The sequence below is a fragment of the Thamnophis elegans genome, chromosome 2, assembly GCF_009769535.1.
Source record: "Thamnophis elegans isolate rThaEle1 chromosome 2, rThaEle1.pri, whole genome shotgun sequence".
NCBI classification, from domain to species: domain Eukaryota; kingdom Metazoa; phylum Chordata; class Lepidosauria; order Squamata; family Colubridae; genus Thamnophis; species Thamnophis elegans.
The window spans coordinates 33573605-33861962 of NC_045542.1; the positions used below are offsets into that span (position 1 = coordinate 33573605).

At 41.8% G+C, this 288358-nt stretch overlaps 2 protein-coding genes across 2 annotated transcripts; both read left to right on the top strand.

Annotated features, from left to right (window-relative positions):
* Positions 1-42160: 42160 nt before the first annotated feature.
* ANKFN1 (ankyrin repeat and fibronectin type III domain containing 1) lies at positions 42161-180182 on the top strand. The gene is made up of 18 exons (XM_032210279.1): positions 42161-42270; positions 54643-54845; positions 67485-67695; positions 77063-77257; positions 78739-78852; positions 99398-99495; positions 102578-102668; positions 120086-120193; positions 134666-134765; positions 139318-139450; positions 142532-142648; positions 149158-149373; positions 152759-152925; positions 154253-154400; positions 157557-157725; positions 165787-165953; positions 171084-171297; positions 176802-180182. Exons 2-18 carry the CDS (start codon positions 54660-54662, stop codon positions 177578-177580), a joined length of 3213 nt encoding a protein of 1070 aa, XP_032066170.1. The 5' UTR covers positions 42161-42270; positions 54643-54659; the 3' UTR covers positions 177581-180182.
* Positions 180183-241131: 60949 nt separating this feature from the next.
* On the top strand, positions 241132-243879 carry NOG (noggin). Its single transcript, XM_032210790.1, has one exon. The coding sequence runs from the start codon at positions 242284-242286 to the stop codon at positions 242959-242961; it is 678 nt and encodes a 225-aa protein (XP_032066681.1). The 5' UTR covers positions 241132-242283; the 3' UTR covers positions 242962-243879.
* The last annotated feature ends 44479 nt before the right edge of the window (positions 243880-288358 follow it).

The following is a 288358-nucleotide window of genomic DNA, read 5'->3' on the forward strand; positions in this document are numbered from 1 at the left end:
CACACACACACACACACAGAAACACACACACAGGTATTTGTATGTGTGTGTGTGTGTGTATAGTATACTATATACTATATTTTCTATATATACTATATATATATATATATATAGTATGCTTAACACTTGTCTTAGTTTTGACTCTTCCTTCTGTTCCTCAAGGTTATTTCTTCTTCCCATTACAAAACTACAACGACCTGAAACCAGTTCTAGCAAAACCAGTGTAATATTTTTGATCAAACCAGCATAAAACACAACTGCCAAAACCAGATTCTTTTCTATTTAAAATCTACCAGCTACACAACATAGGTATAGATCTACCATTTATTTATAGCAGCCTTAAACCCTTGTTTACGAAGTAGGCTTAGTGTGCTTATAAAGAACAACAAACATAAAGCTGATCCTGTCGTTTGAACAAAAGGATTGAAATAGCCTGTTTGCCTTTAAATATTGTTTGGTTATTTCTTCCATTAATAATTTAGCAAATGAGCTTTCCACATATCTCACCTACCCCCAAAAACATGGGAACATTTTTGTTTTATAAACTGAAACCAAGTGCAGAAATTAAAATATTAAACTTTTTAAATAAATCAACTTTGGGTTTTTCTAATAATATTTTATTTTGCGGAGGAAAAAAATAAAAAAAAATCTGGGATGAATAAAACAGCTTTCAAATCAAATATTATTTCCACCAAGTCTCTGATAAAACCTCCTGATATATTTGTTGATAATAATAATAATAAATAGAAAAATCTGTCCTGAAGTTATTTTCAAGAAATGGTAGGGTGCACTGAGAATCTTGGCAGAGGACTTTTTCTATCGTTGTGAGGTTAAGCTGAACTTATCATTACTCAGAATGAACAAGTTGCTTCAGGTATCAGAATCAGAGAAATAGTGATCCATACTGGGCTCTTGATATAGCTGAAGCAGTGGCATTATCAAGCAATAGCCCAGGGTACATGCTCTTCCCTCTTTGGTATCGTATCAATAAATAAAAGAAAAACTTAGAGTGAGCAGATTGGTGGCCTTCTCCCCTTAGCCAGGTAGCCAGCTGCACCAAGATACTTGATGTATAATGCCATTTGATATAGCTTCTTCTCAATATTTATATATATATATGCACCCTGTTGTGCCTTGAAATGGCTTCTGCTGTACTGCCATAAAATGGTTTCTACTGTACAGCACAGTGGAGTTGCCATGGTAATGGCTTCACAGTACTCCACAAGAGGGCTCCCTCTGATAGTGTAGATCTAGTCCTGGAAATAAGGAAAAGATGAAGGGGCACTTTCCAGCTCCATCAAGATGGGAAGCAGTTGTACTTAAGGACTGACCTTGATCAGCTGCCAGGTCTATCTTCTTCTCAGGATGAGATGTTGTGAAAGTAGGTTGATGTGGCCTTGGGAAAAGGGAAGAGAAAGGAAGAGTTGAAGAGGTATTTCAGGAAAGTTGACACAGTCCAAATCATAGGAAAGCACAAGAATGAAAATCAAAATAACCTGGCTTTCAGCTCTGATGGGCTTTCAAGACTTTGTCATTCTATCTTACAACAATAAAAAGATCTTGCCTACTTCACAGGAGAATAGGCTGGGGGCTTGGCTAGGCGGGGCTGGAATAGAATAGAATAGAATAGAATTAGTGGTGTGTTTCCATTTTTTTTAGTACTGGTTCATGTACTGCGACACTTCTGTAAATGCACAGAAGTGTCCGGGTGGGTGGGCAGAGCCTCCTTCTGCTGCCACTGCTGGTTTGCTGGATCCAGGCTGAACCGGCAGAAACCCACCTCTGAATAGAATAGAATAGCAGAGTTGGAAGGCACCTTGGAGGTGTTCTAGTCCAACCCCCTATTCAGGTAGGAAACCCTACACCACTTCAAACAAACAGTTGTCCAAGTTCATTTTGGCTAACAAAACTTAACAGACTGGTTTTGCTTGAGAAAGAGCAACATGTGCCTCCCTCAAGGCAAGATCCATGGTACCTATTTTTAAGTTGATAAAATACCACAATAATGGCTAAAATAACTAACCATTTGCTTCCCTCTTATGAACTGCCAGAACAACGGCACAAGATGGTTTCTTGTATCTGTTAAGTGATAGAAGAGGCCTTCAATAAAAAATATTTATGCTTCAGATTTCACAAAGCTACACAACTATATGGGAAGAGAAAGCAATGAAATTCAGGATAGCTGGACCAAAAATTCATCTGATTGTAAATGGGTTTTTCCCCCAACCTTTCATAAAATATTTCCTGTGCTAAAAGTATGAAATTGATTCATTAGATCTTTTAGAAATTGCCTCTCAATTTGGAAGGAGAATTTTTGTCTGCTCCTTCTCCTACATGTAAACTTTAGTGGGAGATAGATCTATGTACATATGTATTGTACCTCTCCCTGAGGATCCATGCTTGAGATTCCAAGATTGAATTACTAAATGCCTACAACATAAAGAGTTTCTCTAAGTATACACTCACAAGACTTCTGCAATAAAGTCCTGCATAGTAGGGGAGGACAGATGCCTCCAGGAGATTTCATCCACAGTTAGAGCAGCCTTACCGAGGAACTTAAGATTCCTCCAAAAGCATTTGAAAACCCATGTGGTATGTCACTGAACACCCTGGGACCTAACGATCCTATTGGATTCTTTAAAAACTTTAGGTTTTTTAAGGATATGGATTTTGTTCACAGAACTACCCTGTTTCCCCAAAAATAATACCTCCCCAGATAATAAGCCCAATTGGGCTTTTGAGCTCATGCGCTAAAATAAGCCTTTCCCTGGAAATAATCTCTCCTTGAAAATATTGCAACACAGCAGCAGCCATGAGGTGACCATGCTTACCCCCTCCTTCACCTCAAAAATAATAAGATCAAGTACTTATTTTGGGGGTCAAAAGAAAATAAGACCCTATTTTATTTTCAGGGAAACATACATTTTAGTATAGTTTTTATAATCTGTATTGTTTAGTTTAGTTTATTGTCATTGCACATTGTACAACAAAATTAAATGCCATCTTCAGTATACCTTATAACTATACAAATAAAACCACAAACACACATCCTTCACATGCTATATAATTGAAATTGTAAACCTGATATTGCATTAATATTGCACTATACCGTAGAATTCAATATGGTTACTGCCCTGGGATAGAAGGTGTTTTTCAGCCTGTTTGTCTTTGTTTTTATTATCCTGTACCGTCTGCCAGAGGGCAATAGTTAAAAAAAAGGTGCCCAGGATGAGATGGATCTTTAAGAATGTTTTGAATTTTCTTAAGGCAGCGGGCGCTATAAAGCTCTTCTAATATTACATACATATCAATCTCAACAGAACAAACTGTTAGGAAAAATCTATGACAGTTCAAGCATTTCTTCATCAGAGAAAGCGGATTATGTAATATCAGATTCTAACGTTAGCTTCCATAAAGGATGCTACAGGCACCAGCATTTCCAGGGCTGTGGGTTTCTTAATCCCTATTCTACATTAAATCACTGATTATGTCCTGTGGCCTGCATCTGACTGAACTTTCATTCTTTCTTTTTCATTGAAATCACTCTCTGACCATGAACAATCCTTAGGTCTTTTACAAAAGGTTAATTTCCCACCAGACAGTATCATGTAACAGACAATTCGCCCAGGACGACTGCGCTGAACTGTAAAAATAAATGAACTTTGGAAAGAAAGCTTATTTGCAATTAATTTAGGGGTATGTAGTGCCTAATTATATAGGGTGGCATATAAAACATCTATGTGAAATCCAATATTAGTTTTGAAAGAGGGTGGTCTTTATTCTCCCCCTCCCCCCAAAATGTGGCCTTTGAGTTTGGTCTAATGTATGTGCAATGCACAAACATTTTTGACAGTCTATTCACACCCATGATCTTGTAAATATTTGCAATTTTCTAGATCATAAATACTGCTGCATAAGCAGTTCTTTCAAGACACCATTTCTACTCCATTAAAGGTTAATTTACAGGTTAGTAACCTAAAGGAAGAAGATATGTGTACTTTTATGTTAATGTGCTGTAAAGGGAGACGAGTGTCTCCAAAGGTAATTTGTAATTCCCCAGTGGCCCTTCCTTGTGGCACCACTCAAAGCCCAAAGTGAATTCTTTTCATCGGTTCATGTTTATGGCAAGCTTAATCTTCTGTTTTAAAGCAGGAGGGGGCAGCAGGAGGAGGGTGGCGGAAAGATCTTAGCTGTTCCGGCTGTATTTGAAAGCATTCATGTGTTTGTTTAAACAGTCTCGCATAACACACAAACTCATTCGTCACAGTGCTCGGATACCTGCTTCTGAGCTTTGACATGGCTCACAAGGCGGCTCAGATGTGGCTGAAGTTGTGGAGGAGGGTGATTGAATCACAAAGGTGCCATGGCTGCACTCTCCCTCGGTACAAGATGTATCCAATTCTAACCCTGGCCACGCATTTTAAGGTGACCTATGATCTTTCATATGGAATCCAGAAAATCTTTTCTTTTTTTGTTTTCTCCTTCTCATAATAGTCTCCTCTCCTCTCACCCCCCCACCCCCAGCCACCTCTTTTTCTACTCAGTCATTTGCCTGTCTCCTCTCCTTATACTACTCTAGTCTATGTTTCTTAGTTTTCTAATAAGGAAATATCAGATTAACCCTTTCCTAGCAATGGTAGAATGTAAATAATGTTTCATTTCATGTCAATGATGTCAATGGAAAATAATTATCTAAAGCAACCAACCAACTAACCTCTAAACAAGAGAGGGGGGGGAGGGAGGGAAGGAGGGAGGGAGGGAGGGAGAGAGAGAATGAATGTGGGAGAGAATGTGGGAGGGAGGGTGAGGGATGGATTGGTCCCCCGTCTGACAGCTCCAAGTATAAATAGCTGTCAGATGGGGGTTTGCTGTCTTTTGCCTGTTCCAGTTCTGTTAATAAAGTTACTGTTGCTGCAACCCGGTCTCCTCAGTCTGTGTCCTTCAGAACGTAAAACTGGTGACGAGGGCTGGAGAACCAGATCCTTACTGCATGCCTCCTATGGCTACCATTTTTTCGCCGTTCTGGACAGAATCTGAATCCTGGGATGCGTTTATGGAACGCTTTGAATGTTTCTTGTTGGCCCATGACTTAACCGATCTGTCTATTGACAGAAAGCATGGCAGTCTCATCAGTCTGTGTCCCTCGGAACGTAAAAATTTATTTGAAACATCGATACAGCCACCCAATCTTGTAACTGCTGCTGGGTGGCTCCCAAACCCCAAAGTGAAGGTCTCATCATCTTCAGTCCCTCATTCTTTCTTGACCAAAAATAAAAATTTGGATAAAGCAACTGTAGGAAGAGAAGCGACAGAGACAAGCATGCCAGTGAAGTTGTGGCAGGCGTAGGAGCAGTAGGTAATGGAGAAAAACAGAGGCCTGAAATCTTTATAATCGTGTAATGTTCTGCTTTATGTTATGTTACGTTAAGCTCTGAGCGTTTCTGAATTGTGAAATGCAGCTAACTGAACATTTAAAATAGAAATAAAAATCATAAGAGCATTTTGCAACAAAGCCCCAAGGCCACTTCTCTTTTGAATAGATACTAAAGATGAATGTGATATATGTGTGTGTGTGTGTGTGTGTGTGTGTGTGTGTATATATATATATATATATATATATATATATATATATATATATATATATATATATATATATATATAGGTTTTTGTTTATTCGGGTTTTCTCCCGCGTAAAATTGGAAGTGTCTTGGCGACGTTTTGACGAAGTCTCATTCGTCATCTTCAGGCTGAAGATGACGAATAAGACTTCGTCGAAACGTCGCCAAGACACTTCCAATTTTACGCGGGAGAAAACCCGAATAAACAAAGACCTACATACTAACACCCGCGAAAACCTCAGAATGTGTGTGTGTGTGTGTGTGTGTATGTGTGTGTGTGTGTATACATGCATACTTAGCCCAAGCAGAACGGCTTCTTATTTGTACTGCTGGAAAATTGAACCATTGAGTCTCTTATTTCTCAAAAGCTGGCCATAATTTTTCTTGCAAATTACTGCACATTAAAAAATGTTGCAGGCTTCATTATTCACAGCTATTAGTCTCATGAATCCTTTAGCCCTAACCCCCACAAACATTTTTCTTTCTGAAATACACTTAATACCCATTAAATTAAATGCAGTCAAATGGATAGGCTGGAATAATGAAATTCAGCATTTAAAAAGCTAATACGTCCAACTGTGATTCTGGGAAAGCTTTTGCTATGCAAACCAGGACCTTTGAGTTTGTATCTTCAACCTTTGAAGTCACATGGAGTCCTAGAATTACATTCTTTAGGGAACAAGGATTTTCCCAGGACCAGGTGAGGTGGATAGGACACACGGTTTAATATGACAATCCTCCCAACATGGTGGTGCCATTGCTTGGTGACAGGTAGTCAAAATTTGACAGAATATTGGATAATGATCCATGTATGTGCAAATGTTGATATGTGTGTCTTAACCCTCAAACATGGGCTTCGAGTCTCCAGTATTGTGAATGAATTTCTCCCAGTTCTGAACAATAAAACAATAATTTTGCTCCTGCTCCCCCAGAGAGATCATTATCTCTCCTGCTACGCTGTGAGGAAATAGGTCTGCCTCCTGCCCCTATTAGATATGTATGTATGTACTGAATGCATTTAGAATTTCCCTAAAGAGATCTACCCATCCTCCGAGGTCAGATAGGATGGGCAAGCTCCTGTGTCCTTTCTCCAAATATTGTCATCTGATGGGAGCTAAAAAGCATGCCTTTTCCAAGGCAGACTCTATCTTATGGAACCCTCTGCCCCTTGAAGTTTGTCAAGCCTGCACCCTTTTAGCATACCATAAGGAGAACATCTTATGGTACGCTAAAACACCTTGGTCATCTTGGTTTCCCCCCAAGCACCGAGGGATTAGATAATAGCAATAACACTTATACTTCAGTGGTGGGTTGCCAAATTTTGTACTACCTGTTCAGGCGTGCTCCTGTGTGTGCTCGCACATGTGCAAATGTGTCTGGTTGGGTGGCTGGAGCCTCCTGCCGCCACTACTATCGGTTCACCCAATCCCGGCCAAACTGGCAGCAACCCACCTCTGTTCACCCACCTCCTTCACAGTGCTTTACAGACCTCTCTATGTGATTTACAGAGTCAACATATTGCTCCTCATTTTACCGACTTCAGAAGAATGGAAGGCTGAGTCAACCTTGAGCCAATAAGACTTGAACTGCTGGCAATTGGCAGAGTCAACCTGCGATACTGCATTCTAACCATTGTGCCATCACTGCTCTTATGGTACATTAGCATAGATTGGCCATTATTGGCCAATATTGGCCATTATTGGCCCCAGGTTTTTCATTGTTTCCAATGTTTTATGTTTTAGCTGATTGTGTTTTGTAGTTTTAAAAATGATTTTATAGCTTTTTAAATATTTCTTTGGGGCTACCAGAGGTGGCTGAAAGATGGGCAGCTATATTAATGTTTCAAATGAATCAATAAATCTATATGTGTTGATTTAAAAAAAAAACAAATAAGCCCCTTTTGTGGTTGGAAATGATAAATGTTGAAATGGAATTGCCGAGTGATTCCCTCCCCCTAAAGTTTTGAATTATTTCTCAATGATTGCATACTGAAGATATGACTGCGTGTACCCTGGAGGTACGAACATATCCAAGACAAGTCTGACTTGCTTTCTCAGATCCCTTTCCCAGGAAATGGGCTTGGCTTGACTGCGTTGTGAGTTAAAACAGATTTGTAGACTAAGCTGCACAAGTATTTCGGAACAACTAGACAATGACAAATGCAGTGCTTGGAGGGCCATTCTTAAGTGGCCAAGACGGGAGATGAGATGCTTGTTTGTGAAAATGGATGGGTGAAGGACCAGGCGTATTCTGCTCCTTTGGTTCAGTCTTATCGAAACATTCTGCTGCCAGTTTTAGCTGGAGTGTCTCACTGAACTTCCTTTCAGCACCATGGATTTTATCTCAATGGGCAAGGTAGAGTAATTACAACACAAGTTGATTTATTTACCTTGAGCATAAGCAAGATGAGAGCTATTTTAACTCTAGTTGACAATTGTTGTAAGGTTTGCCAGGCAATTTCAGATTCTATTAATGCTTTTTTATTATTATTTATGCCCTTTGGCAATGATGCTCTTTTGTTCTATCTTGTATTACATCTCACAAATAAAATACCCTGTTGTGTATTTGCATCTCAACACTGGATTTCTGTTGTTTTCAATAGCTCATTTGGTGTTGCACATGTAATTTGGTATGAATAAAACATTTTATTCATTAAAATATATCATTTGGATTTTCACATTTGCTTTTTTATCTACTCAGACCTAATGAAATTTAGAAAGCATCTATTGGTGCCGATGTGTAACATAGCTTTATGATGTAATAAATGCTATAGATTTCTGCTTATTATTATTTTTTTAATTAAACCCTGACAATAACTTTGGGATTCCAAGAGAATCAGATTCCTAAGGAACATGTAACTAAAGCTTTCCATCCAAATATATAACCAATTTCTAATTTATGAAACTGTTTGTAAAAGATAAAAAAAATCTCCTCCCCCAAAGCCTGAATTCTGAAACTAGACATAATGGCACGATTGACAAACTGAACAGAAAAAAAGTGAGAAACACATAGATTGAGAGCAAAAAAGGAAAGGTAGGTATGTAGGGTGTGTGTGTGTGTGTGTGTGTGTGTGTGTGTGTGTGTGTAAAAACAGAGGAAATGAAAAGAGATTTCCAAGCATGGTATCCACAGGGATCATTTCTATGCAGACAGTTCTCACTTACCAACTGCAATTGAGACTGGCAACTCTGTTGCTAAGCGACATGGTTGTAAAATGAAATATTGTGTGATCACACTCAACTTACGATGGCAGTTTGTTGGTTCTGGCTATGTTCGCTAAGCGAATCCCCCGTGATCGCTAAACCCAACATCATAACTGCAACTTGCAATCTCTTGCTGGCTTCCCTATTCCTTTTGCTTGTTGAATGCTGGCTGTGGAGGTTGCAGGCAGTGATCCCATAACTCTGGGACACTGCAATGGCCAAAGCTTTGAGAATGGGTCACATCTCCTTACTCAGCACTGTGATAACTTTGAATGGCTCCCACAAGAATGTGCATTCAATTTTAGTCCTGCAGGAGGAAAAATGCTTGTACTATTGCAATTTCCCCAGGTTAGATTTAACATTTTCTGCTCTTCTACAAAAAGACAATAGGTCTATATTGTTAATACCGTGTTTCCTCCAAAATAATACTGGGTCTTATATTAATTTTTGCTCCAAAAGGTGAATTAATACTTATTTTCCAGTTAGGTCTTATTTTGGGAGAAATACAGTACTAAATGCCTCTGTCTGCTGACGATCTTAACTGGGGCTTATTTTTGGGGTAAGACTTATATTACAAGCATCCTGAAAAATCACACTAGGGATTATTTTCCGGTTGGGTCTTATTTTGGGGAAAACAGGTTAGAAGGTACAACACTGCAGTCCCCATACATTAACATACATTTGAATGTATGGGGGAAGTTAGAGTCTCAACCCTTTATGGCATGGGTCCAGGATATCTGAGGAGCCGTCTCACCCTGATGGGAGTTCCCTGTATCCAGGCTACCATCATCTTGGTTTTTAGCTTTTCTACTTAATTCACCTAATTTTACCTGCCTTGTATTACCTTTAAAAAAACTTTTTATTATATTGCAAGCCACCCAGAAGCACTTTAGCAGATGGCATAAAAATTCAATAAATAATAAATAACTAATCTTGAAGAGTCCTTATTCAATTCTACATAGGCTGCTAGGAATCCTCTCAAACTTATTCCCCTTGTCTTTCTATATCCTTAGTCTCTCTATTTAGTTCCATTATTTATTAACTCCTCCATGCTGGCATTTCATCATCAGGAACTCAGTTCTATAGCTACTTCTTATGTTCTCAACTGAGGAAGAACGATAATGGATCGTTGGCTCCATCAATGGTCATGTTACGGGAATGGAGACTTGGGGTGAGACTTCCTTTGTTTACTTTAACTGATCATTCCAGTTTACTGGAGCTTTGGTTCAACACAAGAACCAAATTCAGAGGTATAGCCACCTTATTAAGCCTGATTATCTACACAGACTCAAAGGCCCATGGTGCCTATGTCTAAGCATAAGATAGATGGGTTTGAGTCATTTTTAGATGTAAGGAAGAAAGAAATGAAATGCTTAAAAATAATTAGAGGTTTAAACTTGTGGCAAGCCAAATGGCCTTGATGGTCTCCCTTGAGATTGTGCCCAGAATCTCAGCCTGTATGAAAAAGATATACCAGGCAGATAGATTTATGAGATTTTGGTGTTTGTGCCAATTCATAATTCACTAGCCACATACCCAAATCATGTATCAATGTCTAATCTTTTTCTTCCAAGTCATTATACTCATAAGTGTCAAATATTCAAAGCCAAACTTGTAATTCAAAAGTGAAGCAGCAAATTCTCGGAGTGAGAATACCAAAGATGTTAATAATGTGGGGTGCACAGTGTTATTTGCCACTTCTTCTGGGGCAGTACATGAATTGTGTCTTACTAGAATAAAGTGGCAGTTTAGCTCACCCGTTGTTCATATGAATGGGGATGTACTCGCATGTCCACATGCTCTCCCATTCACTTCCACAGTCTGGTTCCGAAAGGCTCAAGGCCAAGTAGTGGGCTGCAGCATGGAGTTGGGGACCCCATGGCTACGAAAATATTTCATAGCCATGATACTTAATTGGGGGGGGGGGGTTAAATTGAATCTGTAATACCAAGTAATACTGAGTCAGAGATGGCTTCAAGACTGCCATGTCAACTCTGAAGCTGACCTCGATGAAGCCATTTTTTTCCTGCCTCAAATAGTTCCCACAAAATTTGAAAGGAGGAAGGAAGGGGGGAAGCAGATAGACCAGCTACCAGTCAAAACAAAAAAGGTTTCTTGTGGGAACCAAGGTCATCCCAACAGATGGCAGCGTAGTGACCAAGCAGCCTCCCAGTTACCTTCATTGGACAATGTGATTGGTGACACTTGGGGAGAGAATATTTGTTTTTCATTAGGAGAAAAACCGCAGGAACCTTTAGAGTTTGTTTTCACTAGCTGTTCCAATATGATGTGTCCAATGAACATGTTCTTTGAGAAATCTACCTGCCTCGAAGTTCTGCTTTTGGTGGATGCCTTACTTGGAACCCTGACACACCATGCACTGTACCATGTGTCTGTCAGTGCAGAAAGACAGGAGGAAGAAGCCACAAATTTAAATCTCAAGGCTATAAAAGTAATTTGCATCTTTTCACTGGCAGGCGTTAATCAACTCTTCTGTTTGGCTTCATCCTTGTCTACTGAGGGGGGGGGGGGGGAAATATCTGTCAATCTTCTGCCAAGTCAAACTGAAAAGTTGATAAAGTATCAAGTGTCAGGAGATCTGTGATTCATTGCCAAGCCTTGGATTGGTATAGCCGGTTATTCTAACAATAAAAGGGCATATGAATAATATTGGATTTTTCTTAAAAAAACAAAGCACTGGTTTTTGGTATCTTTTGTTCTTTGTTCTTTTTAATTTTCCTGGATTCTTGAAAGAGTAAGACTCTTTAAAATTATAGATAGGCTATCATAGAATAGGCTATCATAGAATAGTAAAACAGCGGTTTCTCCAATAAGTTAGTATCATTTCATGCATAACTGATACTGAATAACTGTCTCATTATAATTGCTTTCACACCTTAGTGCCTTTCGTATTGTATTACTTATCGGTTTAATTTTCATATCACCTCAGTCAGTGCACACCTTTCCAATTATATCAGTGGAATTGTGCTCTTTGTCCTGTGCTGCAAAATGCTACATAATAATTAAAAGCAATCATTTATAGGAAATAATATAGCAAATTATTTCTCAGATAAGGCTTAGCAAGTTTCTATTATTTTCAAGTATGCGGGAATTAAACCCTGCCGTATCCTCTTGAAATATGGAATAGTATAACAAGTTTCTCAAAAAATCACAGCACCAAAGACGATACTGTAGAAAGAAGAGACGAAATATAAACAAAACAGCCTGGACTCCAATTAATCTACTTGGCTTTAGCTCACATTATCTCATAAGTGGTCTGCAGATGCCTCCTGTGGCTGATGTCAGTAAGAGAGTTAGAAAGAATTCAAGTCTGCTTTTTCCTATCTGGAAATTGTTATTCAGTAGTAAATTGCTGCTGCTGCTTCCTTTGACTTAAAAGAGAAAATAAGAGAGCAGCGGTCTCATATACTTTGGTACCAACAGGGAGAATAAAGAACAGTGAAATGTACTTTTCAAAACAAACTTGAACAAATTACTTTGCCATGGGGTGTAGGCTCAGCACAAAGCAGCATTCGATTTTGCCCCATTTATTCAAATTGCTATTGATGAAGCAGACTATGGAGAACGAAAGTAGACTGGTTTTTTTTTTTGTCTCAAACATAACCAATTGCACTACATGGCTTTGCCACACTTTTCTCCCTCCTCCCCTCTTTGCCTGAGCCAAGGAGAAAGTAAAAATGAGTGTTCGAGATGCAAAAAGCAATAGTAATAGCAATAGCAGTTAGACTTATATACCGCTTCATAGCGCTTTCAGCCCTCTCTAAGCGGTTTACAGAGTCAGCATATTGCCCCCAACAACAATCCAGGTCCTCATTTTACCCACCTCGGAAGAATGGAAGGCTGAGTCAACCCTGAGCCGATGAGATTTGAACAGCCGAACTGCAGAACTGCAGTCAGCTGAAGTAGCCTGCAGTGCTGCATTTAACCACTGCGCCACCTCGGCTCAAACCCTCAGAGCAGGGTTTTTGTTTTGACTTTTTGGACTCAGCCGATACACATGGATCTGCGGTTATGCTAGAAGCTGCAGACCTACATGGCTGCAAGTCCTATTTTTTGACAGCACTTTGTGTCCTAATTCTGGAGTTAAGGAAGGCTTTTATGGAGGCTGATAGCAAAGCTTTTCTTTCTATCTCAAACATTTGGGTCATTAGAATTTTCCTGGCTGGTAGGCCTTGGTCTTCTTCTCTTTCAGGCATGGCCAGCACACCCTTTCTGTTGATTAATGGTGGTCCTTTAGTTCTGTCCATCATCTTCCAGTGGTTGCCATACATTTTTAGTACAGGTGGTCCTGGACCATCCCAAAAGTGCTTTTTCAGGAGGCAACTGCGCTTTCTTGTTTTTTCTTTGAAGACATTTTGTTTCTCATCCAAGTGCAGGAATAGATTTTTGGGGGCCAAATTAAATATTATACTAATGAAGTCATTCTACCTATGGGGTAGGGCTCTGACATCAGATGTTTTAAAACTCCTCCTATATGAGCCTTTTTTTGGAGGGGGGTGTTTCTTTCCATTTCTTTCTGCATCTTCATTTTTTCCAAAGATAGTGGGCTGATTGGAACCCGTTCTCTTCCTGATATAATTGTCAGGGTTCCAAGTAACAGCCCAGATGAAATCAAAACTCCAAGGCCTGAGGCTTCCTCAAAGTATAGATTTATTAGGCATATCATATTGGCACCGCTGGTGAAAACCCAACTCTGAAGCTCCCCGGGTTTTTTCCACCCAACTCAAAATCCAGAGTTCTTCGCCCATTACACATAACCATCACATCCCCCAATCAGGTCACAGTCCTAAACCCGGAAGACTCCCATCCATGCCTCACCAGGTGCTGGTGACAGTGTCCTTGGCTTCGAGAAGAAAGAACATTACTTTGGCTACATATTTCCCCAGCTACCTCTATTCCCTCCCTCCCTTTCCCACAGCTCAATCCAGTCTCACTGTGGCAACCCTGAAGACTTTCCAAGATGGCTCCAGGGTTGACAATAGTATTCCAACACCACAGAGGAGAAACCCTACATCTCAAAGCCTAGACATAAAAGTTAAAGCAGGATCCATGAAAATGAGTGCAGGCTTAAAAGCGTCAATTGGCATGTTCCAGCTGGAACTGGAATTAGAAAATTCAGTAGGCATGTACAAGAAATAAGAGCCGTATATGTTTGTTTCATTTTGGCAGCATTTCCTTGGAACAAATCAAATCAATTATTTTAGGAATAATAATTGGGAAAAATTATGAAAGCATACCCACACTGCATGGTTATAATACTAGTAACAAATATTTTGAACTCAGATGTTTTGCATGCATCTAAAAACTTCTTACTGTTTGGCCTCAATAATATTGTGCAACACTGATATTTTCAAAACCAGGATCCATTATCGTAGAGTCCATTGTGGATACTATTAGAGTACAATATATATGGCTGGACCAGATGCTTGCATAGATTAGGTCCCAAGTATCCAAAATGGCTAAGCTGAGAGAAGACACTGTCACTGCCTCAACTTCCACATGTCCTTCCGGGAACAATACAACCCCTGCTCAAAAAAACCCTTCAGACAGTGAACCTATTGTTTCTCCAGAACTATCTGTGTTCTCCTATTTCCATAGCATTATTTGTTTCATCTTCAACTACTGCTGCTCCACCAATTACAAAACAAGTAGTCCGGGCGCCTCTTAAACTAATCCATGACTTTAATGGGAGTTGCAGGAGGAAAACAGAGAGAATTAGATGTCATGAGCTTTTCTGACAACACAATCACTTTTCTCGTGATTCCTCCCAAAATTTCAGCGTAGTAGTTGAGAATCATTCACATGTTTGGGCCACAGGATTAAAAGTCCCGCCTCATCCTCAGAGACCACTCTTTTCAAAAACTACGGGAGTTTTGCTGCAGAGCAGGGGTGTCAAACTTAAGGCCCACGGGCCAGATCAGGCCCACGGGCCAGATCAAGCCCACGGTGTGTTTAGATCTGGCCCACAGGGCCAACCTGGAAACAGTGAAGGACCAGCCTGCAGTGCCTCTGTCATTGAAAATGGAGCTCACAACGGCCGCAGGAGGCCTTCCCAAGCTCCGTTTTCAGTGGCAGAGGGTTGCAGGAAGCTGTTGCAGTTGAAAACAGGGCTCAGGAGTCCATTTTCACTGGCAGAGTGCTCAGGCCACCACAGGGACCCCTGACATGAGTGACATTGAGCTTGACACACTCACCATGGCCACACCCACCCCACCCCCTCAAGGTCAAACACAACCCTGATGCAGCCCTCAATGAAATTGACTTTGACACCCCTGCTGTAGAGTCTAATTCTAGAAAAATGCTAATGGTACTGAAAGCCACTGAGAAGTCAAGGAGGATTAAGGGGGTTGCTTTCTCTGCTCCTGGACTAAATATGCATTTTAATTTATGTATTAAATTTATCCGCCACTCATCCAGTGGTGGGATTAAAAAAATTTTATTGCTGGTTCTATGGGCATGGCTTGCTGGGCATGGCAGGGGAAGGATACTGTAAAATCTCCATTCCCTCCTCACTCTAGGGGAGGGTTACTGCAAAATCCCCATTCCCTCCCGATCAGCTGGGACTCGGGAGGCAGAGAATAGATGGGGATGGGGCAAGCAGAGGTGGTATTTATCAGTTCTCTGAACTACTCAAAATTTCCACTACCAATTCTCCAGAACCGGTCAGAACCTGCTGAATACCACCTCTGCGCCCATCTCAGGTGACTTTTCCTCTTCCAGTACATTTTTCATATTGTAATAATTAGATACTAACCTATAAGGTTAAATAATTCCCCTGGGAGAGGCGGGGCTTGACATTGCAACGACATGACCCAATCTTGGGTCTCCAGGATTGCTGTTGATATCTCTGTTCCTGGACGGTCCTTTTGGACCTAAACTGTTCTGAAGGAACAGTGATAGAGAAGAGGATGTCCTGCTGAACTCAGGGGCATTGCAAAGCCCCTGATTGATCCAGGAGAAAACTCTTTTTGCCAGCTATAAGAGAAGCAGCCAAAATGGCTGCAGAAGGTTGGGACAAGCCTCTGAAACAGAAGCAGTACAGGAGTGTGTCGAAATGGTGAGAAAAATTTATTATTATAGAAGGGAAAACCCTAAAGACTTGGAATTTAAAATAAAATTGAAGACAGAAGAAAGTAAGCGGCGAATTAACCCTGGTTTAAGACTATTGTGTTATCTTTTCTACCTTAACTTTGTTTGTTTTTTATGGATGGACTTTTTACAAATGCCTCTTACTTTTAAACTGGACTGGTCTCTTTTTTTCCTAATTCCTCTATACTTTTTCCATTTTTTGTATTTGTGGATTAAAAGCTTCTTCTCTTGTAAGGCTTGGATGGAGCGTAATTTTTAAACATTTTTTTTACCTCTCTCGGAACTTGGTGTTTACAGAGAGAGGCAAAAACAGATGGAAAAGAGGTAGCACTGCCATCTAGTGACTAGAGGCTTGGGAATATCTGAGCTTTGTGGAAAACATTTTGTTTATACAGGTGTTTCTTTGAAGGAAAGAGAAAGCTTTGATTAGAAAAACTCCACTGAATTTGTTTGAAACCTAAAAAGTCTCGGGTGTTTTGGCAGTGTTTATAACCTGGAAAATTGCACAATGTGAAGAAGAAAATGCACTAACTTTGCAAAGCATTTTCTTAGAAATTCAAAAAGTTTTAATACAGAGAGAATTGAAAAGAGACTTGAAATTATAGATCAAAATACAGAAAGTACAGGGACAGTGATGAAGTTTGAGAATGGAGCTGAAAAAATAACAGAGACATATGAAAGTGATAAGAAAATTGTTGACACTGACAGCAAATTGAGAGTGGAGGGAAATGACAAGTGTGAAATACGGAAAGGAAAAATCGATGAACCGGAACTTTATTTCAGATGTCAGAAAATAGATGAAGAAAAGAGAGAAAATTTGGCAGAAATAATGAGAGTAATCTTGGCAGAAGCATTAATGATACAAAAGTTAAGCTGATAAAAAGAGCAGATAGAGGGTTTCGAATTCTTATAAGACATGCAATGAACAACACGTTCATAAGACTTATCAAGAAAACACCTAAAATACAGACTTTACAAATGGCAAGAGATATTGGACTACACTCTCTGGAAGGATACAGGATGATGAAATGAAATGTCACAATAAATTTTAGTTAAACGTATTTACATTTTGAGTGCTATGTGCAACGTAATAATAGCTATAGTCAAATTATTAATAATGATAACAAAGTATTTATATATACTAGATTGATAATATGAAATTTTATACAATACTGTAAGTGAGGATTATGGAGATGATATTGAAAAGCCTTTTTATAAAAGATAAACAATTTTATATAGAATAGAATATAAAGATGAAATATCATTGGATGATTTCAGGATAATGTAATAAAATATCATAATATAAATTTACTTTACATTTAATATGCCTTATGTTAAAAGGATGTAATAATAGCTAGACTTAATGGATGTTTAATAATTATATCAATTTGTATAGAAGTATATTAGATTGATACTAATAATGGGAAAAAACATGGAATTGAAAATTATTAAAGAATGTATAAATAATAGAATAATGTCATAATAAATTTTAGTTAAATATAGTTAAAGTTTGAGTACTATGTACAACGTAATAAAAGATATAGTCAAATAAATGATTAATAATGATAACAAAGCATTTACATATACTAGACTGATAATGTGAAATCTTATACAAACTGTAAGTGAGGATTATGGAGATGATCTTGAAGAGCCTTTTTATAAAAGATAAACAATTCTATATAGAATAGAATATAAAGATGTAATATCATTGGATGATTTCAGGATGATGTAATAAAATGTCATAATATAAATTTACTTCAAATTTAATATGCCTTATGTTGAAAGGATGTAGTAGTAGCTAAGCTTAATGGATATTTAATAATTATAACAATTTGTATGCATGTATATTAGATTGATGATACTAATAATGGGGGGAAAACATGGAATTGAAAATTATTAGAGAATGTTATTAATGCTAAAATAATAGAATGACTTAGAATAGGAGGAAGCATAATAACAATGTATACAAAGATATCTTGATTGTCAATATGTGAATTTTGATAAAATTCAAGTGATGACTATGGAAAGGACACAGAAAGACCTTGTAACCAATCGACACACTGTATGTAGTTGAAGAGGCTTTTATGTTATATGTGTTGTGTGTTTGTGTTTGACTGAAAATAAAAATTGTATTAAAAATAATAATAATTCTCACTCTCCCCTTAAAATAAATGTTCTCCGGCAACTTCAATAACCAGGGTGGACAGAATGTTCATAGGTTCAGATTGTGCAATCTGCACAACCTAACAAAATCTGTAACCAATTTGTAGCATTGTAGTTGCTTTCATCTTTGATTCTGTTAGAAATGTGAAGTCCAAAGTGCTACCGTGCAACACTTCAATTTTAAGTGTAAAATATACTGGGTCTCAATGGGTTTGGTCTCAATGGCTCTGCAGGGGCTTACTTTATTTTGCATTAATTGTCAGCTTCGGGTGATTATTAAAACTCTGGAGAAAATGAAACACGAAGATCTTCACTTTCGGAATGAAATACATATAGTTTGAAATGTGCTACATTGTTCCAGGTTTTCTGTAAAATCCCAGATTTTTACATATTTTTTTCCTAGAGTGTTCAACTTATTCCATGGATCTTTCTATACAGTCTTAATCAAGAAATGTAGTCGGGGGAGATTTTTAAAATATGCTTTCCCAGTTATTTTTTTTTTCTGAGTAGAACTTCCTTCTTTAAATATTTTAAGAATACAAACTGCTAGTTCCTCTAATAATTACTCAGCTGATCAGTTGATAGCATGAGCCTGAACTGATGCAGATGTTATTCATCAACAACTTCAGGTTAATATCAGCATGTTCTTCCCTTGTTCTGAATACACTTTGCTTTCTGAAGGGAAACAATATCACACGAGCCACAATTCACCAGGCAGAAACCCCCATGTGCCTGTTGTGGTTTTTCCTTTTGCAAAAGGAAAGCTGATGTAAATCAGAATGAGGTATGCATTTCTCTGAACTCCTTGGTTCACTGAATGGTGAATCCTCTTTCCTTATGCTGTCGGTAGCGTTAGCTGATGCATGAGGTGACATCCCCAATGTTTGAGGTAAATTGCATTAGACTGCATGTTTAAGGTGTGGGAATTTCTCCTGGAGACTTCTAAGCTCCATAGCAGCAATTATGTTCAGATGCAATCTATGTTTCCTAGAAGGATAGTATTCTGACCGAGGCTTCCCAAGAACACGAAGCAACTCCTTGTCCCAACAAAAACACCTTTTATTAATTTACTATGACTTTTGCTCATTCACATCCAGCAAAGTCTTTTGAGGGAGGATTTACAATCATAGACCTTATCTCACCTGGAGAGCTGACAGGCCGATATCTGTAAAACTTGGCAAAGAGTCTCAGAGAGTCATGAACCAATTAAACGAACTAAATTGTCTCCTGAAAACTCCACTCCCCTTTCACTTCTCTTTTATTTCTGGGAGGGACCATTCATTGTCCACCTGTGGCCTTATTCCCAAGCAGAGGTGGGTTCCTACCAGTTCGCACCTATTCGGTAGAACCGGTTCGTCAAATCTACCGAACCGGTTAGAAGAGATTCCACCAATGGACCCGCAAAGCAGGCCACACCTACAGAAGAGGTTCCAAAAATTTTTGAAACCCACCACTGCCCCCCCCACACACAGAAAAACAGACAGACAGACAGACAGACAGACTGACAGACTGACAGAGAGAGAGAGAGAGAAGAGATAAAGAAAGAAAGAGAGAAAGAAAAAGAAAGAAAGAAAGAAAGAAAGAAAGAAAGAAAGAAAGAAAGAAAGAAAGAAAGAAGAAAGAAAACACATCGCTGGCAAGCCACTCCCACCAGGCCACATGGCCGGCAAACCACTCCCACAAAGGAGGCCACACCCACAGAGTAGGTTCCAAAAAATTTTGAAACCCACCACTGTTCCCAAGTTGACTCCTGTTCTTTAGCTGTTCTCTTCGTCCGGCAACTCTGCACATGCGCACATGGGGAACAGGCTCCAGCTGTTTGTCTGCCTCACTGATGACTGACTCCGAAGGCAGCTGATAACTGGCATACAGCTCTGGCCCTCTCTCTACCTCTGACACAGAGCCCTCATCAGAGCCTTCCCTAGACTCCAGGACTGGCCCATGTTCCTCCCCAACCTCCTCACTGTCCAAATCTGCTGCCAGCTCTGCTCGCTGCTGGTGGGTCACAACAGATAGGAGATAAAACGCCTTGAAAAACCAGATAGTTTTTCTTTCATAGCTTAAACCAGGCGCAGGAAATGTTTTTATTTATTTGAAGACCGTACTTTCCCAGTGAAAATCCTTAGGGTGGAATGGAGATTTATTTTTTTTAGCAAGCATAGTATGCCACTAACCACTAAAGTTTAATCACTGAGAATTTTTTTTAAAAAAAACAGCATTAAAACAAAGGTTATAACAATTGTTGAAATAAAAATGGAAACAAATATAGTTAATTAAAATGAGCAATTGATCCAGATAATAAAACTGTCTTCAGATTAAGGGCCCTTTTAAAAGATGTTAAGGATGTATCAGCAAAAGAAAAAAAAAGCTACTTATTAAGAGACAACCAGCAGGTTGAGGTCATCTTCCTAGCATCTTGAGGATGGGCTGAAGACAATATATGTTCTTGCTCTCTTGAAGTAATGCATGGCTTATATCAGTGATGACTAACCTTTATGTCAAGGCGTGCCAAAAGCAGGGTTCGTGGTGGGTGGTCACACGCATGCATGTCCGTACCATAATGCAATGCACATCCCCTCACGCATGCGTGCACAACCCCCTCCCCCGCGCATGCTCACTGAGTCCTCTGGACTTTAGGGAGGCACATTGGGTTGGTTTTTGCCCTCTGCAGGCTTCAGGAAAACTCCCTGAAGCCTCTAGGGGGCGAAAAACAGCCCAATGCGCAAACTGGAAGTTTGTTCCCAAAGTTATGGTTTGCTCGTTGCGTGGTTTTTCTCCCTCGGAAGGCTTCAGGAGGCTTCCCTAAAGCCTCTGGAAGGTGAAAAACAGCCCAACTGTAAAGTGTAAGTCTGTTCCCGAACTTCCAGTTTGCATGTTGAACTTCAGGGAAGCCTCCCGAGGGTGAAAAACAGCCAAAAATCAAGGCTGAAAATCAACTGGCCAGTGTTTGCATACGCACTGGAGCTGACAGGACAATGCCTCGCGTGCCCTCAGAAATGGCTCTGTGTGCCACCTGTGACACGCATGCCATAGGTTCGCCATCACGGACCTATATCCTCACTTGGGAAGCTTCCTCAGATGATCTCTGTAAATGAGAGGTTCACATGGAAAGAAACATGCGTTCAATTAGCCTGCACTTAAGGCAAGGGTGTCAATCTTGCTGGATGCGTCACCCTCTGGCCATGCCCATAGCGAAGAGGAAGAAACGTGATGCGATACATCACGTGATGACATGAGTTTGACACCCCTGACTTAAGGCATGCAGTACTTGCTGATGCTGGATTGAGGTCTAAGCTAAACAGACTACATCTTAGGGCCTTGCAAACCTACAGGACCTCACAACATTTGAGAATATTTGTTTTCTGATTTTGCAAATGAGTTCATTTACTGATTACTATTCCTGATTACCTATTGTATAAATATTCATGTGCTTTAAAATTATTTTCAAATTATATTTAAGCATTGTTTCTAGGATGTACTTATGATAAAGTTGAACATTTACTAATCCGTAAATGCATTCATTTGAAAATAATTTATATTATTCAATTTAAATAACCTGCCATTAAATAATTTAAAAACACATATACACATTCAATTTTTTGGTAGTGATCCAATGTCCTGTTTTGGAGTGCACCTTAGATCTTCTGGAGTAGCTTTTTAACAACAAATCTCCAAGCTTCACCTGCAGTTTCTAGACTACAAAGACAGTCCCCACATAAGTGTATCTTCATTGTCATGTTTATAATTTATTGCCAGGCTTCCCTTCCACTAGACTGGAAGCAGTTTATAGAAGAACAAGTTTTTCAGAACTCTGATTTGTAATATTTATTACGACCCAAGAATTTCTGCAAGTATTCTACCTTCAAATTATATATATAATTTGATTGGTTCACCTCTCACTTTTTCAATGTGAAGTAGAAGACACTTGTCTGTTGTGAAAACAGGGTACAGAATACAGAATGACAGAATCAGAAGGGACCTTAGAGGTCTTCTAGTCCAGGGGTCAGCAAACTGTGGCTCCCTCTGCTGCGGCTCTGTCACCTGTCGGCACCACAATTTTGAGAGGAGCTTCCTTAGTGGGGGGGGGAGAGAAGCACAGTGCGCCAGGAGAAGATTCTATGGCAAGGGGAGGGTTTTTCAGTTGTCTCCACAATTGATAGGGCTTTCGGTTATGACAGGTAGAGGAAAAAGTACGCCACGCTAGGAGGAGACTCTATGGTAGGGGAACTGAACTTCCAGCCAGATCCAGAATTGAACAGGGAGCTTCCGGTTAGGACCTTTGTGGCTCCCAATGTTTTCTTTTCTGTGGGAAATGGGTCCAAATAGTTCTTTGAGTGTTTAAGTTTGTCGACCCCTGTTTTAGTCCAACCCCTGCTCAGACAAGATACCCTGTACCATTTCAGACAAATGGTTGTCCAATCTCTTCTTAAAAACCTCCAGTATTAGAACATTCACAACTTCTGGAGGCAAGTTGTAACGGGGTTGTTGTATTGGAGGCAAGGTGTTCTGCAACTGTAGATTGTTTTGGAAATGGCTCCTTGGACTTCTTATTAATGTGGGAACCAGCTCTCACAGTTATCAGTGAAACTCATTTTCATATACCCCACAGTGAAACTGATTCTCTTTTGGAAACAAACTGCAGTTGGCCTATCGACCAAAGCTGATTAGGATCAAAGTGCTGCTTGCTGTAGTTATAGTTTGGTAAACCAGAGATATGTGTGTGCAGAGCTGCCTCACATTGCAAAAATAATAATAATAATGTAGAACAGGTAGATCTACCTCCTATCTGGAATTTTCAACCCCCACCATAATCCTCTACATCTTTCATTCAATTGCAATTTCTTTTAACATGTTCATTCCATTTCTTGTTGCATCAGCAAAACTGAAAAAGGCCCTCAACCATCTTACTAATACCTGAATAGATTAGGAAAGACATGTAAGGATTCTGGGAGATCTGAGCAGATGCAAGTTTAAGCAGGTGCCATTTTTCTTTTCTTTTTTCTTACATGGTAAGATCACCAATAGGTTGAAATGCTGGCCTAATGCAGGCAATGAAGTGGGATGGACTTTAAAAGTATTTTATACATCCCCAGACACTATTGCTACTACTTGGTCTGTTGTGTGGATGCTTGGGTGGTTTAGGAGCGAGAAATTTTTTTGGGGGGTGGGGGGGTGTTTGGAGATTGTTATGTATGTCGGGCCTGGTCTCTGGGTGTTATGTGAATTTCGTTGTATGTGTAAACTGTGTATGTACGTACAATGACAATAAAGTAAAGTAATTGTACTTATTGAATATGATTCAGGCAAACAAGCAAAAATTACGTTTTTTCATTCTTTAATGCCAGTGTTTGTGAACATAAAAACATGAGAATTGGTCTGAAAACATAAATATCTATGGAGATTCTCAGTCATCCAAGTCATGGTTGTCTCAAAGGTGCTTTTTTCAAGAGGCAACTGGACTTCCCGGTTTTTCTTTGAAGACGTTTTGCTTCTCATCCAAGAAGTCAGAACTGAAGAAGCTGCTTGGATGAGAAGCGAAATTCCTTCAAAGAAAAAAAAACCAAAAAGTCCTGTTGCCTCTTGAAAAAGCACCTTTGGGATAACTGAAAGTGTAGGTAGTCCTGGGCTTATAACTGATCATTTGAAGATCATTCAAAAACCTCTCCCAAGCTACTTATGACAAAATCACATTATGGGTTCTTGCCAACTGACTCAGTGATTAGCGACATTTTTTTCCAGTTTCTTGTGTTTTCAACTTCTCTCCAACAAAAAATCTCCATTGGGGAAAATCGATTCATATAACAACTGCCACTCTTATTAATAACTATTGTAAAAAATGGTTGCAATGTTGTATTCAGTGCCTGATGCCGTATAATCATAACAACTTGTGACTGTAATTCCGGGCTCAATTGTGATCATAAGTCAAGGACTACCTGAATTTGCCTGTTCTCAGTTGGCATAAAGATGTTTGAAATATCTTTGCTCATATGTGCTGAGGTATTGAAAGTTATATAAGACCTGATGATGTGCAAATAATATGAGATGATTATGAAAGCACTGCTGGTAAAATACCATTTTTCAGAGAAGGGAAAACGGAGCCATTCAAATCTCTCCTTTTCTGTAGTTTGGGTAAAAAGGGTCTGTAAAACAATATGTTTGTGTTTGCACACATGCCCAGTCATATCCAATAATAAATGTTCTTTTCTCTGTGTTTTATTAAGCAATGTTTGTACGTTGAAGATAAGCAGATAAAATGTTTTAGGGAAATGTGAGTGCTTTTATACACAGAGGGTTACTTCACTTTGGGTTTTTTTTTCAGTAGCATTTAATCCATTTTCTCAAACTTTATTTAAGTATAGCAAATTGTTCAGAGAGCTGAGTAAGAGCTGAAAACCTGCCAAATTTTGACTCAGGGGGAAATTAATTCCTAACAGAGGAACATAAGTTCCTCTTTCTTTAATTAAGCCCATTTTTTTTGCATTTATTTGTACTCATTTCCTTTGTTCATGCCCATATTTATACTTATATCTGTTATCTTGGTACATGTTTGACAAACTAAATAAATAAAATGATCTCTTTTACAAAGGCCTCATACCCTAGTAGTCTTATTCCACCATGTGCATTTTTGGTTTAAACAAGTATTTATTTATTTTTTAATTTTATTTTTAATTTACAAACATTCAAAATACACAAACACAGAACTTAGACATACACTACATTTACACAATACAATACAAACAGGAACTCCCTATTCTTTCTAATAGCAATTTCAAATCGATACAATTCTTCTTATGTTATTTTCCCTTCTAATATATTTCATTTGCGTTTCACCATTTTTAACCCTCTTATTTTGCTCATCTATCTGCTATGTTGAGTGATTACCTCTAGTAAATTTAAACTCTCTCGAGTGCATGTATGTATGTATGTATGTATGTATGTATGTATGTATGTATATACGTATGTATGTATGTTAATTTTCCTTAACTTCTTTTTGGGGGCTTTATTGACTTCTTTCACTGATCCTTGTTTCTTTCCTCTATCCACCTATACCATTTTTCCCATGTCTGATAATATTCTGTTTCTTCTTTTCCCTGGATTTCTTTTGTTAATTTATCCATTTTGGCACAGTCCATAATCTTTCTTATTATTTCATCTTCGCTTGGTATCAATTTATTTTTCCATTTCTGAGCGAAGGCAATCCTTGCCGCCTTAATTATGTGTAAAATTAAATACTGGATTTCTTTTTTATATTTTGCTGTCATTATTCCTAGTAAAAGAACTTCTGGTTTCCAGTCAATTTTGACTCCTGTTATTGATTCTAGCTAATTTTTAATCTTTTTCCAATACTTTTTAGCCTCCTCACACGTCCACCATACATGATAATATGTTCCATATGTTAATTCACATTTCCAACATTTTGGTGAAATATTTACTGAGATTTTTGCTAACCTAGCTGGTGCTAGGTGCCATCTGTAAAACATTTTGTACTGGTTTTCCTTGTATGGAACCGATAGTGTCATTTTTAAATTTGTCCCCCAAATTTTTCCCATTTATCTAATTCAATATTGTAGCCAAAGTTCTGTGCCCATTTTACCATTTGTTCTTTCACAATTTCTTCTTCCATTTTATACTTCAGAAGAAATGTATATATTCTCCCTGTCATCTTTCTTTCTGAGCTTTGGATTATTTTCTCTAATTTGTGTGGTTCCATTTGGATGCCGTATAATTTAGTATCATTGTGTTTAGTTTTGACTTGCAAGTAGGTTAGCCAGTCAACTTTCATGTTTTGTTCTGCCAATTCTTTGATTGTTTTTAAACTTCCCTGTCCGTTAATTAAGTCTCTGTATCTTAACACTTTATTCATATCTGTAAAATTTGGTCAGTCGTCCTTTCTGTCGGGGATAGCCAATTCTGGATTTTCACATAGTGGTTTTTTAATTTAGAGCCAGTTTTGCAATAACACTTTTCTAATTAGATGTTTTTGAAAGTATTTCTGTGTTTTATTTTTATCATCCCATAGGAACATATGCCAACCTGCTTGCAGAACATGGCTTTCTAAGGTCAAGATTCTTTTATTCTTTAACTCTATCCAGCCCTTCATCCATGTTATTATTACTGGTAGTTCGTATAACTCCCACTTTGGTAATGCTAAGCCTCCTCTCTCCTTGCTATCTTGCATTGACTTTAGTGGTTTAAGTATTTAATAACATTGGTAATCATTTATAATGCTGGCTTACAGGAACATAAACCATGCCTCATTGTTCTTCTCTTGGGCTTCAGAGGACATCTAAGGAGACTTCATACATACAATGATGTCAACAGGAGCTGATTCCAGCTTAATTGTCATTAAAGGTATGTCATGTTTCATATCACTTTGTGCAGATTTTACAATAGTTTATATTTGTAGCTTAGCATTAAGACCGGCCTTTCTTATTTAATGTTCTCTAGAAGTCTTGAAACTACAGCCTCAAGTTGTACAATCTCAATCTAATAATTTTCAACTAGAATACAATGTAGAGAATGGTATGGGAGAGGTGGATCTGTTTGTTGTGATGGTTGTCATTGTTGTTAATCAGTCTTAGCACAAGTGAAATAACTCATGTGTTTAAAGCCCAGAAGTTGCATAAACAGAAGCTGAGAAATTTAATCTAGCTATAGTATCCTGCATCTGATTGGTTTTCTGAAATGCAGTGTCAAGTGTTGGGAAATTCAGGCAGTTCAAATGTGTATAGCTTAAGTTCTCTACAAGAATCTGAACTACAGGTAGTCCTCGACTTACAACCCCAATTGAGCCTAACATTTCTGTTGTTAAGTGAGACATTTGTTACGTGCATTTTGCCCCATTTTACTACCTTTCTTGTCATAGTTAAGTGAATCATTGAAATTGTTAAGTTAGAAACAAGTGAATCTGGCTTCCTTATTGACTTTGCTTGCCAGAAGGTCACAGAAGGTGATCACATGACCTCAGGACCAGGGATGAAATCAACTTACCTTCGCTACTGTTTGCAAATGGGAGCATGCTCACATGCACCTCCTCCGTGCATCTGCAGGACCTTCTGTGCATGGGCAGAGCATCAAAAACAAGACACAATGACATCCAGGTGGTTGGGCGGAGTCTCCCACTGCCGCAGCTACCAGTTCACCTGAACCAGATAGAACCAGTCAAATTTAATCCCTGCTCAGGACACAGCAACAGACATAAATATATATGAACTAATTTTGATCATGTGACCACGGTGAATGCTGCAGTGGTCATAAGTTTGAAAAATGGTCATAAATCATTTTTTCAAGCCTGTTGTAACTTCAAACAGTCACTAAATGAACTATTGCAAATTGAGGAATACCTGTACTAATAATCAAAGGAAATTAGCAATAGTTAAGAAGGAATTCAAGATGGGTTGGACTTAGATAACTTGTGAACATGCAGGGATTCATGACTGATGACATGTTTGACCAGCTCAGCCTGGTCATCTCCTAACACATAGTTTTGGACACTTGAGGGGGGATACCCATAAGAGGAAAGAAACTGGGGCCAATATGGAGTTTGGGTTTCATTAGAAAGCAGTGAGGAATTTGCTACTGTGCTTTGTTCTGAGAAATTATAGTTGATGGAAAAAAAAGTTAATAATAGATGTGATTATTGGGACCGATAAAGAAGCAGCTGGGGAAATGAGGATTGTCTGAGCATCTCAGAAGCATTGGGATGCTTTTTTTTTTGCCTTTTATTTTTATTTAGAAATTTGGCTATATTCCATTAAAAACAAACAACAAGGTTAGAGTTAAAACCAAATTAGAACAAAACTTCATAAAAAAAATTAAAACATTAGAAATCTTTAAAAATGTATAATTTTTATGAGCTGACTATAATAGACCACTAGAAAGAGACAGTACTATTTCCCTAACAAAAAGCCTGAGTGAACAAGGGTACCTTAAGTTATGCCAAAGCCGATGTTTGAAAATGAAGTGGTGGCTCGATTGTGACTTTTAAGACACACTCTATGGAAGCGAACATTGGACTTCGAAGAAGCAGGTAGATTAAACTGATCCCAGTTTAAGGAAAAACTGTTGACAAGTTTTGTCAATGTCTAAAAGTAGTCTTCAATTTACAACCAAATCTGAGCCTAGACTTTCTATTGCTAAGTGTTCTGACCTAGGCTTCACCAAAAACACGAAGCAGATCCCTGGTCCCAACAAAACCCCTTTTATTAAACAATGTGAATTCCCCTCATTCAGCAAAGTCCTGGTAAACCGTCTTTCAAAGGTGAATTTATGACCACAGACCTTTTTTTAAAAGACCTTATCTAGCTTGGAAAGCTGCCATGTAAATATTTTCCAAACGCAGTGCTGTGCAAGGAAAGACTTGGCAGTGAGTCTCTGAGTGTCATGGACAGATCTTCACACTCCTGAAACGAATGAATGAACAAACGCATGAATTGTTTCCTGCAAAAGCCCACTTCCCTTTCGCTCCTCTTTTATTTCTTATGGGAAGGGCCATTCACTGTCTACCTGTGGCTTTACTCCCAAGTTGATCCTGATTTCTTAGCTGTTCTTTTCTTCTAGCAGCTCTGCGCATGCACACACTGGGAACAGGCTCCAGCTGTTCCTCTGCCTCACTGCTGTCTAGCTCCAAAGGCAGCTGAGAACTGCCAGATGGCCTCGGCCCCGTCTCTGCCTCTGACCCAGAGCCCTCATCTGAACCTTCCCCAGTCTCCAGAAATGGCCCATGTTCCTCCCCAACCTCCTCAATGTCCGACTCTGCTATCAGCTGCGCTGGCCGCTGGCGGGCCACAACACTGGGTGAGGCAGTGGTTCAGTGAGTTTTGCCCCCATTTTACGACTTTTCTTGCCACGGTAGTTAGGTAAATCACCGTGGTTGTTATGTTAGTAGCTTGATTTTTAAAGAAAACTTCCCCATTTATTTGGCTTGTCAGAAGGTCACAAAGGGTGATCACAGGACCCCGGGACACTGAAACCGTCATAAACGTGAATCATTTGACAGGCATCTGGATTTTGATCACGTGACCAAGGGGATGCTGCAATGGTCATGAGTATGAAAAACGGCCCTAAGTCATTTTTTTCAGTGCCTTTGTAACTTTGAATGGTCATTCAACAATTGTTGTATGTCAAACACTACCTGACATATATTGCATTGTTTGGCCTAATTTGTGATGTCAATAAGGCACATATGCTATCTCCTTACCAATTTGAAGTTGATTTTAAAACCTGCCATGGGCTTCACATATTATTCCCATTTCCTTTCCAATCAATTCCCCCCCCCCCAAAAAAAAAGAAAGAATACCCAGAGTGAATCCAATTCAGACTTTGGTTCCAAATCTGCTGAGTTGATTTCAGTAATGCAGCCAACTTCAGGGAAAGAGAAAACCTGTTTATACAAGTGGTCTACTTCTATTGCCAAAATGAGTGGGAGTCCCAGACTCATTCATGCATACTCACATACCACAGCTCCACTTCCATTTAAAAAAAACAAAACACCACTACTGGGGAGGTTCCCCCCCCTCGCCCAAAGGAGTTGTGCAGATTTTATGTGACTACACTAGCCACTTTGCATGAGATTATCGTTTGCGTGTGAATCATTTTTCCTTTCCTAACAGCTTCAAGAATATGGTAAAAACCATTTCAAAAATATATAAATTTTCATTCATGTACACTTAGTAGCAATAATTCTTTTCTACCTTCCTAAGTGCCCTTACTTCCAGTGGTTGGAAAATTATCTGCACTTTTATTTTGTTTCATTTTTGGCATCTCAGTTCTCTTCAGCACTTACCGGCAAGGTTGAAAAGCTGGGTTTCTGGCCACTGAAATACAAAACACCATGAAGGCATCAGACCCTACTTGCAAAACGCAGCTAGTTTTATTAAATGAAAAGGAACCAAGGTCCTAATCCCCAATCCTATCCTAAATGCTTTAGAATAAATTCTGTTGCCAAGAAACAGTAACCAAGCTACTGTTTCTAGGTTTGAGCTTCTGTGTATGCTGACCCATCCAAAACGAGGGAAAGTGTAGTGCAATTCCTATGCCCAACGAAGTAGAGAGAGCATTCCGGTATCAGTATGCCCAAGGCACAAATTGTCTGTTTCAATTCTCCGGGCGAAATGATGAAGAATAGCTTCAGAATCAATTGGCTGTTTCTACTTACTCCTCAGTTGGTTTTGACTATGTTGGCAGATCAATCCAACTGGACTGAGGCACTTGACCTCCATTGACGGTATTCGTTTTGTCCATGCATAACTATATTAACATTTGGTAATCTAATATATAAAATGGCAGCAATATCTGTCTAAATAAATTGCAGAAATAAGAATCAGGAGCCCTGCATTAGTGAGAGAGTAGAAAGAAGAAGAAGAAGGATGAAAACGGTGAATTATTTGTGTGGGGATAGATTCAGAAGTTCTATGTACGGTTGTTTGGAGCTCTAAAGAGCCATATTTGATTTTCTAGCTCAGAGGTTTCAAGTGCATCGCTGTAAATAGATTGTTGTTATTAGTTGCGAAGTTGTGATCGACCCATCTCAATCCTATGGACAACATTCCTCCAGGTCTTCCTGTCCTCTACCATCCCCCAGAGTCCATTTAAGCTCACTTCGACTGCTTCAGTGACTCCATCCAGCCACCTCATTCTCTGTCGTCCCCTTTTTCTTTTGCCCTCAATCGTTCCAAGCATTAGGCTCTTCTCCAGTGAGTCCTTCCTTCTCATTAGGTGGCCAAAGTACTTCAGTCTCATCTTCAGGATCTGGCCTTCTAAAGAGCAGTCAGGGTTCATCTCTAGGACTGAGTGGTTTGATCCAAGGGACTCGCAGGAGTCTTCTCCAGCACCATAGTTCAAAGGCCTCAATTCTTTGGTGCTCAGCCTTTCTCATGGTCCAACTTTTACAGCCATACATTGCAACTGGGAAAACCATAACCTTAGTAGGTAAATAGGTTAGAGTCCTATAAAGAAACTGTCCCACATAAGAGAATCATCTCGAGCCTACATGCTAACTTCCCCCCTCCCCACCGGGGAATAGACTAAAGTTGAAGATGGAAAGTATCAAACAAAGACCCTCACCCAAGAGTTTTATTTATATAATCTGCAAATGCCAGGAAGAAATTCATTCCTCATTTTCTTGGCCTCCAGTAGGATTTGTGCCTTCTGGACATGATAGCAGTATTCCAATATTTGAGAGGCTCAAAGATGAGAGGGTCAACCTCTTTTCTAAAGCACCAGAAGGCAAGGCAAGAAACAATGGTTGGAAACTAACCAAGGAGAGAAGCAACCTAGAACTAAGGAGAAATTTCCTAATGGTGAGCACAATCGAGGCTTTCAAAAAGAGACTGGACAGCCATTAGTCTGAGATATTTTAGAGTCACCTACTCTAGCAGGGCGCTGGACTAAAATATCTCCAAGGTCCCTTCCAAGTCTATTGTTCTAAGTCCATCTATACAAGTAATGTAAACATAACAACTCCCTCGTGATGATTTCAAATCCTGATGACTTCATGGGCTCCCCATATACTTTTCTTGTTAGTAGTGTTTAAGTGACTCACTAGTAATACCTTCTGTTCAGAGGTGGTATTCAGCCAGTTCTGACAAGTTCTAGAGAACTGGTAGCGGAAATGTTGAGTAGTTTGGAGAACCATGAAATAGGCTGGCCTGCCCCTGCTTCCTCCCAGCTAATCTTCTTTTGTTGCCCTGAACAGGAGTATGAAGCTGGAAAGCAGATTAGTGGGGTGGGGAGGGAATGGGGATTTTGCAGTATTCTTCCCCTACCATGCCCACAAAGCCATGCCCACAGAACCGGTAGTAAAAAAAAATTGAATCCCACCACTACTTCTGTGATGTTTTTTGATTTCACAGTCTAGCTTATAGTTCTGGAACATCCATATATATTTGTAGAAGCAACTAAGTTAACTATTTGCATCCACTTGCTGTGTAGGAAGAGGCAAATATGGTTATTGCTCCCATTTATCCAGATTTGTTGGTGTTGAGAAGGATGTATAGGAACTCTTTGCAGAAGAAAAGTCAAATCATTAGCAAATAGAATTAGGGTAAGAGCAGGGAGAGGTAGGCATGAAATAGAGAATGTAAACCTTGTTCAGATAGTCAATTTCTTAAGATATGATAGGAAAATAATTAGAGCAACCCAATTAGTTCACTCCTGAATTCTTTTATGGTCCTAAGCTGGGGAAACACTTAGGGTTCTTGTAAAATCAGAATTTTGAAGCAAGAACTTAAGTACTTAAAAAACCCCAAACCAGATTCCTTTATTTCATTAAGGGCTGTAGGTAGTCCTCCCTTAACAACAGTAAGTGGGACCAGAAACTTCATTGCTAAACAAAGTGGCCATAAACCGCAGTATCAAAACCTGTACTGACTTGTGATGGCCATTTGTGCTGTCTACAGTTGTAGCAGTTGTGGCAGTTGCAACAGTTTCAGTTGTGATAGTTAAATGAGACCTGTGCAAGTTATTAATTACAATCTTATGTGATCACCATTTGTGACCTCTGCTTTCTTCCCATTGACTTTGCTTGTCAGAAGCCAGCAATAAAGGAAACAAATGGAATTCATGATTACAGGATGCTGTGACCATTGTTATTGTAAATTGCCAGTTGCCAAGCACTCAAATTGTAATCATGCCACCATAAGGTGCAACAGTGCAACTTTGAGAAAAATTATAAGCTTCATTCAGTGCCATCATAACTTCAAACAGTCACCGAATGAATGGTTGTTAACCAAGAAATATTTTATAGGGTTTTGTCTCCCTCAAGGGTTGATAGAAAACAAACTGCAAACATCCCGGTGGTAAATAATTCAGCCAGCTTTTATTCTTACTGGAACAGGTTTCAGTGTGTTCAAAATTAGGAGAGTTCACAAATGGTGCTCTCATCCATTCCACTCAGATATCATAACAATTGGCTAGATCACCACTAATGACAAATGAAAGGATTGAAATTTACCCTGTAGTCTTGAAGTGGTTTTTTAATAAAATGATGCACTGTTGGTATTTGTCACCAGAGAGACTGTCTAGAACAGTGATGGCAAACCTTTTCAGTACTGAGTGGCCAAACTGGAATGAACATGCATGTGCGTGCGTGTGCCAGAGCACCGGAAACCTGAAAACCAGCTGGCCGGTGCGCACATTCCTGGTATTTAGCTGTTTTTAGTGCCATTTTCAGGGCATTTTCAGGTGCACTGGTGCCCGTGAAGACCAGTTGGCCAGCACACATATACACACTGGAAACCAGAAAAGAAGCTGGTGATGGCACGCATGCCCACAGAGAGGGCTCTGCATGCCACCTCTGGCACACGTGGCATAGGTTTGCCATCACAGGTCTAGAAAGTATAAAGGTACTTTGAATTTATGCTGGAAATGTGAACCAATGTGAGATGATATTTTATTAGGTATGGTGAATGTGTAGAAAAGCCTTTCCCCCCCCCCCTCAAATGTTTAGATACATACATACATACATACAGGCACTAATTCAAAAATTTTTTAAAGATTAATATACCATCAGAACCAGAGGCTTTTCTGTGGAGATTAATGGATAATCAACTAGAGAAAAAAATGTTGATTTTATATATGACTAGCCGATAAACCAGTGTTGCCCAGGTATTTATTTATAGGGGGAAATGTCCCGACCAAACGTAATTTTTCCCCCTTACTAGAGGGAGCCCCCTTGTGGAATACTGTGAAACTGTTACCATGGCAACTGTACCATGCGCTGTACAGTAGAATCCAGTACAACAGGCTGTGACACACACCCTGAGGGGTGTTAGGGGTGTCTTACCCCCACAGTATTTGTTTCCAGAGAGTAAGTCATCTGTGTACCATGTTTGGTTGAAATTGCTCGTGGTGTTCCAGAATTATGCTGGAACACACACACATAGATGTGTGTGTGTAAGAGAGAGAGAGATAACTGCAACGAGATTACAGTATGCTCAAAAGTGGAAAAATTCAATCTTACCCACAATAGAGGAATGATTAGTGAAGATGCTGTAATTTAACTGAGATAGCTAAATTGACTTCCTTGATTAGAGAAAAGACAGTATCTACATTTATGACTGACTGGAAACCGCTTATAGACATTTTACATGAAACAGAAAAAAATACACCAGTAACTTGTAGTTTTTATGATTAGGGAAAAAACTAAATAATAGAAAAAGTCATTTTTTTATAACCATAGAGTAAGTGATAACTTTATAATCATACTGCATTTGTTGAAAGGAAATTGGAAGTGCTTCTATCTCTTTTTATCTTTTCTTTCTGTAATTTTTTCTTTTTCTGTATTTTCATTTTTCTTTATTTTCTTTATTCTTTGTTATTTTTTGTTAATTTTGTATCCTTTCTTTAAACCCTTTAGCAAAATTTATATTAATAAAACCAACCATAACTGAACATGACTTCATTGACTTAAATCTCATATAAATTATTCTTGAATGCTTCGATGATCCTTATTCTGTGGACACTAATCTAATAATTTCTATTTTTGCTTGACAAGCTAACTCCACTTAAATTAGGTTGAAAAGGATGGAATGCTTTCCTGACTATCAGATCACCAGCCTAATCATGCAAACTGTGAAGCTACTTTTAATTGGATATTTAATAGACTTGGCTAAAATTGTGGTCTAATCCTAGAGTGCTCTCACTTCCAGAGATAAAGCACCACTTGGCACCCCTCGTGACACCGTTATTATTAGAAATCCTGCAACCTAAGTGACATTCAAAGCATGCTATTTGTAATACTTAGACAATTTAATAAAACAGCAAGGAATTCAAAGCAGGCAAATTTTCTGTAAGTCTCTCCTGAATTCATCGGAACCCATCTTGCTTGCACTCCTACCTGAAGTGGGTTTCCACCTTTGAGGCCATCTTCAAAGCTTTTTCATTTTCTCCAACCTAGCAGAATGTTGGAAAGAAGTTATATAAAGGGACTCTAAGATCTGTCCATCTCTCTGTCTATCAATAAGAGAACGCTAAAAGCAAAGCAGAACTGGACCGAATTTCATATGGAAAGACAAAAAAAAAGATGAAGTTCAAATAACAGGCCAGAAATATAGAGAAAAAAGAAAAATTGCCAGATTCTCCCCCCTCCCACTCTAAATAAATTATCTAATGCAGGAGTGTCAAACTTGATTTCATGGAGGACCAGATCAGGGTTGTGTTTGATCTCGGGGGGGCCAGGATCGGCATGGCCAACTTGACATCACTCGTGTTGGTGGGGGGGAGCCTGTGTTGGCCTGAGTGCTCTGCCAGCCAAAATGGACTCCCGAGCTCCATTTTTGGTTGGGACAGCTTCCTACAACCCTCTGCCAGCAAAAATGGAGCTCGGGGGGGGGGGGGTGCTCAGTCCTCTCAAGCTCTGTTTTTGCTAGCAGCAGAGGAACCACGGGCTGGTCCTTCACTGTTTCCAGGGCAGCCCTGTGGGCCAGATCTAAGCACCCAGTGGTCTGAATCCTGCCTGCAGGCCTTGAGTTTGATGCCCCTGCTCTAACGTATCCAATGGGGAAGGCAGTTGGGCAGTGGATCAAAATGTTGTAGGTCCTCCTATCTAGGCCATCCCTATCTTTCCTTGTCATCTGACCCATACCTGAGCTATAAAGGGTTGGAAAGGATTCCTGAAACTATAATTTGCATGAATTTCAGAGGTGGGTTGCAAATCCCAGTGCTACCGGTTTGCTCATGCTCACACGCGTGCGCTGCTTCTGCATATGCACCATCTGGGCAGGTGGGTGGAGCCTCCCCCCACTGCCACTACTGGTTCACCCAATCCAGGCCAAACTAGGAGCAACCTACTTCTGATGCATTTCCTATTTTCTTCTGAATTATGGCCAGAGCCATATTTCCATATTTCCTTTTATTTGTACATGATCCTTTTTAGCATAGCAGTCTCTTCTCCGCTTCTGATGGTATTGATTTGACATTTAAATGGATTCACTGCTTAGCCTGAATATCGTATCCATCAAAGGTTTCTGATCAAACTGAAATACAGGGTTGAGATGCTATAGGATTCCATCCTGACCTTGTAGAATTTAATATTTTTATTGAGATGGATGGAGAGGTAGAGGGATATGCTTATCAAATATACAAGTGGCACAAAAACAGGGTTAATAGAGAACAGAAATAAATCCATTAAACAAAATGAGCTGAAAATATCAGGATGCAATTTAAATGAGAGAAATGCAAAATTATTGGGGAAGCAAATCTAATGCACAGGTATGGAATGGCAGATATCTGACTTGGGAGCACATCTGGAACAAACTGAATGGGTCAGCAGTGTAAAAAATACAAATGCAGCATTAGTCTAAAACGCAAGACATAGCAGCTTTATGCTGTGCTGCTCAGAACTCACCTTAAATATTGTATCTACTATAGGTCTGGGCACCACCCTTTATTTAGAAGAGGCATGTCCAATCTATGGCCCTTGGGCCACATGTGGCCTCGCACAACTCATAATGCAGCCTCGCAAGATTGTAAGCTTTGAACATAACTGTGATTTATACACATGAACTATACTATATATTTTATATCCAGTCGAAGACAATTCACTCAATGCAGCCTAGGCAGGCCAAAAGGTTGGTGCTTTAGAAGATGTGGAATACATTCAGATAAGAGGAGTGAAAAGGCTCAAAAAACTAAAAACTATTATGAGACATTAAAGGAACTGGGCAAGCTTAGTCTTGAGTTGGGGGAGAACCTTGAGAAAAAAAATGACCAAGGACAGATAGTGTAGCCTTTTTCAAATGGTTGAAATAATATTACACAGAAGAATAGCATGACCTGATCCTTGCGTTTCCAAAGCCCAGGATAAAGGATGATTTTAAATTACAAATGCAGATTCCCATTGTTGCTGTTAGTTACGAAGTCATGACCGAGCCACGGACAACGTTCCTCCAGGCGTTCCTGTCCTCTACCATCCTCTGGAGTCCATTTAAGCTCATGCCTACTGCTTCGGTGACCCCATCCAGCCATCTCATTCCCTGTCATCCCTTCTTCTTTTGCCCTCAATCTTTCCCAGCATTAGGCTCTTCTCCACTGAGTCCTTCCTTCTCATTTGGTGGCCAAAGTATTTGAGTTTCATCTTCAGGATCTGCCTTTCTAAAGTCTAGGACTGACTGGTTTGATCACCTTGCAGTCCAAGGAACTCGCAGGAATCTTCTCCAGCACCATAGTTCAATGGCCTCAATTCTTTGGCGCTCAGCCTTTCTTATGGTCCAACTTTCACAGCCACACATTGCAACTGTCATTATATATAAGGTGGGGGGGGACATCCTGACAATAAGTGTAGTTCAACAGAAGAACCAATTATCCAGTGAGATGGTGGTGCTTCTCCTTCATTGGATGTATTCAAATGGAGGCTAGACAGCATATTTTGGGAGAATGGTTTAAGGTAGATTGTTGCACTGAGCAAGGGGTTACAACCAGTGACCCTAAAAGGCTTTTTTCCAGTTCTATGATTCTGTGATCAAAGTTTTCTCCTCGCTGCTTTGTCTGTTCGAATGAACTTGCTGCCTTACACGCTGTAGATCCCCTGGGTCCCACCCATTGTAGCATGTTAGACAGCTTCATTTCCGTCTTTCTTTCAACTCGAGGCCCTTTCACATGGCGCTTCGGTGATGCTCCCAGATTGGTACCTTGTTCCTTTGATCCCATGCTATCAATATTGAGCAGCTCAGGTGCTTTTCTTCCACTCACCTGCAATGTAACTCTAATTGCAGCTGCTGGAGCTTCTGAGTCTGGTTTCCCATTGATAAAAAAAAAACACCTACTCCTTTCCTCCCCTTCATTTATTCCGCAACCACTAAGCTGCTACATTGCCTGAGCATCATGCACTCAGCTTTCTTAGATAGTTTTTGGGGAGTGACAAAAAGGTCTGCCTGCGATGCTTAAGGGATTCCATATTTGAGAAAGTATCTGAACTTTGGACCAGCAACTTATTATATATTATAATAAGATATGTTAGTGCTGGGAGCGAAAATGAGACCAAAGTTATGAAATGATGGTTTTAAGCACATATTATCAAAGCTTTTCAGTTATTTAAGGATCCCATTCTGTTCTGACCCCCTCCTCCGTCCAGTAACAAAAGTCGAGACAAGCATAAAATGGAATGTCTTTTAATAACAAGACCAGACTCTTGGTAGCTGAAACCAAATAAACAAATAGATAAGGACTTTGGCAGCAAGTCCGACAAACCTTGGCAGCAATGCAAACAAACTCTGGCAGCAATCCAGACTGCCAAGTTCGTTTCTCTTTAGTCCCAAAGGTTGACTTCTGCAAGAAGGGTGTGACACAAGCAGTCTGTTTTATAGTCTGGGAGAGAAATTTAATGACCATCAGCTGAGCATAATTACCTCCTGTAATTACATAGTTGTTCTTGACGCTGAGTAGCTCTTCAACAGCGTGCATCCCGGAACAACTCACAGGTGGTTTCTGGATCACTCTCTCTTGTCTCCCCCCCACTGATCCAAGGCTCAGGCGCCACCTGGTGGCCAACCAGTCCCTCTGCGCCCTGCTTGAAGTCGGAACCCTGTCCAGGGTCCTCCACATCCTCCAGGGCCAACTCATAGGGCCCCTCACTGTCGGAGTCTGGTGGCAGCTCCAACGGCTCCTGCTGGGCCACAACAGCATTCTATCTTTTAAAACCTCCAATTCTGAAGAAACCCAGGCTTCGGGTGTAAGATGATGGATGTTTTGCAACCCTATCCTAGGGCATTATGATAAGGAAGACTTCCTTGGCTCAGAAAATGGATGTATGAAATCAGAGGTGGGCTTCAAAAATTGCAGCAACAGGTTCACCGTTGCTGGGTGGGCGTGGCCATGGTTGGTGTGGCTTAGTCAGTCTCCTGCACCACAGCAGGAGGGGGGCATTTTTCACCCTTCCCCTCCAGAAGGGCAAAAACTGCTTCCCCCGGGCTCCGGAGGCCCTCCAGAGGGTGGAAACAGGCCCGTTTCTGGACTTCCAGGCCCATTTCCCCCCCTCCCTGAGCCTCTGCGCAGGTCCTGCATTTACCTGGCATGATGAACGGGTCGCATGGAGATTCCTGGGAGGGGTGGGGTGGGGTGGGCATGGCCGGCAAGGGGTGGCATTTGGGGGTTCGCTGAACTGGGCAGAATCCTAGCTAGAGGATCACCCAAACCAGTGCCCATTCTTGTATGGAATGATGGGAATTGCAGTCAAACACATTCAAGGGCTACAGATGGGGATATATCACTACTGCAGAGTCTTAAACCAAGCACAACCAGGCCCACACTAGGAAATTTTCCTTCTTGTCTTTTTCTTCTGCCTGCCCTCTTGCCCTCAAATTTTCTTTCTGCTGCCTAACTGGGTCCTCTTTTAACTCTGAAACTCAGAGGAATCTTGTAGCATTTAGCTTTGCAAGCCTTGTTTTCGTAAAGGACTCTTTATATGGGAGATCGCAAAGATGCTTTTTCAACAGGCAACTAACTGGACTTTGTTTCTCCTTGAAGATGTTTCGCTCCTCATCTGAGAAGTTTCTTCAGTTCTGACTGAATGGGGGAAGGATAGAAGGATTTATATTCCTTGCCATCACTGGGTCATTAGCACTTTTTCTGAGACTTGCTGAGACCACTTGGAGATTTATCTGTGCCCTCACCTGAGTAGTGAAAATGGGTGTGGAGCCTTCTTGGAATTGCTGAAAGGACTGTGTTCAGAGAGTGCTAGTGACCAGATGGGATGTGAATTTTTCCCCCTCCACTATTCAGTCAGAACTGAAGAAGCTTCTTGGATGAAAGTAAAAAGTCTTCAAGGAAAAATAAAGGTCCAGTTTGTTAAGTCATCGACTTACGACCGGCCGCAAGTCCCTGACAGCCGGCAACTGCTCAGCTGCACCTAAGGCGTGGCTGGTGGAGTGCAGGCTGTTGCACCTCTCCCATTGGTTGCCCTGCTTGACAGCTCGCATATAAATAGCTGTCAAGCAGGGCAAGGTGCTGAACTCTGTATATAGTTATTCTGTTAGCTGTTCTGTTGAAATAAAAGCTGTTCTACTTACCTCAGCCGTTCCACGCCTCTTCTATCGATCCAGTCTTCAATACAGTTGCCTTTTGAAAAAGCACCTTTTGGACAACCATGACCTGGATGACTGAGGATCTCCATAGATATTTGCGAGATCCCATGCCTGTCTTTTAATTTTCTCTCAAAATAGTTAGGGATATTCTGCTTTTTACTAAAGTGCTGGGATTCTAATCAATGCATTTTGTTCCATAGGATAAAACAGAGGTTCTATGTGTCAGTGGCCTATATTCTGCAGTTCATTCCAGTGTTGAGTTGCAAGCAGTACGCCCCGGTATGGGTGTACTGGTGCCTGCCGGGAGCACCAGGTACCGTTCCGGTACAGTGCTCCGGAGGTCCCATCTGCCCGAGCTCCTTACCTGTATTTGAGCTGTTCAGCACTTCCGTGCACGCAGCACACGACGCCTGCACAATGCTCCGCCGAGCAGCTGGAGCGTCACAGAGGCGTCGTGGAGGTAAGGACGCGTGTGCGCGTGCATGTGGGAGACGCTGGGCTCCGTTGCACTGTACTGGTTGCAATGGGATCCAGAACCCATCGCTGTTTCATTCCCCCATTTTGTTAAAGTACAATGTAAAGTCTTCCATGGAGAAACCATGCTCTTGCAATGATCATTAAATAGCAGGACGGTGGGATTCTTTAGGTGCCTATTTGGTCCCAAAGTGCTTGGTTGATAAGAATAAATGCCACTTGCAGCCCTAATTTTCAGATTCACAATTGCCTCTGTAGATTAAAATAATTGAAATTTTATCTCTTCAAGTATCCTGATTTGAGAATCTGATATAACACTTTTACTTTATGGAATAAATCCATTTTAGGAAACACTGAACATGTGTCAGCAAACGTTTCAGGATTGTTCCCTGTTTCATAGGGTCTCGTCCCATCCCCAATGATTCCCCACAATTGACACTGCGTATCATGTCTTGCATACACACACAAAAACCACCTGAACAATATAAATTAATGTGGCAGACAATTGAAAATGGCAGGATTGGAAACAAATGTCCTAACGGCTCTAAATTTTATTCTGTTGCTAGGTGCTTAAAATGACTCTTATGGTTGGTTGCAACGAACCAAGAACATATAGCATGCCTTATTTCATCACATTTATTTTACATTGTGAAACACAAAACAAAAAGGGGTTGCTGCATTTTTAACGTTCTGCACTCTTACAACCCTATTTCACCTAGAATTATCATTTTCTCCCAAATCTCTCCTTTTACTCAACCTCTCCTTTCTTAACCATACAGTTTTAAGGCAGTGTGGCAGGCACGGTTTGGGGCTTGCACTACAGCTTCAGCGTGAGGGTACCGACACTGATTTCATAATCCTTCCAAAGCTAATCTAATTAATGCTGACTGGAGGATCCGACTGTCAGATGATTTTGCAGATGTCCCGGTATGATGGATCCAGTGCCTTGTTTTTCTGGCTGGGTTGCAGCCAGCTTTATCCAAACCTAGGCAAATGAGAGGTGGGATTGTGGACTGCTAGACCAACATCTAGGACCTGGACTGGCTTCGCTCTTATGGATATCACATAAAACTAAGTGTTTCTAAATGGCAAGTTTAATGCCTGTTTGATCTGTCTGGGTGGCAGTTGCTTACAATCCTGTTTTCTCTCTCCCTTTTTTAAAACTCCCTTTCCTTTACTCTGGACAATGATTACTTTTTTTCTTTCTTTCTTTCCTACTCGCTTGCTGGGCTGATCAGTTGTGAAAGGCAGAGAGTGAGAGAGAAGCAAGAGGATAATAGCATATAGCATCATATAGCCGGGGCTTCCTTGACAACACAAATAAGATTCTTTGATAGCAGGTCTCGGCTACAGTGCTAGGGGGGCACCAACTGTTCAAGAATCCACTAGTGTTTATTTGGATATTATCTTGTGTTGCTGCAAAGGATTTTTTTTCCCCCTCTTTCTTTTTCCTTGCTTTGTGCTTTGGAAAAGCTTTCACGCTGTCAGCCTTCAACTCCAGCAATTGCTCATAGCCAATATGTATGTATGTTTGTTTTTAATTAGTCACTCATTGTGGGGAAGAGATCCGGAGACTCTCTGTCCAGAAGCTTAATCACACTAGAGAAATCAATGTGATCTTACTGAATGAACACCGTGGACCGTTAAATTTACTTCTCTTCAGCTTCATAATATAAAACACTGGTGAGTGATCTTTTATTCCTTCTCATGCATGTCTTCTCGTTTACAGCAAGCAAAGCTGGGGGAACATGTGGAAGGAGGGGGGGACAGAGAGAAACCTGGCAAATTGATGGACCATGTAGTAGTATTATATAATGCCTTTCTACCTGTTGTGCATGTATCTTTCACAACACCACGGCTACTCGGTGCTTTCCGGAGTTGCATAGGCTTGGCACATACCCCTGTGGATTGGTGCACGCACCAAATTTAGGAAATTCCCTCTCCAGGCTGAGTTGGAAAACTGTGTAGAAAATACTTGGCACGAGGGAGACAGACTACTTTGCCGACGGTTAGCGTTCAGGTTATACCTATCTCAATATACTGGCATATGATACATCTGTGTATTATAAGAAACCTACCCTTACTTTTTCCAAAAGATCGGCAGGATGTTTCCAGTCTATATTTTGTGCTGTGGATTGTGAGAGTTGATTTGTGCTTAATTGTAGTGAGGATGAGAAATACAGCCTGCAGAGAGAGTTGCCTCCTCCTCCTCTTTCCCCCACTTCAGCAGTGTAAGGTTTCTGCAATAGTTAAGCTACTGAAATGTTTACTACGGTTATCATTCCTTTATTGCCATAATGTATAATTTTTCCACGGAAGGGCCAGGCACCCAAAAGAGTGGTGGTTAAATGCACTTAGCATGTCAGCAGCTGAGATGCATGTTTCCTCCTGCTGCGTTCCACAGATGTACCGGCTATCTGACAGTTCCCCCAGCTCTGTTTACAGCATCGTATAGCCTGGAACACAAGCACAAGGAATCATTTGGGAGGGTGCCTACCATCCTGATTGCCAGGTCTCACCTGGGACCCACTCCTGATAGAGCTGATGTCTCCAGGGATGAAAGCTCTCCCGTGCATTGACTCATTGCTCCATCTAGCGTTGACTGTGGCTAGCTTGTGCAATGAAGTCGTGCCAGTTTTTCTTTCCACCAAAGCAGTGAGATCAGTGAAGAAGGTATGTTGCAGAACGAGGTGCTCGCGACCCAACTGTATCTGCTGTACCCCATGAATCTCCTCAGTGTTCCCTGTACCAAAAAAGTAGGACTAAGAGAGGAAATTGTGCACGTGCTCCTGCAGCTAGCAAGCCTGAGAAATGGGAGAAAAATAAAGCACCCTCATTCTTGCTGGTTGAAATCGTGAGGGGGAAAAAAGGACTAAGATGTTCTTAGGAAGGCGAGTGAGGGAAATGTGAGCGAAGGTTGGGAAGCAATTGATGGAAAGGAGAGAGTGGGACAAGTAATCCTCTACAGAATGTGTCTCACCATTGGGTTGAGATACATTTCATTCTAGGGTTTAAGAGCTTTGACTACCATAGCTCCACCCAGCTGGAAAAGGAAGCATGGATTCCATACTACACATATGAGTTCTATCACCCCCATGCAGTTGGTTGGATTTTAATAACAGTGATTAGAAAGCATGATCAGCTTCCCCAATTAATGAATGTTGCACATAGTCAAAACCACTATGGAATCATTAGATTTTAGAACTACATTAGGTTTTTACATGTTTTTGGAAATTCTCAATCATCCAGGTCATGATTGTCCCAAAGGTGCTTTTCTAAAAGGCAACTGGACTTTCTTGGGGTTCCCCCCACCTTGAAAATGTTTCACTTCTCATCCAGATGACTGTAAAGAATATAAATCCTTTCCTTCCCCACCATTCAGTTAGAACTGAAGAAGCTTCTTGGATGAGAAGTGAAAGGGGATTTGGGGGGGGGGAACCCAAGGAAGTCCATTAGCCTTTAGGAAAAGCACTTTTGGAATTATGTTTTACAAGGACTACTGTTATACAGTTGTGTGTTAAGTGGGTGTCAGATAAATGAGTTAAATACACCCATATCCTCATGCATACCATATTGTTCACTATGTAATGAATCATCTGTTACTAAAATAGGTTACCACAAAACTTGGAGGAGCTGGATAGGCATAGCTGTGGGCATGGAGTTAGAGTGTATGAGAAACTTTCTTTCTTTGAAGTTTTTTAGCAATAACAATAGCAACAGCATTTAGACTTATATACTGCTTTATAGTGTTTTGCAGCACTTTTTAAAGTGGTTACAGAGTCAGCATATTGCCCCCAGCAATCCGGGTCCTTATTTTACCAACCGTGGAAAGATGGAAGGCTGAGTCAAACCTTGAGCCAGTCAGAATCAAACTCCTGGAGGTGGACAGAGTTAGCCTGCAATACTACATTTTAACCACTACACCACCACGACTTTAAGCTGACTTACACTAGGTCCAAGCCTGTATCTGTTTAACTGGTAAAATATCATTTTAAAAAATCTTACCAGTTTCAAAGGAGTTGCAGAAGATGCTGATGTGCTAAATATTAATTTATAGAAATATATGTGCAATTTTTATTTCAAAAGTTGAGATCCAATGAGCCTCATAATAACCTTGCAGCTTCCCAGTACAGGCTTGCTGCTGCTGATTTTCCAAGAAGCAAAATATCGGAGAGGGGCCAATTCTTACAAATCAGATGTTATTTTTCCTGGGCAAACCCTACATAACTACACCGCAAAGGCAACGAAAATCTCTGTCCTATTGCTCTAGGGTGAATGTCCATGTTTGAAACAGCTTCCATCCAGGAGGTTCATGTAACTCTGAATGATTCTCATCCTTTAGAAAATCTCTTTTTGGGAACAACAGTAGCAAATATCTAGTGAACTCAGCTCTCTGTATATACCAGTAATAAAGGCAACCCATATAATAAATCTCAGCCACCATAAAAAGCATGTGATAAGATGTTGAGACAGACAGAGAGAGAGAGAGAGAGAGAGAGAGAGAGAGAGAGAGAGAGAGAGAGAGAGAGAGAGAGAGAGAGAGAGAGAGAGAGAGAGAGAGATAACCAGATGGTTTCACAACCCTCCATAATATCCTAATACTTCTTTCTTTTCGTTCTTTTGTTCTATTTCTCTTTGATTTTTTTTTCTGATTATCGTATTCGTACCTTTCTACTTTTATTCTTTACAAATAACAAGGGTCGCACATCCTTTGAGACTTTGGCAAATATTCCTGTTTTACAGTCAGAGTGAGGCTACCAAATTAGCTGCCCAAGCATGCATGTTCTCAGCGTGATTTTGTATACTTTCTGCACCCTGCAGATTAAGATGTAATTCAAGGCACTATAACAATCCTGTTCAGTCTGAATGATTGTATGAAAGTATTAATACCACTTTATAATACTTTGGTATTGCCGCACTTGGAATACTGCAGCCACTTTTGGTCTCCAGTCCACTATGTAAAAAAGATGCTGAGACTTTAGAAAGAGTAGAAAGAAGAGGAACAAAGATGACTAGGGGACTGGAGGTTAAAACATATGAAGAACGGTTGCAGGAACTGTGTATGTCTAGTTTAATGAAAAGAAGGACTAGGGAAGACATGATAGCAGAGCTCCAATATCTCAGGGGTTGCCACAAAGAAGAGGGGGTCAAACTATTCTCCAAAGCACCTGAAGGCAGGAGAAGAAGCAATGGGAGAAACTACTTAAACTAAGGAGAAATTTCCTGACAGTTAGAACAATTAATCAGTAGAACAGCTTGCCTCCAGAAGTTGTAAATGCTCCAACACTGGAAGTCTTTAAGATGAGTTTGAATAACCATTTGTCTGAAATAGTATAGGGTTTCTTGCCTAAGTAGGGGGTTGGACTAGAAGACCTCCAAGGTCCCTTCCAAATCTGTAATTCTATTGTCTAAAATTACAATAAATCTATGCACCCAGTACCCTTATGCATCATGTCCCTTGTGAGCCAGCTTCTCTTCTAGATGGAGCACAAAGGTCTGAATAATGTTTTTAAGTGTACTTCAGCTGAATTCCCTGCTTCTGACGTGATTCAGAATCCTGCCGTATTGTGGTTCTAAAGAGGAATTGGACACATTGAGAAGCATTTAAGTGCAGCCATCTATCAACTCACAAGAAACAGTAGAGATTGGGTTGATTCACTGTAGATTGAATGTTTTCAGTGTTTATAGAAATTCAGTTTCAAAATGCAAAACAAAATGCAGATACAATTACCTTTGTATTTTGTAGCTTGGTACTAATTTTAAAAAGCATGCTCAAAGTAAAAAGAAAGATCTTGCATGTATTACGCAAGATAAAGCACGGAAGTACACTGTGGTAGAAATGTTCATGTTTAGACAAAATTGGGTATAAAAATGTGTATGCACGCAAATTCAAAAGGATCTAGGTTGTAGGTTCAGCTATGGCTGAAAAAGGCTTCTGCCTGAAATGCAGAATACAGGTGGTCCTCAACTTATGACCCCAATAGGGACCAGAAAATGTATCATTCAGCAGTGCAATTGTTGAGTCATGACTCAACACCTGCCTGTTCCCAATTTTATGAATATTTGGCTGCACTCGTTAAGCAAATCACTGTGGTCATTAAGCAAGACATCACATAAATACAACAATATACTTGCTGGCTTCCCCATTGATTCTGCTTCATTTGCTAAGAAGTTTGTAAATGACAATCATGTGACCATGGGATACTGCAACCATCATAAATGTGCAGAGGTTACCAAGCACTCAAATTGTGATCATGTGATCACAGGGATGCTGAGATTATCGCAAGGACCAATCCTAAGTCACATTTTTAGCATTGTTGTAGCTTTGAACAGTTGCTATGGAAAGCAGGAGCTGTGGGCCTTGGAAGACCTCCAACCTGTGCACAATCCTTGAATGGGGGAGTGCCACCCCATTCAAGATCAGGAGTTGGACTATTCCCCAACCTGGGTGGTCCAAACACCCACAGCCACTCGGCTTTGATAGGATTGTTTAGAAAAAGTTCCTCCCCATCTAAACTGCCAGGAGCATGGAACCAAGCATGACATGATGATTTACTCAGGGTAGTAGATTTACTCAGGGTACTACTCATCTATAGACATGAATCTTGTCAGACAAAAGTAGAATCTGCATAACTATTAGATACAGTTCCTGCATGCCAAGGATTCCAAGCTGATTTGCCTCTTAGGTCCTTGGGAAAGACTCTCTCCCTCTTGCAACTCTACACCAGATTCCATCACATAAACCCACATAGTCTCTAGGCACCAGGACAGAACCTCAGCAGCTCTACTTGGCTGTACTGGAGTCAGGAGAAGACTTGGGTATGATTAGCATAATGGCAATACCAAAGCCCAAATTGGTAGATGACCTCACTCAGCAGTTTCATGTTGATGTTGAAAAGGAGGGGAGGCAGAATAGATTCTTCAGTAAATATCAACAGTCTCCAACCTTCTATTTGGGGGGACCCAGCACCCAGGCAGGAGTAGTGAGGAAGCAATCTCCCACTACACACACACACACATTTACACTTATTAAAACCAGCCCTTGAGAAAGGAGAACCTTTGTAAAATGGTGCCCCCAATTCCTAACCCACAGAGTCACCTCAAAAAATGCTGTGGTTGACACTATCAAAACCCACTGAGATAAAGGAGCACAAGATGGATGCACCACTGCCATCTCAGTTCTGCCATAGGGGATTGCAATGGTGGGATTCAAATAATTTAACAACCGGTTAAGAGGTGGGTTGCTCCTGGTTCGGGCCGGATTGGGCAAACCAATAGTAGTGGCAGTGGGAGGCTCCGCCCGGACACTTCTGTGCATGCACAGAAGTGTCGCATGTGTGAGTGCACGCATGAGCATACCGGTAGTAAAAAAAATTGGAAACCTACCACCGAACTGGTTCTCTGCCCTAATGACCAGCTGGGTAGGTGTGGCTCAGTGGTCATGTGACCGTGTGGGCATAGCAAACTCAACATCACTCAGGTCGATGGGCACTTTGCTATAGCTGTTACAATGTAATAAAGCTTAACCAGAGAGGCAGTTTCTGTAAGCAATAAAGATTAAGCTAGAAACAACACCAGAATGTCCCCCCAAATAGAAGGTTGGAGACTGTCGATATTTACTGAAGACCATTGGGCCCAAGGATGGCCTCTTGAGGAGGGGGGACACCATTGCCTCTTTCAAGGTTGGGGGCACTATCCCTTCAGCATGGACCCAATCATAGGTTATGACCTCCCTGGCCCCTTCATGATGCAGAAGAGACCCAGGCCCAGTATTCAGGGCCAAGCTGACAGCAAAATGAGTCCTACTCACTTCCTCAGGAGTCCAGCTCAAACCCATCCCAGAAAATGGGAACTCTGCAGGGGTGAAATTCAGCAGATTCTGACAGGTTCTGGAGAACCAGTAGCAGAAATTTTGAGAAGTCCATAGAACCAGCAAATACCACCTTTGGCTGGCCCCAGAGTGGGGAGGGGATGGAGATTTTGCAGTAGCCTTCCCCTGCTACGCCCACCAAGCCACGTCCACAGAACCGGTAGTAAAAAGTTTTGAATTTCACCACTGGAACTCTGCCATTGGGCAACAGCTCATCTTCTAGTCAGTTCTGGGTGAGGAATGCCTATAAATTGCCGTACTCTACATATAATTAGAATTAGATAGAGGTGAAAGAATAACATTAAATGTAAATAACTTTACAACTTTCAAACCTCTGAAGGCATTCCCCTTGGTAATTCATTGACACAGTTGTTAATTCCACATAATGTACGCATTTTAAGTTTCCTTTGCAGGGTGACTGGCTCCAGATGCTCAAAATCATTAAACAGGCTTTCTGTGTTTTTGCAAGAATGTAAACACCGAAGAAAATGCATCTGTTTTCTTTTTTCAGTTCGTCTGTTTCCCACTTACCTGTGTGGGCATGTTGAACACTTCTGGGTCTTATCAAGCTTGAGTCTAAGATTAACCAAACCAAAAAAATAAGTGCCCTTTCCACACACAGCTCGCCTTTTAAGTAGCATTGAAAGTTTTCTTCAGATCTTATTGTAGCTTCACGTGATTTCCATATGTTTTCATGTGATTCAATAAATACGTTGTGGGTTAAGAGTTTGATTCCATGATCTGAGGCATCTATCTAGAAAAAATACCATTTATTTGGCAATCTACAGGCAGGTTGCATAAATTAGCTTTCCTAATAAAATATTTTTACATAATATAACCACAGGGAGCACATCCATCAAACTTGGTGCTCTGGATGCTACATTTTTCTTGATAATGGATCTCTCCAAGGATGCATGTCTTACACATCCTATTTTTTAAAACATCAGATCCTCAGTTAATCATAATCTGGTAGCTGTAATTAGAGGTGAGATAAATGATAATTTATTTCCCCTCATCATATTGTATTAGTGAAGTAAATGAACTGAGTTTTGTTCCTGAACTTCCGATTGGGCCGTTGGGCCTGTTTTTCACCCTCTCCAGACTCTGGAGGCTTTCCTGAAACCTGGTGAAGGTGAAAACACACCTTCCCCCAAAGGCAAAAAATCAGCTGGCCAGTGCACACATGCGCGCCGGAGCTGAGGGCTGCTGAAGGCTGCCATGATGGCAAATATGGCTCCATGTGCCACCTGTGGCCCTATGACGTGAACCCACACTGAGCTACCTAAAATAAATTAATGATTCCTCATATTCAGGAGATACCCTAAGCATACAATAGATCATGGGAATGCTAAGAGAATGCCAAATTGCTTTATATAAACCAATGACTGTCTAGAGCAGGGCTATCAAACTCAATTTCATTGATGGCCGCATCAGGACAGGATGGGCTTGGCTAGCTTGATGCCACTCATGTCGGGGGGCACTATGGAGGTCCGAATGCTCTACCAGCAAAAACGGGCACCTGAGCTCCATTTCTGGCTGCAACGGCCTCCTGCAACCCTCTGCCAGCAAAAACGGAGCTCTGGTAGAGGCCCCGGGGGCAGGTCCTTCACTGTCTCTGGGGTGGCTCCATGGGCCAGATCTAAACACTCTGTGCACCTAATCCAGCCCCCAGGCCTTGAATTTGACACTCCTGGTCTAGAGTATTGGTATCAGATGACTCTAAGAAAGAATGTGTGTGACGGCACCTATTGAAAACAGTTGCCCACAAAAAATTTAGAAGGTAGAAAAGGAAAAGGAACTCAATCTATGACCTCAAAGTTCTTAGAATTGTTAAATGTAAAGAAAAGAAGGTATTTGGGAGAGCATCAAGGCCAGTGGTTCTCAACTTGTGATCCATGGACCCCTGGGGGAGCCACAATGTCATCCCAGAGAGTCCATGAAGGCTTGAAGAAATGTTATGATTTAAATCTTGAGTTAAGTCTTGGGGGCCCATGGTCACAAAAAGTATTTAAAGGGAGTCTGTGGTAAAGAAAAGGCTGAGAACCATGGATCTACGCCATCCCCTACCCAGGCCAAGACAGCATGGGTTCTCTAGAAAAGGATCAGTTTTGAGTTAAATGTCTGTTTTGCAATTTACCTTAGTTCAGTGATGGGTTCCTACTGGTTCGGACCAGTTTAGTGATTTGGCAGCCTGGTCAGGCTTGCCACGCCCCTGAACTGGTTCTCCAGGCAGCGCCATAGGCAGCCCCATCTTGTTTTTTGTTTCTGCACATGCGTAGAATATTTTTTTGCACTGTGCATGCACGCATCAAACACGCACTTATGGCGCGCCCACAAGAAAACCAGCAGTAGTGACTGCCAGAACCCATCCCTGCCTTAGTTGCTACTTAAAAACAAAAAGGAAATTAATTATTTGCCTATCCCAAAGCTATTGCTAAAACTGGAGGCCAACCCAGTCAGACTGCTAGACCTGCCAGAAGCATGCTTAGCCTAGAGACCCGAAGGCTTCGTAATCTAGCCTAGAGCAATAATGCAGATGGGACCTTCTACCATGTGGAGGCTACTTCCAGGTATATAACATCAAGAAGACTTTCTATTCTGTTTGGTTCTCACTCTGCCTCATAAGCTGCCAGTATCATAATCCTGGATCCAACATCCAAGCTAGTTTCAAAATCACTCTAGTTCTGGAATCGGTACACATCCCAGTGCCCTGTCTTCATTTCAATAAGTCTGACAAAACATTTCCACTCTTTTAGTTCTCATTCTCACTTTCCCTCCATTTTCCTTCCATCAAAGGTGCTCAGCCAGCTTTCTCTCACTTGAAACGGATGCTCTCACAGAGATCCCCAAAGTCACCTTAAAAATAAAAATAGGAAACGGCAGCAAGCCAAGCTTCTTCTGACGTACGTTCACTTGCCTAGGAATTTTTTTTACAAAGACAAAATGAGGTGACAGGCAGCATAATAAGAAGCTAGAGGGGTTCGTAAGAAGCAACCTTGCCTTTTAGAAAAGGATGAGTTGTTTTAACTGGATAGGGCTACTTTATGGGAATGTCCGTAACATGCCATCTCCAAAAGGAACCCTGCTTTAGAACTACAATAGCAGAGGAAAGAATTTTTTTTAAATGGGGGAGGGAGGGTTAATAATACCCTTTATCAATTATCTACTGCTGAAGTTAATTAGGGTTGAATACAACAAGGTTTCATTCTAAGGTTCAAGGTATAAATCAATATTATGAAAATTAATATCTATTTTCAAATATGGAAGGATAAGGATTTCTATAGTCTGTCTGTCTATCCATCTATCCATCATCTATCCATCATCTATCCATCATCTATCCATTATCAATCTATCCCTCTGTCTGACTAACTATCCATCATCTATCTATCCCCCTATCTACCTCTCTATTTATCTATCCCTCTATCTGTCCCTCTGTCTGTATCATCTATCATCTACCTACCTACCTATCTATCATGTCTCTATGTCTCTCTTAGTCTTTCTTTCTCTCTGTCTCTGTCTCTCTCTCTCTTTTTCTCTCTCCATCTCACACAAAGTGACTCTGGACAGCACACATCTGTCTCTATCTCATGAAGAAAAGACCAAACAGCTCTTTTAAAGCCAAGAGATAATTGAGGTACTCATAGACATAACCAAAACTTCCACCTACCTTTTTGCTCTCGTTCCTCCTACCTTTTTCATGTGCCAGGAAGCACTTCTCAGGTTTCTTTTCCAGTTATAGGAACTGTCACTTGAGTTTAATGAAGCACATTCTTCAATGAACATACCAATTATTAGCTTGTCTCCTGGCATATGTTAGCCATTTAGAGAATTCATCTGTTTACAATAGTTCACTAGCCTTGGAAACGTGCAAGGCTATTTGTGATTAAAGCCAATTTAGGTTTCAGACATCCGCCACCACCACCTTTAACAGGTAGAAAGTTGAGAATGGTACCAGTCCTTGTTCCTCTACTGAATTGTATGACCAATTAGTGAGAAGGGTTCAGTGAAAAGAAAAATAGAAATACTTCTGAAGCCTGGTTATCAAAGCAAGCCTGGGACTTCATTATGTACTGGATCAAACAAAGGAATGGCATTACTCTAAGCAAGCAGTTCATCCTGCACATCCCTTTGTTGAATTTCTGAATTAAGATACAAAAAACACTCACTTTCCAATTATAAAGTGAGCATTGTAATCTGGGTGACTCTTAGCACACCGATTACATCAAATGGGTGGATAGTACAGCACAATGCTTTCTTCAGAGCAATAGAGAACCATAGAGATGCGTTTGGAAAAACTGTGACAGCAGTTTTATCTGATTTAAGTCCAGATCAGGAAGAATATGGCATGAAATTCAAATTAGCTCTGCCTTAGTGCTCTGGAACATAAGAGGGAAGCTAGGGAAAATGATATCAGACTTTCAAGATTTTATTATTATAAAAAGATAACAGTTTCCCACAAATGCATGCTAGTTGTTCCCAACTCTAGCGAGCGGTGTTCATCTCTGTTTCAAAGCTGAAGAGCCAGCGCTGTCCAAAAATGTCTCCGTGGTGATGTGGCTGGCATGACTAAATGCCAGAGGCGCACAGAGGGATGTTACTTTCCCACCAAAGGTGGTCCCTATTTTTTCACTCGCATTTTTACGTGTTTTTGAACTGCTAGGTTGGCAGAAACTGGGACAAGTAACTGGAGCTCACTCTGTTACACAGCACTAGGGATTCAAACTGCCAACCTTCTGATCGACAAGCTCAGTGTCTTAGCCACTGAGACCCTGTGTTTATTACTATAGTTTATATTGATAAAGCATATGCATAGTAATACTTATGGAGTCTCTTTCTTGACCTGGTGTTCTTTGAAGAACTGGCCAGAAGTGTGTGCAAGTAACAACCAGAGTGACGTTACACAGGGGAGCTAGAGTTTCTATGGTTGTTTCCTAAATATCAACTCCTTATTTTGTGAGTCCCACCCCTATCGCTCCTGCTGTCATTTTATTAGACTGCCCCTAAGCTCACAACTTTACAAAAGTGTCCCTACTGCCCCCAAAATGGTGCCTGTCTCTAGAGCCAAAGACAAATTTGTTCCCTATGTGCAAACAATGAGAAAATATGTGTGTTCATTTTAAGTGCTGAAAAAGTCAATTTTCTTTTTCTGGAAAAAATCATTTATGGTGGATTGCTCCTACCTTTTCAAAGAAGCACAATTGATCAAAGCCAAAGGAAAATTAGAGGGGACAGGCAGTGTGGAGAATAGAAAGAAGCAGGGCACCCTTTGACAGGGTCATGAAAGAAACATTGCAAAAGTCCTAAGGGCCAATTGCTCCCTCTAGCCTGATATTGCTTTCCTTGTGATGGACAGCAGTTCCATTGGGTACCGTATTTGGCCAACATTTTCCCTCTCAGTTGCTTGATTCTTTCAAATGGAGGTACCAAGTTTCTTAGGTCCGACAAGTATACATCCCATCGCTCTGAGCTACAGAGTTCCTGAGATGTTCTGCGAAATCACGGTTTACTTGGTCACTGGCATGTTGTTCCTTTTCCCTTTTTGCAAAATTTCCTGAAACAACAGAACCAGCGATTTTATTTATTCATTTATTTAAGGTTGCAGCAGTTGCTTGGGTCCCACCCATGGAGGAAAGGATTCCATCTGAAGTATAATTCAACATATGAAATGATGGGATGAGTATGGTTTAGTCAAGGCCCCCAGTGTAAAGCAGTTAAAACAGAGTGCCAAAAATGCTTTCAGCCCTTCAGATTTCTCTGCCCATTCGCAAGATTGGGCTATTGACTCTAATAAAGGAAAAAATAATGGAAAATGAAATTACAGTGACAGAGAAAGCAAAAATATGAATATGGAACAGGATGGTGCTCAGATAAACACTATACTCCAGGGTTTTAAAAAGGTCCCAATGAGCATTAAAAAGAACAAAGTCAAGATGAGGAATTTCAAAATTATTTCCATTCCCAAGAAATTGAACAAAAGTAATTTGATTTGGGACTAGGAAGGCAGGCTGAAAACAGGTTGAATATTCACCACTGGCATAATTTCTTCTTTTGTTTGCAAAAACTACTGTTTCCATGTAGAAACTTAGATTTCTAAGATTCCAATATAGGTTATTTACAACGAACTCACTTGCCAGGTACAAGAGTGTCTTTGTTCTAACAGCAAAGTTGTCCTGCCTCTTTTGTAGGAACTACCCTGTGAAAAATGACCCAGCAAATGCAGAGCTTACAACTTTCCCAGACCAAAAAGAATAACCCTCCATCTTCTCCCAATGCCGCCAAGCGCCTCTACCGCAACCTCTCCGAGAAGCTGAAGGGAAGCCACTCATCCTTTGATGAGGTGTATTTCAGGGCCCGAACAGATCGTCTCAGTCTCCGGAAGTCTTCAGTGGTAAGTCTTTGGTATCTCCTGCATTCGTCCATTCATACAATTTAATGTCGTATCTGTTCACGGTTCATTCCAATAGTTCTTACAATTCTCTCCCCAGGTGATGCCAACTTCTTCCACCAAATTTTCGCCGATGTAATTCTTTGAGTATTATATCAGGGAAATGTTGGAGGGCATTGGAGGAAATGTTTCTCTCAAACACATCTCTTTGTGGAAGCAGCCAAAATTAGCTGTTTCTGTTTCAAGTAGTGCTTCTATCCCACCCATCACAATAAATCTTGGTGTGTGAATGATCTATAATGATGTATTCATAATTTTGATGATCAATTGAACATAGAATAACAGAGCTGGAAGGGACTTTGGAGATCAATTATATGTTGTCAGAGATGGATACCTACTGAGCATTTGCTGGCCGATTGAGATAATTCTTCTGCAGATATGCTCCTTCCCTGTGGCATGGCCCTTGGGAACCTTTTTGGCTTGGGTTGCAAAGGGAACAAGATCTTTGGTTTTCACAAAGGCATCTTGTCTGATCTTTTCAAAATGCTATTCAGGCACAACAGGTCTAACAGTCTTCTGAAAATTCAGGGTGATTGGTTATTAAAGAGATATTCCGGGGTCTACTAGTTACTAGTTTGTTTCCTTACAAACTATTGAAATAACTGCATAAAGAGTCACTTTTTCAAGGCACTATTATATTCTAATACATTTCAGATGAAACACTAACTTGGAAGGTGAGAAAAAAATTGACTCAATAGTGGTAAAGATATTTCATCCTATTCTGCCGTGCATAGAAGGATGATTGTGTACATCATTGTCCCCCTAACCTGAAGACCACATTAGGGATAGATTATCCTGAGGAAAAAATAATAATCAGTCAATCAATGGTATTGTATATATTCTTCATTTTGTAGTAAAAAATTCCAGCTCAACCATGAACATATTAGATGCAATTAAAAGATATATGTAGACATACACATATTTGATTTTTATATACTACTAGCTGATAACCTGGCATTGCTCAGGTATTTATTTATCCCAATCCTGTATTAGACAGGAATGGTGATGTCAAGTGGCAACGTAAGTGTGGAATGGGCTGTTCTACCTCTTTCTATTAATGTTGCAGCAATTCCTGAAGAGGCGATGGCAAGAACAACTTCTCCCTGAGCCCTGATTTTGGTGACAATTAAATTAGTTAAAAATGTTTTCCCTGTGCCCCCAGAAGTGTAATTTCTAATGTTGGATTTTCCACCTTACCAGAGGGAGCCCCCTTGTGGAGTACTGTGAAGCTGCTACCATGGCAACTCCACTATGCTGTATGGTAGAATCCATTTTAAAGCAGTACAGTAGAAGCCATTTTAAGGCACAATAGGCTGTATCTTAACAGAACACACACCGTAAGGGTGTATATATATATGGTTACAGAACATTACTCATATATCAGTTTTCTAAGAATCTGAAGGAAGTAAACCCACTGATTGCTCTGAATTTTAGTCAGATCCACAAAATATTATCTCAGCAGCTTCGGTTAATCAATTACATGGATAAAACTGTGTCCTTATTAAAGCTGATAGTAAAACTGTGGGATATTGAAAGAACCGTTAAATGAAGATCAGAAATGGCATGGGGCTTGGGACCACAACAAGAGTGCTCTATCCAACATTCCTCAACCTCCATACCATCTGTTCCAACCTGAATATCTTGGCAAAGATCTGGAAAATCCCTTGGTTCAATGTTCCTGGGAGATTCTTATGCAACCAGGAACCCAGATGAAATCCGTTGTGTAATAGATGGACACAGAAATACCAGCAGGGTCTGTTCCAGAACATCTTTCAACAGACTTGACAGTAGCATCTGATGCTCTTGAACCCCAGAGTCCAAGTGTCCCAGGTAGCACGAGAGATTGGATGCAACTCTTACTCACATTGCTGTAGCTACTTAAACAGCCTTATCATAAGACAAAGGAAGCATCCAATTTAGGAGCCAAGGTGGCACAGTGGTTAGAATGCAGTACTGCAAGCTACTTCTGCTGACTGACCGCTGACTGCAATTTGGCAGTTCAAATCTCAACAGGCTCAAGGTTGACTCAGCTTTCCATCCTTTTGCGGTCGGTAAAATGAGGACTCAAATTGTTGGGGGCAATAGGCTGACTCTTCAATTGCTTAGAGAGGACGGCAAAGCACTGTGAAGCAGTATATAAGTCTAAGTGCTAATGCTATTGCTATATTATCTAACATTGATTGGTGCCACTTTGGACAGTATTACATGAGACATTCAACACCTATCATGATGTAGCAGTATTTATAGTTTAAAGTTTAAATTAACATGTGGTCGTAATGCAAACGTGTTTTTCTCTTGCTCTGTTACTGCAGAGGAAACGACTCCATTTAATTCTTCCCCATATTTATCAAAATTCCCTTGTGATAGCAGAATTCCAAGTTATATTGAAAACTGCACTCCAAGACCACATTTCTATCATTTCCAATTAACTCCACCTACTTTTGGTAAGAACTTCATTTTTTAAAACAGAGTGACATACACAATATACACGTATGGCTTATAATGCTTTTAAGACAAATCAGTCAATGTTCATATTAATTTGAATGCAGCCAAAGTTAATTTAAAAAGAACGCTGTCTAATTTCAATATAATAGTGCAGGCAAATGTTTGCTCGCTAACTGCCCATTTCTTCTTTTCCTATGAATTTATAGGATATGGAGATATTTTGTGCCTGTTCTCAATCCTGACAATAAAATTCATCCTAAAACTTATTATAAAAGGGATTCATGGAGAAAGCATATGATGGCCTTGTTTGTTTGTTTGTTTGTTTGTTTATGTGTTTGTTTAATACCCTGCCGGCATTGTTTTTACAAATAACTCAGGGCAGCAAACACCTTTTCCCTCCTATTTTCTCCACAAAAACAACCCTGTGAGGTGGGTTGGGATGAGGAAGAATCACTGGCCCCAAGTCACCCAGTCGGCTTTCATATCCGAGGCAGGACTTGAACTCTTGAGTGTCCCACATTCTAGCTTAGTACCTTAGCAAAAGTAGGGACACTGAGCTTGTCGATCAGAAAGGTCGGCAGTTCGGCGGTTCGAATCTCTAGTGCCGCATAATGGAGTGAGCTCCCGTTACTCGTCCCAGCTTTGCCAACCTTGCAGTTTGAAAGCATGTAAAAATGCAAGTAGAAAAATAGGAACCACCTTTGGTGGGAAGGTAACAGTGTTCCGTGACCCTCTGGTGTTTAGTCATGCTGGCCACATGACTACGGAGATGTCTTTGGACAATGCTGGCTCTTTGGATTTGAAACGGAGATGAACACCGCTCCCTAGAGTCAGGAATGACTAGCATGTATGTGCGAGGGGAACCTTTATCTTTACCTTTTACCTTTAGCACTAGACCGAACTGACTCTATTTTTAGAAAAATAACTTTGTTGGACCCATTCACACATACTGTAGATAGTGATAAAATTGTTTTGTACCATGTAAGATGGCAGGTGAGGAACTCAGATGAAGGAGAAGGCTAGATTAGAATTCTCTGTGGTGTGTAGTTCGTGCTGGCTTTGAAGTGAGAGGGAGGAAGAGTATTTATTGGATTGCTCATCTGCAGCTTCTAACTAGGTCAGTTCTGCTTTTATCTGCCTTGTTTCAAGTGGAGGGATTTCCCCCTCCCCTTAAATAGTTGTTTTTGTGTCAGTTAATTTCTCCAGGGATGCACCTTCTGTGAACTTCACAAACACATCCAACAGGAAGGCTCAAACATGGCTCTTCATCCCCGTTTTCCAGGCAGCTTTTCGGAGCATTGTGGGCAAGCATATAAATTTGTGGAATAATTTCTTTTTGCCACAAGAACATCTCACGCGGTACACAGTTCTAACCACAGAATAAAGACGAACCATTTCCTTTCCATCCAGGAAAACTCACTCAATATAAGTAATGGCTTTTGGCCACTCCCAGTCTAACCCACATAGGGCATAAAATAAGGAAAAAGCCACTGCAGGGACAAAAGTCTTTGTGTTTCCCCCCTCCTTTAATAGCCCAACCCAAGTTCCCAAAGGGAAAAATGGCTGTGGGGATACAGGGTCTTAAATCCAACATGAAACAAGCTTGCACTTGCTTCTGCAATCAGAATTTTCTTTCTCTCTCTCTCTTCCACCAGTGGTGGGATTCAAAAATTTTTACTACCAGTTCTGTGCGCATGGCTTTGTGGGTGTGGTTTTGTGGGCGTGGCAGGGGAAGGATACTGCAAAATCCCCATTCCCTCCACAGCCCACTAAACCGCTTTCCAGCTCTGTTCTCCTGTTCAGGGCAACAAAAGAAGATTGACTGGGAGGCTGGAAGGCAGTGGGGGCAGCGGGGGCAGGACCAGCTTATTTGTCAATTCTCCAAACTACTCAAAATTTCCACTACTGCTTCTCCAGAACCTGTCAGAACTGGCTGAATATCACCTCTGTCTTCCACCCCTTTGCTCTCCCTGCCTTTTCCAGAGGTTGCCCCAATACCCCGATGCTTAAATAGGAAAAGGGCTACGGGTAAGCTGTGCAGTTGTTGGGTTCTGTGGTCAGAAGTGTTTCTCCACATCTCCTTGCCAGAAGCCTTTGGCTCTTTGCATAATGTTTGTAAAAGCTCAGTGTCATCTCTAGACGAGATGGGAGAGACACAAAGTTGAGTGAATCAATAAAAACAGGAAGCCCAGACATTTGTTATTTGGGCTGAGTAAAGGGACAGTCGCAGCAAAAGGGCTCTCAGAAAATAGTGCCTCTAGAACTTACACATTCACAACAAAGAGCAGGGATGGGCAATTAATTTTCCCAAGGGACCACATGAGAAACTGGGACTGTTTTGAAGGGCTGAACCAACAATGCTATGAAGCTGCATAGGCATACACGCATGCACATGTGTAAACTAGAAGTTATTTAGAAGTTATTTAGAATAGAATAAGCTGGAAGGGACCTTGGAGGTCTTCTAGTCCAGCCCCATGCTCAAGCAGGAGAACCTATACCAATTTAGATAAGTGACTGTCTAGACTCTTCTTAAAAATATCCAGAGATGGAGTGCCCAGAATTTCTGCAGGCAAGTTGTTCCACTGGTTAATTGTCATCACTGTTAGGAAGTTTCTCCTTAATTCCAGGTTGCTTCTCTCTTTGATTAGTTTCCAATCAGTGTTTCTCATCCTGCCCTCTGGTACTTTGGAGAATAATTTGACCCCCTCTTCTTTAAAAAAAGTAATATAAATTTTATTAAAAAGTAATAGCAGTCGGCAATCCACAAGGATGTAGCCCAGAGACCAGAAAATACCCAGATCTGATAAAGAGCATGCTAGAGATTGATAACTTATGATAACTTACTCCTGATTACAATTTCTAATTGAACTTCTAATGAAAATCACTGAGGTAAAGATTCAGGTTATAAGGGGGTAAAAACCAGACAATGCCAAGGAAGGTAGACCTAGAAGGTAGACCTTTTCATTTCCAGATGTCATGCAAATTTTTCAGTATCTGGGTTCCTATCTCCAAGGCAATGGCGACATCAATGGTGAGATGCAAGCAAGGGTGAATGTCAGCCTAGATGCATTGGGGAGCACTCACCAGTGTGTTATGTGACAGACGAATGCCAACCCATCTTAAATCTAAGATTTACAAGACAGCCATCCTCCCTGTTGTACATTATGGCATTGAATGATGGGCAGCAACAACGAGGACCGAAAGCTAACTCCATGCCATGGAAATCTCAATGCTCCATTGGATGTCGGGCATCTCCCTTCTTGACCTCATCACAAATGTCACCATTCAACAACATTTTGCTGTGGCATCAATTATAGAGAAGAGGAAAGAAGGCCGACTCCACTAGCATAGGCATGTCCAGAGAGCAGCACTTTCCACCGTGGCCAAGACTGCCTACCAACTAGAAGTCAATGGCTGGCGACCTCGTGGGCGTCCAAAACAGAGATGGCAAGGCACCCAGTAGTGGGATTCAGCCAGTTTGCACCTATTTGGGAAAACCGGTTGTTAACTTTCTAAACAGTTTGAAGAACCTGTTGTTGGAAGAAATCTCATTTTGTTTTTTTCCCCCACTCTACAGGGCTAATCCTGTAAGGAAGGCAGAGAGGAAAGATTCTGGTGTTGTTTCTAGCTTAATCTTTATTGCCCTGCTTACAGAAACTGCCTCTCCGATTAACCCTTATTACATTGTAACAGCTAAGGCGAAGTGTCCATCGTCCTGAGTGATATTGAGTTGGCCCAGGGTGCAGGCCCACACGGTCACATGACCACTGAGCCCCACCTACCCAGCTGGTCATTAGAGCAGAGAACCGGTTGTTAAACTATTTGAATCCCACCAACAAAGATATGCAAGCTGTGGGCCTGCACCCTGGAGATGCAGCTGACCCTGCAAACTGGCACTCAGTGATCCGAAAAACGGACCCTGCACCTGCGGGAATACGCTAGGAAAAAGATGCAAATGCAGGGAGTGGGGCTGTCTCTGTACTCTGTATGCAATAAGAGTTGTTGTTGTTTTTTTACAGATCCTTACTGTGAATATGGATAGATGTTCTTTCCTAATTGAATGCTACCAGGTAGAGAAGTGCACTCGGGACTCGATATCAGGGTTTAATTTATCTGGATGATTGGGGAAAATATACATGCAAGAATTTCTTGGAAGGCACATTGCAAATGTGCCAATTTACACTAAGTGAAATAAAGAAGAAGCTATTTGCTATGAAACAAAAAAAAATGTCTCTAGTAGGTGCCCTTTTGTACTCTGCATTTAAGGCATTGTTTCCTTAAATACAGAGTATTCACTTCCTCCAGATTCTTAGAAAACTGATACATGAGTAACGTTTTGTTTAAGACATCATGTTTTGATCTGCTGCTACCCACTGTTGTTTAGAGATAAAGAACTGTCAAAACAGAGGCCCTTGAAACTCCCACGGTCTGGATAACAGGACGTGGAGATATGCTGGTCTCTTGACCCAACTTGCAGGACTCCTTGGTTCTAAAGATGTACCCATTGACAAGATCCAAAGTTTTGGACTATAGGGGTGTTGCAATGGTCAGAATTTTTGGAGTGGGTCATATGTCCCTTTGTTCAGCACTCTTGTAATTTCAGTCACTGAACAAATGTTCTTAAGTCAAGGACCACTTGTAACAGGAAAAAATGTGATCTCCTTGCTCCAGTTCCTTGAACCTCACAGAAATAAGGGACCATCAGTAAGTTCTTGTAGTACAAATGCATTAGACAAGCCAATTCTGGTTGGAGAAGGCAATCCTGTAACTATCTCCACTCCAATCCATATAGGGCTTTAGAGGTCAAAAGCTGGACTTCAACTGCACCTGGAAGGAGTACCTAAGATCTGCTTATAATGTATGATGCCACTTAGCACATGGGCTACAGCCTTTTGACTGAGATGTCTTTAAAGGCAGGAGAATAGTGCCACTGCTCCTAATTATATAGCAACAACAAATGCCCAGAAACAAGCAGGCATCTCACAATATCATTGCAACCTTTTTCAGACCTCCCAACATGCTCAGTTGGATCTTGCTGTTTGCATAATATAGCTCCTGCTATTTTTTTTTTAATGAGAAAAATGCTACTGGATAATTATCCCAAAGGGATCTAGAAAAGGGAATTTTGTAGGACCATTGCTGAGCACCGTTGCTGAGATAGACGCCTTTGTAAGCAAAAATCTTATGGGTGATAATATAGTTCTATACATGCTTTTTTCAAGAGCAATTGCAAGAAGGTGCGTTGACTTGTTCTTTTTCATCTGAGCAAGCTAGTGTGGGTGGGCGGGTGGGTGTACACACATACATACATGCATGCATCATTCATATTGATCTAATTTACAACAATATTAGTATTCTTTATCACATTTATCAAATTTAAATAATCATCTTTATATTATTTAAACATTCATAAAAATGCCTAACTTTTTAAACCTTTAATCTTTCTATTATTTTTTTATCCTATAGAAAAAAATTTCCCCTATCTAATTTAGTTCTGCTTCTGCAACTTACAATCAAGCTACCTTAATATTTAAAGGCAATTCTTTCTATCCATCATCTCTTGCCCTCTTTAGTGCTTCAATTCTTATCTGGTTTTTACTCACTTCCCACTCTCCTCATCTTTATCTCTATCTTCATTTCTATCTTTCTTATTTAATCTAAACATTTCTCCCAATACATTCTTATATTGCCACTTCTTCCACATGTCTGCCCATGTCTCAATCACCTTATCAACAATATCTTCCTGTATGTTCATTTGCTGATTTAACTGTTTTACTTTCTTCAGTCTTTCTTCCTTTTTCAGCTGATTTGTCAGTCCTATTTTTTTGCTCCAGTCTGATTTATTTGTTGATTTAGCCAATTCCTCTGTTTTTTTCTGCTTCTTTTGCTTGCCATTTATCTGGTCTTCCTCTTCACTGAGCATTTGCTTCATTTCGTTGTATTTACTTTGTACAATGACAATAATAAAGAAAAATTTGCTAATTTTTCTGATCCATATTTGTTCCTGAGCAAGCTGTCTTTTAAAGGGAGGTCCAATGATTTCTTTTTTTTTTTTTCTGGGCTTAAATATCAAGCTATGAGGTGCAGCTATATGACATTGGGCTGTGTCAATCCTTCCTTCACATATAGTCGTGGTCTGGATGATCTGGAAATATCAGATCACAGGGACGATTGGTGTGACATAAACGATGTGATGGGTGATGACATCTTCAGACCACTGATATGGCACTTATTTCCACGTAGGGAGATTTTCTGGAAATGGCACCTCAGGAAATGCATGTTTTTATTCATTGCTGGAGTGTAAAATTCTATTGCAGTGGATCTGTCCAAGGAGATATATGGACAATTATCATAAAGTATGAGATAATGATGGGGCATTTCTGGACCCGACTTCCTTTCTTGGGATCATCACAATCCTGATTCATTTTTAACTGTGATGGCTAATGACATTCTTTTTTATTTATTTTTATTTTTGCCAACTATACCAAAGGATGTATAAAGGGACCAAAGTGGTTCAGTGGCTAAGATACTGAACTTGTCGATCAGAAAGTTTGGCAGTTCGGCGCTCCGAATCCCCAGTGCTGCATAACGGAGTGAGCTTCTGTTACTTGTCCCACCTTCTGCTAACCTAGCAGTTCGAAAGCATGTAAAAATGCAAGTAAAAAGATAGGAACTACCTTTGGTGGGAAGATTACAACATTCTGTGCACTTTCGGCGTTTAATCATGCCAGCGACATGACCACGGAGATCTCATTGGACAACCCTGGCTCTTCAGCTTTGTAACGGAGATGAGCACCACTCCCTAGAGTCGGGAACGACAAGCACATATATGCTAGGGAACCTTTACCTTTACCTTTACCAAAGGATATTAGCATATATTAGTTATCCACCATTGTTGATTATAAGCCCAAACTTTCTCAGATCTAGTGTTTTAATGAGTGCTACATCTAATTTCATTTATTTGGATTTTTCTCTCCCTCCAGTGTGAATTATATCCTTTAGTTTATGCTACCAATTTTCTGGGATTAGCTCAGGTATGGAATTCCAGAGAGCAACCATCTTCTGAAGCTAGTATTTGCTTTAGGGGAAATCCCTGGATTTGCATTTCAAAAGCAAAAACAAACAACTCAACATCTTCAATGCAAAGCAGCAGGTAGATTCATATGGAGTTGGATTTTAAATTCCTGTCTCCATTCTCTTCAGTAGACATCTGTTCAACAACAAAATCTCTTAATTCAAAATAAAGCATCATCATTATTTTTTTTTAAGTGAAAGGCTGCCACAATCTGAATCTCAGCACTAAATTTTCTTCCACTGAAATCTATACCAAAATTATTCTACACCAACTTTCTTATTCGAGTAGTCTTTCAGATAAAGTGTTTTTTCTGGTGAAAGTAGTCTGTAAGGGCAAACTGGTCTACCCAATTATGGGACGGCACATACTACTTCCATTTTTGCCTTTCAGCCCCAATCCAGGAGCCTTTGTAGACTGTCGCGACAAATTATTTTTCTATTGAATTTATGATTTTCTGTCAAAGAAATAAAGGGATACTAGTGTAGATCTATTTCGAGCTATTTAGCTCTCATCAGCTAGTCATACCCTTCTGGGATTCAAACCCGGGCTGCTTGCATATTAGGTAGATGTATTAACCTCTAAGCCATGCGCTCTCTTCGCTTTTGTTAGCTATACCAGGGGAAAGATTAAGTGTTTTTCCGGTGAGACCAGTCTATCAGGGCAACCTGGTCTACCCAGTTATGGGATTATCTTTCAGATGTGTGGGGACCACAACATCCCAAGGGCAATTTTACTTGAAATTCAGAACTGGAGATCCATCACAGCTGAAAGATGCCAGGCTGAAAAAGGGAGAAGGCTGTTCAAGATGGGACAAATTATTAAATTAGTGTCACATCAACACAACACTATTTTGCCAATAAGCGCTGGATCTTGTAGGTGCCTCTGAGTTTTTCATTCCTTGAAAATTAAGATTAAGAATCTGAAAGGATACAGTGAATTTCATAAATACAGATGGTGATCATTTGAAAGATTATGAAGTGCAAACAGAAATGCATATTATTTCCACAACAAGGAAGATAAATCTGTAATGGTTAAATGATTGTTCTATTTAAAGAGGATAATATACAATATTTATGTTTTTTATTGGGATAACATTTCTGGATTTTGTGCTTATGATGAAAAAAGATGAAACATTGAATACAAATAATTGTGATTTATTTAAGCTGTTATTTAGTCCAGCCCTATTCCTCAGGATTAAGTACCGTATTTTTCAGAGTATAAAATGAACCTTTTTCCCTCAAAAAAGAGGGTGAAAATCTGGGTACGTCTTATAAACTGAATACAGCAATTTGGTCCTACCAAAATCCCACCCCCTTTGCAAAAATGGACGTGCAGAGGGTTTGAGAGGCTTGCAAAGTGTGCCAGAGGGCTGGGGACGGCAAAAAACGAGCAAAACTGTTTTTGCTCATTCCCTCCCCCAGCCCCCAGGAGGATTCTACAAGCCTCCCAAAGCTCTGCATGCCCCCCCCCCCCATTTTTGCAAACAACAAAGCGTGCAGAGGGTTTGGGAGGCCTGCAGAATGCAAAAACTTTTTTAAAAAAATTTACCACTTCAAAATCATGGTGTGTCTTATACTCCGGTGCATCTTATAGTCCAAAAAATACAGTATTACTGACAGGGGTAAATAAATTATGAATATTTTCATTCATTTGAAATATTTATTTACAGTGATTTTCCAGCCAAAAACTAGTCAAAAATAAAATCTCAATAATATGCAAAAATACATAGTGCAAATTGACAGCCAAATTCAATTCAGAATTCACCAACCAGAACATAGGAACTAAACTCCTGTTGCTTTTGAAAGTCACTTGAAAATAAAGGTGGTTATTTGGAAGCACTTTGAATGGATGTATTCAGGGCAAGCTCTGAAGAGCCCTCAGAGAAATGGGCTGAATTCCATGTCGGTGGTCCTCTCGTGTTCACTTCCAACGAATGCTGTTCTAGGCATTATGGGAACCTTATAAATTTCACCCTCTCACAGTTGAGATGCAATTGACCAAACATATAGCACTGTCAGATCCATTCTCTGAAATAAACTATGGTTCTACTGTAATTGGCACTTACTGTGGCTTTAGAAAATTGGAGGGAAAATAAGTGAGTGAGAGAGAGAGTGGCAGGTGTCCATTTCAATCAATCTCAAGTTTCAGAACAGAGTTGTGAACAAGGCCTGAGACAATAATTATCTCAATATTGCCCATGGATAAGGCTGGATTCACTTTTATATTCTCCCCCCTCCCAAATCCATCAGAAAAGGAGCATCAAGTTTTGACACATTTCAAGATCAATCTACACAAAATGCTAATTTTCTACTGTGGGAAGAAATATCCATCTGGTTCAGTTCCAAGCCGGGAGAAAGGCACTGGAAATAAAATGGAGGCTGGAGGCTGATTGGAAAGATTAATTGATGAAGAAGAAGCACATGGGTTCTGGGCAGCTGACCATGTGGAGTTGAGAGTGAGAGGGTTTTATACCTTCTATTGGGCTTTGCACTTGAGCTTCCTGTTCCTGTGTAAGAACATGTATTCTATTGGCTGTTGTCTCATGGGGCATGTAGGGGTTATGTAGGGGTCATAGCTGGCTCTATAGGCAAAGTGCAATTCTTAGATGTTTGTCTGAGCTATGTTTGGTTGAAATTTGGACTGTTCTGATGGTGATGCAATAATTCCTATTGTGGCTTAATGACTTTGGATCTTGGGTGATGGCTGCTTCTAATCCTACCATTCTGCCTTTGTTTTGAAATATCCTGTCTTGAATGGATTACCAAATCTGAATTTCTAAAAGCTGGCCTCAGCATCTGCTGGAGCTATTAAGAAAGTCTTGGAGGCTGCTTCCTGTCTTCAAGAGCATGTTTCTCTATTTCTCCTTTAGAGAAATATAATATTCTGCCTTTTTAATATTTCCCAAAATATTTCATTCTTCTAGGAAGGGGGTGGGTGCTAACTTTCTACAATAGTTACTGAAATGTGCATAATCAGGTTTTGTGCAATGTTTTTAGTGTAACATTTTTTTTACAAAATTGATGTAAAAATCCATAAGGCACATCCAGTTATTTCACCGACAGAATTTCCAGTGCTGCGAAGCCATGTTCGAGGCTGTGGAGCAACAGGACCTGGATGCTGTCCAGGTTCTCCTCTACCAGTATACACCAGAGGAGCTGGATCTCAACACACCTAACAGTGAGGGATTAACAGCTCTGGACATCGCTATCCTGACGAATAATGTACCCATTGCCAAGATCCTCATGAAAGTTGGTGCAAAGGAGAGCCCACACTGTAAGTATTGCAGAATTACTGTACAAACAAAGCTGTACCATATTAAAAAGTCAATCAAATAAAACGGGAACTGGCACACAGTTCTTTAAAGCCACTTTATGTTTGCCTGGATGCGATCAATCAGCAAAAATAAGAGTAATATTCCTATCTGGATCACGGAGAACTGGTAGATATTTCATAGTTAAAGGCTAAGGTGTTCAACCCAAACGATTATTATTAAATGTACTTCCCCAGGATTTCTATGTGCCCATCCCATTCATTCTATTTTGATGGGGTCAAGATTCTTCTCTTTAATTCTGTATTTTGGAACCATTTTCAATCATGATTCTATAATTGACTTTTTTTTAAAAAAAAATGAACTAAGTGTATAACTATTGTAACTTTAAATAGTTGCTAAAAGAATGGCTATAAGTCAAGGACTATTTGTATGCCACATCATTGTATTCTAACATGCTTTTTGCTTTCGAATCTAAAAGCTTGTATAACTTCACAAGATGTATAATAATTAAGCATAATGCATACATGCCATAGTGGTGTGTAAATCACAGTAAACCAGAGGTAAAAGCAACTGTAGCCTGATACAATTTATAGAGCTGGCCAGTGGAGGTTTTGTTTTTTTTTAACAGATATGAATGGAATACAGTGCTAGTCATAAAATACCTTTTCCCCAGTTCTGTAAGAAGAAAGCATACAGATCTTGCTGTTGTCGTTGCAGCCAGCTATTTGGCTAACAGGAGGCCAGAATGGAACAAGGCAATAACAAACATTGAAATCATTCATTCATTCATTCCAATGTGACTAGTAAACAAAGACCCCCATGGATATGCCTGGAAAGTTTTGATTTCATTTGGATATCAAGTTTAATACTCTTTTTTTTGTCCCTCTGGACATCTTAAGAATATTCATTCAAATCAAAATTTGAATCTGGGATTAATGATTTGAAGGAAGTGGTGCTGTGAGATGCTGTAAAGCAGCATTTCCCTACATATTTCAGCTATTTAAAATGCTTAACCTGTACATTTTTAATTCCACTACTCTTTTTTGTCACGCCTCTCCAGACAAAGTATCTTCATGTATGGATTTAATGAACTAAGTTATTTTAACCCACAACTGCAGTAAAAAAAAAACAGTTGTAAATCAGCATTTTGGAATAGTAGTATGCCAGACTTTCATGTGGCATACGATTATACCAAAATGCGTTGCTGGCAAAATTTTCATGGATACACAAGCTCTTATATTAAGTTTCACGTAAGTTTCACTGTTGTACTAAATGATGAATAAATCATAGAGATATAGAAACATTGCAAAGATGGGTTTTGAAATACTGCATTAAAAAGGTTAATACATAAGAATTCAAAAGTTAGGCAAAAATCCTTTCCCACAGAATTTAGCTTGGATGAGATACACTAATTAAGTGAGGCAGTTATTAAGTCAGATGTGCCTCATTTTAATCATGTGGTTGTTAAGCGAATCTGGATTCCCCCATTGACTTTGCTTGTTGGAAGTCAGCTGGGAAGGTCACAAATGGTGATCACATGATCTTGAGATACACAACAGTTGCCAAGTGTCCAAATTCTGATCACATGACCATGGAGAGGCTGCAACAGTTGTGTCACTTTTTAGTCATGTTTTTCAGTGATGTTGTAACTTGGAATAGTCCCTAAAGAAATGGTTGTAAATTGTGGGCTATCTGTATATGAATCTCTACCTACCTACCTACCTACCATATATGTCTCTGTGTATGGGTACGTGTTTATATGGGCGTGTATGTGTATAAACAAACAGTATATGGTAGATGTAGGTATGGGTGTGGATGTGTGTGTGTGTATATATATATTCTGTGTGTGTGTTTGTATATCTCAGAAGTATTTGTATACTTTTATACAAATAAAAGTGTTGTTTTATTTTATTTATTTATCAATTTTTTACAACACCCTCTCTTCCACCAATTCAGAGACAGGGAATCTGGGGTCCTCTAAATGTGATCAAACTAAAGCTCTCCACCTTGTTTTCAATTTGGGCCCCCTGGCTCAGAGCTGTCTGGAGTTCAGTAATATCAGAAGGAGTGCCCCATTGATTCCCCACCATCAGACTAATCTGAGATGGGAATTCATTGGCCTCTAGAACAGAAAACAGTCCCCAGTAAGTTCAACCGCCCATGGAATGCATTCATTTTCAATAGCAACAAGCCCCCCCCCCAAAAAAACCCAAGCAATGACAATTGTAAATAAACAGATAACCTAGAGCCAAGAGAAAGTTTGTGGCTCACAGGACCCTAGAGAAGATACCTGAGTTCTGGCTGGAAAATAAGAACCAGATGGGCATCCTTTGAACTTGCCTTTGGTGCTGCAGAGACTGCTCTTGGTTGACCCTTGTCTCAAAAATACCTGAGGAGCACCTCACCTGTTTGATGACACTGCCCACTGTCTCCATTCAGGGACCTGTCCCACTCCATTTTCTACCCCTTGTCTGTGAGTGATTTGTATAGTCAGTCAACCGTCGTTTAAACCATGATTCAAATTCTGACCTCATATGTAGAACATAGAACTATAGAGTGGAATGGGGCCTTGGAGGTCTCCTAATCCAATCCCCTGCTCAAGCAGAATACCCTGTACTATTTCATATAAATGGTGGCCCAGCCTCATTTTTGAAATCCTCCAGTGATGGAGCATCCACAACTTCTGAAGGCAAGCTCTTCCGGTGGTTCATTGTGCTCACCATTAGGAAACGTGTCACTAAGAATACTATGGATTTAACAGTAACAGAGTTGGGACGGACCTTGGAGGTCATCTAGTACAACCCCCTGCTCACGCAGGAGACCTATACTAGGGATTCGAACTGCCGAACCGCTTGCGCCTCGGCAAGTCGCATAATGAAACTGGGTCCTCAGGAGCTTGAATTTAGCAAACTCCGCTGTTAATTTAAAGTTAGTTAAATTAATAACATTTAGTATGGATCTGCCAGTCTCCATGCTCCAGGAAATTGTATCTTGAGGCTACAATTTCCTGGCATTTTTTTTCCCTACTGAGCTATGCCTGTATATTCTAGCCCCCTCTCTGTTTTCACCAAGTCTGTAGAATTAGTGAACTTTTAAGGCTGTGTCATGTCTACAACACTTATATTATCATTTAAACTGGCCTCCTTTAACTTTCCAGGGTTATTTTTTCCCCTCGCCCTCTCCTTCATTACTGTAGCTGTTCAGTGAAAATAATTGTGTCATTTAATATTTATTTGTTTATTTTTCTGTCATGGTTCGTGACTGGAGGAGAAAAAAAAGAATCAGGGGTGACAGGAATTAAAGCACGGGATTGACGGCTAAAGTAACTTTCATTAGGCATGACAAATCTGCAGGAAAACACAGCCTTGAGTGTTCTAAGCTGATTTTTCATTGACCGTCTGTAAATAAATGCAGACTGATGGCACGGAGGGGCAATCATAAATGAGTATTCATTTCCTGCCTTTAATGCAAACATGCCTGGGAACGCAGGCTAGGCACCTAAGCCATTTCATTTCCATGGCTAAATAATGCACTGTCCTGATCACCATTTGCATTTGCTATCCCCATCCATTGGAAATCTGAAGAGGAGAATTTTATAAATGGATCACGGCTGCAAGTGGAGTCCTTCTTCCAAAGCGGATAGCTAAGATGGGATGCCTACAGCCCTGCATAAGCTCTTCAAATTAGTATCAACTAAGGGTCCCCAACCTGTGGGCCATGGCTCACTAATGGGCCATGAGGGGATTGCAACCGAGCTGCAGAAAAGGCTGGCAAGTGCGCTTACAAGAGCATCCTCACTTGTGTGAGCAACATGTGTGTGCACGCATGCGTGCTCCATTTGCATGAGAGGCAGGTGCACTCATGAAAATGAAGCTGCATGCACATGCTTGTCATACACTAGCCAGAACTATCCCCTTTTCCCTCCACATACAGTACACACACTGGTCCACAAAGTCAGAAAAGTTGGGGAACTCTGAACTAGATGCAGTGAGTTAATCCATTATGTGACGATTTGACCTGACTTGACTTGACTTGATTTGATTTGATTTTCAGCCAGTGTAGGCAATCACAATTGAACCCAAAATTTCTGTTGGTAAGCATGGCAGTTGCAAAGTGAGTTGTGCCTCACTTTACGTCTTTTTACCACAATGGTTAACTGAATCACTGCAGTTCTTAAGTGAAGCACTGCAGTCCTTAAGTGACTCTGGCTTCTCCCATTGACTTTGCTTGTCTGAAACTGGCTTAGAAAGTTACAAACGATGATCACACAACCCCAGGACACTGCAACTGTCATAAGTACATGCCAGTTGCCAAGCACCCGAATTTTGATCATATGACCATGGGGATGGTGCCACAATGAAAATTGCTCAAAAGTCACTTTTTTGGTGCTGTTGTAACTTCAAACAGCCACTAAATTAATGGCTGTACCTGTATAGTTAATGTACTATGTTTTGTGAGTTCACATGTAATGTCATTGTAATGTCATTCATTGGTTTATTCAACAACCTACAGTTAAAATAGACCATGGCTTAACTTATTCTGTAAACCCTATTATTATACAGTTAAATGTTTAAGAAGAAGTCAGAGTATTTAAAGATACATTTCTCTAAGAAATGAAAGGGTATTTGCAATTACTATAAATTGTTGGTGACAGTGTGGTGCAGTTATAGCTTAAATAACTACCAAGTGATTCTGAATATATCTGCTTAAAAGTTTGCTTAATCACTCAATAACCAGCATTTGGTGGATTTGCACAACATAGTAAGTCAAAAATACTGGTTTATAAACACAGTGCTAGGTTTCAAGCCAGAACTAAATAAAACATTGTTTTGTGTTGATTGGTAACATAGACTCAATCATAAAATACAGATACATTTATATTAACATAAACAAAGGGGCTGATCACGACATATCACTACTTTGTCAAAACTTTTATACAGCAAAATGAGGAAGATGAAAAATCCCTACAATTCATTAAAAATAATTTTATACTAAATTAAAATATTGTTGCCAATTTAACATCAAAACTGACATCAGTGTAGTCTGAAAAATAACCAGTGAAACTTCAGAGTTACAATTTTACGAAGCAATATATACTGTATATGACAATGCAAAATGTAGAAAAGTTAAAATTCTGAATCTAATACATCTTTAGGGAGATGATATTCAGGTCAGATGCATTACAGTAGTCTCTGTAAATCAGTAATTTGAACAAAGAACATTAGGAAAAGGATTATCTTCATAAAGGTGCTTTCAAAGTAAAATAGATATGGCTTGTGCTAAAATGATCATGTGGTTGCTTTTTTTGGTTCAATGTTAAAAGCAGCCAAGTCCACCGAGTTGCAAGTAATCTGTTTAGGGGTGTAGCAACAATGTTGCAATTTTCTATAGATCACAACAACATATTAACATAACAAATTATCAACTCTTCAAAGGAGGCCAAATCATGAAACAAATCTTGAAAGTCTGTCCAAATTTCTCTCTGTCCCATCTAGGCTAAAAAAAAAAAAAAAAACCAAACCAGGCACAGTTATTCTGAGTTTCCTTCTCACACTTGCTCCTGTACAATCATTACTTCAAGTCCATTCTTAATGGTTCTTTCATACTGAAGTTGGACCTCATGGGTCAAGTGGGTTTGCTGTTAACGTACCTGCCTCCCAACAGCGTTGCAGCAGCCCTCCCCTTGCTCCTCGAGTCGGTAGCCGAGCTAGCAATTGAGTTCCCCAGGCTTATGGTGCTGGGGGATTTCAATTTGCCTTCGCTCGGTGAACACTCTGACGGGGCGCAGGAGTTCATGGCTTCCATGACAGCCATGGGCTTGACCCAGGTAATTCGGGGCCCAACCCACTCAGCGGGTCACATGCTTGACCTCGTATTCCTCTCGGAGCAGTGGACTTGTGATCTTGGTCTGAGGGGTAATGAGATCATACCCCTGTCGTGGTCAGACCACTGCCTACTGAGGCTTGACTTCCGGAGACCAAACCCCCACTGTAGGGAGGAGGAACCGACCAGGTGGTTCCGCCCCAGGCGACTTATGGACCCCTTGAGGTTCCAGATGGAGCTTGGGGTTATTCCTGACACTCTCGCCCACAGTCCGGTGGAGACTCTCGTTGCTGCCTGCCACTCGGCAGCATCGGAGTCCCTTGACCGGATTGCGCCACTACGGCCGCTCCGAGGTGGCGGATCCCGGAGGCCCCCTTGGTTTACCGAGGAGCTCCGGGAGAGGAAGCGCCAGAGGAGACGCCTAGAGCACCTATGGAGGTCCGATAAATCAGAATCGAGCCGAGCACTCTTAACAACTTGCACCAAGGAGTACATCAGGGCACTTAGGACAGCAAAAAGATCGTATATTGCCACCTTGGTTGCGTCCGCTGAGTCTCGCCCAGCCGCCCTGTTTAGGATAACCCGTTCGGGGGACCCCTTGCAGGGTAGGGCTGAAGACTATGTCCAGTTCTTAGCGGACAAAGTTGCTCGGTTTCGGTCGGATTTGGACTCCACCTTTGCAGATCCAGCCGAGGCACAGGAGGACAATTTGGCAGACCATCGCTGGGTTGAGTTTCAGGATGTTGCCCCCGGGGACGTGGACAAGGCCATGAGAGCTGTGAGTGCCTCCACTTGTGTACTGGACCCGTGTCCCTCCTGGCTGGTTGGCAACAGCGGAGAGGTGACACGGGGCTGGATCCAGGCGGTTGTTACCGCCTCCCTTCGGGAGGGGATCTTCCCCTCCGCACTTAAAGCGGCGGTGGTGAGACCCCTCCTGAAGAAACCATCTTTGGATCCAGCCGTTCTTAACAATTATCGCCCAGTCTCCAACCTCCCCTTTGTTGGGAAGGTTGTTGAGAAGGTGGTGGCCTCCCAGCTCCAGCGGTCCTTGGAGGAAGCCAGTTACCTTGACCCATTCCAGTCCGGCTTCAGGCCTGGTTACAGCACAGAAACTGCTTTGGTCGCATTGACCGATGATCTCTGGAGAGCCAGGGATGGAGGCCATGCCTCCATCTTGGTTCTCCTTGACCTCTCGGCGGCTTTCGATACCATCGACCATGGTATCCTTCTGCGACGACTGCAGGAGGTGGGGGTGGGAGGCACTGTTTTGCAGTGGTTCTCCTCCTACCTCTCGGACAGGTCGCAGTCGGTGTTGATTGGGGGGCAGAGATCGACCCCTAGGCCCCTAACATATGGGGTGCCGCAGGGGTCGGTCTTGTCCCCCCTACTATTTAACATCTACATGAAACCGCTGGGCGAGATCATTCGGAGGCACGGGATAAGATACCACCAATACGCGGACGATACCCAGTTGTATCTGTCCGCCCCGTGCCAACTCAATGAAGCGGTGGACGTGATGAACCGGGGTCTTGAGGCCATTAGGGACTGGATGAGGGCTAACAAGCTTGTACTCAACCCGGAAAAGACCGAGTGGCTGTTGTGTTTCCCTCCCAATAATTTGGCTAGTGTTCCATCACTCAGGCTGGGGGGCCAAATATTATACCCCTCAGACAGGGTTCGCAACTTGGGAGTCCTTCTGGACCCACAGCTGACCTTTGATCATCATCTGTCGGCTGTGACCAGGGGGGCATTTGCCCAGGTTCGCCTGGTGCGCCAGTTGCGACCCTACCTGAACCGGGAGGCTCTCACAACAGTCACTCGTGCCCTTGTGACCTCTAGGCTGGAATACTGCAACGTGCTCTACATGGGGCTGCCCTTGAAGAGCATCCGGCGACTTCAGCTAGTACAGAATGCGGCCGCGCGAGTGATTGTGGGTGCACCTCGGTTCGCCCACATAACACCTATCCTCCGCGAGCTGCGCTGGCTACCTGTTGATCTCCGGGTGCGCTTCAAGGTGCTACTTACCACCCATAAAGCCCTCCATGGTAGTGGATCTGGGTACTTGAGAGACCGCCTCCTGCCAATTACCTCCTTGCGACCTATTAGATCACACAGATTAGGCCTCCTCCAAGTTCCATCCGCCAGTCAGTGTCGACTGGCAACTACGCGGAGGAGAGCCTTTTCAGTAGTAGCTCCGACTCTTTGGAACGATCTCCCCGTGGAGATTCGTACCCTCACCACCCTCCAGACCTTCCGCACAGCCCTCAAGAACTGGCTATCCCGTCAGGCCTGGGGTTAAAGATTATAATCCGTCCCCTCCCGAATGATGAATGAATGTTGCTTCTATTTTTAATTACGTACTGTTTTTATATGTCATTGTGTGTACTCCCTTCCCTATACGTTGTAAGCCGCCCTGAGTCCCCTCAGGGAAAAGGGCGGCCTATAAATAAATTTATCTACATCTTATCTACATCTACATACTTTTCCCAACATCATCTTAAAATTCCTTTACTCAAATTTTCTACAGACCATATCTTTCAGCATTACTGACTGATACCAGAACCAAAAAAGAATTGCAGCCGAAGATTCAGGGACACATCTCTAAGAAGATGCTCTTTTTTGTAGATGCTAAAGGAATCCGTGCAGACAACCAGCTATTAGTCACTGCAAAGTGTTAGGGGTCAACCATATATCTAGAAGACACAAACTCCAATCTTATGTGTCCTACTTTCATCCATATACAAGTGATCCTTACTTCACAACTGCCCTGTTTAATGACTGTACCTGTTTGAAGGTACAACAGTCTTGAAAAAGTAACTTTACAGCTTGTAAACCTCCTCAAAGTCACTTGAGTGAGATTCAGATACGATACAACTGGCAGGTGTTTACAACTGTTTCAGCATCCCATGGTCTCAGGATTGTCATTTATATGCTTTACCATCAGCTTCTAACAGGCAGAATCAATGGAGAATGGCCTTAAAATCTCAAGTTGCGGTCCCATGATATTTCAGTTAGCATTGCATGTAGTCATGAAACAAGAACTACCCATATTTTAATTGACTGAGAGCCACTTGGTTCTCTCTGGAACAGTAGATGATATCTTTATATGTTATTGTAAACAGACTGGTTTCCATCTCTGAGCTTATCCACCAAGTATACAGGCTAATACTCTTTAAAGTACTCCTATTTCTCATATCCTGTATCAGGGGTGTCAAACTCAATTTCATTGAAGGTCATATCAGGGTTGTCTTTGACCTCCTGCAGCCTTCTGCAAGTGAAAATGACTGAAAATGGAGCCTAGGAGGGCTGCACACAGTCCTCCCGAGGTGCGTTTTCGCTGGCAGAGGCAATACAGGCCAGTGCTTCACTGTTTCCAGCGGGGGGGCCATGGGCCAGATGTAAGGCCATGGGCCTTGAGTTTGACACCCCTACCATATATACTTTCATATATGATTTCATTTATATTCATCTGTCCTCAAAGCTGATTAACTTCTACATTTCCCTTTGAAAAGTCCCAGAACTTAACCCAGTTCCTCTTCCTAGCAGTTGTCAGCGTGGAAGGGAGATCTGTCCATCTTAGCAACTTAGTCCAAGAAGCTCAGCAACGGGTGAATGACCTGTCTGCACAAGTCATGAGTGAGGGTCTCGGCGCAGACAGCTGTGAGAAGGAGAAGCAGCTGAAAGCCTGGGAGTGGAGATATCGGCTTTACAAACGCATGAAGTCCAGCTTTGAACATTCTAGTAAGAGCCAAGCCAAAAATGCCTGGATGAGTGAAATGGGTGGAACAGAAATCTATATATTAAAAATGGTTGTGCGTGTGTGTGTCCCAACATGACTCTGGAACGCCTCGAGCAATTCCAATCAAACTTGGTACACAGATGACGTACTCTCTGGAAACAAATACTGTGGGGGTAAGACACCCCTAACACCCCTCAGGGGAGAGGGTGTTCTGTTAAGATTCAGCCTGTTTTGCCTTTAAATGGCTTTACTGTACTGCCGTAAAATGGCTTCTACTGTACAGCGCAGTAGAGTTGCCATGGTAACGGCTTCACAGTACTCCACAAGGGGGGCTCCCTATGGTAAAAGGGTGAATCCAATATTAGAAATTACATTTGGTCTGGACATTTCCCCACTATAAGTAAATACCCAGACAATGCCAGGTTATCAGCTAGTAATTCATAAAACAGATTGTGTTTCCAGGGATTCCTCCTCAGTGTTACAGCTGAACAACTAACCTCCTTGACAAATGGGTTACAGACAGAACAGCAACCTGCCTGTTCCTAAAATAAGACAAATGCATCAGGGATAGGTTCTGTAGTGCAATTAAAATTCTTCTGCACATGAGTAGAACTGAAAAACAATATGGCGGCATTGATGGCACCAACTGGTGAATCAGTTCACAGGCGTGGCAGGCCTGGTTTGCTGCCGGTTCCAGCAACCCAGGCCGCCAAACCATTACCAGTTCAGCCAAACCATCCAAACCAGTAGGAACCCACCACTGAAGTGCAGGATTAGAAAATAATTATTCAGTTGTCTATTCATGGAGATGGACATTTATCAACAAGAAGGTTGGCAACTATTAGACCTTCTTATGGAACCTGTTTGAAACAATAAAAGGACATATTGCATTGCGACGTAAAATATATATATTTCATCCCCAGTGCAGTCATGTTCATCACTTGCAATGCTGATGTCAGAAAATATGAAATCTTTTAACAGTCTGTGTTTTACGTGCAGGGAAGTTTTAACTGCTAAGCCCGTCTGACACATCCTTAAACCTGCATTAAAAAAAGCTTCTTATATTTGTTTTTAAAATTTATAAAATAAATGATATCTAAACATACAGTACAAATGGTGTCTAAATAAATTCTAAATACAAATAAATATTCATTGGTGCTTTTGTTATTCTGTCCCCTTGGCAAAGCCTGTGCGACTGAGGAAATGTGATATTCTAAATGATGATATTCCAAATCTTGTACTGTGCTTACATATAAGTACATGCCATTAGAAATACGTGCACTATATTCTCCCAAACAAGAGAAACCAATGGTGTCAAACAGTCCCATTAGCATACATGCCTTGTTTTCATTACAAACACAAGTGACTTCAGTAGAAAGCTTACCCTTGTTGCAAGGCTTCGACTCATTTCTTCAATGACCCAGGGCAGTGTTTGAAAAGTATTTGTTCCGCATGAAGTACAGTGTTTTCTCTCTGTTCACAGGAGCCCCTGAGGCACCAACCAACATCTGCCTTATGGTAACAAGCAGCACATCACTCACTGTCACTTTCCAAGAGCCTCATAGCATCAATTCAGCAGTGGTGACAAAATACAAAGGTAATAGATTTGTATCAATTTCACAAGCTTTCAGGAATGTGTGTTAAACGAAATAGGGGCTTTATATCTTTGATGTAGTTGAAAGTAGTTCCCCAATCTGGATTAGATATGAACTACAATATATTTGATTTATTTTAGTAATGAGACAATCTGACACCTTAAAACCATGTGTGCCTCAAACTTCCTTCCTTCCTCTCTCCCTCCCTTCCTTCCTTCCTCCATCTCTCCCTCCCTCTTTTTTATGTCTCTTCAGTGACAGCATGTTTAAACTCTAACATGGTCTTGACAATAATTAAGAATAACTAGAAATGACACAGAACCTTCCCTGCTCAAACCTAGGAAAGGAAAGAGAGGAGAAGAGAAGGGAGGGGAGGGGAGAGCAGAGGAGATGAGAAGGGAGGAAAGGGAAGAGGAGTGGAGGGGAGAGGGGAAGGGAGGGGAGGGCAGAAGAGGGGAAGGGAGGGGAGAAGAGAGGAGGGGAGTGGAGAAGGGAAGAGAGAGGAGGAGAGGAGAAAGGTGGGGAGAGGAGGGGAGAAGAGAGAGAGAGGAGGGGAGGGGAGAGGAGAGGAGGAGAGGAGAAGGGAGGAGAAGAAAGGAAAGGAAAATAAAGGTCATAGCTCTCAGTTGCTCAACAAAACTTAAATGTATTACCAGTCACAAATACCCCAGGTAGAACATCTCAATATAATATTGAAAATGCAGAATTCAGACAGTCACACCTCAGTTGTTGTTTTTCAGGATTCACCACTGAATATTTGTAACACTGAATGCTAGTCCTCCTTTCTAGCGACATGTACAGCTCACAATGTTTTACTTCCTCATTATCATTTGGAGAAAATAGTGTTTTGACTAAGTACAATTTGTCTTCATTTTGCTCCTGCCATAATTCCCTTTATTCTTCACAAGTCCTTAAAGATTGGCTTCCATGAATTCACCTATCGATTGATACTATCCCAGATGAGAAAACATGGGGGGGGGGGGAGAGAAGCTGAAAGTGGGGCCTATTCCTTAATGAAAGGCACAAGGTGTTATTATGGGGAAAAGCGGGAGGAGGGATTGCTTATCTGTACATTGCTCTGAATTCCTGTATCAAAGGCAGGAGATAAATTAATAAATAAGCAAGAGCAGGAATATTTGCTTCAGTAGTAACTAAGGATTATCACAAGAGCCCCATAGTTACTTAATTGCTACTTCCTGGTGGTGTTTGGGGTTACCAGCCTATTTCACTGAAATGTAGATTGTTTTCAGTTTCTAGAGCCATGTACAATTGTAACCACAAGAGAGCCCTGGACTAAAACTGGAATTTGTTACATTGTGTGATTGCATGTACAAATTAACTTCCCCCAATCTAGTGCCTTTTAAATGTGTTGGATGCAGAGGTGGTATTCAGCTGGTTCTGACCAGTTCTGGAGAACCGGTAGTGAAAATTTTGAGTAGTTCGGAAAACCGGTAAATACCATATCTGCCTGGCCACCCCCCCATCTATTCTCTGCCTCCTGAGTCCCAGCTGATCGGGAGGAAATGGGGATTTTGCAATGACCTTCCCCTGGAGTGGGGTGGGAATGCAGATTTTGCAATATCCTTCCCCTGCCACATCCACCATGCCACGTCTACCAAGCCACGCCACGCCCACAGAACCAGTAGTAACAAATTTCAAATCCCACCACTGGTTCGATGGCTCCCCCAGTATTATCTCTCCATTTCAATTGGCCATAGTGATTGAGAACGATGGAATCTGGATATCAGGCCTTTGCTTTTGGACCTCACGCCTTCCACACTTTCTGTTATTCTGCTATGCATTTTCTTTGTGGGAAAATGGGAGGGGGGGTTGTAGGGAGTTGCATATTATGTAGCTTTCTTTCTAGAAAGCCAAGGTCATCCTTTGTCTCTGCACCTGACTGGAACTGGATGGGTAGAAGAGCCAACATGGCAGTGGAAGATTGGACCATGTGATTGGCTTGTGGGTGTGGGGGCAATATCTTTCAAGAACTTTCAAGAAGGTGAGGGGAACCACAGAAGCTTTCAGATTAGGGTTTTCCCAGATGTGCCAAAATGGGTCTCTTCATAAATTGGAATTTTGAGCACTACTTTGCCTTGGACTCTTATTTACTTTTGGATGCATTACATTTGGAACCCTGACACTGGAATATCTCTAGGCAATATTTGAGGCACTAGCTTGGACATAGCTGTCACAAATCTTTCTCAAGCTGTTGTTTTATTTATGCTTTCTTACTCAAGTTTAGGAATAAACTATACCTGTAATTTACAGCAAGTGTACACAGATTGCAAACCTTCCTTGGGAAGACACACTCAAGAAATAGTCTGACAGAGAAGGAATCCATCTCTCAACTGTTGCTTTCCATAGGAATTTTTCTTACAGAAAACTAGTAGACTTTGAAGTAACCCAACCTCAGAATAGCTCTTTGAAGTGCTCTAAGCGTGAAACAAAATATATACGCTCCAAGGTCTTTGTTTTGAGGTCAGACCAAAATAAGCTGTTTTGCTTCAAGCTTGGGATTGGGGATGCTTGCTGTATGAATTTTCATCAGCAGCAAGGGCTGATCCAATCACCGGTCCTGTTGGTTTAAATTGGATGAGGTAACATGTGAAATCTTGAGAGGAAGGCAACAGTGCAGCAGAAAGAGAAGGCTGCATCCAACAGCAAGACATTGCTTCTATATATTTTTTTAATGCAACTTAAGGCTCACTTGGAAAACACTATTTGGAATGCAGGTGGTGAAAGGGATACAGGTGTCTATGGAAACAACTGTTTTCCTAGTTTTGGCAATGCTCCTGAGGTTGCAAAAATGCAAAGACTACCAATATAGGGTTGGTTCGGTTGGCACTACCATATGTGTGCACATGCTATGCGTACTTTTGTGACCTATTGATGTTGAGCTTCCAGATGAATTTAAAAATCCAAAGAATTTGCTTTGTGTCAGGTTCCAAGTAATAAATCCATAGCAAGCAAGACTCTGAGGCAGGTAGATTCCTCAAAGAATATTTTTATTGGAATTATCATATTGGCACATATCTGGTGAAAACCAATTCCCGCGGTTTTCACCTAATTAGAAGTAAAAGTTTTTCTACTTTCTCAAAACCATCAGTCACATGGGCCAATCATAGTGCAGGCTGGCAGCTGGGTGGCATTACTCCACCTTCCTTCGACCAGGTGTGAGAATGTCCTTGGTTCCCAAGAGAAAATATGTTGTTTTGGCTACAAACACCCCTTTGTCTCAAATTCCCCCCTCCCTATCCCTCAGCTCCAGTGTAGCAACAATGAAGTGGTCAAAGTGGCTTCAGTCAGGTCAGCTTGTTCACATACGGTGCGTGCCCTGCGTACACGCCCTTGGGTCTTGTAGCTTTAGTATTCATGTCATTCATATAATTCAGAAACACCATCCCCTTCGGTTATTTTTACTGAGGTTGTGCCTGGCAGATGGATGGCAAAAAGGGAGTGTGCTAAACTGTAGCTTAATCTTGTTAAATAGGTGGAGTGGCAGTGCTTGCAGAAGAATTGGCTAAGAGGATTTCAAAAAGAAAAGAAAACATTAAGACAATTTCATTGGAATAGCACGATGTACAATTTCTGCCTTTCTGGCTGTGTTTGTTTATCTTCAGGCAGTAATGGTACCACCGCATTGGAAAGTTAAAACAATTATCTGTTTTATCTTGTCAAGGTGTTGGCTCAGAGTCTCGGGATCTGCGGAGAGTGAAGGGAGAAGTATCTGATAATAGATTTTAAATTAAAGTCAGGGATTTCCTAGGGGGTAGAGCTGTGCCTGTGAGGATTTGTTTTCATTTTTAAAGAAGTGTTTCCCCCAATTACTATATTCTGCAAGTTGACTGGCTGCTGGCAGTATATATCATAAAACATGGAATGTAGAATCATACGGCTGGAAGGGACCTGGGAGATGTTCTACTCCTACTCTCTCTGCTCAAGGCAGCAGACTTTATCTCATCAAGGTCAAATGATTGTCCAGTCTATTCTTTAAAATCGCCTGTGAAAAAGCACCCAGAACTCTGGGAAACTAGCTGTTCCATTGATTAATTGTTCTCGCTGTCAGGAAATTTCTCCTTAGTTCTAAATTGGACCTCTGACAAGCTTCTACACATTACTTTTTGTTCTGTCCCCTGATGTTTGAGGGGAGAATAAGTCAATCCCCTCTTCTCAGTGATAGCCTCTCAAACCCTGGAAAACAGCTATCATATCACTCGTAATTCTTCCTGTCAACAGGCTAGAATAACTCTCTCAGTCGTTCCTCAGATTCCTGAAGATGCTGGGATGAAGTTGCCACTTCCCGTGGTTCACTCTCTCCCAGGTCCCTGTCATCAGTGGCTCAATCTAACCGCCTGGCGCTTGAGCAGGAGCAATTGAGGGGGTCCCAGATCTCTTCCAGAGTCATCAGCACCCTGGAGGCTTCCAGAAGGAAATCCACCACCCGCATCTACGACATGACATGGACCGCCTTCACCAACTGGTGCCAGCCCAGGCAGTTGCTCTTTTCTGCAGACTTTTTAGGGTCTCAGCATCTTTTTTGAATTGTGGTGACTTGAACTGAATGCAGTGTTCCAAGTGTAGTGCAGTATAAAGCGGTACTATCACTTCTTATGATCTTGATGTTATCCCTCTGTCGATGCAGCCTAGGATTGCATTGGCTTTGGCAGCTGCACCACACTTCTGTCTCATAAGTGATGGTTCACTAGGACATCTGTATCCTTCTCACAGTTACTACTGTTAAGCTAGGTACCAGCCTATTCTAAACGTATACATTTGGTTTTTCCTGCCTAAGTGAAGACCTTACTTATGGTATCTTACCACTGAACTGCCTCTTATTGGATAGGGCCCAGTACTCAAATGTGTCAAGATTCTTCTGAATCGTGAGTCTATATTTTAAAGTCTTACCTATTCTTCCCCCAACTTGGCATTGTCTGCAAATTTTCTGAGTTCTTCTTCTACCCCATTTAGACCATTTAATGTTTTATGATGAATGTGTTTTTACAATGACTATGATAATGATCTATCACTATTGTATATATACCGAGAGCTTATGCACCATAGACAAATTGCTTGTTGAAATCTGCTTTCTTAAAGTCTAAAATGCTCCATGGCTTAGGCCCAGGGTACTTGCGAGACCACCTACTGCCATTGGTAGCCTCCCACCATCCAGTACGATCCCACAGAGTTGGCCTACTCAGGATGCCATCAGCCAGGCAGTGTCGGCTGGCGACCCCCAGGAGGAGAACCTTCTCTGTGGGAGCGCCTTCCCTTTGGAATGAGCTGCTCCCGGAGCTTCACATAATTCCCGACCTCCAGTCCTTTTGACGTGCCCTAAAAAGTTGACTTTTCCAGTAAGCTGGCCTGGCCTGAATAGAATAAATTATTAATTTTAATTGTTAATTTTAATTTAATTTCTAAATCTCATTGTAAATGTCTATTGGGTTTTTTGGATATTCTATTTAATCTTTCTTTTAACTTTTGTAATATGCGTTTTTATGTTGTATGCCGCCCTGAGTCCTTTGGGAGAAGGGCAGCATATAAATCCAATAAACTTAAACCTAAACCTAAAACAATAGTCTGGCTTGGTTCACTTACCTGTGGTTGCATTATGGTGAATTCAAGTTTGATATGGTTAATCTCTGCCAAGGTTCCTATAACTTCTTCTCCCTCAACCATTTCATCCCTATTAGTGAGAATTAAGTCCAATATAGCTGCCCCGCTGGTTCCCTCCTCTACCTTTTATAAGACAAAATTGTCAGCAAGGCACATCAAGAACCTGTTTGATCTCCCACACACTGTACAGGATTTTTTTTCATTCCACCTATTCACTTAGCCAGGGAGTGAAAGAAAAATTAGCAAGATGTTCCAGTGTTCCCTGTGGCCATCAAATCAATTCATGTTTTGTTCCATCAGAGTATACTCAACTGAAATCATTTCCCTAGAAGCTCAAAACAAAACATCATTTTCTACTTGAAAAATTGTGCACAGAGCTCTGGTTTCCTTTCCCAGCTGATTTTACACAAACCAATGTTTAGAACATGAATTTTCTTTACAAATACAAGTCAAGAAAACTTAAGGGCTTATGATAGCATGTGGGAAATTGAGAGTAATTGACTTTTAGAATATTTATTTTTATTTTTTGTTATAGTTTTATCTGTTTCTGGAATCTACTTCAAGGACTTTATTCACAATATGGTGTGACTTAAAATAAATAAGTACATCAATGGTTTAATAGGAAAAACATTTTGAAATTCCCCTCTATCTGTCTGATTCAAAGAATTCTGTTTTAGGTACTGTACTTAGCAATGGGGAATAACCATCAGAGCTTTGTTATAATGTTTTACTGCAAGGGAATGTGACATTTAGACATTTAGAAAGTCTAAAACAATGCAATTATATTAATGAGTCCTAGTTCAAATATACATGACTTAATTAAGTATTTTAAAACCACATGGAATTGCTATTACACCTCAATTTTAAAAGCAATTTCTCGGGAATGTCCTTGTTGTCTTATTAGATATGAAAATGGTTTTTCTGAAATTTTAGGAGACTCAGCTTTGCAAACATACATAGGATGACCCTTTTCAGTCATTTGTGCATATGTAGAAAATAGGATAATAATGCTTTGGTCATTCTCTCACCGGTGGTTCTCAATCTTTTTGAATCCATGGCATAATATTGAATATAGCATTGCTTTGAGGCACACCAGAAAATTAATCATATATAAGAATTTTTAAACATGTAGGAAATGGTTCAAGGTGAATATATATATTCATGTGTCTCTCTCTCTGTGTGTGTGTGTGTGTGTGTGTCTGTCTGTCTGTCTGTCTGTCTGTCTGTCTGTCTGTATATTCACACCTGAAGAATAGAATAGAATAAACATAAGCAGGACCCATGGTGGCACAGTGGTTAGAATGCAGTAATGCAGGCTAATTAAGTTCACTGCCAGAAGTTCAATTCTTACTGGCTCAAGGTTGACTCAACCTTCCATCCTTCTGCGGTTGGTAAAATGAGGACCCAGAATGTTGGCGGCCATATGCTGACTATATAAACTGCTTAGAGAGGACTGTAAAGCACTATGAAGCGGCACATAAGCCTAAGCACTATTGTTATTGCTACTGCTGTTGCTATAATGCAAAAAATGAAAAAATAGCATTTGTGCCACCCTAGTAATACATCAACCCATGGCTATATGTCATGGCATACCAGTTGAGAACTATGGCATGCTAATGTTTCCACAATATATCTTAAAACCTAAATAAAAACATGCATCTTATTTAAATTCACTGAGAGTGGTAGTATCTATTTTCTCCCCAGGTCTGGCCTCTAGGCCATGCTGATTAAAGAATTCTGAGATTTAACTCATTCAGAGGGTGGCAGGTTAGGGAAAGCTCTTCTAAGCTGCCCAAAAGGAAGACATGCAAAGGGCTCTGTTTAGGATGTCTAGTTGCCACTCTTCGGAAGTTGTGGGAGCTTCATCACTGGAAGCTTTCAAGAAGAGATTGGACTGCCATTTGTCAGAAATGGTGTAGGCTCTCCTGCTTGGGTGGGGGGGGGTTGGAGTAGATTACCTACAAGGTCCCTTCCAACTCTGTTTATCTGTATCTTTAAAGCCAAAGCAACCTGATCATGATTCTTCTTTACTTCCTCCCATTCAGGCAATCCAACTGACTGACATAATTCTGCTGATTTTATAGGCTGGAGGTGAACCGCTAGAGAAATGCTATCATAAGGGTCAGTGACGTGCGGTGAGGGATACCGTTGGTGAGGCAAGAGCGCGGCAGCGGCGAGAAGCAATGTCCCTGCCGCTGTGTCCGACAGGCGTCTCTCGTTTATGATGAACATAAACGCAAGATGCCTGTCGGACACAGCGGCGGGGGTGTTGCTTCTCGCCGCTGCCGCGCTCTGTCGCCTCGCCCCTGCCTCCTCCGTCCCCGCTGACATTCTTGGGAGCAGGTCGGGTGGCTGGCTGGCTGGGAGGAGAAGAGCGGTGAGTCTTTGTGCCGGCTGGCCGGCCAGGCAGGGAGCAGGTCGGGTGGGGGTGGCTGGCTGGCTGGCTGGGAGGAGAAGAGGGGTGAGTCTTTGTGCCGGCCGGCCGGCTGGCCAAGCAGGGAGCAGGTTGGGTGGGGGTGAGTGGCTGGCTGGCTGGGAGAAGAGCGGTGAGTCCCTCCCCAGCCAGCCACAAGGGCTCACCGCTCTCCTCCTCCTCCTCCTCCTCCTCCTCCTCCTCCCCGCTCAGTGCTGGGCTGGCTGCAGAAGAAATGGCGGCTGATGAAAGAAAAACCTCTCCAGAATCACCCTTGCACTTGCGCAGTCACTCAAGTGCAAGACATGATTCGCTGCTCCCAGATCAGGAGGCGGGAGAATCAGTGCCTCTTTTGCATATTAAATCTTTTGCTTTTTAACTCTGCCTTAACTTTTAAAAGGCAAAAAATTCCTTAAGCAAAAGAGGCCCCGAGTTCTCTGGCCTCCTCCTAGTTAACACTGAGAGCAGACACCAAGCCACTGTGACTTGAAATCTGGTAGCAACTATCCTGGCTTTAATTCATTAAAAAAAATATTTAAAACTCTTTCCTTTCTCTCAGGAGACTGGGGAGGCTCCACCTCCCTTGCCTCTAGTGACTGCACGTCCCTGATAAGGGTTGCACTGCAGAATTAATGTGTCGTGCCTTTGTTTTCAGATGATGCCCTCTGATCAACCTCCAATATAGAAGCTTTCACCACATGAATGTAATGCTATATAATTTGTGAAATCTGCTAGCAATCACTTTGTAGTAATGTTTAGTTCTAAGTGGTATACACAGGTAGTATACTATTTGTTTAGTGACCATCCAAGGCTACAACTGAAAAAAAGTTATTTATGACTGTTTTTCACACTGTTGCAGCATTCCCATGTTCATGTGTTCAAAATTTGGGTGCCCAGCAACTGGCTCATATTTATAATTGTTGCAGTGTCCCATGGTCACATGATCACCTTTTGCAACCTTCTCACAAGCAAAATCAATGGGGAAGCCAGATTCACTTAATAACTATGTTATTAGGTTTAGGTTTATTAGATTGATATGCCGCCCTTCTCCCAAGGACTCAGGGCAGCATACAACATTAAAAGAAACACATAATACAAAAGTTTAAAAAAATTAAATAGAATATCCCAAACAAACCCAATTAGAATTGACAATAACATTTCTTTAAAAAAATTCAAATTAAAATTAACAATGATCAATAATTTATTTTGTTTTGTTCAGGCCAGGCTGGCTTGCTGGAAAAGCCAACTTTTTAGGGTGCGTCGGAAGGGCTGGAGGTTGGGGATTATTCGAAGCTCCAGGGGTAGCTCATTCCAGAGGGAAGGCTCTCCCACAGAGAAGGCTCTCCCCCTGGGGGTCGCTAGCCGATATTGTCTGGCCGACGACACCCTGAGTAGGCCAACTCTGTGGGATCGCACTGGATGGTGCTACCCTTGAAAAGCGTTCAGAAACTGCAGTTAGTTCAGAATGTGGCCACGCGGGTGATAGTGGGTGTGCCGAGGTACACCCACATTACACCTATCCTCTGTGAGCTGCACTGGCTGTCTATTGGCTCAATTCAAGGTGTTGGTTATCACCTTTAAAGCCCTACATGGCTTAGGGCCAGGATACCTTCGAGACTGCCTGCTGACGCATACCTCCCAGCGACCAGTAATATCCCATAGATTGGGCCTCCTTCGGGTGCCGTCGGCCATACAATGTCGGCTGGCGGGCCCTTGGAGGAGAGCCTTCTCGGTGGCTGCTCCGACTCTTTGGAACCAGCTTCCACTGGAAATCCGGACCATACCCACTCTGATGGCCTTCAGGAAAGCCATAAAAACTTGGCTGTTCCGGTAGGCCTGGGGCTGTTGACCTAACTATTGAGATGCGGCCCCGACTAGACTGAATTTGATGGATGATTGTTGTTTTAAATTGTATTGTTTTTATGTTTTTTATATTTTGTTTGTAAGCCGCCCGGAGTCCTTTGGGATTGGGCAGCATATAAAAGTTTTAAATTAAATTAAATTAAATTAATAAATAAATAAATAAATAAATAAATAAATAAATAAATAAATAAATAAATGGTGGGAGGCTACTCTAGGTGGTCTCGCAGGTACCCTGGGCCTAAGCCATGGAGCGCTTTAAAGGTCATAATTAGTACCTTGAATCGTACCCGGAAGACAACTGGCAACCAGTGCAGGCCGCCTAAAAGGGGTGTAACATGGGAGCACCTAGGTGCCCCCATGATAACCTGCGCAGCCGCATTCTGGACCAGTTGAAGCCTCCAGGTGCTCTTCAAGGGCAGCCCCATATAAAGAGCGTTACAGTAGTCCAGGCGAGAAAGGACGAGGGCATGAGTGACTGTGCACAGAGCATCCCGATCCAGGAAGGGGCGCAACTGATGTACCAGGCGAACCTGGTAAAAGGCCCCCCTGGTCACGGCCGTCAGGTGTTCTTCTAAACTAAGTTGTGTATCTAGGAAGATTGCGGGCCCTCTCTGAGGGGGCTAAAATTTCTCCCCCTATCATCAAAGATGGAACAAGATGCACAAATCGGGATGACGGAAACCACAGCCACTCAGTCTTGGAGGGATTGAGCTTGAGCCTGTTCCTCTCATCCAGATCCGCACAGCCTCCAGGCATCGGGACATCATGTCAAGGGCATCATTTGGGTGGTTTGGGGTAGAGATGAAAAGTTGGGTATCATCCGCATATTGATGATACCGTACCCCAAAACCACGGATGATCTCACCCAGTGGTTTCATATATATGTTGAACAGGAGAGGTGAGAGAACCAACCCCTGGGGTATCCCCCATTCCCAACCCCCTGAGTTGTCGCAGTAGGATTCCATGGTCAATGGTATTGAAAGCCGCTGAGAGGTTTAATAGGACCAGGACAGAGGAGCAGCCCCTGTCCCGGGCCCGCCAGAGATCATCGACCAATGCGACCAATGCCATCTCCGTGCTGTATCCAGGCCTGAAACCCGACTGAAACGGATCCAGGTAGACAGCTTCATCCAGGGACTGGGGAAGCTGACATGCTACCGCACTCTCGACAACCTTTGCTACAAAGTGAAGGTTGGAGACCGGACGATAGTTGGCTAAAGAAGCTGGGTCCAGGGAAGGCTTCTTAAGGAGAGGCCTCACCACCGCCTCCTTCAAGGCGGTGGGAAAGAACCCCTCTCTCAATGAAGTGTTGGTAATCTCCTGGAGCCAGCCTCGTGTCACCTCCCAGGAAGCCAAGACTAACCAAGAGGGACACGGGTCCAGCACACAAGTGGCAGCACTGAGTCTCCCCATAATCCTGTCCATGCCCTCGGCGGTCACAGGATCAAACTCATCCCAGATGGTCTCCACAATATTCATCCCCATCGACTCGCCCGAATCTACCCAATCAGAGTCCAAGCCTGTCTGGATCTGAGTGATTTTATCCTGCAGATACTGAACAAATTCTTCAGCCCTACCCTGCAAGCTCCTTGGTTAAGTAAGGAGCGGGTCACCGTAAACTGGGCAGTTATCTGTGGATGCAATAAGAGCGGAAAAATGTTGCCGTTTTGTCGCTTTTATCGCCACTAAGTAGAATTTAATATGAATTCTTACTAGTGTTCGATCAGATTCAGACCGGCTGGCCCTCCAACCACTCTCTAGGCATCTTTTCTGGTGTTTCATCTCCCAGAGCTCCTCGGTAAAGCAGGGAGCTACCCGGGATCGACACCGGGTCAGAGGCCGCAAAGGCACAACACGATCCAAAGTCCCAGTGGCCGCCCTATCCCAGGCTTCCACTAGGGCTGCAGTTGAGTTGTGAGCAAGGGATTCAGGAAAAGTCCCAAGCTCCATCAGGAACCTTTCAGGGTCCATCAGGCGCCTGGGGCGGAACCATCTAGTCAGTTCTGCCTCCCTGCGGTGAGGGGTAGCAGTATGGAAGTCAAGCCTGATGAGGAAATGATCCGACCATGACAAGGGTTGGATAGAAATATCCCCTAAATCTAGATCATTCATCCACTGCCCAGAGACAAAATCAGGTCGAGCGTGTGTCCCCCATTATGGGTGGGGTCTTGAATTAACTGAGTTAGGTCCATAGCCGTCATGGAAGCCATGAACTCCCGAGCTGACTCAGATGTCTTGCCAATGGAAGGCAGATTGAAATCCCCCAGGATCATAAGCCTGGGGAAATCAACCGCCAATCCAGCTAACACATGAAGAAGCTCCGGCAGGGCCAATGAAACGTAGCAGGGAGACAGGTACTTAACAAAAAGGCCCACCTGAACTCCAAGGCCCCATTTCACAAAAAGGGACTCACACCCGCCTATCTGAGGCACAGTGAGCTCCTATTAACCAAACACCTTTAGTGATTCACACAACTATGGCACGAAAGGTCGTAAAATAGAGCAAAACTCAATTAACAACTGTCTTTCTTAGCAACAAAAATGTTGTGCCTCAGCTGTGGTCATATGTTGAGGACTACCTGTACTGCATAATTATTTATAAAAGATAATTTGTTGTCATATACACATCCCCACAAGTCCCATTACGTTTGGACATATACATATTTTGGATAACTAAAAATAAAATATGCATCTTTGAACCAACCGTACATACAAGTCAGAGTGTAATAGACAAATATTCATATAAAACATATCTGCTTCTTCTTGTGCCATATCTGTCATCAGACATTGGCGAACATGTTGGCAATCATGTTGGCAATTATTATATATACATTATAGTAATTACTAAGAATTTCTTTTAACCAATGTAGCAAACATTTGATAGAATATAGCGTCCTAATACTGAATGGATTTAGATCAGTGTTTCTCAACCTTGGCCACTTGAAGATGTCTGGACTTCAACTCCCAGAATTCCCCAGCCAGCCATGCTGGCTGGGGAATTCTGGGAGTTGAAGTCCGGACATCTTCAAGTGACCAAGGTTGAGAAACACTGATTTAGATTGATTTGCCATTCCTTGTATTATCCTATTTATTCAGATAGATAATGTCATAAAAGAGTAGCCTAATTCTGAGTAAAATTGCTCCCTTGTGCCATTACATAATAATTATTGATATTAAAAGGCTTATTTTGGTGCTTATGCTTGCTGTTCCCACCCTGACCTCTTTCTCTAGTCTCGGAGGCTTCTGGTTTTCATTCTTCAGCTGAAAGTCAGTGCTTTGTCAGGGAAAGTAAGATTTCACAGCTTAAAAGACCCCATGCTGAGGAGAGAATTTCTTTGATCCCCAAGCACCATCTTCAGTAGCTGTGTTTTAGCAAGTATATAAGGATTTTGTTAGGCAGGGGGAAAAAAATAGCAGGAATACTCAGTGTACTCCTGTCAAGAAAGGCCTCCATTTTGGAACATGTCGTTTGAAGCACCTCTGAAAAAGATAAAAAAAATGTTTCATTGCATGGGAAGTTTATACCTGTACTGTTATTTGGCAGAGAAAGGGATTTGGTGAAGAAAACGTTCTCACCTTGCAGAGGAGGATAGACAGTAGGGATTTAGGTTTAAAACCTATAACCATGGAAATCTTAGGCAAAATACTGTAGTTGCTAAGTTGGTTTTGTGGGTCTGTTCATCTAGTTATGTGTGAACTAACATTAGTATTACACAGTAAGTTATAAGTGCTTCAGATACATTGTCAGTTTGATATATGCTTCATCTTGAAATGGAGAAAGAGAAATAGGCCAATTTTTTCTTTGTTAGTTAGTTAGTTAGTTTATTAGACTTATATGCCGCCCTATTCCCAGGGGGACTTTGCCCAGGAAATAAGTCTCTCAGAAGAGGCAAAAGATTAAATGATTTATACCATTGTTGTCCAACCTTCTTGAGCTACATTGGGTAAAGAGGAATTGTGTTGGACATATATAAAATATATTGTATAATTAATGTATAACATACAATAGTTAAATAACAGGAGGGTATGATGGCTCAGTGGTTAAAGATGCTGAGTTTGTCAGCTGGAGCTGACAGCCTGAGTTCAGACCCGAGCGCCATGCAACAGGGTGGGCTCCCATTCCTCCTCCAAATCCTGTCCACCTAGCAATTCAAAAGCAAATGCAAGTAGGTTAATAGGTGCCACGTTGGTGGGAAGGTAACAATGTTCCGTCCACCCTTGGCATGTAGCCATGCTGGCCATGTGACCACGGAAAATGTTTTTGAACAACTCTTATGGAGCCACATGTGGCCCATGGTTCATGTGTTGGACACGCCTCCTTTATGCAGTCATCAGCTTTTGCACAGATTCTTTAAAGAAAAATAACTTGAACCCAATTTAGTCTCAATATTTCCATGTTCTCCAATACTTATTAAGCTTATCCAGATTTACAGTTGAAGTGATTCTGGAATCTTTTCTTGGTCAGTATCTCATCTCATCATAACACACAGTGCCTTTAGAAGTTACAGAAAATTTGTCATGGTCCGGGCAATGGAGAGAGTGGGGGCGGGGGAGAGGGAGTACTGGATGAGTATGTATGTTGTAGTTGGGAAATTGAAGTGGAACATACAATTTTGGCATAAAATACATTCTGGGAGACCAAAACAGTTCCTTCATTAAAAGAGCTCTTATTCAAAAAAAAATCTTCTCTCCAACCTAATTCTTAAAATTAGATTTGAAGCCTGGAGAAGATATAAACTTATGAACTGGTTTTTCCCCCCACAAATGGCATGGTGAGTGAAATTGTACAGAACTGTTTGTCTTAACCTATTAAACTTCACTGGCTGCATCACTAGGGCCATGTCTTTTTAAAATTCAGCCTATACTTCTTGTACTATGACATAGTGAGGTGATAAATCAAGCCAATACCCACACTTGGTGCTTATTTTCTGTTGGCAAATAAGCTAGAATTAGCTAAGAGAATGGAATTCCTCCCAAAAGCTTTTCTCCTGAAAATGTTCAATGAGTTGGCAAAGCATAGGATTTTTATACTGCTAACAAGATTCATACTGCACAGATTGACATGGCAGAACAAACCAGAGACTAACCAGAGTGTGCCAGGGAGGTATGTTTTATCAGAAGTGCTGAAGAAAAAACATATATATCAAGACTTTGTTATTTTATTTCTGGTCTTAGCATTATAGTTCATTCATTGTCACCCTCAAGAGTCAAGTAGGCCATGCTTTATTATGAGTCCAGAGGTTGTTCAATTGACATGCATGACAATGGCTTTCCAATTAGCACTATATATTTTGTTTCTTGTATATTTTGATGATATCTTTTACAAATCTATGGCCTGAGAATGGTTTCCTACATCTTTCTTTGAATCATCTTTATATTTTTTTAATGTGTGAGAACGAGGGAATTTTCAATGTATTTGCAGCAGTTGTGTTGGTTATTTGAAATTAACTTAAATCTCAAATCAGTCACACACACACACACACACACACACGTATGTGTATGTATATGTGTGTGTGTGTATGTATATATCAGTGACGTGCAGGCAGGGGAGGCAGGGGCGGCAGGGCCTCACCACTGTCATCATGAAAAGAAAAAAAAATTAAAAGGAAAAAGGCTGAAGTAGTTGCTGCCAGAGTCAAGTGGATGACTCTGCTTAGTGCTTAATTGCAGGAGGAGGCGGGAGAACCACGTGCCTCCTTTAGTCTATCTTTATGATCACTTGAGCAGAGTTAAGCAAGGGTTAAAAGGCGAAAAAATCCTTATGTAGATGAGGCACGTGGTTCTCTCGCCTCATCCTGTAGAGGGCGCTTAGAGGCTTTTTTAAAACAGTTAAGCAGAGTCATCCATTGGAGGCTCTGGCAGCAGCTAACCCAGCCTTACTTCAGCAGCTCTTGCTTTTTTCTTTTTACATTTTTTACATTTTCATCATGGCAGACAAGAGGAGAGTTGAAATCCTCTGTGAAACAGCTGGAAAAGATGTGGGTTGGAGGGATGGGGGAGGAATTCAAAATTATGTTGTTCTTCAGAGGCAAATTTGCATTCTTTGGCTGTTGCTTTGCTCCTTATGACAGTAGTTGTGTGGATTATCCCATCAGATACTCGGATACTATTTTTTATTTTAGCACCAAATTGTCCTTCAGTTATTATGAAAAATCCCATGAATTTATCATGACTGAAGGCACATATACATGTCCCAGGATAATGTTGCAGGATCCAATCTGGGTCGGTCACTGGGACCAGAGGTTTTATTTCCTGAGGCTTTGGACTTGTGCTGGAGCCTAAAACCTCTTTCTAGCAGAATGTGTAGTGTTCTATGTGTGGTATTTATATGGTGTCTGTTGTATGTGGATTTTTTAAGATTTTGATCAGAATGTGTTGATGGCTGGTTTTAAAGTTGTTAGTTGTCATTTGCTTGTGCTGCGCAGCCCTCACCTTCTAAATACTGGTGATAAATCAGCACTCCTGTTGATTGATGAGGGGCATGTTTCCCAGGCTTCAGTCACTTCCTTAGCTGTTTTTGTTCCTGCTCATTCAACAATCTTAGTAGCTTGAAAATTGAATGTGTGTGAATTTATGAATGGCGAATTTATCTCTGTTCTCAAGCTGTTTGTGTGATAAAAGTCACTGTCTAGGAGCCCTGTTCTCTATCTGTCCAATACAGTACTAATGAAATGTTCAGTAGCAAAAAAGATCTGATTTTCAAGACAATTGGAGGTGGTTGGGAGAAGAATGTTGCTGCTTTAATATGAGCAAAATCAAGCTCTAAATAAACCATAGTGATTTTCTTTTCTGTTTCTGATAAGCAAGAAAAGCCGACATAGTAAGGTCATCCCTTTGAGGAGGGATGCCTATCAACCATAAAAAGGATACAATTTTCATAAGAGATAATTAATATAGCTTAAAAAGAAATGCTGTATGTCTAACAGATAATCTCTAATCCCAGGAAAGTTTTGTGAAAAAGAAAAAAAAATTGAGCATACTACAGATAGGCAAAAGATTTTCTTTATTTTAAATGCATTATTTTTGGCTTTATCTTTCCTTTTCAAAATTCATCAGCCCATTCCTTTAAAAATCAGACTTGAAAGAGGCTTTTTAGATATTCTTAGCCTGTAATGGATATTCTCTTAAACCACTGTATTCATATTACTTTAATTCAAGCCCATTGATATTGGCCTGTTCTGACCCCTCCTCCGTCCAGTAAAGAAAGCCGAGACATGCTTAATGAGAGTCCTTTAATAACAAGACCAGAATCTTGGTGGCTGAAAGCCAAGTAAACAAACAGATAAGGACCTTGGCAGCAAATCCAACAAACCTTGGCAGCAATTCAGACCAACTCTAGCAGCAATCCAGCCTGCCAAGTTAGTTTCTCTTTAGTCAAAGTGTTGACTTCTGCAAGAAGGGCGTGGCACAAGCAGTCTTTTTTATAGTCTGGAGAGGAGCCTAATGACCATCAGCTGAGTGTAATTACCTCCTGTAATTACATAATTGTTCTTGATGCTGAGTAGCTCTTCGACGGCGTGCATCCCAGAACAACTCACTGTTGGTTTCTGGATCACTCTCCCTTGTCTCCTCCCCACTGATCCAAGGCTCAGGTGCCACCTGGTGGCCAACCAGTCTCTCTGAGCCCTGCTCAGAGTCGGAACCCTGTCCAGGGTCCTCCACATCCTCCAGGGCCGACTCATAGGGCCCCTCGCTGTCGGAGTCTGGTGGCAGCTCCAACGGCTCCTGCTGGGCCACAACATTGGCCCATTGTTGTTTTCTATGACATTTGACTTAAGGTGGATTCTGAAACGCATAGGGCATGCAACAGTTGTTCTTTAAGATTATAATAGCAAACATTTTTTAAAAATCATACATTTTATATTCTTTTACTTCCCTATTTTCTCCTCTTTTCTTTGATTTCTAGTCACTTGGCCCAAATTTACTAAAATATATCTCATCTCTTGATTATTCTTGAAGTATTGCTTCCTTTCCTTTCTATCAGTCACCTACACTGCACACTTCTATCTTTTTTAAAAAAGTTTTTTATTGAACACAAATGAAAACATTGGACACAGTGTAATCATCCTGGAAAAATCTTTGTCATACATACTAAAATATAAAGTTATACATTATGACCACCATACTTATTTGCAATTGGTCTATTTAGTATTTACAAATATAAAAATATTGTCTTTCCAACCATGTTGCTTTGCATTTTCACTGTTATTGTAATCTCTTTCTATAAATCTTAGTCATTGCTTTTTTGGGGTCTTTCCTTTTTTGTTCCAACCATCGATAAAATTTATCTCAGCTCTTATAATATTCTGATTCATCTTTATTCTTCAATTCCCATGTCAATTTATCCAATTCAGCACAAATCAGAATTTTCCTAATTACTTCCTCTTCTTGCTCTGCACATTTATATCATGTACAATGAAGAATGGCCTCAAATTGTAGGCTTTCTCCCCCTCCCCCACCCAGTACAGGTCTTCTGACAAGACAGCACATTCCTTTTGCTTGACATTAAACAACTAGGATGGTCTTCTCCAATTTATGCTGGCACTGTAATGGAACCTGTCTATTTTGGCAGTTTGTGTAGCCAGCTTTGCTTTTAGGTGATTTAATGCAGTGAACATTATAAAGCCCAGAAAAATTGTGGTTTACAATGGAAAATGTGAAAAGCCATCAAATATAATGACACTTACTGGCAGGTTATAATGAATGGCAGCTATGCAAGAGAGAACCCCTACAAGATGTTTGATTAACAGCCTTTTGTAGTGCTGGCTGGAGATAGTGCTGTGGCTCTTAGTGAAGTCACTGATACTCATGTTTTTAAAGCCTTGCAAGGTTAAGAGAGAAAAGCTAATTTTTATTGAATTTGGATGTAATTACTTCTCATAGTAGGTTTGAAGAGGGCCAATTTTTGGAAGAAGGACTTAGAGCTAAAGTCCCATAAGAAGCGTAATATAGAACAATTAATCAGTGAAACGACTTGCCTCCTGAAGTTGTAGGTGCTCCAACACTGAAGATTTTAAAAAAGAGATTGGACAGTAATATGTCTGAAATAGTATAGAGCAGTGGTAGTCAACCTGGTCCCTACCGCCCACTAGTGGGCGTTCCAGCTTTCATGGTGGGCGGTAGGGGTTTGCTGTAACTCTGCTTTATAAATTTTATAAAATAAATTTACTTCCCTACTTTATAAATCACCGTTACTGTGGAACTGATGGGCGATTAGAAAATTTTACTACTAACAGAGATACAAAAGTGGGCAGTAGGTATAAAAAGGTTGACTACCCCGGTATAGAGCCATGATGACGAACCTGTGGCACTCAGAGCCCTCTCTGCAGGTACGCCAGCTGTCGCCCCAGCCCAGCTCCACCGTGCATGCATGTGTTCCTTCCACCAACCAGCTGGTCTTTGGGTTGTATGTGGTGGGGTGTGCATGTGGGGGACATGCGTGCACAAAGGGCCCATGCATGGGGGCAGTTGCATTGCATTTTGGGGCCTCGTGCAGCACCCCTGCACCCCACTTTGGCTTCCAGATTGGTGCAGGAGGCCTTCTAGCCCAAAACAGGGCACAGGAGCTGCACACGGCCCCCCTGCACCCCTTTTGGGGCCTGGACGTTCTCCTGCACTAATCTGGAAGCCAAAAATGGGCAAGGGGGGTGGGCCGCATGCACGGGGGAGTGTGGGGGGTCACACATGTGCAGGGGTGGGGCACATGTGGGGGGGTCTTGCACACATGTGTGGGGGAGGACGTACAGGGGGATCATGTGCGCATTGCATTAAGGGTGTGGGCACACATGCTGTTGTGCGCAAGCGTGAGCACTTTCGGCATGCAACAAAAAAAAAAAGGTTAGCCATCACTGGTATAGAGTTTCCTGCTTGGACATGAGGTTGGAGAAGAAGACCTCCAATGTCCCTTCCAATGACGTTCTTCTGTTAGAAGAAATGTATCACTGCTCTTGGCCAGGATACAAGAGAAGGTAGCACTTAATTTACATGAAGGATCTCTCAGAGAAGAGGCCTTCTTGGTGGTAATGCCTTATGGAATTCCTTTCCCATTCGTGTTTACATTTAACTTGTGTTTTTTCTTTAGACGTGGTACCAGATTTGGGCAGTGGAAATTTAGAGGTTACTAGATGATGGCAGAGAAAACTTTTGCTGATATCTAGTGGTTATCTGAATTTTTGCAGCCCAGATCTGATAAATTTACAATAGGCATCAAGCAAACATTTTCCAATCTTTAAATGTTTTGGATTCTACTTCCATCTTTTCCCACCTCCCAGTATTGCAAGCTGAAATGGTAACTATAAAGATAAGAACTGAAGTCCAACTAAATATAACTTATTCTCTTATGTTTTATCTTTTAGGTATTACTTTAATAATTTTATCTGTCAGCTGCAGTTTGTTTTTGGGTTTTTACTTGCTAGGCTTATCGTATCATCTCATAGATATCTTAAATATAAATCCCACTGACTGCAACTAGGCTTCTGCCCAGGCCATCGGAGATTGCATAAGATTGTGTAATTTTGTAAAATTTTTAAAAAAGTAAAAATGACTTCAGAAAATTGGAAGGCAAAAATTGCTTTGAAGTGCTTTAGCATTTACAGACTTCCTCCTGAAGCAACCCAGGCTAATCTGACCTTCCCCTTTTTTGGTTTTCTTTTCTAGTGGAATGGAGCTGTTCCGAAGACTTTTCTCCTTTGGTCGGAGAGATCATAATGGAAAACCTTCAGTCTTTGAGATGCACTATTACCGGCCTCACAATGGTAAATTAAAAGTTGTTAATTCAAATTGCCTTTTTTTTTTGTCTCAAATGCTAGGAGAAGTCTCTGCTGGAGAGAAGCAGCTGAGTGTCATTTCTCTGGCAAGTCATTAAACACATTCTGTTTGGCACCCAGCATTCCCAAATCACCAAAGAGCGGGAAAGCTGCATCGCTTTTTGTGCGAGTTGCTATATTAGTGAGGAGAGATCAGAAAAGACTGGATTGAAAGCCGGCCATGCCATGGATCAGGGGCTAATCTTAGGGCAGATCAAAGGCTTTGAGAGATTCAATCCTGACTCCATGTCTGATGGCTAAAATAACAATTCTGTCTTCACTGCTTCACTGGGGAAACAAAAGTCGCTGGATGCACTAACTTGAAAGGGGAGAAGTATGTTTTTATAAAGATTAAAAGTGGGTGGAAGATGGGCAATCCAATGATCTCCTGACAGACAATCTGTTGAGAGTGAATACATTTACCTCCACGTTGGTCCTTCCTAAGCAGCGGAATGTGGATTTGGTTGGTAATAAAAGAAAGCAAAATAGAACAGCATCAATATCAGCAACAGAAATTAATTTATCAAAAAAATAAAATAAATCAAGTACATTCTCTGTTCACAAAATGACTAAATAAAAACATGTTTATCATCTCCAAGCCTATAATGTTTACAATACATCCAGTCAGCATTACATTCAATTTATAACGGGTTTAGACTACGGCAAATCCCAGGGAGTCAGAATCAGGACAGGAACATTGCTGATTTTAAAACTGCTTACAAACTAAGAATTTAGATTGTATTGCTGCTACCTGCACTGAAGTTTATTCTGACGTTAATATTCCAAGTTTGAATAAGATGTTTTCAAACATTGGATTTGTGCCAAGTTAGGCTTCCATTTATGCTTTGTGGCCAATATTTAATAGAGTAATTCATTAGGACCATTTATAAGAGCTTCAAGTGAACCTGAGAACACAAATAAACCCCCAGGTAGCTTCAATGGTTCTCAGAGAGAGTGCTAACGACCGGATCACTGCAAAGAAATAAGATTCCCCACCACCATCCAGTCAAAACTAATGAAGCTTCTTGGGTGAGGAGTAAAATGTCTTCTTCCTCAAGAAAAAAAACATAGTCCAGTTACCTTTTGAAAAAAGCACATTTGAGACAACCATGAACTTGAATGGCTAAGAATCTTCATTCATTTATTCATTCATTCATTCATTTTAAGTAGCTGGAATATGACATCAGTCCTGCATAAAGAAGATTGGATTTATTCAAAATTATATACAGTATCCCTAGTTTGGATATGAGCCTTGTGGATTTATACTGTTACTCTCTAGATAAGAAAAAATGGCATTCCCTAATTGTCTTTTTGGCTTAGATTTTAAAATATCGATCAGGAGAAATTTCAAGATTTACTTCTACATTTCTCAATTTCCAAAATATTTTCCCTCTTCAGCTGATCTACTGATGTTCCCAATGCCCAGCAGTTAAGTATTTAAACAAAGAAAGAACAGTTGATGAGAGAGGTTGTTTTGGGGAATGAAAGAAATTTTGACAGGGATAAAGGGCAGGGTGAGTAAATTTCAATTTTTTTCTAGACTGACTAGAAAAAAAAGAGAGATTTGTGATTGGGGAGGGTATACTACAAATCAATACCAAACTTATACGTTTTAAATGGGATAAGAATGGAAGTAAAGGCTAACAATTGCTTTGTTGTTGTTTTTAATGAGGTTTTTCAATTTGCACTTCCCCCAAATTATTATTCCTTCTGAAAAACTTAAATTTAAAAATTATGTGTTATGTATCGTAAATCTCAAAATGCAAATGTTGCATTTTACAAGGGCATCCCAAAATGAGCATATCAAAGGGAAAAGGATATATAGTATATTAGGGAAAAGTAGTTGCAAATGGGTGTGCTTGTATAAGGAAAAAATATATTTTCAAAAAACTGTGAAAATATGAACTTTTTTGCTGAGTTTATATGCTAATAAAAATATAGAAATAAACTTGTAAAAGAGAAGATGCAAAATTGAACAACATTAAAATTGAGGTGGGTAATTTTTAGGGATAGGTGAATGTTCTGGCCCAAAGTACATTATACGAAATGCATTTTGCATCTAATGTGTCCCAAAAGATGAGAAGCCAATACTTAAAAGAATCAGACCAGATAGAAGTGAGATTTTAATCTTTTCTTTTGCTCCTGTGGTTTACAGGCAAAACTCTCTTTCAAAATTGTATATTTGTTTTAGAAGATGCTCACTGATTATTTCCCCCCCAAAGCTAGTACTGTACCATTTCCCTCACTTTCCTCAGTAACAGAGCAGAGGAGGAAAAAGTTAAATGTCTTCTCCACAGCTACTTAGAACCCATGTGTTTTTTAATTGCTCCAGTAAGAGGCAAAGGAGGCTGAGGCCAGTAAGAGCAGAGAAAAAAAGAAAGCATTCTCTCTGCCTTTTCTCAGGTTTTTATTCTTGCGTGATCCTCCTCCTCCTTTTTTCTTCTCTTTCTTCTTTTCTTCACATTGTTCTTGGCCTCATTTGCCACCTTGTTAGATAATCCCAATTGGAGTGGAGATCTGCTCAAGTAGTTGATATCAAGGTACTAATGTCTGACATGAATTTGTCCTAAATAACAACAATAAGATGTTTCAAATGCTATTTGTTCTGTTGAATAGCGTGAGCTGAAGCTCTGACCAAATTGGCACATCCCAATATCAATAGCTTCAGGAGAAAAATGTGCTTTTGTCACTACTGAAAGAAAGTTCCTTTCTTTTGAACCTTGAAATAAGTGCTTGGCCTTATTTTTTGGGAGGTCTTATTATTTTTGAGGTGCAGGAGGCGGTAAGCATGGTCACCTCATGGCTGCTGCTATGTTACAATATTTTCAGGGAGGGCTTATTTTGGGGGGAGGACTTATCTTAGCACATGCGCTCAAAAGCCCGATTGGGCTTATTATCCAGGGAGGTCTTATTTTCAGGGAAACAGAGTATATTCATCTTTGCTACTGCATAATGATGTGACTTACTTCAGAAAATGTACCTTAGCCATGTATGTAAACTTGAAGTTTTGTCTTTTATTTTTCATTTACAGGGCCAAAGATATTATGTCCAAGTGTACGCCCATAACATGAAAGGCTGGGGACAGCCTCAGATTTCCTCACCTTGCTGTGCTTCTCCTTCTAGTAGGTTAAGAGCTTTCGCTGTTGATGTTACACTTATATAACCAGTGTTTGTTCTGTGTGTGTGTGTGTGTGTGTGTTTCTTTGTTTCTTTCTTTCTCTCCCTTTCTCATTCATTCACTCACTCACTCACTATCTCATAAAAAAAAATCACCTTGTAAAAAATTAGTAAAATGATGCAAGAAACAAAATGTTTAAAAGTGGCTAAATCTCTACAGGGTTAAATGTCTGATTAAATGATTTTAGTTAATTCTCTCTTTCCCCCCCCTCTCCCTCTCCCTCTCCCTCTCCCGCTCCATCTCTCTCTCTCTCTCTCTCTCTCTCTCTCTCTCTCTCTCTCTCTCTTTCTCACTCTCACTCCCTCACTCTCTGTCTCTTTCTCTCCCCCTCCCTCTTTCTCCCTCCCCCTCTCTCTCTTTCTCTCTCTCTCTCCTTCTCTTTCTCTCAAATTAAGGGAAGAAATTAGACAGAGAAGGAAGAGGGAAGAAAAATGAATGGATATACATGTCTGGCAGTTGAGTCATAGTAACTGGACTTCTTTTCTTCTTTGGTTTGAAACGTTTCACTGCTTATTCAAGTAATTTGTTGCCATGACTCAACTTCCAGGCAGCTCTATCTAGATGACTGAGAACTTTCATTGACAAATGTATAAAAATTTTAACCAATTCAGAACTTTCAATTAATATCCCCAGTTCTTCGGAAACTGGTGATTGGTAGTTGAGAGAAACAAACATAATGGCAGGCCTGAAAGCCATCTTTTGCATTGGGCCTTCAGGCCTGTCACATTTAGTGCTGTAGGGAAATAGGAAGGGGGATTGTATGGAGTATGGGAGATATATAGTTATAATAGCATTCCTTTCTTAGAGAGTCAAGGACATCTCACCCTGCACCTGGAGGAGTGTGACTAGGAGGCATCTCCAGTTGGGACGGTGCCTGATTGGGCCATGAGATGGTCATATGGGTGCTGGGTAGGGACTTGGACTTTCATTTGGGTGGGGAAAACCTGGAAGCTTTCAAATTCGGGTTTTCCCAGGTATGCCAATATGACATCTCAAATAAAATGGAACTTTTAGGAACTTCTTGGATTCTTATTTCGTTGGAGGTGTTATTTGGAACTCTGACACATAATACTGTATTGGTATTAGAAGATTTTTCTCATCCCATTATGGCCCATGCAAAAGGTGATGCAAAGGGATTGCAGGACAGAGGAAAAGGATTGTTTTTGTTCTGTTGAATAATCTGCGAGATTTTTGGCATCATGACAAAGTGAGTTGAAGAAGTGACGTTTGATCTGATCCTATAATGCACAGTAAAATACATGCTCTGGTGACTCTTATCCATTACCAATCCATTCTTTAAACAGTTAATTAGGTTCCTATTGTCATTTGAAAAAAAAATCAGAATATTACAAAAATGCCTGGAGGTGTATTTTTGTGCAGTATGTCTTTCCTTCCTGACATTCTGATGTTTATAAATCATGATTCTGATTGTGCCCATGCTGACTTTCTTTGTTCCCACCATCTTTTAATCAGGCATTAGAATAATTTCTTATGCCTGAAAGTCTAATAAGTTGCAGTTGGGAACTGTTTATATGTGATCACTGAGAACAGTTTATTTTTGTCATAGATATTCTCTCCAGCATTGCTGCTCACAGTTCCAGTTTTGTTCAGGACTCTCTAGAATAGAATCCTGAAGAGGTTCTCTCCACTTACCATATTGTTTTTCTAGTTTCACATGGTTGGTAGATTGTAGTGTATTCTTCACATGTATCTTTTCTCAAAGAAAGTTCTGTTTTAGTTTACTTCTCCTGCCCCGTGTGGCATCCAGTAATTTCAGTGTCCCCACCAACTCTTTCCAGCAGTTCAAGACTATTTTGTTTTTTCGTTCTTGGTTTTTGCTCAGTTGACAAGAAAGTCCTATTGCACAAAGAAGAGCAATAGAAGGATGGAAATTATGGGAGCGATATATCTTATTGCTGAAATAAAAGATGTAAACATCTTGCATGTTGGAAGCTACAAATTTCAGAAAGATAGATAGCACGATACTTAGACTTTGGAAAGAATGGTTTGTTTTCCCTTCATCTCTTTCTTAGTTTTTTGGATTCTTTTTTTGTCAATTTCCATAAAATACAATGCACATACAAAATTGCAGAAAGAGAGGTGCGGGGGCTAAAGAACTACACACACACTAACATAGACCCACACAGCGAGAGTTGAAGGTTTATTGTTATTGTTTAACTGACACCAGAATTATGCAAAAATGGGAATACAGAGAATCTGGTAGCTAAGATGAAAGGACCTGAACGTTTTCTTGTATTTTATAAACAAACATTCAGTACTATAATTGTCCAGTTTGTAGAGATGCCAGCAAAACAGAAAATCAACAAAATCTGCTGAACTCTAGCATAGATCATCATTCAGCAACTCTCATTCCAAAGCTATATGATAGGAAAGTCAGCATAAAATGTAACTATTTCTAGATTACCAGCCTTTCTGAAAATCCAGTTTTCTGATTCCACAGGAAAATGGCTTATTTTGATTTGTGAAGATTTGAGGATGCAATAGAAATGGGCATCTTCACTTATCTTTGCAGAGAATGGCAGTTGGACTTACCTGAACTGCATGTTTTGACGAGAAGTGTGGGAGGAGTAACCATTGGGTATTAACCTAATCTTGATTGCCTATTGGAGATTGAGGAAATCTTTGGAAGCCACACCTCCTGCTGGTCCGGTGGCTAGCCACTTTAACCGAACATCTGAACGGTATCTGAAAGGAAGCAAAAAGAAACAGCCAATACCAATTCTTCCTAGCGGTTGCTTGAACCTGGACGTGCTCAGGCCCTGCTTCACGGCGAAGGTCGCCATAACGGGCGGGAAGTGACTCCTCCCACACTTCTCGTCGAAACATGCAGTTCAGGTAAGTCCAACTGCCAGTTTCCGAAGAGAAAGTGTGGGAGGAGTAACCATTGGGACATACCAAAGTTAGTTGTCCTGGGAGGGAATGGACGGGCCTGAGCCCCCTTGCGTGTCTAGGACGCCCTGAAGGACCCTCCTGCCGAAGGCAGCGTCCGCTGAGGCGTAGGCGTCCAATCTATAGTGTCTAATGAAGGGAGACGGGGAGGCCCAGGCGGCCGCTCGACAAATCTCTTCTAGGGGAGCCTGGGAAGACCAGGCGGCTGAGGTGGCAGCACTTCTAGTGGAGTGTGCTGTGATACCCTGTGGGACCTGGAGGCCCCGAGCCTGATAGGCCTGAGATATGGCCGCTCTGATCCATCTGCTGATGGTGGCCGAGGAGACCTTAGCCCCACGGGTGGAAGGTTGGAAGGACACGAAGAGGGCCTCTGATCGTCGAAAGGGAGCCGTGCGTTTCAGGTAGATGCATAGGGCTCTTCTAACATCTAACTTATGCCAGGATTTCTCCCTCTCCCCGGAGGGATGGGGACAGAAATCCGGAAGGATGATCTCTAACCCTCTGTGGAAGGGGGAGTTGATCTTGGGCATGAAAGAAGGGTCGAGTCTGAGGACGACCCTGTTTTCTAGGAAGGTGCAGAGGTCTGCTCTGCTGGAAAGGGCATTGATCTCTGAGACCCTTCTAGCTGAAGTGATGGCTACCAGAAAAACGACCTTAAGGGTCAGGAGCTGGAGGGAAACCTCCTTCAGAGGCTCAAACGGAGCCTCCGTTAGAGCCTGGAGGACTGTGGGAAGATCCCAGGAGGGGAATCGATGGACCGCTGAGGGTTTCAAATTCGCCGCCCCTTTGAGAAAACGCCTGAGAACCGGGTGTTGAGATAGGGGGGGAGCGTTCACCCCCCCTAGGACTGTGGAAAGAGCGGAGACCTGACGCCTAAGGGTGCTGGTGGCGAGGCCCTTCTGGTGACCCTCCTGGAGGAAGTCCAGAACCTGAGGAACCGAGGCAGTCGTAGGACAGATATCTTTACCACGGCACCAGTCTGAGAAGGCCACCCACGAGGCATTGTAGATGCGGGTGGTGGATTGTCTCCGGGATGCCTCTACCACCTTGATGACCTCCTCGGAGAACTGAGCCTGTCTCAGTTGTTCCCGCTCAAGCGCCAGACGGTCAGATGGAGCCACTCCGGGTCTGGGTGCTCTAGGGATCCCTGGTGAAGCGTCACCTCCCCTGCTGGTATCCTCCAGGGAGGAGCTGTGGACAGGTCCACCAGATCTGCCAGCCAGGGGCGGCGCGGCCAAAAGGGAGCCACCATTATCAGATCTGCCCTCTCTGCTACCACCCTCCTCAGAACCCCGGGGATGAGGGGAAGGGGGGGAAAGGCGTAGAGAAGACCTGGTGGCCAGCTGCAGCGTAGGGCATCCGTGTCCATGGCTCCCGGGGTCGGAAACCTCGAGACGAACTTTGGTAGCTGGGCGTTGTGCGGTGTCGCAAGCAGGTCCACCGTCGGATGGCCGAACCTCTCGCAGATCCTGTGGAAGATCGAGGGATGGAGTTGCCACTCTCCGTTGTCGATCGTCTCTCTGCTTAGCCAATCTGCCTGATGGTTCTCTGTTCCGGAGATGTGCTCCGCCTTGATGGACGCCAGGTGTTTCTCTGCCCAGTGACCCAGGCGCAGCGCCTCGTCACGGAGAGCCTTGGAGTGGGTGCCTCCCTGTCTGTTCACGTGTGCCTTGGCCGCTACGTTGTCTGTCAGGACTAGGATGTGTTGACCTCTGACCATGTCCTTGAAGTGTCGGAGGGCTAGGTGGATGGCCCTGAGCTCCAACCAGTTGATGTTGTGCTTTAGATCTGTTGGAGTCCACCGACCTTGGGCGATCTGGTTCTCCAGGTGGGCCCCCCAGCCGAAGAGGCTTGCGTCGGTGGTGAGCGTCATTCTTGGTGGATCTCTGAAGAGGCAGCCTCTGTTCAGACCTGGGGACAGCCACCAGTGGAAAGATAGAAGCACTTGGGGTGATACTCGGATCTTGAAGGTCGCGTCGCTTGTCCCGGACTTCTGATGTGGTAGCAGGAACCACTGGAGCTCCCTGGCGTGCAGTCGGGCCCAGGGGATGATCCCTATGCACGAGATGAACTTTCCCAGGAGCCTGGAAAGAAGAACTACAGGGACAGAGCGTGACTTGCGAACCTCATGAATCATCTTAACGATGCTGTCCTTACGATCCTGAGAGAGGAACACCTCCCCCGCTACACAGTCGATAATGGACCCTAGGTGAAGCAGCCTGGTGGAGGGCACGAGGTGGCTCTTCTCCAGGTTAATGGAGAACCCCAGGGATCTGAGAGTGTCGATGGTAGTATTCAGATCCCTTGCAGCTGAAGCAGAGGACCTGGCCAGGACGAGTATGTCGTCAAGGTAACAAAATAAACGGACAGGGAGGGAACATAGGTGACCAGCAGCTGCAGCTAGCACCTTGGTGAAAGTCCTGGGGGCTGAGGCCAACCCAAAGGGCAGGGCTCTGTATTGGAAATGGTCCCCCTCATGGGAGAACCTCAGAAACTTACGGTGTTCCGGGGCGATCCTGATATGCAGGTATGCCTCTGTAAGGTCGATGGAGGCAAGGAAGTCGCCCGGCCGGATGCCCTCCAGGATGGATCTTAGAGAAGCCATTTTGAATTTACGGTATACCACCCTGGAGTTGAGTAACTTAAGGTCCAGGATGGCTCTCCAACCCCCTGAGCTTTTGGGCACTAGGAAGAGGTTTGAATAAAATCCTGACCCTTTTTCCCCCAATGGGACCCTCTCGATGGCCCTGATGTCGAGGAGATGTTTAAAGGCCTTGGCCTTAAGGGCCCTCTTGTTTGGGTCTGAGGAGGAGGAGAAGGTGCGGAACCTACTGGGAGGAAGGGAGCGGAACTCCAGGCGAAGCCCGAGCCTTACCGTCTGGAGAACCCACTCATCCGATGTGATATGCTCCCAGGCATCCGCAAACATGGAGAGGCGACCGCCGATGGGGTGATCCGGGGGCGGATCACTTGAATCTGCGGAAGGGACGACCGCCTCCTCCACGAAAGGGCCGCTTCCCCTGGTGTTGGCCCCTGAATCTGTTCTGAAATTGTCTATCCCCCTGCCTCTGAAATCTGGGGTTTTGGTACCTCTGGCCTTGGCTGTCTCCCTCAGGTGGTCTGTAGGAGGTCCTCCTAGGGTACGGTGCATGGCGGAAATCCGACCGCTTGTTCGTTGACGGGAGGATCTTCCGCTTGTTTTTATCCTCCACAAGGAGAGGCTCCAGCGCCGTCCCAAATAACCTGTCCCCGGTGTAATCCGCGCCGGTTAGGTGCCACTTCATTCGGGATTCCGCCTGCCAGTGACGTAGCCAGAGTAGTCACCTAGAAGCAACTGAAGAAGACATAGCACGCGACGCATACTTTACCGCGTCCAAGGTGGCGTCCGCCGAGAACTGCGTTGCCGCAAGCATCTTGGAGATGTCCTGCAGGAGTCGCACTTCAGAGGCTGGGGTCCTATCCCTCAGTTGCTCCAGCCACAGGACCGTGGACCTATTAAAAAAGGAGGCAGAGGCGGCCGCTCTGATAGCCCAGGTGATGGCCTGGAACGTCTTGCGCAGAACAATGTCTGCTCTCTTATCCTCAGGCTTGAGGCAATTAGCGGTGTCTCCTGCTACGACCGTTGAGGAAGATGCCAAGGTTGCCACCGGGTTATCCACTTCCGGAACCTGCAAGGCTTGGGCAAAGGCTTGGTTAAGATTATAAAAACTTCTTTCATTCCCCCCTGGGGTTGGAAAAGACCCTGGCTTTACCCACTGAGATTTGAGCACCTCCATAAACATATCTGGGGTGGGGATTTCTTCCTTAGCTACGGGGGGCCTATGGAAGGGCCCTTTCTTCTTCTTGCTTTTGCCCTTGCCCGAGGACTCAGCTGCGGGTTGGGGATCCGAGGGTGGATCCAGATCAGCTGTGGCTACTGCCTTGCGTAAAAGGGAGCTGAACAAGGAGGGGGGGGAAAAGGCCCGCTACAGTGGAATCCTCCTCCCCCTGGGGGACCTCATCCTCCGAAAACCCCACATCCTTTAGTTCCCCTTCCTCGAGGTCGGATGCCTCACTAGCCGTGGATGGGGAGGGAGACCTGGCTTCCCTTGCAGCCGAGGTGCTAGGGCGATCGCTCAGCCCTCTGGGGGGATCCTGGGGGGCCCTGCTCCTGAGACCCTGTGGCTGCTGAGTTAAGCTAGAAGCCATAACCTGGGCCAACGCTCTGGCAAACATGTCTTGAAAGCTGCTGGTTAGATCAGGCAGCTGAGGCTGAAGCTCTAGTGGTTGGGAATATTCCCTGGGTTCAGGGGATAGAGGTGCTAGGCGAGGCCGGGCTGGGCTGGCTGCTCTGCGGCCAAAGGGATCCGCTCTCGAATCCAGTAGGGGAGCAGGGGAGAGAGGAGGAGAAAGAGAGCTGTGCCTTCTCAGAGATCCCCCTGGAGAGGCTGGGGATGGAGATCTGCGTACAGCCCGGGCAGAGGCCCTGCGTGGGGAGCGAGATCTGGGGGGGTAAGGGCTGATGGTTGCCCTGTAGTCCCTGGCCGAGGCCTTGGTTGCTCTGGTTTCCCTCCTGGGGGATGGATTCCTGGGTGCCCTGGCTTTGTCCCTCCCAGATGGGGATCTGCCTCTGGGAGCAGGGAAAATCGCTCTAGAGGACCCTTCCTCTGGATCCGCACCCCCCGGGGCTCTGGGCCTAGAGTTTTTGCTCCTAGTCGCCTCTGCCATTACTCACGGTTTGTTGCTCACCCACGTGCTCCTTCTGCAGCCGGCTGAAATAAATTCCCTTCCTAGGGATAGGCTCCGCCTCTCTCTGATTGCTTGCAGGCTCTGCTGCTGCCGGCAGGCAAGGCCCTGAATTTCCCCCCGGATCACCAGCGGGGCAGAGCAGAAAGGAAGCCTCTTCCGGCTTCCTACGGCCTTGTGAGTGCTTTCAGTGTCGGAACACTGTTTACACACTCCCACGTGCTCCTAAAATGGCGACAATCCAAAATGGAGGCAGCTGGTGCCGTCTGGAGTCTCCTTCCTTCCTCCGGTGGAAGCCTCTTTGCAATCCTGGAAGGGTTCTGGGTTCTCCGGCTTCCCTGGGCTCCTCCAATCTTTGTCTGTAAGTTTTTCTGTGATCCTGGCCCTTCCTGGGGCCTCCACCCCCTTTGGGAAAAACGGGTGGCCCTGCAGGCTTCTAATCGCGCGCTCTGGCAAGCCGAAGCTTGATGAGCAGCTGGAACACAGCAGAAGGCAGGTGAGGTCAATTTAAATTGAAATCCCTTGCTGAGGCTTTTCTTGAGAGTAAAAAAAAAACTCCTGAATCTCGGATGGAAAGGAGAGCAGGAAAATCGCTCCAATTAGGCCGAGATTGAGGTTAAAGTGGCTAGCCACCGGACCAGCAGGAGGTGTGGCTTCCAAAGATTTCCTCAATCTCCAATAGGCAATCAAGATTAGGTTAATACCCAATGGTTACTCCTCCCACACTTTCTCTTCGGAAACTCAATGTATTAGTCAGAGTTCATTGACCAAAAATAGCAATAGCAATTGCACTTAGACTTATATACCACCTCATAGTGTTTTTACAACCCTATCTAAGCAGTTTACAGAGTCAGCATATTATCCCCAACAATTTGGGTTCTCATTTTACCCACCTCGGAAGAATGGAAGGCTGAGTCAACCTTGAGCCTGCTGAGATTTGAGCTGCCAAATTTCAGGCAGCCCACAGTCAGCAGAAGTAGCCTGCACTACTGCACTCTAACCACTGAGCCGCCATTGCTATGAATAACCTCTTCCTTATCCCTGAAACAACTAACTAATTTACTCAGATAACCTCTTGCTTATCACTGAGACACAAATCCTTAGTCTTTTGTTTTGCTGGGTTTAGAGTCCTTTCCCCTGTTCTGATATTCACTGACCACACTGGAATACCGAGAGCTGGGAGGTGGCACAAGGCAGCCAAGTATTGTCTAACATGAGCATAAATCACCTCATGTAATATAAAACAATGACATGCTGTGTCTCAACAGTGGTATTCACGACTTCAAATCAAAAGTTAATCTCAAAAGGAGTAGGATAATCTGTGATGTGCTGGAATCACAGGGGAAGTTTGCTTCCATTCAGGCATCTTGCAGATCAATATTATTCAGATAAAGTTTGACCCTGTTTGTCTTGATGAAATGGGTGTGATCCCTGAAGTTGTGATTCTGATACCTGTATCTGTGATGGCAGCACCCTCTCTGTGGGCACACGAGCCGTCACCCCAGTTCAGCTCTGCCGAGCATGCGCATGCATATCCTGCCAGCTAACTGGTCGTCACACATGTGAGGGGGGAACATGCGGGGGTGCACGCATGTGCAGGAGGCAGGGCACATGAAGGGGGCCACACGCACCTGCGTGGGGAGGGTGCATGTGGGGGGAACATGCATTGCATTTTGGGGGTTTGGGTGCGCACACACGCACTGGGCACTCCATCCGGAAAAGGTTAGCCATCACTGACCTGTATCTTAGTACATGTCCCCTCCCTCCCCTCACTGGACAAGGCATGTAGTTGGGTCAATCTGCTTAATGTTTCCTTATAAGTGGAAGGGCATCGGTCTACTCTGGAGAGGCAGTTATCCGTCATCTCCTCAAGAGACCATTACTTGGCTCAATGGAACTGGACAATTTCTCTCCAGTCTCCAAACTTCCCTTTTTAAGGAAGTCATTAAGAAAATGATCTGCATGCACATCCAAAAGGCCCTGGATTATCTGGACTCTTTCCAGTCTGGATCTAGACTGATTATAGCTTTGACTATGCTTGTTTCTAAGTTTACCTTGGCTCAGAATGGGGCTCCTTGACCTCCCATTGGCTTTAAACATCAACAGTCTTTCTGAATCCCAACTTAGGAGACCTGGAATGGGAGGCATGATGTTGCAGTGGTTTCAGTTCCTTTGTTCGTAGCTAGTTCCAGCTGATGTCAGGTTAGGATCTAACAATACACCTCTTCTCAGTTCCCATTTGAAATGATTACTGAAAATCAGGGTACTCCATGGGTAAATCACATGACAAACAATCAGAGCAGATGGCCACTGTGGGATCTGACGGACTTCAGAGACAAAGTTCGTTAAAATGCAGAAGGTGTTCTTTTTTTTTACTGAGACTTTAACAAAAAATATTTTTAAAAAGTAAAATAAGGAAATAATGTACTAGACAGCAGGTAGCAAGCTTTGATATACATATCAGGTTCTAAATTCTAAGACTGAAGAGTCTATTTAACTGCAAGCCAATAGAGACTTCAGAGTGCAGCTGGAGAGGGAAGAGGTTGATGAAGATGCTACACTCCTTCTGTACTCACCTCTTCCTGTATGATGGTGTACTACATGTGTAAACCCATAGCATTTAGGCTTAAGGGAGTTGATAACTGTAAAAGCTCTTGTTATGCAGATGGTTCTCGTTTACTGACCAATGTCCGTTATAATGGCACTGAATGATACAGCCAGACCTTGTACATATGACCACTACAGCATATCTGTGGTCACATGATTGCAGTTTGTAACTTTCCCTGCTGGCTTCCCACAAGCAAAGTCAAGCAGGGGAAGCCAGGAGGAAGTTTTGAAGTTACTGTCATGTGAGGTCTTCACATAAAGACCCATACGGTCCTTGTTTAAGTTTCTGTTACTGGACACTGAAGTAACATGGTGGTTTTTTTTACTTATAATCCCATATGTTTTCGGTTCTAGTTAGTGTCGTTAAATGAGGATTACCTGTATCAGCATGCAGAGAAAACCTAAATCATCTGGGAAGCATTTGCCACAATATACAAGAGATCTACTCAAAATTTGTATTTTAGCTTTTTAATTCTTGGCTTGAGCCAAGTTAACAATTCAAGGACTTTGCTTAATTCATTATCTTTTTTTGTTTCCAAGATAGGCCTTTGCCAGAGGTAGTGTTCAGCAGGTTCTAAACAGTTCTGGAGAACCACCAGTGCTATTAACAGTTTGATATCAGCAAGCTAAAAAAATATTTTTCATATTGTTTCATACATAAACAGTTCCACCTTCAACTTTTCTTTTTCTGGAAAACAAGAATGTAGGACTGGTTGGATATGATGATATTCAACATTACCTCTGCCACTCAGAAGTTGCTGTTGATGTTCTTCTGCAGTGCCTGGAGTTTCTAGAGAACTGAATGAAGAACAAAATTTAGCTCAATCCTGACAAAATAGAGCAATTGTGAGTTTTGAACCCTTCTCCATAGAGATTTGGGGACTTTCTATCTCTGGCTTTGAGCAGGGTTCACCCAGAATTAGCATTTAGTTTGGGTTCATGATTCCTGATGGAAGACCATGGCTATAAGGGCCTTAGCACAAGTTTGCCTTATGCTCCTATTGCTCCCATGTTTGCACTGAGAGGCCCTACTTATGGTGATTCATGACTTACTTCCCTCACAAGTGGTGTATTACTCTAATGTCAGTCGTGGGTTGCAGGCAGTATGCCCCTGTACTGGCGTACCAGAGCCTGCCCGGAGCACCAGGTACCGTTCCGGTATGGTGCTCCGGAGGGCCCACCTGCCTGTCTGAGCTCCTTACCTGTCCTTTAAAGCCTTTGGCACTTCCGCACATGCGCATGGTGGGTTCACCCCCTGTACAACGCTCTGCCGAGCAGCTGGAACGTCACGGAGGTTTGCAGAAGCATCACTGGCAGGTACGATGCATGCACACACCACGTGTATGTGTGCTGCACGCATCCATGTGGCGATGCCAGGCCCGTTCCAACTGTACCGGTTGGAACGGGATCCGGAACCCAGCACTGTCTAATGTGCTATACACACCAGACCTTGAACAGCCTCTGGAAGTTGCAACTGATCCAGAATGCGTAGCATGGGCAGTTTGTGGCATTTCATAATACTTTGACACAAAACCTATGCTGTGGGTGTTGCAATGATTCCTGTAAGCATCTAGATGCAATACGGAGTGTTTGTTATCACCAATAAATCTAGTAGGCCATCATCAATAAATAGCACAGAAAGCCCAGATTATTTGTGGAGCCAATTTGTTGATTGTCTCCGCTTATGCCACCAACAATGGCGGGGTTGTCATCTTCAGGTCCATTACATCACTCAGTGTCATTTTCTATAACCCAAGAGTTGTGCCCTATGGCATCCCCCCAGAAATCCATATGGCCCTAATGCTGTTGGCTTTATGCAAAACATTCTGGCTATTCCCCCATGTTTTGGGGGTCAATCTCCTGATTGGATCCCAATCAGATTGGAAGAATAGCTAGATTGAATGAGCCCTATTGGTTAATTTGTTTAGTTTTGATCTCAGAATTAGAAGTAGAATTATTGATAGACCTCATACATATGTTATGTTACTTGGTTTGGGGTATTATCTTTAATATTATGCTGCTCATTTCCTGGCATCACGGAAGCTAAAAATTGCTCAGATAAATAAACAAGCAAGCTCAGGCTTCAGAGGAATCAAAAATGTATTGCTGTTAATAACTGTATAAGTTTTTCTAGGCTGGAAAAATTAAATTATTAGAATAAAATGCATGATGTGTTAACCACAGTTGGCAGGTTACATACCATTCAAGTGGGTGTAGAGAAAAAAATGTTAATATTAAAATCAAGAGGCAGTGAATTTTTTTATAATAAAGATTTTAAGCATGCAATATAATATATGAAAACCACAAGTATTCACAGAACAGTTGATGAGAAAACAAATATCTTGACATTATGTTAATTAATGTGTCACAAACATGTAACCTTATTACACTTCACTTGATCTGCTAATATATAGAAATTCCCTAATGATTTTTTTATCCTCTGATAAATGTTCTAATATAAATAAAATGAATGTTCTGATACAGATACACAAATCAGCCAAATAAAACTTATTAACTTAGGCCAACTCAAAGAAAATAGCTCTACTTGGTTTGTAAATTATTGCTTGTAAGAGTTGTATTTCATTTTTTTCCATTGATGTGAAAGGTTTTATTTGGCTTTAGTTGTTGGTGTGTATACGGCTATTATATTATAGAAAGGTGATTACACTGAATGTATCTGGCCTGTTAGATCAATTGTTTTGGAACTGAAGCTTGGAAATAGTTGTGTTTGTCAAAGGGTGATGGATTCCGTTCTCAAAATCAAACACTAATATTGGAGAATCCTTTTTATAACAGAGCTGATTTTGGCTTAAAGCTATGATCTAAATTTAGAAATCTCCATACATGTAAAACTTCCATAATAATCTTGGTTTTAGGAATTTTTGTAAAATGAAATGTAGAGCATTCGCACCTAACTCTAATATTGACCCCCAAACAGGGGTGGGCTTCAAAAATTTCAGCAATGGGTTCTCTGCCCGGTTGCTGGGTGAGTGTGGCTATGGTGGGCGTGGCCTTCGGCTTCTTGCACCACCGGGGGGGGGGGGGCGTTTTCACCTTCCACTTTCCACATTCCCCAGGCTTTGGAGGCTTTCCTTGAGCCTCTGGGAGGGCAAAAACTGACTCCCCCCGGGCTGCAGGAACTTCCAGGAGGCCCGTTTTTCTCAATCCTGAACCTCCCCAGGCCCTGCACTTACCTCCCATTCAAAATGGGCCGCGTGGAGATTCCTGGGAGGGGCAGGGTGGTGTGACGTGGTGTGGCATGGCGTGGGAGGGGCCAGCCAGAGGTGGGATTTGGAGGTTCTCTGAACCAGCCATAATGTTAGCTACAGGTTCTCCCAAACCTGGGTGGTCCTATAGCAGCCCACCCCTGCCCTCAAGCCCATCAAAAGGCTATTCAAAACCCAAATGTGTGAGGGAAAGTAACTCAGCTGTGTGGAAACACTAATTTACTATGAGAACTCCATAACGTTCTCATAGTCTGTATTCTCCAGATCTTCGGGGCCATAACTTCTAGTTCCACTGCAAACTGGCTGGGAATTCTGTCAGTTGTATCTATGTACTATTAAAACTTTTGTTATACCTTTAATTGGTTGAAATGGTGTGTCGTAGGTCAAAGATTTTTCAATCAAGTACCTCAAATGGGCTAATTTACAGAATGCTTCCAAAATCTAGGAGCCTTGACTCCCAAGAGAATTAAATTTGGGGAAGTTGTGGCTGTTTCAATGCTACTGGCTGTTGCTGGGCTTTTGCTGTGATCACATGATCTTCATTTTCAAAGTTCCAGTTTCCCAATGAGTCTCACAATCCCTCACTCCTTCCCTCATGCCAAAATAAGCATTAACCTGAGTACTGGAAAAGGAGGGAAGGAGTGAGGGAGGCAGGCCGGCAGGCCCACATATTCTTCTTGGTTTAAGCCATCACTCCCTTTGAGTTCTCCCAATCTGTGATGGCCCTGCACTTGAATTACTTTGGTAATTCAAAAGTCTAGACTGAGTTTACACATCAAGCTAACAGGACCTCTGCTACAGTATTTAGTATTTGGGATCTGGCAAATTTAGGAGGAGTTTCATATGTAACAATGGAGAAGAAAAAGCAAGATTAATCTGTGGAATAAATAATGTGATTCTGGAACAATGGATAGAACCTCATTTAGATTAGACTAGATGATAACCCAATGTTGCCCCGCTATTTATTTATCCCAATCCTGTATTAGGCAGGAATGGTAATGTCAAGTGGCAACGTAAGTGCGGAATTGGCTGTCCTCCTTCCTTCCATTAACGTCGCTGCAATTCCTGAAGAGGCGATGGCAAGAGCAACTTCTCCCTGAGCCCTGATTTTGGTGACAATTAAATTAGTTAAAAATGTGCCCCCAGAAGCGTAATTTCTAATGTTGGATTTTTCCCCTTACCAGAGGGAGCTCCCTTGTGGAGTACTGTGAAGCTGTTACCATGGCAATTCCGCTGAATCCATTTTAAGGCAGTACGGTAGAAGCCATTTTAAGGCACAACAGGCTGTATCTTAACAGAACATACACCTGAGGGGTGTTAGGGGTGTCTTACCCCCACAGTATTTGTCTCCAGAGGGTAAGTCATCTGTATACCAAGTTTGGTTGAAATCGCTTGAGATGTTTCAGAGTTATACTGGAACACACACACACACACTGCTTTCCAAATCAGTTAGTACTGTGAATTTCAAAATTCCTTAGGCATTTTAATGGATGCTAGCAATGGGGGAATTGGTGTTTGGTTGGCTCAATTTACAGAGCCAAACTGAACATTCAATTTAAGGCAAGGATCACTTGCAACCTCCCCAACCCTTGGAAAAGTTGACAATGATATTTAATGTTTAAAGGGCTGAAATATTAAATGAATGGAGAATAAAAATATCCAGTCAAATTCATTTTAGATCTAATGAAATCAATTTTAGTTTGGTCTACTTCAGAAGTCCCCAAACTTTTCAGCTCATCGATCCTTTCATGAGGTTTCAGATTGTTCTTCCACCACCCCCCCAAACATTTATTATGTGATTAATAATTACATTAATACTACTTTTAACTAATTGTTGACCACTTTGGCAGATTCTAGTCTAGTGTGACATATGATGATGCTCAACAGGTCACTCAGAGCTGAAGCATAGGCATACCGCAGAGATATTGTGGGTATGATACCAAACCACCAAAATGTGTTTGTTTATTTGTTTATTATTATGATTACATTTGTTTGCTGCCCATCTCGCTGCAAGACTAATATGACTAATATGAGTCATGCAAATTGTTTGGTTTCCTGGTGCCTATAAAAATGTTTACAACATGATGCTCTATTAAATGTGCAATAGCATTATGGCTAAAAACAAAGTACATTTCTTAATTAAAAAATACTCTATTGCTAAAAAAAATGTTAATTATCATCTGAACATGCAGCGAGTTGTAATAGTTTTGCCTGTGGAGAATCTTGTAAAAAATGTAACATCTGCAAAGCAACACAAAACCAAATGCAATTAAGTGATGTATATGCCTGTACATACCTTGTTCTGATGAGGAGCATTTTGAGGGAATCCAGATGATTGGGCCACTTATAATTTCAACAACAGATTGCAGTCCCCCACTCACATGGTATTTATAGGCCGTTTCCCAATTTCTCCATAAATATTATCTGAGTGACAAGCCTACAAAAGATTGCCCTTTTTAGTATTTTGTATGTTTCTTAATTAAATTAACTATGTCACTTTTTCACTAGGAGTTCGATACTTAACCTTCCCTTTGGCCAATTCATCTTTAAAACCATCTTGAGAAATCATTCTGTCCAGTGGTGGGATTCAGAATTTTTTATTCCCGGTTCTATGGGCGTGGGTTGGTGGGCGTGGCAGGGGAAAGTAAAATCTCCATTTCCTCCTGATCAGCTGGGATTCGGGAGGCAGAGAATAGATGGGGGCGGGGCCAGTCAGAGGTGGTATTTATGGGTTCTCCGAACAACTCAAAATTTCCACTACCGGTTCTCCAGAACTGGTCAGAATCTGCTGAATACCACCTCTGATTCTGGTTAAGATTGGGATAAATTATTCTAAATTAGGAGCTGCCACTTGGCCTCCTGAACTGTTGATTGGCCAGAAAAGGCCCAGCAACAACATAGTCATGTCATCAAAAAGGGAAGGGTGGGGGAAAATGGGTCTATATTACATCTATTTGGGGTTGGGCTGCTAGGGCAAGAGTATGGAAGTGTTTCTTGTACAGACTTCTGCTCTTTCTCCCACTCTTACAAACGCCCTCAAACATAAAAACAAAGTAGAAATTGCACTACTAAAGCTGTTCATTTTCTCACTGCATGCCAACGGTGTAATCTCAGGGTGATTCAGAGGCCACCACGAGATGGGATGGCATGTAACTCGCAGGCAATGGATTGCTCACCTCTTGACACAGAGGTTGGTCCAAAGTCACTCTGAAAACAGCGTACATCAGATGGGCTTTATCCTTGGCAGCTTATTTTTGCCTTCTGACCATGGCAGAGAAAAGAGAGGCTTTTCTAAAGCAGAGGTGTCAAGCTCAATTTCATTGAGGGCTGCATCAGGGTTGTGTTTGCCCTCAGGGGGGCAGGGCTGGGATGGGGTGGGCATGGCCCTCTACCAGCGAAAACAGAGCTCACAGGCCCTGTTTTTGCCAAGATGGCCTCCTGCAACCTTCTGCCAGTGAAAATGGAGCTTGAGGCACATGCAGGCCCCAAGCTCCATTTTTGTTGGCAGAGGGCTGCAGGAGGCCATCCCAGCTGAAAATGGATCTGGGCCTTGAGTTTGACACCCCTGATCTAAAGTGACTCATTTCCTTCACAACTGAGGAATTTTCCCATTCTCAGTTCGTGCTAAAGGAATGTCCCCAAAATATAATTCCAAAAAACCCTCTTCTTTAGAGAGAGAAGGAAATTTATTTCAACTTAGCAAGGGGTAACAAAGCAAGCTGGATCAGTAGCTATTTGCATTCTACACCCAGGTTCTGATCAAGAACAGACATTAAAATCAGGCACACTGGGCTTTAGCTCATGTGCTCTCGGATGCCAGCAGACTCGGGATCAGTGCCACTGCTCTTCCCTTTGCTCGACTTTCATTCTCTTTGTTTCTTTTGTTCACCAGACTGGAAAGACTGCGATGGCAGAGAACCTAAGCACCGGGGGCAGATTGAAGCCCTGGAATGTTTGTTGCAGCAGGTTAGAGCATCTCGTTCAAGCTACATTTGCCGAGGTAAGAGTAAAATATCCATCGGGCAGGGCACCAGGCGAGGCCTCCGTGGTGCCTGTAATTTTAGCAGCCTCCTATCTGGGTTATCCCTTCCCATTCATCGGGAAAGGATATTGGCCCATCTGGTATCACTTTAGCAGACTATCTCGCTCTGGCTTCTCCAAATTGGCAACATAGCAAACATTTGGAAAAAAAAAAGCTTCCAACAAAGTATTCTCGTCCCTCCTTGTCTAACCCACCCAGCCCCACCTCCTCCCTCCCTCCCTCCCTCTCTCTCTCTCTCTCTCTCTTTCTCTCTCTCTCTCTCCCCATTTCTCTCTCTCCATCTTCTAAATGAAAACCATTGAAAGTGTTCAAAGTCTTGCTTGCTTGTTTGCAAGAATGGATAACAGAAAATGTTAGAAAATGTTAGAAATGATGCTTTGTTTTAGCCATCTCCTGGACAAATAACAAAATCGTTGCATTCAGCAATTGAGTAAAATCAGTGGTTTTACCAAACTCCTACAATCTGTAAGAAAAAAGGCAGCCTAAGTGGGTCACTTATGTTTTTCTCTTGTTACTGCATATTCCAAGCCTCCTCCTCTCAATAATGGGAAGAAGTTTCCAAAGTCATGACCTTAATTTAATCAGCCCTTCTGATGAGTGTGATATTCGTGCTGAATGTCCTTGGAAATCAATAAGCACCAAAGTTCATAATTTACACTAGGGTTTCTCAACACTGATATAGATTAAGATTTGTGGACATCAACTCCCAAAATTCTGCAGGCTACCTGGGGAATTCTGGGAGCTCAATCCACATACCTTAGAGTTGCCAAGGTTTGAAACACTGGCCTACACACACAACCAAGCAGGAATTAGTGGGATACAAATATTTTGTGGGACTTCCATGATAGGGTTGTGCAGATTCTCAAAAATCCTAGTCATTCAAACACCCACATTGCTGGGACAACTTTCAGGAGAGGAATAGAAAGGGACTATGCTCATACATTTTACAAAAATGTATGAGGTGGGAAAGGAACACTTTCCAAATTGGTTGAAAGTTTTCAAAGTTTAACCTGTTTATAGCATCAGTAGGCCTTTTGCAAAAAAAAAAAAGTTTCTTCACTTCTGCAGCAGTTCCTCGTTCTGACCACGTGACCACACAGAATTGCTGCCATATGTCATGGGCTTTAAAAGCTTTGGCCCTCTTGCAGCCCCTTCACAATTTTTTGGTGAGGGAAATGTCAATCATGTGACTGTGGAGATGCTGTGACGGTCATAAATGTAAGGTCATAAAAACACCCTTTCAGGACTATCATCAGTTTCAATACAAAACAAGAAGTAACACATGGAAAGTTATCAAAGAGAGAAGCAACCTAGAACTCTAGGGAACCCGTAGCGGAAATTTTGAGTAGTTCGGAGAACTGGCAAATGCCACCTCTGGCTGGCCCCAGAGTGGGGTGGGAATGGAGATTTTGCAGTATCCTTCCCTTGCCACGCCCACCAAGCCATGCCCACCAAGCCACACCATGCCCACCAAGCCATGCCATAGAACCGGTAGTTTAAAATTTTGAATTTCACCACTGAGTAGAACAGCTTGCTTTCAAAAGTTGTGAGTGCTGTGGCAGTTTCAAAAAAGGGATTGGGCATCCATATGTTAGACTGGTATAGAGCAGTGGTTTCCAATGTGGGACCCCCCAATCAAATTGGGGCAATTTGATTTTTAATGGGGGCAATTTGAACCTCGTTTAAACCAGGTTAATGGCCTTTTAGGCTTCCTCCGCCTGAGTAGAGTTCACTTTTTGAGTAAAGTAAGAATTATATGTCACGGGGGGGGGGGGTCAGGATTTTAGAGATGCTTAGGTGGGGCATGGCCAAAAAAAGGTTGGGAACCACTGGTATAGAGTCTTCTGCTTGAGCAGGGTGTTGGACTAAAAAACCTCCAAGGTCCCTTCCAACACTTGTTTTGTGCTCTTTAAATAGCACAGTTGCTAACTGAGGCTTACCTTTAGAGCAGGGCTCCAAAATTCCCAGCCCATGGGCCGGATGCGTCATGCGCTGGACACGCCCACGCCCGGTTTAGTGAAGGGGGAAAAAGTCCCAATATGTCACATGACATCGCCATGACAACGTGATCTTGACATCCCTGCTCTAGAGAATCAGCACAATGCAGCTTGTCAAAATGATGTCAGCCCTTCAGGGTAGACCAGATCAAGAAACACTGGAAGAATTGAATTATACATTAGTAAGATAGGATGCAGGAGCAGAATTTTGCAAGCCTCCTTGTGCTTTTCCCCCTCCCTTTTAAATCCCAATAAAATCAGAAAAAAAGAGTCTGCTGGAGCCTCTTCCAACTACTATCTTGTCTCCCACTGTGCTACTTTTCTGTTCCATCTGTTGTGTTCAAATAGGCTTCACCTGGTCTGATCAATGAAACAGTTTTGTAGATGCTGCCTCCTAGAGCTTATTTGGATTATTACTGATTGGAAACTGAGCAATCTCAACATGAATTGTCCCTCTGCACCATCATAATCTGCAGGTGAATTGAAATTCTTGCAGTTTATTGACGCACTATAAGGACGAAATAAATTCCTAGGCTAAGGTCACAGGGTAAGAACTTGATTCTTTTGTATGCTGCTGCGCAACAGTTCTGACTATCAAAAGTCTGATTTCTTATTTTTGTAGCTATGGTAACATCCATGCGAGAAGAACATGCCTTTTGAAAAGGACTGGCGACATTGCCTGAATAAGTGGGTTCTTACCATCATCATCCCGTCATCAATCAACAAAATTATTTTTGCTGTCTTAGGAAACAAGGGCAATATAAATTGACTAAACATTAAATAATAATGAGGAAACGGTCTGGATAATGTGTTGGAATGTGGAACGGTACAGATAATCCTTGCCTAATGACCAATTGTGTTATGACTATTCAAAGTTACGATGGTCACAGAATGGGTGCTTTAGATCCATAAAGCATGGGCCATCGTAAATGGTGGTGCTCCCCCCTACGGGCACGTGATCATGTGTTGGGCAGGTTAGCTTTACAACTTATCACTGATTTCGGTGGTCATCTGCCTGTGATTCAGTGTTTTTGTTTTTTTGCTGATTTTCAGCATTTTCTGCCAATTTCCAGTAAAAAACACATTCTGGTAGAGAGAAGGTCCCTGAGGATGGGCTCCAGCATGAGTCCAAAAGCTTGGAAGGCTCAACTTTCAGTTTGGGTGACAGACCCAGATTGTATCCTGCAAAAAAACACCCAGTTAAATGAATGGTTTTGCTTAATGATTGCTGCCTTCACTTAATGGCCACATTGTTCACTTAATGTTCATCATTTTAAAAAAAGGCAGAAATTTACTTCTGATCTTGTGGGTGCGTCGACTTACAACTGTAATTCCAGGGTTAAGTTGAGGATTACCTGTAGCTCCTATGGGTGGTATATGTGGGATAATATAGACACAGAGCCTGATTTCTGGAACAAAATATAACATTTTGAAGAAGTGATCTCTCTCACACACAACAAACACACACACAAACACACATTAAAAAACAGCAGCAGTGCTTGAGGGAGTAATACCCAATATAAGGGTCCTTGTTTACTGGCCATCTGTTCATTGACCATTCAAAATTGCAACAGCACTGAACAACCAACAACCAGTGCTCAAAGATCTGGATGTTGCAACGGTCCCACAGTCACATTTTCACAATTTGGATGCTTGGCAACCTTCTCACACTTACAATTGCATGGTTACAGGGTCCTCCTGGGACACCATTTATAATCTTCCCTGCTGGTTTCCCATGAAGTCAATGGGGAAGCCAGCAGGGAAGGCTTCAAGTTGCTTTGATATGTCCCTTCAGCCTTCCTGTACTTGCACTGTGTCACACCATCCATCCCACTGTCCTTCCTGCCGTTGTACCACACCGTATACACACACACCCTGGATTTCCTGTGATTGCACACAGCCTGCACCAGGCTTCCCAAACCCTCACTCAATTCACGCACAGCCTCTGCCAGCCCTCCCAGTGCCTTCTTCAGTTTTTCCCAGCCCCCTGCAGCACCTCCATGGCACCCCCATGCTCTTTTCCTGGGACTCCTATCACTTCCCAATTAATGACCCATATATCTTGGGTTTAATGATGGCAACTGGGACTGCTGGAATTGTCATCATTAAGTGATGTGATGGTATGTCATTGCACTTTACAATCATATTGCTTAAGGATGGCAGTCCCGGTCCCAATTGCAGTTGAAACCAGAGATCTACTATGTGTAGTTTTTCCTTTTAGGAGCAGAGGTGCTGTAACCATGAGATGCCACTTGAAAAGAGTAATGCATGAATTGCCTAAAGGAAGCTTCAAAGATCTTGTAGTATATGGCAAACTATTTTTTAAAAGCCACTTAACCCTTTCCTTCTCAGAGTAGAATAAGTGCTCCACACATAAATGGAAATCCTACACCAGCTTCTTTACAAGCAGAGAGTGGGGCTCCCTGTATGCCATAATACATGATGGGAGCAGCCCTACAAGCCTCCCCTCAAAAGGAGCCCTTCAAGCTAATTTTTAATAGGACAAGAGGACATTAAATACATGGGGAAAATATAATACAGTTTCAAATCAAATTTAGTTTTAATCCTGACCTTATTTGCTTCCTTTTCTTGACTCCTCCAGTTGTGTGCGTGAGAGAGGGAGGGGGGAGCGAGACAGAGGGAAAGAAAGAAAGTCAGAAAGAGAGAGAAAGACAGAGAGAGAAAGACAGAGACAGAGAGAAAGAAAGAGAGAAAAAGAGAAAGACAGAGACAGAGGGAAAGAGAGAGAGAGACAGAGAGTCAGAAAGAGAGAAAGAGACAGAGAGTCAGAAAAAGAGAGAGAGAGAGAGAGAGAAACAAAGACAGAGTTGGAGAGAAAGAAAGAGAGAAGGAGAGAGAGAGGGGAAAGAGAAAGAGACAGAGAGAGTCAGAGAGAGAAAGAGACAGACAGAGAGACAGACAGAGAGACAGACAGAGACACAGAGACACAGAGAGGAAGAGGCAAAGAGAGAAATCTTCTATACACAATTCAAAGATACATCTCTGCTCTAATAATACAGATTTGTAGCTGGAGAAGATATGCAGTCAAACAAAAAGAGGTGCTTCGTTTAGATGCTTCCAATTTCTTACACACCCCTCCCTCTTCCTGTCAGACTCCTTAGTGATCTCCAAACTGAGCTGCAGAAGAAGAAGAAAACATTTTAAAATAACCTCAGCATATTTGCAAGAGAGAATTGGTTGATGACAGAAGGCTTAAACAACTCTCTCTCCGGTCACTTTTCTTCAGCAAACGACCTTTCATCTCCTGCCTTAAAATAACTAAGATACAAACTGTGTCGTTCTTTGTCAGTTCTTAGGAACAGGCTTATTTAACTTTAGTAAAATTTGGTAAATAAAATGTAAATGTATTTAAAATAAATAAATAGATGGGGGAGGTGAAAGGACGGACAGATAGAGCTAAAAAGGGGTTTTTTCCCCCCCTTATACAGTTTTGCAATTATTGATGGTAGAGCTCTCACTATAGGTATCTAAGCATTGTTTGTCCTCTGGGGAGAAAAAGTGCTGTATATAGGAATTATAGTTTTTAAAATCTAAACTACAGACAAGGAAGAATCAGAAATCACTTATAGAGAAAGATGCCTCTTCGCTAACCTATAACTTCTAGTTACAGCCAGAAACTCAAAAGAATAAATCGGATACAAAGATGACCTGGTGAGATATTAATTTTTTTTTAAAAAAAACTATTTTGGGGGGGGGAACCTCTTGATAACTATATTGGGACATCCGCAATTTCAAAAGTGCTTGTAAATACAGGTAGTCCTCGACTTACAATCATAATGATGGAATTCAGATGGTCCCACATTGGACCAGGGTTTCTAAATAAAGGTACACATGTTTTTTTCTAATTCTTTTTCAGTGGTTTTGTGCTGGACCACTGGACCACTTTAATGATCATATTTTTCAGAGTTTCCCATGCTTCTTGAGATGTTTTCCCCTTCAGGGCTTTTGTCCATGAAATCTTTCCTAGGCTGTTTCTGAGTTTGTTAAAATCAGCTCTTTTAAAGTTAAAGACACTGGATGGATTATATTCTATTGCTTGGGTTTGCTTTATATAGAATTCCAATATGATGTGGTCTCTCTTCCCCAAAGTTCCAGCAACTTCAAATCTCTCTATCACTATTTCTTTATAGCTTTTCTTCTAGTTCCCTCCTCTGACTTTTGGATGGCAAAGTTGTCAACTAGGCTGGTTAGGAATCTATTTGATCCCCTACTTGCTGCAGAGTTTGTCTCCCAGTTGATATTAACGTAGTTAAAGTCTCCCATTATTACTGTGGTGTGTTTCCTACATACATTTTTTAATTGATTAGCAAAAGGTTCATTTATTTCTTCTGCTTGGTTGTGTGGCCTGTAGTATAATCTTGTAGCAATTTCATTCTTTTTTTCTTTTTTCCCAAAGTCTAATAAAGTTAAGTGCACACCATCTACTTTTGTAGATGTGTTGCAATTGTGTTTGACCCATCTTCTGTAGATTTAGTACCAATGAAAGATACATTAAACCCACAGTGCAGCAAATAATAACTTCCTCTTTATCCACTAGAAATCCTTACTAATTTCTCCTCTCCTCATCCACTATGTCAGTTATATTTGCTTTTATTTAGTGACATAATGAAGATTTGTTTTAATGTCACCTGCCAAACCATTTAACTACTCAGTATAGAACGGATTTATGCATTGTGTCTTTCCATAAAAATTTAAATGCTGGCTGGTATCCCATCATCATTTTTTACTGTTGGAGGACAACCGTTTAAGGGAATACTGTTGGAGGACTATACATAATCATCAACATCAGAAAGGCTATGCTTCTCAATTAACCTTTCCGCATTTACAGCTAATCACAATGCTGTATAAACATGTCTTGGCAACATCTTTCTCCTGTTATGTCCTTACAGATTTGCTTTCATCTCATTGCCTGCCTTTGAGTGAGAGCATAGAGTCAATGTACATGGACCCCTTCCTTTCTGTGGCAAACCCTCAGATATTGGAACAGTGCTGTCATGTTTCCCCTGGTCCTTCTCTTCACTAGACTAGCCATGCCCAGTTCCTGTAACCATTCTTTGTATGTTTTAGTCTCGTCATCCTGGTTGCTCTTTTCTGCACCTTTTCTAGAGTCGCAACATCTTTTTTATAATGTTGTGACCAAAACTGGATGCAGGATTCTAGTCTTACTAGGGCTTTCTAGAATGGTATTAGTACCTCACTTGATCTTGATTTAGGATTGCATTGGCTTTTTTGACTGCCGCTGCACACTGCTGCCTCATATTTAGCTTGTTGTCCACTAAGACTCCAAGATCCCCCACAGTCATTGCTATTAAGCCTGGTTTCACCCAGTTTATATGTTCATATCAAATTGGAGAAAACCTATTTTCCAAAGCACCAGAAAGCCAGACAAGAAACAATGGATGGAGACTAATTAAAGAGAGAGGCAACCTAGAACTAAAGAGAAATTTCCTAACAATGAGAACAATGAACCAGTTATATGGCTTGCCTTCAGAAGCTGTGGGTGCTCCATCACTGGAGGCTTTTAAAAAGAGATTGGACAAATTGTATAGGGTCTCCTCCTTAAGCAGGGGGTTGGACTAGAAAACCTCCAAGGTCCCTTTCAACTCCATTATTCTGAAATCAGACGGCTAGGAACAGAAGCAATAAAGATAGGCAATAGGAATGGCACACTGCGTGTTGGTATAGTTTCTTGCCAACTCTAGGATGGAGAGAGAGTGCCTCACAGTAGCAGTAGGGAAAGGTCTCATATCTATACAAAGGTTCATGTGCCAGAACCTGCTGTTGAACTCATGTTTTATTAGTAGGTTTTGCACTGATCAACAAACAGAACCATGTTACCCAGAAGTTACAGAAGGTCAACAAAACTCCTAGACCTTCATTTAAAAATGGATTGACATCAATAGGATTGTCACATTCTCACGTGAAATCTCATATGAGAAAATCTCACGCATGATTATCAGGAAGAGGTGATTGCTGAAATCTCATGAGATTTAAGAATTTAAACATTTTGTTTGATTAGCAAGGCTCTTTTTATTTTCTTATGTTAAGTATTTGCAGAAAGTTTTTTTGTTTTTGTTTTATGGCTTTATAGCTTACTTGCCTTATCATTTATTGATGCTGCTTTGCTTTTGGATACAGCTTTGCTGTCATACAATTAGTATCACACTATGTTATTTATTAGCTAATTAAATGGTAGGCTTTTCAATGTTTCTTCCTGTGGATCTCATATTATTTTTTAATCCCACTCGAGTATTTCTGGCCCATGTTTATTCAAGATTATAAAAACAAAGCCTAGCATCAGGGTGGGAATAGCTGTGACAGTGCTAGTGTTTTGGTTCTTTATTAATGGCCATTAAGGTCCCAATGGAGTGAAGCCAAATCATTTGATTAACCAAGTGGTGTACTTTCCCTCTGAAAATGCACCCTGCATTACAGCAAAAAAAACAACAACAACACTCTGCAATTATATCAATAGAATAAATATTGATATAATTGCATCATAGTTTTTTCCATAATACATTATAAAGAGACAGGGAGTGAGGGAGGAAGGAAGGAAGGTATAAATATATATACTCTACATATGATTTTTTATTATAATAGTAAAATCTAATAACAATAGGAGTTAGACTTATATACTGCTTCACAGTGCTTTACAGCCCTCTCTAAGTGGTTTAGAAAGTCAGCATATTGCCCCCAACAACTTGGGTCCTTATTTTACCGATCTCAGAAAGATGAAATACAAAATAAACTTTAAAAAAGAAGAATACAAAGTAGGAGAAAAATGCAAGAAAAAAAAGAAAAGAAAGAGAAAAGTAGAAATACTATATTTGTAGGGACAATAAAGAGAAAAGAAATATAGAAAGAAATTACTTCCAACCTGCATTACAAAAGGTATAAAGAAATTTAGGGACTCTTCACTCCCTCCAATGTTACAAACATTTATCTCTTCCTCCCATATACCTTGTGTATCTCTTGTGTATAAATAAATCCATAAAGCATCATCTTCTCAGTCTTGGTACAGATAGAAAGTCTATAAAGGTTTGCCAGATGTAAGAATTTGTCTTTTTTTAACATTAATCAAATAAAGCAACTGTATATTCCTTCATTTTATTTCTAACAATCATCATTTTAGTTCATTCAAATATTATTGTAGGATCTGATTTTTCTTCCTTTTTCTTTATCCCATTATATAAAGTTCTTTAAGACTTGAACAGGTCTTTTGTATGCAGTAGGAAAAAATTACCAGCGTCACTTTGTCATTTGTCTTTCCTTTCTAAGCCTCAGTCAGTTTCTTTGGTAGATCATAAAACATTCTTTTCTAGTTCATTCTCTTCATCTCCAATTGTAAATCCACTTTTGATGCCATCTTTATCTTGTCAACTATTTTTTTTTCCTAGATGTGACATTTCTTCAATAACGTCCTCTGGGCATAGTCTATTCAGAGATGCAGACATCATTACTAACTAACATTGGTGATACTATGGCTACTATTTTCTGATTCCATTCTTCAAAAGCCTCATTCAGTAGTTTCACTCTTAGAAAGTTTTACAACATTTTGCAGATTTAGGTAAATCTTTACCTAAAAACTTTAGTTCCCTCTAGCGTCCAGTTTTTTAAATATAAAATTTCTTATCTTTGTTTTTTTCTTATAAATACCAAAACAGAATCTGATAAAATCTTATTTACCTTTTTGTTCTTTATTTCAGACTCTTTAACTTTTTTTAAAGATTATGATTATTATTTTTCCCACTCAGGATTGAAGGCAGACCTCACCCAGCATTTCCAGACTTAATCAGAATTCATTTAATCAGAACAGAGCTGGAAGGGACCTTGGAGGTCTTTTAGTCGAACTTCCTGCTATTGTTACAAGATAATTGAGACAAACTGCCCTCAGCTGACTAGTTTTCCATTGACCGGCTAAAGATTTTAGAAATAGTTAATAAGCAATTTTGGAAAAAGATTTAAAAAGTAAGTTTTGAAACTTATTGTCTGTTAAAATTCTCTTCTGTGGTTGCAAGCAAAATGATTCATCTTGTCACTTCCCAGTGCTAAAATCCATGGAAAACCCCTGTCTTGCAGTTTCCTCTTGACAACCAACTGCCCAGAGAACATATGGGTAATCTCCCATTTTCTCCTTATCTGGAGAGGTTCCAAGGAACTGGTCTATTACCCGTTTTCTTGGTCTTTGCCTGTCATTAGCTCTGCTTGCATAAAGCAGTCTTCAGTTCATTATGGCTCCCCTGGAAGTAGACCATAATCTACTACTAGATAAAGTAGAAGAGTGTGGGTTGGACAGCATCGCCACCAGTTGGATTCGTAACTGGCTGACCAACTGCACTCAACGTGTAGTCCTCAATGGAACTGCATCTACATGGAGGGAGGTATGCAGTGGAGTACCCCAAGGCTCTTTTTTAGGCCCAGTACTCTTCAACATCTTTATCAATTATTTGGATGAGGGAATAAATGGGGAACTCATCAAATTTGCAGATGACACCAAGCTGGCAGGAATAGCCAACACTCCAGAAGATAGGCTAAAGATACAGAAGGATCTTGACAAACTTGAACATTGGGCACTATCTAATAAAATGAAATTCAATGGTGAAAAAAGTTAGGTTCTACATTTAGGCAAGAAAAACAAAATGCGCATGTACAGTATAGGTGGTACCTTGCTCAATAGTAGTAACTGTGAGAGGAATCTTGAGGTCCTAGTGGACAACCATTTAAATATGAGGCAGCAATGTGCAGCAGCTTCCAAAAGAGCCAACACAGTTCTAGGCTGCATAAACAGAGGGATAGAATCAAGATCACGTGAAGATCACTTTATAATGCCTTGGTAAGGCCATACTTGGAATACTGCATTCAGTTTTGGTCATCACAATGTAGAAAAGATGTGGAGACTCTAGAAAGAGTGCAGAGAAGAGCAACAAAGATGATTAGGCGACTGGAGGCTAAAACATATGAAGAATGGTTGCAGGAACTGGATATGTCTAGTTTAATGAAAAGAAGGACTTCGGGAGCCATGATAGCAGTGTTCCAATATCTCAAGCATTGCCACAAAGAAGAGGGAGTCAAACTATTCTCCAAGGCACCTGAGGGCAGAACAAGAAGCAATGGGTGGAAACTAATCAAGGAGAGAAGCAATTTAGAACTGAGGAGAAATTTCCTGACAATTAGAACAATTAATCAGTGGAAGAGCTTGCCTCTAGAAGTTGTGAATGCCCCAACACTGGTAGTGTTTAAGACAATGTTGGGTAGCCATTTGTCTGAAATGGTATAAGGTTTCCTGCCTGAGTAGGGGCTTGGACTAGAAGACCTCCAAGGTCCCTTCCAACTCTGCTATTGTACTGTATTGTATTGTAGTCCAAGGAAGGAGATTCCTGATTGGGAGCTTCCTCATAAGTTTTTCCTCAATGTCCTGAAGAATACAATACAATATAATACAACACAACACAAGAACAGAATTGGAAGGTATCTTGGAGGTCTTCTAGTCCAACCCCCTGTTTGGCAGAAAACCCTACACCACTACAGACAAATGGTTATCCAACATCTTCTTAAAAACCTCCAGTGTTGGAGCATTCACAACTTCTGGAGGCAGGTTGTTCCACTGATTAATTGCTCTGAGGTTATTAGACCCAACTGTCCCTTGTCTCCCAAGTGAAAACAAGCACGAAAAAACCTGCCAGGATACCAATTTTTATTCTAAACTCCTTCTGCAAAATACAAAATAATAATATGTGTTTTGATGGTTCAGATTTTGAGCAAATAGATCTGCATTTAAACCAAGGAGCAGCTCCTCCTGTTGCAGATTGAGGTTTGCAATCTACTTACGAAAGACCAGGACTCGAGACCACGAAGGTGCGAGAGAAACAGGTTTATTTGATGCATTGAGTTCAGCGTGCATTCTTTGGCACTACTTTAGATCTTTATGTATTCCCAATCCAGAATTCTACAGAATCTTGTTCAGCTGCATCTTTCCCTTGTCACCTAAAGTCAAAGGGAAATAGGGAGCCAGATTGTAATGACGAGAGTAAGCCTAGCAGCCATCTCCAACTTAATCAGAATATTTGTGCAGACGTTATTTTGTCAGTCGAAACAGCTGTTGGTGTAAAAAAATTTTAAAGAACTAATAGTCTTTATTTTTTTCTTAACAAAGGAGAGTGGGAACTAGGCAGAACTGCAGGGGATTCTAATCTTTTAAACTATGGTTAATCATGAATGGTTTCTACTAGAGTGAGATTGCTATAAATTCCCAATTTTTTGGAATTTGGCATGAACGACTTCAGAGGAAAAAGTGCTCTTATCTCCCCAAGCCTATCAGTGGTGGGATTAATTTTTTTTTACTACTGGTTCTGTGGGCGTGGCTTGGTGGGTGTGGCAGGGAAAGGATACTGTAAAATCTCCATTCCCGCCCCACTCCAAGGGAAGGTTACTGCAAAATCCCCATTCCCTCCTGATCAACTGGGACTCGGGAGGCAGAGAATAGATGCGGGTGGGGTCAGTCAGAAGTGGTATTTGCCGGTTCTCCGAACTACTCAAATTTTCCGCTACCGGTTTTCCAGAACCGGTCAGAACCTGCTGAATACCAGCTCTGAAGCGTATCCATGTCCTCTATCTTCCATGAGTTTAAAAGATTCCTGCACCACATTGCATGTTTATTTCTATAAATGTTATTAAAAGTTTAAACAGGAACATAACATTAGCACAAACTAATACAGAAGAAAGGAAAAAAAGAAAGAATTGGGGAGAAAACTAAAACACAGAAAGAACAAGATAAAAAGGAATAGAAAGCAGAAGAAGAAAGCTTCCGATTGCCTTTGCAACAATGTGATAGGGATATTATCTTATTCTATAGTTACCAAAAAAAACCCTTTTATTCTATTATCCTTTTTTTTATAATCATCAAAACCCACAAATTCTAATTGTATTTTTTCTGCTTCATGCAAAAAGTCTATAAGGAGTTTCCAGTCAGCCATAAATGCAGATATTGCACCATATTTCAGACTGCTTTTTCAATAGGCAAAAGTTTTACAGAACATGTTTCCTGGGAATCCTAAACTGTGGCCTGAATATCTTTATATTTTTTATTTCTACTCAATAACAGTTAAGCAATGGCAGGCTCACTTTTATTAAAGCTGCAGTGTAGATGTTTATAGTGAGAAACATAAATTAGGGTGGGATTTACTCCCATTATTTTCTTCAACCAAAATCTTCCTTCAAAGCTATGTTGAGGAAAATTGCCCTCTTTCTGGAGTATGCTTTGTGCTTACTGTGGGTTTCCTTCTTTTCCTTACTACCGTATAAAGCCATACTTTAGAATAAATAAATAAAAAACATTAGCAATATACAGGTAGTCCTCAACTTACCACAGTTCATTTGCAATTGTGGCAAATATCTGTAGTTCAGGTATAGGATGAGGGTGAAGGTTCATTCTCTGAGCTTGTGAGTTGGTTTCCAAACATTTCATTGCCAGGCTAGGTAACATCTTGAGCAGAATTTACAGGATGCCAGTGTTTTTCTATTTATAAGGACTTTGTGTGGTCGGTAGGTCTTGGGATGGGTCTTGGGATGGGTCTTGGGATGGGTGGGTGTGTCAAGTGAGGGTCTTGTGATGGGGAGGTTACATCAGATGAGGGTCATTGGGAGGTGAAGTGCTGGTTGGGGAAAGTTGCATGGGTTGGTTGAGGGTCGGTGCTCTCTCTGGTTGGCTGTGTGGTTGATTTGGATTCTGAAGGGTTTGTAGGCTGGTTGTAGGTCAATGTGTCTGTTGATAGAATTGCTTGTGGAGTGCCAAGCTTCGATGGGCTCATGAGCATGGTGGGTGGTGGCATGGCCAATGATTTTTGTGTTGCTCCAATCGAACTGGCGCTGTTTGGTGTTTGTGTAGAGAGCCGCTGTTTGTGGATCATGGTTTTTAATTGATGTGATATGTGTCCCACGTAGAATTACAACAGTCCATTTAGTGACCGTTCAAAATTATAACAGCACTGAAAAAAAGTGAGTTAAGGGCATTTTTCACACTTACGACCATTGCAGCATCCCCCATGGTCACATGATCAAAATTCAGATGCTTGGCAACTGACTCATATTTATGATGATTGGAGTGTCTCTGGGTCATGTGATCACCTCCTGACAAGCAAAATCAGTGGGGAAGCCAGATTCAGTTAACAACCATGTCATGAACTTAACAAGTGTAGCAATAAAGGTTATAAAATGGGGCAAAATTCACTTTAAAATTCTTGCTTAGCAACAGAAACTTTGGGCCCAATTGTGGTCATAACATGAGGACTACCTGTACATAAATGTATAGCTTTATCGTTGCCACTATCACCTCAATAAAAAAAATACACCCAATGCTGCAGAGCTGTGCCAATTTCCTTTACTTTCTCCTGTTTTCTTTCCTTAAACACTTCAGATAATGTTAAATTGCAGAATGCCGGTCGCAAGCAGTCTGTCTCCAGAAGCCTAAAGCATCTCTTCCATTCTTCAAACAAGTTTGTGAAGACTTTGAAAAGGTTTGTTTGAGTTAATAGAATCACAGTTTTATATTTGAAACTGCCAGAAATCTCTCTCTTACATAATCTGCATTCTGTACTCTGAAATTGTTTAGTATTTTGGAAAACACTGCAAGCTCAGACAGTAACCACAGCAGAATTTGAAAAAAATGTTCTAAGATATATTAGGATCTTTACTTAAATTTCAGCTTTTATTTCTATTGCAGTGCATGTCTCTTCATTATAAAACCTCTTAGCTGAAAAGACAGTCATTAAAATTCAATATAATACAATTCTCCCCCAAAACAAAGGGCAAAGAGAAGAAAACTCCATGCACACAGACCTAAATCCTGGCTAATACCAAGCTTCTGACCTTATAAATGTAAGGTTGCCAATTCTAGATAAAACCACTCTTAGAGAATCCTCTCTCATTCAATTAATATATGCATGCAACACTTTTAAATATGCATGTGTTATGGATGATTGGATATGTATATCTGCCAAAAATAGAGTCCAAAATATGACTAAGCCAGGAAAAGTTGATGATGCTTTAAAGTGTTCCCCAGAAGTGATACGTGTACATCCGCACATTTATTTTTTTTTTGCTCTTGAATCTAGATTTCTTAGTAAGTCCCTGTAAAGGGGAAGAAATGAACGAGTGAACTGGATGCAGGGGAGATAAGAGGAATAGAGTTGGGTAGGGTAGGGATGGAAAGGAAGAAGGAAAGGGGAAGGGAGAAGAGAAGGGGGAAGAGAGAGGAGGAGATGGGAAGGGGAGGGGAGGAGAGGAAAGGAAAGGAAAGGAAAGGAAAGGAAAGGAGAAAGGAATGGATTGGATTGGATTGGATTGGATTGGATTGGATTGTCTGGGTGTGACAAAAAGAATTAAATTTAGCAACCAAGCATCCCTTCTAAACAGCACCCGATCTTCAGAGCAATCTTCAAAAGCATTCATGCTTTCTGATAACCCTGTTCATTTGCCCGATCCTTTGTTTCAACAGCTTTTTTATCCTTACCAGCAACATAAGACCCGCTAATTTCACAGGTATTAATTTGTCTCCTTGATAAATTCAGGAACCTTTTGAATCAGGCTAAAACCACATGCAGGAAAAGGTAAAGATAATCTTGGGTCCAATTTAACACTTGGTGGCTACCAACAGGACACATCCATGCTGTTTTCTCGGTAATGGTATAAGAGTGGTTTTCCACAGCCTCCTTCCAGGGTGCTTTTTAAACTTCCCAGTCCAAGCAACCGCCCTGTTAATCTCCCATCCAAGTACTAACTAGGCCCACCCTGCTGAGCTTCTGAGCTCCAACAAAGCCAGCCACCCGCTAAGACCAATCAAAGGCATTCTTACCAGGAATAAGTACCCTTGAATGCCATCTGTATACTGCATGTACAATCTAGAAAGAAAGAAGGGAAAATGCAGGCTATCTCTGCTATCTAATTTCTCACCGTGAAGCCAATTTGTCCCTATTTTATACCATTTGGGCCAGTAGTTATTTAGATGGTAGACAATTACAGTAATCTTCCTCAACTGCCGTCTTCCAGAGAGGTTGAGTGTCAGCTCCTATGCTGGCTGGGAGGCTTAGACCGATTGTTCTAGTATTTGGAGAGCCCCAGATTAGGCGAGGTGACTTAACCCTTTTTCTTCTAATAAGAGATGAATTGTATGTCGGGGGGAGGGGGTGGAAAAGTTGGAGCCATCTCTTCACTCCTTTCTGCCCCTTTTCCTGTCCTCCTGTGTGGACATGGGGTGGGTTGAAAACTACAGAAGAGGCAGAGAAAGGAGTTTCTAGTGAAGCCGATTTTGTGTGTGTGTGTTCTCTCTAGAACAGTGGTTCCCAAACTTGGCAACTTTAAGACTTGTGGACTTCAACTCCCAGAATTCTCCAGAGAATTGAGCTGGCTGGAGAATTCTGGGAGTTGAAGTCCACAAGTCTTAAAGTTGCCAAGTTTGGGAACCACTGCTCTAGAATATTGTCCTAGTCTCACAGGTGAGGAGTGTTAATTCTCTGTCCAAGTTCATAACATGAAAGCAAAGTTTGTTTAATGGATCACTTGTATGAATTAGGGAATTAGGGAGCTTTCATAATATGTCTGACTCTCCCCTTCCCTCAATCAATTAGGTCAGTGTTTCTCAACCTTGCCACCTTTAAGATGGGTGAACTTCAGTTCTCAGAATTTCCCAGCCAGTTTTGCTGGATGGGGAATTCTGGGAATTGAAGTTCACCCATCTTAAAGTTACCAAGAGAAACTCAGTGAGAAACACTGAATTAGTTCTATTACACCAACATAACCACTGGTAAGGATGCAGTGGCTCAGTGGCTAAGATGCTGAGCTTTTGTCGATCAGGTCGGCAGTTCAGCAGTTTAAATCCCTAGCCCCGCCTAATGGGGTCTTGTCTTGTCCCAGCTTCTGCCAACCTATCAGTTTGAAAGCATGTAAAAAATGCAAGTAGAAAAATAGGGACCACTTTGGTGGGAAAGTAACATAGTTTCATGTGCCTTTGGTATTTAGTCATGCTGGCCACATGATCACAGAGACGTCTTCGGACAGCGCTGACTCTTCAGCTTCGAAATGGAGATGAACACCACCCCTAGAGCCAGAAAATGACTAGCACGCATGTGCAGGGAAACCTTTACCTTTAATCACTGGCACACATTGTGTGTACACAGATTACTGGTTTTATGAAATAAGATCCAAATTTGCTTTAAATATACATCAGTAATTTTTTTTTAAATAACTCTGAGTTAGCAAATCTGAAGCTGAGATTTTGGATTGTCCCCTGTCCCAAGGTAACTTACCTAATCTTCTGAATCTCAAAAATTTTGTCCTGGACAATAAATTCTTTTGATCACTGGCAGTGTTCTTTTTGTCTTCTTTGTATTTTATATTTCTTTCCAAAGAGAGGCTCTGGTAATCGTTCAATTAAGCAAATCTGCAGATTAATCTATATAATTGATTATAAATATAAATATTTTAAAGGATTGAATTTTATGTAAGCAATGAATACAACAGTGCTGGACCAAATGATGGATCCAGAGAAAAGGATGGGTTATTTCACAGGACAAAATCCAGACTAACCCTATTGTTTCATGGGGTTGCAATGCTGGAACAGCTTGCTATAAATAGCAATACTGTAGTGCCATTTAGAGTTTTTACATTGATGTTCCAGATAAACCACCGAATGGTATCCATAGGAGTGTTATATATGGAAAAATCAGGAATGTGAAACAAGTATTCCTCAAAAACACCATAAGATGTCTTAAACGTGGTATTGGACACACTGAATCAAAGTAGTTCAACAATAAGGCCTTACAGATTGGATAGCACCTAGGATGAATTGAGATTGTACACACTAAACTACTGCATATTCTAGAATCTTCTGCAATGCAGAAGTTTCTATATTAGACCCCTGCAGCCAAAAAAATAAGAATTCAAAAGAGAGAGGCATAATAAAAGAAAATTGAGCCCAGCGGGTCTGTTTAGCTTAACTTTCATTTATTTCAAAGCAAAAGATGCAATAAATGAATGGCTTTTATCAGTTCTATTTTTCCATTATTTCCCAATTATTTGCAACCCTGTCATTTTTTTTTTCCTGAGTGCTCTGGGACTTCATTTTAAGTTGTAATCAGGTTTTCTAAGACAATCTGGAAAACAAAGTTATGGGAGCTAGAAAGGAAGTGGAAAAATGTTGCTATTGCATTGTGATAAAAATAAAGTTAAACATAGAAAAAGACAGGTATTCATATTAATGCAAGTAACTCTAATAAATGCAATAACTGACACATTTAATTTAAAATATTTTAAAACAATAAAAATAAATTGAAATTTAAGGGCATATTTTACTTAAGAAAAAAGCTAACATAAGAAGATAACTTGCTTTTTTTCACATTTCACTAATAAAAAGTAAACTCCCCAAATCAAACGTAACTTCTTTGTAATTTTATAAGTACCTCCATATACTATAGTTTCCTTGGCAACAAAACCAGCTGTTTGCTGTTGTTGTTTTTAGCTTCCCAATTTAGTCTACAACAGTCTTTCTTAAACTTTGAAAAGGTGTGGACTTCAACTCCCAGAATTCCCCAGCCAGCTCCGGAATTGAAGTCCATACCTTTTCAAGTTGCTGAGGTCTACAGATTTGGGATTCTTAAAAGTCTCCCATCCAAATACTACCCAGACTTTACCCTTTCAAGCCCAAACAAGGATAGTTAGCTCCCAGAATCTGATGCACCAGGTTGATTTGTCATTTCCAAATCCAAACATTTTTTGCTATTACTTGTCCAAACATAATCAGATGAAAATGACATGGTGAGTAGCTTTGCCCATCTATTTGTGGAGTTATTCTGCAGATTTGCTAGTGTTTAACTTTATCACATTTCTGGGAAATTCTCATTCTTGGGAGCAATGAGTTGAATTCAATTGTTTCAATCAAGTGCTAGGCCAGTTAGTGGATCATAAAGACTTCTTGCTTTGCAGAAGGCAAATCACTGTCTTTTTTGGAATAGACACCTAATCATTCTCTCTCTCTTTTTTTTTTTTTTGTTCTTCTCATTTATTTCAATGCAGAGGGCTTTATTTAGCTGTGATATTTTATTACAAAGACAACATGTTAGTAACCAATGAAGATCACATACCAATAGTGGAAATTGATGATTCTCACGCCAGTTCTATTATGCAAGATTTTCTCTGGTTCACAAAGGTAAGCCTTTTTCTCCCTTGGCTGAACTCCTCCAGGTAGGGGGGTATTTCTGGGCTGATCCCCGCCCTCTCTTTTTCTTTATACACAAACAGCCCTTCTTAGCCACATGCATGCCTGCGTTGTGTGAGGACACACTGCTTTGAGCCATGCTGGATGTAGGGCAGAGGTAAGGAATCTGTGATCCTTCCAGGGGCTGGACTCCAGATCCAATCAGCCCCAACAATCATGACCAATAATCATGTAGGAGGACCACATTTGAACAATCACTTAGATCTAGATCTCCAAAGTCAATTTTCCATGGTTGAATTTTAAAATGAAATTGGGTAGCCAACTAAACCAAGTACTTTGTAAATCTAGAGGCCAAAGACTGATGAAGGATCAGAAGGTTTATATGGTACATGGCTATAGAACACAGTAAATATCACATTTATAAAGTCTGAATGTGTTACAATTGTATAGAAAGCATGCATAAGATTGACTCAGCCTTCCATCCTTCCAAGGTCAGTAAAATGAGAACCCAGATTGTTGGGGACAATAGGCTGACTCTGTAAACCGCTTAGAGAGGGCTATAAAGCACTATGAAGCGGTATATAAATCTAAGTGCTAGTGCTATGCAATAACATCCACTTTATAGAGCAGTGATGGCAAACCTTTTTAGCACCAAGTGCCGAAAAGGGAGCGTGCACTCGTCTCTGCCACAACCCAGAAGAGGAGCTGCCCAGGATGCATGCCCATGCCCAAAAATGAACTTCCAGTTTCCAAGGCATGCATGCACACCAGCCAGCTAGTCTTCTGGGTTTTTGGCACGCATGGGTGTGCGACGATCAGCTAGGTGGTAAGCATGCTCACCCAGGAAAACAGAAGATCAGCTCTCCCAGTTTCCAGCACTGCCGCATGCACGAAGGGCAGCTGATCATCGCATGCACATGCCTGCCAGAAACCCAAAAGGGGAACGGGCGATGCTGCGTGTGCCAGGCGACATGGCTCCGTGTGCCACTTCGGGCATGAGTGCCATAGGTTCGCCATCATGGTTATGGAGCAAAGAAAACATGCATGTAAAGTAGAGGGATTGAATCTTGCCCCCTTTCCAGAACATATCTCTTTACAGTCCTGCAGTCCTGGCACTTTCCTCTCACTGAAGATTTATTTCACATTGCAGCCTGTTTGCAAACCCTCCCCCACCACACACACACACACACACACACAAACCACACACATTTCAGGTAGTAGATTGTGAGGATGTGCTCACCCAACAAAGTCTTAAATTCCTCTTTTTTTCCCATGCAATCAAAGAAATTCTGCCTTTAAACTGGTGAATTTAGTAGTGATGTTGTATTTCATTTAATCCTAAGGGCATGTAAGGGGGGAAGGGAAGCTACCATGTAAAAGAGGAGAAATTGGGGTTTCTGTGCTTAGTACCAGAGGGAGACCTTAAACTACTGAGGATGGTTGAAAGGGTAACTGTTACATCCGTCTAACAGGAAAGGGTGCATGCTGTAAAACCTGTTTCCAATTGAAGGGTAAAATAAAAGCAGGTTAGAAGCAAACCCATCCTCCATTGGTGTTAAGGCATATGTTTCTAGCTAAGATATTTCCACATGGGTTTCATAATGTATCGGTAATGGACTCTTGTTTGTATCAACACTACTTTTCTTTAACTATTTCTAGAAATTAATATTAATATTAAACATTTGTATGCTGCTTGGCTCCCAATGACTACAGACAGTTCACAAGTAAGGACATTGGTTAAAAATACAATAAGAGACAAAAGAATAAAGATGACAAGAACCAGACAGGGACAAAAAAGAAAGAAACCCACATGAACCAAGGGAGATTCACTCACCTTTGCCAAAGGCTTTGGCAAAAAGCCGAGACTTCAAGTCTCTTAGAAATACTAGCAGAATGAGGGACACTCAGATTTTTTGAGGACCTCATTCAAGAGGTCAGGATGCTGCAGAGAAGGTGGGCTTCAGGTGAGAGATGGCATTGTTTAATTGAAGGAATCCAGGGTGTACCAACCCTGCAAGATTAAATTGGCCAGGAAGTGACTATGGGAGAGCCGAGGTGGCACAGTGGTTAGAATGCAGTACTGCAGGCTACTTCAGCTGACTGCTAGCTGCAGTTCGGCAGTTCAAATCTCACCAGCTCAAGGTTGACTCAGCCTTCCATCTTTCCCAGGTAGGTAAAATGAGGACCCAGATTGTTGGGGGCAAGGGGCTGACTCTGTAAACCATTTAGAGAGGGCTGTAAAATGACTATGAAATGGTATATAAGTCTGAGTGCTATTGCTATTATAAAAAGCTGTTGGATTAAAGAACAGCCTATGAAGAAGGACCACCCCTTCTATCAAAGAGACCAACACCATAGCATAGGTCCAACTGCAGAATGCATCCTTGGCCACTTTTATGACCCAGATCCAATAAACAGGTAGTTGTGCTTCTAGCAGAGAGGATCCTAGCTATTTCCTCAGGAATCCACTGGCTCAAACGCATTCCAGTTCATACCCAATCTTGTTTATTTCTTTCCCTCACAAACCTATTTTAATTTAAATTCCAGGATTTAAATAAATCCAGAGAAGTCCTTTTCTTCCCACTAATTTGTAAGGGTACAAAATGGATCCTGGATTTCTTAAACTACTGATGCCGATAAGCCTTGGCATAAGTATTAGCACTGGAATTAACTGAAGTCAAATTGGAAGAGAAGCTCCTTAAGAATGCTCAGGATGTTTAATACACGTCAGAGGGACCAGAGGCAAAAGTACATTCTCCCCTCTCTCCTCATATTGCCTTTGAGCCCAGAGTGATCATTTTCATAGAATGGCACCCAGGTGTATTAAGAGAGATAAATGATGTGTTTGTCATGCTAGTGGTGATTAGATGCAACGCAAAACTATGCTCATTTAATAACTTCTTGTCAGTACACTGCCACCCAAGGATTCATAGCATGAACAGCAGCTACCTTTGAGGAAGATAACCTTTGTTTGTTTGTTTGTTTCTTTGTTCTCCTGCCTTTTTCTCTCCAACCTGCCCCCCCACAAAAAAAACCTCCTGCCCCCTGCCAATTGCGCTCTGTATTTTGCAGCTGTCTTGTATGTGGGATGAGATCCGATGGCTGAGACAGAACATGTCCGTCTCTATGTCCTCCTCCACAGCGCTCCAAGCCAGGCAGAAAATGCTGTCTGCAGCAGCCCAGTTACAGGTGAGTGGTAATGCCCACTTTCCGTGGCATATCTCAGCAAAGGTAGGGTCTCCAAGGGAATCAGCTGTCAGTTGTCCCCTGCTTTAGCACTTCCTTCTGGCATGGCCTCAAGGGGAGAATTATATGTTGTGAGGCAGGAAAGCAGCAGCACGGTCTGAGAGCCCAGCCAGAGCTAACAGGCCATCAATAATCTTGCAAAATAGGAAGAAATCAGAGAGAGCAGAATTAAATGTGACACGGTAAATAAATAGTCGCCTGCCCAGGAGGATAATCTGAAAAAGCAAATAGCCTGCTCAGTCACATAGCTGGTGGAGACACTTGATTATTATCTTGGCAGCATTCAAGGCAGCAAATCCAGGACAGCATCAAACAAAAAGAGCATCCTAGATAATTAATTGGGTGATAAGATAACGATCCCTGGGGCACCTGCTCTTTTTTTTCCCATTAGAGGGCCACTTCTGGTGGGATTTGAGACAAACCATCTTCTCTACCCCAATATGCCGAGGTATCTTCTCTACCTACTTTGACCAAATGCAGAGAGTTAAGGATCTTAAGGATCTTTGTGGAAATCTACAACAGCCTTCTCCAAATTATGTGGTTCTATCTATCTATCTATCTATCTATCTATCTATCTATCTATCTATCTATCTATCTATCTATCTATCTATCTCTATCTCTATCTCTATCTCTATCTCTATCTCTATCTCTATCTCTATCTCTATCTCTATCTATCTATCTATCTATCTATCTATCTATCTATCTATCTATCTATCTATCTATCTATCTATATATATATATATATATATATATATATATATATATTGCAACCTGTGAAGTTACTCGTCAGCTAAAAGGAAATTTTAGAAATTGCAGCTTGAGGGCAACATTTGGGAGAGGCTGTGTTCACCAACCTGAGAAAACCTTACTCTAGTTACATCCTAAGTATTTTGAGGATAGGTCAGTGGAAGTAAAAACGCTTCTTCTATTTGATATTGGCAAGTTAAAAGGAATACACAGAAACATAATAGTTGCACCCCGAATCTCAGTCTGAGACAGATCAGGCAAGAGTTCATAACTGGCTCACCAAATAAAAGAATGGCTGTATGAAACGAGCAACAACAATCCAGAAAATGCCATTTCTTTATTCCCATAGCACAAACAAACCCATGTTCAGATCAGACTTGCTCATTGTAGATTGTGTATGTATTAATAAAGCGAGCATGTTTTATTAATATGTACTTGGCAACATTTCCTCATTAGTTTTGCTCATCACTTCCTGATCTGTCTACTCCAACCACAGAGGAACTACACTGGTGATACTTCAATCACTTATTCCTTCATGGTTAAGGGATCTCTCCATTTTTCTTACCTCCTCTAGTAGCCGACAAAGATGTGGAGCAGTCTATGGGGGAAATAATACACAGTGGGTTTGACCATGTTGTCCAAAAGCAGAATAATGTACCATAGTAATACAGATACTCCTCAGCTTACAACCATTCATTTAGTGACTGTTCAAAGTTACTAAAGCCCTGAAAAAAAGTGACTGATGATTGTTTTTCATGCAACCATTTGGACCATCCCCATGTTCATATGATCAAAATTTGGACACTTGACAACTGGCATGTATTTATGACACCTGCAGTCTCCTAAGGTCATGTGGTCACCTTTTGTGACCTTCTGGCAAGAGTTAGAGTCACTTAACCAACGTATTACTAGCTTAACAATGCCAGTGATTCACTTAACAACTGTGGCAAGAAAGGTCGTAAAATGGGGCAAAACTCATTTAACAACTGTCTTGCTCGGCAACGGAAATTCTGGGCACAGTTGGGGTTGTAAATCGAGAACTACCTGTATATGAATTATACATTATATATCATTTTAGTAACAATTTAATATTTCTCCTAATACCTAATCCTTAACGCTAAGGTGTGTTTGCAGATTCATACTATACATGCCTCCTGAACCTGCCAGGCAGATTTGAAAGCTAAATGCCGCGTCCCAAATATGCTCTCCATCGTGTGTGTGTGTGTGAAATAAACTCCCTAAAAACCTGGTTCTAAATGTCACATACTTCTTGCTAACATAAATGGATATGTCTAGCTGCAATAACAGGTCTGACTTACAAGCCTTGTGTTCTTTGCAGTCCAGCCCTCCTGGGCAGAGAGAGAGAGAGCGTGCTAATCAAGTTCTTGCAATCTCCGAATGATTAAAATAAATAAATAAAAATAAAATGAAGTCTACCTGACTCTAAGCAAATCTGTATACAGGCAGCAAAAAGAGCAGAGGGCCCATAAGGATACAGAACGCCTACTGTGTGCCTTGGACGGGGATGCCTAAAGCTAAAATAGCTACTTAAAGCCACTTCTAAATGCCAGCCAGTGTGCCTGGCTGTTCTGAGTGCTTTGGTTATAAACAATCTTAATAATGCTGCTCAGAGGTAAATAGTGTCTGCTAAGTGCAGATAGAGTCAGCTCAGGGTGGCTTTATCTATCAAATGAGAATGTCATTAAGGTTAATGTACAGCCCCTCTGCTTTCATAATGAACAATGTGCCACATTGTCAATTCAGTTTTGCCTTTTAAATCACTCCTGCTGCCCCCCCATTACTTGCATACTGTAGACCTTTTGAAAGCTTCCAGAGTCACGGGCATATTTAAAATGCTAGGGATTTTTCTTTGAGACATCTGGGCATCTCTTCAGGAGACAAACACTGGTCCCTCAGCCCTAGGTGAGTTACCAAAAAGTACGAACAAAGCTAAACTAGATCTAATCATCTAGAAAGTCTTGATCCCAGTGCTGGGAGCAGTCATTTTCTTTCAAAAGTTGGCCTGAATGTTCTGTCGTGAAATTGTCCTGTGCAAACCCCCCGGAGATGCAATGGCCATATTGCATACAGATGTTGAGATAATCCATGGTCATTATTGCTGGAAATCTATATCCAATGTTTATGTCAAAACAAGCAAACATAAATTATATATGCCTCAGATGGACTGCAATGTATATCTCAAAGAACAGTCAGAAAGGGCACCAATTTTCCTTCCGAGGTGATTCTGCCTCATTGCCTTTTATTAAATTTTCATCACTCTGCTGTAATGCTGCTGAGCTCTGCAGGAATGCATTTTGACCTAGAAATTATACATCATCTAATTGTTTTCTGAAGTACAGATCTCTCTCTCTGTTGTGTACATTTGTAGTTGATATTACACTTGGCATCAGTCAACTCTCAGCTTTGTGACTTTCAAAGTCAACCAAAATGCTTATGTCCTTCAAAATGAAGATTGGATTTTAAAAGAGGGAGAAAGAGAGATCTGCAGATAAACAGCTCCATCAGTGCTAGTGGTCTCAAGTCCAGCACTGTCAATGTATCTATGGGGACTAGTTCAGAGGCTAACAGATGAACTAGGCTTATAGAACTGGAAGACTCTTCCCAAGTCTAGAGTCCTCCAGGTGTGCTAGGACAGAAACTCACATTATATGTGCCAAGCCTGGACATTCTAGGAATTTCCATCACATCTGCAGGTCGCCAGGATGGGGAATATATTGGTATAAACTCAGGGACGTGCATTCACTAGAGGCAGGGGAGGCAGGGCCTCACCAGTCTCCTGAGGGAAAGGAAAGAATTTTAAAGAATTTTTTTAAAATAATTAAAGCCACGGTAGTTGCTACCAGATTCCAAGTCACAGTGACTTGGAACAGTGCTTAGTGTTAACTATAGGAGGAGGCCAGAGAACTGTGGGCCTCCTTTGCATAAGGAATTTTTCGCCTTTTAAAAGTTAAGAAAGGGTTAAAAAGCAAAAACGTTTGTATGCAAAGGAGGCACTGATTCTCCCGCCTCCTGATCTGGAAGCAGCAAATCATGCCTTATGAGGAGAGTTGAGAGAGTTTCCACAGCTGGAAAAGATATGTGGATCGGACGGAGGGAGGGGGGATTTGTAATTTTTTTATTGTGAGGAATTTGTGTGTGTGTTTCTTTTTTCACAGCAGTGGGGTCAGAGGAGGCGGGGGCGAGGCGGCGGAGCGCAGAGGCGGCAGGGACATTCCCACCGCTGTGTCCCAACAGGCCAGGCATCTCACGTTTATGTCCTCCATAAACACGAGATGCCTGGCCTGTTGGACACAGTGGTGGTGGGGAGGAATGGGCTGGGTGGGCTGGCTGGCTGGGGAGGGGGGAGCCCTTTAAAGCCCTGCTGCCGCATCTTCCCAGCAAGACTTCCTTTTGGCTCGCGAAAGGGACTCTGGGCGCAACTCGCTTTTATGCATGTGCCAGGCAATGTGTGAGCGCCGCACATTCCTAGAAATAGACAAGGAGAGACACCGGACTGGCAAATCTCCAGCCTCCTGGTTCACTGGAACTGGGGCACTGAAAGGTTGCGAGGGCGGGCTGGGCTGCGACAGGAACGCTCTTTCTGGCATCTCTCCCAGCGGCTCCTCACGCAGCCTTTTCGCTTCATCCGAGTGGCTACCAATTTGGAAGCGGTCACTTTCTCTCTTCCCCTCCCGATGCTTCTAACCCTCATCCCTCCTCACCACCCTCCTTCCAAAAAGGTGCAGCAGCCAATCCATCCTGTTGTGTGGCGTCGTCATAAGCGGCTGCTTTTGCAATTAGCCAGGCTACAGCGTGCGCTCCAGTTGCTTTTCCCGGCGGGGCGAGGATTTGTTTATTTTGCTCGCTCTCCTTTTCCTCTTCCCCACACACACGCAGCAGGCAGGCAACCGCTGCTTCTTTCTGAAGAGCGTCGGAGTAACAAGCGGGGGAACAAACGACTGGCTGCAAGGGAAGCCTCAGACTAGTATTGTTCGCTCTCTCTCTCTCTCTCTCTCTCTCTCTCTCTCTCTCTCTGTCTCTCTCTCTCTGTCTCTCTCTCTCTCTCCCTCCCTCCCTCTCTCTCTCTCTCTCTCTCTCTCTCTCTCTCTCTGCCCCCAAGCGCCCCAGCTGGCTGCAGGAGAGACGCCATTATGGGCGAAAAGTGCTTGCGTGTGTTCAGCTCTTGCCCGGGGCCCTTCGCTTTTCTGTGTTACAGGAGGCGCCTTCTTCCCCACTAGGCGTATTTCTTCCTGCAAAGCCCTTCGGGTGTCAGACAGAGCTCTCAGGTTGCCCATCCAGTTCCTCCCTCCATAGTTTTGAACCTGGGAGGAACTGGATTGGGCAACCTGAGAGCTCCGCCTGACGCCTGAAGGGCTTTGCAGGAAGAAACGCGGCTTGAGGCGGAAGGACGGTCTGTGGGGCGCAGGCCCGGTAAAAGCCTCCCGTTTGGTTCCCTCCTCCTCCTTCCACAGCCTGCATGACACTGCAGCTGTGGCCGGTGAGGGTCCCACTCTATGACGGACGCGGCGCTGGGGCTTCGGCGGGCCTTTCACGCTTGCCTCACCGGCCATGAAGCTCACCGCACGTCACTGTATAAACTAAACATCCATATTCTACCCAGCTGTCCTAACAGAAATGTTCCTACATCCTACTGAGGAGCGCAGAAGGCATTTCAAATTTCAAATAATCACCATGTTGGGTTAATTCTCTATGCTGTGAAGAAAATGCTCGAGTTCCCATCTGTTAGAAGAGATTGAAACCTATGGATGTGGTCCAATTTCATTAAAGCTCCCTGGGAACATTGTCATTATAAGATTTTTATCGTCTTATGCAGACCATTTTGTGAAATCCCTTCCTTTTGTCAATTGATTAGCAGCAGTAGAGCTAGATGAAACTTTTCCATCATTTTCTATTTAATGCCATAGAAAAGAGCCCAACTCAGTGGTAGAAACCCATACTGTCTCCCAGAAGGTCCCAGGCTCCAGTTAAAAACATCTCAGATGGGGAAACATTGGGGATCTGCCCCAGGCACTGCTGCTACTTTTCAGAGCAGGTAATGCTGAGCTAAATGGAGCAGTGGCTAGATTCAGTGCAAGGTAGTAAGGTAAAACTATTACTTTACAAGCAGATTTCAGTGCTCTATCCAACATATTTGGTGGTGCAGTGGTTAAAGTGCAGTACTGCAGGCTACTTCTGCTGACTGCCGGCTGACTGCAATGTGGCAGTTCAAATCCCACCAGGCTCAATGTTGACTCAGCCTTCCATCTTTCCAAGGTCAGTAAAATGAGGACCCAGATCGTTGGGGGCAATAGGTTGACTCTGTAAACCGCTTAGAGAGGGCTGTAAAAGCATTGTAAAGTGGTATGTATGTATAAGTGCTAAGTGCTATATTCTATTTCAGTAATATATGCTTAATTCTGTTGATATAAAGAGTGTACAGACATCGTCAATTTGAAATGAACAGAACTGTTGGGTCTCCCTTGTTGTGATAATTGTTACTTGCGATTTACCACCCTGTTGAAACAAGAAAGGCTCAACATTAAACAAATGATCATTTGAAGGGCTTAGCTGGTTATGCTGTTTTTATTTCTGGGAACAGCTGTTGAAAGCTATTCTGCTATTCAAAAAATGTGCATTATGACCTGTGAAAATGAGTCAATAATGGTGTGTTTTGTGCTCTTCAACTGTTCCCTCTTCAACCACAGAACCTGTTAGGTACACACAACCTGGGCCAAGTCTATTATGAACCGATCAAAGACCGTCATGGCAATGTTATCATAGTGACAATCAGAGAGGTGGAGAGCCTCTATTCCTTTTTTAATGGCAAATGGATGCAGATATCTAAGCTACAAAGCCAGAGGAAATCCCTTTCGACACCTGAGGAGCCAACAGCGTTAGACATCTTGCTTATCACAATTCAGGTAACCCTCTTTTTCTCCAAACTCCAACAAATAAGGAAACATTCCTTCGGATAAGCTTTTGGGAACTCAGTTGCAGTTTGTCAGGCACTGTATGCTATATATTCAAAGGACGTATTTGTTGGCTTCTTCCAATCTGTCCCTTAGTGAGGAAGTGTGAATACTGGAAATTGGTTCAATTAAAAATGCAGAATTAGCTAATCTTTATTTATTTGATTGACTGATTAGCAAAGGGGGGGAAGTCGTGACTATGCTGTGACGATGTGAGGTTGACACCCCTGTTTTAGAACTACTAAGCCCATGATAAGATAGACAAAGCCTAGCACTTGGGTGACTACATCCATTGAGATTCAAAAATTTTTACTACCAGTTCTGTGGGCATGGCTTGGTGGGCATGGCAGGGGAAGGATACTGCAAAATCCCCATTCTCTCCCCAGCCCACTAACCTGCTATCCAGCTCCGTTCTCCTGTTCAGGGCAACATAAGAAGATCAGCTGGGAGGCAGTGGGCGCGGGCCAGCTTATTTGCCAGTTCTCCAAACTACTCAAAATTTCGGCTACCGGTTCTCCAGAATTGGTCAGAACTGGCTGTATACCACCTCTGACCACATCCTATTGGGACCAGAATTGGATCTGAGGATGTGTGCCTAAAGAAGAAAAGCAGAAGGAAGTGACCTCAAATTAGCAGTACGTTAAACAAGAAATAAGCAGTGATGGACAGAGAGAAACTTTTTTAACTTGCCGTCCACACCCCCACTGCCTCCTTGTGGTCAGTTAGTCAGTCACAAGGTGCTCCTAGAAGTACACCTTTGACACATTGACCAACAGTTAAGGGGTACTGCAAATTTTCTCCTCCACGTGGATAGCTTTGGATTTTAGAACCTGAGCAGGGAAGCCACTCTATCCCTTTTTGCTGAGAAGAGACAAATGTCAGCTTTGGGAAACACAACCACTCCTGTCGCATACCATGTTTAGCACCGGAAGCTTATTCTGACAGCCGCTGACACCTTTAATTTCCTCCCTCCATTCCCCACTCTGTCTTTTGAAATCCCTTGGCAAAATCTGCCAAATTCACTCTCAGGTTACATTCTGAAGCAACAAAAATGCTATAATCTTTTTCTTAGGAGAAAGAAAAAGGAACAGTTAGAAAAACATATGAACACTCTTTTCTCCAGATCACACACATTTATCTATTAATAACATTTTGTTTGTTTGTTTAATCTTTATATATATAAAAGCCAAATACCACTCACGTATCATCACGAAATCTCCACAACCATAAAGCCTACAAATTTGAAATTTGGCACTTATGTTCCTCTTGGCTTCTAGGTGCTCGCTAAAAAAGGATTTGTCGAAATGACCATCAGATCATTAATATTTCTTATACAGTATTATATTAACACGCTCTGATGCTAAGGAGTTAGACATTCTACTCCCCCTCCCCACCTAAAAAGAACTCAGTTCCAACTGCCAGTCGCCTTATATTAACATGCTCTGATGCTAAGGAGTTACACATTCTACAATAATTTTCAAGTTTTAATTCTCAAGTTATCAAGACCAACTGTAACTACTCATTAATGTTCAAGCTTTAAGTATCAATTTATCAAGTCCGATCACATAGTTTCATAGTGAAGCATGGGTATTCAGCTAGTAAATTTATATAACTGCCCAACTGATACAAAATGACTCCATATCTCTTTCCTGCAGCTCCTTGGTCTCAAGAGACCTCTCCATATTAACACCAGATTTGTTTTTTTAATATGGTTTAATTCCAATTCTGTTTTCCCCCCCCTGGGTCCCCCCCCCACAATTTTAAATGCTTGAACCCATCTCTCAATGATCGATAATAGAGAATATTAGCATTGAAACAAAAGATAGGACCTAATAATCATGACTTTCAGACTCTGGTAAATGAGCTAAATGAATTCTGACTGTGAGATTGTCATTAATAGCCTCCTGATGTAGGAGGGAGATTAATTGGTTCTACATCTTCCAAGTATTGTTTTAAATGCTTTCATCGTCCATTTAGAACAAGTTAGGATTAGGAGGATTTTCACTTCCAAATGCAAGGCTAAATAGAGGTAAGGGGTTATTTCCGAATACCTTGGCAAATTTTCTTTCTGCAGTTGCAGTTGAGCCACTCCTGGAAAACTGTCACAGGAGACTGGGAGTTCTAGTCCTGCCTTAGGCATGAAAGCAGACTGGGTGACTTTGGACCAGTCCACCCTTGCTCAGCTCTGGGAAGAAGGCAAAGGCAAATCATTTCACAAAAACTTTGGCAAAAAAAAAAAAAGGATAGTGATGGCTCACCTTGTTGTCGTTGTGTGCTGAAAGCGCATGTGCACACCCACACCCATAATGCAATGAGTATGTGCACCTCCTGCATGCCCCGCCACCTGCAAATGCACACATGGCACCCCATGTGTGGCCCGCTCCTGCGCATGCACGTGTCACCCCTGCACATGCATGTGCGACCCCACCACACATACACACACCCCACGCCCCATTTTGGACCTGGAAGCCAAAACAGGTCTCTACCATGCATGTGCGGGGTTGGGGCGCATGTGCACACGTGTCATCTACATGCACCCCACCCCCACATATGGATGGCAGAGACCTGAAAACCTGCTGGCTGGTGGGAAGCACATGCACAGTGAAGCTGGGTTGGGCCACGGCTGGCATGCCCACAGAGAGGGCTCTGCGTGCCACCTGTGGCATGTGTGTTATAGGTTCACCATCACAAATCTAGGCAGTCTCCAAGAATTGAACATGATTAAATGGAAGAAGAAAAATGTTCCAATTATAAATTGGAAGGATTACTCCCTTGAATTCCAGTGACAGTGGGGCCATTAAACGCCTAGTTTTTAACAAAACACAGGACTTGAAGCTTTTTTTTCTCTTTTATAATCATAGAGTAAGAGATAACTTTGTAATTATTCTTGTATTTACTGCAAAGGAAATCAGAAGCTTTGTATTATTTTTTTATTGTTGCTTTCTGCACTTTTCTCTCTTTTTTTCTCTTCATTCTGTATTAGTTTGTGTTCGTTTATATTTTTCTCTTTAAAACTTTTAATAAAATGTATAGATAAAAGGAACAAAGCATGGGATTTAAAAAACAAAGGGAAGTACTTCTGCTTCTACTGCTGCTACTATTACAACAACTATCACTAATAACATTAATAGTGTGATGAACCATAATAAAGGTGACAATACCTTTAATACCCATCAAACAACATCCTGACTGAGCAACAAACCATAATAATAAATAAAATTGCCCACTGCTTGGGCAATACCGTATTTTATTCCTTTCCTCCTTCCTTTACTTTTTTATATGGAAGAAAAGTCAAGGAAATTTTTGAACCTGTTTTTTTCCTCCTTTTCTTCAACAGGACATACTTTCCTATCACAGAAGGAGCCAACAGCGTCTGGCTCCAGGCCTTTATTTGGGCTACTTAAAACTCTGCAGTTCTGTCGATCAGATCAAAGTGCTTGTGCTACAAAAGCTGCCCAACATTCTGTGTCACGTTAAAATCCGAGACAATTGCAATGTGTCCAGGTAAGTGGAGAAACATCTCCCAATCATGCTGATTAGAATTTGCTTTCTGAGTTGATGTGGTCTGGATTCCCTTACTCACTCACTCATTCTGTGAATTTGCTTTCCCATTGGAATGGTGATCTCTGAGAACATTTTTCATCATTACAAATATCAGGGCACAAATATCAAGATTTCTTATTCTCATCTATCATTTATTTACACAGTTTGCAGCAATCAGCCAGACTAATGGAACCTGACAAGTAAAGAAAGAAATAGCCAACTTCATATCTCAACAGTGAGATGCAGGGATACAGTTCCTACTTGCCTTCACCCAGGGACTAATTAGCCCTTTTATTGTAAATCCTGTTGAATGGGTAATTATCAAAGACAGACAGACAGACTTGCAGAGATGCTGGGCTTATTTGTTTTGCCTACCTAAAGACCCACGTCGGTCTTCCCATGGCACCTACTGCTTGAGCAAGGCAATATCACAGTGTTGTACCTTAATCTCTGCCCCTTTCAGATGCTAGGTAACATCACGATAAATATAGAAAATGGGTGGTACTTGCCTCATTCCCCTTTTTCTTGTACTGTAGATGCTTCTGTCTACCACTACACTAAGGTCAGTGGTGGGATTCAAAATTTTTTACTACTGGTTCAGTGGGTGTGGCTTTGTGGGCATGGCGTGGCAGGAGGCGTGGCTTGGTGGATGTGGCAGGGGAAGGATATTGTAAAATCTCCATTCCCTCCCCACTCCAGGGGAAGGATACTGTAAAATCCCCATTCCCTCCCAGTCAGCTGGAACTCGGGAGGCAGAGAATAGATGGGGGCAGGGCCAGTCAGAGGTGGTATTTACCCATCCTCCAAACTACTCAAAATTTCCACTACCGGTTCTCCAGAACTGGTCAGAACCTGCTGAATCCCACCTCTGATTAAAGTATACACATTCCAACAATCCGCTTGTTTCAGCTTTATGTCTTCTATCTTAAAAAGAGAGGAGAAATAAAAACCAGGCTAGCTACACCCAAATGAAGAAATTAAATGAGTTAATGAGAAAATTGAGCCCGCCTGCCCACTTAAGACCCCTAGGAATGCTCATTAAAAGTTATAGAAATATGGAACAGCCTGCAAGTCAAAGAAAGTCTTCAGCTTGAGATGCACCCGCAGAATGAAATCAGAAAGCTGGCCCCTTTTTTTAACCACAAACAATTGGGCCTGTTACAAGTTTAAAAGGTTTTACTATTTGAGAACAGAAACCCCAACAAAGCCCAAATGTACATTCAGTAAATTCTTCCTTGTGCAATGAACTTTTGTTATATTTCTAATTTTAACTTCACTCCCTATACAGAGAGGAATGGGAATGGATCCAAAGACTTTCTGGCTCAGAATCTATGGAAAATATGGATCATTCTGCCGAGTGTCCAACTCGACTCTTTTTTGAGCTCCAAATGGCAATGAGAGCCCTTCTTAAACAAATCAATCTACCTCTACAACAGGTATCATTTATTTATTAAATTTATTTGCTGCCTTTCTCACCATGGGGCTATGCAACGTGACTCTCCTCATCCATCTTATTTCAAGCACTTAAACTTACCGGTGGGGGAAATATCAGTCATATTTGCATATTGTATGTATTTGTGCATATGTGTGTGTGTTTGTGTGCATGTATGCTGATTAACAACGCTGAACCTGAGCTGATTTGGTATCAAATTTGATTTGTGTACATTTTGCTCCCGCTAGGGAAAGATGGAGTTGTGTTTTGCTTGCCTCAGGACAGATTAATGAAAGCTGTATTATAATTCATAGCCTCGTTGCCTTTGCAAGCTTTCAAAAATGATGCTTTAAACTACAGTGAGCTCACGGTGAAACCCTGTATAAAACTTAATTTAAGTCAAGATAGTAATCAGTGCCATAAAACAAATGGCCAGCTGTAAGTGGCAATAGAGCTTGCTCTTATATACCTCTGGAAGCGTGTGAAATATGATTTGAGTTGGAGATTGAAATGATGTGTGTGTGTGTGTGTGTGTGTGTGTGTAAGAGCATTCCTGAGAGCAGGGATTTAACCTAGGCAAGTTTAGTGAGGCAAGTTTTATGAGTGTAGCAGAAAAGTGATTTATTTAGAGGGAATAAATGATATGGATAGGCAATGCCTAACCCTTAGCTAATCACAGCTCCTGCGAAGAGTATCCAAGAGCATGTACACTGGATGGGTCTCCGTGGGAAGAGAGAAGGAGGGAAATGACCTTAGACTAGCAACCTCTTAAACAAGAAGTTTGTGAACTGAGAAATAGAGTGGGAACACAGGGTAAATCTTTAACTCTCTGTCTGCACCCTGCTGATCTTGTGGCCAGCAGGTCATGAAGTGGAGAAGGGTCATTACCATTGGTTTTGCAGCTTCAAAAGTTGGGTGAGATGTTGAATGAACATCAGTATATAGTGAAGCAAGTGGATGAGTGCTTCTCATATGTCCAGGTACCAAGCCTTTGCCCCAGGGTGCATCCCACAATGCTGTGTTAAAACAGAATAATTTGTGGTTATACAACCTAGCTGTTATACAACCATGCCTTTGACACGCAATCAGATTCAGCTCACTAGAGCCAAGGGAGCCATCCAAATGCAATTGTCTTCAGTCATGATCTGTTGTTATGCTCTACGCAGTTTTTTGAAATGATTATGATGAAGATGGTTCCTTTGGTTAGCCTTCTTTGTATTTAATCAGTCCCTTTTTTCCCCACTGTGCTTCTTGGCTTTCCTTACTAGAGATTGCAGATCATTTACATTTTCAGCCTTCAGTCTAGTGTTATCAGTATAGCACAAGGTATTCCATCTGCTTATACCCAGGGGTGGGGTGGGGTTCGCAGGGGTTCAGAAGAATCTCTAGTTAAGATTCTGTGCAGTTCAGAGAACCCCCAAATCCCACTCCTGGCTGGCCCCTCCTGCCCTGCCCCTCCCAGGAGTCGCCAGGTGGCCCATTTTGGATGCAGGTGAGTGCAGAGCGCGCACAAAGACTTGGGGAGAGTGAAAAACAGGGCTCCCAAAGTTTGGGAGGCCCATTTCTGGCCTCCAGATGGCCTACGGAGCCTGGGGAGGCCATTTTCGCCCTCCTGGAGACTCAAGGTAAGTCTCTGGAGCCCGGGGAGGGCAGAAACACCCCTCCTGCCATGATGCAAGAGACCAACTAGGCCACGCCCACCGTGGCCACGCTCACCCAGCCACCCGGAAGAGGACCCCTTGCTAAACCTTTTGAAGCCCACCCCTGCTTATACCAATACTATAATCAATTTTATTTCAATCAACAATCCAATATATGGGCATTGTTTTGATTGTTGGAAGACTGTAAGCCATGAAGAAATCAATGACACTGGATAAATTAATAAATTTATAAAAAAATAAAATAAAATAAATTTATACAAAATAAATAAAACAAATTAATCAAGTTGTTCTCCTGCTTCATTTTTGTTTTCTAGGCCCATGATCGTGAACCTGTGCCACATGTGCCTCTGAAATATTTGTACAGCGTTCATCCCATTTTGAAACAAGCGGCAATTTTTCTCTTTTCCTTAAAGTATCCCGGCCTGTAACGGGAGCAATGCTTTAGGGAAGAGTAGACCAGTGTAGATATAAGCAGTGGTGGGATTCAAATAATTTAACAACTGGGTCTCTGCCCTAATACCCACTGGGTAGGCATGGCTCGGTGGTCATGTGACTAGGTGAGTGTGGCCAACTCAACATCACTCAGGTCAATAAGCACTTCGCCGTAGCTGTTACAATGTTAATAAGGGTTAACCGGAGAGGCAGTTTCTGTAAGCAGGGCAATAAAGATTAGGCTAGAAACAACACCAGAATGTTTCCTTCCTGCCTTCCTTACAGTATTAGCCCTGTAAAGTGGAAAAAAGCAAAAGAAGATTTCTTCCAACAGCCGGTTCTCTGAACTGCTTAGAAAGTTAACAGCCAGTTCTCCCGAATGGGTGCGAAACCGGCTGAATCCTACCACTGGATATAATCCATAATTAAGTTTGGAGTAAAAAAGAATCCTTAATTAAAAAAACTTTCCTGTTTTTCCCTAGTGCAACTTGTTAATTATTATTATTTTAATTTTTAAATTTTTTAATTTTATTGCATTGTCCCAATTTGTAGCAGGCTGATCCAAGAGCAAAAGAGCAGACAAAACACCCTCCAGAATTTTCCCTAGGGTTTTGTTTTTCTAAAAAAATAAAGTTCTGAATATTTCTACCAAATTGATTTTCATGCTTCCATGAAAATCCAAATGAATGATTTCCAAATGAAACTCTTGGAAAGATCATGGAGTGAGTATTCTGGTTAATAAGTAACATGGATGTTAATTGGGGGGCGGGAGGCTGGGTTTGTATGTGTATATGTATGCTTGAACATGGAACATTAGAGCACGAAACCCTTTCTGAAGCAGGATTAAGAAAAGCATATCTCAGTGTGTGTGTGTGTGATGTGCGCATGTTTGCACGCCTTCAACCCACACCCAAATGCCTATGTTTTATAGGCATGCCTATCTGGGAGATGTAGTGAGAGTTTAATGTTTTATATCATTGTGAGGGAGGGGTATTTCTATAAATGCCATGTTATATCTTTCTCCTCCCCCCCCCCCTCATTTCTTTTCTGTGCGTGTCCCTCTGTAGGCTAAGCTGTTCCGTCTGTATACACAGGAGGTGTTGGAACTGGGTCACAATGTTTCCTTTCTTCTCCTGCTCCCTGCCTCAGACGACGTCTGCACTGCCCCAGGACAGAACAACCCTTACACCCTGCACACAGGATTTCTTAACCTCCCTCTTCAGATGTTTGAACTCGGTATACTACCTTGCTTCTCCTAGAAATATTAACCCACTTGCCTTACAATAAAATCACAAGGTTGTATCTGTTTCCCCCATCCTGTCTCTGCCTCCCCCTCCGCAGCTGAGAGTCAATAAATCATACGATTTCTTGGCAACATCACTTTTTCTCTCTGACTCCAGATAAGTGAGAGACAGAGAGAGAGAGAGAAACAGAGAGAGAGACCCGCTAACTGGGTTATGAGGGCTAGTCATCATTCCCGGCCTGAAGAAGCCAGCCAGATACCACGCAACACACAACCCTTGAGTGTAACAAAGCATGCAGAATCAGGTCATTCTGAGATGGGTTAATCAGCAAAGCAAATTGGGGTCGGTCTGGCTTAGCGGGGATTGTGATGTCCTTCATAATTGCCGCTATTTGCCTACTCTGAATAGTTGGAGCTGAGACAAATACATCCATTATGTATGCATTGGTCATTTTATATAGGAGAGAAAGCATTTCTGTGACAAATGTTGCTAATTAGGAGTCATTCTGGAGGAGAGCAGTGGTTTGTTGTTGTTTTTTTGGTCTTTTTTTGGAGTAAGTCCATTTCATTTGTTTGGAAGAATAGCTGCCCTGATTACCAGGACTGGGGATCAACGGTGGAAAGGGGGTGCTTCCTCCATGTCTAGATTCCCAGATACAACCAGAAAAGATAAGAAGCTGAACTAAATGGACTTTGATTCCATCAGGTCAGGGACACATTTGTAATTTTGAGAGCATCTGATTAGCACACTCACAAAGTGATTTTCTTATTCACAATCTGCTGGCAAGAGCACAGTGGTTAGAATGCAGTATTGCAGGCAGACTTTGCCGACTGCCAAGAGTTCAATCCTCACCGGCTCAAGGTTGACTCAGCCTTCCAACCTTCCAAGGTTGATAAAATGTGGATACCCAGATTGTTGAGGGAAATACGGTGACTCTGTAAACCCCTTAGAGAGGGCTGTAAAGCACTGTAAAGCAGTATATAAATCTAAGTGCGACTACTATTCCATGTACACATGGCCAGCTACAAAACACTCATTAACCAAAAGGCAAACTAGCCCTAGGGATTGTCAACACTATGGTGTTAGATGTCCCTACATTGTATTGCAGTATTCTTTTTCATTCTTAAATTAAATGATGTTTTGGCAAAGGCTTGGAGTTTGGTAGACTGCCAAGAAATAGCCCTGTTGCTTATGGCTCCATGCTGCCCATTCCCATAATAAAATATTACTAGTAGGATTCAAAGCAAATGTGTCCCATCTGCTAATCTCCAGATGCTTTGGGATTTCAATCGGGGTGGTATACACTTATCTTCCCTACGGTTCACAAATATGAGTGTGCACGCATGCGCAGATCCTTCCACGCATGCGCTTTTGGCAAAAAAAGGGGTCTAAATGGGACGCCATAGAGCTGGGCGTGGGCGGGCGGAGCCACCCACAATCTCCACTACTGGTTCGGGCGATCCGGTATGAACTGGTAGAATACCACCTCTGATTACAATTCATGGGTTCCCTTGCCAACAGGGCCAAGCATCCGGTGTTTAGCTTGGTATAAAAGGATTGGCTTTGGTCATTGAGGCTTAGGGTTAGACTTTGCACTTCCCTTATTCCTTTTTGTAAAACCCAGAAAGTCCCTAGAGGTGCTGCTAAAGTTTGGCAGCAAAATGCAGAGATTCCTTTTTTCATATTTTTCATGAGGAAAAAAAAAAAGGAAAGTAGGTGCCCCAAGCTCAGCTCTCCCCTCCAGAGATGCCACCCTCATCCTCAGTAGCCATTTAAGTGCACTCCATGCTACTGTGCAAAAAAGTAAATCCAGAAATCGTGATATTTCCAGTAGGATTAGAAGCACATTTGATATCCACTAGACCTCTGCGCAGACAACAGAGCTAGTAAAGCTGTTTGACGTAAACAATAAGAATTGGGCTGCTCTTCGCATTTGTCTCAATGCAGTGAATTTATAATGCAGGAGTCATAAGCACTCCTGGGAGAATTCTACTAACAGCTCAATTTTACTTTCCAAACAAAAAGTAACTGATCTCATGCCCTCCAGCAGAGGCCATTTTCTGATTTATTGCACATTTTCCCCCAGTGCCTATAAAATAGCTGTGATTCACCTCCCAAATATTGGAAACTTCCACTCCCTATTAGTTGGGAGCTACTGGATCTTTAACTGTGAAACCACAGATGACTCTGCTAAAGTTAACATTTGTTACACCAACATTATAGCCCTGGTTTTCAAACCACACAGCAGTAAAAGAGATACAGCTCTAAAGATAAAACAGCAGTTGTCATTTTGCTAAAGTGCCACCTGTGTAGGGTAAGCTGTGAGTCTTCCAAGATGCTCAGAGAATCCTTTATAAATTAACCCTGTTGGAAAATGATGGGAAAAAAGTCACTACTGAAAAATATGTTGGCATGATCAGAGAGGTATATAAAGGGCTTGGGAGTGTGTGTGTGTGTGTGTGTGTGTGTGTGTGTGTTAAAACAACCCCACGGATTTTCAAGGAAATGGTGACATTCAATTGCACTGGTACAGCTTTCTCAAGCCTTTAAAACAATAGAAAACCTGCTGAACCTATAAAACAATTGAGGGAAGTTAAAGTTCTGTTAAGATTATTGAAATGTTTCAAATATTCAGTGCCGAACAAATCAACCACTGAATTTGCACCATACTAAATGCTAGTGCTAGGCTACTACCTGTGTTAGGTTAGAGCAGGGGCGTCAAATTCAATTTCATTGAGGGCCACATCAGGGTTGTGTTTGACCTCAGGAGGCCAAGGTGGATGTGGCTAAAGTGGGCATGGCCAGCTTGACATCATTCGTGTCAGGGGCGCCTGTGGTGGCCAGAGCATTCTGCCAGTGAAAACAGGCTCCTGAGCTGTTTTTGGCTGCAACGGCTTCCTGCAACTTTTTGCCAGCGAAAACAGCTCTGGAGGACCTGCCACGGCTCTTATGAGCTCCATTTTCAGCTGCAATGGCCTCCTGCAACTCTCTACCAGCGAAAATGGAACTCTCAAAGTCCGCTCTCCCGAGCTTTGTTTTCACTGGCAGAGGCACCATGGGCTGGTTCGTTGTTTCCAGGATGGCCCCACGGGCGAGATCTAAGTACCACAAGGGCCAGATCTGGCCCCCGGGCCTTGAGTTTGACACCCCAAGGTTAGAGGCAGTACCATAAGAATCTATTGCAGTTTTCCTATTACTGCAACTTTCCTTTTTTTTTTTTTTTTTTTTTTGACATTGCTGATTAGAAGTGGATTGCCGAGAGTTTAAGTGGGATTCTTTAATAGTTGTTTCTGGAGATGCCGGGCATTTCAGTGTGGGATGATTTGAGGCAAAATATGGACTGAGCGTAAACATACAGCATTGATCTTAAAAGTTCATAAATAGAGTATGTTGGTGACTCAGTGAATATTTTAAAAAAAAATTCATCAGAGGCTCTTTGTTCAATGGAGAGTTGAGTTCAACTCTTTGTTGAGAAGATGGCTCTGTTAAAAACACATAACTTACATTTAGATCAGCTAACATAAACTGCTGTCATGACACTGAGAAGCTTTTTATAGAAACTTCCCTAGCTGTCCACAGAGCATGATGGCAACACCTGTCTGAAACTTCTTAAAGCAGCCTAATCCTTTCCTTGGATCCTGTAGCACCTGTAAAAGACAATGGCATGTTTCTGAGAAAGCTGCTTTAATAAGCTGCACAGAGATGCTGCTGACTTTGCGCTCTTGTGTGTGCCAAGAACCTTTTTGGAGATTGAATTCAGTGTGTGGCAAAAGCCTTTTCCTTATATCATTGGTTCTGAATACTGAATAAACATTCAGTATTAACCCACAGTGGTTACAGTTTGTGCAAGAAGAACCCAGCGTGTGTAGAGCTGATACTATCTGAGAAAGCTTTGGAGAAACACACATAATTACCTGTAGGATGTGCTTCATGGTTGACTGTAGTAATTGTTCAGAACAGAAAATGATCAAAGAGTGAGGGGGTGGCCCAGGTTTAGGTCTGCAGTATTCCTTTCTATTGTGGAGACAGAAATAATGCTTATTGGAGCATTTCTGATCAATATATGATCACACCTAAGATGTAGATCTGGCAACATGCTTTTTATAAATGCAACTTGAACAGAAATGTAAACTTGCACCCTTTCAATTTTTGTTATTGCTGTTGTATTTTCTTTTTCAGTTTTATTGGGAGGGGTGGGGGGAAAGCACCATGATTAACCAGAATTGAAAATCCATATTCATAAAGGTATACACAATTGAGTAAGGTGATATTTTTGTATTGGGCCAGTACCTGTAGATGTAACGAAAGTTTGTGCATTTTCAAATTGCATGAAACTCTTCATCAAGTAGAATCTAGAGGTATTATTGTTCAATAACCCTTAACAAATTTAGATGAGTCTCATCTAAATCCAAATACTTCATTAACCTGGTATTTTCCAGATGTATAGGCTGAGAATTATGAGGGTTTATTCTAACACATCTGGATGACACCAAAGAGTCTGATATGGTCTATGACCGTATCCAGTGTTCTTTTTTTGATCCATGATTTAGCTGAACTCCGATTCTTTCAGAACACATTTATACATCTTGGTCTTTTCTTATGCATAAGGACTTGATGAATTTTTTTTTATAATTGTTTTTATTTTTTTGTTACATAAACAACACATACCCACAACAGTGGGGGGGGGAGTCAAAACAAAAAAGAACAGAAAACAAAACAGAAAAAAAAGACACAACAAGTATATGTTATAAAAAAGTGTATCAGCTGGTTACAGCAAGTTTTTGTGCATCTCTTCCATTAATTCATATTAATTCAAATATCTTAACTCAAATGTTTACCATATTAACATCATCATACCTCCACTTTTAGTTGACTACAGTTGTTTAAACATCCTTCCTCCTTAACTATACCAAAAATTTAATCCATAACCACATGCTGGCATTTCATTTACTTGTTTATAAAATCCTCCATTAACATCAAATCCTCATATCCTGTTTTAGCTAAACATCCATAATATTTAATACCAAAAATTTCATCCTCCATGTATATAATTTATTATCATTCTCCTTTCTTTATTTAATTATATCGTATATCATAGCATTTTCCCCATATTAGTTAAGATTTAACTGTATATAGTTTTATTTTATTTTTTATAATAATTATTATTGTTATTAATAATCTTTATATATAGTCCAAAGATATTTCTAACCTTCCCTTCTCATATCCAATTATTATTTATCATAGCAACTCAACATTATATACATTACTATCATTATCAATTATTATTCAACTATATCTATTACAAATGAATTTAACTAGGTTTAGCTAGTTTTAAATTATACTCTTCCATCTATCAGCCTGTGTCTCTCCAGTAACAGAACCGCCTTAAATCTGTTGCCATTCGTGGGTCCAGTTCTCCAAACATCTGTATGAGCAAGTCCATACGAAGAAATCTTTGCACCTTTTTGCTTATGGTGCCTCTCATATAATGCTGCGGCCCTCCTTTTATTTCCTTTATCAGCTTGTCTTTAATTCTCAGTGGTGGTATCAAAAGTTTTGCAGATGGTATTTCATAAAGTATAAATTCTTTAATGCTTCTCACTCCTCCTGCGCCCTGTCTTTCGAAGTAAATCTTCTGTGTGGCTGCTCCCCCTTCAGACATTCCATCTTTTTCTCCCTCAGAGGTAAACCAGTTGCCCCGAATATCAGAAAATTGAGATTCTTTATCTCTGACATCCTTAGTTTGTATTTGAAGAACATTCACAATTTTTCCCTCGTATTTTGTTGCTAAAAACACCAAATAATCCAATTTTCTCTCAATTCTAGCCTGTGTGGCAGATAATTTCTGTAGCGCTGAAAAAATCATTTGAATAGACACTTGAATAGATGCCATGTTTATACGCAGTTAGTATTTTTTCTTGAAAGCTCTGAGGTATTTGCAGGCTCAGAGCTGTGCAATCTTATCAGATCTTAGACCAATACAGCCAAGCAATAAAAGTGTCAAGTTGTAAACAACCAAATTATAGTGAATTGGTTTACAGCCCGCTTGCAGAGGATCAGAGGAGATGTTGGAGTAATCTATCCTTTGTCCGTGTGAATAACATTTAAAACATTTAAAAAGTAGAATAACCACCGTCCAAAAACCAATAAAAAGATCAAAATCGCCGCTAGATTCTTCTGTTCTTTAATTTAAATTAGCTTGAATTTTTAGGCGGACTGTTTATCTCTGAGTAATAAAATAATCTTACCAGTTGAAAACACTTTTGTCATTCTTTGGGGCTGCCTGCAGTTTCAATTAGCCCTATGGCTAATCCGGAAGTCATTGGCAAAGGAGGTTATTTTCCAGTTCCCCAAAGACTTTGCGAACGTCTCTGGGACCACTGGATCTCCTCCTACCTTTCACTGTCTCTCCGGGACAGCTTGGGTCCAAAAAGGGACCGTCCAAATGCTTCGGAATAGAGGATTTCCAGGAGTAGCCTGAAAGTCCGTCTTCTCACTGCTAAGCCCCGCCTTCTTCCGACTTGATGAATTTTTAATGAGATAATTGCTACTCTGGGTAAGCTGAGATCTTAATTATCACTACCTTGTGTTTGTCTTATTGAGACAGAAAAATATTATGGCCCAGCATCTTCATCTGTAGGAAATTCTTGTAGATAGAAGTGAACCTCTAGACTAGAACTTCTATTATCCATGGATGCTGACTATTTAAACCATAATAAAGCATGGAAGGACTCTTTAGCAATGTTGTCCTTGAGTTAGTTGTGCAGCGTAGCCCAAGAAATCAAGTACAATTTAGAATGGCATTTACTGCTCATTTGATACACAACTGAGACAAAGCAGTTATTCATTGGCATAAACTCATCAATGATGATGAGTTTAAGCTTATTCTAACATCAAAACAACTTTGTAGATTTTACTCAAATGATGCATGAATAACCCCTGGTCATTTTTCAGTCTATGAAGCCTAGTGTTTGAAACAGAAAGCTTGATCTGATTTTCTATGCTTGATGAACGTCTATGCCCAAGCATACTCTTGCTTGTGTTTTCATTCTGCCTGATTGAGATTTCTATGTACATTTGAAGCTTGCATACTCTTTACATTACGGGTGTCAAACTTGCGGTGTCACATTGCCATCACGTGACATTTTGCAATGTTTTTTCCCATTTGCAAAGCTGGGGTGGGTGTGGCCTGGCATGACATATCCAGCCCATGGGCTGTCAGTTTGACACCCCTGCTTTGCATCGACAGGAAACTGTCCAATAGAAAAAATCACTTTGTCCTTTTGTAAGGACTTAACAGATAGAGCCTGTGTGGCAAAAGCTTTTAAATGTGGTAAGATGCAGAGATGCTTAGTGAGCCATTGGCAATGTAGAACAATGCAGTTGAGATAGGGCAAACCAAATATAGGACAATGATGAGAAATCACTTTGTAAAATTTCAAGGCAGATCTTCAGTACATCCAAAGTACAGGGGTGGGTTCTGGCTGATGCTACTGCCAGTTCGCTCAGGGACGTGTCATGCGCCCACGTGTGCAGTGCAACAAAAATTGCTCTAGGCATGCACAGAAGGCAAAAACAAGATGGTGGCATCTATGGTGCTGCCAAGAGAACCAGTTCGGGGTGGGTGGGTGTGGCAGGCCTGGATCCCTACTGGTTCCAGCGACCTAGGCAGCCAAGTTACAACCGGTTCAGCCGAACCAGTAGGAGCCCACCTCTGTCAAAGTATAACAATAAATACAGCCAGATATGTAAGTGAGATATATGACCGCTTTCTTTGTAGCCTTCTAATCTAATTTAATACCTGTGGTAGTCTTTGATCCACAAAAGTTTAAGCCACGTAATTCTGTTTGATGTTAAGGCCCTACATGATGTTTTTGTGTTTTCACTGTAACAGTGAAAACCCTTCTGTAGTTTTAGCTCTTCGCATAATCCTTTGTTTTTCAGGGAATAATGTAAGCTATGGCAATTGATCTTGATTAAGCCCCTTCAAAAGGTAAGTCTTTGTGGGTCCCCTCTTTAATACACTTATTTATGTGCTTTGTTGTCTCCGCAGTTCATTTTTGCAGTTACAAGGAAAAATTTATTAGCCTCTATTGCCGCCTTTCCGCTGTCATAGAGCTAGATTTTCTGAGCACTCAGCAGTCCCTGAGGGAAGCCATTTCAGACAGTGAAGTTGCTGCTGCTAAACTAAGACACCAACAAGTCCTAGATTACATACAGGTAACCATCTGTTTTCTCACTAGTCAGGGTTAATTTCTGGCACGGGTGGCATTTGGGAACCTAAGCAGAGAATTGTTGGGCGAGGCAAGGCATAAAGAGGTGGCTGTTAAAATATAACTTAAGTTTTATGAAGACTTTATTTCACTTTTCCCTCCCGTCTTGTTCAAATTGCTTACTTTATGAGTGAATCTCAGGGATGAAATTATATGACTGAAGTGTTATAGAAAAATCTGTCAGTGGGGTTATATACAGGAAGTCCTTGAGTTATGACCGGTTGCTTAGAAACCAAAGTTACAAGAGTCCTCCCTCCAAGGTACTTAGAGCCTGCTTCCAAAGTTTGGATGGCTGCAGCCCTAATCTAATACTTACATATAGATCCTTTTTCATACCATAGGAAGGTATGCCATCCTGCTTGGAGGTCATGTCCTTCCAATTGGAGTAATCTTTTGTTTCTCAACATTATCCATTCTTTTATCCATGTTAAAATGGCCGCAGTATAGTAAAGTTCCCAGTCCAGTACACCAAATCCTCCTTTTTCCTTGGTATCTTGCATAGCTTTGAGTTTTATTCTTGGTTTTTTCCCTGCCATATAAATTTAGAGACCAATTGATTCAAAATCTTTAAAAAGATGCCCTCTGAAATAAGCTCCTTCCCTCCCCCCCCCAAGAACTGAATGGCTCCCCCTCCCCACTCTGCTTTGCTTAGAAGAACTGTAAACATCTGGCTCTTCACCCCAATTTTTGGAGAAGTAACGTGAGACCCCTCTCGTCATCACGCTTGCCATCTTTTATCTTTATCTTTGAAGTGTTATTGATTTTTATGGATACTACAGTATTAATATCAAGTAAACTTTTATACTGCCTGACTCTCAATAATTCTGAGCAGCTCACAACAATCAAACAAATTACAATCAATTCAATAACACTTACCAATAGTAATAGGTGCATTGGGTATAATCCCAAAACAATTGGAGTTTCACTTGAATAGCATTTGGCATTGATAAATTCAACGTAAGTCCGTTACAGAAGGCAGCATTTACTTGGAAAAGCTTACATACTATGACGATATCTGTAACACCATCAAGCATCAAGCAAATTTATGGAATATCTACACAGAAGAATTGCAGGCTGCAGAAGAAGAATCTGTAAATCAAACTATGCCAGCAGATCTGGAGAAAGTTACAGTGGCCAACAGATTGGAAGATATCAGTCTATATACCAGAAGAAAGGAGATCACAGTAGCATTTGGTAGAATAGCAATAAATTTGGTATCTATAGCTACAAAGAGCAGAATCAGGCAGGACCTGGTTTTCACTTTGACCCTCTTCGGAAGTGAACACGGGACTTGAAGAAGCAAGATAGAAAGTGTATTGATGCTTTTGTGCTTTGCTATGAAGAAAAGTCCTGGAAGGTTGAAGAAAAGAGCAAGGTAGATAGCCTTAATTACCTCAGCAATGATTCCACCATTGGAAGATCTGAAGGACCAGGTTGGAAATAGATCGTCCTAGAGAAAAATCTATCAATGTGGTTGCTATGAGTCATGCCCAGGGTCAGGCCTGGAAGCCATCTTTTACAGTTGGCCTTTAGACCTGTCACATTTAATGCTGTGGGAAATTGGGAGGGGGAATCATATGGAGTGGGTATAGATATAGTCAAAATAACATTCCTTTCTCAGAGAGTCAAGGACATCTTGCCCTGCACCTGGAGTAGTGTGACTGGGAGGCATCTCCAGTTGAGACAATGCCTGATTGGACCATGTGATGGACATGTGGGTGCTGGGTAGGGACTTGAACTTTCGTTTGAGTAGGGAAAACCTGGAAACTTTCAGAATTGGGCATTCCCAGATGTGCCAATAGAACATCTCTAATAAAATAGAACTTTGAGGAAACTTGAGGAATCCAAGTCGTTTTCTTAGGGTTGTTACTGACAGCCAGTCTGATGATACCAATTCAATCCATTTTTTAAAAAATAGTTTATATTGGCAGATTTCTCTAGCCGCTTCTGATAGTTTCCAGTAATCTTAAATTTGAATCCAGGATGCAATACTCTTCTGTGATTTTACTGTCACATTATTTACATTTTGTAAATAAATCATTAGCTCTATTAAATGGGTCTTGACTTAAAACTCTGAAACAAATGCCTTCTTTTACACACCACTTAATAGAAAGAAAGCTTTTAACCATATTTAAATTTACTTGTATTAATCTACTTTTTTACCCACATTTTACCCACATCCGCCTGTACACTAATTCTTTCCATCCAGATAGGTCATTTCATAGGTTATCTATTCCCCCGCCTCCATCCCCAACTTTTAACTCTACATTCCCAGCAGCTTCATCACCCCACAAAGAGATTTCATTTTATGCCAATTATTGCACCTGATTACTTGTTCCTTCTTGGTGCTTTAGTGAGTAGTGTGGTTTAAGAGAGATATGTAAATAATTATGGCAAGTTTTTTGTTTCTATATTTTTAAAAACAAACTGCAGTCAAAAACTGTTGTGGCCTGCCAGTGGCCAGCATAACTGGCAGCAGATTCTGACAGTGAGGAAGTTGGGAAGGAACATCGGCCAGTCCTGGAGTCTGGGGATGAGGCTCGGATGAGGGCTTTGCATCAGAGGCAGAGATGGGGCCAGGGCCGTCTGGCAGTTATCAGCTGCCTTCGGAGTCAGACATCAGTGAGGCAGACCAACAGCTGTAGCCTGTTCCCAGTGTGCGTATGTGCAGAGTTGCCAGACGAAGGAAACAGCTAAGGAACAAGGATCGACTTAGGAGGAAGGCAGAGGTGGGTTGCTACTGGTTCGGCCTGGCCCAGCTGAACTGGTAGTAGCGGTGGCCGGAGGCTCCACACATCCGTCCAGACATTTCTATGCATGCACAGAAGCGTCGTGTGCGAGCATGCCCAAACCAGTAGTGAAAAAAATTAGCAACCCACCTCTGGAGTAAGGCCACAGGTGGATGGTGAATGGCCCATCCCATAGGGAATAAAAGAGGAACGAAAGGGGAGAGGTCTTTGCAAGAGACAATTAGTTCATTCCTGCATTCTTGCCAAATATTGCAGCATCTGAAAAATATCAGCCTGGCCACTCTCCAAGCCTGATATATGTTGGTAATTGTGAACTATCTTGAAAGACTACGGGCTGGGACTTTGCTGCAGAGGAATTCACTGTAAATTAAATAAAAGGGGTTTATCGGGATGAGGACTTGGCTTCGTGCTGCTGGAGAAGCCTAGGTCAGAACAAAAACTTGATAAATGAAGAAAATGAAACCTTGTACATATGCTAAAAAAGTCATAAAGACATAAATTATTATATACATTCACACACAGTTAATTGTTTTAAGACTTTACTGAATGCTAAAGATTCTAACAAGTGAGGAGGTCTGTTCTGCTCCTGACAAACATTTCATAGAGAAGACAGAAACTTACGTCCTGGTTTGCATGATTGTTTATGATTGATGAAAATGTGGCCATTTTTTAAACCACCATGTTTGTACCAAATTACTGTGACAGCATATTGGACCTGTCAGGTTCCTTCTCAAATGAAAACCAGCTGCATTCCACCTACTGGCAGCAGAAAAGGGCGGGGGAAGAAACACTAATTCAACTCCACCACATACCACAATCTTCAGCCACAACCGCAAAACCACAAGAACATTTGTATGATCCCAGATCTAAGTCAGTCACTATACAATCCAAACACTGTAAAGAATCAAGGAGTCCATAAACGGTGTTCAGAAACGGGGAACTGGTGAGAAAGTAGATAGTAAAAAATTATATATAGGCAATGAATACGTTGAAACAAACTAGGCTATGGAATTTTGAGAAAAGAACTTTTATCGGGATTTACTAAGATAAAACAAATATCCAAAGCTGAATTTAAAAGTAAATCTTCATTTAAATGTGCAGCAGCATATGTAAGACACTTTTAAAGACAGAATCAGAATCATGTAGTTGTACTTTTGTTCTATTACATCCATCAAAATAGATTGGATAAGATCACATGAGAGGTAAAGATTTATTTGGTTGTTTATTCATCCAGAAAATTTATACGGCTGCCCATGACTCTGGATGGCAAATAACTAGTTTACAAAAGAAAAAGAAAAAAACATGTATTAAAGAACTGACAAAAATTTTAAAAACCCAAACAGAAAAGCATGGCACCGTATGACAAACTTGAAAATTATTGTGAACACTATTCCAATCAATAGTTGTTCTAAGGTTTTTAAAAAGTATGTTAATGTTCCATTATTTACCGGTATTTACAAATTTGAGTTTTGCTTTCCAAGTTTTCCCTCCTAAGTTTGGGCTTAGAGCAGGGCTGTCAAACTCGCAGGCCATGGGCTAGATGCATCATGCGCTGGTCATGCTCACACCGGGTTTAGCGGAGGGAGAAAAAGTCATGATACGTCATCACGTCATCATCACGTGACGACGCGAGTCCCCACCCACCCATCCCGGTTTAGAGGATTTTGATTAATTTCTCTATTTTATTTATAGGCAAGGGACAAATGTGCACATCTTCCTTGTTTTTAAGGAATTGTGCTAGACGTTTCCAAGAAATGTAGGATATGATATGCTTGATTATATGCAGAGGATATAATTATATGCAGAGGATATAATTATATGCAGAGGATATAATTAATACCTTAAATTATGTCCAGGATCTGATAATTGATTTTATTTAATCAGTTATTTTGAAGATTTTTCATTGAGTAAAAAAACAAATATAAAAGGAGGGGGGAGGAAAAAGAGGTGCCAGGAAATAAACAAGAGAAGAAAAAACCCAAAGTTATGAAACATAATTACTTCTGACCTTTTTTTCAACATTTTTTTAAAAACACATCGTCTCTCCAAAATACCTCAGAAAGTCAGAACTCATAGAAATTTGGGGGTTGTTCTGGTTTCCTAGCTAGGCCAAAATTAATTATGCAAATAAAATGCAAGTGGTCTGGAAAATTGGAAGGAGAAGGTTCAGTGTCAAAAATCTTGAGTGCATGAGAAGGCAGTTCATCTTGAAGATCATTATCAAATTCTACTAGGATTATCTTTCTCTTGCAGTTAACCGAAATCAATTAAAGTTGTCAAAACAAGAGTTGCTTGTGAAAATATGTCTGTATTACTTCCTCATGCAGCAAATTGATGAGATCTGGCGGGAAATGAGGTGGATCAATGAAGCACTGCAGTATGCACGGTACAGACCAACAACCTCTGGCTTGCCCCTCGTGAAAATTCTGGATCTCTCAGAGGAGCCCCTGCAGAAAAAAATAAGCTCTACGTCCTCCCATCTTGACTGTCTTCCATCCCCACCTCCTTCCCCAGAGATGGGGATGCCAAGGAGAAAAGCTGGTAAGGGGAAAATATTGTCGCCTCTTTCATCAAGGCACAAGGTTTCCACTGTTTCTGATTCAGTAGGACTTAGTCACCACTGTAAGCTAGAGCTCCCTAAAGAACTCAGAGTGGCTGTCTTACATTTCCCACTGGATTTGGCATCTCTATGATAGGTCTCCAGACATAATATTCAGTTAAATTAACCAAGGAAGCATTAATCAATCAATCAATCTATCTATCATCTATCTATCTATCTATCTATCTATCTATCTATCTATCTATCTATCTATCTATCTATCTATCTACCTACCTACCTACCTACCTACCTACCTACCTACCTACCTATCTATCATCTATCTATCATCTCTCTCGCCTGCCTGCCTGCCTGCCTGCCTGCCTGCCTGCCTGCCTGCCTCATATATATATGAGCCGTGGTGGTGCAGTGGTTAGAATGCAGTACTGCAGGCTACTTCTGCTCATCATTGGTTGTCAGCAGTTTGGCAGTTTGGGTCTCACTGGCTCAAGGTTGACTCAACCTTCCATTCTTCCAAGGTCAGTAAAATGGGGACCCAGACTGTTGGGGAAAATATACTGACTCTGTAAACTGCTTAGAGAGCTGTAAAGCACTGTGAAGTGGTATATAAATCTAAGTGCTATTGCTACTGTGTTTCCCCGAAAATATGACCTACTCTGAAAGTAAGTCCTAGCTTGATTTTTATATGTGCACCCAATATAAGCCCTACCCCCAAAAAAATAATTAAGACCCCGCCCACTCCAGATCAATCCGTAACTTTGTTATGGGCTACAGAGACCTTTTCTAAAGGCCTTTCCTGAAAGCCACTGTAGCCAATAACAGAGCTCCGGATCGAGCTCTGTTATCAGCTGCAGAGACCTTCAGGAAAGCTTTTTGACCAAAGAAGTTCCTGAAGGCCTCTGACAGCGAAAAAGAGGCCCGGGGCGATGGGCACAAGTGGTGATTCAGTGGACGACATCCCCCCACAAAAATAATAATACCTGGTGCCTTTTTTGGTTGAAAAAAACCTATATGACAGGGTCTTATTTTCGGGAAAACACAGGTATATGTATATCACACTGGTTCAAAGTTGACTCATCCTTCTATCCTTCCGCGGTCGGTAAAATGAGGACCCAAATTCTTGGGGGAAATATGCTGACTCTGTAAACCGCTTAGAGTACTGTAAAGCAGTATATAAGTCTAAGTGCTGCTGCTATTCTGAAGAATTCCCTTCTCTAATTTGGCATCATTCACAATCTTGGCTCCTAAATTCCCTCGCCAATGTAATTAATGTAGCATGAGCACAACTCATATGCTATATTCTAATCAGTATTAAAATGGTTCTGCTTGAGCATCTCTGGATATGTCACATCATATTCAACCCTCGAAAACCTGTTTCATGCTGCACCACAAATCTCTGCATTGCCACACATGAGATAACCAGTGCTACTTTTGCTGACCAGCGGTACATAATCATCCAATTATTGCCTTTTTTTTTCAGTCATTATCCCTGTGTGTTTGCATATGTAGGTTTTAATGACTAGAGCTGATCTTCTGCTAAATAAGCCCATTAACGTGAACACAAAAACTCAGCCTAGCTTAAATAAATGTCATCTTCCTGATATTGGACACATAATTCAGGAGCTAAAATATTAACCTGTTTTGTTATTAACTTGTTTTGTTATTGTTGCATTTGGAGGTGACATCCACAGAATTATTAACATGGCTCTGGATGAATCAATGTATGTTAAAGATCCATATGTTCTTCATTCCTGGGACTTGATCAAAATATGAAGAATTATGCATTGGGGGGGGGAAGCATGGGAGTTGCCTAAAGGAATTATTATATAATACTGGAATGCAAAAATATGCAATACACAGACTTGCACCAATGGATAACAACAACAACCATATGGCACTGTTACATTAGCTAGGAGACTACGAGGCTACGATAAAGTTCAGAACAGTTGTGATAAAATGCCTTCAGAACAGCTTGCCTTCAGAAATCATGGGTGCTCCATCATTGGAGGTTTTTAAGAAGAGACTGGAAAATCACTTGTCTGAGATTGTATAGGTTCTCTTGCTTGACTAGAAGACCTCCAAGGCCCTATTCTATTCTATTCTATTCTTCCACTCTACTCTACTCTACTCCAGTAACAGTTTGACTGCCTGTTTACCAGCTGTGTCAGTTACACTCTTGCGCACTTCCCATGATGTGCCACGAGAGGGCGAGCTGGCTTTGCACCAGGGAGAAAGACAAGCAGCTCTTCCTGTTGTTTCATCCTAGGCCTCCTCCCTTCCCCAGAGCTGCCTCGTAAACAGCCACCATGACTATTTGACTGCCTGTGCAGAGCACCAACTCATCTCCCCACCAAGTAGTACCTATTTACCTACTCGCACAGAACATGCTTTTGAACTGCAAGATGGGCAGAAGTTGAGGGAAGTTACGGGAGCTCACCCCTCCCCCACCACCACGCAGTGCTAAGACTGGGACCACTGGATCAAAGACCGTCTCCAGTGTCATTAAGCTAATGAGCCACTGCGGGTCACATGATGTTTTTAAAAAAGTAATAATAACACTAAAGGAATAAAATGGTAAAAATATGTATGTTAGCCTTCCCCAACCACTGCCCTCCATATCTATTGGATAACAACTATCCTTTCCATCTGGAAAAGGACCAGGCAGGGGAACAGAAGGGTCAATTATCACTGTTCTGCTAAGCACAAGGAGGGGGTTAATGTTCCATTAAACTCAGTGGCCCGCAATACAAGACTTCCTATTCTTCTACCTGCTTCCATTTTGCCCGATTTGTCCCAGCAGAATATATACGACCCCTGTATCCATCCAGCATACAAATCTAGAAGCACACTATCATAAACAATACTCTTCCCTTCCCCACCTCCACCAGTAGACAGTTCAGGTGACAAATTGATATGAATTATTTCCCATGTCATGCAGACTGAAAACTGAGATCTGCACATAAATACAGAGCCTCTTTCACAAACAGCCCAGCATCAGAATAAATCTACTGTGGGAAGCCCACGCAGCTGATGTTTGCGATGTTCTGAGATTGAAGGCTTGTTTTTATTTTGGTTTGGTTTGGGAGCATTTTTTTCCCCCAGCGCTGGTCTGGTCTCTCCGTTTTGTGTTGGGAACAGATGAGTGGCGTCACGTACCAGCCATGGGACTTTCCAGAGAATCCAAGCTCCTGCGGCTGGCAAAAATCCCAAAAGGTTAGACTGGCTGTCTAGAGTCAGGCAGTCCAGAAAATGCAGGAAAGAACAAGCAGCAAGCTTTTTCTGTGTTCTCCCCCTTTAGTAAGAAAAAGTCAATTGCCTTCTGAGTAACAACAGAGGTTGTATTTGATTGGTCCAAAGATTGAGATTGACAATTTATGATGCATCAGAAACATGGGAGTGGAGGGGGGATAGCAATAGCGGTATCGCTTTACAGTGCTTTGCAGCCCTATCTAAGCGGTTTAGAGAGTCAGCGTATTGCCCCCAACAATCTGAGTCCTCCTTTTACCCACCTCAGAAGGATGGAAGGCTGAGTCAACCTTGAGCCCGATGGGATTTGAATTGCCAAATTGCAGGCAGCCGGTAGAAGTAGCCTGCAGTACTATACTCTAATCACTGCGCTACCAAGGCTCTGAGGAAGCCTCTCCCAAACTTTGTCATAATCCCTTTTAGCTTCCCAATGTGGTAGATTCCACCCTCAATTTCCTTAGAGCGCCGGTATTGGAAAAATCATTCTAGTGGGCAATTTTCCCCATCAAGGTCTGAATCTTACCTATGTACATCCACCAACTATCCCCTTCTCCGTTCTCTTTTAGTGGCATCCACAGCTTGCATCTCTAGAATGCGAGCACTCTGCCAGCGAAAATGGGCTCCCAAGCTCCATTTTTGCTGTGACAGCCTCTGCAACCCCCTGCCAGTGAAAACGGAGCTCGGGAGGGCCTTCGCTGTTTCCAGGGCAGCCCCGCGGGCCAGATCCAGCCTCCGGTCTTTGAGTGTGACACCCCTGGTCTAAAGGAATAATCATAGTGATTAATCATACCTTTTGTTTGTGATCATACATTTCAGAGTAGGGCTTATGCAGATTTCCATTCAGACTAAAAGCACTACAGAATTAGGCACTATTAATGACCTGCTTTTGCTCTGAAAATACATCTAGCACAACAGCCATTCATTTGGCATTCTTCTAATGGATTCCTTGTTTCCTCATATGCTATCAGAGTTTCAAAGCATACAATGGGGAGAGATAGTTTTAAGCAAGCCTAAAACTATAAGGGCTCCTATTATCCCAGGGCTGGATAATTGAACATAATGACTGATAGAGAAGTCAAGAATACATAAAGCCAGTAATTCATGGTAAGGTTAACAACCTATCCAAAGTCCATGCCAAAGAAGGGATGAAGCATCACACAAAATCAAGAGATCAACAGCAGATGCAGGACATGGTCCAAGAATCAAAAAACAAGATTTCACTAAACAGGTAACTCAAAAATTATAGGACTAGCATTTCTGGGCTGAAAAGTATCAGAATGTTTCTGAGTGGCCATCTGAATGTTTGCAGTCCAGAAATGGTAGCCCTATCAGAAGTAAGACGTTGGCTGAATTCATGTATCACACTAAGCCATAGTTTTAATCATGGTTTGTTGAATAAGCCTTATTAACTAGATTCACCCATAAAACTAAGCTACAGATCACAATTTATAAAGCAAAGCAGTTGGATTTAGTCATCCTATTAAGCCAAAATTAAAGAAACTATATTCTGATTTAGGACAATATGTGAATGAAGTTCAATAATTTTACAGTCTTGAGACCAGTATGCTTAACTTCCTTCTCAAACCAAAATAATGATCTACCTGAGCAAGCAGTGTAAAGTTATCTCGTTGAAGGACCATGATCCCACCAACCATCCCAATCAACATCACTATTTGTAGTAATTCATTCCTCATGTCCTCTACCAAAGGAGAACATCAGAAATGGTCCTTAAGTTCTCTTCATATTTAGAGAAATATATTCAGTAACAATGGCAATGCAGTGGCTCAGCAGTTAAGAGGTAAGGTGTCAGCTGAATTCTTGTATCATACTAATCCTGGCTTGCTGGCTTGAAAGACCGCAGCCCAGGTTTGAGACCCCAGCATCATGTGACAGGGTGAGCTCCCATCCTCACCTCAGCTCCTGCTCACCTAGCAGTTCAAAAGCATGCAGATGTGAATAGATAAATAGGTACCATTACGGTTGGAAGGTAACAGCACTTTATGATGTCATGCTGCCACATGACTGCAGAAATCAAGGGCCTTGAAATGGCTCAAGGGCCTTGAAACGGAGATGTACACTGCCGCCTATAGTCGGCAACAACTAGTGGAGTAAAATCCATAGGGGCTCCCTTATTCAGTAACAAAGAAACCTATTTCAGGTTCATTTTGCTGCAGAGGTTAGTTAGGTGCACAGTTAAGACCTGTGGACTGTTCAGGGTTAATCTTTCTTATTCTCTTGGCAGATTCCCAGCCATATTCTGATGAAGAAGGTTGCTCAGAGGTGTTCCTCCCAACTGACAGTGACTATGATTCCAGCGATGCTTTGAGTCCACGAGAACTGGATTTGGTTTATTCATCCTCCCAGGATATCTCCCATCAGGCTGTGAGTTGTTTGAGTGGTAGCGCCCCAGATGTCCTTCAAGTCCATGACATCAAACCTTGCTTGACTCCAAAACAAAACCCAAGAGGGAGCAGTGTCTTAGAGGCAGAGGTCGATCAGTCTACAGAGAACATGCAGAGTCTGTCAATTGGAAGGCTCTCACCCAAAAACCCAGAAAAGAATTCCGGCTCAAAGCAATCTTTGAGTTTCCTAGGGAAGAAAAAACATGGGAAACATCAGCACTACAATTATTTCAGCCGACACCATCGCTGGCTCCGTGTACACAGTGAGACCCAGTCCATCTCTCTTTCTGAAGGCCTCTACACTCCCCATCTCACACAAGCCATGGACTACTCTCAAGAGCCCACGCCTGGTGAGCAGATCAGTATTTCTATTGATTGCCCCCGCAGTACTTTCTTACCTCATGCTTCAAGTCTCCCAGAAGAAGGGAAAGACAAATACCAGGAACTGAGGCCAAACATCCGCAGAATATATGTTGAGCCTTACAAGACCATATTATCCAGTGAAGGGAGCAAGCAGTCTGGAGATCATCCAGATTTGCACAGCCCGTTGGGTCAAGGCAGGATTGCAGAAGATCAGTCTTGTTCTAACATCCCCGAAGTGTTCAGCAGTGACCTGTAAGAGGTCACATTGCTCAGTAGCCCCTGCTCCTCTGCCCTGCCTTCAAACTACGATCACACTTACCACAAATGGAAGACTAGTTCTTCAAAACAAACTGCATTCAGAAGTCCCAGTTCAGGTCTCTACCAAACGGAGGGGCAGACCTTCGGCACGGTTTTCTAAGAAAAGACATAGGGAAAACTTTTGCATATATGCTTACTTGCACTTCTTCTAAAGTTCTAAAGTTAGGTGGCTGATTCTTGACTCTTTATTTGGTACTTAACAAGGCAGAAAGAAATGTTATCTTTTTCAAGTGAAAAAGAAATTTTCAGGAAACTTAAAATGTTTCACTACAGAATTTTCCCATCCTAAATAGTCAGCGTTGTCCCTCGCTTATTGAGTAGCATTCATGGCTCCAGGAGCTGATTTTTTTAAAAAAAAAAAATCTTCAGCATCAGTGACTTTATTGTGTTTCACCATGCTGGGCAACGCAACATCAGTAAGGACAATTGTTCAGAAAATAATGTTGATTTTTAAGAATAACAAGAGTGGTGCAGTCAAAAAGGTCTCTGCAAACAAATTTGAGGAAGATTATCTCATTTTACCATTTTTCCTCCATTGTAACCTTCTGTGGGAACGATCACTGGGAAGGATCCCAAAGTTTTACTGGGAGATGAAAAAAAAAACCTCCCTGTTTTATTTTTTATTTTGTGGTTTTCATATCTACAAGAGTATGAACAGTTTTGCTCCTACAGCATTTTTCAGTTATACCATTTGAGTTGATGTCTTTCAGGATATAGCTACCCTAAATCATTAAATCAGAGCACTTTTCATCTTCAAGGTCATTTTTGCACATTATTGGTTGGTAATTCCCAACATTCTTCAGGTGGAAACCCAGCTAATTGATATAAACAAGTTTTAGAGACAACTTCAGTTGGCGATCTTATTTGGAAGGAAGTCTTTCACCTTATCCCTTCTCTTACATTTTGGCTGTTTGGTCAATGGGATTTGACAGTTCACCCTGTCAAAAATGCGGAATGAGCACATAAATTTGTGGGTAGATTCAGGAGTAGTGCCATGGCTTTTTTATCATGATTTACTGATCGGCCATTTTGAAGAGGTGATCCCCCAACTACAATTTATCTTTGTTTCTTGTAAAATCTACCGATCTCAATATTTTGAATGTAAGTATACCATTAGGACTTGAATCCCCTTTAATTTATACAACTCCTCAGTATGCAGACGGATGTTCATATAGGATCTCATCTCCAGGTGGCTTAGTTGGCCAGGTGCTGGGAAGTGAGCCTTGTGAATACTGCCTTGGACCATTTCTTAGATGGAAATGTATCATAAGAATCATCAATGTACGTTATGGGATCTGGAAAGGAGACGGTACTACTAAATGATTTTGTTGTTAGGGGTATAGGCCATTCTGGGTGAGTGTAATTGATAACAAAATGAAAGTTTTAGTCAAACCAATGAGGCCATCATCAAGTCAATGTGGCCGTCATCAAAAGGTTTTTGCACAGAATTCAAAGTATCTACTTGCACTATTCACAAGAGCATGGGTACCTCTGCAGTTCTCTGCCTCTTGATCTCTAGGGAAAGCAGAGGGAACCAAGCATGCTTACAAGTCTTTGAATAATCAAGACCCCAATCTTATCAGGAGACGCTCACATCCTGGAGCCATTTGAATGCACTAAATCACCTCCACAGACGTTGTTGACGGCACTGATGTCTACAGAACTGATCATCTCTTGCATGTGCAGAGGTGAATACTCACAGCAAGTTATCAATTTTAAGGAAAAACGCCAGGTTTTCCATGTTGCTATCAAGACTTGCAGCTAGCGTTCATTAGTGTCTGCTCACTTGCAGGAAATCTGCCCCCCTTCCTCCCCCCAAAAAAACAACAGCACTCAGTTTTCTGCTGGATTAGTTACCCACATCTTCATTAATGCTTAGAAACTACAGTGAGCATGCAGAAAGTTATGTCTACTTCTTTGTTGAAGTGTAAGTATATTTTTTCCAGTGGAGCCAATGAAAATTGGAAATGCTTTGAAGAGAAAAGAGAGTTCCATATGTATGGGTGTACATAAATACATACATGCATACATACATACAGGGAAGGGAATGTTTTATTCGCAAAATGAATACCAAGAGTCTTTAAACATTAATGCTTTGAAAAGATATATGCATCTTTCTATTCTCTTACATACATGTTCACCAAAATGATGTGTTCAGTTGCTGGTCAACTCTTGGCTCATGACTGTTATGGGATATAGATAGATGGCATATATATGTAGATGATTTTGTAGATACGGGGGGTTTGTATACATGTAGATATAGATAAAGATATAGATTATATAGGTATGCTGCCTTATGGAAAGGTTTCTGGTATATTTGAAAAAAGATATTGCACAATTCAGAGTTTCTTCAGGAAGAATTTACTTTTGCCATCAACAGGAACACACACACACACACACACACACACACACACACACAAAGCACTAAGCACTTTGATTCCTGCGGCACATCATCTAGTTTCCTCTTCTTTCACCCATTGCAATCTCACTTCATGTAGCAGTAGCATCTCTCCTGATGCTACTGTCCTACAATTTTTTTTTAAAAAAAAAATCCCTTGACTTAGTAAAACGGAGAAATGTAGTGCCGCAGTTACGATTTTTATGTTTTCTTCAGTAGAGTTGATGACAAAAGCAAAATGCTCCACAGCGTGCATACAGTAGAAATGTGTCTCAGTTCTGGCCTACTTTGAGTTTTATTCTCAATTTTTCCTTAACTTTCCTCAAATCCAAGAAGAGAAGATATAATTGAGGGTAAAAAAGAGAAATCTATCTCACACTTACTAAGAGGGATGGGTAGGCATGGTTACCCAGCCACTTTGGGGGGGGGGGGCAGTGTTTTCCTATTAAAAAAAAAAATCTGAAAGATAACTGGGATGAATTCCTAAACCAGCTATTCCAGAATAATTCCTCTGAAGCCAGAGGGCATCTTCTAAGTCAAATGGTTGGTGAGCTGAACACCTAAATAATTGCCTTGTTGCTTTGCTCGGTTGGACAGGGAAACAATATGAAAGTTATGAACGGATGATCTATTTGGGTAGCAAAGAATCTCTCTAAAGGAAAAAACCAGGTAATATTTCCCAATTTTTTACTCTCTTGTCTGAAAGTTTAGCCACTAGACAGAATACCTATTCTTCTCCTTTAGGGAAAAAATAAAACTTAGGAAAGAAAAAATTATAAATGAGATTTATAGGATATTAACAACAGGATTAGCTTGATTACAAAAACAGCCAGAATGGCTACCTGCAATGGCAATATTTTGAAGATTGCCACTAAACCAGCATGAGATCCAAAAATGCACCCCCCAATCCTTTGCAATGTCTCAAGCAGGGAATGCTAGGCCACAACCTTTGGTTTTGTGTGTGTATGTGTGCGTGCGTGCGTGCGTGCAGCAACTTGAGAGGCAATGTGTTTTCAGCCAATCTTGTTGAATACCATCCAGCCTTGTCTATATAAAGCAATTTGGCCATTGATTGCTTGTCCTTGTTCTGATTCTTATTGTAATTTGTTGCTGTTCATGCAACTGAGTGTATGTTAAAACTTTCAATTGTACATTAAATGCACAATTTTGCGTGCTTTAAATTTCTGTACATACATGGATGCACAATACTATAAATACTGTGTGTTAATTGTCCTTGGGGAATTTTGCCTCCCAAATAGTATTTTCATGTATATGTCTCTTAAAAAAAATGTTTAAAATACTGCTGTATTTTGCGTGCCTCTCCACGTGTGTGTTTTGAAAAGAGGACTGGCTCTTACAAAGAATATTAAAGGAATCTAATTTTCGACATATATTTTTGATAACTTGAAATGTACGAAATACTCTTTTAATGGAAAATTTGATCAGCCTAAAAAATACTAAATCTATTTGAGTGAATGGTATTCCTAGCCATAAGTTATTATTTTTGCTTTTAATTAAGAGTACGATTTTGTGTATAAGAAGGTATCATGGATAAGATTTCCTTTTGAAATTTTAAAAACATAAAAGTATATTTTTTTTAATTGCATTGATTTTACTCTCCAAAATTAGATTCAGATCACTTGTTCAGTTCCATACAATTTGCTTTTGGTCCATGCTTTTGGAATTGAGCTAGATGTTACCATATATACATGTGCTGCCTTTCCCCATTACAACTGATTCTAGCATTCTTTGAAAATCGACAGATTCCAAAACAATTTTTATGCCAAGCCAAGGAAAGGTAGTAATTGGCGTGTTCTCAAAAGAAGCTGAGCATTTATTAATTGTTTTTGCTCTGTCAGTGAATGATGGGGTCTCCTCATTTGCAGGAGAACTAAATGTTTCAGGAAGCAGATTATTATGTGGAATTTTATCGGCTACCCGCATTAATCCTACAAAATACCCTTAAAGGCCTCTGTTGTTCCAGTTCTTTTTTTATTATTATTAAATTTGTTTGCCATCCACCTCACCATGAGTTGACTCTGAGCGGCCTATAATATCATTGTAGGAAGCTGCCCTAGAGTAGTTAAGAGCCAAGGTGGCGCAGTGGTTAAATGCAGCACTGCAGGCTACTGCTAGATCAGCAGGTCAGCGGTTCAAATCTCACCGGCTCAGGGTTGACTCAGCCTTCCATCCTTCCGAGGTGGGTAAAATGAGGACCCAGATTGTTGGGGGCAATATGCTGACTCTCTGTAAATCGCTTAGAGAGGCCTGAAAGGCCTATGAAGCGGTATATAAGTCTACTGCTATTAAGGAATCTCCCAGTAACCTCTCATTCTCATAATCACATAGCCTTATTTCCCTGATACAGTAGTCCAAATGATTGAATCTGGGATTTGGGGCCTGCAAATCTTTAGCACTGGAAAGTCTACAGGTAGTTTTCAACTTACAACCAATCAAGGGACCTACAACCGGTCTTTATCCTTATGACAGTTGCAGGATTCCCATAGTCACGTGATCAAAATTTGAGTGCTTGGCAACTGGCATGTATTTACGATGGTCGCAACATCCCAGGGTCATATGATCGCCATTTGCTGGCTTCCGACAAGCAAAGTAAATGGGGTATTCACTTAACAACTGCATGATTCGCTTAACAATTGCAGTGATTCACTTAACAGCCAGGGCAAAAAAGTCTGTATGGTTGACTCATTTAACAACAGCCTTGCTTAGTGACACAAATTTTGGTCCCTGTTGTTGTCGTAAGTCGAGGACTACCTGTATGGATTTCAGCTGGTTTACCCTGCATTTCAGCTGCATGCTCATTTTACAAGTTGTTTGATGAGTGGTGACAACATGCCCTACTATCATCATGGATGTGTGTCATTGCAGCTACTCAGAAAACACACTCAGCACTATCCCACATGACACAATGGCATAAATTAGCAGTTTACCACACCCATAGCTGATTATACATTTCTGGATGCCTTCTTCCAACTGTATCTTCATACCTCTCAAAGCAGCAGTGTTGTGTAGCTGTTAGATTGTTGGACTGAGCAAAATCTCACTCCATTATGACGTCTACTACTGTAGGTGATTTTAGACCAATCTCTGTATGCCAACCTCAAGCAATGTGGTAGCCTAGTGGTGAAGATGCTTGCCTCCTACTTGGAAGTTGAGAGATCAATCCTAGGGAGGGGCAGATATTTCTCTCCTAAGGCACAAAAAGAAAATATCTGCTGTGAACTCCACATAGTCATCAGGAAGGGCATTCAGCCAGTAAACGCCCATCTCCATCTAGTTGCCCTATCTCTACCCTAAATAGGGACTACAGAATCATAAAAAGGGAAGGTTTTTTTTTTCCTGTTTCTCAACCTTATCCGGTTCAAACATGTAATGTAAAAATAAAGCACCAATGTATCCCACTGAGTTGATTAGGAGAAAAAGGAATTCAGCAGGATGTTGCTTGAAAGAAGAGCAATAAGGTTGAGAGAATGGAAAAGACTCAAAAAAAAGTCATAGTTGGATAGAGGTGAAAATTTCAAAGAAGAAAAAAGTAGGATATGAACAGGGGTGAGATGCTATCGGTTCAGGAGAACCAGTAGCTCCGAAGATCAGCTGGGAGCAAACCAGTTCACTCCCACTCGCAAGTGGGCCCAACTGCCTGCCCCTGCACTTTACTTACCTTTATCTTCCTTTATCTTCTCAGCTGAGTCACGCAGCAGAGTGGATTGCTGTGCCTCAGCTGTTTTCCTTCCCAAGCAGTAATCCGGAAGGTAAGTCTTCTCTAAACTGTGCGCATACATGCTCAAAGCGCGCACTCAGTGAACCAGTTGTAAAACCGGTAGGATCCCACCCCTGGATATGAAGTGGCGAAAGGCAAAGGCAGAAAAATCTGGAGAGACTTGAAATAAAGTTGTGGCAGTTCGCTTTCTTATCATCTGCCTTGACATTGTTTGATTACTAGTTCTTTTCCATGAGTTTCGCAACATGTTGTCAACTATGGAAGGAAATAGTACAATGAGTCTCCGCAGAGAATGGTGGCAGCAAGAGTTGTAGTACGTTTTGTGATCAGCCGAGTGCTGATCGAGCCCCGTCAACAGTCCTCAGTCACAGACTGGGAGATTCAGGGGAGCCATATGGAAGAACAGTGAGCCATGAAACGAAATTGTCACATCAACATAATGCTGCTTCCTCTTCCTTTTCAAATGGAGTCTTTGCACGATGGTATATATGGTAACAGATTTCCTACTGAAGTCACTTTGCAGCACTCTTAAGATAAAAGACATGTACTCTGCAGGCTTCAAACCACCACTGAGAACATTTCAAATTCATTAGTCTGATTCAATAACTGCAGACAGGGTTGTACAAAAAAAAAAAAAGCAGCCGAGGAGGTTCGCACAAAAGCCAAACGTGTCCTACTATCATGTGTCCTTCCTTTTTTTTCGGGTTTCCAAAGATGATGGTTGTGTTGCATGTACCAGCCTAAGTAAATAAGTAAATGAACCATGAAAACGCTCTCAGTTGTCACACCAAGGTGACATCCATGACACCATCCCCTCCAAAGCCGTGCCACTAAAAGAAAACCTAGTATGTGTGCATGTGTCTTTTTATGGAATTGGGGCATTTCTGCATGGACCAACAATGTATTCTCTGGGATTTGCTTGGTTGGTTGTTTATGCTTACCAGAGTTCCTCTTTGCACCAGACAGAATCAAGGTGAGCATTTACAGTTTCTGTATAAATAACGTGCTCCTAAGAGTCGCACCTCGTTGTAAAGGAAGGACCGTGTGTCGTTTTTAATAACTGCCTCTCGTGTTGTACACCGAAATGTTTTAAAACCAAGCAGAGGAAGAAGAAAAAAGCAGCTGTGAAACAGACCAGCTTCTAAACAGCATGTTTGTGACTTGCTCTTCTGATAGCAGTAACGGTTCGCATTTATTTTCTGTTTTCTTATTCAGATGTGTTGTCTTTTCCCATGTAAAATGTCGCTTTTCCTTAACAAACCTTTATTTTTCATTTTGACTTCGAATAAAAGAATACAATTTAAAAACAAATGTCAAAAGGAGCTTTGAATTGTTTTAATCATGCTTGGTTTGTATTTCTGGAGGTCTGGGAATTTAGTAATTCACTGCTGCAACTCCCATCTTGACTTTCCTGACCCCCCTGCAGAGGAGGTGAGAAGGTCAGGCCTGTAAGAAAGGGAGGCTACCAACCGGCCTTTTCCATCTCTCTAATTGAGGCCTAATGGCAGTTTCCCACTGTATTCTTGCCTGCTCCCAGGCCATGCTCCATTCTCCATCTAATACCGTGGTCCTTGACTTACGACTGGTCCCTTAATTACCAAGGTTATGATGCACCCCTCCCCAAAAGGTACTTAGGGCCTGGTTCCAAAGGCCTTTCCCCCCACCGCTGGTCATGTGACCATATTTCCATCTGTTTGCAGTGTCTTGTGGTTAAGTGACCGTAATTTACATTTTTGCTCCAAAACTAAGTTTGGTTTTCAGCAAAAACGCCCCATAGAGAACAGTGGGTTTGCTTAGTGCCCGTGATTCACTTGATGACCACGCAAAGAAAAAAAAGTAAAACTGGATCAGTCGCCCACTTTATACCCGCCATGATTTACGACCACAACTGTTTGCGGTGTCTTGTGGGTTACATGACCGTAATTTACATTTTTGCTCCAAAATGAAGGCTATCATACTGAACTCTCCTCCCATCCAACCTGCCCCTCCAAAATAATTTTGAACTCTAACATTTGTTGGAGAAAATCATTCTTTTTAACTACAAAAAGAAATGGCACAAAACAAATCAATTATCGTGGCCGTAACCGTAAGAAGAGAAGGAAGAATGTCTAAGAGCATCTCATTCATCCATTAGACAAGAGGCCTTCCCTTTGGATGGGTAACTGACTCCTCTTTCAAACCAGTGGCCCTCTCTGTCCGAAACGTGGAGTTCTCTTGTCTTCAAAAGAGTGGCCTTTTGTCTTTTAAATGCAGATGGACTGCTAGACCTTGTCCTGATAGGTTTGTTCTCCTATGTTTGTGGCTTGGATGATTTGTAACAGTCTGTCTCCCAACATTTCCGACTTCTAAGAGCAGCAGCAAGTAAAAACCGTGCTTCCCAACCTGAGCCATTTTAAGATGTATGGACTTCAATTCCATAGTACCCCATGCAGCAATATATTCTGGGAGTTGAAGTCCACATACCTTAAAATAGCTAAGGTTGAGGAATATTAGTGTAGGAAGTTAAAACCCACCCCTTTGCTAGGAAAATGAAATATCCTGGGAAGTATTAAGAAGGCAGAATATTATATTTCCCTGGATAATAAATGGAGAAACATGTTTTTAGGTAGGAAACAGACTCACTCTTAATAGCCCCCACCTTTGACAATGGGCTATTAAAAGGCCTGAGCCAGTCTATTCTACATAACAAAGATCCCCCTTCAGCTCCAGGGATTAAGGCATTAAGACAGTATTAGCCCTTTACCCATCTCACCACAGAGCACCTGTGGTGCTCTGTGGTGAGTCCCAAGCTTGGGACTCAAAAGACACACAACCTACAAAGTTAGCTCAGTCCCCCACACCACCCCTGGGAGTCTGACAACCAATCAGAATACATTTCTTACACAGGAACAGGAAACAGAGAGGTGGGGCCGAACAGAGAGTATAAAAAAACTCAGGAACTCTTGGCAAGCTGCTTCGCTTCTTTTTCTTCATTCAACATCTTCATTTCATTTTTCATTTCATTTCCTTTATTTGTATGCCACCCTTTTCCCTGGGGGGACTCAGGGCGGCTCACAATTCAAAAAGGGAGGGGGGGAAGACAAACAGTATTCCAATATGGAAACAATACAACATATTAACAATACAACATATCTTCGAAGCATATGATCCCCCTTTTCTGTTCAGGACTCAAGCCATGTGGTCCTGTCCACCATTAAAACCATCTTTCCAAACAGCCTCCATGTTTCCAGTGTCTTTTCCCCCACTTGGAACTGAACCAGAAGGACATTTCTCCCAACATTAGCATAAAGGAAAGGAAAAAGATGGCCCTTATGCAAATACTTCCCAGTCTTAACGTCAGTGTGCCCTATCTGTAAACTGGAAATATGCATTTTGGTTGCTTTTCACCAGGTCTTCGTGTTCCTCTGTTACTGGTAACTGGCATGTTACAAGTTTTTGTTAGAATCCCTAATCGTGGTTCAGAGGTAAATTGACAATAATTTATAAAGTTTTGCATTCAGTACTGTAATTAATTGGCTCCAGCCATCAAACCAGCACTTTTCTAATTCATTCCTGATACCACCAACACTGTTTGGTAGTATCTGTTTCTATTTCTTTACAATTAGGGAAGCAGAGAAGAGAGATCTACCAGTCTAGCATATGGTCTAAGGAAGTGTTTCTCAACCCCTGTGAATTTAACAGATGTGGACCAGAGGTGCGTTCCTACCAGTTTGGACTGGTTCGGCCGAGTAGGTAGTAACTCGGCCTGCCACGCCACCAAACTTTGAAGAAAGGCTTGCCACAAAAGTAAAAATAACAAAAAAACTTCTTCCAACATGTTAAAAACAAGAAAAAAAGTTAAGGAAACAATTGGTCCATTGCTGAGAGAAAGTGCCAAGAAGGTGACAAGCAACAGGGAGAAAGCAGAACTATTTAACTCATGTTTTGCCTCTGTCTTTACACAAAGGGATAAAACAGTCCAACCTATCAAAAACAACACCACAAAAATCAGATTAGAAACCCAAGTTGAAATAGGGAAGAAAATGGTAAGTGAGCACCTGTCTACCCTAGAAAAGTTCAAATCACCAGGACCGGGTGGATTACACCCCAGGGTTCTGAAGGAACTGGCAGACGAGATCTCAGAACCACTGAACCATATCTTTCAGAGATACTGGAACTACCAGAGGACTGGAAAAGAGCTGATGTGGTTCCCATCTTCAAAAAAGGAAAAAAAATAGATCCAGGAAACTATAGACCTATCAGCTGACCTCAATACCAGGAAAGATTCTGGAAAAGATAATCAAGCAATGAATTAGCAAACACCTAGAAACAAACAAAGTAATAGCAGTTAGACTTATATACCACTTCATAGGGCTTTTAGCCCTCTCTAAGCGGTTTACAGAGTCAGCATATTGCCCCCACAGTCTGGGTCCTCATTTTACCCACCTCGGAAGGATGGAAGGCTGAGTCAACCTTGAGCCGGTGAGATTTGAACCGCCAAACTGCAGCTAGCAGTCAGCTAAAGTGGCCTGCAGTACTGCACTCTAACCACTGCGCCACCTTGGTAATAGCCAAAAGCCAACATGGGTTTGTCAAAAACAGATCATGCCAGACTAATCTTATTGCATTCTTCGACAATGTGACAAAATTAGTGGACCAGAGAAATGCCGTCGATATAGTTTATTTGGACTTCAGTAAGGCATTTGATAAGGTAGACCATAACCTACTACTAGATAAAGTACAAGAATGTGGGTTAGACAGCATCACCACCAGATGGATTTGTAACCAGCTGACCAACCGCACTCAACGTGTAGTCCTCAATGGAATAGCATCTTCATGGAGGGAAGTATGCAGTGGAGTACCCCAAGGCGCTGTTTTGGGCCCAGTATTCTTCAACATCTTCATCAATGATTTGGATGAGGGAATAAATGGGGAACTCATCAAATTTGCAGATGACACCAAGCTGGCAGGAATAGCCAACACTCCAGAAGATAGGCTTAAGATACAGAAGGATCTTGAGAAACTTGAACATTGGGCACTATCTAATAAAATGAAATTCAATGGCGAAAAGAGTAAGGTTCTACATTTAGGCAAGAAAAACGAAATGCACAGGTACAGTATAGGTGGTACCTTGCTCAACAGTAGTAACTGTGAGGGGGATCTTGGAGTCCTAGTGGACAACCATTAAAATATGAGCCAGCAATGTGCAGCAGCTGCCAAACAAGCCAACACAGTTCTAGGCTGCCTAAACAGAGGGATAGAATCAAGATCACGTGAAGTGTTAATACCACTTTATAATGCCTCGGTAAGGCCAAACTTGGAATATTGCATTCAGTTTTGGTCGCCACAATGTAGAAAAGATGTGGAGACACTAGAAAGAGTGCAGAGAAGAGCAACAAAGATGATTAGGGGACTGGAGGCTAAAACATATGAAGAACGATTGCAGGAACTAGGCATGTCTAGTTTAATAGAAAGAAGGACTAGGGGAGACATGATAGCAGTGTTAGCTGCCACAAATAAGAGGGAGTCAAACTATTCTCGAAGGCACCTGAGGGTAGAACAAGAAGCAATGGGTGGAAACTAATCAAGGAGAGAAGCAACTTAGAACTGAGGAGAACTTTCCTGACAGTTAGAACAATTAATCAATGGAAGAGCTTGCCTCCAGAAGTTGTGAATGCCCCAACACTGGAAGTCTTTAAGAAGATGTTGGATAGCCATTTGTCTAAAATGGTATAGGGTTTAGGGTTTCCTGCCTAGGCAGGGGGTTGGACTAGAAGACCTCCAAGGTCCCTTCCAACTCTGCTATTGTATATTTGTAAACTGGTTCTATGGGTGCCGCCATCTTTTTTTTTGCTTCTGTGCATGTGCAGAAGCAATTTTTTAGTACTGCACATGCATGTACACGCACAGCGCATCCCTGAGCAAACCAGCAGTAGCAGCAGCCGGAACCCACCCCTGATGTGGACTTCAATTCCCAGAATCTGGCTGAGGAATTCTGGGAGTTGAAATCCACATCTCTTCAAGGTTGTTAACATTCTAAACCAGGTCTCTCCAAACTGGGCAACTTTAAGACTTGTGGACTTCAACTCCCAGAATTCCTCAGTCAGGCATAAGTTTTAAAGTTGCAGTTTGGAGGCTCCTGTTCTAAAGCATATTCAGTGCTTTCTCCTCTGACTACATATAGGCAGGGTTGGTGAGGGAAACAGCAAGGAACAATCTCGTCTACTGGGAAAACCCTGGGTATATAAACCTGGGTGGACACCCGTTAGGTTTTCATGAAAGCCAAATTAGAATTCACTTTTGCAATCACTGTTCTGAAAGAGCTCAAGAAATGAAAGGTAGCTATTAACACTATGGAGCATCTGGCAAGCTTGTTATGTTCTTGAATGGATAGAAGAGAAGGCTTGGAAGAAATCCAGAACCCTTAAACACTTGGACGCTTAAATAAACTATTTTAAATGTTTTTTATTTTATTTTTATTTATACATCAACATCAATACATGAACAGTGTGGCATCTTGGTATCATTCATTTTTATAGAAATAACAATACTAATATCAATAATATTTGTTACATTAATTAAGCTTACATACTCAGTATTAATATTCCTATTTGTATTAAAATATAAACATTTGTTATTTAATTATTCAATATTCCATGTATCATTCTAATGCCAATTACAACATTGTTTAAGCATGCATAATAATAATAGTATTTTTCAATCTCTATTCTATTTAATTCTTTAATTTATTTTATTTAATCAGGCCATCTTTACTAATCCTAGTGTAGTACACGTATTGTATTAAAATCTAATTCCCTTATTACATCTTGACAACAATCACCATATTATTGAAACATACATATTAAATCCATGTTTCCACCTCTAACCTTCCATCTATTTATTACTTTTATAATATGTATATCTTTATTTCTACTTCTATTCTAACTTTTAATCAGGCCCCCATTCTATTAAAGAAAGAAGGGGGGCAGGAACCAAGATATAATATTTCCTTTCTATCCATCATCTCTTGCCCATTTTAATATTTCACTTCTTATTTGTTTTTTGGCATAACCCCATACTCCTTTCTTAGATCTTTGCCTCTATCTACCTCTGTTATGTTCTTGAATGGATAGAAGAGAAGGCTTGGAAGAAATCCAGAAACACTTGGAAGCTTAAATAAACTATTAACACAACTTTACAGTGATGGGATTATGTTCCTGAGCATAATCACTATGGATAATCATTTAATTTATTTAGATTTTTTAATGTCACCTCTCAGAGAGGGGAAAAACACACAAGCCTCTCATGACAAATCATAACCAATATCATACCAATATCTCAAAAGAATAAAAAGAAATTGTCATTTAAAGGAGCATTTAAAACATCCTTGTTCGCACAGAACACACAGAATTTCCCATAACTTGAAAGAGAACACCAATAAGTTAAAATCTAATTTGGCATCTTTAATTAAAACTCTAATGACAATGACAACAAATGTGTCCTTAAGGTGTATTTCAAAGTAAATAAATCCATGCTAAGGGAAAGTGCTACTTATATATGATGGCATCCCCAGAGAAGTTCTCCTTTTTGTGCCTAAATTTCTTATGGCAAAATCAATTTGTTTGATCGGGGACAAAATAACTATTTTTTATAAAAGACTTGAAGCTTTTTATGGACTTTTTTCTGAAAATGGGAAGAATTAGTTCCCCTTGGTATGCTTGCTATCTTGACTACCTCCCAAAGTTGACATTATCTCTTCCTGAGCTGCTTTTTTTCCTATATCGCTCTATAATCCTAAGGGCAAATTAACCAGCTCAACCCTCATCTTAATTAATTGAGCTGGCAGTTGTTACCTGAAATTGACAACCCTAGTCATTTTTGCGCTGAAGGCTTTTGTTTGCCCCTAAGTTGCTGGGAGCTGGGAATCAGGAATGTGCTAGGCAAATAGCCAGGGATAGCGCATGCAAAGTTTCAGTGTGCATGTCTCATGATCTACCTGCTTATTCTATTCCAGAGGTGTCAAACGCAAGGCCCGGGGGCCAGATCCAGCCCACAGGGTGCTTAGATCTGACCCACAGGACCACCCTAGAAACAGCAAAGGACCAGCCCACAGTACCTCTGCCGGTGAAAATGGAGCTCAGGAGGGCCCAGGCTCTGTTTTCAGCTGCGACAGCCTCCTGCTGCCCTCTGCCAGTGAAAATGGAGCTTGAGGGGAGGGGGGGCATGTGTGCCCCCCAGCTCCATTTTTATTGGCCGTCACAGCTGACAATAGAGCTCTGGAGCCCATTTTCTCTGGCAAAGCACTTGGGCCACCATAACCCCCACAACACAAGTGATGTCAAGCTGACCATGCCCACCGTGGCCACGTCCACCTCGGCCCCGAAGGTCAAACACAATCCTGATGCAGCCCTGAATGAAATTGAATTTGACACCTCTGCTCTATTCCAATCCCTTCTTCTCCAATGTATGTAAATACAAACATTAATTCTTGTCTTACTAGTTATTCCAGCTCCCAGATGAGCATTACAAAGGGCAGGAAGTGAGGGGAAATGGCTATAGATGAATCTCTTTATCTGGCTTCCTCATGCGTTGAAACCTTCCCTGTCATTTGTTTGGGATTTTTTTTCCTTCTGATACCATAAAGCAAAGGAAACTGAAGTAAAACCATAAGCACAGTAGCAACAATGTGATTTTTCACTTATTGACCACTTTGCTTGATGATCAAATTGCCGGTCTTACTTGTGGTCACTAAACAAGGACTCTGTTTATTAAACATATCCCATCCTGTTTATTATCATCTGTATTCAATGTAGAGAACAACTCATATATAAGATATGGAGAAGATAAGAGAATATTGAATTTAATGGGCCTTAGAAAGATGGCTCGAAGTGATTATATCAAATAAATGTTTTCGATTGATTAAATGTTGCTTCATTAATTCATTCACTAGAAGTTCTCCTTAATTGCCCTGTGAGAACTGCATTACTGTATATCTAGCAACCAATTTACTTACCAGTACTGGAGTTCAAAACACCTAATCATTCTCCTGATGCAGCTGATAAGGGAGGAGAGCTTGTGGCTTAGAGGTTAATATAACTGCCTAATATGTAAAAACAGCCCAAGTTCGAATCCCAGCAAAAGTATGGCTAGATGAGAGCTAAATAGCTTGAAATAGATCTATACTAGTCTATCTTCATTTATTTATCAGCAAAAAATGTTACACACACACACACACACACACACACACACACACAAAATCTCCAATTCTTTCCTCCCAACATGGCCACAAGAGGTATTTGGATTTTCTTCTGGGTAACAACTTAATAATAGGTGGGGTGTGTGGGTGTGTACGGGGTCCAAGACTTTCTCCTCAGGCAGCAGGGAATGTGGGTATGTGTTGACAATGTGTCTGCACATGTCTACATATATTGTCCTTAAGAGCTAATCAGGGAATGCAGACATGTATGTTTGTGCATGTATCCTTTTTACTAAGGGGATCAGTCAGGAGGTGAAAATAATTGTTGTCCATGTACCTCTATGTTACCATAGACACACATACCTTCTCTATGGAGACTAGTCGGGGAATGTAGATACACATTGTTTGTGAAGGTTTAGTTAGGGTAGATACCTATTCATTATTTGTGAGCTTGGATAAGAGGTTGTGCTTGCCATCTTCCAGATTGTGACACACATACAACAACATGACAAATGCCTCCTCTCTTCATTCTTAACCACCAATCCAAGTTTCATACTTTCTTGCAAAAAGAAAATGTGTCGCTTCAGCTTGTGAATAAAAATGTCTTTTTGTGTCATATCAAAAGGGCAGCTTATTTAGAAATGTGTATCTAAAAAATGCAAAGTTCTTTAACTAGGTTAGAAGGAGAGTGGAAGATAAGTAGAAGAGGGCCAAAGAATATAAATGAGTTAGCAGATAAGCCAAGTAAATTCTCTGCATCTTCATTGCTGGGGATGCATGGCAGATATATTTGTGTCTCATCTGACCTCTGCTAAATCATGGTGGGGAGAGATAATAGCCCAATCCTTATTGACAAACTGAAAATAAACATTATTACTAAAGCTGGATGATGTCCATTTTGAAGCCCTTAAACAGTACTGATCTTCCAACGTAAGTTACCCCATTCCTCAGACCAATTTCTCTACCATAAGACAGGATAAAAATGGATAAAATAGAATAGAATTCTTTATTGGCCAAGTGTGATTGGACACACAAGGAAGTTGTCATTGGTGTATATGCTCTCAGTGTACATAAGGAGAATAAAAATACATTCATCAAGAATAAAAAGATACAACACTTAGTGATAGTCAAAGTTACCAATTAGCTATCTAATCGTACTAGGAAACAATAAAAACAATATAAATTGAAAGAAAGAAACAACATGGTTATAGTCATAAGTGGGGAGAGAGAGATACTAGGAAGAAAGAGAAGAATAGTAATGCAGTCTTGCTAAATTATTTGACAGTGTCGTGGGAATTAGTTGTTAAGCAATGGGATGGTGTTTGGGGAAAAACTGTCCTTGTGTCTAGTTGTTCTGGTGTGCAGTGCTCTATAGTGTCATTTTGAGGGCAGAAGTTGAAATAATTTATGTCCAGGATGTGAGGGGGTCTGTAGATATTTTCACAGCCCTCTTTCTGACTTGTTTAGTGTACAGGTCCTCAATGGAAGGGATACTTTTGAAATTATAAAGCATGTGCAATGAAAAAGAAAAACTCACCCCAGTTTTTTCTAATATAAGGCCTGCTCATCTTTTAGATTGAGAGGAGCAACAAACACAAGGATAGAAACAATCTGGTAAACCCTGCTAGGTCCTCACCTAAGATGTAACAAATATTCCTAAGTAAGCTGGTGTGGTCGATTGGGCAGAGAAGGGACAGAAAGTAGGAACAAGCTCTTTTTGGCATAGATTATCCTCTTTGCTTGGGGTTGTGAGCATCATTCTGGATCATGAGAAGGACATTGTGGTCCTCCTCACCATGTATTTTAAGGTGGTCCAAACAAAAGGGGGCAGCAAAAGATCATCCAAAGCTGGAGGAGAGGATCTTGAAATGATAAATACGGTGCCACGAATACTCGCAGACATCCTGACTATGGAAAATAAAAGAAGAGATAATCCTGATGTCCTTATACATGATGAAGGGATTAGATTGGCTAGGAGAGGTGATGGCAGCCGAGACACATGTCTCTGTGGAAATGAAACCCCCAGAGTTTGACTGCTGTAAAAAAAGCAAAAGCAACATTGGAGATCATTCGAAGCTTTAAAAACTGCCAGAGTTTGTGAAACTTTGCTACTACACTCTTACTTCTATCCAAAGTTCATTGAGCCAAGATAGCATTAGAATGGCTCCCTTTCTCTTTTTTTGCTCCTCCTACCTTTCTTTTTTTCCGAATATTATTTTAATGTCCTCTTTTTTTCTTGTAATGAAATATAAATATTAAGGCACTGAAACAGCCAAACTATTTATTTCTCAAGAGAGGCTCTCAACCGGACTCCAAGCCTACTTAAGAAAGTTGCCAACTGGTCCGATTACACGCTTCACATCCATTGGGGGGGGGGAGGAATGCATCCTGTGCCACCTTTGGGGGGGGGGAGGAAGATGTAAACTGCTTTTTAAAATGCCTTGAGAAGCAATGAGTTTGGAAAATATTGGGTGTGGCAACTTTTTTTCCCTTTTCTTTAAAAAAAAAAGAGGAAAACTTGGATACTTCTTCATTTTTAGATTTTTGTTTTTATTGTTCCTTCTTGCAAAGCTCACCATGAGCTTGGAAAATTATTATCCAGAATTTCTTGCAAATGAAAGCGCTCAACCCCGCCAGCCAGCTAATGAATCAGCCATAAAAACTGCCTCCTTGGTCGATCTTCAAAGGCCTCTGGAAGGAAAACAAATAGCGTGGTTCCCCCTTTAGAGACAGCAGGCTAAACATGAGCGCCATCCTTTGCGAGGCCACATGGGGAGACGAGAACATCGATTAGCTGGTGGGAGCAATTGGAGAGGGTTGGGAGAAGGGGAGGGGGACCCACACACAGCAGTGTTAGGGTTGACTTTGTTTGAAAGAAGTGTAAATCCTGCCTCCCCCCCCCCTCTCTCTCTTTCTAACGGAAAAAAACCAAGTGTCAAATCATGATTGGAAATGAGATAAAAATGCATGTACCATCTTCCCTTTGGCGGAAATTAATACCGTTGATTCGGTTCTTTTTTAAAAAAAATGCACGTAGCGTACCCAAATGCCAGTAGTAAAGCAATGGGACACTTATGGTGCCAATAAATGACAAACTGATTATTGTTAAATGTAGCCAGGCAGATAACGACAGCCTTCATTTACATATGAATATTGTGCCATGATAGAGCCAGGGAATGGCTGCTCTTCTCCTCCAGGGGTTAGATGAAATATTTTTCCTTTAAATTATTAAATTCATCCCATTCTTGGCTAACATGGGTTCACCTCAGTGGGTGGCTGCAACATTTATGTGCGTGACAGATAAAAGAAGCTTGGCTCTCAGCCATTACGGGGCTTCTAGGTTCAGTGATTACATTGCTTTGAAAACCCATTGTGAGGATGAAAAGGATGAAAATGGAAGACCTTTTTCAATCCTAGATTTAGTTGTCTTATAGAAACGTCTCACTTTGGAATTGCATTACAGGTAGTCCTCAGCTTATGACCACAATTGAGCCCCAAATTTATGTTGCTAAGTGAAACCTCAGCTAAGTGAGTTTTGGCCTGTTTTACTTGCCACAGTTGTTAAGTGTATCATTGCAGTTAGTAACACGGTTGCTAAGTGAATCTGGCTTCCTCATTGACTTTGCTTCACCGAAGGTCGCCGAAGGTGATCACACGACTCGGGCACACTGCAACCACCATAAATACGATTCAGTTGCCAAGTGTCTGAATTCTGATCACATGGCCATGGGGATGCTGCGATGGTCATAAGTGTGAAAAACAGTCATCAGTGCCGTAGTAATTCTGAATGGTCACTTAAATGAATGGTTGTAAGCCAAGGACCACCTGTATTTTGTTGTTGGATTGTATTTTTATTTTTGTTTACTGCAAAATGCTCTATTGCATTTGAAGGTATTTCCCTGATTATTCTGTTGAGCAGGGACCCTGCCAGTGCTGGGATTCAAATAATTGAACAACCGATTCTCTGCCCTAATGATTTCTTCCAACAACCAGTTCACCAAACTGCTCAGGAACTTAACATCCGGTTCTCCCAAAGTAGTGTGAACTGGCTGAATCCCATCACTGGATCCTGGATCCCTACCCTGGCCTCCCATTCTGATACAGCATCTGTGTGATTAAATCAAGACAGGATAGTGCCAGAAACAGGATGTTGGATGGACCTGTCATCTTAGGTATCAAGGTTTGTCTTAACTTGTGGGCTCCATAACTTCTCACCTCAGGTGACCCCAAGACAAAGGCTTCTCCCCTGAGATTGCCAAGCCATGCTTTTAGAGTGATCAGAAACCACAGGTTTTGTTGGGGAATTCATTGCTTTTAGCAATGCCAGAGATCGTGTCAATAAATATCAAAGATCTGTAAGTCTTCTTCCCCAATGATTTCGACAACAGCTCCCATTTCTACCACTTGCCAGTTCTAATTCTAGAGATCTAGGGAAGTTTAACAGAAGTCGGCATTATTCTTTTACAATTGCTCTTATAATAAATATTCAAGTTTTACACCAATGCCTTAGAGCAGGGATGTCCCATCTTGGCAGGTTTAAGACCTGAGGACTTCAACTTCCAGAATTTTCCAGTCAGCCATGCTGGCTGAGGAATTCTGGGAGTTCAAGCCCACTGGTCTTAAACTTGCCAAGGTTGGACACCCCTGTCAAGAGGACCCTAATAATTCAAATATAACCACTGAATTCAATAATAACCGATCATTAGTTTGTCTTTTATCAGTCAGAGATGAACACAATATGCTAAATTTGTTTGTTTGTTTGTTTGTTTACTTTTCTCATTTCTTAACTTATCTATCTCCCTCAGATTTAAATTTAAAGTCAACACCTTCTCTAATGACAACATTTGGCATGTTGTATGGAAATTCAACAGGTTTGATGTGTTCAGTTCTTCCCGTTTTTACTTGATCTTTACCTGTCTAAATGGAAATAATTAACTGGGTTTTAAAACTGACAAACTGAAGCTAGGAGGCAGTCAATTCAGGTCAGCAATGGCTATGTTGACATTCAAGTCTTAAGTCATATGTCACTAGACTAGACTATTTTCTTTTCACTTTTCTATGAGGTGCTACTAAGGTTTATACTCCCTCTGACAAATCTATGCTACCTTTAAAATCCTTCACATATTTCCCCTCTCCATAACTTCAGAGCTTTTGAATGGGGCTGTGAAAAATGTCACCCCAGCTCTATGTTAAAAGCATACATTTTTAACTGTTTTTGTTTGTATGGTTTCAATTATTGTGCATGAGGGTTAGGTTTAATTTAATCTATTATCTCTTAGATTGCGTTGTCCACATTTCATGCTGGCACTTCATTTTTCCACATATTAAATAAATAAATAAAATTATTGTGATATTGTTTGCTATCATACAGAGTCAAAATGGTTTCAGATGGGTAACGGTCGAAATTGAATCAACAAACAAATAATTGATCATTATGTATGAAGGGTAGCATTTTTCCTTAACTATAAAAGTGCTATCAATATGGACCCAAATGACTTCCTTTAAAAAAATGTGGGTACCTGCATAGGCCATAGTTCAACAATCTATGACAGCAAACAAGATCTTCCTGATTTGTGTGTGTGTGTGTGTGTGTGTGTGTGTGTGCAGCATTTGTGCTGATAAATAAATAAAGGGAGACTAGTATAAATCTATTTCAAGCTATTTAGCTCTCATCAGCTAGCCATACCCTTACTGGGGTGAGCCGATAGACAGAGAAAGGAAGCAGTATGCTTCCTCCCATATTTGGGCATACCAGGGGTTGTGACACAATACATATATAGACATATCCAATACATATATAGACATATCCAATTCCAGCAACCATTCTTTATATGTTTTAGCTTCCAGTCCCCTAATCAGCTTTGTTGCTCTTCTCTGCGCTCTTTCTAGAGTCTCTTTTTTACATCATGGAAACCAAAACTGGAGGCAGTATTCCAAGTGTGGCCTTACCAAGGCATTGTAAAGTGGTATGAACACTTCACGTGATCTTGATTCTATCTTTCTGTTAATGTAGCCAATGACTGCATTGACTTTTTGGCAGCTGCTGCACATTGCTGGCTCATATTTAAATGGCTGTCCACTCCAAGATCCCTCTCACAGTTACTACTATTGTAATAACACAAAGAACTAATAAAGAACAGAAGCAAGCAAGTAGGAAGAAAAGCAAAAGTGCAGAAAGAAAGAATAAAACTATACAAAGAAGTTTCAAATTTCATTGATAGAAAATGTAAGTGCATTTACAAAAGTCTTTAGAATTATTATTATTTTTAAAAAACACCTCACTTTTTCCTACCGGTATTATCTTTTTTTCCCCTTCTGATCACCAAAACCACAAGTGCATTTTTCCCTGTTTCATGCAAAAAGTTTTTAAGAGGTGTCCAGTTGATCATAAATATTGTGGGGCTTTTTTCTCTAATAAAAGAGGTTAATGGATATTTGGCCATTTGAACGAGCAGTCTGTGAGGAGATAAAATATTATCCCTTTTCAATGCTTGCCTTTTAGAAAATGGATGGTTTATCTGCTTAGCCCTGGTCACCTCATGTCTGTTGACTACACCTTCCTGTCTACAGAGGCTAGGAAAGAAGATGTGAGTCTTTCAATCTCCGCAGGGCAAGATCTCTAGTTATCTTTCACCAGTGGTGCTTCTGAATGTCAGTTTGTTCCCTTCCAAAAGTTCTTTCTGCTAGTCATACAGGTATATATTTGCAAATGACCTCCTTGGTTCATTTTGCCTGTGTGGTTTCTCAAATATGTCTGGGGTGGGAAGATCTGCGCTCAATAGCATGGCCTCTTTCAAAGATCTCTCCCTGCCAGAACCTTGTCAGCCTTTGGCTTCCACAAAAGCTCAGGAGAGCCTCATGGCCAGCAATCCTGCTTGGCCGTCCTCCGAGCCCAGGATGTAAACTGTGTGTTGATTGTCAGGGCTACTCACCTGGTCTAACCCAGCTCATCAACAGCCCACTGTCAAACGGGAGCTTAAGATGGAAGCTGCTGAAGTATCTATCAGGGCATAGCCAGCCAAGCTTACCGGCATAGGCATATTTTCGTTAAAGAAATGGGCACTGTCTGTGGCTGAAGGGCCTGAGCTGCAATCAACATCAACATCAACACTACAAGGACACAATATTTTCTCTCCTGATTACAACATGCTCATTTAGTTTGGAATTCCTCGGCTGCCTGAAGACTACAGGGCAGTGGCAGAGTCGTCCGTGTGCCAAAGCAAAGAGAAAGCACAGTGTGTGCACTCCTGCTCTGCTAGAAAGCAAAGGAGTTGTTTGGAGGAGACGTTAGCAGGAGACACATTCAAGGTAGCTCACCCAACCCCGAAAGGCAAAACTCAACCATGCACTATTGCAAAAGTAGCCAAGGGCCATCCATATCAGGAACAACAAAGACCTGTGAAAATGGCCTAAGCAGGCAACACAGGAATTGAGAGTTGGTTTTGGAAGAGAAGGCACCTACGTTAGCATAGATGGTTGAACTTCCATTCCCTATATTATTTTTTTCAATCTTAGAAAGACTTGGGAACATAAAGAAATGTTGACATTCTCCTGGGTTGACAAATCTTCAAACAGCACGTCTCCAAAAGTTAAGTAGTTAGTAAAAATCAAAGTGTTGTGTTATAAAATACTGTCCCACACTGTTTTGCCATCAACAGTTTCTATCATTAAATTTTTTTTCTCCTTTAATCATTTCTCATCTTACTTTTTTCTCTCTCTCATAATTCTGAATGGCTATGTTTCTATGTCACAAACATACTCAAGATCTGATCCGGCTCAAGCTTGTTGTTATTGTTAGTTGCGAAGTCGTGTCCAATCTATCAAGACATCATGGACGATGTTCCTCCAGGCCTTCCCGTCCTCTACCATCCTCTCGAGTCCATTTAAGCTAACATCAACTGCTTCGGTGACTCCATCCAGCCACCTCATTCTCTGTCATCCCCTTCTTCTTTTGCCCTCAATCTTTCCCAGCATTAGACTCTTCTGCAGTGAGTGACCACAAACTTAACAGAATATTATAATTTCCAAGACAGGACATAAATGACAGTGAACATCAAGTGTTCCTGTTTCTTCTTACTTTATTTCATATATCAAAGAAGAAGATTGAAAAAGCTTATTCCTGTCTATTTTCTATCTTCCCTGCCCCCGTCCCACGCAGGAGATCAGCCAAGGAACCTTCCTCATTGCCAACTTGAAATGCTATATCCACCTCTCCTTGAGTTGGCAGAGAATTAGACCAACATGTTATTGTCCTGATTGGGATCTCTTTCTACCTGGGTTGCCTCTCTTCCAAGTCACTGCAGGCATCTGATTTCACCATGCCTGTGACTTGTCAATCAGGCTATTATAAAACATTTCTTTCAGAAACGTGCTAAAGCCGCATTTATAAAACAGATCTCAAAGTTGTGTGATTTCTGCCTCCAGAAGGTGTTGTAAGACATTTTGTGGGTGAATATCTCTATGGAACAAAGGTGACAGGCTCTCTATTAGCCAGATCATAAGGCCTTTTCAAAGGACACATCCTTAGTGTGGAGGATGGGAAAGAAGCAGGGAGAATGGGGAAAAACTTGGGGCCAGAGGCATCCAGCAGTCCTAGTTTTGGAAATTCCAATATTTCAGACACCAGTAATTTCACTATTGTTTGGACAAACCCAGCAATAGTCTGAGGACCCCCTGGCCACACCCTCTGACAGTCTCTCAGAAGTTAAGTTCCCCTAGTCCAAGGGTCGGCAACCTTAAACAAAGAGCGACAAAGGTCCTAACCAGAAGCCCTCATTCAATTCTGGAGCTCACTGGAAGTCAGGTTCCCCCACCATAAAGTCTCCTCCTAGCGCAGCATCCTTTGTCCTCTACCTGTCCTAACCAAAAGCCCTAACCCTATTAATTGTGGAGCTGACCCGTGACAGGGAGCCGCAGCAGAGGGATGAAAGAGCCACATGTGGCTCCAGAGCCATGGGTTGCTGACCCCAGCCCTGGTCTTAGGTAGAAGCACCTAAAATGATTCAGAATCAGAGAGCTTCATCAATCTCAGAGGCTAATGGAAAGAGAGGGGAGCATTAAGAGGGGAGCAAATTCTGCAGTGCCTTCATTATGTGTCTCAATTGGGCACTTGACAGAAGCTCAATCTGACTATATTTATCCGTGGCACGACATAACCGCGAACGTCAAAAGCGTGCCGACAAAACCGCGGCGCTAAAACCGCAATGTCAAAAGCGCGCCGACAACAGCGCGCTGACAACAGCGCGCCGACAGAAGCGCGATTTAAGTTAAGGTAAGGTTTAGGGTTAGGTTTAGGGTTAGGTTTAGGGTTAGGTTTAGGGTTAGGTTTAGGGTTAGGTTTAGGGTTAGGTTTAGGGTTAGGTTTAGGGTTAGGTTTAGGGTTATGTTACAGCGCGCTTCTGTCGGCGCGCTGTTGTCGGCGCGCTTCAGCGCTCATTCGTCTCTGCGGTTTTGACGGCGCGGTTTTGTCACCGCGGTTTAGTCACATGCACTTTTGTCATACGCGCATTTGTGGTGGAACCATATTTATCATATACCCTTCTGAGGGAAAGTGCTCAGAACATCTCTTCCCCAATCAGATGTAATCCCCATATTTTACTTCATTTTGTGTCTTATGTCCTCTGGTTGATTGTTTATTGGTCCCAATCCATGCTTGCCCATGAACATAGGCTAGCCTCAAGGCTGGGGAGGGGGGAGATCCAACCTTGGCAACTTGTGGACTTTAACTCCCAGAATTTCCCAGACAGGTTGGCTGGCTAGGGAATTCTGGGAATTGAAGTCCACAGGTCTTAATGTTGCCAAAGCTGGACTCCCCTCCCCAAGGCCTAAGAAAAGGCTTTTTCACAGGCTGCTTGTTCTCTATTAACTGTGAAACAGCTTGAGCTCACTTATCTCTGGCTATGGCAGATTTATAGCCTGCTAATTTACATTCCAACAGCCAGCCAAGCCTGCACAAAAAACCCAAGCCAAATTCACTACAGAAGGCAGAGTCTAGCGACTCAGGCAAATTCACCCCCTCTTAAATCTCTCAATTACAGCAGGTGAAAAATCGAATAAATGAACTAAAGGGCTTGATGGTTAGTTTTCCTGATATGCATGTGAGCTCATGTTGAGCTTCTGGATTAACCTTTTCCACACACACACACACACACACACACACTTTCACCTACCAAAGCCCCCAAATTTATTTCTCAATTGACAAACTTCAAAACTCCTGGCAAAAACTGAGTTTTACCAAAAACACTAAATTCAGCATGCTGTGCTGCTGTGCTAGGCCCCCTTTTATAGCCATAAATAGTTCCCATGCGTTTTCCCAAAGGTTAGCTTGTTTTTATCCTTCCCCCCAAAATGTAGAAAAAGTGATAAAAAAGGAACTAGCAAATTATCACCCAATTAAGTCTTTTACCCATGAGCACCAATTATGTGCCAGGTGAACAATCTTTGGATTAGAAGTCCTTTGAAAACATGCTGCACGCTCTCTAGTTCACTAGAGTATAGGAAGGAGGAGGAACTACCCAGAGGTGGTTATTCAGCAGGTTCTGACCAGTTACGGAGAACCGGTAGTGGACATTTTGAGTAGTTTGGAGAACTAGTAAATACCACTTCTGACTGGCCCTGTCCCATCTATTCTCTGCCTCCCGAGTTCCAGCTGATTAGGAGGGAATGTGGATTTTACAATAAGCTTCCCCTGGAGTGGGGAGGGAATAGAGATTTTACAGTATCATTCCCTTGCCACACCCACCAAGCCATGCCCACAGAACTGGTAGTAAAAATGTTTGAAACCTACCACTGTGTTAGATACTTGTTCTAACTACAGTGGTTTCCACCAAGGTCCTCCGTTCCAGCAGGAACAGAGGTTTAATCCTATTGGTCAAAGGGCCTGACAGCTCCCTATAAAAGGCCTGCTGTCAGACTCAATCTTCGCTGGATTGTTCTCACTTGTTGTACTTAATAAAGAGCTGTTGTTACTGTTAAGTCTGTGTGTGTCTATCCATTACCCAATCTAACACTGGCAATGAAGGTGGGATTGGAAGGCAATTAAGTGAACCAAAAAGAGGATAGCAATCCAGCAAGTACATCCAGCCCAGAGCTCAGTGCGGTTTCGAGCAGCCATTTTTGAGTGGCAAACTTAAATCACCGTCTGTACGCAAAATGGCTATGCACGCCCCACCGACTCCGTATGACCCAGTCACTGAGCACTGGGACTTGTACAAGCTACGATTTGACTGCTTCCTCGAGGCAAACAACCTCATGGGCCTTTCTGAAGGCTACAAGAAGAACATGTACCTCGGATACTGTGGCCGGGAAGTGTTCGAGACGGTGAAAGACTCTGAGCCTACATCGCTGCAATCAGTCACCTGGTCCGTGCTCCAGCAAACGCTGAGGACCCATTATGCCCCCAAGCCATCCCAAGCACGTTCACTGTCATGAGTTTAACATCAGGAACAGAAAGCGAGCGAGTTGACTAATGAGTACGTTGCAGCGCTTCGCAAGTCCACAGCGTACTGCGAATTCCGAGACCTGGACGAGCTGATTCTGGACGGCATAATTTTTGATGTGCGGGACATTAACCTACAGAGGAGGTTACTCACTAAATCTAACCTCACTCTGTAGATTGCCTTGGACGAGGCCAGGGCGTCCAAATCAGCCGTCAAATCTACTGAGACTCTGAAGCGCCAAAGCGCTCCACAAGATGCGCAGAAGAGTACATGCGTACATCGCGAGGCTGCAGATGTTACTCCTGACATCCACCTACGAGATTACCAGGGAAACCGGGTCCCCATCATGGGCCAAATCACCTTCCAGATGAAGTTCAAGCAATTCACAGGGAAACTCCCAGTGACAGGGTTCAGCGGCAACCTGCAGAGCCTCCTAGGGCTAGATTGGTTCCAAGCCCTGGGCCTAGAAGTGACCAGTATCAACGCCTTGAAAGACGATGGCGCTAAAGCCATCTTTAAAGAGTTCAAAGACGTCTTCAGCACCGGTCTGGGTAAATATGTGGGGACTCCAATCTCCTTTAGTTTGGACACCAGCATAGCCCCAATTAGGCTAAATCCCAGAAGAGTGCCTTTTGCTCTCCGCCCCAAAATTGACAGGGAAATTGACAAGCTTGTGAGCCAGGGAATCCTAAAACTGGTTGATCATGCACACTAGGAGACCCCTATTGTGACACCTGTCAAATTTGACGGGTCTGTCTGCATCTGCGCAGACTACCAGTGCACAATAAATAAAGCGCTACAAAAAAGCTCCTACCCTGTACCCATTGTACAGCACCGACTTCATTCACTAGGCCCAGGAAAAATCTTCACAAAATTGGACATGGTGCAGGCATACCAACAATTGCCTGTAGATGGTTCTACGGCGGAGGCCCAAATCATTGTGATGCACAGGGGTGCATTCAAATGTCACCGCCTGCAATTTGGCGTTAGTATCGCCCCTGGACTGTTCCAAAGCGTCATGGAACCGCTTTGCAGGGGATTCCAGGAGTCGTCCCCTCCCTATTTCGATGACATCTTGGTATTGGCTGCAAATGAGGCACAACTGTTAAAATGCTTACGAACTATTTTGGCTCAAATTAGAGACAAAGGTCTTCATCTCAAAAAAGAGAAATGCCAAATCAATGTCCCAAGGGTTGAATTCCTAGGGTACCTGATCAATGGTTCTGGGATTCACCTAACTACACAAAAAATTAAAGCCATTCAGGATGCCCCCACACCTCACAATCAAACCGAGCTACAGGCGTTCCTCGGGCTCCTTAATTTCTACAGCATCTTTCTCAAACAGAAAGCCACAGTTGCTGAGCCCTTACACCGTCTCCTGGCTAAGAATGCGAAGTGATCCTGGGGCAGAACCGAGGCTGCTGCATTTGCCACAGTAAAAAGACTCCTGTCGATGGATTCCTTCCTAGTCCAATAAAGCCAGACCCTGCCTTTGGTGCTGACCTGCGACGCTTCCCCTTTTGGCGCCGTCACTGTCCTCAGCCACCACATGCCAATGGAACCGAAGCGCCTATTGGATTTTACTCCAATCCGCTGCTGAGCAGAACTACAGCCAATTGGACTGTGAGGCTTTGGCTGCAGTGGCCGGAGTAAAGAGGTTCCACAAATACCTTTATGGCCAGGACTTTGAACTGGTTACTGACCACAAGCCGTTGGGTTTACTGGCTGTGGACCGACCTACCCTAGTGTCGTTATCACCTCGCATGACCATATGGACTATCTTCCTTGCTGCCTACTCCTACCGCCTCATCCACTGACCTGGCTCCACTTTGGGACACGCCGACGCTTTGAGCCTCTGCCCATTGCCAGAACTTCTCGCTGACCCTACCCCCAAGATGCCAGTTCTTCTCATTGACTGCCTTGACACTGGGCCTGTCTCGTCCAGTGACGTTGCTTGTCACTCTGCAAAGGACTCCACCATCAAGCAAATTTTGAACTGGATGTGGAGGGGGTGGCCCAAGGGTCCTGTTGCGGCTTATTTCAAAATGTATTTTGCCAAACGCGATGAGTTATCGGTTGTTAACAGCTGTTTACTGTGGGGAGACCGGGTCATTGTTCCACCCAAACTGTGCATTGCAGTATTAGAGGCTTTACACGTAGGGCATCTGGAATTGTCAGGATGAAGTCTTTGGCTAGGAGTTATGTGTGGTGGCCTAACATGGACAGGGAGATCGAAGAATGGGGGCTACTTGCACACTGTGCCAGGAGTCCAGACCAGCTCCCCCAGAGGCACCCGCTAAGGAGTGGGAGCGACCTCAAGCACCATGGTCTAGTGTGCACATTGACTTTGATAGCCCAGTTCATGGCCAGATGTTTCTCATAGTTGTGGACACCTACTTGAAATGGTTAGAGGTAGTCCTGATGACCTCCACTATGGCAGAAGCGGTCATCAAGGTGCTACGGAGACTTTTCTCCATGCACAGCCTGCCCGACATCTTGGTCTCGGACAATGGGCCCCAATTCATGGCCATGCAATTTGAGACCTTCCTAGCAGCTCAGGGAATCAGGCATGCCCTGGTCATGCCATTCCATCCGGCCTCCAATGGTCAGGCGGAGAGAATGGTGAGATCTGCAAAAGAGGCCCTCTCTAGGATGGGCCCGGGATCTTGGCAAACATGGGTTGACCACTATTTGCTAATTCAGCACGCCCAGTGCCACTACAAGGAGAAGCCCCTCCAAGCTTCTCATGGGTCGCCGGCTAAGCTCCCACTTAGACCAGCTACACCCCAATTATTCTGCCTTATCGCCCCCAGACTCCACAAGCAAGATTTGGCATCACTGGCCCTCTCTCTTACCTCCTAGAGCTCAAGGACGGTAGGAATTGGAGAAGGCATATTGACCAATTCCATGGCCACCTCTCCAACTCCACTCTTAGACAACCAGAGGTAACTCCTGCACGAGTTAGGCAAAGCTCTACCCAAATGAAGCAAACACTCACTCCTTCCACGGCCAGCTCAAACCCGAGGGTACCGGGAAAATTATCTGGTTATGTTGCAGGCCCGCAGCGAGCTCCGAGCAAACCAGCTCTAGAAGCTCCAGCCGCGGCCTGTGAAAGGTTCCAGGAGCTTTCACCAAGCGGAGCTGTGGAGCAAACAGGTCCGTCTGACCTGTCTAAGGAAACCCCTCCTACTGAACTGCACAGATCAGGCAGAGCTACCCAAAAGCCCACCTACCTGTGTGACTACATAACAAGTAGGATTGTTCCATCCAGGAGGGAAGGGGTGTTAGATACTTGTTCTAACTGCAGTGGTTTCCACCAAGGTTCTCTGTTCTAGCGGGAACAGAAGTTTAATCCCATTGGTTGAAGGGTCTGACAGCTCCCTATAAAAGGGCTGCTGTCAGACTCAACCTTCGCTGGATTGTTCTCACTTGTTGTACTTAATAAAGAGCTGTTGTTGCCATTAAGCCTGTGTGTGCCTATCCATTACCCAATCTAACACACTGGAACTGCCCAATCAGATTTGTAAGTTTCTATTATTACAGCCAAACTCAACAAAAATTATTTTAGCCTTCCTCTGGAGTCAGGCTCCTGGCCTAGTCCACCTAGTGTGGCCAACAATCAAGACAAAAGTCAGTTTGGCCAACCTAGTGGTGCTCAGTTGTATAACAAAAAGTCAGATAAGTAAATGAACCAAAAGTCAAGCAGAGGAAAGATAGCAATATAGTGATAAGCGAAGCAATGCTCAGTCTTCATGGATGGGGAGATTATTTAATTGAATAACTGAAAGCTTATGAAGGCTCTAAGAAGAGGTGGGTTTCACATAATTTTATCACTAGTTCTCCCCACACTCGCTTCGCTCATGTGCACAGCTTCCACGCATGTACTTTGCTCGCATGTGTGGCTTGCACGGCTTGCATGCATGAACACAGCTTAGAAAACGTGGCTAAATAGGACAGCATAGTGGTTTGCCAGAACCTGTCCAAACTGGCTGAATACTACCACTGGCTCTAAGGTATTACTCAACGAACAAGGTGAAATGTCTCTCTGCTGATCACAGCTGACTTTGTGTTGCTCTAATTGGGCTCACTCAGGGCAGAGACATGGTGGGATTTCAGCTTCCTCTGGAACCAGGTAGTTTACACCAACCTGGAAGGTTAACCTCTAGCAACAAAATCACCTCCACCGTTGAGAAGAGAGGAAGAAAGAGGCTGTTCTCTCAGAAAATATTCTGTGCAGCATTTTTCAGTTTTTAAAAAGTTAAGACAAGATGATAATCTCACAAACAAGGGTATTCTGTGGCTCCTGCTGTCTCCACTCAAGATAAAATTAAAGAGAAAGCATCAGTATCCCTGGGATTTGTCCTTGAGGCTGAGATAAAGAGACTGTGTCGGATCCTATGACTTCAAGGGCCTATTAACCAGGGCAACAATGTCCAATCTAAAAGAACTTGCCCAGTACAATTCTGACTGCAGAGAGCAGTACAAGGTTTTTTTTTTACAAAAGTCTCAGAACCAAAGAGCTTGCTTAAATCATCACTGATATAAATGCTTTATACAGTTGAAGACCTGCCAGTTGAATGCAGTTTTTTACGATGGAACTCCCGCTGATGGGATCCCAAAGGCCTACAGTAGTAAAAACAGAAAGGGGAGAAGTTGGAAGAAGATCATTAAAAGAAAAATAAAGGCAGCCGTGAAATCAGCAAGCACAAGCTGTCACCTCTGGGCATTGTGTTGTTAACTTGAAACTGCCCTCTAACATATATCAATGTATCTTAAGCTTCTTCCTGCCAGGACACCTCTCCCTATTTTAAAAAGTATGGAGGACTTCAAAAGAGTTTTTGTTGGAATAGATTGTTTTTATCAATATTCGCCAAACTGCACATCAAAATTGATCAAACCGCAGAATACTTTTTGGTTGAAATATAAAAATAAGGTTAAACATACTGGATACTAATATAAATAAAATATTTTTTTCATGAGCCCACCCTATATTTGTAACAAAAACAAGAGGAGTGTCATCATTTTCAATTTTTATTAAACTAATTTATATAGCCTCTCAACTCTCTCACAGTGACTTCTTCAATACATGGCAAATAACTTCAGTTTTGTGGACCTTTGAGGAAAAAGAATCAAGGGGGAATCCCAGGAGACCAAACTGTAAGAAACAGTGGTTTAAGCCAACTTTCCTAAGATTCAGGCATTGTAGAGGTTGCAGCCTCATCTAGAGACTGTCTGAGTGGCAAAGGTTAGATTAAGACAATCATTTGATAGCGTTGGCAACTTGATAAATCCAGACTACCAAATCTTTGTTTGTTCAACTGATACCACTCACTGCCTGCCTGGCTGTCTTCCAGTTGTCCTTGGCCTCCCTCAAATTACATTTGTAGAATTATGAGTCAGTAATCAACTTCTTGAAAGTACGATTTAAGGACGCTGGATCCACCTTTAAGAAGAGAAAGAATAAGATGATCGGTTATAAAGCAGAAGCATTGTACAAATAGCAAGCCTGCAAAATATAGGAATAAGACATATTCCTATATTTTGTATGACTGATATTTGTACAGTGCTTTCTGCTTGATGGCTGATCAATTTATGGATTAGAAAGAGAGAAAAATAATAATATGGGATAGCAATGAGCAATACGCAGAGCACACAGCTTTACTCCTTAGTTCATTATCTGAGGGACCGTCTCTTGCCAGTCACATCTATCCAACCCACCAGAGTGGGGAGGCAAGGAATGTTGTGAGTCCCATCCCCTAGGAAGATATACCTGATGCAGTGGTGGGTTTCAAAAAAATTTAGAACCTCTTCTGTAGGTGTAGCCTGCTTTGTGGGAGTGGCTTGCCGGCCATGTGACTGTGTGGGAGTGGCTTGCCAGCCATGTGACTGGGTGGACATGGCCAACTTGTAAAATGTGGTGAAACTCACTTAACAACGCTCTTGCTTAGCAACCCAAATGTTGGCTCAGAAACTCTGGCATTTGAAGCACGCAAGTCTTAAAGCTGTCAAGTTACAAGACCCTTGCACCCCTAACCTTTAGAAAAAAAAACCCAGGGGTGTTCAAACTTGACAGCTTTAAGACTTGTGGACTTCAACTCCCAGAATTCCTCTCTTGCTCTTCATATTGATGATGTGTGGACAGGCAGGGGGAGGGAGCTGGAACCAGTTCTAGACGGCCCTGTAGATTTGTGGAACCTCTTCTATAGAAGAGGTTAGAACTAGCAGGAACCCACCCCATACCTGGTGGAACCCAGAAGAAGAGCCTTCTCAGTGGTGGCTCTCTCTGGAACATCATTCCCTTACAGATTAGAATGTCCCCCACTCTTCCGGAAGCCGCTGAAGACCTGGGTCTGCCAGCAGGCCTGGGGAACCCAGAGCAAGATGGAGCCCATTAAATGGCTGGTGTGATATATTGTCGCTGGGGCGGGGAGTGGTTTGTTATTTTATGATATTATTGTATTAATGTATTATATGATTCTCTCTTTTATTAGCTTTGTTGTTTTTATATGAGGTTTTTATATTCTTGTAAGCCGCTTTGAGTCGCCATGTGCAAATAGGTGGCAATATAAATTTCTTAAATAAATAAATAGTTCCCTAAAGGTCTGAAGGATATCTTGAGTGAAAACCCTACCAGGCAAAACAAAGGACTTCCGCCCCCCTCTATACTGAATTAAAGAGGTCTCTACCCCATTTTTGAGTCAGGAGAAAACTATGCCAATATGAAATTTAAGTTAGCTGTCTTCCGTTGTTTCTCCTGTGTCTGTTTGAAATCATTGTAGAACGGGTTGTTGAGATTATACAAGTGCTATGATCTTCCAGGCTTGTTATATACAACCCACCCACCCCCACCTCCTTCAATAGACCACCAGTCATGGAGAAAGACACCTACCAATCGTGATACTGTAGCAGAAACAAAGAGGTGGGGGGTAACACACACACTAGGATTCTCTTAGCAGATCTGCCTTATGTCCTAGATCCCACTGTGTTATAAAATGTCCAGGAAGGCATGTAGTAGCAAGAAGGAAGAATCCAGCAGAGGGCTAAATTGATGGCAACATTTCTTGAAAGAGGAAATATTTGTTTGTTTGTTCACAACCATTTATAACCTGCTTTGTTGCTGAGTCGAGGCTGTTTTATAAATACGATAACGTCTGTGTGTGTGAAAGAGTGTGAGTGTGAGTGTGAGTGTGTGTGTGTGTGTGTGTGTGTGTGTGAGAGAGAGAGAGAGAGAGAGAGAGAGAGAGAGGGAGAGAGAGAGAGAGAGAGAATGCTGGTCTTGTATTCGGGTCTTTTCCCATGTAAGATTGAGATTGTCTTGGCAACGTTTCAGGGAGGTCTCACTCACCATCTTCAGGCTGGGTTTTGGGCTTAAAGTGTGATCAGAGCTGCCATCTTTCTATAAATCTTGGGGCGGGGAGTGCTGGCTTTGTTTCAGTAAGTGGAATGATTGGTTGTGTGGTTGTATCATGATTGGTAGATGGGTGCTGATTGGTGCTGGCTGTGTGTCTATTGTTGTTTCATGTTGTAACGGCCTGGATGGTGGGTGGGGCTCATTTGTTGACTAGGGCTGATTTCCAGATGTCTGGTAGGCAGAAGGTATCATCACGTTTATTCATGTTGTGGGGGTGTTTCTCTATTTCGATAGCTTCCATAATTATTCTCTTGTTGAAGTGTTCTGTTTTGGAGATTAACCTGGTTCCTTCAAAATTTATTTCATGTCCTGTAGCTTTAAGGTGCTGGAAAAGGGAGGACGTGATTAAGAGAATCACCACAGTTGTTAAGTTAGTAACATGGTTGTTAAGTGAATCTCGCTTCCCCACTGACTTTGCTTGTTGCAAAAGGTGATCCCATGACCCTGGGATGCTGTGACCATCATAAATACATCCAGTTGCCAAGCATCTGGATTTTGATCACATGACCATGGGGATGCTGCAACAGGCATGTGTGAAAAAAAATGGTTATGTGTCACTTTTTCCAGTGCCATTGTAACTTTGAATGGTGACTAAATGAATGGCTCTTAGTCAAGGACTTTCTATGCATCTTTCTGAGGAAAATCCATGGTTTTCTCAAATTCCCAAAGGGATCCATGGGACAAAAAAAGGTTGAGAACCCCTGATTTAAATAGGATTGTACCTCAGTCCTATTCTGCAAACATTCTCTAAATGCAGTTTTTGAAAGTCAGCAACTAACCAGAGTACAGATTTCAGGGAATAGAATGTGTCAAAGGAATCGGACAGCCACACAAAAAGCTCATTTCTATGTGCTCATTTTAAAGCAGGGTTTCTGTCAATGTCAATCAAAGGGAACTAGATGAATTAGTGATACACAGAACTGACTCCAGGGAATCCAGAAATCTTGCCAATCCACATCAGTGTCCCTCAAACCAGACAGTCCTCTCTGTGACATATTGCCAAGTATGAACCTTGTCATTGTGAGTTAAGAGTTATTCTAGCCAACATATCATGAGCTTCTTTGAGGAAATATAGATCATCATGAATGATATGCTGAATGCCACCATCTTCTTGAAGAGACCAGGTTTTTAATCTGGGAATACCTACCTTGCTTAGATCTTAGGTTGATTGTTAGAAGTATTTTTGTAACTACCAATTCAGACATCCAACACATATATCAGGATGGCAGCTATCTGTGTGAAAGAAACTGGACATTTGTGCCCAGACATGGCAGAAATGGGTAATGAGGTTTATTTACCAGGAGGCAATTTTCTTTCATTTTGGTTCTGCCCAGTAGAACAGGAGGTATAGATATAAAGGCTGCAAAGCCGCAATGCATATCTTTTCGAGCACTGTATCATTCTGTGCCTCTTTAAGTCCCTTCCATCAAGAGGCAAGAGTCAGATTTGAGCCCATGATCAACAGACTTTAAATGTTCACTCATTCTCCAACTCAGAGCCTCCTTTCAGCGAAGGAAGATAACAGCCTCCAGCCATCCACACTGGAAGGGCATTTTGATCCACTGGTTTTGTTTTGTTTTTAAGTTTTTATTAAACATTTTTGCCTTTTAAAAAAAAAGAGAGACGCAACAAACAAAGAAAAAAGAACAAAAAACCCCACAAAACAAACATAACCATATAAAATAGTTATAAAGCCTTCTTATTGGCATTCATGTTTAGCCTTTGTAGTTCACCATTCTACATGGTCTTCCTATCGATTTTAACTCCTGTAATCATGCAATAACAGTTGTACTAACACTTGTAATGCTATTAATTATTCATATCGCCATTATATTTACATTGTGGTATTTTCATCCACTGTTAATGCAGGTGGTCCTAGACTTACAGCCATAACTGAACCCAAAATTTATGTTGCTAATTGAGACATTTGTTAAGTGGGTTTTATCCCACTTTACGACTTTTCTCGCCACCGTTGTTAAGTGAATCACTGCCATTGTTAATAACCCAGTTGTTCAGTGAATCTGGCTTACCCATCGTCGAAAGGTCATCAAAGATGTTCACATGATCTGGGGACACAGCAACCGCCATAAATATGAACCAGTTGCCAAGCATCCAAATTTTGGGCAAGTCACCCTGTTGCAGTGGCAGCAGCGGCTATATCACCACCATGTGTAAATTGATTTAATTTGGTCACTAATTGAACTGTTGTAAATCAAATACTACCTGTATTTTTAAAGCAAAGCCTCTGCCCAATTTTCTCTGGGTATCCCTTGGTGGAGGTCCCTCCTTGTCACTGTCCTTCCCACCAAGTTTGCTCTGCAGACTTAAACTGCCAAAAAAAAAAATACTGCCAACCTGCCTTCCATTGAGGACCTGTATACTGCATGAGTCAAAAGTGGGCTGTGAAAATATATAGAGACCCCTCACATCCTGGACATAAATCATTTCAATTCCTATCCTCAAAATGACACTATAGAGCACTTGCACATCAGAACTAGACACAAGGACATTTTTTCCCAAATGCCATCACTCTTCTTAACAACTAATTCCCACAACACTGTCAAATAATTTACTAAGACTGTATTATTATTATTATTCTCTTTCTTCCTAGTACCTATCTCTTCCCACTTATGACTATAACCATGTTGCTTATATCTTTCAATTTATATTGTTTCATTTGTTTCCTAATATGATTTGATTGCTTATTAGTAACCTATGACTATCAGTAAGTGTTATATCTTATGATTCTTGATGAATGTATTCTATTTTATTTTTCTTTATGTACACTGAGAGCATATGCACCAAAGACAAATTCCTTATATGTCCAATCACACTTGGCCAATAAAGAATTCTATTCTATTCTTCAGAAAGACGCAGGCGAATGAGCCTTCCCAAGACAGTGCCCTTGATTAGAAATCGGGCTACCGCAGCTTCTCCGGGCTGCCTGCCCCTTTTTGGCTTGGCGTCCGTCTCACGACGGCATCCTCCGGAGGCTTCCACTCCGGAGACCGAGGCAGGCGCGCGTTATTCAAGCAGCCTCGAATTGGCGCGCCCGCCTGGTCGATCGCCCCCCCCCCTCCATTGTTCATCCGATGTTTCTGGCCGAAACCCTCGGCCCCCCACCCACCCACGCCCACCCCCACCGCCAACGCTGTCCTCAGCGTGGAGACGAAGCTCGGCTCTCCCGCTCGAGCAATTGAGCTCCCACCGAGGTGTCTGCTAATTGCCTCCTTTCATTGCGGCGGGGGCGAGGCGCGTCGGGCGGCGAGGCGGTTCCGCCGATTTGGCACACTCGCCAGCCCGCCCCGTTTGAAATCTGGAGCCGAGAGGCGGGGGGAGGGCGATTATTCCCAGGGGCGGGCGAGAAATGGGGGAGGGAGGGGAGGGCCCGTCGAGCGGATCCCCGTGGCTCGGCTCCAAACTGAAATATTGTCCTCCGTCTCCAGGACGTAAACATAGAGGCAAGCCTCCGATGCTGGCGCCAATTTAGGCGAGGGGAATGTGAATGGAAAAGGGAGATGGCGGGGCTGGAGGGGGGTGAAGTGAATGGGCATGGAATAGAACAGAATACTATTGAAGGGAAGGGAAGAGAATACTATTGAAATTTAAAAAGAAGCTTCACCCTCTCCGCAGCCCAAATTTCTCATCATTTCTTTCTGAGGGCTTCGGGAACCCCGTAAATAATCTGGTGGTTTTTTATATAAATAGATCCCAGATTAGTTAACTGAGAGATCTACGAAGGGGCACCGAATGAACGGGCGATTGAACGGGGCTTTTGAAGGTAAATGCCGATCTGCCCCCGTGTTTTAAGAGCTGCTCTCACAAGAAGCTCTTGAAAAAGAGCTGGATAAGATCTAGGAAGGAAATTGGTGTCCATCTTTCCATCTTAACCACAGCAGCGGTCACCAACTGGTGAAAATTTTGGTGGTCTGCAGAAAAAATATTTGCATTTTTTATATTGCACTGAATGTTGTTTATCTTTTTAAAAAAAAAATCATATTAGTGGTCCATTGGATTTAAAATTCTGAGTTTAGTGGTCCCTGAGGTTCGAAAGGTTGGTGACCTCTGGACTAGAGCATCAATAGGGGCTGGATTATTAAGCTAGTGACAGTGTCTGGACAACCTTTCTTGGGCCCTGCTAAAACAGTGTAAGGTTCGAGAATATCTTTAAGGGGGTTCCATCTGGTTACTACTTGGATGGTAGTGCTTAGACTACAAGAGAATTCTAGATTGGGAATTTTTAATTGTTTTATTCGTATCCCGCCGTTATTATTTTTACAAATAAGGTGGCAAACATATCCAACACCCCTTTCTCATTCTTCACATACATACACACACAACAACAACCCTGCAAGGTGGCTAGATGATGAAAAAGTAACCTCACATATATGTGTCTTGTGATCATGTTGAAGGATCCAATCTGGCTGTCCTAGAATAGCCCAAAGCAGACATGCTGGTAAAAAGAAGTTCCCTAAGGATGGGTTTCAGCACAAGTCCAAAAGCTCAAAAAACTAAACATGTGATCCCAGTGACCGACCAGATTGGATCCTGCCTAAAAGCATCCGGGTTGTAATAAAATATTTTAATATTGTTGCTAAGAAAATGGCAGGTAGCCAGGAGAAATCAAGTACTCAGCCAGAGAAGATTTTTTTTTTACCTTTTTAAATATTGGAACAGTATTCTGGAGGATTTCATTGCCCAGTTGCCCTGCTTATATGCACAAAAGTATACCTTAAAGATCAAGGTTGTTAAAAGAAAGGAATAGAAAGTTTATTTGATCAAGGTAAAAAGAGATACCTTATTATCTCTCAGACTTCTGCTGACATCAGGACTGATTGACGAGGCTTTAAGGATTTGTTTATAGATAAGAGAAGAGATATGAGAAGACGAGATCATTTGTATTTTAAGAGAAGGTGATAAGTTACTCCAATTGTTTATACTTGTGTTGAAGGGGAAAGTCAATTATATATTTTCTTTTCTGTATAATATTCTTTTATTTTCTGTTTTTCCCTTTTTTGCATTTTCTATTTTCTTTTATAACTGATATTAGTTTCTATCTTTTTTATTGCAACAACTACCGTATTTTTTTGGAGTGTAAGACGCACTGGAGTATAAGATGCAGCAAGGTTTTGAAGAGGAAAATTAAAAAAGAAGTTTTTGCACTCTGCAAACCTCCTAAAAACGGCCCATTTTTCGTGAAAATGGGCCTGGTTCCCCCCTCCCCAAAAGGCATGAATAGCCTTTAGGGAACTTGCAGAATGCTCCTGCGGGGTGAGGGTGGGGCAAAAATGAGCAAAAAGCTGCCCGTTTTCCATTTTAAAAAAGAGCATGGATAGCCTTTAGGAAACTTATAGAGTGCTCCTGGGGGCTCAGGGGGTAAAATTGAGCAAAAAACAGGCCATTTTTTTATCATTTCTGCCCTCACCAGCCTCCAGGAGCTCTCTAAATATTTATTCCATGGCCATTTTGGTGAAGTGGGCAGGTAGGCAAAAAATGCTGTATTCAGTGTATGAGACGCACCCAGATTTTCAGTCTCTTTTTTGAAGGGAAAAAGGTGCATCTCATGCTCCGAAAACTACAGTAACTCTTAACCCAGCGTTGCCCAGGTATTTGTTCATCTATCCCAATCCTATATTAGACATTCACAAATGTCCAGACCAAATGTAATTTCTAATGTTGGATTTTTCCTCTTACCAGAGGGAGCTCCCTTGTAGAGTACCGTGAAGCCATTACCATGGCAACTCCACTGTGCTGTACAGTAGAAATCATTTTAAGGTACAACAGACTGTATCTTAACAGAACACCACCATCCCTGAGGGGTGTTAAGGGTGTCTTACTCCCACAGTATTTGTTTCCAGAGAATAAGTCATCTGTGTGCCAAGTTTGGTTGAAATTGCTCAAGGTGTTCCAGAGTTATGCTGGAACATACACACACACACACACACACACACACACACACACACACACAGCCATTTTTTATTTATAGATTAATAGAATTATTATTTAAAAAAAAGACACATATACCTTTCTTGGTTTTTGCTCAGATCTTTCTACCAATGTGCGGAAAATGGGGGACGGAAAAAGCAGGCACCATTTCTCAAATAAATCAGGTTACTCTGACTACAATCTGCAGACAGATGAATCCCATGCATATTTATTCCATGGAAAGCCTGGTTGAATTCAGTGGAGCCTATTGTGAGAGGAGCATGCATAAAAATGCCATCTTAGGTACTTTGTGTCTCTTGCGTTGGAACTGAATGGTTTTAAGATCAAAGAAACTGACGAACCAAACCACTGAGTTATATCTGCTGTTAGGGAGCTGTAAGCTATGCACTGGATTTAGCGTGAAGTGTGAGTTTTAGACAAAGGAGAAAGAGGAATGAGATCCAAAACCAAGAAACAGAAGTTAGCAAAAGGGATACTCAAAGTATCAATACATGTAACACCAGGAGAACGTTATACGAATTCAATCACAGTGAAGTGGTCAACAGACCAATATATTAAGATAATATTTCTCCTAATAAAATCTAAATCAATCTTGGGTGGTAATAAGGCAGTATCTCAGGCTGCAGTACCAAACCTTCCTCTCCACCCACTCATGTTGAAATTATGATTCAACTTTCAATCAATTTGCATCCAGTACAAGGAATCAGAGGAGGCACCATCTCCTTTGCCTTGAGTAATAAAATTCTTTCTACCCAATGAAAATCCCATTGGGATTATTTTGGAGAAAACCACCCCCCTGGGATCTAAAGCTACATAGTGGAGTTGCAAAAAAAAAAAAAATCTAAATTGCAGCAAAGGGATAAATAAAACTCTAGCTGTTTGTTTCCAGGTAGTAGTCATTCAGAATTTTGCAACCCCACTAAAGAACAGAGACAATAGCTTGAAGCATGAGCGAGAGGAAGAAGTACCAGGGCTAGGCAATAAAAGATAGCAGGCAGGGTCCAAAGTTGATTAGGGAGATGAGCAGCTAAAGGGTGAATTGGTAAGCCTGGAGGAATTAACAGAATCACAGTTGGAAGGGACCTTGGAGGTCCTCTAGTCGAACCCCCTTACTCAAGCAGGAAACCCTATAACATTTCAGACAAATGATTGTCTAATCTCTTTGTAAAAGCCTCCAGTGATGAAGAATTCACAACTTCTGAAAACAAACTCTTCCACTGGTTAATTGTTCTCACTGTAAAGACATGCTTCTTTAGTCCTAGATTGTTTCTCTCCTTGATTAGTTTCCACCCATTGCTTCTTGTCTGGCCTTCTGGTCCTTTGGAAAATAGATTGACTCGCTTTTTTTATGGCAGCCCCTCAATTATGGGAACTCTGCTATCACGTCAGCCCTAGTCGTTCTTTTCATTAGACTAGACATACCCAGTTCCTACAACTGTTGTTCATATGTTTTATGTATCATCTTTGCTGCTCTTTCTCTGCACTCTTTCCAGAATCTCTATGTCTTTTTATATTGTGGTGACCAAAACTGGATGCAGTATGAGTTATTGATAGAGAATTGCAGAAATGTAGAGGCAATGGCTGACAATGCATATGGTGCTGCTTTGGAGGTGGCAAACCTTTCAGCCTTTAAAAACATGTCCTTCTCTAACTCCATTTCTTTCAGCAATCGTGGCTACCCCATGATCATGCAAGCTTAAATGGCACAGTCGTTAGAGGTTATCTTTACAAAGAACTAAAACTTAAGTGCTATGACACATATCACAGATGTGTTTTCCTGTTTTTATTGCATTGTATGGTATGTATTGAAGAGAGGCGGTGGCTCAGTGGCTAAGATGCTGAGCTTGTTGATCAGAAAGGTCAGCAGTTCAGCAGTTCGAATCCCTACTGCCATGTAATGGAGTGAGCTCTCATTACTCATCCCAGCTTCTGCCAACCTAGCAGTTCGAAAGCATGCAAAAAATGCAAGTAGAAAAATAGGAACCATCTTTGGTGGGAAGATAACAGCATTCCTTGTGCCTTTGCCATTTAGTCATGCCGGCCACATGACCACAGAGACCTCTTCAGACAGCGCTGGCTCTTCAGCTTTGAAACAGAGATGATCACTGCCCCCTAGAGTTGGGAACGACTAGCACATATGTGTGAGGGGAATCTTTACCTCAGAGTTTGGTTTAAGATGAGCAGCCATATAAATAAATGAAATAAATAAAGGCCTAGAGACAGAGGTGAGTTGCTCCCTGTTTTACTACTGGTTTGCTTCGCGCATGCGCAGAACAATTTAAAGTGAACAGCGCACACTCGCACATTACTAAATAACATGCCAGCAATGGCAGCGGCAACCAGGGAACCGGTTCAGGGGCATGGCAGCCTGGGTCGCTGCCGGTACTGCGACCCCGGCCTAAATTCCACTACTGGTTCAGCTGAACCGGGCCAAACCGGGAGAAACCCACCTCTGCCTATAGAGTTGCCCAATCCTACAGCTGGCTTGCTTGTTGTGATTTTAAGGAGGATATGCACAAAAGAAATGGGGAAAAGTAGAGATTATAGGCCTGCAGGCCAAGGATGTGTGCATTTTAAAAACTTAAGATATAACTCTGGCAATAAAGTAAAAACAGTAGCGAGGTGAGGAGGGTTGGGGGGAAGGAAGGCTTGGTTTCCCTTTAGAATAGATGGACGTGAAGAGGCCCGATCAAAAGATCCGGTTTACTACAGTCATGCTTCATTATGGGGAACAAGGGAAGGGAGGGGATGCCCAGTTCTCCTTTGACCAGTTTAGGAGTAGAAAGCTCTTTAGGTCAAATATCTCCACTACCATGAGTTCTCAACAGAAATCCAGAGGGAAAATGGCAGCTTGCCACAATTCCTCATTGGTTGACAGCATCTCTCAGAACTCCTATTCTTAAGGATTTCTTTTATCCTACCTTTATTGTTTTTATAAATAACTCAAGGTGGGAAACATACGTAGTACTCCTTCCTCCTCCTATTAGCCCCATAACAACAATCCTGTGAATGGGTTGGGCTGAGGGAGAGGGACTGACTCAAAGCCTAAAGCAAGACTAGAACTCTCAACCTCCTAGTTTCTAGCCTGGTGCCTTAACCATTAGACCAAACTGACTCCATCTATTAGTGAGGAACCAAACAGGAAGCAGGAAAAGTTGTCTCAATGTACACCAGATTTATTTCCCTTTCCACACAATTAAATTCTCACTCTTCTTCACCAAGCAAGAGGAACAATTGGGGACCGAATTTTTAAAAAAATCTAAGATGGTGGGAAAATGTTGATAACAGGGAAACATTTTGGTATGCTTCTAGTTGGGGTTTTGGCTTTGAATCCCTGTATATTTAATTAGGATTCTGGCCTTATACTGCATCTCCACTTAGTCTCACAGCAACTTCTTAGTATTACATACCTGAGAGACAAATTCAATAAATTAGCCTTCTGTAAAATCAGGCTGAGCAGACGACATTTTTTTTTATCAAGAGCTTGTACATGTATTCATTAATGGGATAAAAATAATGTATAGTGTTCCTGTAAGTGAAGTATTTGAGAAGGGAAAATGCAAAGATTTGTCTGTTTCATTTTCCCTTCCAGATGGGTACATAGGTTGTATGTAGGAAGCATACCTGGAACCTCAATTTCCATCCAGAAGTGCCAAGAAGAGACAGGAGATGATTTTACTTTAATTTAAAGATGTGACAACCCTAAATTGGCATTGCTCTTAATTGGTGGCTTTGGAATTCCATTTCTAGGACTTTCAGAAACCATAGTTGTTGAAAACCATCAGCAAGGTTTCCTGCCATTTTGTGAAATACATGTAGGAAAACTATAACATAATATATATACCGTAATAGAAGACAGCCCTTTGAGTCTAAAATAGTTGGTATGGCATAGTGATTAGGGGGATTACAGTTGGAGACATGCTGGTTTAAGTTCAGCCTCAGGCCTAAGAGGTCTTTGGAGGATACTGTGCCAATCACTTCACTTAGTCTAACTTACTTCAATAAGTTCTTTTTGAGAAAAAAAAATTAAGGGAGCTGAGTTCTTATACGCTCACTTGGGCTCCTTCAGGAACGGTTGGTAATCATACTAATAAAGATCTTAAAATCCAAACTGGCAGGCATCTTGCTCATAACATGCCTGATACAACACCCTAATTTTACAAACAAGACAAAAAACAAAAAAACCCACACTCTGATTGGAACTGACTGTATTTTTAAACATTGTCTTAATGACTCTTGGGTCCTTGGATAGGACTTGAAGTATAAAGTTTCCAACATTCTTAGACTGTGAATCTAACTATAGATTACTCACGCATGATAAGTGGTACCAATAGTAATAGGTTCCTTGGGTTGGGTATCATCAAACTGGAGCAGCACTTGAATACCATCGGCATTGATAAAATCAGTATTAGTCAATTGCAAAAGGAAGCTTTACTTGGAACAGCTTACATCCTGCAATGATAGCAATAGCACTCAGACTTATATACCGCTTCACAGTGCTTTACAGCCCTATCTAAGTGCTTGACAGAGTCAGCATATGGCCCCCAAACAATCTGGGTCCTCATTTTACTCACCTCGGAAGGATGGAAGGCTGAGTCAACCTTAAACCTGGTGAGATTCAAACTGCCAAATTGCAGGCAGCCAGCAAGCAGTCAGCAGTAGTAGCCTGTAATACTGCATTATAACCACTGCACCACCACACTCTGATGATACCTTTTAACACCATTAAACAATAACATCTGCCTATCCCAGGTCTTTGGGAAAGACTGGATAGGTGGATAAAAATGCAAAATGCAAATCAGGTCTTAATATCTGGCTGTCTGTGTGACCAACCATAAGAATAATAATTCCATTTACCGGTTACTCGTTTTTAATTATACAGAACATTAGTCTATGTCTTCGTATTGTCCTTTCAAATAACAAAAGCAATATTTTATCTGATTGGATGTTAGCAAATATATTTTAGATGAACTCGGGGGCAATCTGTGGCTGGTCATTACTGCAAGCAGTGCACTGTTTCTTTAGCAGCCTTTGTGAGAGATGATTTGGGAGCCAGGCACTTGCTGGACTGCATAGATGGATATCATTCTGCCTTTTATCCTGGTGCCTTTTTACGCTGTGTAGCATAACTACATCTCTCAGTGGAGGCAAAGCGATTCTCTACTTTGACACTTTTATCATTATACGTCAAGCTTCACTTTGTGTAAGAATAAAGGTAAAGGTTCCCCTTGCACATATCTGCTAGTTGTTCCTGACTCTAGGGGGCGGTGCTCATCTTCATTTGAAATTCAAAGAGCCAGTGCTGTCTGAAGACGTCTCCGTGGTCATGTGGCTGGCATGACTCAATGTCGAAGGTGCACGGAACGCTGTTGCCTTCCCACCAAAGGTGGTTCCTATTTTTCTACTTGCATTTTTACATGCTTTTCAAAGGCTAGGTTGGCAGAAGCTGGGACAAGTAACGGGAGCTCACTTTGTTATGCGGCACTAGGGATTCAAACCACTAAACTGTCAACCTTTCTGATCGACAAGCTCAGCATCTTAGCCACCGAACCACCACGTCCCTTGTTTGTGTAAGAATAGGTCTACCCTAAACTCTTGAATGTAACCATTATACTTTTTGCTGGAGATGAGATCTACCAGACCTGCAAAAATGCAGGGAACCTCTACATGGTAGTAAAGAGTGGTATATTTTTGCTGCCATCTAGTGGTTGGAGGTTTGCAGCAGGTCTGCATCCCTACTTCAAGAAATCAATGGATCAAAGAAGGTTCAGATTTTGTCTCCCATCAGCCCATACCAGGCTAGTAAAAACTTTGTAGGCTGGTAACTTTTGAAGAATTTATAGGCCTGCCTTCTGTTTCCTTTGGGTATTTAAATACACCCGGAGGGTTTCCAGATTGTGGCCTGGCAATCTTGGTTTACTAAGGGTTAAATACAATGGAATTGATAGCACAATCTGTAGATCGTCTGCCTCCTCTAACAATATCAGCCCTATAACCAAGCTGGGAAGTCTATTGTTTCATTAGACAAAGCAAGTTAAACTGTTCATATCTCCTTTGCCTCCTTGAGAATAAACAAAATGAATATAATAAGTAGTTTAATTAGTGTAAATCTGGGGCAGCTGCTTTACATAAGCAGAACAATTACATATTTCCATCAAGCCTATATTTGTCATGGTAATCCAAGATCTCTACAGGTAGAATTACAAGGGTTATTCTCCTAAGAAACAGGCAGCATCTAAAATATCCCAGTTCAATTTCCTGTAGAAAGTCTCTGATCCTTTCAGGATTTAGCCCCTGGTCTCAGATCTTGCTGTGCCGAGTCTCATAAAGGAGTCTCATAAAACAATTGTTGCCGAGAAGGATCATTAGGCTGAAAATGAAGTCAAACCTTGACGCGTGCGAGCGCACACACACACACACATACACACATGCACTGGAGCTAAAGGGGAGGGCGATGTCTAGGGAAGAGAGAGAGAAAGAGAACAAGAAAGGTTTTGCTTAGTTATCCCCCCACCTAGTTGTAATTTAATGGTAAAACTTTAAAAAAAAAATCTTTTTCAGCATTGTTAAGTGGGATTAGATTTTAATATTATTTATGAGGTGGGATCAGTCCAGATGGGATCAGTCCATTAATAGTGGGATAGAATCAAGGTCACATGAAGTGTTAATATCACTTTATAATGCCTTGCTAAGGCCACACTTGGAATACAGCATCCAGTTGTGGTCACCACACTATAAAAAAGATGCAGAGACTCTAGAAAGAGTGCAGAGAAGAGCAACAAAGATGATTAGAAGCCTGGAGGCTAAAACATACGAAGAACGGTTGCAGGAATTTGGTATGTTTCTCTAATGAAAAGAATTGGGGGTGACAAATAGCAATTTTTTATTTTACAATGGATATCTGTTTTGAAGAGTCTTCTCAGGCTGCTATCAAATACTGTAGTCCTTTTTAAAAATGCTAAGTAAATGTCAGTGAGGAGCTTTCTCCTCTGCGTGCCAAGTCATTCTGCCAAATTGGTGAAAGCAGCAATTTTTAAAAAATCAAATAACATTCTTGTTTTCAGAATCAATGACTTGTCAATCATCTTTGATATAGTGACAATTTTTGGCAGCATGGCCCGTGTGGTTAGTTGTTTGAAATTTGTTTATATTCTCCAAAGGCTCACCTTTCCTATGAAAATCTTCTGACACAGCAATGTTGAAAACAAGATGCCCATCTCTGGTGCCCTTCATTTCATTATCACAATAAACATTTTCTCAGCATGATCATTACTCCTAGGTAAATGATTGTTTTCAGAGACTTCAATCCAGAGATTTGTAACATGGGATCACCAGGAGTGGCATTCAAAAATATTTGGAAGACGGCCATGGCTCATCCTAGGATTATTCTAAGGAACCATCATAGAAAACTGATTTTGGAAGAAGAAGAAAAAGAAGACTTCTTCCTGTTTGCTTATTTGGACGATGGACATTTTTACTTCTCTCCTCTAGCCACACCATCGCTTGTTAGAACCACAGGATTGAAGGAATCTAAGCACAGTTCAGGGCGGAATCCACTACCGGTAGCCCTCAACTTACAACAGGTCATTTAGTCACCATTTGAAGTTAAAATGGCTGTCAGGGTTCCAAATAGCATCCAAAAGTAAATCAGGGTCAGAGGCAAAGCATTCCTCAAAGTTCCAATTTATTAAGAGAGCCAGGTTGGCACATCTGGGAAAACTTGAATTTGAAGGCTTCCCGGTTTTCCCCACCCAGTTGAAAGTTCAAGATCTCCCCCCACCACACACACAAATCCATCACATGGTCCAATCTTCCACTGCCATGCTGGCAGTTCCACCCATCCAGTTCCGGTCAGGTGCAGAGGTGCAAAGATAAAGGATGACCTTGGCTTTCCAGAAAGAATTTTGTTATAGCTACATATCTAACTCCGTGCAATCCCCCCTCCCATTTTCCCACAATAGAAAATGCATAGTAGAATAAGAGAAAGTATGGCAGACCAAAGATCCAAAAGAAAAGATGGATGCAGCCTTGACAATGGCACTGAAAAAAGTGACCTATGATCATTTTTCACACTTACAACCATTGCAGCATCCCCATGGTCACGTGATCAAAATTCAAGCACTTGGTAACTGACTCTCATTTATGACGGTTGCAGTGTCCCAGGGTCATGTAATTGCCTTTTGCAAAGTGAATGGGGAAGCCACTTTTATTTAGCAACGGTATTACTAACTTCACAACTGCCATCATACTCTTAACAACTATGGCAGGAAAGGTCGTAAAATGGAGCAAAATGCACTTAACAAATGTCTTCCTTAGCAAAAGAAACTTTGGGCTCAATTGTGTTCGTAAGTCAAGGATTATCTTGACAGATTACTACCCAGCCTTAGTTTCAAAATATAGAGTGGAGAAGAATTCACCATTTCATGTGGCAGCTTGTTCCCCTGGCTGACAATTCACACAGTCTGGAACCTGCTTCCTTCTACCTACTGGTTCTTGTTCTGCCCTTTGCTATGAAGACAGGATGTCCATTCACTCTTTTGTGTGACAGCCTTGCAGATATTCGAGACCTTTATCCAGGGCTGGGCTTTAAAAATTTTAACAAGGGGTTCTCTGTCCGGTTGCTGGGTGGACATGGCCATGGTGGGCGTGGCCTGGTCAGTTTTCTGCACCACCGCAAGGGGGGAGTTTTTGCCCTCCCCGGGCTCCAGAGGTTTTCCTCGAGCCTCTGAGAGGGCAAAAATGGCCTCAGGAGCCTCGAACTTCCGGTAGGCCCATTTTCCACCCTCCCAGAGCTTCCGCATGTGCCCTGCACTTACCTACATCCAAAACAGGCCATGTGGGGACTCCTGAGGAGGGGTAGGGTGGGCGGGGCCAGCCAGGAGTGGGATTTGGGGGGTTCTCCGAACTGCACTTAGCTAGAGGTTCTGCAAACTCCCAGCATCCACCCCCTTTATCGTATCTCTTCTGCAGGTGAAACATACACATTCTTCGTACTTCCTCAGAATCCGTTTCCAGATTCTTCGTTATCTTAAGTCATCTTAAGAGACCGCCTGCTGCCAATTACCTCCCAAAGACCCATTAGATCACACAGGGTTGGCCTCCTCCGGGTTCCGTCTACTAGCCAATGCCACCTGGCTACTACCCGGGGGAGGGCCTTCTCTGTGGCAGCACCGGCCCTCTGGAATGAACTCCCCGCAGGGATTCGGAGCCTCACCTCTCTCCAGGCCTTCCGAAAAGCCGTCAAAACCTGGCTTTTCCGGCAGGCCTGGGGTTGATGAGTTCCCCTCCCCTCTCGACTTGTGTGGTTGCGTGATTCTTGCCTATTTTAATTATCTGTATTTCGTTCTATGTTCCCCGTTTCCCTTTTTTGAATTGTTCGCCGCCCTGAGTCCCTCCCGGAGAAGGGCGGCATACAAATAATAAAACTCAATTCAATTCAATTCAATCTTTTTCTGAACTTGCTCCAATTTATCAGAGTCCTTTCGAAACTCTGAGGCCTAAAACAAGACACAGTACTCCAAACAGGCTCTGCCTTTGCCTCTTGAGCTGAACTCTCTATTGCCCAATACAGGTAGTCCTCAACCTATGACTGTAAGGGAGCCTGCTCATTACGGATGCAAGCCGCAACAGTTGTTAAGCTGGTTGCCTCGTTTAACAACTCCCACCTGCTTTCCCTGATGCAGCAATTAAATTAACTGTGGGGCATTAAATGGAGTGTGAGGTGCCTCAGGAGTGGCAGAGGGGTAGCTTTTGTGGGGAGTGCTAACTGACTGATTGTAAGCCGAGGACTACCACCTGTAGTATTTATCTTTCTAGCTTCCTCACTGCTTTGGGGAACAAGGACATCTTAGTACTCTTGCTAGGTCTTCCTGGGAAATTGTGTTTTTTTTAAAATACTTCACATTACTATTGGTGTTTATCTTATGGCTGATAAGGGCACTCAAATCATTTTCCATGGATTATTACTGCCAAGGAGGTCTCCTTTATTCTGTACCTGTGCTTTTTATTCTTCTAACTCAAATGCAAAATTATACATTCCTCCAGAGAACCGAATTGCTTGAAGACTTTGCTCAGTCTGGATATCAAGATGACAGCTGTCAAGACAAGTAGCTTTCTCGGTCCTCCTTCCCCCCTGTTATTAAATGAAAGTGTGAAATGGCCTTAAAAGCACTCTTGTGTCGGAAACGGCATTTCACAACTGAACACCTCAAAAAGCCACATCGGTTTGTTTACGTTCATAGATGTTGCGTCTGTTGGTTGTTTTAAGTATGAATTGTATTTGCATAATGCGCTGCCTAAGTTCTGTAATCTGCATAATAAAATGACATTCAAAATCTCTTTAAGTCCTAACATGCTGTCATCTGCTCTGTTTATATTTTTCCACAAACAAACAAACAGAAGACAAAAAAAAAAAACAACCTCCCCCCATATTCATGGGTGAATCTGATCTTATCCAGATCTGCCATCCAAAAATATAGTTCAGTATGTAACAGGCAGGAAAGTTGCAAAGAAGGAATTGAGGTCTATAATGAATCTTTTTTCTCTCCCAGGAGATAAAAAATATTTTCAGTTCCTGGGCTAACATTTGGCTCCAGAGTTGGATCCAAGACTGATCAGTGATTCAGGAAAATGCCAACCATCCTGAGGCCCATCAATTTTCCTGCTCAAACTAGGCGAGATTGTCTCAGACTTGTGTAGTGCTGCAAACACCCCTAATGAGGATTTTGATATTCATGTGAGCTTTTGGAATATCTTGTTATGTGGAAACGATTTGTCCTTGTAACAAATGTTAGTTGAAAAATACACTTCCCAAAAGGTCATTTGCAACAGCTTTATCCGCGATACTGAAATAGCGATCATGCTAAGAACCAGCTAATGAAGATAAGTATGCTCCATATAGGCTCCATATATGCTCCATATATGGCACACGTCATTGATTAATTCATATTACGAGATCTGAACAATATATATCCTAAGCGCTCTGACGTTCTTCTTCACTTTGCCCCTCTAAAACTAATCTTAGCACTTTCATTTTAAACTTATTCAGTCATTTCTGAGAATAGGACATGGATACATGTAAATAAAAGTACTTTCCCCCTAACTTTCTTTTTCTTTTTTCTTTTTCCTTCCCTGGCCCAGCAAAGTGAGCTGCATCCAAAGAAACACTAACATGCTGGATTTATTGCAGAAGATAGCATGGAAAAAGGCAGGCAGACTGAGGTGGCTAAATCCAGTGCCATGATATACTGAGCCAAATGTGAGAGATATAAATACTTTGCCATTGACACCAGCGCTCTCTTTAAAAAAGGAAGACAAATACTTTCAACACTCTTGTCTCGGGGCCGACTTGCTAAAGGCGCCCTCATAAAAACTTAAGATAAACAGTTTATCAAGAGATGAATGTTCCACTGCAGTTTTGAAGACAAAGCTCTCCGCCTTTCAGGAAAAAAAAAGGAGGAGGGGAGAAACCTCACCAAAACTGGATCCTGATTAGCATGAATCTAAAAGACATAGCAGCAATTGCTACAGGAATGCCTACAGCCATCAAACAGAGAAATTTAAAAATGCTGTCCCACTTTCTCTAGTGTAGGCAAGCACTCGGTTGGGTAGCAATGTGAGCTCGCTTTGCTCGCACGTGCCACTTCCACACATGTGCAGGATCTTCCGCGCATGCACAGAGTGTCAAAAACGGACGTCCAGGTGGGTGAGAGGAGTCTGCTACCAAGCGCGCCTGCAAAGGTTGGCGAACAGCGAGGGGAGGGGGAACCCTCTGTGCCACGCAATTTAGATTAGCTAGAAAGCAGGAAATCCCGTGTCACAGCTGATCGTCGGAAAAACCCATTTCATCTGAACCGGTAGCATTTCACCCCTGCTATACATGCCGAAGTCAACTCCATGTGTGGCTGAGTGAGTGTGTGTGTGAGAGAGAGAGAGAGAGAGTGAGTTAGTGTGCGTGTGAGGGAGAGGGAGAAGGAGAAGGCGAGAGAGCTTTTATTGCACACCACTTTGAGATATTTTAAATGGCAAAAAATATACATGTCAAATAAAGTCTCCTATTATTCCATGTTACCTCAGTCAGCACCTAATCCCTAGAAAAGATGCCAGGATTATTTTAATAGAAGGAGGTCTAACAAATGTTCAGCAAAGGGGAAGCCTTGGCTGATCTTCTGTGCTTGGGGTGACGGCAGGGAGAGTTTTCCAGTGCTGTCTCCACTTTAGCTCATAAAGAAGCAAATGGCCTTCATTTATTTATAAGGGGAAAAGTGAAGTGGACGCTTCTGCCTCACCAACATAGGGAACATAGATTTGCATATAATTTGCATATGGGGGGCTTTTCCCATCCCCCTCCTGCACTGCAAGGTTTATGGACCATGGTCACATTTTACTATGCCTTTGTCGAAATCCAGCATTTGCTTCCAGCTTTCGGCAAAAGTGCATCCATAGCAAATGATCGGTTCACTTAATGACCGCTGCAAGAAAAATTTGTAAAATTAGGTTAGGTGCGTGACCTAATTTACACCAATCACAAGTTATGACCAGAGGTGGCATTCGGCCAGTTCTGACTGGTTCTGGTGAACAGGTAGCGGAAATTTTGAGTAGTTCGAAGAACTGCCAAATACCACCTCTGGCTGGCCCCCGATCTATTTGCGGCCTGTTGAGTCCCAGCTGAACGGACTCCTACCTGACCAGCTGGCTCTTCTTCTGTTGCCCTGCACAGGAGAATGGAGGTGGAAAGCAGGTTAGTGGGATGGGGAGCAGAGGTGGTATTCTGCTGCTTCGCACCAGTTCGGGTGAACCGGTAGTAGTGGCAGCGCAAGGCTCTGCCCACCCACCCTAATGTCATCACGGGCCTTCTCTGAATCGGTAGCGAAGATAAGAAAATGTCATGCCTGGTGGGGAGGGAATGCTGATTTTGCAGTATTCTTCCCCTGCCACACCCACCAAAACACACCCACCAAGACACACCACAGCCACAGAACCAGTAGAATCCCACCACTGGTTATAATGGTGATGGGCAGGTTCCATTACAATTGTAACTGGAGGCCTGTTTTTCATTTCAGTGGAAGTGGCTTCTATGTGCATTTGGAAATCACTTTGAATTAGTGAAGTGGGGGTGATCCTGCCGTCCACCAGCTGGAAGTGTGATGACATAGTGATATTTTCTAATGGTTCTGGTTTTTCTAAAGGGCCTTTTCTTTAATCCTAATCACACCTTTGCAAAGATCTGCACAGGCTGTCCTTTGGGGCTGTTCAGTTTAAGAAAGGTACTTCTACTTGACTCATTATGTCATTATGTGAGAGTGTGTACTCATCTCTGTTTCTTAGCCGAGGGAGCCAGTGTTGCCCAAAGACACTTCCTTGGTCATGTGGCCAGCATGACTATACACTGAGGGGCACGGAATGCTGTTACCTTCCCACCAAATTGGTACCTGTTTATCTACTTACATTTGCATGATTTCAAAATGGTAAGTGGGCAGGAACTGGGGCAGGGACAGGAGAGAAACGAGCCTAATGCTAGGAAAGATTGAGGGCAAAAGAAGGGGACGACAGAGAACGAAGTGGCTGGATGGAATCACTGAAGCAGTAGGCGTGAACTTAAATGGACTCCGGGGGATGGTAGAAGACAGGAAGGCCTAGAGGAATGTTGTCCATGGGATCATGATATGACTTCACAACTAACAACAACAACAAAACATTTCATGTGGAAACTTGTTTTCGAAATGAAACTTATTTAAAGATCATTTATCACAGCTCCTTTAAGTTTCCTGCCCAACTCCTCCTCCCATTTGTGCCAAGGATGCTTGGCCTTGGGGTGGTACCCAGGAGTCACATTCTAAAAAGCGGTGGGTGGAATGAGAACAATAACTAAATGTGATCTCATTTATCTCATTTTGATTTACATTTAACCTTAATGAAAGGTAAATATAGCTAAGATGACTACTGTCTGGTCACAGACTTAATATTTTTTCCCTTCTCTCGCATGAACATTTATAATTTGGTTCCTGGAGGCTACACCCCACGATTTTACACATTCTACTGTCTACATTCCAAGTTCCACCTCATTCTGTAAAACAATCCTATAACTGGGAGAGCTGATACTCCCTATTGCTTACTCACCAAATTATACAATGACCTCTCTTCTGACATCTAGAAATTAGGACTTCCTACTTGAAAGCAAACATCTTTCCCGCAGAGCAGGCTTCTACTTATGGCATCTCAACACTGTGTAGACTTCTGTCCAAGGGGGCTCCTCTTGCTGCGGTTTTTAAATTACAATGAAATGATGTTGATGCTCAGTGCTCAGGTAGGATCATGTTTAACTCTTGATCCCTTGCCGGCCATGACTCTAGTTGGCCAGATTATATATCTGAAAGCAAGCCAACCAACGACCCTCCTCCATTTTGTGTGATATGCACAAAAGCATCTATGCTAGGACTGATTTTCCAAGAGGACTGGCTGAAGAACATGTGTTCAGATAATTGCTGAGAGTGACAGATACTATCAGACATTGATACTCCCATCAAATGGTAAGGGCTGGTACATTTTTATCCACGTCACCTCCCTCTCAGACTTCTGAGCATAGATCATAAGCCTGAGGACTGTGTAATTTCAGACTTCAAGTAGCAAAGACTTCAAGCATTCTTTGAGGCATATCTATGACATCTCACAGTGCCTATTGTAGTGCCTCCCCAATTGTATCATCCTACCGCTTTAGATCTGGCAGAGCAGACATCTGCGGACTCCATCCTGCCAGGGACTTACATTTGGTGGGCCTTCCCTGCCAGGTTGCTCACTTTAGGCAACATTCTCTCCACATACCCCAAAATTATGTTAGTTCCATCCCTCTTAATGTTCTGGAAGTCCTTCAAGGCCTGATTATGTCCCCAGGCTTTTGGATCTATAGATGTGTTTCAATGGCTCCCCTACTGTGGGTATTTTCTCTCTCAGGTTAGGATTTACATATACTTGGGTTTTAATTAACTTCTATTTTTCTAAAATTTCTACATGTGTGTCTGTATCATACCTCACTCAGTTGCTTCTCTTGAAATGGGTAGCTATATGAATTTGACAAACAAGTGAACATACTCCATTCCCGGGGTGGGCTGCTGGGGGTTCGCAGGGGTTTGGGAGAACCTCTAGCTAAGATTCTATGCACTTCGGAGAAACCCCAAATCCCACTCCTGGATGGCCCGGCCCCTCCCAGGAGTCCCCACATGACCCACTTTGGAATGGAGGGAAGTTCACGGCACACACAGAGGCTTGGGGAGGGCAAAAAACAGGCTACTGGAAGTTTAGGAAGGCCAGAAACAGGTCCGTTTCCAGCCTCCGGAGCCTGGGGAGGCCGTTTTCGCCCTCCCAGTGGCTCAAGGAAAGCCTCTGGAGCACAGGGAGAGCAAAAAATACCCCCTGCCATGGTGCAACAGGGTGGCTAGGCCACACCCATATGGCCATGTCCATCCAGCAACTGGGCAGAGAACCTCTTGCTAAAATTTTTGAAGCCCACTCCTGCTACATTCCCAAGACCGAATGTGATTTTCACACACAGGGTTGCTGTTAGGTGTGAGGCAAGCACACTTCTTTCAACATTTGCTAGGCTGAGGGTGTGCAGGAGGCAGGGGTGGGTTGCTGCTGGCATTGCTGCTGATTTGGTGCGCATACTTTTGTGTCTGCACACTCATTTCGTGTGCACTTGCTTCACACGCCAGAGGCAGTTGCCCATAAATAGTTCTGTGCATACGCAGAAATTTAAAAATGGGAGGGGGACATGCTGCGCTGTTCAGGGAACTGGTTCGGAGGCATGGCAGGCCTGGGTCGCTGCCAGTTCCAGCAACCCAGGCTGGCAAACAACTACCGGTTCGTCCAAACCGGCCCAAACCGGTAGGAACCCACCTCTGGCAGGAGGAAATAAGCTGAGACAAATGGGAATCCAGGAGGAAGCAACTTTGAATACTGCCAGATTTGGGGAGGGAGCATAAACCATCACCATGGCTCAAGAGAGGGTGCTTCTGCTGGAATGCAAAATATAGAAAGAAAGAAACACAATTGCCTTGGCTAACACAATAAATTAATGTGATAGATACAGGTATCTGTAGCACAATGAACTGGGGACACTTGTCTACTGCTTCATTTCTTCCATAGCAACAAACCTGTTTAATATCATTTCAATGATTTATTTAAAAAAACTATCATAGGTGTATTGAAATGTGGAAAAACATCAGGCATTTGTAAGATCAACCCTAAAAATATCAGCAGTCACATTAAAAGAGGCTTATCGGTAGCCACGCTCACAAAAAGGTAGGTGAAAGTTGCTAAATAATCTGTGTTAGAGGATCTAGAGTATATATACACAATGAGACACGCTTGACTGTTTACCTGTGAACCCTTGGAGTAAGTGAATGTTTGCTAGACCAAGGTAAATGGTGCATGAGGCCACACTGTAGCTCTGCTTTATTGATTCTGCAGCATAAACACTCATGAAAATGATGTTTCTTTAGTAAACAAGGCAAGATGATGGGGATGTTAAGGTTATTCTTTTCATTTGAAATGAGGCATTTGTAAAATAGTTCCTGGCCTTTCATTTTGTCAATGGGACCTAACCATTTTGGGCTCTGGATAATCTGCTTAAAATATCACTCAATACTCTCATCAAAATCCGCAAAGTTCAACCTTCAAAGTCAATATTGATCTTTTGAAATCTTCCACTAATCTTTAAACACTTGGGTTCTCCTTTTTATATCCTCTTTGTAACTTGCCCTTTCTGTGCTACAGCATCCTCGTCAGAATAGAAGAGTTCACCAACTCTCTTCAACGGCATAATTAAATAATAAGGATCTAATTAGTAGTAGTGAATTATATCGTGTTTTCTTAACCAGCACCGGAGGTGCTGATGGCCTGCTTTTCTAAGGAGTCCTGATCCACATGCCCTCCCTGCCTCTATACCAGGCAGATATTTTAGAAGCAAAAAATAATAAATACATATAAATTTGATATATAGTTTGGCCTTGAGCTCTAACTTTTTAACAGCTGAACCGCTATTTTGACTGTTATATATTTTAGAAGCCAACTCAGTATGGCTATGGCTGGGGAAAAAACTCCTACTAATTACCCTATCTCTGTGATGGCAAACCTATGACACGCGTGCCATACATGGCACATGGAGCAGTATTTGCCAGCACAGCAGCCCTCGGCAGCTCTCAGTTCTGGCACGCATGTGCGCACCAGCCAGCTGATTTTCGGCCTTCCAGAGGGCCGAGGGAGGTCGTTTTTGCCCTCCCCAGGCTTCAGGAAAGCCTCTGGAGCCTAGAGAAGGTGAAAAACAGGTCCAACGTCCCAACTGAAAGTTCGGGAATGAACTTCCGGTTGGCCCGAAAGACAACCGAAAGCCTCCGGAGCCTTGGGAGGGCAAAATTCTGCCCCCTGCACATGGGGGTTGCTCACACATGCGCAGTTGGGGAGGTCGCTCACGCATGAGCAGGTTGGAAGCCTCTGGTGTAGATGACTGGAACTTGTGACGTAACAGAGGCCTCACATTTTAACCTGGAACACCTTAGTTTTAGATTAGAACCTCTGGTAAGTCAAGCCAAATTCACACGTCTGTCAATCCCTCCCGTCATCCTTTGCTGAAGTTGGCAGGGAGCTAACCTGTCCTAATCTTTGCTACTCCCTTTGCTATCTCATGTCCCACACTGAAGTGGGCTCTGCACTGCTGGGCACCTATAGCACACATCTTCCAGAGTAAAGGGCACAGCTGGCTTTGGAGCCACTTTGTCAGGATCATCTCCAATTGGCAGACTGGTTTTCTTGCAATTCTTTCAGCCAGTTCGGACTGGTTTGGGTGAACCGGTAACTCCAACGATCAACTGAGAGAGAACCGGTTCAGTCCATCAGGTTGGCCTGCTTGCCTTTCACTTACCTGTATCCTCTCAGCTGATTAGAGCGGCAGAGCGGTCATCCCCAAGACGTAACATGGAAGCTAGGTTTTGGTAAAACTGCACCAATGGTGGGTTCCAGATCCTGTTGCAACTGGTACAGTGCAACGGGGTGCGGTGTCCACCACATAAACATGCGCAGCATGCCTGCACAGCACATGCATGCATACTTACCATCTGTGACACTCTGTGATGCGCTCCGCAATGCTCCAGCTGCTCAGTGGAGCATTGCGCAGGCGCCATAATCTCCGTGTGCGGAAGCCCCGAAGAGCTCAAATACCGGTAAGGAGCGCAGCAGGCACCACTATGCCCATACTGAAGTGTACCGGTCGTAACTCATCACTGAACTGCACACATGCATGCAGCAAATACGCAATCAACGAACCGGTTGTTAAGCCGGCAGGATCTCACCACTGTCAGATATTCTATTCCAGTGTTTTTCAACCACTGTGCCGCGGCACACTATTGTGCCGTGACATAGTGTAAGGTGTGCTGTGGGAAAAAACACTTTATATATAGTCAATATAGGCACAGAGTTAAAAAATTTTAACATTTTCTAATGGTGGTGTGCCTCGTGATTTTTTTCATGAAAAAAGTGTGCCTTTGCACAAAAAAGGTTGAAAAACACTGTTCTATTCAGTGACACCTACTATCAGGTAGACAGCACTCCAACTGAAACAATGCAGTGTGAAGAGAGGCACTGATGCAATGGGAAAAGCATGTGACACATCTCTCCTTGGCCCCTGTGTATGGGTCAATGCATCTGGAGGTAAGGTTGGTTATGTGTGTAGCTCCATATTTGTGCCTATGCAATAACTGGACTCTCTGCCTACTCACCTAATGAGCCCTTTCAGATTAGTTGAGAAATTAAAATGCCCTGAAGGACGTATGTTGGGTCCTCCCATCTCATGTGCATGGTGCTGCTGAAGAACATGGCATCCACCATGAGTTCCCTCCGCTTGCTATGGGTATGTTGGCTGGCTAACCGCTTGCTCAGACTGAAGAAGCTACTTTGGCTAAGCAGCAAAACGTTTCAGGTGAACAAGAAAAGGAATCCAGTTGCCATAACTCTACTTCCAGAAAAGACCATATTTTTCAGACTATAAGACACATTGGTGTATAAGACGCATCAAAATTTCAAAGAGGTAAGTAAGAAAAAAAATGTCCTCCCTGGCCCCCGGGAGCGCTCTGCAGGCTTCAGCAGGGCTGGGGGAAGGGAAAAACGCCCCCGTTTCCCCCCAGCCATGCTGAAGCCTGCAGAGTACTCCTAAAGCCTAGGGGAAGGCAAAAAACACCACAGTTTTTGCGAAAAACCACCCGTTTTTTGCAAAAATGGGATGAAGGGCGAGGCTTTGGGAGGCCAGTGTATAGTATAAAACCCACCAACATTTCCACTCTTTTTGGGGGGGGGGGAAGGTGCATCTTATACTCCGAAAAATACGGTAGATGGCTGAGAACCTTTATTGACACAGTAATTAGAAAGTTTGTGTAAAGCGGCTTAAGCACAGCCCTAATGTAGCATTTGATAATTAGGGGTTCCTGACATAAGAGGTTGGTATACATACCAAGAGCTTGGTATGATTGTCAACACACAGCAAGATAATTGCTCATCCAAAATATCATTTAAAAAAAATGCGGGGGGGGGGGGAGACTAACACTGTAGTTTGATCTGGCAAAACAAGAATGAGCAGCATGCACAGTGTTCAAGTACTGGAGAGGAACAGACAATCCAGAACCACACCACAGCTGGAAGGGAGTTCTAGATCCCTACCCAGAACAGGTTTGGGCAGGGTACAACCCCTTTGGGCACTAATGTGCCCCATTTTGACTTCATGGAGTGATCTGAACCGTAAGACAGAAAACACCATTTCAGTAGCAGAACATCTGATCTCACAATACAGGAGCAGAGGTGGTCTTCAGCAGGTTCTGACCAGTTCTGGAGAACTGGCAGTGGAAATTTTGAGTAGTTTGGAGAACCAGTAAATATCACCCACCTCTAATCCTTCCCCTGGAGTGGGATGGGAATGAAGATTTTATAGTATCCTTCCCCTGCCACACCCACCAAGTCATGCCACGCCCACCAAGCCACGCTCACAGAACCGGTAGTAAAAAAATTTGAATCCCACTACTGATGCAAGTCACAGCATACAGAGCAGGACTACCAGAGTAAAGAAAGCGTGCAGATGTGACCTCTGGAAGCAACAATCTCCTAATTTTCAAAACCAACTCATCAGGGCCGTAGTTAATATTAGCAAACATAAATGCCATAAAAGCAAGCACTTTACACCTGGGAGAAGGCCTTGGTGATGCTGTTCCTTGCTTAGAAACTGTCAATCATAAAAACTCTTCTTCCTTTTCCTTTTTTTTTTCCGGAGCGCGCTTTGAGGAATATCTTCCAAAATCTCCTTTTTTGAAATCCTAATCTCTAATCCTAATCTCCCTAATCTCATTTCTCTATGTATCTTGATTGCTTCTCAAATTTTAGAAGGAACTTGATCGTGTTCGGCTGGATTGGTCAGCCCAGAATCCCTCCAAAGTGGTTTAATGCACATTGCTAACTTTTGCATATCTGCAACAAGGCTCACCCCATTGTAGAAATCCCCATATTATATCAAGGCTGAAGAACGAATGTTTGGAATTGCTCAAGCTCTTCTGGAACAAAACTGGATATTTCCCCCTTTTTTCTAGCCTTTTTCTAAATGTACTTTAAACTCTTGGCATTTGAAATATTATTGGTAGTAAGCCACCCTACTAGCAAGAAGAAAGATAATAACGGGGTCTGGCCCAAACTGTCTTTCAATCTGAGAAAGTGGGGAATTTAATTAAATACATTTTAGCAGAAAATAACCATTTTTCATATCTGTCTCCAGAGAATTATGAACACCACATCAGATGTTATAATCCCACTCTATCCTACTCACAGGTAATTACCCTGAAGGAAAATGATCTGCTCCAACATCCTCCATCCGCTTTGTAGCTGGATTTGAACTTGAACTTACCTTCTAAAATCAACAGTATATTTTAGATCAACCTTCTACAACTTTGGCAGCCGTCAAATAGTAAGTAGACCACAAATCCCAGAATTCTGACTAATGGCCACATTGGTATGGAATGCGGATAGTTTACATTCATACATCCAGGGGCATCCAAATTGGGAAAGATTGCTTCCCATGCATTTATTGATAGGTTTACTTGATGCCATGCGTGAGCAACTATGAGTGATCAGATTCGTATTCTGAAGAAAATCAAATTTTAAATTCCTTTTCGTGGCATACCTGAAAGGAAAGTCCTGGCAGACCTGGAGGCAAAAAGAGTACGATATATTATTCTTTCGCTTATGTGGATTTAGATTCAGTTACAGAGGTATATAGCATGAAAATCAAAAAGTTGATTCAAAGGCCTTGCAGAAAAGTTTGATTTTTGGAGTAGGGATTTTGAAAGAATCAGGAATCGAGATGTTTTTAGAGTCATTCCAAACCATACGAAGTCAGGTAGCAAATGCTGATGGCTACCTGATGTTGAGTGAAAACTCTCACAGTAAGAACTGGACATGGAACCACTGATGGGTTCAAAATTGGGAAAGGAGTCCGGCAAGGCTGTATACTGTCCCCCTCCTATTTAACTTATATGCAGAACGCAACATGAGAAAGGCAGGGCTAGATTAATCAAAAATTGGAATTAAGATTGTCGGGAGAAATATCAACAACCTCAGATATGCAGATGATACCACTCAAATGGCAGAAAGTGAAGAGGAACTAAAGAGCCTCTTGATGCAAGGGAAGAAGGAGAATGCAAAAGTTGGCTTGAAACTCAACATTAAGAAAGCTAAGATCATGCCATCTGGCCCTCTCAGTTCCTGGCAAATAGATGGGGAAGAAATGGAGGTAGTGACAGATTTTATTCTCCTGGGCTCCAAGATCACCGCAGAAAAGACGCTTGCTCCTGGGGAGGAAAGCTATGGCAAATCTAGACAGCATACTAAAAAGCAGAGACATCACCTTGCCAACAAAAGTGTGTATAATCAAGGTTTTTCCAGTTGCAATGTATGGCTGTGAAAGTTGGACCATAATAAAGGCTGAGCACCAAAGAATTGAGGCCTTTGAACTGTGCTGGAGAGGACTCCTGTGAGTCCCTTGGACTGCAAGGTGATCAAACCAGTCAGTCCTCGAGGAGATCAACCCTGACTGCTCTTTAGAAGGCCAGATCCTGAAGATGAAACTCAAATACTTTGGCCACCTAATGAGAAGGAAGGATGGAGTCACCGAAGCAGCAGGCGTGAGCTTAAATGGACTCCGGTAGAGGACAGGAAGGCCTGGAGGAATGTTGTCCATGGGGTCGCGATGGGTCGGACATGACTTCGCAACTAACAACAACATCCGATGTTATTTTATGATGCACAACGACCTCTTGTACATCAGTTGCAACCATTTCTGAAAGTAAGGGCTTTGCTCACAAGTCAAATGTATTTCACACTGCATTGAGCTGTCCACAAGGACAATTTAGAAGCTGGTTTAACATGCGCTGGCCCTGATATTTATGGCATACGGGGAGTCACTCATGCAACACATTTATACAAGCATTGCACTTGTTGCCATTTCACTCTGGCCCAGGTGCAATTTCATACTTAAATACCTATCTGGCACAGGGACTGGGTCTCTCTCCAATTGCTTTCTCTGAGTTAAACCTGCCACCCTCTGAGATCAGAGATAGTACTGAGGGGTCCACCACAGAGGAAATGCCATCTGTAGGGAACCCAGAGCTGAAGGACTCAGGTAGGACATTTCTCTTTGGAAAAACCTACCCCTGACTATTCAGATCACCCCATCCCAATTGTGCTTCCAAACAGCTCTGAAAACATGACTGTTCAGGACAGCATTTGTAAACAGCAGGTGACAGCATCAAGCCGACCTTGTAAAGTTACACAGGTTCAGGCCTTGTTAGTGCAGAAATCCCAGGTCTATCAGCTCAACCAGTCAATCCAAAAAATCTACAGCAAGGAAGTATGCAATAGCACACCCTTTACAGGAAAACTGCATGATGTTATGTGAAGTTCACACAAGATTCAACGTTCATTCATTCACTCCCTCCCTCACAGGATTTGTATGGCTGTCCATTTAAAAACAACTCTATGCAGTCCCAATATGGCAAAAAAGCAAATGATTTCACTATACCTTTATTGTTAAATCAAGCTTAGTTTTAAATGGTACGTTAAAACCTTAAATAGATGGAACTGGATAATCTTGACGCTCTAAGTGACACTACCTTGCCACAATACCTAGGCAACAATGTTGTCTTTGGTTTGCATCTCTCGTTTACTTTTTTCCCCGCGAGGAAACAGCAGAGAGGGATGCGCGCTCAAACGGCCGCCAGCAGAGGGCGCACTACCTTCCTTCTCCGTCCCCGTCCCCGTCCCCCCCCCCCCCCCGCCCCTTGACTTAGCATTAGCCAGCAATTTCACGCTTGGCGAAAGGCGGCGTTTGCAGAGCCCTTCTTGAGCTAGAAGCCAACTAGAATTACATCACGGGCTCAAGCGTGGAGCCGCGCAAATAAATGCAGCGGCAACCAGGTACCAGGGCAATCCTAGGGGGGCAAAGGCACGAGGTGAGCGACTTTGAGCGGCCAAAGTGAAAAAGAGGGCGTGAGCGGCTCAGAAAGAAGCCAGTCCCGGACGATGCACACGGAGCCTTGCAAGGTTGCACAGGCTGCTGTTCGTTGGAGCCGACCCGGCGGGGTATAAAAGCTGGCTGTGAGGCCGCCTTCTAATTCATAACCCAGCCGCAGCTAAGAGGTGGTGCCCGATTTAGCAGTGGCCAAGCCGCCTCGGATAGCTCTCCTCCGCTACGGGGAAGCAACTGAAGAAGCTCCCGCGAAAGAGCATCACTTCTCAGCCGCGCTTGGAGCTCGCCACGGAGAAAGTGGCTTCCTCCCCACCTTACTCCCTTCGGCTTGGGGTGGCTGGAGCGACCGATTTTTTGCCTCCGGGACTTCGGGGAGTAGCAGATCGCCTTTGCCTTTCTTTCCCCCAACCTCCCCACCACCACGCCCGCGAGTTTCCTCTTTTAAGGAGCAGGGCCTGAAAAGATCGAGTCGGTGGTTTCCATAGCGATGGGACCGAAAGTGCAGGAAATTTAAAGGCGCTGGATCCTCGCGCAGCAGACTAGCTGGTGCCAACGTGCGTGGCGGCGGCGGCGGCTCTCGCGAACTGCAAAAGAGACGGGAGCCGAATGGAAGTTTGCAGAGGACTCTCCTGAGCGGACACGACCCGAAATCCGGAGGCAGAAACAATTGCATGGGGCACCCCGGGCTTCTGATTTTCTGCACGGGGCTGTCGCCCTTCACGAGCACTACTACTTACTTCTAAACGGTGCTGGGTTTTTTTTGGTGTGTGTGCTGCTGTTGCCTACTCACCGGACCCCCGAGGAAAGGCGTTTGGGCAAGGAGTCTGCAGCCGCGGAACGCAAGCGGAGGGGGAAGACCCTCCTTGCTTGGATACCCTCCTCATCTTCCCTTCTCCGGCCGATGCCTCTGCTCAGGCCCGCTTCTGGGTGAACCCTGTCCCCTTTCCTTTTCCCCTCCGTCCATCCATCCCTCCCTCTCTCTGAGCATGGATCACCTTCAGTGGCTGGTGAGGCTTTACGCGTTGGCGGTCCTCCTAGGTTTCCGACTGGAGCAGGGCGCTTGCCAGCACTACCTCCACATCCGACCGGCCCCCAGCGACAACTTGCCCCTGGTGGATCTAATCGAGCACCCGGACCCTGTCTTCGACCCCAAGGAGAAGGACCTGAACGACACGCTGCTAAGGACCCTGCTGGGCAGCCACTTCGACCCCAGCTTCATGGCCGTCTCCTTGGCCGAGGACCGCCTGGGCGGGGACGACCTGGCCCAGCTGGACCTGCTGCTGCGGCAGAGACCCTCCGGAGCCATGCCCGGCGAGATCAAAGGCCTGGAGTTTCACGACGGCGGGGGTCTCCAGGCTAGCAAGAAGCACCGGCTGAGCAAGAAGCTCCGTCGAAAGCTGCAGCTCTGGCTGTGGTCGCACACCTTCTGCCCGGTCCTCTACGCCTGGAACGACCTCGGCAGCCGCTTCTGGCCTCGCTACGTGAAGGTGGGGAGCTGTTTCAGCAAGCGCTCCTGCTCCGTCCCGGAAGGCATGCTTTGCAAACCGGCCAAATCCGCGCATCTGACCATTTTGCGGTGGAGGTGCCAGCGCCGCGGGGGGCAGCGTTGCACGTGGATCCCCATCCAGTACCCGATCATTTCCGAGTGCAAATGCTCCTGCTAAGGCGGGGCGGGCGGGGGGGGGGAGTAACGCGCGTGTGTGCCCTCCGCTCCGGTCACCGCCAACGTCCCCGTAGAAAACAAGCAAGCCAAGTATAACACCGTGCCTCTTGTTCTCACCGAACCGTGCCGGCCGCGAAGCATGGGGGTTTGGTCGGCTTCAAGACGCTACGAAGCGCAAAAAAAGGGGGTGGGATGGACGTTGTTGGCTTCCCCCAGTTGAAACGTTTGCATTGCTCCGGGTTGCGCGCAAGACAAGGGACATTTTTTGTTGTTTTTGTGTTAAAAGACGGGCGTGCTTCACGAAAGACCCGGGAGAGCGAGAGCGTTCTTGCGCGCACCGGACCCCCCTGCCCTGCAGAGTCAGACCACCCAAACGCCTCCCGAAAGCAGGTCAGTGTTATACCGCGGACTCTTCTCGCCTGCTGTACTTTTCAGAGAGTCGATTCGCTCGGACCGTCGCAAATTGGAACTTTTCTCCACCCACCTCCCCGTCTTTAATTTATATTCCAGGGAAAACAAAAAGCGTTTGGAGGATTTAAAAACAGACGCTTCTCAAAACCTTTGGGGTGGTTGTTGATTTTTTGGCAAAAACTTTTTTTTTAAAAAAAACAGGACTTTTAACATAAAACTTTTTTTTAAATTATAAATGGAAATATTTTCCATTCTTTAGGGAACAAAGTTTTCGAGCGATTTGCGTTGTGATTTTTTTTTTTTACGGACTTCCGAAGATGACGACTAAACGCTGTTGATGACTTTAAAGGGTTTTAAGACACGTTGTTACTGTTGTGTACATAGCGGGTTTGGTGGTGTTGTTTCTTTTGCCTTGGAACGTCTTTCGTCTTCTGTACGTGGAAGAGAGTTGGCTATTTATTCTTTATATTCATTCCCTTGTAGTCGAAAAGTTCAGCTCAAAATTAAAACCAACCACTAAAAGATCAAACCCTCCTTGGAGTCTGTGGGGCGCGGTTGGGGAAAGGGGGGGGGCGCTGGCCGGAGCCGCGGAGGCGGAGTGCGGGGGTAATCGGCACGGCTCGTGAGGGGAAGGCAACCCCCTTTTTTCCCTCAGCAGATCCACCTTTCTTGGAAGCAAATCCCGCCGGGTTGGATCGGCGCTACTCCCCCCCCCCCCTCAGCCAACCCACTCGGGAGCGGGAGAAGAACTCTGGAAAGCGCGCTGGTTTGCTTGTTTGTTCGCTTCTCCGCCGCCCCGCATTTGGCCGTCGCTCCCAGGGGAAGGCTCGGGGCAGACGCCTTCGGAGAGACGGCGGCGGGAGGCGGGCCCCAGGCGGGGAGGAGGGGAGGGCGGGTGGTTGCCGCTTTGACATCTCATTTACCAGGAGCCACGTGTCTCTGACACCTACCCTTGTGGCCGAGCCCCGCTGAAACTCGAGCCCCGGCGGCGCGTTCTTTGGCGCTCGCTGCAGACAGTCGCCTATCCCGGGCACGGCCGAGCCAGCGCCCCTCTCCGCCTATCCGCCCCCTTTTCTCTTAACCCTTCGCCTTCGGGAAGGGGAGCGATCGGCCGCCGTGAAATCGGAGCGCGCCGCCTTACCTACTTTTTCCTTGCTTTCTCCTCTGTTACCCAAACTGCCCTCCCCCACCATTTTTTGGTGAGGAGAGTAAAGACAACCCTTGTTTTCTCCCCCACCCCTCTCCCAGCAATGCAAACGGGCTGTGGACCACAACATGCCAAATGCTTTGAGAGTAGCCTACTTCAGCCTAACTGGGTTAGTCTACTTGCCTCAGCAGTTCTAACTTTTGCCTACTCGGAAAACGTTGGAAAATGTTAGCAGGTTTGGCTTTGGGTTGGTGAAGGAGGGAAGAAGCACCTGTTTTCAGGGCACCTTCCACTAGACTAGGGCCAGGAAAGCAAAAGAGGCTCTGAGCAACTTTCCCCATCAACGAAGGATGAACACTCAGTTTTCTGAGGGGGGGGGGTTGTTCTGCAAGCAAACTTTCCTCCCTCACAAAGGTCCTTTTTCAGGAGGCAACTGGACTTTGTTGCTTTTTCTTTGAAGACATTTTGCTTCTCATCCAAGAAGCTTCTTCAGCTCTGGCAAGATAGTGGGGATTGGCATCCTGTCAGAGCTGAAGAAGCTTCTTGGATGAGAAGCGAAATGTCTTCAAAAGAAAAAAGGAAGTCCAGTTGCCTCCTGAAAAAAGCATCTTTGGGGCAACCATGTGACTTAGCGTCTCCAGAGACTTTCCTCCCTCACCTTTAGTGATCGCAGAGCCTGGTGCTGCTGGTACTTCTTTTCCAAACCAAAATAATGGGCACCTAATGGTGTGAATGCTCCAGGTAACATCACGCAGGATGCTTAAGAAAGCTCCTTTTACACATTTCACCAATTGCTGTGGCACCTACCCCTGAGATGTGTAAGTTCGGCCTAGTACAAAAGTTGCTTCTGTTTTAGAATTGCTTCTGAAACAGATGTGGGGCAGTCAGAAATCCAGATGTTTACATGAAGGTCTAGCACACAGATGTCCAACCTTTTGGTTTTTTGGGCTTGCACTAACTGAAGAATTGTCTTGGGCCGCATATAAAAATATAGCTAATGTATATAAAACACATAATGTTAAAAGTTTACGATACGCTGCGGCTGCATTACTGGCTGCCTGGGACTGCATGCAGCCCATGGGCCATGGGTTGGATCAGGCATGGTATTCACTTATTTTCCCTACCGGTTCACAAATGTGAGCGTGCACGCACTTCACTCACATGCGCCCCGTCTGAGCATACATAATTTGTTCCTACAGATGCTTTGCTTATGAAACAGCTCTGTTTTTCCTTCCTTCATCTTCAGTACCCATAACCTTCTACAGCAGTGACACTCAACCTTGGCAACTTTAAGATGGGTAGACATCTGTTCTCAGAATTCCCCTAGCAGGATGCTGCGTGGGGAATTCTGGGAGTTGAAGTCCACCCTTTTAAAAGCTACCCAAATTGAGAAACACTGATCTACGATACTCCTTTCTACAGTTAAGAGATTGTGATCTATCTAGATCGCTTTTCTTTTGACAAAATGGTATGGGGCATCTCTCCCGCACCCTTTCTTATTAAGCATTGGCTCCAAGGAGAAGAAAAATCCAGTTCCATGTTAAGGTGATTCCTTTGTGAGACATTTAAACACATTTTGGGGAGTTTTCCAAAATTGCCCACTCTTTGGTGATGCGTATTTACTTGTTTCCCCATGTCAGGGGTGAAATCCACTTACCTTTGCTACCGAAAATCCTGCTTTCTAGCTAATATAAATCACGTGGCACAGCTGATAGAAAAACCGGTTCAGCCGAACCAGTAGCATTTTTTTCTACCGCTTCGGGCAAACAACTGGCAACTTTGTTATCGGTTCAGGTGAACCGGTCCGAACCTGTAGCATGTCACCCCTGCCCCAAGTCAAGTTGCCCCTAGTCAAGCGAATAATTCCCAACAGCAGCACTAGCAGCAACCCAGGAATCCTTAGCACACTAATTAAAAGCCCTCCAAGAACTTACTCTGAAGTAAGAGAAGTAAAAATGGCCCTGTGGATCAGCTTAAAGTACTAAGATCACAGGGTGATCTTAGGTAAAATTCATCTCCTCAGATCTCAAACATTAACATCAAAGCAACATGTTTTAATGAGACAACTTCCTGTAACCGATTAACCTAAGTGGATGACTACAAAGCCTCGTGCTTCTAATTCATCAAAACACATCAACAGTTTGCTTCCGTAGAACAAGTTGTCTGAAAGCCACGCCCCCCAAGCAGGCCTTCCAATCCTGAGCCTGCCAATTCCAGATGTGCAGCTAGGCGCTGATAATGTTGGATGGTGAATGGCTGGAGGATAAAGGGGAAGTTTGGTCCTACATTTAAACATTCTCTTGTCTCTTTTCTCTTACACACATACACACCCATGGTACAACTTTGAGTCACTGACTGGTTTATTTTAATTATAGACTCTTGAACTCCTAAAGGGAAGTTGGAGGGCAGAAATTATTATTTTTTTTAAAAAAATCAAGCCACTTCTCAATCTCTTCTAGGTCCAATAATTGGAGCTTCCATTGATGAGTGGTTTAAACATTTAAGAAAGAACTGCATATTTTAACAAAAGGTGTGTTCATAGAATACATCTGACAAGTCAACGACCTAATTGTGACAAGTGTCCCAAGCTTCATTTGTTTTTATTTAATTTGTGGAGGAGCTGGGATGACTTTTGTGTTAGGTTAACACATTTTCATTTGTTTGTGAGCCACTGTGTTATATGAACTCAGATACTGGGCTAATTCAGTAGCCAGTTTGAAGTGTGTGTGTGTGTGTGTGTGTGTGTGGTAAGGACACAGCCAATGTTTTCAAAAGGTGGAACAGCTCATGTCTGAATTCAGCAGTAACTTCTCCGTTGTTGTCTAGGCAAGATGACAATATGTGCTCATGTCTCTATTGGACTTCACTATGGGATATAAATGAAAATATGAGGCCTAAATTGCAAGGATAAGCAGGTTGTTATTCTGCACACATATACACACACACCATTATGTTTTCTAATGTATTTCCCTTAATTCCTGATCTCAAGTTACACTTAATAGGCAGGAAAGGACAAATAATTTGGGCAAAGTTGTATTGTGGGCTATATTCTCTCCAGTTGTTCAACATGCTCACTTGCATCTTTCCAAGCTTCTAATTTCTCTGAAAGCTAAACTTCTGAATTTTTCTTCTAAATAGACATCAGGATGATTAAGTTATAACTGGTTGCTTTTAGATTGTAGAATATCTCAACTATGAGTTTGGCAACACATTGTTGTTTCTTTGTCCCTCTTATGTATCTTACCTGATATTGACATAATATACCCTGTTTCCCTGAAAATAAGATCTCCCCAGATAATAAGCCCAATCAGGCTTTTGAGCACATGCACTAAAATAAGCCCTCCCCAAAAATACTGAAACACAGCAGCCGTCATGAGGTGGCCACGTTCGCCACCTCCTACACCTCAAAAATAATAAGACCTCCCTGAAAATAAAGCCAAGTGCTTATTTCAGGGGTCAAAAGAAAATAAGATTGTCTTATTTTCGGGAAAACATGGTACTAAGCACACATATTCATTAAAAACAATCTGCAAATCAGTATTACAATAATCAGTGCGCAGGACTTTGGAACAGCAGAACAATTCTATGCTATTTACTGTATAAATACCCACAAATCACAAAATATCTCACACACACAGTCTTGCTGATGTACACAATCTAATATACTCTATTTTGTGATCATCAAGGTTTTGGAATAAAATCAGAAAAAATGGCACCTTTTAAAAAAGTGACCTTATATTTTGGAGAATTGTTACAGATAGAAACCAAATTGGTGTGCGAGCATTTTTCTGTATGAAACAAACTTTAAAAGAGTTTGTAAAACTCTATTGCTAATAGCATTAAGCATATGCTTCCCTCTTGGAGTACAAGCCTCGTCCTTTTAAATTTTCTGATGTTGAGGCATCCTTTCTCTGCTTTCCTTTCCCTTTTTTTACTGCACTTTTCCTTCCAGAAGGGGGGGGAGAGGGGGGGTCTACGTACCTTGACTGTTGTGGGTATTCATTAACTTCATGAACAGGAACAAGGGGCACTATTACTCATATAAAGCACCCTGCCCCCAAGACTATCTAAAGGTTCATTGTAAAAGGATTAACCGTTAAAGACCTTCATCTTATGATTCTTTCATTTAATCTGAGTGGCGCCTGAAAGACATGCTGGATGGATGATCATGTTCAGAATATTTTTCATGTCAGATATCTCAGGATTTCAGACAGGGGTAAAGGGGTGTGATTTGCATCTTAGAAAACATTTAGGGGGTGATGTGGGTGTGTAATCACTGATTTTTCAAGAAGGAAAGAGAAAGATCCATATAAGAGAAAAGACACAGAGTGGAAATAAATACAAGTTCTAATCAAAATATCCCCCCCCCAAAAAAAAAAGTCTACAAGCTCTAATTGTCCAAAAACCAGTAACTTCACTTTAAATATTTTAGTCTTCGAGGAAATGTCTGATGTGTGTTATCAAAACATCCATCTTTGTCCAGTGTTGCTTTGTAAAATAATAAAATGGTGTGTGAAGACTGAAGGAGGCAAAGCAGAAGGCATGAAAGAAACAACTACATATTAAATTATTTAGTCTTCCTCAATAAATGTGCTAAACTACATCTCCCAGCAGACTCGGCAAACTTAACTAATACTTAGGAGTGATGGAGCTATTTGCCAAAGATCCAGAAGGACTTATGTTGGGAAAGATGTAGGTTTGGAGAAGGTGGGTGCGTGTGTTTTGGGGAGAATCATGCTCTAAGGCCCATCATTGAGGCCTGCTTCTCTCCCCACTTGTGGCTGCAAGTTTAAGGGAACCAATATAAAAAGCTGAGATTTTACCTGTGAAATAGTATATTGTTCTTTCAAGCATATCCATAGTATGGAATGGTGATGCTGCACTAGATTTTCTAGGCAAAGAAGGCGGGGAACAAACTCCTGAGGCTGTTGCAGATGTTATTTTCTACACAAAATAAAATGGAAAGAAAAAAATTAAGAAAAACAGTACACATAGTTCATATGGCTGGACCCTTTTATGGAATATGTAATTCCAAATCTTTATCATAAAGTGCATCAGATTGCTCAAGAGTTCTAACAATTGAAAATGGGACATGAAAAAAGCAAACATATTATTTGGCTTGACCCACAGGATGTGTCTCATGTTGTTATGTCTTATTTACATATTTCTTTTGACCAATATCTTTTTAATAAATTTTACGAGTGGGGATGAGTTCTCAGATTATCATCTCTATTTTCGTGACCTTGAATGGCTTGAATAAGATGCTTTTGCACCGCCACTCTGTGCAAATTTGTGGTATGTCATCAACAGCTTGCTTTTTTGCAGGCAAGCCTTCATAGCAGCAGCAACAACAACAGCAATCAAGCTACATCCTTCCCAACCAGCATTCAGCAATATGCATTTGCAGGAGGGTAGAGGGTGTGGAGAAATATATCTATATTCATGGCTCATCGATGAATATGCTATGCAAAGGGCTGGCAGAGAAGAGTTGTGAGCCATTGAAATTTCCCTTCAGGCATAGAATTACTTCAGATCAACAACAAATGTCTTTTGAAGGTTCAGCATCTTTGGGTGCCAAGGTGTTCACTTAGAACATGCAGGAAGTGAGCAAGCATAATTCTCACCCAAGCTGGTCTACAAAATTTGGAAGATAGGGAGAGCTGAAGTAATAATACATTGCCATTCCCCCCACCCAAGAACAGGGTAGAATTGCTATTCTGTTTTTGATGTCTTCTTCCCTTCTCATTTTAGACTTTCACAGAGTGAAGCAGAAAGTGACTTAACCCCTGGTCTGCTTCTCCTGTGGGAATAGGGGAAATATCAAAGCAATGATGTTCTTCCTGTTGGACCAACGTGAAGAACTCGTGAGCCTTAGTCATGCCTCATCAAGTTCAATGCATTGTATGTGACTAGCTGTTACTTCTGAGTTGCAGCCGAAGGGTGGTCAGTTCACACTCCAGTGGCAAAGCCTTCTATGATTTACTTGTGGAATCCATTGAAGTGAGTATTAGATCTCAACAGCTACACTGGTAGACCAAAAGAAAAGCATTCTGCAGACCCATTGAAAGGCAATTAAATTATCATGTTTATTCAACTCATTAGCCCTATCCCATAAGTCCTGAGAAAGTAAGATTTTTTTCAAATTTTTGCTTGATTCATTTGCTCGATTAGAAACTGGCAATTATTAGAAGCAATTTTTTAAATGAAAAGAAACCTCCCTGAATAAGCTGAGCTTGGATATATTTTTTTCAAAGAAACAGCAGCCTCAGTTCCTAAACACCCTAAACACCCCCAGGTGGAAATTTGGCATCCAAATGGCATAACCTAGGCATTCTTGGTTGACTCTAAAGGCTGGGAAGGAAAATAAGAGATACTGTAGTCCCATGATGGCGAACCTATGGCACATATGCCACACGTGGCATGCGGAGCCCCCTCTGCAGGCACATGAGCCATCGTTCAGTTCAGCTCCACCGCTCATGTGCATGCACCTCCTGCCGGCCAGCTGATTTTCAGGTCTCTGCCGCGCATGCAGGAGACACATGGAGATGTGTGCCCCCCCTCCCACGGCCCGTTTTTGCTCCCAGGAGGCTGTAGGGAGGCCTATCAGGCCCAAAATGGGACACGGCGGGGTGCAACTTGCATGCACGGAGGAGCGCAGGGGGGTTGCATGCACATGGTTGGGGAGCATGGGGGGTTGAGCACATTGCATTATGGGTGCAGGCACATGCGCTGCCACGCACATAGATGCATGCTTTCGGCACTCGATGACAAAAAGATTATCCATCCCTGCTGTAGTCTGCAATGCATGTGCACTAGGACAATCTGTTTAGAGCTTGAATTGTGTTGGGAAACTACTGCAAAATCTGCTTCAGTGCTGCCCTGCCATAGGAAGAATGTGGCCGTATTTTTAAGAGTTTCATTTAAAAAGGAGGCATTTCAGCTCAAACTTTTGCCACAATTTTTTTTTCTACCCAAAGTTGAGATCGCTACCATGACCTCATCCTGAATCTGTAAATCCAGTGCTTGTCAAGGAAGCCAAGCCAAAGTCGCATTGGCAGGGCAGAGCAATGGCCTCCTGCTAGGCTTTGCTGGGCTAGAAATAGATGCAAAACATCAGGCCCAGGTGTACTCACGAGTTTTCTCACCACCGCTTCCAAGCCCAGCAATGCTCAGTGGGAACTAGCAACTTGCAGAGACTCCAGGATCAGATTAGTTTCACTCCTCCTTTCAAAATTAAGTTGGAAGGCAAGCCTTTCATCACACACTTTTCCTGTACCAGTCAGGCAGGGGAAAGGAGGGTAGACCTGAATAGGAAATCAAAGGGTGAAATTAGAACTTTGCTGTATCCCTGCCTCTTCCCTCTTCGAACTGAGCTGGATCACCAGCCCCCTTATTAGGATGTAACACCCAACACGGCAAAGGGGTGGGAGGAAAACTTGTCTACCAAAACAGGATTCCTGCTATAAGTGGCTGTTCACCATCATTATGTCAATAGAACAGTAATGTGGGCAGACTTTTGATTGATCCAATAATAAATCGTCTTGCTGATGGTGGAAGATGCTATAAATCACTAGAAGGGTTCCCATCAATTTCAGTTTGATATGCCAGGAGAACAGTGGTGGGATTCAACATTTTTACTACCGGTTCAGTGGGAGTGGCAGAGGAAGTATACTGCAAAATCCCCATTCTCTCCCGATCAGCTGGGACTCGGGAGGCAGAGAATAGAAGGGGCGGGGCCAGTCAGAGGTGATATTTGCCAGTTCTCCAAACTACTCAAAATTTTTGCTACCAGTTCTCCAGAACTGGTCAGAACCAGCTGGATACCACCTCTGCAGGAGAAGCGGTTGGAGCAACTGAAGAGTTATCCAGTAACTATACTTGCGGTTTTTTTTAAGAGCTGTACACATTCCATAACAATAAAATGGTTTTGAAATGGAAGGAGTTTCAAAAACAGTTTGAAGATCTGATACAGCTAATCCATAACTTATAATCAATTGAAGTTACAATGGCACCGAAAAAACCCTGACTTCTGACTGTTTTTCACACTTATGACCATTGCAGTAACCCTGTGGTCATGTAATCAAAATTCAGACACTTGGTAACTGGCTGATATTTATTGATGGTTGCCGTGTCCTGGGGGCATGTGATTGCCTTTTGCGACTTTTGCAAAGTTGATCTGGAGAAGCCAGATTCGTTTAACAACCGTGTTACTAATTTAACAACTGCAGTGATTCACTAAGCAGCTGTGGCAAGAAAGGTCATAAAACAGGTCAAAACTCACTTAACAATTGTTTCACTTAGCAACGAATTTTGGGCTCAATTGTGGTCCTAAGTCAAAGACTACCTGTAGTCACAGTTAAAATGAAGAGGTTATATAGTGCACACCAAACCTTTGAATTTATTTGATGTTGTCCTTAAGCTGTGCTTCATTATGCAAAGGAGGACTATTATCTGCTGAAATAGGATTGGAGTAGAAATCAATGGCTGGAAAGTTTACCTCAGACTGATGAGTCTCTTCGAGGTTACAACTTAGGGATGTCCTGGCTCACTTTATTTAATGAAATAAACTCAGCCCTCAGATTAATATTGGATGGGGATGTCACAAAAATCTTCCTAATGGTAGTCTATTGAGAAATCCATGAAGACTGTGGCAAGTCACTTCTATAACATGGCCGAGAAAGTTGCATGGCTGTATTCAGAGGTGGGATTCAGCAGGTTCTGACCAGTTCTGGAGAACCAGTAGCAGAAATTTGGAGTAGTTTGGAGAACCGGTAAATATCACCTGTGACTGGCCCTGCTCCCATCTATTCTCTGCCTCACGAGTCCCAGCTGATCAGGAGGAAATGAGGATTTTACAGTAACCTTCCCCTGGAGCGGGGAGGGAATGGGGATTTTGCAGTATCCTTCCCCTGCCACTCCCACCAAGCCATGCCCACAGAACCAGTAGTAAAAAAATTTGAATCCCACCACTGTTTGCATTCATGTACTGATCAGAAGCTGAATCTCATTTCAGAGCATCTTTATTTTTACTACCATTTAAAGATTCATGAGGTTCTACCCCACTTAGTTTTTCAAAATAAGCCAGAGACTAAAAGCAGTAGAATTTGAAAGGCCTATGTTTTCTAAATGTTTGACAGGAGGAACTAGCATCCACACTGACATTGGGGCCTGGCATTCTGACAAGGCTGCTCTCCAACAGGCTGTGGCTGAAATAGAGTGGGGGGGAGGGAAAGGCTCCCACATTGGTGATGACAGTAAACTGGAAGTTATAGTTTACTATCTCCCGGGCCTTGCTCAGGGGCCCTGCACCTGCTATTTGGATGAAATGTGATTCTAAATTAAACAGCTCTAGGGTTTTATTTGAGGGATGTGGTGGCTCAGTGGCTAAAATGCTGAGCTTGTCGATCAGAAAGGTCGGCAGTTCTGCGGTTCAAATCCCTAGTACTGCGTAACGGAGTGAGCTCCAGTTACTTGGCCCAACTTCTGCCAACCTGCTAGTTCAAAAGCATGTAAAAATGCAAGTAGAAAAACTGGAGCCACCTTTGGTGGGAAGGTAACAGCTTTTGGCATTTAGTCATGCCAGCCACATGACTACGGAGACGTCTTCGGACAGCGCTGGCTCTTCAGCTTTGAAACGGAGATGAGCACTGCCGTCTAGATTTGGGAACGGCGAGCACATATGTGTGAGGGGAACCTTTATCTTTTAGAGTTTTACTAAAATGGGGCAAGAGATAACCTGGGCACCAAAGGCAGGAGTGCAAATGACGTCTGATTAAATCACTTGATATAATTAGGCTTAGCAGATAATGAAGGCTGTCCTCTTAAGATCTAGCATGCATTTGACTTCCTTGTCTCTTGAGCAAGTGTCCATTGAACTGAACTCCAGTAGAACTGAGATTTAGTTTCCTTCATGATCACTAACCTCACCTCCATCTGCCCACGCAGGTATTTAAGGAGGAGGAGAATTATTGATGGAACTTGGTTCAAATCCTGAATCCTACTGTCACTGAAAGAAAAAAGAAATCATATTTTTCCCAGGATTGACCTTGATAATAAGTAGACGTATTCCTGTGCAGTCTCTTGGCTGAGGCTTTGCGCTTCATAAGTTAGAATCCATATGGTAGATGGTGGCAAAGGCAGGGCTAGGAGGGTGAGCAGAATTGTGTCTTAGGCCTACACGCACTTGCCACAGCTACCTCCTACTTTAATAAAGCACCTGTGTGTGTCAAAAACCAATTTTCCTGAACTCTTACACTAGCAGGGAGGTGTCGAGTTTTACTTCGCTTGCTATTTCCCACTCTCCTGTGTAGGCACACACAGCAGCGAGGAAGATAAAACAGGAACTCATTAGAACTTCAAATCCACCATGCCGTTAAGTCCAAATAACAAGAGGTTGGGGGGGAGGGTGGAGGAATGGAGATGGCCCAGGACTACTAGTTTCCAAAGGATAATATAAAGAGCTTTTCACCTCTAGGCTGCTGGCTCCACTCCAGCAGAGGCAGTTAAGAGAAAGCCACCAACATCTCATGCCTGCTCACTGGGCTGGACAAAGTGAGTTGTAAGCCTCAGTATGAGTCCAACTAGACAAGGATCTGCATCACAAAGGCAACGCATTAATCAACGTGTTTGTTGTCAGCTTCAGAAGAACAGCCAGAGATAAAGGGGGGGCACAGGGAAAAGAATGATCTCGCCACCCTTTCAGGGACCCCTGGCGGACAAGTCAATGCCCACATGGAAACCGGGCAGCAGGACGGGAAGCCAGGAGGCGCCAGGTCTCAAGAGGCTGAAGTGCCCCAGCTGTTGAGCCAAGTGTGTTTCTTCCTTTGTGCCAGCCCTTGGCAATTGTCAGGGAATGAGCCAAAGACTTTATTTTAAGTCAGAGCTGCTGGTAACTGGTATTATCTTCTTTTCGGCCACTTCATTTATGCATCAGTTCAGCCCAGCCAAAAAGAATCCCAAACGGTGCTATTGTAAACTTGGTGGAAGTTTATATGCCTCCCATCCTTTTAATTGGTGTTTTAGCATTGTAAAATGCTGTCAGTCTTTCTACGCTGTGGCAATTGTGCCCATAGAATGATGGAGAAGAAATTTCAACAGTTGGCAAGAAAATCCAAAAATCTTCATTTTGAGATAACTTCAGGAATAATGTATAATACTTATATAACAATCTGGGCATAGCTAAAGCACCTTGCCTTATGGCATAGCACCAAGAATAATACTTGCTTCAGAGTCCAGATCGGAGATTGGTAAATCTGAAGCTTCAAATCAGTTTAAATCGGAAGAGCACATTGCAACACATTTGCATTTTTTAACAAAATAGAATGCTACCAGTCCCTGTTGTGGAGCAAGCTGAGAGGATGGTCCCTGCCAAGGATTTAGGACTAACTCCTTTATGTTCAGATGAAGTGCGGGGGGGGGGGCGGATTTGAAATCAACCTAGCTGCCTCCTGCATGGGGATGACTCCTGTCAAATTTCAGATAGGTACACTTAAGTTTCTGTTCAAAGGACTTTAATTTCAGGCTAGGGAATGCTTCTAAGATAAATCTATGAAAGATCTGTTGGTCTGAAAGGACATCATTCTTCCCTGAAACTAGGGCAAGGAATATACTGCAGGTAGTCCTTGAGTGACCTGCCCACTTAACAGTTTTCAGGCCTGCAAATGTAAGTAGATTAATAGGTACCACTTCAGTAGGAAGGTAACAGTGTTCTATACGCCTTTGGCATATAGCCAAGCTGGCCACAGGACCATGGAAATTTGGACAACACTAGCTCCTTCAGCCAAGAAACAGATATGGGTACTGTGTCCTAGAGTCAGACATAATTTGATGGAAAACCTTTACTTTTTCACTCCTTGACTTACAACCATTCATTTAATGATTGTTCAAAGTTACCACGGTATTGAAAAAAGTAACTTATCACTCATCCTTACAACTGTCTCAGCATCCCCATGTTCACATGATCAGAATTCAAGTGTAGAGCAAGCAGCATTTATGGTTGCAGCATCTCGGGATCATGTGAAACAAAACAAACAAAATATTTAAAAAGTTATGATGTTTATGTAGTTACTTAAACATCTAAATTATATTAAAATAACCAAAAAATCTTCATAATCCCCCAGGCATGTCATGAGCCCCCTTAATGTTTAGAAATCAAAAGTTGAAAAAATTGACATGCCCTAAATTGTGATAGACATTTGCAACCTATTTAGTTGGCTTTCAGGAAGCATAGTCAAGGGGGGGGGGGGGCAGATTCACTTAACGTCCATATTCATTTAACAACTGCAATGATTCATATAATAATCAGGGCAAAAACAGTCATAAATCAGATAAGACTCACTTAACTTTCACCTTGCTTAGCAATGGAGAGTCTGGCCCCAATTTTGGTTGTAAGTTGAGGACTACCTGTAACAAGGTATGGGTTAGGGGAAGAAGTGGAAATGTGTTGCTGAGGAAGGTTGGGATCAGTCTTGATTCATCCCAAAATCAAGAGGACCAGCTTCAAGTTGGACAGAGGTCAAAGTCCCACCAAGTTTTAAGAAGAATAGATATTTGTGAACTTAAAACCAGTGGATATTTGAAGAATATTTCTTGGGTGTAATAGTTTACTCAGGAGCTTACATCTGGAGCGGTACCTTTTTCTCAGAGATTTCCAGGTAACATCTGGAGAATGTATGATTTTTGCTTTTCCTGCATATATCTGAGTTTAATCCTCGGTTTGAATTTTCTTTGGGAACCTGTCTTTACCCATTGCTTTTTTTTTACTTTTCTGAATCATACACCTAATTTGGGAGAATTGTCTACTGACCCTGCTATTATTGATTTCATGTCTCCATGACATGGCTATAGCCCAGCTGTCAGGTTTCTTGGGCAGCTGACTCAAATACAAAATCATCCTTTTCCCGAGAAGTCATCCTTTTCCCGAGGGACAAATCACAGGCTTCTTAATAAGATTTATTGAAGTGGAAAGGTTAGAGCCACAAGAATTTCAATAATGGAATTTATTTCCTATTTAGAACTAATTTCTCTCTTAAGTTAACAGGATGGAGCCATTCATAATTTATTGTGAATTAGCAAGAAGGTGGTTCTTGAAATAATAATGGATAAGCCTGCAAGTTACAAAATCATCTCTAGAACCCTTATAGAAACAGGTTGAAGGACAGGAAGTTCATCTTCCTTCCTACCTATTTTTTTCTTGGGTTGACTCTCCAGCAGGTTGGACTGTCTACCAAAGAATTAAATTGTGTTGCTGCAGAGTGGCAAGTTCAAGAGATGAATAAACATATTTCCTGAATGATATTGGCCTTCTATTATAAAATCCCCTGTCCAGGAATCTTCTAAGCAAAATTAAACAACAAAATTAAGCTAACCAAGGCTTGAATAGCAAAAACAAAAACAAAAAACAAAAACCAATGAATGCCTTATACTTGCTAGACAATGTTATTAACTTTTGGTTAATCATTGTAGCCTGACAATATCTTGTCAGAATAAGCAGAAGGAAACCCTTCTGAGATCCTGAGGTACTAAAAGTTGCTTTCACTGTGTGCTTCACGATGATGAATTTTGAGTTTGTGGGAAGTGGATCTTCATCTCAATCCAGCCGCAGAGGAGACCAAGAATGTAAGTGCTAAGACTATGGAGTTGGTAACAAAATGTATAATTTAAGAATGGAGAAAGGGCCCAATTTCTATCCAGGCTGAGGAATGACAAGGGAAAACCCTTCCTTCCTTCCTTCCTTCCTTCCTTCCTTCCTTCCTTCCTTCCTTCCCTTTGATAAAAGACGTAATATTTCTGGAAATACCAAAGCAATAGGAAAAGATGTGTCTCCTCCCCAAATTTGGGAAAAATGGAAATAAACACATGCCACATTTATTTATAGCGCTTTTATAAATATAAAGTCACTAGGTACTGACTATAATGTGAATTGTGTATAGTTTGGTTTACACATAAAAGTATGTTAAATGTATATCTGAATTTAGTTGCAATGTTTGCCCAATTGTTGCTGAACTCTAAGGAACACGCCATCTTTTCATTTTTGCCTTTTTAGGAAAGATAGGCCAGAAAAAAGATAATGAAAACAGGGGTGAAAAGTCAACATTGGTGTAAAATATAAAATGTTATGAATACTGGAGTTTAGGGAAATATATATATATCCAAATCAGCTGTTTCTACACTTTTCTTTTCTAAAATCTTTTATTATGCTTACTTCTTAGAGCAAGAAAATGTTTATTTCAAAAGAGAGTCAGTCTAGTAAGTCTAGGGTAGAAATAGAGAACCATGAGTCCTAGTCCTGCCTTAGGCATTAAGCCAGCTGTCCCAGTTTTTGGGACAGTCTCACTCTTTCAGCCAAACCTTACAAGGCTGTTGTGGGAAAAATAGATGCATTGGATCTGTAGGCTGCCTTCAGTTCAACAAAAGATAAAGAGGAGATAAAAATTCAATAAAAATATGTTAACTCTTGTTTTAGGAATCTGTTGGATCCTAAGCAGGTAATTCTACTATTCAACTAGTACTTCCTCTCAAATCAATTGTTGTGATGAGAACAATCCTGTTTTTTTAAGGTAAACATTTTCACACGCATACATACATATATATTTACAATATATAATACACAGACACACTGTATTTTTCGGAGTATAAAACGCACCTCCCCCCCCCAAAAAAAGCATGGAAATGTGGGTGCGTCTTACACACTGAACACAGCCGTTTTTGGCCTCCTGAAGCCCCACCACTGCATTCCAATTTTGTGAAAAAGGCCTACTTTTTAACCAAAACGGGGGTGTTTTGTCCTCCCCCCCAGCCCCCAGGAGCACTCTGAAGGCTTCACCAGGGCTGGGGGAAGGGAAAAATACACCTATTTTAGTGAAAAACTGAGGCATTTTTGCCTTACCCCAGCTCTGCTGAAGCCTGCAGAGTAGTAGGGGCTAGGGAAGGCAAAAAAATATATTTCTTACTTATCTCTTCGAAATCTTGGTGAATCTTATACACCGGGGTGTCTTATAGTCCGAAAAAATACATTGTACATATGTGTATTTTTTTGATCCATTCTGGACTTCTAGAGCTGCCCTTGATACAGAAAACATTTGCCCATTAGCAATTTTATATCCTTGCCTTAGGACTTCAGAGTGGCCCAAGTCATCACCAGACAGAAAAACATTGTGGAAAAAAAAATTTTTTTTGTATTTTTTGTATCCCACCATTATTATTTTTACAAATAACTCAAGGCAGCAAGCAGACCCAACACACCTTCCTTCTCCTATTTTGTCCACAACAGCAACCCTGTGAGGTAGGTTGGGCTGACAGAGCCTGAGGCAAGACTAGAACTCACAGCCTCCTGGTTTTTAGGCCTTTACCTTTTAGGTACTTTAATCATTAGATCAACCTGGCTCTCCATTTCTTCCATAATGCAACCTAAGGAACTTGAGATTCTTAAAAAGAAACAAAAATAGGAAAGGGCTTTGAGTCTTAGCTCTTTAAAAAATGACATTTTAATCCCCACCTAATTAACAATCTGAATTAAGGTGCCATTCTTTTTTTTCCCCTCCTGACTTTGCTGCATTTAAGTAAGGAACGACAGGTGCAATCATGATTTTGTCAAAATGGTACTAGTTGAATTTGGCTGCAAAGGAAGGGGAGAGTAGGAAATCTCAGTTTCTTTCATTAACCAAGTACTTGAGATTTTTGAAGTCGAATTGTGGGAGAAAGTCAGGCTGACAGATTCCCCCATTCCTATAAACAGCTTGGGTGTCCCAAGGATGATTGTTTAAAGCTAACCAGGAACAGCTGAGTGTTGGCTGTATATATGTTAAACAATCCCCCCACCCACCCACTCGCTCCTTTGGCCATTAAAAGCGTGGCGTGTGGCACATAAATGAAACACGTTCAGAGCTTATTGAAGCTTTCTTTCAGCAAAGGAAACAATGCGGAGCTGCCTTGTTTAATCCTCCTTCTCCAACAAAGCCAAGACTTTGAGGCAGACTCATTCTTATCAGGCTCTTCCAAGCCGCCCTTGTGCCAAACAAGATGCTGCAGTTCAAGAGAGATTGTTTTTCCTTTCTTATGTGTTGCCAAATGGCAAGAAAAGAATATAAAACCTAATGAAGTGTTGCAAGTTCAGCCCCGTGTTACATGGTCCAAACGAATCCAAATAAAAGCCCCTCTCATAAGCCCCTAGCAAGCCTAGCCACAACTGCTTTTCCCTGCCTTCCTTTAAGCCAGGATCAAGTACAGATAGTCCTTGACTTACGACCACAATGGAGCCCAAAATTTCCATTGCAGAGCAAGTTAAGTGAGTTTTGTCCCTTGTTTTACAAACTTTCACGAATCGCGGCAGTTATAGTATATCCTTTATTGTCATTGTTCATCTTCTATACAAGGAAATTGGTTTTAGCCTCACTGGTGCAATCCATGACAACAAATACAAACAACATAAATAGTATAAAAAATAATCCCTATGCAAGTAATTGGGGGAAAAGAAAAAAGAAAGAAAAAGAAAAACTAGTCATACGTTTCCATGTGTGTGTGGAGTGATTGTGATTGTGTTTAAGAGTGTGACAGCCCAAAGATAGTAACTATTTTTAAACCTAGTTGTTAAGTTAGAAACATGGTTATAAAGTGACTCTGGCTTTCCCATTGACTTTGCTTATCAGAAGGTCACAAAAAGTGATCACATGACCCTCTGGAACACTGCAACCGTCATAAATACGAGTCAGTTGCCAAGTATCCAAATTTTTGATCAGGCGGCTACAGGGATGCTTTAATGGTCGTAAGCTTGAAAAACAGTGATGAGTCACTTTTTTCAGCACCCTTGTAACTTAGAATGATGACTAAATAAATAGTTGTGAGGCGAGGGCTGCCTGTGCTGTGGGGTTTTCCCAAATTTTTTTGATTGCGATTGCCCTGGCCTGCAAAAGGATCCTCTTGCTTCAAGGCTGCCTTCATAGGCATGTTATACAAAGACCTACCAGGAAATGGTGTTCCTAATAAATGACTGGGTTTTTTTTTAAACTTGGCTCGAGACTCATGAATTAATTAGGCCATCTTTCAGAAACCTGACACATGGACTTTATGAGCAATAGAATTGAACAGGCCTCCTTAATGATTTATCTCCCCACAATTTGTGTGTTGTTGAACCTCCTAGAGGGCAGCAAGGAGGAGTAAATATGATCTGAGAACCTAACAACTCCCATGCTGTGTCATCTCAAAAGCCCTTTTAGTCCAAGGTCCTGTTCTTCCTATAGACCAACCATATCTTGGCCGCATTTGAAGGCACTTGTCCTTTCCCCTTGGAGCTCCACAATAGCTGATACTCGGTGGCTAGCAGTACAGCAATTTGATCTCCAAGATAGCCCTCAAGTAGGTACCATCTGCTCTGTTTCACTAGGTTTAAAAAGGGCTTGTATCTATAACCTGATGGGTAAGACCAGACAGGGTCTATAACAGTATATGGGAATGATCGTAGGAGACAGGAGGAAGCACTGCAGACGAGACAAGGGTCATGCAAAAGATATTGCAGTCCATAGAAATAGAGGAGACATAAGCAATGTTTCAAAGGGATATGGTGGCTCAGTAGCTAAGGCGCTGAGCTTGTTGATCAGAAGGTCAGCCAGCAGTTCAGTGGTTCAAATCCCTAGCGCCACATAGCGGAGTGAGCTCCCGTTACTTGTCCCAGCTTCTGCCAACCTAGCAGTTTGAAAGCACGTAAAAAATGCAAGTTGAAAAAGTACTTTGGTGGGAAGGTAACAGTGTTTCGTGTGCCTTCGGCATTTAGTAAGGCCGGCCACATGACCACAGAGACATCTTCGGACAGCACTGGCTCTTCAGTTTTGAAACAGAGATGAGCACCGTCCCCTAGAGTCAGAAACAACAAGCACACATATGTGGGGGAACCTTTACCTTTAAGCAATGTTTCAGAAGGCACCCTGCCTAGTTTTCTGAGGAGTAAAAGCAAAGAAGCAGGAAAATTCCTTCAAACTTGAAAGATCCTGGTCATGTAACCTTATAATGAAGTGGTAGTTGTGTTTCTTGTCTGGATGATCTCAAAGAGATTACAGGGTCTGACCCTTTCATCATTTTGGATCAGTGAAAAATAACGAGCTAACATAATTTAGAAAAAATTATTCTATCAACACAACATGAACACTATTAGATAGTTTGCAGGAGGTAGGTAGCTCCAAAGTCCTCAATAGGAAGATGAATTTGTAGGGCCCCATCCAGGAAAAGGCTTGGCCTATTGGAACAACAGTTCTTTAGACCCATGGATATATTCAGAACTATATTCTGCAGAGCTACAGTATGCATAGGAAGAGACGGGAAGTATTCTTGTCACAATGAGACCTTATGTTCCCCTCATTTATAATTAACTAGTCGATAACCCGACATTGTTTATAGGGGGGAAATGTCCGGACCAAATGTAATTTCTAATGTTGGATTTCCCCCCTTACTGGAGGGAGCCCCCTTATGGAGTACTGTGGAGCTGTTACCATGGCAACTCCACTGCACTGCACAGTAGAAGCCATTTTATGGCAGTATAGTAGAAGCCATTTTAAGACACAACAGGCTGTATCTTAACAGAACACCCCCCAAGGGATTTTAGGAGTGTCTTACCCCACACAGTATTTTTTTCCAGAGAGTAAGTCATCTGTGTACCAAGTTTGGTTGAAATTGCTGAAGGCTTTCCAGAGTTATGCTGGAACATGCACACACACAGCCATTGATCAATAGATAGATATATACTTTAGTATTATAATCAACAGTCTGACTTAAAATTATAGATAGATGATAGATAGATAGATAGATAGATAGATAGATAGATAGATAGATAGATAGATAGATAGATAGATAGATAGATAATTCTATCTGCCAAGCATGCCCTTGCAGGTTTTTTTTTTTCAAAATCAACAATTTAATTCATTAAAAAAAGTCCTAAGTTTCTGTGCCAGCACTAATGTCTTATTAAGATGTTCACACGCAATAACCAGAGGATGCTATCAATGTTAACTATGAGGAAATGTTGGAGATGAAATCGTTCATATGTATATGTGAGTTTGAGTGAGTCTACACACACACACACACACACACACACACACACACACACAGAGACATAGTTAAACAGAGCCATTCTTACAAGTTACTCTAAGTTGCTGAATTTAGAAATCAGTGGCTCCATTAATTACCCCAAGTTTTATTTCTCCCCCTTACAAATAAACAAACAAACGTGTCTGAATTCTGGCATAGAGCAGTAGAACCAATTAGAGATCTATTACACAGTATCAGAAACAAGCTGGCTTTTCTTTAACAAGGTGAACACACCGTGACTCTTGTGATGAACACAGAATGCAAACATTTCTTAATCACTGGCGAGTTTCAGTTTGAACCATGAGTGAGTTCTTTCTGAGGGAGAAAGAGAGGCGGTCAACAGTTCTCACCACAGATTCTCGGCTGGAGATAGATAATACAAGCTGTGTATCGTTGGAATGGGAGTACGACAAACAGAGTCTATTCTTTTACACTGAGATCTCTGCTCAGGCCAAGACGGATTGAATGTGATGATAGATGGGGATTAGAAGTTGCAGGATATTATTGCCAGGGAGAGGACTACCTCCACGCAAATAGAATTTGCGAATTTTCATTATAATTCTACGTTGGGAGAACTGAATTGACTAGAAAGAATGTGAGTTTCTAACTGAATCTAAGGCTCTGCAGCAAATATTGCCTTCAATTATCTTTACAACAGTGATTACACTGTTAAGCAGTAGACTAAAGCTCCAGAAGAGGTATTTATAGTAGAAAAAATGATTAAGGTTCCCATTATATAGGATGCCAAATACAAGGCCTCCATAGTGAATGTTGTCCTATTTGGCCCTAGAGCTTAGGAAGAGATGCTAGATTTTTCAGAGCATTCCCCAAACCAAGAAACCCAGATCAAGGTATAAAAAATATATATTCTGATGGACCTTTAATGTGCAACTAGACAACCCATGCCCTGTTGCAGAGGTGGGTTACTCCATGTTTGGCCCGGATCGGTAGTAGAGGTGGCGGGAGGCTCTGCCCACCCGCCCGAACACTTCTGTGCATGCGCAGAAGTGGCATGCAAGCACACATGCGAGCACAAGAGAACTGGTAGTGCCAGGATTTGCAGCCCACCTCTGCCTGTTGGTTCCTTATTTCAGAAATATTTCCTTACTTATATGGAGAAACAGAAAGACCATAGATGGGCAAAAAGGCAGTGGGAGCAGGAGAACTTTTTGCCAACTTCCCCATTGAATTTTCTTGTGGAAAGCTGACAGGAAGCATCAGAAATCAATCAATCAATCCCTTGAATTCCAACAGGCTTCCCCATTTACTTTCTTATGGGAAACTTGCAGGGACAAAGTCAGTGGGGAAACCAGCAGGTATGTGGCTGCTAATGGGTACGGAAGAAAGTGAGGAGGCTGTGGGGAGGGAGGTTGAGGAAGCTGCTTAGGTTGAATCTACATGGGTTGAGCAGGATGTGTGTGTGTCACATGGGTCGATTAGGGCAAGCAGGGGGGAGTAGTGCAGTCAAGAAGGGTGCCTGGGGGTCACGGATATGTATATAAAATGCTGCAGAGGGCAAGTAGGGGGCATGAGGGGGCAGCCCCAGTCAAGAAGAACGCATGGGGTTTGCAGGACTGTGTTAGAAGTGCCTGACTGGTCATGGACTGTTAGATGGATAATGCAATCAGATAAAATGTGTGAAACCTCCAAAAAACTTTAATAGCAAACAGACATTGCTTTTCTTTTCTTTTAATTGTCTTTTATACAAGTAGGGAACCATCTGTTAGGGAGAAAGACCCAGAATTGAGCCACAGCTTGCTAAATTTGTGAATGTTCTGTTTCATGTTATATCCCTCAAATTCATTAAGTGTGTTTCTATGGCAACCATGATTATTATTCATCTCTCTTGATTCACTCCCTCCCATAGCTAAGCAGGACCTGCTGTATTATTTACTCTCACGCTGTGCACTATTTCCAGTTTCTGGTTCCAGTAACGACAGAAATTGTTCCTCCTGATATTAAGGGATGGATTCTGGATATGAGGGTGCTATCTATTTTTGAAAAGTTTTTAGGTTCTAAAACTGGCAAGATGAACCAGTTTGTTTCCATAGGTTTATTTAACGATAAGCGTAAGGATGAAAGTAATTTTATACAGATAACCAAATAGACATTATACAGATTTCCCCGCCCCCTTTTTTTGGCTTATGTTTATCACCATATCATTCTTTTTCTCTACCTGTAACCACTATATTTTATGTTTTCAGGTTTAAGTCCACTCTTAATTACCACAACTGGGATTGGCAATTCTGTTCTTAAGTGCCATGGTTGTTAAGTGAGACATTATGTGTCTGCAGGTTTACACTGCAGTAACATAATCACAATGTAAGCCCCATCTCTGCAAATTTTACCACTGGCTTCTCTGTAGTATTTGCTTATCAGGACCCAGCTGTGAAGTGTGCAATTGGCAATTGTGTGACCACTGTGATATAAACACCCACCAATTGCAAAGCCTACAAATTTTGATCATGTGACCACAGGGATGCCGCAATGGTCATAAATGTGAGAACTGGTGGCAAAATTACTTTTTCAGCATCATCTTAATTTTGAACAGTCACTAAACAGGACAGCCATTGAGTGACTGCAGGTAGTCCTCAACTTATAACAGTTCATTTAGGGATCAAAGTTACAAAGACATTGAAAGGCAAGATCATTTTAAATAGACAAGAATAGTATCCAATTGCACATGTAGCATATTCCATTTAAAGCAGGGGCATCAAACTCAAGGCCCGGGGGCTGATCTGGCCCATGGGGTGCTTAGATTTGGCTCACGGGGCTGCCTGGAAACAGCAAAAGAGCCACGGTGCCTCTGCCAGCAAAAACAGAGCTAGGGAGTGCCCTCCTGAACTCCTTTTCACTGGCAGAGGGTTACAGGAGGCCATCACAGCCATAAACGGAGCTCGGGAGCCCATTTTTGCTGGCAGAGCACTCGGGCCATCACAGGCACCCTGACGCGAATGACATCAAGCTGGCCATGCCCCCCGCCCCAAAGTCAAACACAACCCTGATGCAGCCCTCAATGAAATCAAGTTTGATACCTCTGATTTAAAGTCTTTTCAACAACAATGAAAGGTGTGGATTTCAAGAAAGAGGAAAGAAACAACATATATTTTGCAAAAAGTAAAAAAACAACACAACAGAACCCAGCTGAACTCAAACCTATGACACTTCATGAAAGGAGGATCACAGCAAAAAGTGGACAACTCCCCACAGAGGTACAACTTTCCTAGATGATCGCCTAGTAAATTCAGTTTTTAGCTCTACACATGAAGGCTTTGGCAAAACACTTTAGGTTAAGGCTAACAGACCTGGACTGTAAAACTTCCTACAACCTCAAAAGAGTGAGCAAAGGATGGAAAAAAACCAAATTTCATTGAACCCATTATGAAATATCTATCATCTGGCATATGAACTTCTTCAGGGTGGCGGAATATATTATAAATTCTTATGTGCCTATCAAATTTTGTGCACAATTTCTGCTCTGACATTTTGCATGGTTTTGTTTACTGCTTTAGAGCCAAAGTCTCATTTTTATGAATTGTTGTTGTTGTTGTTAATTGTGAAGTCATGTCCAACCCATCATAACCCCATGGACAACGTTCCTCCAGGCCTTCCTGTCCTCTACTATCCTCTGGAGTCCATTTAAGTTCACGCCTACAGCTTCAGTGACTCCATCCAGCCACCTTATTTTCATACTCATTTTTTTGAATATTGAAACTATAGAGAATTTGATAGGCTGTGCTTAATAGTTCATGTAAAGGCTGCACTTGTCAGAGAATCAAGTCTTTTTCTCAACTGTTGCTTACCAGTATATTTATAGTCATGTTTCTTTTCCTCATTTTTCAGGTTGCTGCTCAATTATAGTTCCCTTATTGCCACTCCATTACAGTACTGTATCATAAGGTTAATTAATCATTATGGATCTTGATGAGTTTCTAAATATGGAGTGAGTGGAAGATTATCAGAGATAATAGAGCTATGTTTGATGATGGAGCTATATATCTTAATGTTCTGTTCTGTACCTGAATGCTGACCTCTGCTTTTCTTTCAGTCAGAAGTAGCAAACAGTGCTGTAGTGTAGACTGAATTATTAGCCAAGTGAGATTTTATACATTTAGTACAAGAGGCTATCATTGGACCAAGTAGCAAAATATTCCACACTGGTCCTATAACCAAGTTAGAATAATATGCGTACAGAGTTTGGATTATACTGCATAATGTGTGAACTGTGCATTGGGGAGGGGGGAGTGAATTGTTTATAGAAACACCAAATATAAAGGTTGGAAGGTCCAGTCCAATAATGCTGAAATCCTCTAAAGATAGTCCTCAACTTACAACCATAATTTATGTTCTAAGTGACATATTTGTTAAGTGATTTTTGTGCCCTTTTATGACCCTTTTTGCCATGTTGTTAAGTGAATCACTGTAGTTGTTAAATTAGTAACAAGGTTGTTAAGTAAATTTGGCTCCTCCATTGACTTTCAAAAGGTTGCAAAAGGGAGTCGCATCAGCCCGGGACATTGTAACTGTCATAAATATGAATCAGTTGCCAAGTGCCTGAATTTTGATCACATCATCATAAGGATGCTGCAATGGTCATAAGTGTGAAAAATGGTCATAAGTCACTTTTTTCAGTGCCGTTACTTCAAACGGTCACTAAGCAAACTATTGTAAATCGAGAACTACCTATACTGCAACATCTTGGACAGAGAGCCACCCAATCTGATTCAACGTATCCAGCAAGATAATCAGCCACTTCCTCTATATATATACTTTAGTATTATAATCAACATTCTTAATTAAAATTATAGATAGATAGATAGACAGACAGACAGACAGACAGACAGACAGACAGACCGATATGTGTGTATTTGATTATAATATTAAAATCTAATACAAACTAAACTTAAAGGGGAAAAAATAGAAAGGAGTTTTAAAACTATAAGGAAAAAGAAGATTAAAAAAGAGAAAATAATATAATAAAGAAAAATGAAATAAACATAAAGAAGTGATTTCCAACTTTCATCCCAACAAGTTTAAACAAATTTAGCAACTCTTCACCCTCACCTTCACCCCATCCCATCCCTGTAAGGTTATAGACATTTCTTTCTTTCTTTTATCTCTTATTTATAAACAAATCCATAAACATAATCTTTCCAGTCCTGGGCTCAGGAAACAGTCGATAAAGGGCTTGCCAGAAGTAACATATCTTATTTTAATTTGATCAAATAAACTGACTTTATATTCATTTTACTTAATCTTTTTGCTGTAGGATTTGATTTCTCTGAATTTCTCCTTTATCCCATTTCACAAAGTTCTTCAAGGCTTTAGCCAAGATCTCTCTTGTAAATCCAGTAGGAAAAAATATCCAGTTCAGTCTTCTGCTTTGTCATTTGTGTTTCCTTTTAAAATTTTAAAACCTCAATTTCTTTTATAGATCCCATGAAAGATTCTTCTCTAAATCATTTTCTTGGCTTCCAGTTATAAATCTGCTTTTGATGCCATCTCTATCTTGTCAGATAAAATTTGTTCTGACGTTTCCTCAATAACATCTTTTAGACATAGTTTATCCATAGAAGCAGATGGCATTTCTGACATTATTGATATTATGGCTACTATTTTCTGATTCCATTCTATGAAAATCTCTTTCAGAGTTTTTATTGTCATAACCATCTTGGTTATATATCTATATATCTCTTCTATTTAAAATCTTTAGTTCCCTCTAGTGTCCAGTTTGGAAATCATGAAATTATTTATATTGTGTCTAATAAAAACCAAAGCAGGATCTATTTCCCACAAAAGGCTGGTTGTACTTTATAATTAATTCCAAAATCTTGTAAAATTTTCAATATGTCCATTTTATCTGGATCTTTAATCCATCCATAAAATCAAATATATATTTAGCATTTTACTGTTTGTTTCAGAGTCTTTAAATTCTTATAATTCAAATTTTCTTTCATTTAGGATTAAAGATAAGAGTCATCCAGCATTTTCAAATTTGTCCTTCTGAAGTTTCTAATAACTGAGAAGTAGCTAATAAGCAATTTTCTGAAAGTGATTAGGGTGTCAGGTTTATAATAATGTGCTTTAAAAGTCTCCACCACAGTTGCGACCAAAGTTACTGGTCCTGTCATCTGCCAGTGCTGAAACTCACAGAAAATTGCTGTAGTCTAGTTGTGAGGTTTAAGCTATTCAGAGCAAATGTGAGCACTCTCCATCCTCTCCTTATCTGGAGAGATTTCAAGGAATTGGTCCATTGATTGGTTCCTTAGCCTTTGCTGTGGTCATCAGCTTCACTTTCATAGTGTGTCTTTAGTTTACGATATCTCTTCCCAAAGGTTTGGGTGCCCTCTTCTAGAATCACCACTACCTCAATCTGTCTACTCCATTATGAATAGCTCCTCTGGTTAGGAATTGTTCCCTGATGCCCCACCAAAATCTACTGTTTAGTTCACTTGTGGACTTCAACTCCCCAAATTCCCTAGCCAGCATGGGGAATGGCTGGCTGGGGAATTCTGGGAGTTGAAATCCACAAGTCTTAAAGCGACCAAAGTTGGAGACCCTTGGATTAGTTCACCTACACCAGTACAAGGAGGTCAGATGCAGAGGTGGTATTCAGGCAGTTCTCTCCGTTTCAGGTGAACTGGTAGCAGCGGCTGTGGGAGGCTCCACCCACCCAACGCCATGTAATGCACGAGCACTGTGCATGTGCAGAAGATGGTGCGCATGCGCAGACGCGGTGTGTGCGAGCTCACATTTGCGAACCAGTAGGGAAGGTAAGTGAATCCCACCACTGGTCAGATGTCTACAAAGTCTGATCACCTTAAATGAAAAAAATCTGAAACTGAAAACAATGTCCACCCAACCAACAATGAAATATTTACTAACAAAGAAAGTCTATTAAACAAGAGTAGGTATGATAGAAATCCATGAAGATGTTTCTTCCAGAGAGGAAGGCACAGAATAGTAGAACTGACCTCCTACAGTTGTCATTACCGTGGAGTCAGCGTGGATTAGGGCCATAGGAATGGTTATTTTGATGGGAGGCCAACACACATTGGTAAAGCCTCAAATATGAAGGCTGCCCCAACCTGGGATGGCCTGCAATTAAACTGTGCCTTGAACCCATTCACAAGACTGGGCTTGTTTTCCATTGACTTATTGGAGAAGGAACTTTATGTCATACTGGAAGTCGTTGTTTGCCCTGTGTACTGCATCCCTATGTGCTGAACACAGATATGGCTTGTGATTTTAAGACATAAATAGACCTCAGTGTTCCAAGGTGAGTGTCAAATTAATGCTTTAAAATCCACATTTGGCCATAAATAGCAGAGCAGAGACAGACTGCGGAATCTGGCTTTTTAACACGAAATCCCATAACTCATGTAGAATCCTCAAAAGAATGTCAGCTTTCATTTTTAAAAATAAATCAATCTCTATACCCTTCATGGTTGCAGGGGAAAAATGGAATTAGGAATGAAATAAGGGGCATCGGGTGGGGGAGGATCTGGTAAAAGTTGAGAAAACAGAAAGAGCCTGGACAAAGGCTTCTTTTCACATGAGATTTGAAGACTGACAAGAGACTCCAGGAGTTGCTTGTCTACAGAGGAAAACTTCTTTTCTGAATGAGTCATACACATTGTTGGTGTTTAGCTTGAAACAGGAACTGCTCTACTCCTGAAATGTCACTTCCTTCTCCTTGTTTTCTTCTTTATTCGTTACTAAAAAGGATCAATGATCCCTGGGGGAATGTACAGATTCAGGCAGGCTGCCCACCACTACTAAGCTTTATTAATGGAGCTCTCATATGCCAATACAAGGAGTCCTCAAATTACGTCAATTGAGGCCAACATTGATGTTGCTAAGTGAAACATTTGTTACATTGAGTTTTGACTCATTTTATGCCTTTTCTTGCCACCGTTGTTAAATGGATTGCTGCAGTTGTTAAGTCAGTAACATGGTTGTTAGGGGGATCTGGATTCCCCATGGACTTTGCTTGTCAGAAGGTCGCAAAAGCTGATCAACGATCCCGGGTCACAGCAACCGTCATAAATAGGAGTCAGTTGACAAGCATCTGAATTTTGGCTGTGTGACCACGGGGATGCTGCAGTGGTCATAAGTGTGAAAAACAGTCATGTCACTTTTTTCAATGCCATTATAACTTTGAACAGTCACTAAATGAACTGTTGTAAGTCAGGGACTACATATACAGCAAGATCACTGGATTTGATATCTTGGCGTTCACCAATCTACATTCATGGCATATACTCATTTATTGTGTGTGTGTGTGTGTGTGTGTATGCGTGCACTTCAGTCAAAGTTTTCCTGTTATTGAATTCATTTCACTGACATATAGAAATAAATATATTTTCCGAATATGGGGAAGTGCATGATTTAAAGCTAAAGGCCCATCCTTTGCATCAGACTTCCAAGGTTCAAGTTTCAGCATTACCCCTTGAAAAGTATGGGTTTAAATAATCAGAAATGTCCTTTGCTGGAGATCCATGACTTATTTAAATTCCAGTTATAAATTGTTGTGCCAAATTGACATAATGGCTCCATCTTCTTAATCAGAAGGGCTGCATCTTGCTCTTTTGAAGAGCAATTCATTCCTTGGGTGCAGATTGTGCTACGAAAGTTTGTGGAGCATCATATATTCTGTCAAGGTGGTCTCTTCCATTTTTTGTAATCTTTACTACAATATTGTCTCCTAGCCGATAACCTGGCATTGTCCAGGTATTTATTTATGGAGGGGAAATGTCTGGACCAAACATAATTTCTAATGTTGGATTTTCCCCCTTACCAGAGGGAGCCCCCTTGTGAAGTACTATGAAGCCATTACCATGGCAACTCCACTGCGCTGCACAGTAGAAGTCATTTTACGGCAGCACAGTAGAAGCCATTTTAAGACACAACAAGCTGTATCTTAACAGAACACACACACGTGTGTGTGTGTGTGTGTGTGTGTGTGTGTGTGTGTGTGTGTGAAGCAATTTTAGAATTCCAGCTAGATTTGCCCTATTCTATTCTTTTTCACAGCTACCTACCTAACATGTATATTTTATTTAATTTTCAGCTGAATGTAGGTAGGAAATCTTAGATTTCTGGGGGGCATCAAAAGGGAGACGAGAAATGTATGCAACCTGTGATTTTCTTTTACACAATTTATAAGAAATAGTGGGTTCCCTCTATGGGCAGCAAAATGGCAATTATTTCACAAGTCTGAAAATTAACTATGTGATTTTGTATCTGGGATCCAGTCTGCTCTCCTCTCCCACTCAATTCAAAGTTTAGCATTTGTGACACAAATAGCTGCCACCTATTTTTAACGAACAAAACCAAAGATTCACACAGTTGTCTCTCCAGAAGACACTGTCAAAGAATCAAGTAAGTTTTGATAAAAGAACATATATTCCTGAAAAATGGAAAAACAATCAAAATTAACTAATGCATTTTATTTATTTGTTATTTATTTATTTGTAGATTAAATTTATTCAAGGGAAAAGTCAATGCAGAACATTTCATAGAGAGAAGACGATCCTTTCTTGATGTTATTTATTAAATTTGTATGCTGCCATTCTCGTCAAAATGAATTATGTAACATAAATTAAGGAATAAAATCCATAAATGTGCTTGTTTTGGTTAATACTACCCAACCATTTTGTCATGGTAATAAATCGTTAATTAATCATGCCCTAGCTATCTACCAGCGGACAATCCAAGAAGTAACCTGATTTTCAGGTTGATTTCTTTGTTTTACATTTATTGTTTGCATTTTGGATGAATTTCCAACCAGATTGGTAGATTTTCTAAGAAGTAATGTTGATGATGGGACTGCCATCCAGATAAATCCAGTATCATTTGTATTACGGATAGTCCTCGACTTACAATAGCTCATTTAGAGAACTGATACAGTTACATGACTAACAGCACTGAAAGAAATGGCTTATGACCATTTTTGACACTTATGACTGTTGCAGCAACCCCATGGTCACGTGTTTTACATTTCAATGCTTGACAACTGACTCACATTTATGACCGTTTCCCGGGATCATGTGATCCCCTTTTGCAACCTTCTGGCAAGCAAAGTCAACGGGGAAGTCAGATTCACTTAACAATCATGTTACTAATATAATAACTGCAGTGATTTACTTAACAACTCCGGCAAGAAAAGTCATAATATGGGGCAAAACTCACTTAACAAATTTCTCACTTAGAAACATAAATGTTGGGCTCAAATGTGGTTGTAAGTTGAGGACTACCTGTAATTGGTCAGCCATGGTTCCCTCAACATAACAAAAATGATAAATGTTAGACCCTGGTGTTATCTACTAATTTGAATGCAGATTATTACTCAGCAGATTGCAGGACAGTTTTCATTTGGTAGAGGCGGCGAAGCTGTATTTTGTTTACTCCAGATTTGTGCTGAGAAAGAAGTTACCTGTAGTTTAGAAAACTCTTTGTTAGTGCTATACGTACAGTATTTTTAAAGTCCCGTTAAAAATAAATTCCTGGAATCTTGAGTAAATAAACAGTTGGACAGAAGAGTCCTCTATAACTATGACGTGGCCATAAATGATGGGTGATCTTAAGCTAGTTGGAATGTACAGTTGGCAAAACAGGAATGTCTGGGGAAAAAATTCTCCTTTTCTCTGTATTGCCATGCAGCAAGTCATGCCAAGATTCCTGCCCCCAACAGACCGCCCCGTTGCTGCCGTCCATTCATTGGGTGGCAAGAGAGCTAATGATAAAGAAGAAGCATATGTAAGAAGTAAACAAAGCAGTGCAAGCAACAAAAAAAAATGTAGGTAACCATGGAAAAAAAAAACTTAATTTTTGAATGAAAGCTTCAGTTCAGCAGAATGAACTTTTCTTTTGCCATCTCCAGCTAAAGCAATTTTAACTGAGCCGTTTCATTTCCTATGAATATTTGATTCCCTTGTCCCATCTTCATTTATTGATTTTCTTTTTTAAAAAAAACCTGAAATCCATGTTTGCTTTTTCTAGGGATAGGCAGACTTCACTCTTGTCGGATCTATTTCAGATGTTTAGTCTTGAAAACCAGCTTCTGTCAATCAGAATACAGACTCAAACAATGAGAGATAAAAGATAAACAATTCTATATAGAATAGAATATAAAGATGTAATATCATTGGATGATTTCAGGATAATGTAATAAAATGTTATAATACAAATGTACTTCAAATTTAATATGTCTTATGTTGAAAGGATGTAGTAGTAGTTAGGCTTAATGGATGTTTAATAATTATAACAATTTGTATACATGTATATTAGATTGATGATACTAATAATGGGGAAAAAACATGGAATTGGAAACTATTAGAAAATGTTATCAATGCTAAAATGATTGAATGACTTAGAATAGGAGGAAGCATAATAACAATGTATACAAAGGTATCTTGATGGTTAATATGTGAATTTTGATAAAATTCAAGTGAGGACTACGGAAAGGACACAGAAAGACTTTGTAACCAATCGACACACTGTGTGTAATTGAAGAGGCTTTTATGTTATATGTGTTGTGTGTGTTTGTCTGAAAATAATATATAATGAGAGGCTGGGAATGGGTTTTAGGATCAGTTCTGGACTAAGCTCATAAAAACCTCTTAACTTGGGTTATTCTAAATTTTCTTCGTGTTAACAGACTACAAGCAGTCCTCAATTTACAACAGTCCATTTAGTGACCATTCAAGATTACAACAGCACTGAAAAAGGAACTTATGACCATTTTTCACACTTAACGACCATTGCAGTATCCCCATGGCTATGTGATCAAAAATCAGGCTCTTGGCAAGTGGTATGTATTATGACAGAGGCCGTGTCCTGGGGTCAAGTGATCCCCTTTTGTGACCTTCTGACAAGCAAAGTCAATGGGGAAGCCAGATTCATTCAACAACCATGTCAAAAACTTAACCACTGCAATTAACAGCTGTGGCAAAAAGGTTATAAAATGGGGCAAAACTGAGTTAACAAGTGTCTCCTTAGCAACATGTATTCTGGGGTCAATTATGGTCATAAGTCAAGACTACCTGTAATTCACCACCATCACCTGATCCAGACCAAAGATCTAATGATACAAAAGCAGGAGTAACAACATTAATTAAAATACTGTATATAATCAATATTGTTCAGGGGCCAGAACAAAAGGCTATTCTGCATTGGGCTGTGTCCAGAGGTGGGTTGCTACTGGCTCGCACTGGTTCAGGTAAACCAGTAGTGGAAATTGCAACTGGGTCGCCAAACTGGTAGGGACAACTGGCCTGCCATGCCCACAAACCGGTTACCCGGTTGCCGCGGCAAGGTTGTTTTAACATTTTTAATGTTCTACGTAGGCAAATGTGCACTCACGCAAATTGTGCGCGCACCGAACCAGCATTAATGCCGGCAGAAACTCACCCCTGTCTGTGTCAATAATTAACAACAAGAATTTCAGGGGATTAATTTGTCAGGTTAAGGTATTCCTGACAAACCTTTCTGACAATAGGACCTCAGCTTAGCTAATAGTATGTGAATATTGACATAATGAAAAGCATAACATTAAACAAAAGAATCATAGCTGCTTATTGCTCATGAAAATTTGGAAGGGCACAATTGAAATACTTACTCTGAAGGTTAGTAATGAAACAGTCAAAAGGGCAGAGATTCCTGTAGAATGAAAATACCCCCCCCCAATAATTGTTGTTCCTATGTGTCATTAAATAATATATGCAATGTGTATCTATTGAGAGACTTTATGTATGGCATATAACAGCAGTTTTCTATTACCCAACTTGCTCTTGTGTGTAACTACACCTGGCTTTGGCCTTTAAACCCCTGTGTGGCAGGGGAGCAGATTACCTGGGGAAACTCCTCTTCTTCCGGATTAACATTTACTGTCCTATCAGGTCTAGGAGAGGGCTATGCTGCAAAGGACCTCCATCTGGCAGGGCCCAGGTGATATGACTTTTCTGCGGTGACCCCAACGGCTTCTAAAACTCTTTCTGACTCCACTTGGAAGTGAGTTAAGAAGAAACATGGAAGGAGTCAGGAAAGTAAGCAACTTTCCTGGCACACAAATCTAAATATAAATCTTCATGATGTAATGCAATCTTCCATAATTTATCCTAAGGTTTCCCAGAATTATAAGCTCCACACTTAAGAGAACACCAAGAAGACTGACCTACTATAACTGTATTAATCCATTTCTTAAATAAGAAGAAACATAGATTTTATATTAATTAACTTTATATAGCTGCCTATTTCTAATAAGGGTGACTCTGGGCTGTGCAGAACAGTCAGATACAGCAACAGATATGAAAATAACATATATTAAAAATAGTATTAAAAGTAAATATTATACAAACAAGTGTACAAATCCTAAGTGAAGGGAGAATAAAATGGCTGCCTCAACAATGGAGCCATGTAAACATGTCTCCAGTTCCCTGGGAATCCCAGGTCTGATAACATAATCAGATCTTGAGGCCCTTCTGGAATATCAAAAGGGGTGGAGCTAATCTAATTTTGAGGGGACGAATAAGGTGCCATAACAGAGAAGATATCTTTCCTGGGACCCATCAAATTTAGGTCCCTGCCCTCTCTGCCAGATATAACGCGGTGGGGTGGGCTGATGTAATCAGGAAGACACTGTCTCTCAGATAACCCAGTCTGATACCATGAAGGGCTTTAAAGGTTAATATCTGTAGATTGAATTGGTTCTAGAAGCAAACTGGCAAGCAATGCCAGTTTGCACTGAGATAATTATAATATATGCTGTTCTGGGAGCACATGTAACTGCCTGCACTGCTGCATTCTGTATCAACTAAAAGTTCTGGATACTCTTCAAGGGTAACTCCACGTCTAGCACATTGCAGTAGTCCAAACTGGCGATGACTAAGCCACTCAGAGTCATTGACTGAAATGGGTGGCTATAGAAATTAAACAAAGAAATAAATAAAAGGTGATCCAGGGACTGGCACAAGTGGTACACAAGACAAAGTCGTGTGCCCTCATGACTACCACCTGCTGATTGAGCAGGATTTTTGATTCTGCGATGCCTCACAGATTGCAACCTCATCCAGCACCAAAGATGGCATGGTCCTGCAGCCAGTGGGCCCCAAAATCCAAAGTCACTTACTTCAGTTGAAGCCTCACAAACCTTCATAGCTTCAGATATTGGGATAAGACATTCACAGCACCACTTATGTCACTGGAGTAGAGATATATAATTATGTTTCTTATGTCACTGGGATGTGTTTGTGTGTCTGTGTGTGTGTTTATCATCAGCATATTGATGATTCTTCATGGCATGATGACAGATGTGCTCACCCAATGGCCTCATCTGGCCCACATAACACCCATCCTCCACGAGCTGCGCTGGCTACCTGTTGATCTCCGGGTGCGCTTCAAGGTCCTACTTACCACCCATAAAGCCCTTCATGGCAGTGGATCTGCGTACTTGAGAGACCGCCTCCTACCAATTACCTCCTTGCGACCTATTCGATCGCACAGATTAGGCCTGGCAACTACGCGGAGGAGAGCCTTTTCAGTAGTAGCTCCGACCCTCTGGAACGATCTCCCCGTGGAGATTCGTACCCTCACCACCCTCCAGACCTTCCGCACAGCCCTCAAGACCTGGCTATCCCGTCAGGCCTGGGGATAAAGATCGTAATCTGCCCCCACCCGAATGATGAATGTTGTGTTTTATTCTTACTTGCACTGTTTTTATGTTTATTGTTTTATTGTCTTGTATCCCCTTCCCTATAAATTGTAAGCCGCCCTGAGTCCCCTCAGGGAAAAGGGCGGCCTATAAATAATAATAAATTCAAACTCAAACTCAAATTCATCTGGAGGTTGAAGAAGTGAGGAGAAAGCACCAAACCCTGAGGCACCCCCTCCCACCCCATAGTAGGAGCCAAGGGCAGGGGGAAAAAACCAATCATCACCAACTGGAATCAACCACAAAAGAATCAAGTGAACCAGCATATGCTGCCCACCTTCAGTCCTCTCAGCCAATCCAGAAAAATACCATAGTCAATGGTAATATAGAATTATTATTTCTGCAATTTGAATGATTGGATCCAACAGTATACTGTGCCATATGTCATAAGTATGTAAATATAAACTAAAAGAGAATAAAATTGAAATTGTTCTAAAAATCAGAATCAAATACTCAAAAGAACTTATATGCAATATCAGAGATTTGTATCAGTGCAATAAGACTTCAGATAAAATAAATATACATGATTGCAAATTAATTGCAAAACACAATCCAATTTTAGTGTTTGAACGATTAGCTCTTAAGTGTATGAATTTTTACAACAAAATACATTTTAATCATTCTGTAATGTAAAGGCTTAGTATCATATCAAGTTGTTTTAGGATCATCATGACTGACAAAAGCAGCAATTGAAATCCTCCAAAGCGCATATTTGAGTAAACCATAAAAAGCTGAAGTGCTTCTCCTGCAGATACTGCAGAAAGATACAACTAAAGCTTTTTGCACAGACAACTCTTCTAGACTAATGCCTCATCATTAAAAAAAAAAGCATGGATTTCTGTTACAGTCACTTGAAGTCATAACATCAATGATGTGGCAATGAACATTTAAAAAGGAGAATCTGAGAATAACAATGAAATTACACAATTCAAATATGCCTTCTCTTGAAATGAATAAAGCACAGGATTACTGAATAAATTGTTTGCACAACACACACAAAGAAGCAGATTTCAATTCATTATTCAGCAGACTAACACTTTATAATGTGTCTATCATAGAATCATAGACTGGGGAAGAAGAACTTGTCATTTTCAATTTCTCCATTTTTCTGGTCTTAAATTGACTTCACTCGGTTTTCTCCTTTTTAAAAAATAGTAGTTAAAAAAGTCTGTACAAAAACCCACTTGCAACAGTTGTATGTATTTCTCCTAATGTAAACATTTTTGTACATAATTCTGATACATATACATGCTTTGTAATGAATATTTCCTAATGAGATGCATTTTATTATTTTTTTATTATTCATATACTTATTTTTATCTCTGCCTTCTTCTAATATTTGTACACCTGTACCATTTTTTTTAACTTTACTGGAGACCTGCCAAGTACAAAGTATTAATTCACATCTTAGTTCAGGATGTTCAGGTTAGATCAGTGTTTCTCAACCTTGGCAACTTGAAGATGTCTGGACTTCAACTCCCAGAATTCCCCAGCCAGCGAATGCGAAACACTGGGTTAGATGGATAACCATTCATAAGAAACACTCTCAAGTTGGTTAGATCTCCCCTCAAGCAACACATGACCAAGGGCATTCCTAACACTGGATAAGACCAGATGGCAGCCTTAGGCAGAACATTTGGACTTATCACTAAAGGCATCCAATAAATGTGTAATTAGCAATTATTTCATGAATGGAATAAAATCTTTGTGGAATATTTTGCCTCTCAAGAACCAAAACCCGCTTGTATTTTCAGTGGGGAAAATGACTTGGATTGGTTTTGCAGGAGACAAAGTAATATTCACAATGTGTTGGGACAAAAGCATGTTGACAAAAGCATTCTGCTATAAAAAGAAGTTATAAAGTCGTCTGAAATTGTGGAGTGGAGATACAAGTGTATACCAGACAATAAAACTGGTATTATCCAATGTATTGTAGATTTAAAAGAAAGTAAGAATCAGTAGGCTGGTAATGGTTGCTTGTTCCACTACCTGACCACAAAAGAATTAGAAGTGACGTTTGGATGGGAGGCAATGAAATAAAAGAAAACTAAAAAAGTAAATGTGGTCTTTTAGAGTCCTAAGAATGCATGAGAATAGCAATTGCTTGTTCAATATCTTCTTAGAAACTTACGACTTTAAATAAGCAGGATAGGAAGTGTATTGACTCTTATGAACCTGGAAACTAGATTTTGTTTCCCACAGGAGAAAACATAATTTCCTTTCTTTTTAAGTGGATTGAAGAGAAACTCACCTAGCAATTTGTAGGTTTGTAGTTCCAAAGATTTTCCAATCTTAAAGAGGCATTAAAAATAAACTCCAGAGTGATTAAAAAGATGAAGTTGGTCAAATGTTAAATTTATGAAAAGCTGCAATTATGGCTCAGAGCACAATGGAATCCTTCCATCACAAATGGTTGCAAAAACAATATTTCTGCCATCAGTTCACAAAGATTGTGAAATACAGGTGAAACTCGAAAAATTAGAATATCGTGCAAAAGTTCATTTATTTCAGGTTAAAAGATGAAACTAATATATGAGATAGACTCATTACATGCAAAGCAAGGTAGTTCAAGCCGTGATTTGTCATAATTGTGATGATTATGGCTTACAGCTCATGAAAACCCCAAATCCACAATCTCAGAAAATTAGAATATTACATGCAATTAATAAAATAAGGATTGTACATGTTCTCAATATCGGACCTCTGAAAAGTATAAGCATGCATATGTACTCAGTACTTGGTTTGGCAATTACTGCCTCAATACGGCATGGCATGGAAGCTATCAGCCTGTGGCACTGCTGAGGTGTTATGGAATACCAGGATGCTTCAATAGTGGCCTTCAGCTCTTCTGCATTGTTCGGTCTCATGTCTCTCATCTTTCTCTTGGCAATGCCCTATATATTCTCTATGCGGTTCAGGTCAGGTGAGTTTGCTGGCCAATCAAGCACAGTAATCCCACGGTCACTGAACCAGGTTTTGGTGCTTTTGGCAGTGTGGGCAGGTGCCAAGTCCTGCTGGAAAATGAAGTCAGCATCCCCATAAAGCTCGTCTGCGGAAGGAAGCATGAAGTGCTCCAAAATCTCCTGGTAGACAGCAGAGTTGACCCTGGACTTAATGAAGCACAGTGGACCAACACCAGCAGTTGACATAGCTCCCCAAATCAACACAGACTGTGGAAACTTCACACTGGACTTCAAGCATCTTGCAGTGTGTGCCTCTCCATTCTTCCTCCATACTCTGGGTCTTGGTTTCCAAATGAGATGCAAAAGTTGCTCTCATCAGAAAAGAGGACTTTGGACCACTGAGCAACAGACCAGGTCTGTTTTTCTTTAGCCCAGGTAAGACCCTTCTGACATTGTTTGTTGTTCAGGAGTGGCTTGACAAGAGAAATACAACATTTGAAGCCCATGTCCAGGATCCATCTGTGTGTGGTGGCTCTTGATGCACTGACTCCAGCCTCAGTCCACTCCTTGTGAAAGTCCCCAACACTTTTGAATGGCCTTTTCCTTTCAATCCTCTCCAGGCTGCAGTCATCCCTGCTGCTTGTGCACCATTTTCTTCCACACTTTTCCCTTCCACATAACTTTCTATTAATGTGCTTTGATACAGCACTTTGGGAACATTCAACTTCTTTTGCAATTACTGTTTGAGGCTTTCCCTCCTTATGGAGGGTGTCAATGATGGTTTTCTGCACAACTGTCAGGTCAGCAGTCTTTCCCATGATTGTGATTCCTACTGAACCAGACTGAGAGACCATTTAAAGGCTCAGGAACCCTTTGCAGGTGTTAGGGCTTAATTAGCTGATTAGAGTGGGAAACTTTGAGCCTAGAATATTGCACCTTTTCACAATATTCTAATTTTCTGAGATTGTGGATTTGGGGTTTTCATGAGCTGTAAGCCATAATCATCACAATTATGACAAATCACGACTTGAACTATCTTGCTTTGCATGTAATGAGTCTATCTCATATATTAGTTTCACCTTTTAAATTGCATTACTGAAATAAATGAACTTTTGCACATATTCTAATTTTTCGAGTTTCACCTGTACATGTAGGAAATCTCCATATCTCTATTTCAGAGATCATTTAGGCAGTTCAGACCTCTCATCCAGCTTCACTGTCAGCTGTCATGGCTTTGCAATCCCACAGAGTGGAGAAACATGTAGGTGTTAGCTTGCCTCACCTCACTAAAAGTCCAACCCATTTAAATTCTGATTTTGGAGAAGACTCCTGAGTATATGATGAACAGCCAAAAAACCAAACTGATCAAACAAATCAACTCAGAGTGCTAAGTTGAAAGACAAATGATCAGGCTCAAATTATCCTGTTTTAGATATATTATGAAAAAGCAAAAGACCTAGTTCTCTGCAGAAGGCATTAATGCTGGAAAAGGTGGAAGAAAACAGAAGAGGACAACCACCAGCAATGTGGAAGGACTCAGTTACAGTGGTGATGATTGCACCATTGGGAATCCTGCAAGAACAGGTTAGGAACAAATCACAGAGAAAAATCTATTTTTCTCCAGCCTTCCTGTCCTCTACCATCCTCTGGAGTCTATTGAAGCTCATGCCTCCTGCTTCAGTGACTCCATCCACCCACCTCATTCTCTGTCGTCCCCTTCTTCTTTTGCCCTCCATCTTTCTCAGCATTAGGCTCTTCTCCAGTGAGTCCTCCCTTCTCATTAGGTGGCCAAAGTATTTGAGTTTCCTCTTCAGGATCTGGCCTCCTAAAGAAGAAGAAAGAAGAGCAGTCAGGGTTGATCTCCTCTAGGACTGACCAGTTTGATCACCTTGCAGTCCACAGGACTCGCAGGAGTCTTCTCCAGCACCAGAGTTCAAAGGCCTCAAATCACAAAACAAACATTGCAATTTGTGATCTGGCCAGCTGAGTCAGAAGAAGAAAAGGTGTTCAGCTGCTCAAAGACTGTGACCAAACCGACCAAAGATTTTGACTAAAAACCAAGATCCCAAAACAATTTCTCCCTGGGACACACTACTGCTTGCATGCTCTGTCCTATATTCCTATAAAAGGCAAAAAAACTTTTTTGTATTTGCAAAATTGGGGGGGGGGGGACACCTCCAAGAATTAATTTTGCCTATTATAAGGAAGCAGAGAATCACTTTCCTGGCTTCTGCCTTGGCTTTATAGTAGAAGAGTAAAATTGATTTTGATTAAGTCAGTATCTGTGTTTTAAAAAATGGCAGTAATCCCACATTGCCAGAGTTAAAATACGTTTTTCCCCAAAGAAGGAAACTGTTTTAGGGTCTCTGGTAGAGAATAATGGAATCCGACAAAATAACGGAATCCGACAGTTCCAGAGCCAAGCTCTGGAACTGTGTAATACAATCTAAGCTTATCATGTTTAGACTATAAGCCATTTTCATACTACATTCTCCTTACTGTTACAGCTTTAGAAACAGCCACAAAGGAGACAGCTGGCATATTTTGGTTATAAGTACCAATTCCTTGACTATCAGTTTTATAGAAGCATCTATTATTCCAGTTCTTAGTTCTTAGCAAATTAAAGGAAGTGTTCCAGTTAGGATTTTTAAAAAAGCGAAATCCCTGCCCTTGGCATTTCATGTTATACTTTTGGGGCACAAAAATAATTGAACACAGGATGAAAAGATTGGGGGAACACGTCAAAGAAAAAAACAGTGAACAATGCTAAAATGATTGAGAAATGCATAACACAAGAAAGACAGGAAGTCTAGCTGTGGTCCATGAAAAGTTCCATGAACTCCGAGTGAGGTCTGCTAATATTTTCAGAAACTGAAGAGAGGACCATATGGCTCGCATTTTTCAGATATATAGTTCTAAGACCAAGGAAGGCAACATGGTACTCTCTACGTATAGGGTAGTATTACAAATCTTTCTGGATGGAGTTGATGAGCATCACAGTCCAAAATATCTGGAGAATACTTGTTTGGGGCAGGATAGGTTTATATCAATGGTTCCCAACCTGGGCCCCACACTCCACAGGGAGGCAATTTAATTTTTAATGGGGGCAATTTGAACCTTGTTTAGACCAAATTAATGGCCTTTTAGGCTTCCTCCGCATGAGTAGAGTTCACTTTTTGAATAAAGTAAGAATTATATGTGGTGGTGGGGGCATCAGGATTTTAGAGATACTTAGGGCATGGCCAAAAAAGGTTGGGAATCACTGGTTTATATAGATTGAAAAGTTCAACAGAAACTAGGCCAATTTTTTATTAGAATAATACATTCAAAGCCATGAAATGCTACATAGCCAAATTACCTAGGTTTCCTGCCTAGATAGGAGGTTGGACTAGAAGACCTCCAAGGTCACTTCCAACTCTGTTATTCTATTCTATTCTACCTTAAGTCTTTGTCACAAGGTTGCTTCAATACACAATAGAACACAAATTGCACAACAAAATTGTTAAAGGCAGGTCCATGCAGAGTTTCTAGAAATCCTGAAGGATAAGTATGCAAACAATGCAGTCAATAAATATAGAAAATACTGTATTTCAAAGTATGACCACATACTTCAGAAGGAATTCTGAATTTCCGCTCCTTTCAACATTCAACTTCTGTTTGCTTATGACATTAAACTCATAAAATCACTAAAGGCGAGACACTCACTTTGATATTCTGGGTCAAATGAGCATGTCTTTTTTCAAAATTATATTTTCCATACAGCATTATAGTTACTGACGATACTGTTCTATAGAAATAAACCCTGGCGGCAATGTTGCTGCTGATAGCAAGTTGCATCACCCAAAGCATTTGGCTGATTTAGCTATGTAGGGCCCCCATTCACCTACTTATAGCTTGGCCTAATTTTTTTGTAAGTGTTAACCTGATATTTTTAGTGCCTGTGATAATGCCACAAAATATGCCTGGTTTTGTATTCATTTTTAGAACAGAAATGTTTATACAAGAGTCTTTGTAGAGATTTAGGGTACAGAGGGACTTACATGTGGCGCCAACCACCCACCTCATGTGCTGTGTTTATAAAAAGCCACTTTAATACACCCCATTGTATAAATTATGTAAAAGAAAAAGAAATGAGAGAATTCTTGGTAACAACCAAGAGGATTTGCACACAAAAAAAAGCATTTGCCTGGTAAGAGGGTTAACAAAGTTACATTTCCCCACCATCACATGTTCTTTGTGTATAATCACAACATAACACATTGCAGAGAAAAGATGTGGTGAGGGGATAGTTCATCACAGGATAAACATTTATGGGAGTTGCATCAAGATATTTATTTAACTATTGTTTATCATTTTTGCACTCTTCTTTCTAAAATAAACTCAGTGTGTCTTGGAGCAAAGTACATAAAATCTATAAAATTTGTCAGCTTCTGTTCTCTATTTGGGGGCTGCTGTACCATTAGTTTTGCCTCTTTTTCCCCCTCCTTTTCTTTAATTCATAGCAAAATAGCGTTATCCAGTGTAAAGATATGCTTGGGAAGGAAAACACTTATAGAAAGTGGTAAACATCACCTGGAGGTACAGCAGCTAGCCAATTAATGGACAATGGTTCATGTAGTTGTTAGCCACACTAAACAGGAAACAATGATAAAGACAGAGCCAGGGAAGTGAAAGCTGCTAATTAATAGTACAAGAGAACATTTTAAAGCAAAACCTGTGAGCACGTGTTATAAAAGGGTACAGAGGCATTGCTGGATAATTTGCACAATTGTAATTGGATCACAGAGGAATGAAAGAGAGGAACTGGACTTCTGCAATGAACGCTACATGAGGCTGTCTTTAAAGACCACCCAGAAGCTACGGTTCCAAATACAGTGGTCATGGTACTTGCCAGTCAGCCTATTCTGCACTTATTTTGCGTGTAAAAAGTCTTGTCTGTCTAACATAGAAGCAGAACTGGTATTCAGCCAGTTTGGCCAGTTCACCCGAAACGGGAGTGGAAATCGTGTGGGTGTGGGTCCCCGCCCATCCACCCAACTACCAACCAAAATTTTACCGTCTTATTTAGGCACATTTTCAAGCCACGCGCATTCATGCAAGCCCATGCACAATCAAAGCACATACATGAAAGGCTGAGTGCGTGCGTGGACAGGTATGTGCTCATATTTGCAAACTGGTAGGGGAAGTAAGTGAATACCACCCCTGCATAGAAGATATCAAAGATATCAAAAGTTTGAATCTAAAATGGCTGGATGGAAGCATTACATGGATGTATGAAAAGTATTATTATCTATTAGGTTACAAAGCACCCGAATGTGACAAACTAATGTTGAGCGCTAAGCATAAAATAAGCCAGAAGTCATAATCATCTGAACAGTTGAAGTGCCATGCACCGGACCTATCAAAGTTACATATTGCAGCAAGATGGACACCTGATAACCGCAGAGTGGCATAAAACTGTCCAGTGCACCCTTGGTATTTATGTAGTGTGAGAGGGTAAGAAGAGAATAGTGTGTATTAAATAGCGGTTGAATGGAAGACATAGAGGCAGATCTAATGCAATGCTCTTTTATTAGCAACAAGTAGAACCCAGCACTGAGCCTGTGTGACAGCTCGCCTTTTATAGAGAGCTGTCGACCAGCTCAGCCAATCAGAATAAACTATTTTTTCCCACCATACAGGCGGACCTGAGTGAAGCCTTTATTCACCGGCTTCACTCCTTATTCAGAATACTTAACAGTGTGAATGTCTCTGTAGTTCAAGCTTTGCAGAAACCTGAGCCTGGTGAGATTCGATCTGCTAAACTGCTGGCAGCTGGTAGTCAGCAGAAGTAGCCTGCAGTACTGCATTCTAACCACTGTGCCACCGCTGCTATAGTTTGTTAAAAAAAACCAATGTATTAAAAAATGTGAATTGATCTATGGGTAAGTTCCCAAGTCTGATAAATCTTAAATAAATTAAGCAATGCTGAAAACAACAAGAAAAACCTGATCAAGAAAAGCTATTAAAATCTCATTCTGTGGTGTTCTACCTGAAGCACCAGTAGATTTTTATTTTTTTTTCTGAATTTTTCTGACAGATGCTTTCAGTAGGGAGATTCCACACCTAATGACAAAAGCTCTGTGTCATGTAAAAAATCAGGATGTGTATATCAACTTGTGTTACACATTTGCAACCTAACCACACTCTGATTTGTCATGTTTAAGCATAAAAGAAAAGAAAAAGAACAATCCTCTTCCATTATGGTAAGCTCTTTTTAAAAAAAAATGTAATATAGTAAATTATTTGTCATAGGGGACAGGAAAATGGATTGAGATAAAAGATTTTTTTTAATGTCAATCACTGTCCAGAACTTTGTATCATGACCAACAAGCCTGAAGCTCTTATAAACATATCATTTAGATACAGTACAATTTCATGGTTGGAGCACTCAGAATTCATGACAACACAATTCTTGAGCAATCATTTGCATGTGATACCAGAACAAACAAATAAACAATTGGCTTAGAAAATAAACATACTAGCTTTCTTCTCTTCCCGAATCAATTGGCAATTTAATTTGCCTCCTGCTCCCCAAAAGCAGAAGTAATACGTAGCAACTAAAAGTATGCTAATATTTACATAGGCTAATTTATGCACAAAGTTGCAATTTAGAAATGGTGGCGTGGAAAAAATGGGTTTTGTGCAGGCTGTTTTGTACAGTTTTTCCTGCAGAAAGATACAAATGTAATAATTAAGAATATAATACCTGATACCATATAAAATATAGAGCTCTTAAGACTTATATTCTCAATCTGGTTTCTGGATGCAAATTATGGCTGTGTCACAACAACCCTCCCATATCTTCTTTGGATTTGGATTAGGTTAGCAAGCAGGAGAATTCTCCTCCAAAACAAACAAATAATAATAATAAAGCCTTTGGCCATCCAACATGGGAATTAATTCCTCAGCACCAATAGAAGTCTGTCAGTTCTCAGGGGCTGCTACAAAGAAGAGGGAGTCAAGCTATTCTCCAAAGCACCTGAGGGCAGGACAAGAAGCAATGGGTGAAAAATAATCAAGGAGAAAAGCAACTTAGAACTGAGGAGAAATTTCCTGACAGTTAGAACAGTTAATGAGTGGAACAACTTGCCTCCAGAAGTTGTGAATT

Bases quoted from the DNA above. Each gene is read 5' to 3' on its own strand.
- ANKFN1 (XM_032210279.1), top strand. From the start codon at position 54,660: ATGACCCAGCAAATGCAGAGCTTACAACTTTCCCAGACCAAAAAGAAT. The intron at 99,496-102,577 runs GTAAATTAAAAG...TTTCATTTACAG, and splicing joins CTATTACCGGCCTCACAATG to GGCCAAAGATATTATGTCCA. The intron at 152,926-154,252 runs GTAAGTGGAGAA...CTCCCTATACAG, and splicing joins GACAATTGCAATGTGTCCAG to AGAGGAATGGGAATGGATCC.
- NOG (XM_032210790.1), top strand. From the start codon at position 242,284: ATGGATCACCTTCAGTGGCTGGTGAGGCTTTACGCGTTGGCGGTCCTC.